Source organism: Chanodichthys erythropterus, chromosome 1 (assembly GCF_024489055.1).
Source record: "Chanodichthys erythropterus isolate Z2021 chromosome 1, ASM2448905v1, whole genome shotgun sequence".
NCBI classification, from domain to species: Eukaryota; Metazoa; Chordata; class Actinopteri; order Cypriniformes; family Xenocyprididae; genus Chanodichthys; species Chanodichthys erythropterus.
Window position 1 is genome coordinate 9,473,301 of NC_090221.1, and position 287,244 is coordinate 9,760,544.

Here is a 287,244-nt window from a genome sequence, read left to right on the forward strand (position 1 = left end):
GAAATGTTTATTGAGCACCAAATGAACAAATTTGAATTTCTGAAGGATCATGTGACACTGAAAACTGTAATGCCTGCTGAAAATTCAGCTTTAATAAATTACATTTTAAAATATATTCAAATTTGCCATTACATGAATACATTTCATTTTAAAATATATTCAAATAGAAAAAATTGTAAATAATAAATTGTAATTATATTTCACAATATTCCTTTTTTTTACTGTATTTTTCATCAACTAAATGCCTTGGTCAGCATAAGAGACTTCTTTCAAAAACATAAAAAAAATTGTACTGACCACAAACTTTTGAACAGTAGTGTACCAATCAACTACACTGCACACATTCACACTAAACCTAATCTAAAATGTCATGGTCACTCTTATGTAATTAGATTTCCTTGACTAGATTTAAATATTTAAATTTGAATCAAATACTACTTTTATCTTAATCAAAACAACAGCACAATATAAGCTTGTAAAAAAAAATTCAACCATGAAACAGTTTTTCAAAACCTAAAAGCTAACTGAGAAAATACGGAGCAGAATGCGCCAGGGTCCAACACAGATGATGTCGCAATTTTAAAAAACAAGACCCAAAAAACAAGTTAAACAGTAGTTTGATTGAATGGCTGTTCACAGAGGAGTGTGAAATGCCAGCTCTATGGTGAGGTGTGACTAGGGTGAAGGGGGCAGCTCTGGCCTTTGTGTAACTCCCAGGCTGAATGTGCGGCAGCTATTGTTCAGGCACGACCGCCTGGCCTCTCAGTCTCTCTCCTCCACAGCTTTGTCCAGAGCTGCATGACCACTTCCTTAACCCAGGTCAGGGCAAGGTCGTGACTTTGGTAACTTACCCCTAGACCGTCTGCACTTTCTGCTCATCCATAAATGCATAAATGTTCAGTCAGGATACACTTGGGGACCTACCAGGGAATAAAAGCATGGAAAAAGTCAAAAAGAAAAATTCATACCTTTATGAGGAGAAATTAGCTATTGAGTTCAATTTTTGATGGTAGAAAAATGATACCAGATTGAATGAAAACAATTACACTGTAAAAAAAAAAAAAAAAAAAAAGAGAATAGTTTGTTTAACTTAAAAAAAAGTATGTTACCTGTTTGCCTTAAAATTTTTAGTTTATTGAAATTAAAAATTTGAGTTAATACAATGAAGGCGATTGACTTAATCAACAGGAAATCAAAATATTATGTTATCTGAACCACATTAATTATTGAAGTTGATCTGACAACTGAAAAAAGGTTGTGATAATTTACAGTGTAGGAGGAAGATCACAAGTAAAGTCGTCAAACTTATAGCATAATAAATAACGAATTACATGAATCACTTCACAGAACGACCATGAGCGTACATAACATGCTCAGATTTACAATGTTGAATTAACCCCCCTGTTAACCCTAATGGGCTCCTCTATGTAACTGTGAAGACACAGGTCAGTCTGGTCTCTTTCTCTTGTTCCAAGGCCTTATTGGACTGTGAAGAATGAAACTCCCTTCTCTGTTGATAAGAAGAGGAAAGGCTAAAGTGCTTAAAGGCATGGTATACGTTTTGGAACTTTGATGGAGGCCGAGTGAAGAAGGAGGGGAGGTATATCGTCTGATAAAGATCACCATGGGTCTTTGATCTTTAAGGAACTGATAAGATGTTACCAAGTGGCATGCTGGGTGGACAAGCAGGCCCACATGACAGGTACAAACAAGCAAACACAGCCCTGGAGGTGATGTCTTCAAGGAGAACCAGATAGCTACAAGAGGAATGGCAGATGGGCAATTAGCCATTTCGCTTTGGAGTGAAGTGGAGTGAAAAGTTAACACAGCACACTTGCCTCACTGAACAAAGTACTTTAGACTCATATTAGATATGTTATGCATGAGTAGAAGACATTGTTTATGACTTACAAACAGAGGAGATCATGTTCCCATTTATCTAATGTGACTAATCTAAATTTATTTTTCGCAAAATCAACTTTGCCACAACTGCAGGGCAAAATAATCAATGAAAGAACAACACAGCAGACCGAATCAAAGACATCATGCATTTTAAATACATTTGCTCAGTTTGAGGCTGGAGATGGCTGTTAAAGTGACACTTGAATGTCAAACTAAAGCATAGCGGGGGTGGGCTGCGTCTGCATGCTCCCTAGGCACTGATTTAGGGCCTGCATGTGGATGCCAGACAGAGCCTGAAGTCTGGGGGTGCAAGCTGCGGCCTGAAACAGATGCCTGGCTGTCTGGCCAAGGGAGGAGGGGAGTCTGTAAAATGGGGGGAACTGCCTGTGGAGTTAATGTGCTTTCATTGGTCCTCCTAGCAACAGAGCTGTAATATTCACTGCACCTGCACCAGGTCTGTAAGTGAGCATGTTAACAGAAGGATGCAGGATGTTACAGTGGATAACCGTGAGTGCACATGTGTACATGTAATTATGTATATTGGCTTGCATACATTGTACAGTGACAGACAAGAGAGGACATACACACAAATTACATCAGTGTTAATTAACTATATTAATAATACAGTTAAATTAAATTTGATAATACAGATATTCTGTATTATCAAAAAAAAAGTTCAAAAATAAAATATGTTCTGACGAGAAAAAAAGTCAAGATAAAATGTTGAGACTAAACTCACTAAATTATTACTTTATTCTCAACATTTTATCTTGACTTTTTTCTCGAAATTTAACGACATTTTTCTCGTAATTTAATGAGTTTATTCTCAACATTTTATCTCGACTTTTTTCTCGAAATTTAACAACATTTTTCGCGTAATTTAATGAGTTTATTCTCAACTTTTTATTTAGACTTTTTTTCTCGAAATTTAACAACATTTTTCTCGTAATTTAATGAGTTTATTCTCAACATTTTATCTCGACTTTTTTCTCGAAATTTAATGAGTTTATCCTCAACTTTTTATTTAGACTTTTTTCTCGAAATTTAACGACATTTTTCTCATAATTTGATGAGTTTATTCTTAACTTTTTATTTCGACTTTTTTCTCGAAATGTAACGACATTTTTCTCATAATTTGAGGAGTTTATTCTCAACATTTTATTTAGACTTTTTTCTGGAAATTTAACGAAATTTTTTCTCGTAATTTAATGAGTTTATTCTCAACATTTTATTTAGACTTTTTTCTCGAAATTCAACAATTTTTCTCGTAATTGAATGAGTTTATTCTCAACATTTTATTTCGACTTTTTTCTCGAAATTTAACAACTTTAATCTCGAGATGGTTTTAATTTTTTATTATTGCTTGGCCCTAATCCTCTTCTGTACGATCCCAGCCGAGGAATAAGGGTTTTATCTAGCGAAACGAATAGTCATTTTCTAAAAAAAAATATATATATATACTTTTTAACCACAAATGCTCGTCTTACACTAGCTCTAATAATCGTAATCACAATGGAGAGGCCATGCGTGACATAGGCGGAAGTGCTGCCCTAGTGTTTACACGTGTGGAGAAGGACGACCGTTCAAAAGTTGTTGTGATGTTGAATGACAAATCTTTTCAAATTATTGTTTAAAATTGTCCTTTCGTATGTGTATCCTTATGTTTAAATATTTTGAAACACTTGCTCGGTACTTCCGCCTACGTTACGTGTCACCTTTCCAACATGATTACGTAATGCGTGGCGCATAGCAGAGCTAGTGCAAGATGAGCATTTGTGATTAAAAAGCATATAAATTTGTTTAGTTTTTTTTTAGAAAGTGACCAATTGTTCCACTAGATAAGACCCTTATTCCTTGTCTGGGATCGTGTAGAGCCCTTTGAAGCTGCACTGAAACTGCAATTTTGACCTTCAACCCATTAAAGTCCACTATATGGAGAAAAAACCTGGAATGTTTTCCTCAGAAACCTTAATTTCGACTGAAGAAAGAAAGACATGATCATCTTTGATGCCATGGGGGTGAGTAAATTATAAGGAAATTTTAATTCTGAAGTGAACTAATCCTGTTCATGGTCCAACAACAAAGACAATTAAAAGAATTAAGACGTAAGAGCCTTCATTATCAGTTCCCTCCTACAGACATCAAAAGACACATACAGTGAGAGTGCAGCTGCCCTGGTGGTGTGACTTTCTTCTCTCACACTGCTGTTTGTGTTGAGGATGTTTACCGATCCCAGGAAAGACAAACAGGTTCATTCTTAGTTGTGGGAGTTGTGCTCAAACAGAGGAGCAAATAGGATTGATTCAGCAAAAGGGTCAGTCTGTTACTCATTGTTGCTATTGTTGTTTTTCGTGTCCTTTCACGTTAGCTGTGTCTTCATACACACAGACTTTCCCGTCAACTGCCAGGGTCAAAACTGGATTTTTTTAGATTCCATGACGTTTTATAATACAGAGGCTATGCTAAATGCATTTGATATATTCACATTTGATGTATACTAATATCAGATAAAACTATGGCTGTAAATGCCAATTATTATAGATAAAATAAAGATTGCACATAGAATTCACTTGAAAATGTTTATTATCACTTACCAGCACAGATGATCGGCTTTCACTCGCAGTCACCTATCCACTGTGAGTGTAAACATCTGGGAACAGCTGCACAAATGTGGCACTGGCACAGCTGATCTCTGCAATGACACAGGAAAACAATTTTATTTGGCTCGCTGTTGATAAATCAATTTTATTTGGTTATGTGATGTTTGCGCATGTGGATTTTGGATTGTTAGGTTTCATTTAACATTTAGTTACGATGACAAATATAAACACATTTATATAATTAAGTGCAAAACTGGCTTTTGTTTGTCATAATGCTATGATATACCTGACTATTTTCCATTTATAATGGACAGGCTACTAGTATACAGTACTGTAGTAAAGTATTTTGAGGAGTATATGAAACAAAGAAACGCCTAGTTGAACACTGATTGGTTTGATCAGCAATAGTGATTGTCTGTGCAGGGTATAAATCACAGAGGGAACAAGCCTCAGCAGAGAGGTTTTATGAGGGGAGACTTCCCTTGCATCCTGCAGGGGGTAGAAGCCGACACTGTCCAAGTGTCAAAGACCTTTTAACTGGCAGGATCACAAACAAAGAATTATTACTTTATTGGACATCATTTAGAGAGACTTTTTTCCACTCTCTCTGATTTCTAGTCAAAGAGAAGAATTAACACGCAGAAGCTATTCACTTAAAATGATCGTTATTATGAAGGTTACATTTGAGATATACTCCTGCATGGTTGCTGTGGTTGATGAAAACCTCTCAGAGAATATAGCAAAGGTCATTGCAATTAATTTGTTAATTATGCACCCATAAAACAGTTATGCACATGAATTGTTTGAGCGAGGCCACTTAACATTTGAACAAGTGCATTATACTAAAATTAATGATGCCCATACAAGTTCAAATTTCAGCTATTGTCACAGCCGCTAATGAATTGCTGACACAAAACAGTAACACTATTGTCAAAGCATTTGGAGAATGCACAAATTCATAGCTGCAGTAATGCAGAAGACAAAAAAAGATGGTCAAATCTCTGAGAAAGCTGCATAACTTAATCCATTGAGAATTTGAGTACATGATGGGGCTAGTTTTCACACACTCTTTTGATTTAGAATAAAATTAGGAAATTGAATTTAAAATAAGGCTATTGTATTTTGCTAGCTGTTTAGTAAACAAGTGAGTGCAATACAACTAGATGGAAAACATTCAGAAAAGCAACTATATAAAGAAAAGTTTTAAGTTTTTAAATGAAATTTTGAAATGTTCTCAGGACTGTGTGTTCGTCATAAGTGTCAAATCACACTTCTATAGAGACAGTCTATAAGTTGTCATGTGTTTTAGATTTTGTCATTTATAAAATGTTTTGTAAAAAACAAACTGTGTATCCAGTACTGTATTGTACATTTGCACAGCACACACTGCCCCACCTATCGTTGGCCAAAACAATGGTTTGATTTTTTTCATGTTACCTCCTCCATACTTTTCATGATTCACTTGTCATGATTTTCTTGGTGTTTCGTAATTATTTTAAGTTTAAATATTAAGTTTTTATATTTATGCTATAGTTACAGATTCCCGTGTTGTGACAACTTACTCCATTTGACAACATGCCCCATTGAGGCAAACTGGAAAGTGCCTTTTTGCGCATTATATAACATTTATAACTAACGTTTTGGAATCATCCTGCCTTCACATTTTTTTTGACAAATTAAATATTCCCGCGTAACACACCTCTGCACCTGAACGCCACGCGCTGACTGAGTCCAAAGGTGAATTTGTCCCCTACCTGCGCAAACTTCCTGTGAAAGCGTCAGATCCGACTGTTTGTCTGAAACTCATGATGGTTGCCTCGCCTGCGGTTTAATAACACCTGGCGTGGTGTCTAGTTATCAGAACATGGGAATGGAAATTAAGATATATTAATATTTTGGTGTATAGACGAAGTCACGACGGTTTATGTTCTATATTTCTACCGAGTCTTTGTTTTATTACTTCCGGAAAATCCCCACAGGTAAGACGAGTTTCGGTCTTGAGCGCGAAATACCTTACGCGTCTCTTTTCTTACATAATACAATATTCTCACAATATTTGCTTTAAACTCAAATCTAAGCTACTTTTGTTGCTTTATTATCACTGAATGTGAATCATTGAAGGTTAAAGGAGAGCAAAGCGATCATTACACCGCTTCTGACATACCTCGGACACATTGTGTTTTTAGGAGGTTGGGTACGTTGTTAAGATAAAGGTAACTAGGCTGAGTTACGTAGAGCGACAAATGCTTTATTTGTATTGCTTCTTTACCCGACGTGTAGGCTGATTCAAGGGCACTCGGTTGTCCAGGTTACCATCAGAATCTCATGTCAGCTGATTGATGAATGATTTATGGCTTCTTTCTCGTGTGTCACGTATACCTGCAACGTGTAGGTCAGACCATGAAGACCATGTGATATGTGGTATTAAAATAAAACATAATACTAATATCAGCTAACTCCATAAAACGGGTGAAGTTTCCCCCCTCCAGAAGGAGGAGTCTCCTTTCATAATAAACAACTCAGACCTCTAAAGGTAAACAAATATGATGCTGTACTGTATGTTTTCTGTTCTGCTGGTTGATATGTACTGGTGTGTGTTTTTTAGTTTGCTTGTTTCTTTCTTAGAGAAGAGAATGTTGATGGTTGTTGAACTCATCTGGTTTAACATTACATTAAATGGATCATTTGTCCAGAAATTAAAATTCTGCCATCATTTATTTACTTTTAGTGTTACTTTAGTCGTGTACGGTATGACTTTCTTTTTACTTTGAACAAAAAAATGAGATGCTGACAGCATGCAGATGCAATGAAAGTGAATGGTGACTGAAGCTGTCAGTCCCTAGTATTATGCCTCCTTTGTGTTTCACAGAAAAAGGGAAAGTTTTGGAATGGGATTAGAGGAGTAAATGATGAAAAAGTTTTCATTTTTGGGTGAAATGCCTTTTTAAGTCTTGAAATGGTGATTTAGGGCATGCATTAATGGCTATAGTAGACAATGTTTAATCAGCCTTTGTTCCTATTGACTTGAAGGACAATAAAGAAAAACTCCAGGTGACTATACAGCAGAATATTTTCATACTTTCCAAACTAAGTCATTCTGTCAGAGCTGTGCCATTGCCCTTGTATTCATTATGTGAGGGTGTGTCTGGGGGAATGATTCATGGTCCCTATTTGAGTTTCAGAGTGGGTGTTCACATTTTCTTTGATTTACCATTTGTTCTGTCGGTGGTGGACAGGAATAGTGTTAATTTATGATATCAGCACCCAGATAATCTTAAAGGGATAGTTTACCCAAAATCAAATGAAAATTCTGTCATTTACTCGCCCTCAAGTTGTTCTAAACTTGTATGAATTTCTTTCTCCTGCTGAACACAAAAGAAGGATACCCATATTTTAAAGAATATGGCTAACCAATAGTGGTTCAACGGATCACAAAACTCACGGTTCAGATCATATCACGGTTATCAAGTCACGGGTCGGATAATTTTTCGGATCAGCACAAAAAAAAAAAAAAAAATTGGGGGCTAACTTTGGAATTTATTACTTAGCCCACTTTAACTACTCCGATACCACAGCAGAAACTACTAGCCTAACTAATACATTATTAAAATGCAAGTGAACAGACTGTACACCAATTACAAGCATAGATAAACAACATAAAGTTACAAATAAAGTATAAGGTCAAACTGTAGTATAATGTAACTGTAATATATATTTTCGTGTACAGAAATGTAATAATTAAATGTAAAATGACACTGTTCACTGTATAAATTTAATATAGGTTAAGTTAAAGCTGTTTTTTGTTGTTTGATTTACATGACAGACAACAGCAGGTATTTATAGGTTGCTGTCACTTTAAGAGTAAGACCCCATGCATGCTCACATCCGATAGATATCAATTTGGAGTTCGCGAACTATCTGAAACGCACCTCTGTGTGCGCGCGAGCCTTGTATGTGTGTCTGTGCGCACCGATAACAGCGTGGCGTGTGATACCAAATTAAAACCCCTTTTGCCTCTTCTAGTGCTGGTATGGTTTTATATCTATTTAATGTGTAAACTAGCAAGACAAAAACACGTGCAAATGATAACCTTTCACTCTAATGTGGTTAAACTTGAAAATTGATCCGCGAATCACATTCGAGCCGAACCGTGGGGCTTGGTCCTTACGGATCACGGATGAACAACGATCCGTTTAACCACTACTAACCAAACAGTTGATGGTCCTCACTTGACTTCAATATTATGGAAAAAATACAATCAATGTGGCCCATTAACTGTTTGGTTATTGACATTCTTCAAAATATCTTCTTTTGTGTTTAGCAGAAAAAAGAAATTCATACAGTTTTCGAACTGTATGGTAACAGCATTTTCATTTTTGGGTGAACTATCCCTTTAACATCTGGAAACACTTTATGGACTTTGAAACGGTCCATGTGACTGTTCAGTACACAAATAGGTAAGTGATAAATTGTGGACTTAGGTTTGTTTTGTAGTGGAGTTTAACCTTGAGAGGCTCACAAACTCTACATCATTAGAGGACAGGAGAGATTGACAAGCTGCTTGTCTCCAGTACTCCCATGAGGCTATGGGGTGAGTCCGTCTATCTTAGCCAGGGTCACAGCTTCATTGGACATGTGTGGAAATAAACATAAACTAAACATCACTATGCCACAAGGTTCAGGGTTTTATGATATAGAATGTTTATCAAGGCTGCTGTTAATTACTGGTGTTTAATAAGACACTTTTTACTATTTACTATGTTGAAAACCTTAACCCCAAGTTATACATTTTGGCATGATAAAATGGGCAACAAAATCCAACAGTTTTGCACTGATATGCCCCAAACCTTATCTTGTGATGTGAAAATGGTACTGTATATATTCACTCGCTACTGTTCAGAATACCATAGCGACAGCCTAGCCTAACCCTGGCATTGTGGATATGAATTTTACGGTATTTTTTTCAAAGTGCATTGTATTATCAAGTACAGATAAACCAATAAATACATTAATGTTATGGCCAATTAGGCATGCTAATGATTAATCAACCATCGATTAATTGTCAATAGTAATTTAATCAATAAGATTTATCGATAGTTGATCAAGCAAGGTAATAATAAGAAATAAAATAAACAAGTAATAATAAGATCCTAGTGGATGATTGATGATCTTCCTGCACTGGTTCAGCTGTGCGCTCCTATTCTATTGGGCCGTTTGTACAACGTTTTCAACTAAAACAGAAACCTTTTTGTGCATTTTGGCCTTTCATTTACATGACAACGGCGTTTTGGGGGCCTGACATTGCAAACTTTTGAAAACGTGTGTCACAAAGTGCTTGTTTTTGAAAACGGTACCTTTTATTTTCTCAGTGTAGGCTACAAAAACGCGAAATTGTGAAAACAGTGACCTCATGCGCATTACATGTTCAGTCTATAGTGTTTATTTACAAAGTGACATCGCCAACTGCTGGCCTGGTAGCATAATACAGTGTTGTTTTTTTTTATCATTTTCGTGGATCGTCGTGCAAACGTACCTTATGGCGCATGGTAAATCAAGACCTGTCAATCTGAGCAATCAAACCAGTCCAAGCACGCTCCAGCTGTAAACAATGTCTGATTGGTCTCTACTCTCTACACATCATCCCTACCCACCCACCACACCCATAATACAGTTTCCATTGGTTAAACTTTCAAATGATGTTGGAAAAGACTGTTTCATGATCGTGATGCGATTGAATCCTGGAAGTCCTATAGCTTTAGCCAAGCAGCATGTCATGTCACTCTGCTCATTGTCTTATATTGTGTTTGGGTGTGTTCGAGACCACCAGGGGCCTGTACCATGATAGTAGATGAACAAACTCAGGGTTATAGGATTAGTTTCGAGTTGACAAAACCAAACCACTCCAATCCGGCTTTGTTGGTACCATGATGCTGATCATCAACTTTCTCTGTCAACTCAAGCTTTGATCCTGAGCATGTGCACATGAATCCGTGACATCAGTGGCAAACAGCCAATCACATGCCTTGCAACAGAAATAAACTGTGATTCACTTCTTGTGAGAGAGCCAGCGTGATTCAAAACTCTTTCGCTGAAAATGAAGAATTTAAATGCATTTACAGTAATGGAAAATACTTGTCTGTGAAAGAGGACAAATAAAAGAAACTATATTTCTTTATCAGTGCAAGTGAAAGCTGTGAAGTTAGTTTATATAGTTAATATATAGCGATAGAGACTTAAACATACAAGGTCACATGTAGTAATTTTTAAAGAGTATATTTACTCCTTATTTAGGCCTATATTACATGTGATCTATATATATTAATATTCATTGAAACTAAATGCTTAATAACTACTGTTACACTAAACTTTCGTGTGTGTAATGGATTAATAAAAATATAGATTATATAATTATACAAATCATATAAATTATATTATCATTAAAAGCAGACGATTCCATCATTAAATATTTTTTTTTACTGTATAATGACCTTTAATTTGGAGGAAGAGAAACTGGGGGAGTGATTTTGTGTTGAGTGTGTCAGTGTCACTTAGCTTACATCTGATTGGTCCAATTTCAGTTTGAAATCTCTAACCCAGAACATAACCTGCCTCGGAGAAGGTTAGACGTGGAGCGTAAGTTACTATGGTGATGAACACCACTAAAAGCCAAGTTACTTTCATGGTACCTAAAACCCAGAATTGGCGCAAACTAATCTGAAACTTACCTGGCTAGCCAGCTAATCCAGCTTCACGGTACAGGCCCCTGCTCTAAATAAAGATATGTCATCTACTTAGGTTTACTAATGTTTCGCAAAGTTCCAAACAAAAATGTGGCCCAAAAGCATCATGTGTATACTGTTTACACCTGCATCAGCAGCGCTTTTTCATAGTTATTTTTTTTCAGGCTATGAAAATGGAGTACTTTCAATATGTCAGCAAATATATAAAGAAAAGCACTTGTTAAGTGATGGTCATATTCCCTATATTCACTAAAGCCAAGCTTCTAAGCTTTTAAACGACACCTATTTTTTGTTGGTTAAGCAAGTGGCCCATGCTTTAGATTTAAGCGGTAGATGTTAACGATTAATTGATCGTTAATTTAAACAATGATCGATTATGGAATTTGATGTAATTTGACATCCCTATTGCCAATATTAAAATTCTGTACTATCATAACATAATATAAAGTATGAAAATTGGATATTTATTTAGGTATTTGCTAAAGATTACATTTTAACAGTGTTATTAAATTATAAAGTATTTTTTTAAAGATAAGCTTTAGAAGAAGGGAAAGTTAATATAAATGAAAAAATTGAAGGATTAAATATACAATATTGACAAATATTTCTAATATCTGTTAGGTATTTTATCTAGATTTAAAGTAATTTTGCTTGATTTGCCACTTATTTAAATGTAATGGTAAGGATTATCACAGGTTTATCTCTGTTCAGTTATCAGAAAATAGAAGGGCAGTGAGAGATAGAAATATGTCCTGCTTGACCTCTGACAAACACACACACACACACACATGCTGTGTGATTGGCCAGAGGTTGAGCTTGGTTCTTAGAATGCTCTGCCTGCGCTAGGACCACATCAGCATTCTACACTCCCCCTCGTCCTCCGTCACACACACACAAATGCATGCTCTCAACCCCTCCTCCTGGGTCGACACAGCCGGACTCTGAACGTTTCTCTCCAGTCTGTTGAGCTCCCCTTTAACAGCATGTCCTTGCATACGCACACTCACACGCACAAACGCACTCTGTCCCTAGTTGAGATGACGGGCTCTGGTTTCAGTCGGGCTGCAGGCGGCCAGCGCAGCTGTTATGCTTGAGTTTCTTGTTTTCATGCAGTGGCTGCTGGGAGTCAAACTGCACTGCCATCTGAGGTGGGTTGGAATAATGATTGAGATTTACTACCTCACATTCATGGCGGACAGTCTGTTTGTTTTGCTCATCCTTTGAAGTGCCGGTTGTTAATTGTGTCATTGCATTGTGCTATTAAGTGTTTTTATAGAATGGGAATTTTTGGTGTCATAATTTTATGGTATTCTAAAGGAGATGTTTTTATAGTATTATTATTAGAGTCACTGACACATAAGAGTGTCCATGATAAAAGATTTAATTTAAAACAAATGCCACAACTTTGTATTTATGTTGGTTTTGAAAAACTTAAATGCCATTTAACAAAAATATCATGTGGTGTAACCAGGTAAAAGTAATTGTCCTTATACTTTAAATGAATACATGTACACATTTGAATCATTATCATAGTCTTCTAGGTAATTTTTTTTTATTAATATCATGAATTATTCATTCATAAATATCTTTTAAGTATTCAGGGAGCTGCACCACATGACATCTTGAACGTGTGATGTGTTTAAGGTTACAATACACAAACATTCATTGTAGATGGATTTAGCAGAGATTATGTAGCTCACAGAGGGAAATCGCCCACTGCAGGTCGGGCATGCAGGAGTCATTACCAACAAGCTTTTAATTTCTACACTATTAACTTTGAGTTTTTACTTCTTTTTCGAGCAGCTTCTTTGTTCGACCTAGTAGGTAAGTTTTGACTGTTGCCCTCTTGAAATTTCACAGAGCTCTGACTTGAACAGTGATATTTAGCCATACTCTGATTGCTGTTGAGGAGGAAACTCGTGGAAAGGATACAGCTGCAGCCCTCTCCCCATATTGTTGCTGTTAAGTGTATCCATGTCATTTCCTCTCCAGCCGGCATGAGCCAAAAAAAGAATGCAAGACGTGAGCTTCAGTTTTTCTTTGTTCTCTTTTCCAACAGAAACTTGGGTGTAGATGAAGCAGCTAGCAGCTTTTACTCTTTCTGGATTGGAAGTATTTGATTGCTTCTCATCTGATGAATCTGATGTTGAGTTTGCAAGCTGAGAAAGAGGCGTAAGCTCTCCAGCCCTGCGGACGTCCAGCTTAACTTCTTCAGGCCATGATGGAGTCAAAGACGTCTCCACTGGCGGGTGGCGTAACGTGGGCGCGGGTGTGTAAGGAATGTGGACAGTGTCATGAAGGTCAGGACAGTCACCTGTTTGAATATCAGGATGATGTGGACGACGAGTTGGTGTGCCACATCTGCCTGCAGCCTCTGTTGCAGCCCATGGACACGCCATGCGGCCACACATACTGCTTCCAGTGCCTCAGCAACTTCTTGCACGACCAAGACTTCTGTCCAGTCGACCGCCAGAGGCTTCAGCTACAGCAATGCCGGGCCTCCAGCCTGCTGGTGCGCAACCTGCTGGACAAACTGGCTGTGCTATGCCCGTTCCGCAGCGAGTGCCAACAGAGCATGCAACGCTGTGAGCTGCAGCCCCATCTGCACAACAGGTTAGTGCTTGCCAGAACAATTTTTAAAATGGAACGAAATGGAAATGGTGTTTACTGTTTACATATCACTAAAGCACCAAGGCATACTCAAAGAGACGTAGACAGAGATAATGCGGATATCATTCTGGAGAAATGAAATGAAATCAGTTATGAAGAGTCAGTGGATAAACATGCACGTTATTGTATTACTGTAGCCATTAAGAGAGCCGCTTAAACATTTGTGGAATTCCACTTATCCAGGTTTCATGTGAACAGAGAGATTTGAGAGAGCTGAACAGGATTAAAGAATAGACGCAAGTGGACCGTATGACCAACTAGAACTGGGTGACTCTCTTTTACATAATGGAGTTAATTAGGAATCACATGAGTGATTACTATAGAATGTCTGCAGATAGTTTATCTTAGTCACCATCTGCCAGAAAAACATTTGTGCCTGTTACAGGATTTAAGTAGTATTAAGAGCTCATCCCCTCTCACATCTTTCCCCTTTTACAAACTTATAGTTTCCACTGAGCTATAAGATTAAATGTAAAAATAAAAGTATATAAAATTCACTAAAAGTTTGATCCACTAAATGCAAAGCCATAGTTGATGATCTGGGTGATATGGTATGCAAAAAAGAAAACGGTCCTTGGGAATAAAATCCATGACTTTGGCATTAATGGAACACTAGTATGACCCTGTGCCTCAGCGTTCATCTCACTTACATGGGTTTCCTTTTGCCTTTTTATCATACTTATCTTCTGTGATGTAATAGCATGGACTAAAGGTTGTTTGGCTGATAGTTCACGTGGGCAGGAACGGCCCAATCTAAACAGAGAGCAGCTGTGGGATGGGAAGGGAGGTGTTGACATGGTGAAACCCAGACTAGACCTGATTCTGCTTATTTTTTGACCATCTCCTTCCCTGCAATGCAGCAGAAAAGCTGTTTCATCTCTTCATCTGCATAGCTCCTCTTGTTTCTGTACTGAGAATTCCCACTCCCTGAGCATGTTCATCTAAACAAATAGATAAACGCTATGTAGCTTTGCACTGGAACATTTAAGCATTGATTTGTTTTTCGCTGCTGTTTTCTGCTGACTCCTGAATATGGCATATCTAGAGCAGTAGTCAGCATTGGTGCATGTTTGGGATATTTTTAGTTACCGTAGCTGCCATCTATGGTAATGAATGTCTTGTAGGTTAATTAAAGGCAGGCCACTGAGTAATGATGCTGAAGTTCTCTCTGTTTCACTGTGCTCCAATTCTCTCCTTTTCAGATGTCCTGCATTCAAACGACTCAGGGAAGAGGCGGAGAAAAAAAAGAGACCGTCCTGGAATGAGTTTAAAGGAAGCAAATCAGATGGAGATTTAGCTGATGCCAAATCTACCCCAATCGCACGCACAGCTCAACTCAGTGGACCCTCAGAACCTGGACTGGTCAACCCGGCCTTTGAGGAGGGTGAAGATGGTATAGCATCAATTTCTGTTTTTCTTATACCCTGTCTATCAAATATTATTACAAAGTCCTGTGATGAGTGTTAGCTGTTCCATGTGCAGGTAGTTATGATATTCCAAGTGTAATTAAGATTAGGAGTATTTGCACAATTTTATGGAATACTAGTACCAAAATGGTTTTCTGACTTTTTACGGTTATCATTTATTATTATTATTATTAATTGTCATTGCTCAAAATTATGTCGTCACTTCCTCTAGATTAGTTTTACTGTTTGTTCACCCAAAAATGAAATTTCTGTAATTAATTACTCACCCTCATGTCGTTCCACACCCATAAGAATGTTCGGAACACAAATTAAGATATTTTTGATGAAATCCGAGGATTCACACATAGGCAGCTTTTTGCACCTTTTGACATCCTGAAAGGTAGTTGAAAACATGGTTAAAATAGTCAACGTGACTGCAGTAGTTCAACCTTAATGTTGTGAAGCGACAAGAATACTTTTTGTGCGCAACAACAAAACAAAAAAAACAACTTTATTCAACAATTTGAACCGTTGTCAGATGTAGTGAACTCAGCGCAGGCTTCCTTGTTTACGTCCGAACGGCAACTCGGTATTGGCCAAAGCTGAACACATGAGCAGCACGACGCATGCATGTGATGCTGACACAGGATCCGGCCAATAATGAGCCGGCTTTCGGACGTAAACATGAAAGCCTGCGCTACGTATGACAATGGTTCAAATTGTTGAATAAAGTTATTTTTGTTTTGTTTTTGCTCACAAAAAGTACTCTCGTCACTTCACATTGAACCACTGCAGTCACGTTGACTATTTTAACCATGTTTTTAACTACCTTTCTGGACATTAAAAGGTGCAATAACGTTGCTGCCTATGTGTGGATCAGATACTTTTGATGAAATCCGAGGATATCTTAATTTGTGTTCTGAAGATGAACGAAGGTCTTACAGGTGTGGAAAGTGCATAACAGAAATTTCATTTTTGGATTAACTAACTCCTTAAAGTTCAACTTTAAAAACACTAATAATTTAATAACACTGTTAAATGTAATCTTTTGGAAACCTCACAATAAATATCCACTTTTCAGTTTATAAGACATTTTAAAGCATTTGAAATTACTGATTTTTAGTTTGTTTTATTTTTAATGAATGTAGATGGTATAGAAATTTTGATGTTGTTATTCATTTATTGGTTATCATCACACAAGTATTTACATATATGATATTAAATGCAGCACACCACCTAGTAAGGATTAGATGTATAAAAGAATAAAGTACATTCTTGGTGTTTTTTTTTTTTTTTTTTTTGGAATTGCAGTTGTTTTTGATTTGTGGTAGCTCAAGAGGAAAGGTGAGAAGAGTGTAGCACAGACAGTGAAAAGCAGAGGAAATTGATTTGCAGCTGTGTTTACTTTTGGGTAAACCAAAACAGAGGGAATCTTTCATGTGGGCCTTTATCTTGTGAGTAGATGGCTGAGGAGTGTCAGGATGTTATTAATTTTCCAGTGGAATACGTTATGGCATTAAAACCAACAATCGTCACTGTCTGACAACATGTATACTCATGTAGATTCACTCCAGATTCTGTCTGTTTTAAAGCTCTAAAACACCTGGAGAGAGTCTGGACCTGTCATCTGGTTTAATGGAAATTCTGTTAGTCATAAAGTTACCTAGCAACTATCTAATTGTCTCATGGGAATATTACATCATATGTTTGTGTGCTTCCTTAGATAAATGACTCAGTACAAAGCAGCCGTAAACATACTGCATGAGTTACTGCTATATGTTGCAATAGTTGTAAGCATTTGTCAGGTTCCTGATGGTCTGTTGGTTTTGCAGACACCCCTCTGAGGTCCAGTCTCGTGGCAGAGGCAACCGTAGTGGAGCTGTTTCGAGAGGATACAGATGAGGATTTGGGATTGCGTATAGTGGGAGGGAAGGACACACCCTTGGGCAACATCGTCATTCAGGAGATCGTGCGTGATTCACTGGCTGCTCGAGATGGCAAGTTGGCTCCCGGAGATCATATTCTAGAGGTGAGGCATATCTCAGCTTGTCACGCCATCATGGCGGTTTTAGATCATCATTCTCTGGATTTAAACCCATTGGATGTTTTCCTCAGCTTTTATCTCTCAGAATCTGACATTCCGTCCAGTTCTCATGTTGTCAGTGTATATATTCCAGTGTCATTGTGTTTACATTGCAGTCACATCTCTGGATAAAGGTCACAAGACCCTGCTTTCCCAAATATCCGCAAAGCAGGATCTTTCTTTTTCACTGGCTGGCACATGACTGACTGTTAAAATGTAACAGTTTGCAGTTGAGTAAACAAATTCTGTCATAGGAAGTGTATCAAAATATGTATAGTTAATATGAGCACAAGGATTATCTCTGACGTTTAGCGAAACACTATTCCAAATAATTTTGACCTTGCAATACACTGAGGGGGATGACCTGCATTAAACAATAAAATAAATAAAACATTTTGTATAGAAAACTATTGAATACAGTCTGCATCCTATGTGACTTTTGACAAAAATGCAGTGCATTTGTTTTTGTAAGACTCTTTAATTTAGCTCCGAACTACTCAAGGAACCTTTAAATAGCGAAGTTGCACAGTATTGCTTCTCAATTACAATTCAGTTCAGTTAGGCAATTTACATTCTTGTTCCCACAATCCTACACTCTCCTAGGATTTCTTCCCCTGGTAGTCCTGGAATGCAATGCCTTAGTAAAACAAACCAGCATGACTGGCTTCACATTCAAATTCAACCTTGAGCTTTAATGAATGCCTCCAGCTCATCTTGTCTTCTCTGAGATCATATATATGGAAATCTAAATGAGGCCAACTGACAGCCCTAGGATGATCTGTATCCCAAGCGGAGCTCCTTTGGCTTTTTTAGGGAGCTATGGCCTGTAAAGAGATCTGTGGATGGCTTGCATATCTTATTTCTTGAAATGGAATCTCTCTTTTCCCCTTCTGGTTCAACACTGCATAGATTATCACAAAGGGCTATTCCAAGCCTTAGGCAGGAAGCCTTTCTCTGGTCCAGAAGCATGCATACAGCATTATTTTAGGATCTATTAATATGGTGTTCTTTAAAGAGAACAAAACGTACTGGTTGGATCTTAAAGGGGTCATGAATTGAGAAATCAGATCTTTTTGCATTTAAGAGGTCATTGTACCTTAAAAATATCCTGTAAGTTTCAAAACACAAAACTTCCTTGTTTGTCCAAAAACAGTTTTTATTGAAACCATGCTGCCAAAATGACTAGTTTTGGATTTTGGCATATTATGACGTAATAGTGCCTTTGCAGAAGAAAATCAACAGCTACTTCTGCATCACCTCTTTTGCCCTGCCCACCGATTTGTGCATGTCATGTTGTAGTAAATATGAGAGAAACACAAACACAGGTTTATTTGAGCAACAAAACGACATAAATTAGGGATGCACCAAAATTTAAGCCGCATGAAAATTATTGGCCGAAAATGCCATTGGTTACCAAGACATTTTGAAGTGTCAAGTTGTGGAAAAACACAGTCTTTGCATTGCCTTCCTTGTGGTCCTAACATTAAGAAAGTGTGGATGAACATTTTATTTTTATCGAAGTTACAAATCATGTTAGTAAGACACTGTTCGTTTGTTCAGGTCATTTTACTGAGGATTCGTTTTTAAACAAGACACCGTTCAGTGCAGAGAGACTGAAAATAAAAGAAGATTCTGTGATGAATGTTTTGGATTCAAAAGTGTTGTGCCGAATTCTGTGACTCACTGAATTATGTGTCTCTAGTAGGCACTGTTTTGAGCTAATCCTAATCCTAACCCTACCATAATTTCTATTATGTGCATGGTCACATAACTCAGTGGGTCGCATGAATTCGGTATAACCAGATATGTAAGAGAGAACACTACTTTTGTTATTGTTTTGATCAAAGCCATTCACTGTAATCCTGAATAAAGTCTTCAGTGAGCGACAGTGACACTTCTTCTACATCACAATGCGGAAGAAATGATCTGCTGCTACATCCGTTACACTGCGACCTCGAACTAACAGTGTGATCTTTGCAGGTAAATGATGTCAGTTTGGCATCCATTCCCCACAGTCGTGCCATAGCTGTGCTTCGGCAGTCATGTTCCCGCCTCAGGCTAACTGTCATGCAGGAGAAGGGCTTCAAGCCCCGGCCTGAACATCTCGCTCAACCCTCAGCTTCTCCCCCATCGCAGTCTCCCAGTCCCAACCAGAACCTCGGAACCGTCATCCAGGTCACCCTGGTAAAGCGTGAGCGCTCTGAGCCATTGGGCATCAAACTCATCCGTAAGTCTGAGGAGCCAGGAGTCTTCATCCTGGACCTGCTGCCTGGAGGACTGGCTGCCAAAGATGGCAAACTGAGGAACAATGACAAAGTGCTAGGCATCAATGGACAGGACCTGAGACATGGCACCCCAGAGAGTGCAGCTCAGATCATACAGGTACAGCGAGACAGGACAGACAAATTCACTTCAGAGAGAAAAAGTGGATGTGTCAGTCTAATACTACTAAAAATGATAATTATTTATATTTAGGATTCCAGGTTTTATAATAAATGTTATGTATGTGGCAGGCAAGTGAAATGCGCGTGAACTTCGTAGTGATGAGACTTCCTGATCTCTCTGAGGAGGGTGGTGAGGGACAGAGTCGTGGAGCCAGGAGAGTCCCTGAACCGCAGTATTTCAAACGACGCTCCGAATACATGAAGGTAAAAAGTTGTTGACAAGTAAAGGCAGGTCTAGTCTAAGCTGTGACCTAGAGTTAAGCTTACTTGGGTGATGCAAGTTTGCATTTTACTCACTCCCAATCCCATTTCCCATTTCACTTCCTATTATTTTCTGTCCTGCCTCTTTTTTTTTTTTTTTTACATATTATATTTTTATTAGATTTATGGTGTGTAAGATTTAGGGTGTTTTTTGAAAGAATTCTCTCATGCTCACCAAGACTGCATGTATTTGATCAGAAATACAGAATTACATAAGAACAGTACTATTGTGAAATATTACAATTGTACAACTCTGATGGCAAAGCTGAATTTTCAGCATCATTACTTCAGTCTTCAGTGTCACATGATCCTACAGAAATCATTTTAATATGATTTTGTGCTCAAGAAACATTTATTAGCAATGTTGAAAAGATTTGTTCTGCTTATTTTTGTGAAAACCTTGATACATTTTTTTTTCCAGGATTCTTAGAATAGAAAGTTTTGTAACAATGTCAAAGTCAATCAATTTTTGATTAATTTAATGCATCCTTGCTGAATAAAAGATCATTTAAATCTTTCAAAAAAATCTGAACCCAAACTTTTGAACAGTAATGTATATAAATATATATTAAAAAATGCTGGGTAGATTACAAATTGTAATCGATTACATCACAAAATCGGATTGTAATCAGTTACTGATTCTAAATTACATGACAGAAACTGTAGTTAGTAATTCATTACATTACACATATGTAATATAATCTGACTACTTTTTGGTTACTTTTAGATTATGTTTGACCCAACTCGTTTATCACATTGATTTGAATAGGATAATCTTGTAAAATATTGATATAAAATACAAAGAGAAAAAAAAATTCCCTCCTTTATTATCAACAACATAAAGTGCAATAAAAATCACATTACATCAGGGTTTCCCAGACTGGCGTTTGTGAGTTTAATGAAAAGCTAGTAATTAAATTATAACTAATTTTAAAATAAAAACAATCAACATAAACACTCACTAAAAAAGATGAAATAATTGTTTACCTGCATGTCATGTGACCGTTAACCAACATCAGAGAACTGTGAACTTAATTTTATTATTATTTATTTATTATTGACTTGTTCGTCAGAAGCTGATTAGATATGCATTTATGCAATGTTGAGAAAACCGAGTATTTTAAAACGTAATATAATCTGATTACGTAATCAGTTTCTACCCAGCACTGTTTATATAATATAAATAAGTTGAATTGAGTAAATGTAATTGAATTCTACACTTAAATTATTTTTGAGACACAGCACTGGCCAAAAGTGAAGAGATCTGAACAAAAGAGAAACAATCTGTCTCTCAGATATGCAGAATCTGTCTCATACATTTCACAGGGAATATCATGAATTATCTTCATGCACTGCATTGTATTAAATTCTGACATGTATTGCAATGTTTTGTGTATTATGAGGTTGTTTATTGTACTATGATGTTATTATACAATACCCAGACTTACAAAGAACATAAAAAAAAAATGCATTGTGGATACAGCTGTACATACTCATTTGAATGGTTGCATGTTTCATTGGTTGTGCTACTGTAGTCAAAATCTGCGGATGTGTGTGCGCGAAGGGACTTTTTACCCAGATACCAGTCACACCCTGCTTTTGTGACACTTCCTCACCAGCTGAAGGCCGAGGCAGCAAACACAGGCTGGGTAGTGGGAGATGAAAGCAGATGACCCCCTCTCTCTCTAGGACTCGTCCCTGATCAAAAGGCCCAGGGTGCTGCTCTCTGAGCTGCTGCAGCCACTGTGTTTGTTTGTAGCTGGGGATCAAAGCTGGTGACAGTTAGCTTTCACCTGTGGAGTTGAAGCTTGAGCTCATGCTGGGAGGAAGAGCCTCCCTGCTGGCTAGGAAGAGGCTGCCCCTCCCCCCATAGAGGTCTGGGGACTCCAGTGAGACTGGGAGAAGATGGCTGAAGGAGAGCGTTTTGCCACAATCTATGAGTTACGATGACAACGCGTCACATTAACGCATCTCTCTGCTTCGCAGCAGGATCTGGGATGTTTGTTTTTACAAATGTTTTCACCGCAGGAGTCAGGCACATGTCTTAAACTTTCACTTTTCACCCAACCCCCAAGTACAGAACTTCATTAAGTCATTAAGTTTGCTTATATACACAGTTATAATCGAGCTACAGCAGGTTTTTGCGTAGTTGAGGTACAGCCTCCATATGTTTGTCAAAGTATACACGACACAAAAATATTTGAAGGATTAAAACATCACTTCAGTCTTTCAAAGCATGGCAAGGCCGATTGTTATCCGATTATTGTGTATACACTAATTCCAAAAATTTTTTTTTTTTTTAATTTAAGAAATTAGTCATTTTATGCCATAAAATTCATTAAATTGATCAAAAGTGACTAAAACATTTACATTGTAACAAAAAAAAAATCTATTTCAAATAAAGTTTAAGAATGTGAATAAAAATGTATTGTTTCCTTAAAAATATTAAGCAGCACAACTGTTTTCAATATTAATAATAATAAGAAATGTTTCTTGAGCAGCAAATCAGCATATTAGAATGATTTCTGAAAGATCATGTGATGCTGAAGACTGGAGCATTGATGCTCCATAAATTCAGCTTTGCCACCACTGGAATAAATTACATTTTACAATATATTGAAATAGTTTTGATTGGCAAAGTTATATTTTAAATTGTAATAATATTTGACAACATTAATGTTTTTAATGTATTTCTGATCAAACTTTTAAATTACATGTACATTATATTTATTTATTAATTCAGTATTGTGCAAGTTTTTTTAATGTGCATTATGTGTGTTCAGGAGCCTCCAGGTGGGTTCTCCAGTCAAGAGAAGACGGTGAGTCTAAAGAAGGAACCTCGACACTCTCTAGGCATCACCATCGCAGGTGGGAGAGACTGCCGCAGCCGCTTGCCTGTCTACATCACCAGTGTGCAGCCGGTGGGCTGCCTGCACAGAGACGGCACCGTCAAAACAGGTCATTGTCTTCACGCCTCCTTGTAAAATGCTTATTTCTCTGTGAGCATCATGCACAATGCTTGTGTTAACTCTGTGTTGTCATGGCTACTGTTGCTCAGGTGATGTACTGCTGAGTATAAATGGCATTGACTTGACCCATCTCACCTACAATGAGGCGGTGACTGTCCTAAAGGCTCAGACGGCTCAGAACACGGTAACACTTCGAGTCATCCAAACCTTCACTGATGAGGAGGAACAGGATGGCGAATCCAGCACCAGAGACCAAGACATGGAAACGCTGGAGGGACCCAAAGAGGATGACATTAACTGGGTTCCTCTCTGGACCCGCTGGCTTGGCCTTCCCAGGTGGGTGGGCTAGGGATGTGGATCATTATACTGTGCTCATGTACTAATTAAAATGCACTGATACCACACAGCATGTGTACAGTACGGTGTTTGAGTCCAGACAAAGAAAGACAATCAGAGATATGAGGATATCAGAGATTAAAGATGTCTATGAAGTAAATGCATCTAATTGATAGAATATTAAGAATAAATTCAATATTCACGCCTGTATAGCTGCTTTGTGTGAGCTTGGACAGATATGGCAATACCAAAGAAAGTAAAATGATAACATAATACATAACACATAATAACACTAATGTTACTTGACCATAAGGAGAAAAAGCGCACATGCTCTTGATTGCTAATCACTCACTCAGCACACGCGTGTCATATATGTAGCCTAAGTAAATATATGAACTGTTTCATGATTTATGTATAACATGTTTCCTACATTACTACAGGAAAACGCCATGTGATTACTGTCTCTGCACTGGAACAGCTCTAAATGTGCGCTGTAGATAAAATACGATAGAGCGTCGGCGCCGATAGCCTAGTGGTTAGTGCGCCAACATAATGCTCAAATGCGTTCACAGCGATTCGAGAGCTATCTGACTCCTCCATAGACAGCAATTTAACCACCACATTTGAGGTCCAGAAAGGTACTAAATGGTCCACGTGACTATAGTGGTTCAACCTTAATGTAATGAAGCGATGAGAATACTTACAAAAAGTAAGTCTACTTTGCACAAAGTGCAAAAACAAAACAAAAATAACAACTTTATTCAGCAATATCTTCTCTTCTGTGTCATTCTCATACGTTGTTTACGTCCAGTGCTTCCAGGTTCTACATCAGAATGCCAGCTCAGTATTGGCCGACGCTGATCACGTGAGCAACATGATGCATGCATGTGATGCTGACGCAGGAGCCGGCCAATAATGAGTCGCCGTTCTAACGTAGAACCTGGAAGCACTGGATGTAAACAACGTATGAGAATGACACAGAAGATATTGTTGAATAAAGTCGTTGTTGAATAAAGTCATTTTGTTTTTGTGCACAAAAAGTATTCTCAACACTTCATAAAATTAAGGTTGAACCACTGCAGTCACGTGGACCATTTTAACAATGTCTTTAGTACCTTTTTGGACCTTGAATGTGGTGATTAAATTGCTGTCTATGAACGAGTCAGAGCACATTTGGATTTCATCAAAAATATCTTAATTGTTCAGAAGATGAACAAAAGTCTTACGGGTGTGGAATGACATGAGGGTGAATAATTAATGACAGAATTTTCATTTTGGGGTGAACTAACTATCTAATATTTAAGTGCAATATTCAATTTGATATCCTCTGCTGTAACTTTTAGCCTAGTTTATGGCCGTATGGGCTTAAACATGGGCAAAATTAATTATTTGACAATCTCTTTTTAATCTCAAGCTACATCCACTGGTGTCGTGACATTATGCTAATGAAGACCAACAGTGAGAGCTGGGGCTTCAGTATCGTGGGAGGATATGAGGAGAGTCGTGGCCAGCAGCCCTTCTTCATCAAGACCATAGTGCCTGGAACTCCGGCTCACTTTGATGGACGGCTCAAGTGAGTGTCTCTCGTCCTCTTTTAACAACATTTAATACACATTAGAGTTCAAAAGTTTACATTTTGAAAATGCACTCAAAAAAGTTATTTTAATTATAATAATATTTGACAATATTACTGTGTTGTTCTTGCATAAACTTTTAAATGGTAGTGTAGATTAAATGAACAATTTCTTGGCCTAGCATTGCTTTGAAGTAATACAATTGTGTTCGTCAACAAGTTATTATGAAAGACATTCTTGAGTGCAACGAGTCTATAAAATGAAACGCTTTGTTTACTGAGACACTCTCATGCTCTCCTGCAGGTGCGGCGATGAAATTGTGGCTGTGAATGGACTCACTACAGTCGGCATGAATAACTCCTCATTGATCCCAATGCTGAAACTGCAGAAGAACAAAGTCACATTGACCGTGGTCTCCTGGCCCGGCAGCCTGGTTTAAAGACTAGCCTGAACTCTTACTGTTACTGGGGTCTACCACAAGATACTTGCACAAGTCTAATATTGGAGAAGAGATGTACTGACCATTATTGCATCCTCTCTCCAGAACAGGGTGGCATATTGGGGAAGTCTGTTAACAGTCATTGACCAAGATGAAAGGTTGATATTATTTAATCCGCTGTAGGCATTTAGTGTTTCGCAAAGCTTTTTGTTGAGATGTGATTGTGAAAGAAGTGTGAACCGCACTTAAGGATACTAGACAAGTTTGAATTCCTTTTTAAAAATAAGTTTTAAATTAGGATATTTATCATGCCCCTTGCTTATTTTAGTGTGGAACTTCAAGACTTCTTGTTTCCATATATAACGAGTAATAATCTTTTAGATGGTTTATGATTGACATCAAATGGTCAGTAGTAAGGTAATGAATATTTTGACGATACCTGGAGTTGTACGGTCACAATCTTATGTTAATGCCGCTCTAATGGCACTTTGTACACTGTTATAAGTTCTGAGAATAGTTACACTAGTGTAAAACTATGTAGTTGCTGTTGGGGTGATAAGTATGGACTGTTTTTTACAACCACAGCTTGGCTCGTTTGACACTTTTTTTAAAGAATGTATCTCTTGGGTGCCTTGGATATAAATACGTACAAACACACTGATCTATACCTGCCTTAATTGCCTGTACACCAAAAATGCCATTCGTTATCTTTGGCCTTTCATCATCTAAAGAATGTTTATTTGAATGCTTTGTTGTTGTTTTTTCATCTGATATCTGTATGTTTAACCCTTTTACTTTTTAAAGCATTTTAGTGAATTTCAATTATGTTCTTTGGACTAGCAAAGCAATGTGAAAGGGTTATGATGACAGAATAAATGATTTTGTTTTATTTTATTACGTCATTGTTCTAGGCTGTGGCTGTTTTCAATATTTTAACTGATCATAACGTAATAGATTCCAGCTCAACTATTATTTTTATTAGCTCTTGTAGAATTCCAAATATTTCATATAAATGTGCATGCAATCTGCTGAGGCTTATTCTACAGTGCATCTGCCTGAACTACAGTACGTAGCTTCAACATTTTACCTTTTCTTGCATTATACTCTGTAGCTATTTCCTGTTGTTCAAGAGTTAACGCTAAACCCATATTTCACTCGTCTTCCAAATCATTTATTATAGTCCCTCTGGGATTTCTAGGCAATAACTTCGGCTTTGCCCTGTTGAGTATCGCACGATCTGAGCAGTTTGCAGGGCAAGCAGGCCGCGTGCTGTCACACATGGGACCTGTGAAGGATGTAAATCAGCCCTGCATAGTTTTAATTTAATCCTTGAACTATGAACCAAGAATTAAAGTTTTAAATCCTGCTGACATGCTAAACTAATGCAATAGGTTGCCAACTGTGAATGAAAAACATGACGTGCACAAGGCGTTCATTGTTGAATTTGATGTGCGACTATAATATCAGTATATTGTTTTCAAAATGATACACTCTGATGGTCTATTTGAAGATGTGCAAAAGTCACCAAACACCTGCTGAGAATGTGAACTCCCTCTGTGACACAAAAGGATGTTGATTTATCTTTGAATGCATTTCAGATTACATATTTCAGACAGATAACCAAATATTAATGGCTAAAAATGTACATTTTTCAAACGCAAAAGACATTGTCAGAGATTATGTTAGGCCAAATTTGAAAATACATTTTGACTGGTCCACATTCTTCATTGTGTCTTAGCCTGCCCCCTAGAGGCCGTATAAAGCTCAAGCGTTTTATATTCTTGCAAAATTGTTGCTTAGAACCTTAAAATACATAAAACACCAGTGAAAGTGGACAGATTCTTTCAAATGCAGCTGTTTGTATCTGAATCATTCATGCTGAGTTCTCTACACTTCTGTAACTGTGCAATATAAAGCGGAGGCATCTGTTTTATTAGAGTCAGTTAAAAGTTTTAATTATGACTACTAACCATATGTATCAACACATATATGGTTCTGTATTGTTTATATATATATATATATATATATATGTGTGTGGGTGTTCCCTTATTATATGTAAATATGGCCACAGTATACATATACAGAGAGAGAGAATGTTGTCCAAAAACATCAAAATCAGGAATTTATTGAAGCTTTCCATAAGAGTTGGTAGGGACAAACATTTACAGGTACTTTAACAGAACCAGCACTAAGAGCAGATTCCTTTCTCTCCATTAGATTGCTAGGCAAAAAAAAACATTCCTCTTAAGCACAGCTCCCTCTCAAGACCATCGACAGAGGCACTCGACTAACGCAGTTTTGTCTACAGTATATGGAGCAAAGATGTCGTGCAAGTATAGAAAACACATGAGGGGCAGTTTTAACCGTTACATTTACAATGCTGTGTCTGTATTCGACTAAGGAGCATAACAACAGAATACAGCATCCATGAACAGACACTCCAAGATGAAGCTGTACTGAAAGAACAGAAACAACACAAACACAGGATGCAAATAATGTTCCAACAAAAACTTGAATGGGTAAATTTCACTTTGTGTGAAACGAATGACACGTTGTTCTTGGTAACAAATTTTGCTTGATTGGCAAATGTTATTTTTAAACACACCACAACCACATTGTAAAACAATAGCAGAAACCTCCAGGACAATTTGGTTGTCCTCGTGAGCTCAAGTGCAATTTTCAGCCCTAACTCGTGTGGCATCTCGTACGTACATTTTATGGCTTACTGGGTAAACAGGTCCATATCAACTGTAAAGTTACAGAGACACAGCTTATAAACAAACTGCTACAATAATATCTTGGCGAAAAACTAATAACCAGCTAAATTACATAATGTAAACATGGCATACCACACTGTACATCCTGTCCATGATATTTACAAGTCAGTATGTTGACTTCCCCATGTAGTAGACAATCGCAAAATTGCCAGAAGGTCACGGTGCTGACTATTACTCTAAGCTAGTTCAAACATCTGCTGCACTAGCTTCAAAAAGCCCCAATGCTAGTCATAACACTCTGAAAACAATAAAACACGACACACTTTTGACTCCTGCGCTTACACGTCCGATTTAAAAAAGGTTGTCCTTTAACATAAGGCAAATTCACACCGTTTAGGTGCCTTGTTCTTAACAACAATACCATAATATAGTATGTGGGGACTGGGGAGGACTTGATGGCTCTTTGGGGTAAATGCACTTTTAAACAGTGTCAGAGTTTGCTTTCTTTCAATCACTCTCGTAATATAGAACAAAACGTCTGAGTGCAACACAGGAGCGCTTCTACTACATCAGGAAATGTGCAAAATCTGCTCTAAAGCAAAGTGACAGTGTTGCGAATTCTACTGTACAAGGTACTGGGAAATGGGTCTTGTAGAAACCCAGTGAAGACCCTCAATCCGACATATATACAAGGCACTAAGGAGAGGAATGAAGGGCCTTCCTCCAGGATCCAGCAGAAGTCCTTTAGTCAGGTCGGAATATAGGATATTTTGGTAAGAACTCTATGAGAATAACCTGTAGACATAAAAAGACAGTGTTAAGAAAGCACATTTGGGGGTTAAATATCACCAGCCTCATGATTTACAACCTTATGGTCTGCAGGTCTCCAGTAAAAAGAAATATATAAACACGTATGTAACTGAATGAAACGTTTAGGAGACTTTTAGTAACAAATTACAGAATCGGCTGATGAAGATGTTTGTTCAGAAGTGCTTCAGTCACTGCTGTGACTCCATTACATATGTACCGTTCACAATTTAGATTTGTTTTTTTCAAGAAATTAATTCTTAAAATTAATTAATTTATTCAACAAGGATGCATTAAATTGATCAGAAGTGACAGTAAAGACATTTGTGTTACACAATAGTATAATAGTAAATTTTACTTGAGCAGCAAATCAGCATATTAGAATGATTTCTGAAGGATCATGTGACACTGAAGACTGGAGTAATGATGCTGAAAATAAGAGCTTTGTTGCTGAAAATTCTTAAAAAAAAAAAAACATTTTTAAACAAATTGTATCGACCCCAAACTTTTACACGGTAGGGTGTGTTTTGTATTTAGTCACAATTTAATGCTGTCACTCCAATAAACATGGCTGTGTTTGTGCCATGTAAATATAACAGTTCTGAAAGTATATTTGTGCCTGTTTAACCCCCTCAAAAATATATAAATATACAGCAGATTCAATGGATCTCATATTTAAAAAAAATTATTGACTTTTTAGAATTGATTACAATAACAAACCTATAATTCTCAATCCTAACACAAACCATTTTGATAGCAGCATAGAGCCCTGAAATGAAAATAGAAATCAATCTTTATTTTCTACACTGCAAAAAATGCTGTTCTTAGAGTTTTTGTCTTGTTTCTAGTCAAAATATCTTAAAGTTCTTGAATCAAGAAGCATTTTCTTGACAAGTAAAAAATATTTTCTTGTTTTCAGGAAAAACAAGTCAAAATTGAGTGAGTTTTTCCTTAAAACAAGCAAAATAATCTGCCAAATAATCTTATTTCAAACTAAAAATAAAACTATATAATCTTGTTTTCAGTTTGGATTAAGATTATTTTGCTTACCCCATTGGCAGATTATTTTGATGTTTTAAGGAGAAAACTCAATTTCTAAGAATTTTTAGATATTTGGACTGGAAACAAGACAAAAATTCTAAGTAAGAACAGCATTTTTTGCAGTGTATCAAGTACTGTTATCAAATTTTCAAACAACAGCCATGAACTTACATATTCCATCATGTTGTTGCTCTCACATTTTCTCCTGCTAAGTTTCCAGTGCAGCCCCAGCTGAAAGCCAGACGCAGGAAGATACGAGTTAGACAAAGCCGTGCGGTAGATATTCAAGCACTTCAGATGCTCAGACACACTTTACACACAAGGGTTAGCACAGGTCAAGCAGCGGCCAGCGCTTAGAAGAGTTTCCTTAATGTGTCTGCGCCGCTACTGGCTGTCACTCAAAGCTTCGAGACACAACAAAACGAACATGACTTTTTACTGCTGACCTTTCCATAGTCTGGTCAGCCTCTGCACTATATCAATGCATCAGTCCAAAATGGCTGCGAGGGCAACAAGCATTTGACAGGGTCAAATGTTAGCAGCAATTTTAATGATCGTTATCCACCACACACCAAGAGCTCTTAACATGGCAGCTAAATTGGAGATGGTCTCTGTTCTTATCTTTATGTGTCTCAGATTGCTTCTGCAGTGATCTTACCTTGTGATATAATCTGTTGTTTTCCCATTCTAACAATTTCTGAATGGATCTTCGCGTCTGAAAACACACAAGCACAAATAATTAATCAGACACAAACAAAAATAGATGCGCGCGCACAGGGTTTTATGCTAATCACCCGTCAAACTCTTCAAACACATGTTTAACCAATGCCAATAAAACTCTCAGGGCATGAAGACTTCAGAGGCATTTATGGACCGAAGCTTGTAGTTAAGCACCTTGTAAGCTGCACGTCATGGCCAATAACTTAAAATTTGTAGCTGTAAAATCACCACCTTTCCACAGCATATAACTCAACAAGCCTTCTGACATATATCAAATTCACACTCAGTTATGAAGCTGATGTAGTTTTTTTTACTTGCCTCCTCACTGAGCAGGTTTATTTCTTAGGTGAGGCAATAAGAAATTGACATGGATTAATGGGGGATGTGGGACGGGACATGTCTGAGAAAGGACTCACTCTCTTGTTGAGACATATGACAGGCCACAGACTGCAGCCCACCGTACAGCAACAGCACAGGCAGCCGCAGAGCAGCCATTTCACATTGACCGGTAGGTTCTTCTTCAAGCATGCGTTTACTCGATTGACGCTCGTCTTGAACTCCTCTGGAGCAACCTAAAGTAGACGGGTGAGAAACAAAACGGGTTTGCGATATATGTCAGGAAGCGTGCATTTGTGCATTGTCAGTAATAAATAAAATATAAATGGTAAAATAAAAACTAAACGTTGATTTAAGAAATAAAGGAATTCCATAAAAAGTCTTTTGCAGATGCTCTCTTGCAATTGCACGCTTGTAACTTGCCAACTGAGCTCTGACACTCTCAGGGCAAAGGGAGGACAAAAAGATGAGATAAGCCCGTGGCCTGTGGCTGCGCCGTCTAAACAACCTGAATGGCTGCTCATTCCTCTCTGGGTATGTACGCCATAAAACCGGGGTCGTAATCTTTTATGACAGGATGCAAAGGTCTCTTTGCAAACAGCAAAAGAACTCGGAATAAAGCCCAGCAGGCCTGATCTGCACCCTTCAGTCATCATAATCCTGACCTCATCCATCACATGTCACCCTGGGTCACAATACTGGAGCTCCGTTTTATTGCCCCGCACTTCCCTCGGCCTGCTCTTCCCCCTGCAGCCTTTTTGTATTTCTGCGTCCGACCCAGGAAGCTTCCCATTCTTGTGAACGGCAAAGTCTTTCTTTCATTATTTTGGCACTGGGAGCCGTGTCCTCCCAGCGCTGCGATCCTTGCCTACTGGAGCCCTGGACGGTTTACTTATTGACAGATTCTGTGGCAAACACGCAGCATGCCTGGATTAAAACCATTTAAGAGAGTTCATCAGGGGGATTCTGTAGTAATCAAAAGCTTATACCATGGTGAATAATGTAAGGTCAACAGGGAAAGATATTTTATTTACACCACTCACTCAGTGATGCGAGTTAGAAATCATTACCTTTCCTGTGAGAACAGAAGGAAATTCTGTGTCAAATTTGTTGCTTAGTCCAAACCTGCAAACACAGATTTTTTAAAAAGGTTATAATTATGATGCAAAGGTATGGAAGCTCATTTCTGCCACATAAGGAAAAATAACACTCTTTGATAAATCATAATGAAATCAAAAAAAAAAAAAAGCCTATACTGTGCATAATTATGAGATGCACTGTTGAAATGACAAAAGAGTCATAATTATGAAATAAAAAGTTGAAAATATACTAAGATTGACATAAAAAGTTGAAATTGTCAAGTCAATTACGACATTAAAAAAGTCAGGCATTTTATTTAATAATTTCTATTTTGAATATCACAATTTAGATGTTTTATCTCATAAATATGAGATATTTCCTATTTGTTTCATAATTATGCTTTACCAAAGCATGATTTTTTTTCTTATGTTGCAGAAATGGGCTTCCATTCAAAGGCTCAGTGTGTAAAGACAGAAAAAGATAGCTGGGTTAACATTGGGTTCAGCTGAATTAGACCTTAATGTTATTAAAGACTTGATAAGCAGCACATAGACACAACAGAAAAAGAAAGTTCAGTTTCCACATTTGTCTACAGAAGAGAAATTACATAGGCTTTTTGAGCGGTTTAATTTTCTCCTAGTTTTCTGTCAGCTATTCAACTCTGTTTGTTGCCAAATGCTTTCAATTGAAAGTAGCTAAAACTGGTAAATAAATGTTACTAGATGGCATCATAATTCATTGATCTATATAAATATGAATATAGATCAGTGGGAAAAATAAGAATCTAGATAAGGTTTGTCCAAGAAGTTGCTAGATTTGTCCCTAAACTTTTGGGGAAAAGTCTCAAAAGGGGCAGTGAAGTCACTAATCTAGTGACAAAATCCCTAAATTAGCAATTGTGACCTGTCTAAAGACAGCTTGTAACCCCGATATGTGCGCGTTTGTAGTTTTCTAGCATTAAACATTCAGTTAAATAGACACAATTTTAAAAACACCAAAACGTTTAGAGTTGCAAATTTATTCTAATTCAATCTGTTCTCTTGCAGTAGTTTGTAGCCAAATGTGGGTTTGTAATAATGTATATTTCCACTAAATTAAAGGAAAATATATTAGTTTGATCTTTTTTTTTTTCTGGTGTAACTTGGTTGAATCATTGAGTTTGAGTTCAGTTTCTACATTTGTCTGTTTATAATCCAGTACAGTAGGCTGTGCTGCACTGCTGTTGCGTGTACAAATATCATGTTGTTTATGTCATTAAATAACTCAAATCTTGCTCTAATAGTCAGATTTTGATTATCCGAATTCTGAAATATGTGCATAACTGACAGTATTGCAGAGGTGCTTGTATTGTTCCACTAAAGTGATTTAATTAAAATATTATCTCTAATGTTTACCTCAGCATACGTACAGTGCAGTTACCCACAACTTCAAATTAAAACGAAGATCCTAATGAGTTTGAGTGTGGTTACGGGGCACCCTTTATTCACGCACAGCAATAAAACCATAAATCTCTAAGCTAACAACAAGACCTCGGGTAACTAGGGATGATTCTTCCGCTTAAAATCACTGTCAGGATACAGCTGGAGAAGCCCGGCCTACGTGTATTTTGATTCCACAACTTAGCGACAAAAACATGCAGTGAGCTTAGCATGGAGGCTACACAAACAGACATGACCCAACAGTGACTAACAGCAGTGCTGCCGCATTCATACGCTTACACGGTGATGTGACCAGCGCCACGCATGACCACAGGCTCGGGACAGTATCTGACGAGATGTTCTTCACTCACAATTCTCTCATCTTCTTCTTCTAACTCATAAATGGTATCAAAGTCCGCCATGTTGGGCAGTAGGACGCTCATGACGTCTCTGGCACAGCGCCGATGACATCATCACACCAGTTCTGTGCAGAGTGCGTCATCTCAGCGCACGCGGTGCCCAGCGTCCATTGATGCTGAACATCTTAAATAGCTAGATAAATGTTTTTCTTTTTCAACAAATTCTGATTGAAGTGAGGTCCTGACTGCTAGTCAATTTCAAGAAGAGAAATTAAGTAGGCTTTTTGAGCTGTTTAATTTTCTTCTAATTTTCTGTAAGCTATTCAACTCTGTTTGTTGCCAAATGTTTTCAACTGAAAGTAGCTAAAACTGGAAGATAAATGTCACTAGATGACATCATAATTGCAAATTCTTTGATCTATATAAATATGAATATAGATCAGTGGGAAAAATAAAAATCTAGATAAGGTTTGTCCAAGAAGTTGCTAGATTTGGGGTGAAAAAAAGGGGTGAAGTCACTAAATCTAGTGACAAAATCCCTAAATTGGCAATTGTGACCTGTCTAAAGACAGCTTATAACCCCGATATGTGCGAGTTTGTAGTTTTCTAGCATTAAACATTCAGTTAAATAGACACAATTTTAAAAACACCAGAATGTTTAGTTGCAAATTTAGTCTAATTCAATCTGTTCTCTTGCAGTAGTTTGTAGCCAAATGTGGGTTTGTAATAATGTATATTTCCACTAAATTAAAGGAAAATATATTTGATCCTTTTTTTTACTGGTGTAACTTGGTTGAATCATGGAGTTTAACAAACACTGAAATTTGAGTCCGTTTTTTTTTTTTTTTTTTTAGTAAGAGAATATTCACTTAACTTCCTGCCATACAGCATATTCTTACTCCATGAATATAATTTTAATAGAATATAACAAAATGATGGCATTGTTGTATTATTTTACTTTTCAGGTATGTCAAAGAGGGTCAAGACCTCTGAGGTGACATAGGCCAAAATTCCTATATTAATGTGTTTACCAGACTTTTTTTTTTTTTTTTTTGTGCTGTAGGTTAATTGGATGTTATACAGTAATAGTTATTTGTAGGAACAAATCTAACAAGTCTCATACTGAGGGGATTTGTACTCTAATGCTTTAAACAAAGCCACGTGACACCAGTAGGCTAATGTATTTGTGAAATGTGCCAATAAAGTCAGGGAAGACTGTTGATTTGTTATAATGTTTCATCTGAAATGAAAAAGGTAAATAAATAAAAAAATCTCATGTTACAACATTATGTATATGTAGGGAGAAATGTAGATCTCCCTCCCAAATGTTGGCTATTTAAAATAACAACAACTATAATAATAGTGGGTAAATAACCTGTTTCAGAGATTTTAATGCAAACTTGTGTTTTCTTTGTAGACATTTCCTACACTCTGGGTTAAAAACAACCCAAGTTGGGTTGAAAATGGACAAACCCAGTGATTGGGTTAAATGTTTGCCCAACCTGCTGTGTAGTTTTATTTAACCCAATTATTGTTTAAAATAACTATATCGCTGGCTTTAAATGAACTCAAAATAGGTTTAAAAATAAGACACAACAATAATAATCAAAAGGTGAACATTTATTAATAAGCAATTTAAAAAAATGTTTCTTGTTGAATTATTATTCATTAAATGTATTAATAAATGTTCATTTATAAAACATAAATGCTAATTTTAAGCAAGCAATACAGTATTTTTTTTTAACAATAGTTGAGTTAAATAAAACTAAACAGCACTTTGGGCAAACATTAACCCAATCGCTCGGTTTTCCATTTTCAACCCAACTTGGGTTGCTTTTAAGAGTGTATTTGTGAACATTTTATAAAGGTTTAATGACACAGAGCTGTTCCAATTTATTTTAAGACATTATTCATAACTTTTTTCTATTTTTTGTATTGTTTATGCAACCCAACCGTTGGATTGCATAAACAGTATGACCCCAAAATAAGCCTTTTGGGGGGGGGGGTCTAATGCAAATTTGAATAGCCTATACGGCATCACAGAAATACAGGCTATATGTTGCTCATCCCCACAAGTTGTAGGCCTATAAACGTATTAGCTACTTTACGGTCGTCTCACGTTTAAAAGGTAGATAAAATACCGGCCGTCTGTCCAGCAGAATGCCTTAACCAGATGAGCATATCATTATTTTAAATAGTTTAATGATATATTGATATATCAAGACACGATAAAAGTTATTGCAAAACATTTTATTTACACATTGCTGGAATCAAACGTTATACCCGTATCAGGTGTGACACCTGCACATCACCCCTGTGAAAAGAAAGTGAACGACGTGCGCTTTGGACACGAACTGCAGCATTAAACAGCCTGACATTGCAGGTCATTTGGTTTACACAGACAATAAAAGTTTAACAGTTCCAGTGTCAGGATCATTATACACCCCGAGAAACGCTGTACCTGTAGTTTTCATTTTATTTACAAACATTTAGATACACTCACCACATACAGAAAATGATATTTATATCTTAATTGAGCAAACACAAACAAACCATTAAAATATTTAGTCTCTGGTTCAGACGAACAAGGTTTTTGTACGTTTTTTGTTTCTTAAATTTTAAAAACTATTCTATTAAAACAATATTTGAAGAGCCTCCAGCATTTCGTTGCATTTAAGACGCGATTCTTCTGTTGTAATCCACAACACGCGCCCTGATGCTCGCCACGTAATAGTTAATCCTTTTTGACCACGTGAGTGGTCCGCTTCGGTTCTGTCCTTTCAGCGTGTTGGAGTGCTCAGTTAAAGTTGGACGTTCCAAGTTCGAGTTCACTGAGTGACAGTAACTTGCTGTATGTTCCTCATAGATGGTAAGGCGTTCATTCCTGGGGGTGGGTACAGAGAACCGTGTATATCTGACGGACTCAGCGACCCTGGTACCGGTAGGGGACTGACAGAACCTGGATCGCTGTGGACTGATCCTCCGCTTCCATCTGACTGACCCATTTTCTTTTTGATTAATTTCCTTTCCTTGGCTCTGCGGTTCTGAAACCAAATCTTTACCTGTAAAGACAAAAAGATAAACGGTTATATATAAAAAAAAAAATACGCCGAATGGTTGAGTTAGATAAATCTTATTCTGTAAGTGAAAATCTGAATGGAAGCCATTTTACCTGTCTCTCTGAAAGCCCGAGGTTTACCGCCAATTCGGATTTTCTTCTGATTGTGATGTAGCGATTAAAATGAAACTCTTTCTCCAGCTCCAGTCTCTGGTGGTCTGTGTACACCACTCGATATTTCTCCTTCGTTCTCGTTTTGCCTAAAAAAAAAAAAAAAAAAATGAACGAACAGGCCTACTCATTAAAATTGTGCATACATTGTCGTAAAATAGACTAACTCGGAAATAAAGTAAAATGTGCATTCTGCGTAAAATGCGCGCCATCCATGATAATGCTATTAATAATAAGCTATTTTAAGGCAAATTAAAAATTTGTGCATTGCAGTTATTTTTTCCCTTAAATTTATTTGGGAACTTTAATCTCTTTTATTGTTGAATTTACAATCACTATGATTTTTACTATAAATCATAACTGAAATATCCAGTGAATTGTATAGCTTAAACTAGATTACATCGCTAGATATTCAAATCGAGCTTCTGATCTTCTTTGAGATGTTTTTGAACAAACTGCAGAACAAAGACAATACCCAAGCGCCACTGATGTGTTAAGAGACAACACACGTCTTACAAAGAATTACAAGGAGATAACATCAAAAATCTTTTCCTCGAGCCGAGCATGCTGCACTTGTTTGATGTACAGATCAGCCATCTTTGAATAAACAATTTTTATGAACGAATAGACATTTAGAATGTAACTAATTAGTGCTTTTAAATGATAAATTTAGCTGCGAACACTTAGTCTAACTTCTAATGTAAAATAAATAGGACTTCACGTGCCTTTCCAAAACATTCAACATTAGTTCAACTGTAAAAATAAAAATGCAGTTTACAGTAAGGCGGTTGTTTTCTTTGAGATTTTTTTTGCTGTTGTTTTAACATGCGCCGGAGACAGGAGAACTTTATTTGCTGTGAAATTTGTCACTCTTTGAGGTAGGCTAATATAACCCTGGAGAACAGAGACAGGGGAAGACGCGGTGCTGCATATCAAAGTGAAAAAGGTGTTGAAAGAAGTCACCGCCTGAATATGACAGATAACCCTCAAAACCTGAGACAATGTAACAGGAAAAGTAGACCTCACATCTTGTTTACGGGAGTCGCAAATTAGCATTACAAGTGACCCTGGCGCCAATTCCCAACACTTTAATTTTGCAACAAGTATTTCCCATGAGTTCATTTTTTTTTCTCAAGGAAACAAATTTCCTACTAATATGAGTCAGATAATCCGTTTCTGGAGCGGAACGTTTTCCTCAAAGAATTGTGGAGGGAATTAAGGACTGTAAAAAAAAAAAAAAAAAAACCTTCAATTTCGTAATATTTTGTCAGATGTGCAGTTAGTTGAGGCAAACAGCAAACAATGTATAATTAATGCTTGTTTCACAAGATTATTTTGCACGATTTGTCCTCTTGTAAATTATTATTTTTTAATAATTATAGTAGCTAGCCTACTAAACAACAGCAAAATAATAGAAAGCAAATATTTTGATTCTTTGTTTCGTTCTTTTTTATATAAATATATATTTTTTAGTAGAACCTGTGCATCGAAATTTGGTTACCAGACTTAAATTATAATAATCATAATTATAAATACATTTTATTTTACTGCAGCGATCAAAAGGTTCAAAGGCCTAAGCGTTGACTGTCATTTTGTACTTTCACTTTTTTCAATCACTGATTTCAGCACCTTCTAAATATTCCACAGTTTACATGTTTTCAGATTACGTAATGACTTTTTAAAAAAATTCTTAGCATTCTTTTAATTTTTGAAATACATTTGTTAGCCCTTACCGGTTGATGAGGACTGGACGGTTTTGCTCATCCACTGATATGAATTACGCCTTTCTCTCTCAGGGGAAAGTTGGGCCACAGAAATGTTTTCAGGTGGTGGAGGCAGCACTGCTGATCCAGGGCCGTGCATGGCATTATAATCAGGCGAGCAGTAGGAAACTTGTCCCGGGGATGAATTGCTCATAGGTGCAGAAATGGTGTTTGGAGGTCCGAGGCTGTAGGCGCCCCAGTCCTCTCTCGGTGCGCCGTAAGGAGCGCCCCATGCCCCCGCTGACTGTGCGTGTGTGTCCATGTTGGGCACATGATGGTATCCTGTAAAATCTGAATACTGAGACGTGGAGACAAAATTCTGCGGTGGAAGACTGATGCCAGATCGTCGCACAGCTCCTTGGTGATACATGCTTCCCTCCTTATCCAAAAGGTATCCAACGTACATGATTCGAAAGAAACCCCTAAAATAACTTTTTTAAGGCAACATGCCAGCCATGCATCAAACCAAATATCACTCAAACAAGGCCTGACTCAAAACTTTTACTGTTTATCTCAAGGGCGGTAGTCCAAAATGATCTCCAGGTCACGCGACGTAGTCCTTGACGTGCTTCAATCAAACATGATGTGACTCTGTTGTCAAGGTGGTGCTGGCAAAGGTATAACCAAGCCCTCCTGACGTCAGCCACGACTTCAAAACCTCTCGATTTGCATTCAAATGACCAGCCAATAACACCAGCAAGCCCTCAGATTCCCCTAGCGCCAGATTTTCGCATCACCTCAGAATTATATCCCTTCTGTAATATTCAACAATATTCAGACTTACCCTATATGACTTTAGGAATCAATGCATTAACTCTGCGAAGTGATTTTCTATCCTCAAAGCAGCCATTTTGAAACGTGTTTTGTTAAGTTCGACTTAAATACCAAAAAAGTTGAAACAAGCAAATAACGAGCTTAACTTTTTTTTAATATAATAATATTTGATATTAACAATATTACAGATGTATTTATTTTGTTAATATACATTAATTATAGCCTATATTTATAATATATGCATTTATAAAACAAGTATAACAGTAGGTCTAATAACAATAATAAACTTTTGATTTTATTGTTAAAAAGTGTTAATCATAAAAGTGAAATAATCTGTGACGTGCTTCTAGGCAGGCAGCATCATTCAGCGATTAATGGCCGCTTGAAGTTTTACTGCTCTCGTCTCTCTAATGAAGCTAAACCTGTGGATATGGGAACGTCACATCTGCATAGTACCCATGCCACTTTCTCGCCTCCAGAGTCCATGCGTATTTGTTGAAGGATACTCTTGTAAAAGAGGTGCAAAGCGGGAGAAGGTGTCTTGAAGTAAGACGAACTTTTCACATTCCGCATCCCTCACACCATGACACTCTCGGGTCACACTTCACAGCTAATTCCGGTTTATGGAAATGTGAGATATCACCTACAGTACCCATGCGACGACTGTGTGTCGTGCGTGTCGCCATGTAGTCGAAAGATTTAACGAGTTGTTAATTCATTTTACTGCGAGGATTCTGGGGAATTTTAATCATTAACATATTCAGACAGTAGCTTGTTCAGGCTTGGCTGTCTTGTCTCAGATGTTAGGGCAGAAAGGACAGTACATTTCACGTGACAATGAGTGTGTTTTGACTTGAGATATTACAAAGATCTCTTCAAATGTTTTAACTAGAGTTTATTTTACATTCGTTCATTTTAAAAAGGCACATATAAAATGCATTAAATGCGCCAAACAACTTAAAATAACGTGTAACAGGCAGATCTTGCTTTTTCTGTGGTAGGCCATACTTTTTATATTTCAGTTGGCAAGTATGAATTTCATTAACTTCTTTTCAACAAACATAATTTTTTTAAAATGCATATATATTTAAATTAACACTATTATGTTCATTTTAAATTGCTGTAATTGATTTTCCAAATTTAATTAGTTTTTTTGCTCTCATTTATATATATATATATATTTCATGAAGTCTCTCAAATACTATGATGCCATAAATTACAATGCACTGACTTACAATTAACAATAATGTTTTAAATTATGTTAATTAATTTGATTTTTTTTTTTAAACTGCACACAATAATTTAACAATTTTCAAGGAGGAAATCCATAAATCCATGTTTTATCTTTATCAAAGTCTTTATAAAGTGACTATACTAATTTAATTTTAGCTTGCAGTTTATTCACTAAACTTTTGTTTAACAAACAGCCAATCATGATTGCATGATAAATCGTCCCATGTCTGAATGATCGAGTGAGCTATGCGAAAGTAGGACAATTTTTGGCCGAATTGTGATGGTGCACAGAAAAAAACCTTTATGCTCTCGGTCATTTTTGTGCTACAAGTAATTATCTCAAAACAATATTTAATGTGATTCCTCTGTGATAATGATTGACCTTTGAACACAGTAAGGAAATGCATTTCACCTTGAACTGTTGTTTCAGCAACAGTGAGACTGATAATCAAAACCACTTTGGTTTATAACAAATCTATCTGCTGGTTTAAATAGGCTAGCCTATTTTAACAACATATTTAGAGCATTAAAAAAAAAAAGAAGGTAAATCCAATTAAGATTATAAAATTAGGTCTATACCCCTACTGGGGAAAAACATGTCATATATGACATATCAGACAGCCTGTATCAGCTTGAGCTGCTTTTTTTTTTTTTTAACAAGTACAAGGTGGTCTACAAGCTCTAACTAGCCTGGTCAAGGTTTACCAAGTAGATCTCGACCCCACCATAGTCCAACTAATCCATTATCTAGCTTGGACCAGTTTATGACCTCATGTCTCTGCTGCAGCTAAAATCAGGAAATCTCCAGGCTGTTGAATTATGATTCATGTTATTATTAATGATCCAGAACAATTCTATATAGGTGACTGATATATTTATATAAGCCTATGAAATCAGTAAGCATGAACAGACCAGGCAAATAAAAACATTTTCAGAATAACAAAGGTATGAATGACTTATAGTTGGTTTCTCTGGCAATCAGTTATGAGACATTTCTGTTCCATTTGTTCTGCTATTGTGAACTCGCACTATAGTAAACGAGTCTGGGGTTAAAGCAGTACTTTTAGTTAGAAAACAGACCGTTTCAATACTGCTCCAAGCAATTTGCCAAAAAGTGAACCTATGTAAATATAGCCTATCACAACCTATATGATGGTAATATGGAGAAATGTTATATATTGTTTTTGTGCTGAATATGTGGTCATAATATATCCTACCATAACAAGCTGAATGCAAGATCTGGGTTTTGCGAGAGACCTCGTTGCTGATGCAGGTGTACGCAATAAAGAAAGCGACAGGTTGGTTTGGAGACTCAACACACACAGCGCAGCGACGCCCTCTGCTGGTCGATCGGATACAAGAGCGACTCAGTCTGAATTAAAAGGTAGTTGCTGGACGGACACATTTTTTATGACACACTTTCTGACATATAATGCACAAAATATTTTTCCTTTCATCCTGAAGAATGAATAATTCATTCATTATAAACAATCTGCGCCATTACAGAAAGGGGGCCTCTAGGGGGCAGTATTCACTAGGTAATGTACTTATACGCGTCATGTCTAACAGCTGAAGAACACATTTCTGTTAATTTATGTGAATAACTTGTAATCATTGAAGCAAACGAGCAATGTTTGTTTATAATAAAGCCTCTGCATAATAATTAGCCTACTATAATATTAAATACCATACTAATTAAAGCCTAATGTGGTCTGCCAGAACATACAAGTTTAAGATGGTTGGCTTTATTTAAGAAATCACACTCTCTCAGTTTGGCCAAGCTATTTTATTACATATTAATTTATTTGTTAGTATTTTATCATCATGTTATGTGAAATTCTGTGAGTCTCCAATAGATGGAGATGAACCTCAGAGAAAAGGAAGAGGTTTTGAACTGATTCAGATGAGTGAGATCTCATCTTAAGGAAGAATTATTTATCTGAGGGTAAAATGCTATCAGTGTGACAGATTTACAACTTTCCTGGAACGTTGAAAATAACATGGGTGTCCCAAATGGTTTGGGGATAAATTGTGCTCTAAATAGATAATGATACTGTTCATAAGAATATTGCTTCATTGCATGTTTTTTAGGACTTTTCCAACAAATTCCAAAATAGAACAGTTGCACAAAACAGACGGCATGACTAAAATAAGAGCTATTGCATAAATGTTTTCATGTGCATGGGAAGACTATGAAGGCAGTATGTATTGATTTTACTGGCTAGATCTTATTAGTCTGGTCCAAATGGACTTTTTTTCTTAATTTCTTGGGCTTTCTGTCAGTTACAACCAAAGACCCCCATCAGTTTAGCGGTTGTACTCATCATCAGTAATCCATCTTGCTCTTCTTTACAACAAAAACCAGGAATATGTGGTTATTACACCCAATAGCATAGAATAGCCTATCTTTAGGCTATTTTTTTGTTCAGTGCTTGAGCAGTTTTGAGTCCAGAGTTCTCATAGCGCTGTAGATCTGATGCTTCTGAATTGTTTACAATGTCAGAATTCTTGACATATAATAAATAGTTTATTTTTAATCATTCCAGCCCTGTGGGGACAAAAAGAATTTACTTTGAACCGAAGGCCAAAGTCTAAGACAACTATTTTTACGACAAATAGTCTGTGTGATTTAGTCAGAACTCTTTGACCCTGTCCTTTGGTCATCATGAGAGTTTATCAACATATTTGGGGCTATTTGTGTTTTCAGTGCTACCATTCTGGGAAAAAGGTGGGTAAAAGCCATAATCTGTGGTAAATTAAGCCCACTCCATTGTCTCAGCTATAGGTAAGAGGTACGGATGTGGTTCCCCCCAACCCCGATCCCGCTATTCCCTACACTCCCTCACCAGAACACAGCGTGGGAAGTGTGAGCGGAGGGGAAGACCATTAATGGGAATTGTACAGAGGAAGGAGAATGGGAATGATAGGATTTCAAGGCATTCTGTTTTGTCACTGATTACAGGAATGAGTTTTGGCAGACTCCCAAAGGTCCCAATATACCACCTCTGTTTTAGTGATTAATGAAGCATCTTGCCACCGGGGGGCTGTTTTCCTTGGGAAGGGACTCTGGAAGTGGCAACGCAGGGATTTACACATTGTTGAACAAGAAAAACAAAATGGTCCCAATAGGAGACAGCCTTTAATTAGATGCATACTTAATGTTTTTCCCAGAGATAATTTAGCAGATTCCATTATAAACTATGAAGTTATAAAAAGACTACCATTCACAATCCCATATTATACAAGGAAGGGGCCAAACAAATCCCAGTAACAGGATTTTATAGTCCTGGTGTAGTTTTTATGTTTCTTTGTGCTTATCATATTTAGTCTGCATTTATTTGATCAAAAATACAATAAAACAGTAATAATGTGGAATATTGTTGCAATAAAAAACTTTTCTATTTTAATACCAAATTTTCAGCATAATTACTCCAGTCTTCAGGGTCACATGATCGTTCAGAAATCATTTTAATATGCTGATTTGCTGCTCAAAAAAAAAGTTTTTGTGGAAACCATGATTCATTTTTTTTTTTTTTTTCAGGATTCTTTGATGAATGCAAAATTCAATAGAACAAGAGTATTTATTTAAAATAGAAATATTTTGTAACATTATGTCTTTACGGTTACTTTTGATCAATTGAATGCATCCTTGCTGAATAAAAGTATTAATTTCTCAAAAAATATTTTGAATGGTAATGTGCCATGTGTATGTATAAAGAATATTAGATAAGAATATTACCAACACAAAATAAATATATAAAACATTTTATTTAATGTTTCTATGTTAATAAAATGGAAATTATGCATATGGAAATGCTCACTGAGTGGTAATCATGTTCATTTAGAGCAAAGGAAATTGAGAACTCTGATTAGCTGCGGAGCTCGGAGACTGTATGTACTTCCTGTGAGTGTGGAAAAATACGAGGTGTGCGTGAATGCCACGTTTGTGCTTACAGCTAGAATATGATGACCCTTAACCCTCCCAACATCCTTCCCTTGTTTATTTATACTTCATATTCCTGAATCAGTTTACATGTCTCACAGTCTTCATTAACACACGGCAATTCACAATCAGTCAAGTGAGTTTCTATCTAAACACTGTATTTCTCCATTATGATGAGCAGAAAGAGCAACAACATTCACCTCTGGCGCTTAGTGCCAAAGCTGGGGGGCACTGTTGGCTCTTAGGAAGTTTAGTGTTGTACTGTAGTGATGGGAATGATGGAGAAGCCCTTCCTTTTCTTGCTCAGAGGTATTGTCCTGGTGACAGACAGACTGCCGTCGCCTCGCCCCGCTCAGGAAATGTGTCCCTGTGGCCAAGGAGCAGGAGGAAGAGCGCACAGATGACACACAGCCTAACCATCTCCACCAACAATCTTAGAATAGATAGCAGCAAAATGTTGCTGGAAATATGTATTGGAAATGATGCTATAGGAAGAAAACTACAGTACAGTCAGTGTCTTTGAATTATTTCTGTGCAGTTTTATTCATTAGATGTATTAGACATAAAATAAAGGCATATACTAGTACAAATGCAATCATGACTCTGAAAATGTGCTATATATAAATATATAGATCTTTATTTAAGCTTGGTTAATATTAAAATAGTTATAATACAAAAAAAATACATGTAGAAAATGTCAGTGCATACAGTTTTACTTCACAAATACCAGTCAACATTTATGAAAGCATCATTTGGCAGTATATACATTTCATTATTTGGAAGCTATGAATAGGACTTAAAAACAATAATTGTCGGCAATAACGGGCCTAACAGCTTTTACAACTGTCAATATAATCTGATTTAACCAATACAATGATTTCCCACCCATTCCATCCCACAGTGTTGGTTTAATTGCATACAGATGTTAATACTGATAGCACCTACATGTGTGCACATGCTTTTGCAATAATTATCATGTCCATTTATATAGTGACCAGCCTGTTGACAATATTATAGCCTGCCCTGCAAGCTTTAGTAGTATTTTAGCACAAAAGACTACTGAATCAGTAACAGAATACCTTCCTCTGGTTAATAGCTGCACAACGTATTACGTGCTGTTATGTATACAGTAGTGTAAACAACATAAATATGGAAAGTACACAATGCAGTCTAACTATTGTTGAACAGAGCGAGGCCTTTTTTATTGTGGTCCACATTTGATCAGGAATGTTTCCTATTAAATGTGCATGAATAATTTACTTGCTAAGGCTTTTGAAGCCACTTTCACAGTGTTAGACTGGATGTTAGGCACCCATAAGCCATATGTAAAGAACCAGAATGAACGCCATGATCTTCTGCCAGAAACGAATACTACATGCGGGAACAAAAGTGATTCATTTTAGCTTCATCGGGCAAGACTCAGGAAAACGGCCCTCAGACTGGCGCGACAGAACATGAAACACAATGTGCATCCTAAGTGTTGATGATCAATGTCCTGCAATTTCAGATTGAGTTCTGGGAAGGAATTTCAGACCGCACATTCAATTATTCATGATCTGTGGTCTTTGTTTGACAATTTGTCTGACAGTTGCGTGAAATGCGAGTGAAATCTGTTCTAAAGAAAAATATTTATTATCCTAAAAAGAGAAAAGAATAAGCTTTAGTGAGCTCTGAAATAATAATTTTAGGAAAATAAAAATAAAATATCACATAACCATAAATTCCAGTTTTCATTTCAATAAAATATTTATCTAGAAATAAAATAAGGATTGCCTTTGTCCTCTCCTTCTAACCACGGAACAAATGATTTCATAATTAGCCACCATTCTGTATGAAGAATGTTATTTCACTGGGGAAAACAGTGCCGTTATTGTAATGAAATGTGCCTGTTGTGTTCACAGTAGACAGCGGGAATACCTGAGGTGGTCCGTAGCTGTATCTCAGACTGCCACAGTGATACGAGTGGCAGTCCACTGTACTCACGTACTCATACACTACCTTGAAAAGGTCATATGTGAAACTCTGAGTGATAACTCATTCTGATATCAGAATAAAGTGGAATGGAAAAACCGTGGGGAAAAAATTAAATAGACTGAATGTGCACCCAACCAATCAGACTTCTGGTGGCTTACAAGTGCAGACCAACTCAGACAGGTGGTGTGGAGTAACGGACTACATAGTTATAGTCTGGAGGTGGGCTATGGCATTCCAGCTCTGGGTCAAGAGAGGAGTCCTCCAGACTCAGGTCCAGTGAGGGAACAAGCGCTGGGTATTTCTCCTTTTCACCCTCCAGCAGAACGGACTCCTTGCTTTTGCTCTTCATCCTGTGGGAGGAGCAAATGGGTTTTAATTAGGGCTGTCAAGCAATTGAAATTTTTAATCAAATTAATTACAAATTAATCGCACATCGAATTTGACTGATAAATTAATCCCAAAAGATCATTTAAAGTCATTATTGTGTAAAGTATCAAATAGACATTACAAAAAAAGTAGCTTTAGAAAGAAATATTTGATTTGATTCAACATAGAATTTATTACACAAACTTTTAGACCATGAGGTTGGGTAAATGATGACTGAATTTTTATTTTTGGGTGAACTATACCTTTAATGTTTTATTTTTATTTTTAATTAATATGGAAATATGAAATTATTTTATTTAATTAAATTATACTCTAATAAGAAACTAAAACTGCCAGTAGATGGCAGTAAATGTCTTAATGATTAAGTCATTCATTCATTCATTCATTAGATTCGTTAATTCATTCAGAAGTGAAGTAAAAGGTTGTCTTTATGAATTGTCCACTGAATCATTTGTTCACTCGATTCATTCAAAACAGGGATTCAGAAATGAAATGCCACTGTGTGTTGCTAGGAGATGAACACTTCTGCTTTGTCTTTAATATTTCCGTTGGCAAAAACAGTCAATACTGTGACTAAAATAACAACGTTAACATCTTATTTATTGAACTATTGTATAAAATCAGTGTCGCATTTGCACTCATGTTATAAAAAAATAGGGATACTGTGCTAGTTACTCATGTGATATACACTTTAAAAAATAACTGTAAAAAATTAGACAAATTTACATAGTAAAATACCATTTTCCATTAAAACAGTAATATACCAAAAAACAATGCATTTTGGGTAATTTTCTTTGTTGTTTTCAAGAAAGTAACCTATAGGCTACTTTCTTGAAAATACTACCCAGAATGCATTGTTTTTACGGTATATTACGTCTGTAGGCCTATAATACGATGCAGTCTGTATATTGCAATGCATTCTGGGTAATATTATTTGTCGTTTTCGAGAAAGTAAACTATAGGCTACTTTCTAGTGTAGCTTAACTATATCATATGATGTAAATATGAGACAAAAACTCAAACAGATTCATTTTTGGCCTCATATCTTGAATTTTAAGGAGATTGTAACTATATTCTATAAGCTTCACGTTACAACAGTGAATTGTTGTCCTGCATCATATCAAAGTCCCAGTCTTTGATCATATTTGTCATCAATAAACTGTATGAAATGTCAGATGACCTACGTAGGTCTGGGGCGTGGCAAGTGCGTTAATAGTTTTAACACTTTTTTTTTTTTTTACCGTAATTAATTAATCTAATTAACAGGTTAAATCAACAGCCCTAGTTTTATGTACCCAAATTGAAACGAGCATTTATACAAATACATTTCGAATACTATTATTTTGTTGTACTATGTTTGCAAACTTTGCTCTGTGTGTTGCTCTGGGTTTCAATAACATTTCATCCAGGGTCATTGGGTCAGACACCCTGGAGGGAGTCTGTTAGCACTGATTTTAGTCTAAAGGGCCGATCATTTGCAGTAAATATCTATACGAAACAGATTGGCATGTATTGTGGCCTGTACACAGTGTGAAGCAGAGCTGTCAGTACCAAGCACTTCACATATGTGCATACTAAATGTGGGAGTACCAGGTGGAATCCAGAGGCACAATGTGGAGGGAGACTCTTGGACAGCAGTAAAGCTGTAGAAGGTCAAAGGTGACAGTGATTGAGTGGGTCCTTGGCAGGGGCCGCCTCTTTACAATATATACATCATTCTCTACATACACCGAATGGCTCTTTTTTTTCCCATGGCTGTGACCATGGCAACCTGTGCATGGCTTCGCCAGCTGGTTGCAGGCTGTGCCCAGCTTTTTATCATATCGGGCTAGGACATGGAGGGCATTGGACATGGAAAGACGGGGGAGTGCTGACAGAGTGTTTGTAATGAAAACCATTTGATTATGCTCATTTGCGTTGAATCTTGGCTCATCAATCACTGAAAGAGACACCCATGCTCTGTAATCTTCCCTGCTGCTGTATTTATGTTGTAGAGAATGTGAGGGTGTGGTGTTATTAAAACTCAGTTCTAATTGGTTGATCGCAGCATTCAACGGTCTGATATTTCCTAATATTCGCTGATGTCTAGAGCAATGCTGTATATCAGTCCACTCATCTGACTGAAACTGGCACTACTTTCATGTATTCATCTTGTTACTACAGTAGACTGACAGTTTTGTGCATTGTAGTGCACATTTTTTCAGTCACGGCACCACCAAAAAAAAATTGTGGCACCTTACACTAGTGTTGTCACGATACTGGAATTTATAACTTTGATAGAATACCTTGAAAAGTATCGATATTCCATACCATGGGGAAGAACCACCATATATACTGTCATATAGATATTTTTTTTTATTTTTATATTAATATTATGAATATTAATATAGCCCTGGCATTGTGGTGTTAGCACAACCCAACTACCCTTATCTAATGCCAATGGCATGTTTAGACTGAACACTTCTAACCAGCATGACCAATTAGTTAACCACTATACCTCTCCAGGTCTGAGTCATAAACCTCCAATCAGTAGGAGATTATCACTATTTGTCTAGCTGCAATAGGTGGTGCAAACTGTTACCCTCAAATATTAGGATGCCGTATAGTCCGTGAGGCCCTAAATGCAATTTAGAGGATAACCTTTGTAGATTAACCCTGGCCTTTGCTTCATTGGAAGACCATAAACGGCGTCTCAGATCTCAAACGGTTTAACAAATCCAAGGCTAATCCAGCCCGATGGATTTCCATTAATAACTTAAAAGGCCCCTTTCGCTTTAGTTTTCAACACCATTTGCCCTGGGGATCTTTTATGAACAAGTCATGTTGTCTCAGACCCCAGCACACTTTAGTCTGTAGTTAATAAATTATTAGGCTGGTCTAAGACGAGAACTGACAACATCTATTTTTTTCATCAGTCAGTCAAGTTTTATACATTCTGTAGCAAAAATACTAGGTCCCTAAATGAAATATATTTCACTATTAAGCACTCATTCTTTCAAATACTTCCTCAAATAAAATAAAGGCACAATTCAATGCATATTATTGTTTGAAACTGCAAAATGCCATATCTGTAGCCACGGTGTTTCAGCGATGGAGTCAGATGCCATTACAGTCCAGGCGGTACAAACAAAGATGCTAGTCACCAGACCTTACAGCCAGCTTTAACAAGTCACACGCCCAGCCCTGCTTTTGTTGTCTGGCTGTTGAGATTGTCACCTTAGGCAATATCTCTCCACTGTGCCATTGTTTGAGAGTCTCTCGTGCAGGCATGTCTCGCAAAGAAAAGGGGTAGTGACTGGAGTCGTGTGGAGCTTGGGGGAGAAACTGTATGACAATTGTGTCATCTACATTCCAGCCCAGTGGGAGGGTCTCCAGGGCATACGCCGGCAGCCCTACCCATTCCTGTGGTTCTGGACGTGGCCAGGCAAAAGCTCTAAACAGGACTGACTGAATGTACTGTACTCACGCTCGGGCCATGAAACTCCGCGGTCGGGCCAGTGACTCCAGGTGCTTCAGTGTCTTCAGGTCATCTGAAGATAGACCTATCCCACTGTCTGACTGCCCACCCTGTGAACAACCAAAGATGACTTAACCACAGACACTATATTTTTGCATTGTTTTGTAATGTGCAAATGAAGTGCCATTTCTTAAGTGTGAAGAAAAACAAGCTCTTCACCTCATGGATCTTGTTGGTTCCATTCTTCATGATTACTTCATCAAAGGTCTTCACACTTGCTGGGCGGATCTTGATGTTCCTGAAAGCAACAAATACTCCACATCAGATCAGCATGGAAAGTTTCTCATGACATCATGTCTGGCAGATTCAAACAAATACATAAAACATACTAGAGTAAGAGGGATGTGTTTGGTATCACAGCTTCCAAGTAGAAGTTCAATACTGTGTTGAATAAAATACTTTTCATTTAATTTTATACAGCAGGGTAAAGTGATAGCTCTTTAATTCAGCTTTAGGGATAACAGCATTTCAATACTATTCTCTACAAATATACTTGAATGACCCATGGAAACAAGAGTTGGATAAATATTATCTTAAGTAGGCATAAATCCTGAAACTGCATTTGTGGTACAAGAGGAAATTCCTTGAGGCGCCCTTAATGCTACGAGGACCGTTCCTTATCAAGAAACAATTAGTGCTTTCCTTCAACCTTTGGCTTATTTTAAAACATTCAAATGAAGGCCATTGGAATAAAGTATGGTGCATGTTTGGTTAGAACAGGACAAAAGTACTGTATGGAAACCAGAAACTAGATAGTAGAACTTTATCTACAAAGAAAAAAAACACACATTTCTAAAAAAGCTTTAAATAGTCCTCATGAATAATGACACACAGACTGATTTTTAACAACAGAAATACAAATACAGATCAGTCTGAGCATATAACTTCTAAATGGATAAGCTATCTTACCAAGCCGTCCCGGAGTCTCTAAGAGAGACGGGTCTGGTGGAGGTCTCCTCTGTGGGGTTTGGGTTTGAGGGGTCTGCTTTGGTCAACAGGGCTGTGTTGATTGGGATGTAATGCTTTCCCTCCTAAGAGACACAAAGTGTTTAAAAATTCAACTCATTTTAAAACTGTGACATCACCCTGCATATGGTATTATAGAATTCTGGAGGAATCTGCACATAAATCTGCAGGAGAATGTGTGAGTATGTTTTATGGAGACGATGTTATTAGGGACAGTCCAGGCAGTACTCTAAGCTTGATTCCTTATGTGAGAGAGAAGGAGTTTGGATGGCTTCCAATTCAGATGGCTTAGAATATGTTTTGATCTCAGTGCTGTGTACTGAGACCGTATCTTCTCTTCAAGCCATATTATAAATCAAATCCATTCCTTACCTTTTCTTTTTAAACAAAGAAAAAAATGTATCAGAACATACTGTACCCTCAAAAATGGTAGATTTTGACATTTCTTTTGCTTGGATATCGTGTTGATTAGTACAGGCATTGGATTTCACAATGCAAGTTTCACAATTTGAGCATTTAAAGGTGCCCTAGATTCAAAAATTGAATTTACCTCAGCATAGTTACATAACAAGAGTTCAGTACATGGAAAAGACATACAGTGAGTCTCAAACTCCATTGTTTCATCCTTCTTATATAAATCTCATTTGTTTAAAAGACCTCCGAAGAACAGGCGAATCTCAACATAACATCGACTGTTACGTAACAGTGGGATCATTAATATGTACGTCCCCAATATTTGCATATGCCAGCTCATGTTCCCAACATTATGAAAGGCATTAGACAAGGGCAGAACGTCTGGATCTGTGCACAGCTGAATCATCAGACTAGGTAAACAAGCAATAACAACAGCGAAAAATGGCAGATGGAGCAATAATAACTGACATGATTCATGACAACATGATATTTTTAGTGATATTTGTAAATTGTCTTTCTAAATGTTTCATTAGCATGTTGCTAACTTACTGTTAAATGTGGTTAAAGTTACCATCGTTTCTTACTGTATTCACGGAGACAAGAGCTGTCGCTATTTTCATTTTTAAACACTTGCAGTCTGTATAATTCATAAACACAACTTCATTCTTTATAAATCTCTCCAACAGTGGAGCATTAGCCGTTAGCCACAGAGCACAGCCTAAAACTCATTCAGAATCAAATGTAAACATCAAAATAAACACTGTACTTACGTGATTAGACATGCTGCATGACGAACACTTTGTAAAGATCCATTTTGAGGGTTATATTAGCTGTTTGAACTTTGTTTATGTTGTTTAAGGCAAGCGTGAGCTCCGTGGGCGTGGAGCACCAGATTTAAAGGGCCACACACCCTGAATCGGCTCATTTCTAATTATGCCCCAAAATAGGCAGTTAAAAAAATTAATAAAAAAAAAAATCTATGGGGTATTTTGAACTGAAACTTCACAGACACATTCAGAGGACACCTTAACCTATATTACATCTTTTAAAAAAAGTTCTAGGGCACCTTTAAATTGGCTTGGTCTGTGAGATACAATTTGTATAATTTTGTAATTGAGAATATAGGATGTGTGCATGTAAATATGATATTTTTATATCTATTCTTGTATTTGCTTTAACATACACTACCTTTCAAAAGTTTGGGGTCAGCAAAATTTGTTTAGAAAGAAATTAATCATTTCAAACACATAAATTGATCTAAAGAGACATTTGAAATGTTACAAAATATTTCTATTTTAAATAAATGCTGTTCTTTAGAACTTTCTATTTATCAAAGAATCCTGAAAAATGTATAATGGCATATATATATATTAAGCAGCACATCTGTTTGCAACATTGATAATAACAAGAAATGCCTCATGAGCACTAAATCAGCACATTAGAATGATTTCTAAACGATCATGTGAGACTGAAGACTGGAGTAATGATGCTGAAAATTCAGCTTTGGCATCACAGGAATAAATTACATTTTGAAATATATTCGAATAGAAAACAGTTCTTCTAAATTGCAATAATATTTCAGAATATTACTGTTTTTACTGTATTTTTGATCAAATAAATGCAGCCTTGGTGAGCATAAGAGACTTTTTTTTTTTTTTTAAATATTAAAAATCTTAATCCCTAAACTTTTGAATGGTAGTGTTTACATGTATTTGTCTTCATGCTTGTCTTAAATTTTATTTACAGTCACTCTGAACTCAGATTAATAACTCAATTCACAGTGACTAACTGTTAAAAGCAGTTTGAAATGACAGTCTGGCATGGTTTTCCTGTGTAATGGTAAGTGCATCTCTCATCCCATAAAATCCTTGTGGTTTTGCTGTGGTCAGAGTCTTTAAACTTTCAAATACAGTTTGTGGGAAAGACATACAAGGATAATGAAGGGAATGAGATCGTACCTGCTGCACACTAGCCTGGAGCAGATCTCCTAGCCTCTCTACCAGTTCTGTGAAAGTGGGCCTTTGGGATGGTTCTCCATGCCAGCAGTCTAACATGGTTTGATATCTATGGAGAGAAACATGCGCATGTTAAAGAACTTCCTTTGAACATAGTGTTCAAAACGCCATAATCATAAATTGCAATTCTTCAGCAGCTACACAAACCCTCATGAATTACGTCCTTTGCCTTGACCTCTGGGTTAGTCTGCAAATCCGGCTTTATCCAATTATTTACAGTCATCAATAATATTCAGTGCGTGACACGAGGAGTGAGGCTGAGTGTTTTCATTGCACCGTGCTCAGGGTGAGAGTTTGTGTTGAGAGGAACTTCCTCCAGCTCTACACGAGCTGTCAGCATCTCTTCCCACAAGAGACGTCTGGGGTCCTTTATTGGACTTTGCAGTGGTCTGTAATGGTTAAGTTTGTCTGAAGGCTAAGGTTCAGTTGTGAAACACTGGGGCGTCAATGCACCGACCCGGCATTTGAGTAAATGATCACGGGCGATGATTGAGCTGTATCCTGTTTATAATGTGGTGTTGCACTCAAAGGTCCTTATATAAATAAAGCATGTTAACCATGAAACTCTCTGATCCCGTTTGATTAGCACGACATTGGGCAATTTGGAGTATGGAAAAATTACTGTACTAGTTGATGACTCATTACTTCCTTATGCTAATCATCTAATATATCCATCTGGGTTTGAATTCGGTAGTCATCAGAGAAGAGGTATTCTTCTCGTGGGCTGTGTAGGAGATTAGCAGGAGGAAGCAGGACTTCTAAAATGGTTATTTTAATGAATCCAGATGGAGCGACTCCTTAAACTAACAGGAAGTCCAGAAAATTGTTGAATAGTGGTTCCTCTGAAATCAACTATACACCAGGATGTTATATATCCCATCAAGCTGTGCTCACATCTATGGCACACTTTTCATGGAGATAAATGGAAAATACATTAATGAACAACAATAGCGTTTAATTCAATATATTGAATAGTTATGAGCCTGTGGGATGGTGGGAACCAGTTCATCATTAAATGTGTAAATCAGTCTGGATGGATGATCTGGACAAACTCCTGGTTTCTGAATTGAAGTCCTTTTCATCATCCACAATAGGGAAGTTTGGGTCAGGGTCAGGAATAAAGTAATGTTTACCCTGAGTCCAGTACATAACTTGATCAACATCTCTGCTACCTCCATCAAAAACGATATTCAGGTGATACAGTATATTAAAAGGACCCATATCTGCAATGTTAGTTGACATGTTCTTTGAAGCTAAATGGACTTGGCACCAGAGAGGCTGTATTTATGATTGCCACATTCAATTCAGGTCTGAGGTCTGGACTGCGTTTTGTAGGTCATCTCCAATCACCATCTGTCATGACCTCTTGTTATGTTCAATTAGCCAGACTTGGCGTGTGTGATTACAAATTTGAGACTCGCATTACGCACTATGTTTTTAAACATAAGCGCAATGTTCGTGTTTCCAAATGTTTAAGACAGAGGGTATAATACAGTTACAGAATATCAGATATGAAAAATTACCATCCTGATTTCAAACGAAGATACAGTAGAGCACAGCAGTAGGGGTTCTTATTGAGAACAGGCAGTGATTATTCTCTCTCAGACTGAGGTGATTCAGTTCTCTGCACCCATTTATAAGCAACACTATTCTGAAGTTGTCCACTTTACTTCCTTACCACATTTAAAACTGATACCATGACCCCTTCTCTCATATCTTGTTACATCTGAAAACTTTCAGATTTTGGTTTGGCTCGCTCTCTAACCCTGTAACCACAACGGGAGTATCTTGACGGTGGGTTTCCCTATCTGATGCCCAGGGGTCCTGCCACTGTGTTTGGCCACCCCATGCTGCCTAGGTAGACTGAAGCCTTTAATGTGAGCTTGAGTTTCAGCTGCATTGGTGTAAGTTAGTAATGGATACCTAGCACACATTAACTGCACTATAAACTAGCTGCCAATCAGAAGCTGCTCGACTTTCTTCTACTCAGCGAATAATTGATCTGTTTCCATTTAAGGCTTCAGTCTTGTGTCAAAGCAATGAAATTAGATATTTCTGCTCTTTTCAACTGTATCGATAGGAAAGGATTTTCTTTCCCCAGAGTACAGGTTTTAGCTAATAACCATGAAGGGTTTTGTAGGAATAAAGTCACTTAAAGTTTGTATGAAAGTCCTGGCATCACACAGAAGGAATGTATTTAGACATTTCATAAAATAAATACCTTTAAAGATGTATACTTTGAGTATAGTGACATGTCAAAATAGGTAACAGGCATGCAAATATGATTAATATAATATAATATAATATAATATAATATAATATAATATAATATAATATAATATAATATAATATAATATAATATAATATAATATAATATAATATAATATAATATAATATAATATAATATAATATAATATAATATAATATAACACATATTTTAGGTTTACTACAATAAATTGAATATTAATTCAAAATATTGTGTCAAAATTACAACATTTTAAGTAACCATTTTAAAAGGAACATTTGATGTGCTTATGCTAGATTAATTTTATGTTACAGTACATAACGGTTTTTCTAATTTGTGGCACTAATACTTTAAAAAGTAAATGGCTTCAAATCAGGACTGTCTGACAATAGTGGCACAAGCAGAGCGATTCTTACATTTCAGAGGAGGAGTATTCAGGTGCTTTCATCCTGGTGCCCTCCTTTAGTCGGCAGCAGAATTCCTCATCAATGTGTAAGCCAGGGTAAGGGGAGGCACCTGGGGAGAAGAAAGAGAATAATGGGGTTATCAAGACTTTTCCATGAAATAGAGCTCTGGCCACTTCAAAGGGCCTGACAAGAAACTCACTAAACTGTGAAGTGGGTTGGGAGCACAGAAAGATCAATGGAAAGACCTCGGCATAATCAGCATCAGTGGGGCTGATGAAGACAGTTGACTAATCTTGGAAACTCAAAGCTGTTTTCTCCAGAAACACTATATTATTAAGACAGCGTGAATTTGCAGACTGTTGAGACTTTGCTGCACACTTGCAAAAACCATGATTCATGAAACAATATTTTCATTTGCTTGACTGAAATCCTTTTAATAATATCTGATAACCACTAAAATATGCAGATCATAACAGTGAATCTCAGAACGGGTCAATCTTTCATTAAAATATGATTTAAAGCCCCTTCTGACATAGACTAGGTAGTCATTAAAAACAAATACATTAACAGCACTTGAAATATCCAGCAACTTTGTAAATATAGTGCAGCAGATGTGGAGTGCCTAGAAAAACAGGCCCAAGAAATTCAAATCCACAACACAAAACATGAGAGTGTACTTTGGGTGCGGTGCAAACTTTTCTCTCATGGACACTATCAAGTAGCAATAATAATTTTTCTAAACTTTCAGTGTTAGTCTATTTGACACCAACTTAAGTCAGTGCAGCTCAGTGGTAGTGACAGCTCAGAGTCATCAGTTAAGGTCCTATTCCTTCAATATCACTGATAATTTATTATTTATATTGTGTTTTCCTAAATGTTGCCTTTATGTTAACGTGTGAAATGACGCCCCACTATTTTCCCACAGATTTCATTGCATCCATTACAGTAAGAGTGTGAATGTAGAGTTAGGGAAATTTTAATGTGGTTTCTGGTTCAGTCAATATGCATTTCAAACTTAGAAAAAAAGCCAATTGAGTGCATATTATATATATATATATATATATATATATATATATAGAATGTTAGTCATTAAAATATATAATTTAGTGCTTAGAATTATGAACAATTTTGCATTGTGTTATAATGTTTCATTATTCCAAAAAAAGTTCTGATGCAAAGATTCTGCACAAGAATCTGTAATGAAATATTCGATATTAAATTAGAATTGTCAATAGTGGTTATATAGTAGATATATAGATATAATGTATACATACATATACGAATGGTGACATTAAAATTGTTTGCTCAGAGTCTTTAACGACAAAGGGGCCACAGCTACACTGTACAATATACCATTAAAGGTTATAGTATATTTGTGGAGGGGGAGCAGACATTTACATTAAATGCTGCCTGGTAACTGTGGGTTTACATTCCCAGTTGGGAATGAAACCTGATCAAATGGAAGATGATTCATCTGTTTTACGACCTCTATTTATAATTAAAAAACACAGCGTTGAAGTTCACAGATGTTGTTGCACTAGTGGAAAGAAAATTGTTTTTTTTTTCAAGCTGACAATGCAATCCATTTTGTTCCCAAAGGAAAATTTAACAGCAGCTGACAGTTATTGCCCTCTACATCTGGAGGAGGTTGATAGCGCAGGGCACCTCATGAGCAGCCTGGTTTGTGCCAGGTGTCTTTGATTGAGGACCCTCGAGTTCGTTTTATTTCCATTTGGATGGAGCACAGCATGTGCTCAGCGAGCCTTCCTACTCCATGTGTTTAACTTGGTGGGTGCTGAATCCTGTCTGGACTTTTTGCTTTGGTGTAAAATGCACCGAACCAGTAAAGCAAACAAACAAAGTCTCTATAGAAGAAAGGAAGGAAAACTACACTTTGTTTCATGGAAAACATCAGAGCAGAAAGCATTGTTCCAAGAAATGAAGGCCTGAGTTCATAAAAGCTGAAAGTTGACTGTTTCATAATCAAATCTCAACAAAATATTAAATCAAGATTGTTTGTGATAACAGTCAAAAAGTAATATAAAACATTAGGAAGTATTTTAAACACTTCTAATTGCTACAAGTTCCTAAACTGTTGCAACAGCGACATGAATAAAGAGGATGTGAGTTATACTCTTAGGACAGCAATGGTATTTACCAAGAGAGAAGATCTCCCACATAAGCACTCCAAAAGACCACACGTCACTCTGAGTAGTATAGATCTTGTCAAATATCGCCTCTGGCGCCATCCACTTTAAGGGAAGTCTGGCCTGTGAAAAGATAAGCAGAGCATGTTAGCGCCACTCTTACCTGTAACCACTCCCAATATTATTGTTCATTCAAAAACGTGCAGCTCATAAAACGCTGTCTATTTGATTATACAATCTGTGTGACGTCTTGGCTCAAACTCGACCACAAGAAAACATCCATTGACCAGAATAATATTATCAGGGCTTATAAAATGACTAACAGCACGCCAAAGACTCTTGGCATTAACAGAATTATTTTATCCTTTTCCAGATGAACATTCACAGTGTCAGTGTTTTTTGGCCCGTTATCATTTGTATCCATCACACTAAGTAGATCTGAAACACTGTATGCATTATACAGACTCACTGCAGCATGTATCCGTGACCAACATAAAGTAAATGGATATAATTCCACACTTACGTCTCCTTTGCGGACATAGTCTGCGTCCTTATATACATCTCTTGCAAGTCCAAAATCGCAAATCTTCACAACGTTGTTTTCAGACAACAGGATGTTTCGTGCGGCAAGATCGCGGTGAATACACTTGGAGAGATAAAAGAGAGATCCTGTTAGATTATGTTCTACATACTTCATCTATTAGTTTATTGTAATAGCAGGATATGATTGTATGTTATTTAAACTCTCAGTGTCTTGACTAGGGAAAAGGGCTGTAGTGAAGATGCGTTTTGTGTCTTATTTGAACCATGTGTGGCATTGCGCTGTCAGATGGAGCACATGATGGAAAGCTGTGATAATGTAAAACATGTGGAACTGCCATCGGGGAAACTCTGACCTGAGGTGAGATTCAACCACATACGCTAAACCGCATTTTTAGTATGTGGCAATTAATCTCATCTGCTGGATATGTGTAAACGAGTGTGTTGGATGAATAAAGTAATTTGGGTTTTCATTTTCTGGAGTTTTGGACAAAACTTTTCAAAGGGTTGCCAAAAAAAGGAGATTGATTGTTACTATAATACAAAAAGCCAAAGAATTATTTAAAAAGGAAATTGGTATTAAAATGATCTGCCACAACAAACTAAGAATACAATGATTCATTGCAAAGGTTAAAACTACGGAATGAAATCCTGAGTAGTGAAAGCGTGACTCTTACTTTTCTCGAAGCCAAGAACTCCATGCCTTTAGCCACTTGAAAGCTGTAGCAAATCAAGTCTTCCAATGTGAGCACTTTCTTATACAAATCCTCTTGCTCTGCAGAAAAGGGATGAAAGGGTATTAGTAGCTAAATCAAAACCACTGTTTTGTTGTGCAATTTTTGGTATGTAAAAAAAGAAATAACATTTCTAGGAATCGCTTCTACTACGAATCTGTGCTGTATATCAAGTTTGATGTTCTCTTAATCCATTAAAGGATTAGTTCAATTTACTGATAATTTACTCACCCCTATGTCATCCAAAATGTTTATGTCATTCTTTCTTTAGTCAAAAAGAAATGAAGGTTTCTGAGGAAAACATTTCAAGACTTTTCTCCATATAGTGGACTTCAGTGGGCTGAAGGTCCAAATTGCAGTTTCAGCGCGGCTTCAAAGAGCTCTACACGATCCCAGCCGAGGAATAAGTGTCTTATCTAGCGAAACAATCTTTCATTTTCCAAAAAAAAAATAAAATAATATACTTCTTAACCACAAATGCTCGTCTTGCACTAGCTTTCCACACATTATATAATTACGTTGGAAAGGTCACGCATGACGTAGGAGGAAGTACAGATCAATGCAATCGTGCAAAGACTAAGTCCTTCACGAAAAAAGGTAAAACAACAATGTCGGATGATTTTGAAGTTGGAGGAGAAAATGAGATGGAGTTTTACCCTACTGCGGTACTTCTGCCTATGTCACATGTGACATTTTCAACGTGATTACACATCGCAGAGCAGAGTATTTGTGGTCAACAAGTATACAATTTTCATTTTTTTTTTTTAGAAAATGACCAATCATTTCCTTAGATAAGAATGTGTAGAGCCCTTCGAAGCTGCACTGAAACTACAATTTGGACCTTCAACCCGTTGAAGTCCACTATATGGAGAAAAGATCTTGGAATGTTTTCCTCAAAAACCTTTTTGACTGAAGAAACAAACACATAAACATCTTGGCTGACATAGGGGTGAGTAAATTATCAGGAAATTTTAATTCTGAAGTGAACTAATCCTTTAATAACAGTTTTTTGAAGTCACAGTTTTCCTGTTTACTACAGACACATCCGATCAGGAGACACAATGAAATGCTTCTTTTTTTAGAGCAGACTGCGACGTGCAGTTTGTCGATGATACTCAAGTGAGGGGCTTGTGGGTGGGTCATCCACCTGAGTAAACAGTTTATCAAACCAGAAATAACCGGCATTGGACAGCACGACCCAATCTACCCACAGCGGACTAGCTCTGGTCTTGCGGCAGGAAATTAGAAAAAGCTCTGCGCGCAGTGGGTGACAGTGGCTCGTACAAAATATCAGTTGTATTTATGAATCCCTGAGGAAGCCACCTATCAGACTGAGGGGGAAAAAAACAATCAGCGGAGCCTTGAGAGTAGAGAGGGTGGGGTGGAGGTGAGACAGGGGTTGAGAGGGAGGAGGGGAGAGGGGAAGGAAGACACTCAGTCGCTACCTTCCTCCTCTTCCTCCGAGTCGCAGTAGCTCTTATCTTCAATGAAGCCGGAACTGGCTGAACTTCCGGTGCTTGCCACGCTCTCCAACCTGCGCTTGATGAGCTCGCTGAGATCACACCCGGAGCTGGAACGCAGAGCCTTACCGTCCTGAGACTGTGGATGTTATCAATCACATGCTCGGGTCAATTTCATGCGTCATCGTGTCAAATCACTGCTTGAATGAATTTACTTGCTTACCTTGTAAACCACAAAGTCACCCCTCTTACTTCTCAAGTAGTTGGAAAGGTTTCCATACTTGCAGAATTCCACAATTATCATTAATGGACCTGAGTGTACATCAAACAAATGTAAAAACAGAGAGAAAATGTTGAAATTTTGCACAAATTTCTCATGTCTCCAAGGTTGAATTCTCTGTCAACTTGCTCTTCTTACCTCCACGTTTTGTGCAGGCTCCTAGCAGATTGACCACATTGAGATGATGACCAATATGGATCAGAATCTTCAGTTCAGACATTAAAGCTCTCCACTCATTATTTGTAGCTCCCGCTGTTGAGTGAAGATGACGTTGAAGGAGAGGATAAGAGGAAAAAACTAATTAATGGAATGTCTTACATGGTCAGAAAGGATTTTTGTTTGAAATGTATGATTATGTATGATCTCAAGCATGTTGTTGTATTTCTGGTCTCTCATGCCGACTATATCAAATTACGGTTTCATTTTCAAATGGATATGAGATTTTTTATTAATGTCTAGACATAATTGTTTATGTCTAGACAATTTAAAATGCTAAAAACGTTTACATATTCGAAAAAATCTACATTTAAAAAACTATAAAAAGAATGTAAATCATTTAAAAAATAAAAGTATCAATTATATTACAAATATAAATACATCTATATAGTAAAATATATCAAAGTGTATAATAAATAATATAGAAAATAAAATAATTAAATCTAGCCAACGTAATGGTAGTGTGTTCTAACTTAAAAATTATTTGAGTAGCACTTTGACAATCAGGATAAACATCAAGTTCACACACGGAAATCACCAGAAAGCATAAAATTAAAAGTTCAAAGCCTGTCACTGTGTTTAAAGGAACCTTAACAGACAACATAATGCACACCATAAATTATAGCGCACAGATCAACATCTGGAGGCAACATTGTTATAAACTGTCTAAACTAAAGTATTTGAACAAGAGAAACAGCACTTTTCCAGGTTCTCAGTAGTTTGCACATCATTCTGGGGGAAATATGTGGTCAGGAACACTATACTGGTGACCTTTTGAGGTCATGGAGTCAGACTGGGAGGCTGTTGTTTTAACACGTCGGGTTTCCCGTGGTTTAGACCCATCAAAGTGACACGGGAGAGCTATGTTCAACGTTGAGCAGTAATTCGTACATGATTCATACCAAAGACACCTCACAGAGACTTTTATTGAGAGGAATATTGGCGCTCCTTGTTTCAAAGTAGGAGAAGGAATTAACCCAGCATGAAGAGAATTCAACATGTCAAACTGAAGACAAATTTCCTTTGCATTTCGTTTCGGATGATACAAATGTGTAAATAATTAAACAGTGACTGCTTATCTAGCAGGGCTGTCATACTCTGGAAATAAAATGTGTGTAGGCAGCAGATTTCATAATTTGAAGGAATTCAAATAAAGAGGAACTGCTTCTTATTAAGAAGTGACCTGCAGTGCATGAGGTGGCATCAGTCTTGCCTCTCATTCTATAATTAACGCACAGGGAAGATGAATGCATTGACATAAGTGGCAATGCATATCTAAAGAGTCGACAGATTTATCATCATCAAGAACAAACAAAACACCACCACCAGAGCGGCACTCATCACTCTGCAAGAATGCACCATCACCAAACAATCGCTACAGCCAGTTGACCAGACGGGGAGAGTTTAGACAAATACAACCACAGGGGAATACAGTCCTGCTAGACCAAAATATTTGTTTAACTTTAATGCATGGCAGTAATTCCATGTATTGATTCAATATTGTTGCATTATAGTGGACATTTTGGAAAGTGGCAATAAAATAATAGCAAACATTTACCAATTACAGAAGGTGAACCGTGTTGGTTCTGGTTCAGAGCGATCTAAGAAACATCTGTTTAGGGGTCATTGCTAAACACTACGTGAGCATTTGCACATTCAGTTCACTTGCGTATGCTTTTGTCCAAAGTTTCATATCTGTGGACAATCATAAGCATGCAATACCCTTAACAGCTGCTAATTATCTTCATATGAACTCAAGAAAAACAAAACCAAAAGGTCCACATGGACAGGCTTCTGTTTTCAATCTCTGATTTACATTTGCATTCAATAGACGGGAGTGATGTATTCAATACTGCCATAAAAAGGCTTAGCATATCTGTCTAAAAGAGCAAATCTGTGATGTGAGAAATGTTAATTACACTCAACTAAGTACTTTCTGTTTTTGTACTGCATTTCTGTTGATCTTATCATTATACTATGGGTCTAAAAATCAGAAACCTCAATCAAAATCTGGGAATTAAAACAAAGAAATGCTATGGTAGTCTGGTCTATTTGTAAGTCATTAATCGAATAAGTAAATTTGTGTAAACGGTTAGATGTTTTTGCTTCCACTGAAGCACAAGATGCTATTTGGATCACTCTCAAATCATTCTGTAGAACACGAACATCAGATTTTACACAAACTTTTGAAGTCCATGCAGCTCTGTAATTAAGGGCGACATACCAAAAAAGAAATTCAATATTTCTTTCCACTTAACTTGCCACTCATATCATTTGTAATGACTTTTAGAGCCCACTAAAACATAACATGTTACAGTTACCTTTCAGCATTTTCACAGCCACCGTTTTGCAAGTAGAAATCTTGTCAATGCCGAATGCAGAGGCCTCTACAACTTTTCCAAATGCTCCGTGGCCCAAAGTTTTACCTGTCAGAGAGAGAAAAAGAGAGAGAGCGTCTACATGAGCTTGCCGTGTCCTGGGGGCTCATAAATCAGGCAGGATGCCCTGTCAGGAGAGATGTGAGGCTGTAATTAAAACAGCCTGCTGAGGTTGGGACTGCCTGACTGACCCTCCACTGAGAATTCACGGAGCAGTTAAGATTGAACGACAGAAGCGGCCCGCTGATATATTAAGGCATATTTTCTTTTGAAAACTTACACAACCCTGATGCCCACCATTCTAACAAAACAGGCTTGAGGATTAAGGCAATTAAAGAGAAGAAAGAGCCAATTGTGTTAAGATAAATTTGTCTTTGTATGTTTGGCTCCTTACATGTTTAGTCCCACGGGAGACAGACAAACTCAATTTCATATTAAATATATGAGCTATGCCATCTATATTGATTTTATACTTGCACAGCAGCAACATCTAATTTGTGTCTATTTTTATTTGTTCCAAAGCATTTTAAGAGAAAGACCTGAGAAAAAGTTAATACTTCACTCTAATGAGTCTCATGAGCTACAAAAGAGTAACCTTTGAGTCAGGTATGACTCTAATTCATTCTGGTTTACATCACCTGCTTTGCTTTAAGAGGAAAATAAAAATTTTTTGGTTATTAAAAGAAGAAAAGGATCTTTGAACTCACCAAGTCTGAGGCGGTCTCTAGGGAACTCCCATTTGTTGCTGTCATAGGGCAGACGATCACACTGCTCATCGAGGGGCATTTGGTCGGGATCCATGATGATGGACAGGTACCCCATCTTTAAATCTGCTGAACTTTGCTGGTGAAATAATTCAATATTTCTTAAATCAGAATACTGACACAAAATGCAACTTTTTTTTGGCTTTTGTCATTCTTTCGATGTAGCTGCATGACAGTTTGGGCCCTGGTTGGATAGTTTCACACACATTAAAGCATTAAGAGTTTTTGAGAGAAGACCATGACCAAGTCTTTGTCGTAGAATATCAGAAATAAAACTGAATATTACTCAGTATTCTGTAACAATGACAGCTTAAATAAAAAGTATAACTTCAAGTCCTTACTTTTCTTAATTTACGGATGAAGAGAATGAGCATTATCCACAGGAATGTTGCTGCTGCTCCAGTAGACACCAAGATGATCACTTCAATATTTGGTTTACCATCTTCTCCTGTGTGCAGAAACGGCATGTTTTCAATGAGAGAACCATCTGTACCATATTCATCACTAATCTTTGTCTAATAAATACTACAAATGATATTTGTACATTTCATGTTTTAATAATATTTCTACATATAATCTCATACAAATCCACATTTCACAACAAATAAACTGGAAATGTCATGCAGTGCTGCTTTCTGCATTTCCCCTAAATTTGATTTTATTTCCATTTCTCATTTTCTGCAGTTTTGCAGTTTTTCACCGGATAGGGTCTGGCTCACTCCTTCTCATTTATCATGTGTTCACTGCGTAATGAGCGGTTCCAAAACTGTTCAAAAGGTTGATTTCCAAAAGGAGGAAGAATTTAAAGCACACTCTGCTCTCTTTGAATGACTGTTTGTTGAATCATGTCAAGCCATTTTTTCCCTCCCTTTTTTTTTTTTTTAAGAGGATATAGACATAATTTCACTAATGAGATGAGGGGACAATCATTTTATTAGAAAGGGGTCTTCTTAATTTACACTTTCCTTCAGCCAGCCAATGTTTCAAACCCTCTGCTTCTTTAAAGAGAATGTCTTTTCGATCAATAATGAATGTCCTCGAAGACTATGTAGAGGTCATCTCCCTTGTGTGCAGACTCTGACTTTAACTCCCAGACCCCCATCATAAAAAAAACTGGAATTTGCAATGGCATTCCTGGCAGCCTTAGTATGTCGTTCTCATTCGATAGTTATTCAAAGTTTGGCCAAAAAAGGCTATTTGTCCCGTTTACATTACTATGGAAACTTTGAGAACGTGCTTGTGAAATTTAGAAGCATCTTTACAATGTCTGAATGGAAGTGAAAGTCCTAAAATAGGAAAATCTGGGGTGCATTTCCCAAAAGCATCGTTAGCCAACTAACATTGCAAGTTTCATTGTTTCTAACATATTTCAATGATTTGGTGTTTTCCGAAACCATAGTTCAAACGAACATTCGGAAACTGCATCACAAACTTGTGTGGTTGGACTGACAGCTCCCGAGCTGTGGTTAGAAGCATAGTTTCTTGTTTTTATGACACATAAGCAAAATCAGCAAAATAAGTATGATCTATATTTTTTATTTTGAATATATACAAATGTCATTTACATATTTTAGTTTGTCATGAGATTTAAAGCGGCGTTTTTGAAAAGTGTGCATGTGCGTACGTGCTCTAGTAGCCTACGTAAGAACGAGCCTCTGACTGAATCTGGAAATAATTTGTAGCAAAAAATCGAGCATTAATTCTATCTCAAACGGATTCATTTAAAGATGTTATTACTCCACCACCTTTGTGAACGACAGGTTTGTGACAATATGGTTTCGGGAAACAAGTCGTGACTAGCTAGTTGATTTGCTGAACGATGCATCGTACTATGGTAGTGGAGCAGCAAGTTACGTCGTTGTATGGGAAACGCACCCCTTTATGATTACTGTGCACAATTTACAGTCAACTGCACAACTTATGCCCTTATAATATGAATGATGAATAAAGAAATAAGGATAGGTGAAGAGCTGGTCATCATCTAAGAACTCACCCACTACAGTAATGACTGCACTGGTTTTTGCTTCCCCTCCAGCATTGCTGGCACGACATTCATAAATGCCCTCATCGTCCTTCTTCACCCGCTCAATGATCAGCATGCCGTCACCTTTTAGAGTGATTCCTGGAAGCATTATAGAAATTTGAATTAAACACATAGGTCATATAATACAGAACAGTTCCATGTCTGATAGGAGGATCACTTATGACTGTACATAAATTTGTTTAGTGCTTTCTCACCTGGTCCTTCGGTGACAGGAGTCTTGTCTTTGTACCATGTGATAAAGGGTTCTGGCACACCAGAAGCCATACAGACCAGTGTCAGGGTGCTGCTGCTGTTCACATCCTGATTGGTCAGATTCTGCCTCAACCAGGGCCCTTGCCTCTCTGTGTCAGACAATGGAGAGTTACATATTTATACGGCACGCTTCTATATAATTTTTTGATTGTAGATATCACTGTAAGCAATTTTTATGCATCAGGGTGAACTTTTTCACCCCAACATTATTATGGAATTATTCTCATGACACTTCAGCACATTTAACTTTCACTCTCCCAGTTATCAATAGTCTAATTTAAAGGAAGAAGGGGGAAAAAATCCCATTCTCATTACTGTAATACGTACAAAAATCATATATTAATTTATGTGTAAAACATAATATGAGATAAAGAAGATAAGAGATAAATGTAATATTTTAATTGTAAAGTACATTAAAGTATTTGTTTGTAATTCATTTAATTTATTCACATTTATTGATGAGAATGATAGGTTTTCAAATTACAGTAATTGTGGTGTAAAATTGTGAAAACCATTTCAACAATAATTCCCAATAGTAACAACTTTTATTCCTTATATTTTTCATCAATTTATATTTGATTCATGTATTTATATATACATTTCTTATTGAATTGCATTGCATTTATGCTTATCATACCTTAAGTATTATGACAACAACAACAACAATAGTAGTAGTAGTAATAATAATTTCCTATTGTGTTCTTTTTATTTTGCAGTGAAATATGACCCGGATGCTTCTTCCTGAGATTTACACACTAGTGCCATTTGTTCCTTACTGATCAGTAACATAAGCTGGATCTTACATTACGTAATATGATGTATGCTGATTCTTACACAAAGACATAAAGATCTCTTTGGTGCTTGGTAGATGAAACTCACCATCAATAGTTAAAGCAGATGTTGTATTAACCACTTTGTTGGAGTTCATGTTTAAAGCCAGGCATTTATAACCTAGTGTGTGGTTTCTGGAGACATTGACCAGCTTGATGGACAAAGATATGGTGTAGGGCTCGATCTGAAGAGTGGTTTCGCCATTGGGCACCACCTGGCCCAGTGGATCATACCAATTCAACCTATCGTAGAGGTATCTTGTGCCTCTGCAGGTCAATGTAATGTCATCTCCTGCAACAGCTGTCAAGGGCTCAATCTCAAATGGCTGTGGGTGATCTAGTGGAGACAAAAGAAAACAGGACAAAAAGAAGCTTGGTGAAAAAGATTAACTCATTGAACATGTCAGTCAACATGATGCATGTTTTTATGTATAATCTACAAATTGACAATTAGACAAAGCATGACCAAATCATAAAACATATGGCTTACAAGGGACCTGAAACTACGCTATAGATGCACTGTTGAAAGAGATTGCCGTACTCTGGCCCACACTACAAACACAAAGCTGCACACTGCCATGTCAGGAATGTCAAATTTGCAGTTATTTCCTGTTTCATCACACCTAATTGGAAGCATGTTGTTGGCGATCGGCGGCAGCGATGGCTGACCTGAAGCATTACAATAAGAACCAGGCTAAGGCCAGGCCTCCAGGAAGCGAGCGAAACGCTTGTTTATTCACAGAAATATACGTCCCCACCAGAGGAGACAGCTGTTATTACCATTTCATCCCTCTGACCAGCATTCCTGCGCACAAAGTCACGTTCACCTCTTGCATAGCACAGAATATTCTCTTGGGTTTTTGTTCTTTTCTGGAGACATGCCACTTGACATCCACCATTTTATCTCCTGTCTCCATTTTTATTGCACAGTTCTCATTTTTCACGCTTCCCCAATCTCGGCTGCTGTTCATTCCAGCTCATTTCTCCTCATCATTCTAATCTAGGCAGCTTTGAATAGTCTGACAGCCGACACACTCTTCATTATGTAACTCAGTAAATGGGTTTATCATTTCAGAAACATTTGACCCTGGTCGGCAACATATAAAAGTGATTCATTATAAAACAGAGATTGGTATTCCAGTACCATAGTCCATTCCAGAATATGTCAGACGAGCGGAAGCAGAACAGGGAGCGGAGTTGCATGTTTTTGCCTAGAGTGAGAAGCTTTTTTTTCCACAACAAAATCACTCCAATACTGCTCTATCATAAGCATAAAAGATGTTAACAGCCCAGAATGAAGTTACAAGTCAGCCAGAATTCATTCAATTGAATAAAACACAGTATTAATAGATTATTAGCAGTTGGACTAAAATGGCATTTGTGAAATATTATTAGATAATTAAAAATACAAAATGCTCTGTGAAACTTATTATTGTGAGGAAAACCAAAAAGTTTGTTGTAGAATTTAAAAAAATGTGTCAAGAAAGACATACAATTTTTCTTTTCTATATGGAAATGAAATCTAAACCTGGGTACATAAAGGTACCAAAAATGTTGGCATTTTGGATATATACTATAGTAGAGCCAAATTAATTCAATCAATGTAAATTAAAATCAAATAAGATGTAAATGGCCCACTTACCATCAACATAGAAAGGGATTCTCATGGTCCGGTTGCCAAGTTCATTCTTTGCCATACAGGAGAAGATCCCTGACACATTAGCTGTTTCCACCAGCAGGGTGCTTATGGTCTGTGGGAGTGGACAAAGATCATTAGGAATGTAAATCATTTGAGAAACTAAAGACAAACACAGTATCATGTAACTCAGTACTGACAACCTATAACAAACTTTAAGAAATTTATTTCCTACAAGCAGGTGGGTCATAGGGCTTTTTACACTCCTCAGCCTCACACATTGAGCAGACTACATCTGGCGTTTTGAGGCCAAAAGCAGTACTGAGAGTACCGCACAGAAGGTGTACCTGTGTTCCACATCATTTCCTGATACACATTTAAAATGCCAGGCTTAATATTGTCATCAGTCAAGTGGAACTCATTAATAGGCAGCCTATGTAGACATACTAATGATGCAGATTTTTGGCAAAAGACCAGATTCCCGAGCTCTGTTTTCAGTTTCAAACGACATCTGTTTTCCTGGCAGTCACATCAAAGGTATGAAACACTCTGGGTGTATTTCTGCAGCAAATATACCCATTTTTCAGTTTACTTCCTGGGGTTCACAGACTGTTTATAAAACTTATTTGAAACTTAAGAAGCATATTGGCTCTGAACAACAGGTATTTAATGTTTTCTGTTTTAGTTTGTAAAGAAAGACAGAGAACAGCCATAATTAATGCAAAAGAATTTTAACAAGGTTAAGATTTCTCTTGTACACAACATTACACTGCAGGACAGACAGAAATGAGGTGTGGAGCTTGGTTAATGTAAATCTGTGGACATGTTGTAATGCAACGGCATGTCGTTGTTTAGTCTTACATGCAACTGATTTTTATTGGCACACTGTACTAAAATATACCTGAGAAACAGGGCATGTTACCAATCCAGTTTACCTATGCACTGAAATAGTGCTCTGCATACTTTCCAATGCAAACACACTATTCTATGTTAATTAATCTTATTATACATTGCACATTATTCAAGCAACGTTTTGGATAAACTTCCGACTCAATCTGATGACCAGACCTAGTCAGAATTTCAGAGTGACCTTCCTACTTTGTCTTTTAGCTGCCCTTTCTTATTCTGTGGTTACAAGACACCATCTGAGATGGACTCTTACCAGTCTGTTATTCACAGACCAGGGAAATTTATATGAGGTGACAGAAAGGAATTCACTCTAAACAAATCCCACCCTTTTAAACTGAGCCTTGTTATCACTGACCACTGTGCTTCACCCCTGCAAAGCATCATCCGTTTGTCACAAGAGCCTGTAAATGCAGCAAACGTAAAAATTTACACCTATTCCATAGTGAGAACGAAACTCCTTGCACAAGGGAGGGCAGGCATGATTGGTTTTAAATGACATTCCAACTGTGAGAATATACTGTGTCACATAAATCATGCTGTAAGGAAATACAGATTTCTACATAAAGCACCAGACTAGCTTTTATTTTTGGTAGTGACCAAAAAATCATTCATAGCTGATTGTTTGCATTGAGACTTATTGCTTGACCTCTATGTATAGTCGCACTGAAGTGTAGAGGAATGCTACAAATGAAAACCTGTGCTTCATTAAATTTTGCATGAGTGGTTTTGGTAATAAGGCCTCCTGGAATGTTTTTCATAATGTCTGCAGTGTTCACTGTAACATTTGGCAGCACAAGCAAAGCATGACAAAATGACAGACATACAAGCTCTGACTAAGCAAACAACTAGTGACACTGAGGCAGTCTGGATTAATCCCTGAGGTGATACAGTCAAATTAAAACAGGGCTTTGTGGGCCTCTGTGGGTTTTCCCACACATTTTTATGTGATGCCAACACATTTGAGGGACCACAATGACTGCCTTGTACATATATAGCATTTAAAATCATCTCATGTATTTCAAAACAGGCTTGAAACAATCAACATTCAGTGCATGAATAGTCCTGGGAGAAAGTCTTCTGTTTATGAGGACTTTACTGGCTTCAGTGCGCTCAGTAAGATGGACTGATATATCAGTATAAACTCAGTCCTGAGGCACCACTCAAAGCAGCAGCTGCCCTGTTTACTGGCCTCTGTTCTCCACTGAAGGTGACTGAACCGTGACATAATTTACAGCAGAGCTAAATGAGCCTCAGCTATTAGTTCTATTAGGAGAGAACACACACATGGTCACAAGCTCACTGAATGTCATTCCTCACAAATCTATTGGTACTTCAGTCAAATAGACTACCGAGGCAGATTGCGCCGTCTGGAAACATAAAAATACATTTTTTTTGTGGTTTTTATCTTATTGAGAGCTATTTTCTCAAAATGATTTCTAAAAGGGCAATTTGGTGATGTGAATGTTCAATAGACTGTATGAGGTTTAAATGAAAGACAGATGTATGCTGCTTCCCTTTCACTTCAAAATCAGCATTTTTGTAAGAGCATATGAGCTGTAGTATTTTGAGGTTTATTGTTTTAGTCCAAAATGAGGCTGACAGAGTCATTAATCTGGATTAGCAACTCAATTTCAGAATTGTGTAAAACCTTTGGTTTTAACAGTTTGACTTGCAGGCATTTAAATGAATATATTTCCAATGAATTATTCTATTTACATTTTTAACTAACAAAACTTATTTAATTTTAAAGGTAGACTCAGTATTTTTTATGTTGCAATATGTCAGTCATTCGGACAGTATGACAGTATACTGACACCTAGGGATGTGGCAGCAGTAGTTTCCGAGTTTACCAAGATAAAATAAGTAACATTTTGTCTGGTCATGTCACCTCAACATGACAGTTGCAATGACATGACCGCTCCATGTAAAATAAAACATCTTTTCTTAGTAAGCTACTGAATTTCATAAAATCTCATGTGAATGTACATGATTTTAACATATTATTCAAAAATATTATTCATTTCTTTATGTACAAAGCTTAATTAATTAGGGAAAAATACTGAATGCATCTTTAAGGGCAAAAACTCTCACTAATAAATGACAAAATTGCACATAATACCTACCTTGTTTTTACTTTTTAATAATCCAACCTTGGTGTTGATATCCTTAATCAGATTATGAGGATAATGGTTGTTTGATTCAGTGGCTTCGTCAACAGGAAGAGGATCAGTGTAAAGTTTGCACCTATCAGAAAAGAAAAAAAACATTTAGAGAAATCACAATTGTTGTGGAACAGTAATTATAATAAGGAAAAGATATTTATAATACGTTAATATCAGAAACTGTTCTGGAGTTTGCAGAGGACGTTTTTGACTTTTAACATCAAAGCAGGATGTACACAAGGAAATACCAAGGCATATGACCATGGGATTTCAGTGAATGCCCTCTCCTTTTAGTGAGAAACAGAAAAAAAACAGGTCTTCCATTAAAAATAATACAAATCTGTTGGCCAGATGAACTCTTTTAGCCAATTTCTTTAAGATATGTTTATCTTTTGCCACCACCGCAAGGTTTCATGGAGCCTGATGAATGTGTGTTTCTTTTATCTGTATTTGAAAACCATGTATCAAGTCATGTGGTTTATGCCTTGAAGCCACAGGAGACCAAAGACCTGTTTTGCATCAATCTGAGTGGAGGAACAATCGGATTAATGAGAGTCGAGGTCGGAGAGGAAACCGCAGCGTGACAGGAAGGGCTGAGTCATGCGTCACCATTCAAAGGAAACACCCCCACTCTCTGGACGGCTGAGATAAGGCTGATCCCAGACCGCCATGGTCAACAAGGGACAACTGATAACTTCTCACCTTCACGAGCGAAGTAATGAGATCTCAAACGATGGACCCTTCCAACAAAACACTGATTTATGGACAATTAATGACCATGCACACATCGCAACTAAATTATGATCATATAGGGATTCACTCCCCCAACTCCCAATTCTTGCAGTGAGAACATGGCCACTTTTTTCTTTTGGTCACTGCTCAAGAAATTAATTCATTTTACTATTAAATAAAGGGAATGGGTTTGTCTTTTCTTCCAACTAGGGCACTGCAATTAACCTCCAATGTACCTCACTCATTAGCTGTTGAAAATCAGTTCTTCTCACCATCTATATTATGAGCTGTTGTGTTAACTGCCACCAATGATTATATTTAAAACAGCCAAAGTGGTATTTTGGAACTGTGGTAACAAGCCTGAAGTATTTTTGTCGCAAATTTGGCAGTACTCTTTGACAAATAATTACTCTCAATTACGAGAAACTCTTGTTATGACACACCAACTAAGTTTAGGAGACATCCGTAGAGCTCATAAAGGTTCATTAAAAGGCTGGCATTTACACTGGGACTCTTGCTTTCAGCACAATGCAAGCTTGTGGAATGAGACCAATAAATTGTCCTCACATTTACAGAGCCATTGACTGCAAAATGTAGCTCTGGGGCTATTTTTCATCAATAAGCATACTTTATTTTGGACCAATGTCAAGGAAACGGATGCAGTTCATTTGAATAATGAAAGCTGTGGGTAAAGGCCAACATACATCATTGATATTAACACCTCAGCAAGAGAAGAGATCTGCTATGCAGGAGGGTGACAACTGTTTATGGAGCCACAAACCAAAATAAAATATAAAATATAAAAAAAAATATAGCCCATATTTCTTATTTGACACAATGAAATTCTACAATGTTTTCATTTAATGTGGGATTACTAATCAGAAGACCTGTTGATTCAAAGCAAATCTGAACATGAACAGTAACAAAATTATTGACTTACTCTGTAAGACCAGGGCTGTGGTCACATGGCTGCCAAAACCAGGTAATGTTTGGCAGGGGAATCCCAAATGCAGTGCAGGTGAGCTTGTGCCCTTGGCCATATCTGTAAGTCTGGGGGCCCACTGGAGCCACGTCCTCCTCAGAGATCTTTGGCTTCACTGTGTGCATTTGGACATAGAACATTAGTCATTTAAATGGTCAGTCCCAGAATACAGATCATTTGCAGATCACTGGCTAACGTTAAAAAAACGTTATGTTTATGTGAACTTCAGTAAGAGAGGTCTATATTGCCTTTTTAGACCTCACTGAAGTGTATCTGTGCTTGTGGAGGAGAAAAACAGCCTTTGATGAATGATTCCTAAAATAGTTTCTTAATTACAACCAGAAATCTCTGAATTCTGTTTCCGTTGTTTTTGACCTTGGTTTTGCTTTTGGGTCTGTGATGATGTCATATACTTCAGTTCAGGTTGAGGTCAGAGAAGCATAGAAATAAATATTTTATATTAGATCAGAAGAGGTAATCATACTTGTGTACATTGTGGGATGGAATTTTTCCAAAAATTCAGGGTAACTCTGTGCAGCACATTACTAAAATATCAGCTCTGACAGCACATTCCAGAGCTCTTGCCAGACAAGAGCATATCAATTCCTCTGCTTTCTTAGATTTGTTTTCTTTGTGAGTTTAAAAAATAAAAAACCATAATGCCCAATGCAATCAAACATTTGCGGTAAGCAAATGAAGACCTTCGTTCATCTTCGGAACACAAATTAAGGTATTTTTGATAAAATCCGATGGCTCAGTGAGGCCTCCATTGCCAGCAAGATAATTAACACTTTCAGATGTCCAGAAAGCTACTAAAGACATATTTAAAACAGTTCATGTGACTACAGTGGTTCAACCTTAATGTTATGAAGCGACGAGAATACTTTTTGTGTGGCAAAAAAACAAAACAACGACTTTATTCAACAATATCTAGTGATGGGCGATTTCAAAACACTGCTTCGTGAAGCTTCGAAGCTTTATGAATCTTTTCGAAACAGTGGTTCGGAGCGTATCAAACTGCCAAAGTCACGTGACTTCAGTAAACGAGGCTCAAAAGTGTTTAAAAATTTCAATGGCTCACCACTGGAGGGCGTGACTTTGGCCGTTTGAAACAGCTTCAAAGCTTCATGAAACAGAGTTTTGAAATCGTCCATCAGATATTGTTGAATAAAGTCGTTTTGTTTTTTTGGCACACAAAAAGTATTCTGGTCGCTTCATAACATTAAGGTTGAACCACTGTAGTCACATGAACTGTTTTAAATACGTCTTTAGTAGCTTTCTGGACACCTGAATGTGTTAATTATCTTGCTGGCAATGGAGGCCTCACTGAGCCACCGGATTTTATCAAAAATACCTTAATTTGTGTTCCGAAGATGAACAAAGGTCTTAGGGGTGTAACCACATAGTTGAGAGTAGCCATTGACTTCTATAGTATTTTTCTTTCCTCCTCTGTCTGATTACCAACATTCTTTACAATATCTTATTTTGTGTTCAACAGAAGAAAGAAACTCATACAGGTTTGGAACAACTTGAGAGTGAGTAAATGATGACAGAATTTTCAACTATCCCTTTAAGGTTACTGTTCATATGAACAGAACAGAAATGTGACTGTTGGCTATTTTTATTAGCGATTTGTATGTTTATTTGTGGCAGACCTATTTAGTCCACTATTGTTTGATGTAGAGAAAACAATCAGATGCTCATAATCATGTGCAGCTTATACAGTTTTTCTGTGCATTACCTCTGACTTCCAACTTGTAGCTGAGATTTCTGTAGAGACCCTTCTCCTGGTTTGATAGTGCGATAGTGAAGATCCCAGCATCCTTCTGCCTTACTTGTTTTATGGTCAGGTTGTAGCCCCGAGTCACATAACACGTGGAATTTTCTGAAATGACAACTCCGTCTTTGTACCTATGCAAATTGGCAGCAGAAAATAATTACTCAACTCACCAATGCAATAATTTTACAATTAATCCATTACTTGTAGTATAGATTTAGTTGGTTACTACACATTAAATTCTTCTTATGGCTTTTGAGTCGCATCTCTTATTTTTAAAATACAAAGTATGAATTTACCACAATACTTTGTTGGGTGCAGGCAGGGCATTGACCCGTGGCTCAAACTGGACCTTTCTACCCTCTATAACAGAGATGGATCTGCGTTTATTGTGGGTCACATTGAGGAATGGATGTTCTGTAGAGACAAACAGACAAAAAAAAATACATTAAATGAATTCAAACTGTTCTACAAAAGCATGAGTGTGCTGAGATAGTGGCACAAAATCACATCCTCACCGTATACAGTGACTTTAGTTGTCAACTGAAGTGTTTTTTTTTCTTCAGCTGATTCGACATCAATTGATGCTATGCACACATACGTGCCCTTGTCCTCCATTGTCACACTAGGCATGAATAGTGCTTTAGTCATTTTGATGATTTCGCCAGGTGGGTCCCTTGTCATTTTCATTTGGTGAGTGCGATTGATCTAAAAACAGACGGGGAGTTCAGAGGATGTCAGGAAAAGACTTGCATAATGCCAGATCAAATCACGTAGTTGATCTGAATGTGTACAGTATTAATCTAATACCGCATGTCTTTAGGTAAAACTCAAGCATTTTTAGCAGGGCTCCTAATAACTCACCTGACCCTTATGGAACTGCCACTCAAATTCAATTCTTCCATTCCAAGTAGTCTCTGCAGAGCAGTTGAGGACCAGGGTGTCACCGACCAGTACTTTTGGTCGTTCTGGTTCGATGCCAATATTTTTTAGGACCGACGCTAGGCACAGAGAATCCAGGTTATGTCATGGAAAAAAGCATTTGTAATTTTAAATGACAGATTTTCAAAAGGTAATTGCGTAACTGGGATTTTCTCCTTACTGTTTAGCAGCTACCTTTGATCTATGCATTTTAGCAATTAAAATAACTCACTTTTCCTTGAGAGGATGTAGAGAGATTTGACTTCCATGTTATCCACTCTGGTCAAACATGTAATCAATTGGTAGCTGTCATAAGGTTCCAAGGGAATCGTGAAACCTTTCTTTGGATCCCACTCCACCTTTCTTTTTTTATCATCTGAGATGGGATTCATCTGGAGAGCAAGAGGAGAGGATTTATTTAACAAGCTATCTTTAAAAATAAGTGATGTTTCTTTCCATGAAGAAGTAAACAAGTTGTGTCAAAATTTTATGGCTCGTGATTAGCAGCCCATTCAGTAATGAGCAAAACAGGGCTAAGTTTGTCTGTAAGAAACTGATCATAGTCGAGTTGTACACCCCATTTCACTTCTTTTGTTTGTTCGTGGTCCAAGTGCCCTGCTAGGAAAGAAGGGAAGGAAGGAAACAGGAAGGACGAATGCCACAGATCTTCCAATGGCAGGAAGGTCACATAACTATCTGTGCCATCTGGCTTAGAAGTATTTATCCATAGGACTGTGAGAAATGACCATAGACCCACTACATGACCACTGCAGGAAATAAAAACACTACCGTTGTTGTTGTTCGCTGTCAGTGGAATTTGAAGGACAGAATCTACTGTTTTTATGAATTATTTAAGAGGCTTACTAATATACTTAAAATAAGACGTGGTGGTTTTATAAAATAAAATAAAATAAAATAAAATAAAATAAAATAAAATAAAATAAAATAAAATAAAATAAAATAAAATAAAATAAAATAAAATAAAATAAAATAAAATAAAATAAAATAAAATAAAATAAAATAAAATAAAATAAAATTTAGTCTTTTTTTGGATAGCTTGAACAGTTTTTTTCCAACCTGGTCTACATGGACCTAAAGCATAAAAAAATATGTTTTATTTATAGCCTGAGTTTCTATTCTGAGTGAAAAACAACAGTCTAACACTACCATCCTGTTCTTACAGGAAGCAGACAGAGAGACTCCTTAGGCCTCCTTGAGCTTCCCTGAGTCCATGGCACACTGTCCCTATCTATGTACACATTCTCAGGACTTTAATGGGTGTGAGAAATTCTGAGACGCCCATGGTTCAATGCATTCTTCAATGTCAGATCATACAAAACATCCTCTATTTTTCATGTCAAGGCTTTTGAGGCATGGAAAGCAGGTAAAACATTCACCCCCACCATATGTGGCTGAAATTATTTGTGAATGTATTTACATACAGTGGGTTCAAAATCAGCGGTGCTAACATAAAATACTCACAGTCTCAAGGATAACATGTTGGTTTGGGGACGTTGTTCTGCAGGGGACCACAAAAAAGGGATCTTTCCGATACACAAAAATAAATGTTGTTGAACTGGAAGCCTCCACAAATGGATGATTGTGATCTGTGATTTAAAATTAAGCATAAAATAATACAGTAAGCACAAAATAATAACACTTTGCTTAACACAAAGCTAATTCACCATACCAATCACAAATACAATAATTCATTAATTCACTAATGAGCTTTATGATTTTGTTTGTTTGTTTTTTTAAAAAACATTTAATATTTTATCAATAAATTCTTGGACTTCAGGCAATGCCTAGACATCCAACCTTGGGGAGCAATTAAATATCCCAGATAAAGTCTGATCATTTTTCTCTTCAAGCACACACAGACTGCTGGATAAAGAAACAGAAACAGAAACAGCTTGGCAGGAGGGGATGTTACTGTACAGCTATGCTGTGAGATTGGCGTGATTAAACAAACAAGATCTTGTGTGTGCTGAGAGGGTTCGTGTAATAAAATATGTTTTTTTTAAATAAACTTTTCTCACATAAACAGTGTAATCACATAGTGAGATGAACCAGGGGACTATCAGGTATTAAATTGGCTATATATGCAGCAGGCTGAAGTGGAAGAGGTCTGCAAAAACAAAACAGCTGGTGAGCCAGAGACTTGGTGAGCTTTGCTGTCATTTTCACAGCTAAAGTTATCACTGTCTTTTGCTATAGATAAATTGCAGATCAGCTCATCTGGGAAATACACTACTGTTCTAAAGTTTAGGTTCAGTAAAATTTTTAAATATTAATTTAAAAATCGAGTTTTATGCTCACTAAGGCTGAATTTATTTGACCAAAATACACTAAATATATTATTATTATTATTTGAATGCAATATAAATAACTTATTTTTAATTGTAATATATTTTAAAATGTAATTTATTACTGTGATGGAAATGAAATCATTCTAATATGCTGATTTGGTGCTCAAGAAACATTTCTTCTTATTATTATTAATGTTAAAATCTGCTTAATGTTTTGTGGAAACCATGATAATTTTTTCCAGGATTCTTTGATGAACAGAAGAGCATTAATTTGAAAGAAAAGTCACTTTTGATCAATTTAATGCATTCTTGCTAAATAAAAGTATTAATTTCTTTAAAATAAATAAATAAATACTGATCCCAAACTTTGTGAGGCACATTCATAAAACTCTATGCTAATGCACTTGCTTGAAATGTTAACAGCTTAAACAGTTGTCATTAGGTACAGGAAGACTCTAAGCAGGAGCCCAAACAGGAAATTATCAAAGACCAGACTTCCAGAACAATCAAACTGTGTTGCCAACTCTAAAGACATCCAGCTTAATATAAAGCCTTCCTTTTTGTGTCACTGATTTCTATTTCCTTGTCTTATGACAGTTTAGTTCAGTCTTGCAGATACGGTCCAGTTCTCTGTGATTCAATCCTTCTGAGTGAGTGCAGTCATAGCTGCATAGTTACTAGCTCCATTGCCCGGCTAACAGGTTCACGGCTTTGTTGTAGTTTCGTTGAGGTCTACAATGAGGTGGGGCCTCTCATTACTTCATTTCTTTTTTAATCTAATGCTTTTCTAATGGCTTGGAGTCTTTCCAGGTCCTGTTTCACACAGATTTCACCTCAAATTTATCTTCTGACAAATAATTGGAAGTAAAGTGCCAAGTTTCTTGGTTCATCCAGTAGGGATTGGTCCATTTGTAACCAAAAATAGTGATGCACATGTGTATTATGCTGAATAAATAGCTCTTTGGTCTGTTTATCTAAAAATAAGCTTTGTTTTATGAAACAATTTTTCTACAACTTCTTAAGCTATGATAAAAATATTAGTAACTATTCTTTTTTTTGTGATCAAATTTTTATTAGCTTTTGCATATAGCATCCACTCGGGATAAAAGCAAAACAACAAAAACAACAGACACATAATGAAGTAACATGTTCCAAAAAGAGAGAGAAAATACAGAGGAAAAAAATAAATAAATAAAAAAAAAAATAATAAAAAAAAAAAAATATATATATATATATATATATATATATATATATATATATATATATATATATATATATATATATATATATATATATATAGATAATAATAAAATAAAAACAAACATTATTCTTTTATATAATCCAGTATTTTGGAACAAAAACATTGCCAAGCATCAACAGTACTAGGTTTGGCCTTATTAATTCTTGCTATTGTACATTCACAGGCCCCTATTCTAAGGAGACTATGTATCCAATACGTTTCCCTAGACATTTGTGGTGTAAACCAGTTCTGAATTATTGTCTTTTTAGCAGCTGTAAAACCAGCAAACAACATTTTTTTTGTATTAAGCTTATACAGAAATCAGAATCATCATTAAGAAGACATAAATTTGGCTTATTGGGGTAATCAATTTGTAATAAAAAGGACAAAACGACATGTACATGTGACCACAGATTATTGACAATAGGACACTCCCAAAACATATGAAGAAAGGTACCTGAAGACACAGTGTTACAGATAACAGTTGTAATTTGATTGCAGTTTCATTTTGAATCTTTTGTAGGGAGTTATATATGCTCTATGAATAACTTTAAAATGTATAAGACGATGAGCCAAGTTTTTGGAAGTTAAACTGAGGTTAGCCCACACCCTCTCCCAGTCGACAGATAAGTTAAGGTCAGATAGTTCCCGATTCCAAACAGACTTGATAGAAAGAGATTTTATAATACGGTCAATAATTTTACTATATAATAAAGAAACAGATGATCGACCAGAGGATGGTGCAATCCAATCTCGCATAGGATGAGAGGAAATAGGAGATGCCCAGGGAACTCCATATGCTTTAAGGGCAGAGCGCAATTGAAAAAAGACAAAATATGAGGATGCTGGTAAACAGAACTTAGTTCTTAGTGCCTGAAACGAACAAAGGCATTGATCATCATATAAATCTCCGCATGTGTTTATGCCTAGGGAAGACCAAGATGGTTGGACAAATGGACGATTTCCGCATAAAAAATTGAGATTATGCCATAATGGTGCACTGTTACAAAGTTTGAAGGGTCCTCCTATCAGACATTCAACTGTTTTCCAAATTCTAATAGAATTAGCTATAACTGGGCCGAATTTATAATTATCTTTTTTCCCTGTGCCAGCAAATAAAATATCTTGAAGTCGGTTTGGCTTAACCCTGTCCGCTTCAATCATTCTCCATGCAACTTTAGATTGCGGATCAACCCAATTATAAAGGGCCTTAAGTTGAAACGACCAATAATACAATTCAAAATTTGGTACGGCCAGTCCTCCCGCACACAAAGGTTGCTGTAAAGTGGTAAGTTTGATTCTGGGGCGCTTACCATTCCATATAAAATGGGAAAGTATGGAGTTTAACTCCTTAAAGTAGCCTGGAGGAGGAGAGAGTGGTAGCATAGAAAAAAAAAAAGTTAAGACGAGGTAACAAATTCATTTTCACTGTAGAGATTTTACCTTGAAGAGAAACTTTAAGATTATTCCATCTTTGAATGTCACTTTTGATCTTAACTATAATACTATTAAAGTTGTCTCTAGTAATCTTATGTATGTTTTTATATATGGTAATACCCAAATAAATGAAAGAGTTCTTAATAGGAATAAACGAGGGAATAGAAGAATTAAATTTAACATTGTTAATTGGCATTAAAGCAGATTTGGTCCAATTTATCTTGTATCCAGAAAAAACACTAAAGTGATCAAATTCCTTAATTATCTCAGGAACTGATACATCAAAGTTATCTAAATACAAAATAATATCGTCTGCATACAGTGAAATAATCTGATCTTGAATCTTAATCGATGCTACTTCAGACTTCCTGATGGCTTCTGCTAATGGTTCAAGAGACAGACAAAACAGTAATGGGGAAAGTGGACATCCCTGCCTCGTTCCCCTTTGTAGAAAGAACGGGTGAGAAATAACATTGCCAGTCAAGACTGATGCTGCAGGTGAGTGGTATAGAGTCTTAATCATAGAAATGAAATGTTCACCGAAGCCAAAACATTGCAGAACTGCCCACATATAATTCCACTCTAGCCTATCAAAGGCTTTTTCTGCATCAAGTGAAAAAACCGCACAGGGGCTCTGATGCGAGTCTGCAAAATCAAGTATATGGAAGAGTCGACGCATGTTATCAGATGCGTGGCGCCCTTTTATAAAACCAGTTTGGTCCTCCTTGATCAAACCATGAATGACCTTCTCCATTCGAAAGGCGAGAACTTTAGCGTAAACTTTTAAATCACCGGGGATAAGAGATATCGGTCTATAGCTGGAGCAGTCTAATGGATCTTTCCCTTTTTTAAGAAGTAACGATATCATCGATGTATTTTGATCTCTATGGAATGCACCATGCTAGATCGCAAAATTAAATGAGTTAAGCATAAGTGTCCCTATCAAATCCCAGATTTCTAAATATAATTCAGGGGGAAGACCATCTAGACCCGGTGATTTGCCTTTATGTAGGCTCTTTAGTGATTTATGGAGCTCCTCCAAACTTAATGGGGCCTCCAAAGATTCTTTGTTAATCTGAGAAATCCGAGGTAAATCTAATTTAGCAAAATACTGTTTACTAACTGATTCCTCAGAATCTGTTTCAGCTTTATATAAGTTTATATAGAAGTCTTTAAATATGTTGTTGATCATCGTAGGGTTTGTGGTGACCTGACCATCTAATGCTTTTATTGCGCTGATATATGCTTTGGACTCACATTCTCTCAGCCTAAGAGCCAGCAAGTGGCTGGGTCTCTCCGATTCAAAATAGTATTTTTGCCTAGTTCTATGCAAGATAAACTCTGCCTTTGATTGTGAAAGTAAATATTCTTCATTTAAGGAGGACAACTGTATGGCCCGCTGATCAGTAAAATGTTGTTTTTGTAGGTTTTGCAATGATTGGATTTTGTTTTCTAATTGAGTAATCTGACAAATTTTTGCTTTTGCAAGAGTGGAAGAGAAAGCTATGCAAAATCCACGTATAGCACACTTGGTCGTTTCCCACAATATTTGAGGATCTATATCACCTTCCATATTAATTTCCAGAAATTCCTTTGTATGTTCTTTTAGTGAATTGGTAAAAGTCTGATTACTTAATAATGATGTGTTAAAACGCCATCTAGGGGCTTTGGCTTTAATATTGGAAAGATGAATTTTACACAACACAGCAGAATGATCAGACAATAAGATTGGTAATATAGAGATGGAGGAATTAGACGAGATTAGAGATGGACTGAGAAATATGTAATCTATCCTAGAGAAAGTCTTATGTCTATTAGAAAAAAAAGTAAAATCCTTAGAGGTGGTATTCTGAATTCTCCAAAGATCCATTATATTGAGTTCGGTGATAAATTCATTCAACAACTTAGAAGATGGATTGGTTGTTGTCTCAGAATGAGATTTATCCAAAGCAGGATTTATGACAGCATTAAAATCCCCACCGACCACTAAAGGGCTATCAGTCTGTTCAAGCAATGTACTGGATATATTTGTAAAAAAATTACTGTCTGTCTCGTTCGGACCGTAAATAGAGACCAATGTTATCCTATCATTATGTACTTTGCAACGAATAAAAACAAATCTACCCTCATTATCCCTTCCGGTGTGTTCCACTGTTAGCTGCAATTTCCTGTTAACTAAGATAAGCACCCCCTTTGTTTTATTAAGAGCGCAGGAAAAGGCTGCAGCGTGACCTTGTCTTGCGTATATTTCACTGGGTACGACTGTCGTGCACCCCTCAGGATCGCTGACCTGTCTTGCCATCTTAATGTCCGAAAGATAAGAGTACGCGGCCGATCGGAGTTCTTTCTTCCGTCATAAATACGATGAGCGCGATCAATCTCGATGTCGCGGCCTTTCAGTGCTGGAATCCACTTGGAGAGATTGGCTCTGAGAAAGCTGACCGCGTCGGAGCCCTCCGCCCCCTCCGGTAACCCCACCAGTCGTACATTGTTTCTCCTGCTTCTATCTTCAATGTCCGTAATTTTGTCGGTAAGTTGTTCCAGCTGTTTTCTCAAGTTTGTGACTGTCCTCCTGTCCTCACGCACAGCTGCCTGAACGGAATCAACTCGGTCACGTGTCTGTTTCGTCGTGCTGGCTAACATTTCAAGTTCTGCTCTTAACTGCTTAACGGAATTGTTGGTAGCTTGTATGTCCATATGTATATTACGCAATGCTGGGGTCAGTACAGAGTCAATTGCATCTCTTACTGTTGAAGCCACAGCCGAATCCAAGGTACTCTGTTGCTCTTTGAGTGCTAGCTTAATACCGTTAGCAATGGCGCCGTCAAGGTCCTCTTTGGAGATGGTGGAATCTTTGAATTTTTTCTTTATTGGTGACTGCTCGATCTCTCTTTTCCGATTGTCCTTGGTCGTTGAAGTACTCATTATGGGTTAGATGAAGAGTGGTTCGAAATTTAAAATCAGGATTACAGAAAATTTGACAAAGTGAGCGGAGCAAAGGACTATGCGTGCATCGCCGTCGAAGGGTCACGTGATCCCCCCCAAAAATATTAGTAACTATTCTTAATCTTACCTTTGACAAAAACATATGTGGACACCTCATGAATGCTGGAATTTTTGTGACTGCATCTGTAGAAGCCAGTATCGCTGTGCGTCAGGTTGTGTATGACCAGCTTGCTGCAGTGCCTGTGCATACTCTCCTCACAAGACTCAATGTGTACCGATGACACATTTCTGCTAGCCAAGCTCCAGTGCAGCGAAGTTGATCCTCTAATGTAAGCCATACCATATAAACAAAACATCAACAATTAGGACAATTTCATAGGCAAGCAGGCTTATGCCAAATTAAATAACCACTTTTAAGAGTGTCTGCTGCTATAACTTTGATTTGTAGCTATTCATGAAATATATAACCAAACTTAAAAACAAAATAAGGAACATTATACCACAAATGACATACAAACATATCCTGCAGCTTCTTTCAGTTTACTCTGAAATTACAAGCATAATCCTAACAGTAATTCAACTACATCAACAGCAGATGTTTTTACTGGCATCCTGAGTATAACTTTAACATTACACATAAGGAGAGTTTATACCCAAGAAACCAAGAATTTTCCATCGACTGATGCATCTGCGGTTCCTGATCACATCTGTCTTAAAGGGTTAGTTCACCCAAAAATAAAAATTCTGTCATTAATTAATCAACCTCATGTCGTTCCAGCCCCGTAAGACCCTTTGTTCATCTTTGGAACACAAATGAAGATCTTTTTGATGAAATCTGACAGCTTTCTGTCCCTCCATAATTCAACCTGTTCATCATATAAAGCGATCGTGTCTCTTCAGATAATTTGTCCTAAACCGCTCAATTCATATTTTTAAGTGTCAAAGTGGTAGTTGCGTAGCTGTCTATAGAGGGACCGAAAGCTCTCAGATTCTTACAGGTTACGAGTCTTACACATTTGGAACAACATGAGGGTTAGTAATTAATTACAGAATTTTAATTTTTGGGTGAACTAAATCTTGACTGAATGACTGAAAATGACTTTTTACTCTCGAGAGCATGCCAGATTCATCATCCATATTTGCAGGATATTCAACTGGGTTCATATTAGTTTTAAACATATTCAGTTAGTGTTCAACTTTCACATGGGAACAGGTATTTTTCGGATTAAATAAAATGAATGACGTTTCAAACAGTGTTTGTTTTTAAAAGGGCACATTAAAAGGATCCCAGTGGAAAATCAGACATATCTCACATACCACCACTGTTGCCTCTAGACTGATGGGTCATGCAACTTCACTCTTAAATCTCTGTCCAGAGCCAAAGACAGTATCAGCTTTTTGCTCATATGACCTTGTAGGGAAGCGTTACATTAGTTAAGTTTCTGCAGGGTCAGCATTCCTGGCATGACTGCAATAGCAAGAAATGCTCTCTTAAAGTCTAAACGATGTGTATGTTTCAGAAGCCCCCGCCAACTTTTCTTTCCTGCAACAATTGGATTTGGATACGGTGGCTATTTTGGGCCTATGTTGCTTTTCTCAGAGCCTCTCATCCCATGTTAAAGCAAAAGACTTTAGTTTTGAGGAGTGATGGTATGAGATCATTGTGTTTGGATACAAGCTGCAGCTCAAGTTCTTAAACAGTATTAAAGGTATAGTTCACCTAAAAACAAAAATTCTGTCAACATTAATTTACCCCTCATGTTGTTCCAAACCCGTATGACTTTCTTTCTTCTGTGCAAAAAAAGACATTTTGAGAAATGTCAGTGTTTTTCTTCTTTTGTCAAAGGTTTCCAGTGTTGTTTGGTTACCACTGTTCTTCAGAATATCTTCTTTTATGTTCCAATTGAAAAGAAGACATACAAGTTTGGAAGGACATTAAGGTGAGCAAATGATGACAGAATGTTGATATTTGGGTAAACAGCATGATTTAGATACTGGGACCCATTATGAGATTTTGGTGCTGATCAGGTTTCTTAACTAAATTGAACAGCAAAAATTACCTGATCATTTTCACCAAAAAGACCATGATGGTTAATGGTTTTTTATACAAAACCTGAAATGCATTGCTCCAGGTACATTTCATTGCACTTTTCAAGAAGGACTATAATTAATTTTTTTTTTTTTTCTCCATTGCAAAAGTTTCGGGGGGTGGTGGTTTACTGCCTCTAGTGTTCATTTTATCTGGAAACTGCAGTGAAATGTATAGGTATGTCACCTATGGACAAAACATATGATCCACTAGTCAGACCAGCACCAGCAAACCAGTCACCATAAAAAGCCTGGTTCAGCATTGGAAATGAACATGAGTGTATGAACTGGTTGATGTTTTTTTTTTTTAATGGTAAGATGGTTTTCAAAGGGCTAATAAAAAATAAATAAATAAATAAAAAAGTAGTTTTATATTATTCTGAATTGAGTTTAAAGGTGCCGTAGAACGCGTTTTCAAAAGATGTAATATAAGTCTAAGGTGTCTCCTGAATGTGTCTGTGAAGTTTCAGCTCAAAAACTTTTTTAACTGCCTATTTTGAGGCATCATTAAATATGCACCGATTCAGCGTGCGGCCCCTTTAAATTCTCGTGCTCCCAGCCCCGAGCTTGCGACTACCTAAACCGGCATAAACAAAGTTCACACAGCTAATATAACCCTCAAAATGGATCTTTACAAAGTGTTCATCATGCAGCATGTCTATTCGCGTAAGTATGGTATTTATTTGGATGTTTACATTTGATTCTGAATGAGTTTGATGGTGCTCCGTGGCTAAAGCTAACATTACACACTTTTGGAGAGATTTATAAAGAATGAAGTTGTGTTTATGAATTATACAAACTGCAAGTAAAAAATGAAAATAACAGTCTTGTCTCTGTGAATACAGTAAGAAACAATGGTAACTTTAACTACATTTAACAGCAACATGCTAATGAAACATTTAGAAAGACAATTTACAAATATCACTAAAAATATCATGATATCATGGATCATGTCAGTTATTATTGCTCCATCTGCCATTTTTCGCTATTGTCTTTGTTTGCTTACCTGCATAAAGTCTGATGATTCAGCTGTGCACAGATCCAGACGTTCTGCCCTTGTCTAATGCCTTGAACATGAGCTGGCATATGCAAATATTGGGGTCGTACATATTAATGATCCCGATTATTACGTAACAGTCAGTGTTATGTTGAGATTCTCCTGTTCTTCGGAGGTCTTTTAAACAAATGAAATTTATATAAGAAGGAGGAAACAATGGAGTTTGAGACTCACTGTATGTCATTTCCTTGTACTGAACTCTTGTTATTCAACTATGCCGAGATAAATTCAATTTTCAGTTCTACGGCACCTTTAATTTATTCTGTCTGAATATTGGAACGCTTACTAGTATTATATGATTAAATCAACCCCAAATGAGTGTATTTTAGATGCACAGAACACTGTGTGTGTTTGTGTGAGATGGGACAGCAGAAGGGCACAGTACCTGCAGATGAGCGTGAGTGTGCCACCAACATGCTGAAGGTGTGTGTCTCCAGCAGGAAGCAGCTGTGGTTCAGGCAGACCAGCTCTACAGAACCCTACAGAAAACACAATATAGCACAACACACAGTCAATCACAAAGAGACATGCTAACATCACAAGTACATCACAAACAAAGCTACAATGTGGTCAAATCTATAGCCCTAAACACTGCATCCAAATTGACAAAATGCAACAAGTTTTCACTAACAAAGTAACTCTTGAGGGTGAGTTGTTCAACCATACAAGATGGGTATCTCTCTGGAGAATTGTAAAACAAGCATAAGGCTAAATTATGGTTAAACAGACCAAAACCAGAGCACTCCAAGCAATTATGGGATGCAACTTTTTGAAAGCATTCAGTGTGATTTGGAGACTCTGATTCAGAATGTTATGCAATAACCTTTCCGCTTCCATGTGGTTCTCCACAATCCAGCTCAGTGCAGTCAAGTCTGTGCTGGACAGGTTTAAGCTGGCAGAGATGTGGAAACAGTGTGTCTGAGCGTGTGTACACATTCTAGACAAGAGGAGGGAGGCCAGATGTACAGCTGGGCCCCCCACAGAGGGGTCACCTCTGTCAGCATGTGTGTGAGAGAACAAGGCAGACCCAGATGAATCAGATGTCCTTAAACACATCCTTCACATCAGTCAGTCCTCTCTTTCTGTCCTCTAAATAATGCCACCTTTTTATACTCTGATGAAGAACTTCATTTAACTCAGATCTCTTGAGATCTCTTCAGTGTGCTATTATTACAGTGAAGGTTCACTGCTGGTCTGAGGCCAGGTAAAGCTGATGATAGGAGCCATGAGTACGCTCGGGACAGGAAGTAGTATCATTCCCCCTGCTGCCCAGGATGGGTGACAGTCGTCTCATATGTGATTTCCTTCTTTTGAACCTACTCCCTGACCGCTTTGTGCTGTGGCACTGTAATGCAGGTTATTTGTGTTGCCAGGCAAAAAGGGTTTTGAATTGATTTTCCATTTTAAAAGCAGAGTCTTCTGGGAAACCTCATCTGACAAAAAGACCAGCTTAGGGTCTTTTAGTAAATCTTAAAAAACACTGTGTTCATGATGCTAAACAAAGCAGATGTGGTATAAAGCTCAAAGACTTCCATCTAGCGCATGTTTACATTGAAAAACAATGAAAAAGCAATTCAAAACCAGTTAAGTGGAAAGCAAAGACATGTTTTGTGTGGACAGCTCCACATTTTTTATTGTTTTTCCCGTCTTTTCGGATATCTTGAATTTTTCAGCACCTCCCGCTTCGCGTTTAGTCGCCAAATTAAAAGAGGTGTGTACATTGAGGAGAATGAAGTCTGGTTTCACGTTGGTGTCACGCAAAGCGCAGCAGCGCACACACAGTTTGCTCCAGTCCAGAGACGTGAGAGCACAGAGCGGATCGTATGCGCGAGTCGCCGCAGACCACAAAACATATCGGACCCATTTCAATTCTGCACAGAATGTTATATTTTAAAGTGATATAGAGGAGATTAGGAGGTTAGAGATTAGAAGTAAAATGAGGTTTTACAGAACTCAACAGCTCTGGCTGAGCTGTTGTATAAACGAAACACTATTGGCTATTTTAGCTTCCTGTTTCTGTTGAAATTACATCAACACATTGAATAATGCTGCCCATCCCAAGGCACTTCAGTGGGCCTTTAAGATTGGAAAGTTTTGTAATACAGAGTCAGCGTCCAAAACACAAGCTGATTTTTAAAAAGAGTTGTGTATAACAATTGGGACGATAATGGCATTACATAATGTTTATTCTCTTCTCATCTACACCCAAATTACTTCCTTATTCTCAGATAAAACACATTTACTAATAAAAACTGACAGTCATGTATGCGTACCCATGAAGACATTATCAGTACATTATCTGACCAACAGCTAATTGTTTTTTATATATATAAATGGCTTAAAAGCACAGATGCATTCACAGAATGAACTTACACACCAACATTGCCATTTAATATGAACTTCCTCTCAGTATTCTACAACATCATTGTTGTTTCACAGTCCAAGGTTAGTTAAGGGGAGCGGATATAGCCGGAGCTTTCCACGCAAAATACACACCTCTTTCAGCTTGATATTATCCCTCTGCCTAGAAGAGACAAACCAGACATAACCACAGCTGTCCTAAAAAAATAACCTCCCCTATGGTGACTCTCTATTGCGCTGGAACCTTTTTGTCACCCATCTGTTCTGTAGATATTTAGACATCTTCTTAGAGTTGTAGAAGATTTACATTTAGACAATAAGAATTAAAACACATTAAAAATGTCTTTGCTGTGATGTTGGTGCCTTTCATGAATCATGACATAGACAGAGATTAAATGTTGTCAAAGACAGCAACTTTATGCAGGTCCACCTCCTGTCTCAGACAAACACAATCCATCATGAAATCCATCACGTACAAAATGTACAAATGTTTCAGCATGTACAAAATGTACAACATATGTTTTATGAGTCATAACTCATTCTTGCCAGGATGTTTTCAGAAACACGGTACATCTTAATCTGTAACATTAGAGTTACAAGAAGATGCTGCTCCCATTGTACTGAAAGAGACATATTAGTCAGCGTGAGTCTAACTGGTTTGTCCACTCTGAAATATGCGTTTACTACACAGAAGCTTTGGTCTGATACCAAATACGTTTTTATGAGAATTATTAACTTCTGCTGAAATTCTTATTTTCCCTCAAAGCCTCATTCACAGATGTACGCCTGCACACAAACACGAACGGTGAATCACATCCTATAAAACCCAACAACTCTCGCTGTCTTCACAGCTGCCCTGTTCAGCAGGGGCCCCCAGCAGCCCACTTAAGAAGAGCACTTTCTCATAAAAACCTCTCGTCTCTGTCCCTGTACACCCACGTATTCTCACAGCCCCCCACCTGCCCCTGATGTCTGCCCAGTGCTGACCTCAGCGCGGCACTTCGCCCCCCTCTCTGACAGCTGTGTACTGCATTCCTCCAGCACAGAGACTGAAAAATGCCAAAAATGAGGCTTGTTGTGGTGCTTCAAGGGGCCTGGGACCTGGTTTCCATTAAAGCCTATTAAAAATAAAAGACAACCATGGAAGCATAGAAAAAAAACACAGCACTGATGCTACGTGGGTTGCCATACTCTGCGTGATTAGCCTACGTGCCTCTGGTGTGAAAAAATAAAAGACTTGTCACTGTCACAAGGCTGCGCTCCTCCTGACCTCCCACAATCATGCAATCAGTCAATCATGAACTAATAGATGCTTGTTTAGTAATAGATGTTAACAGTTTTGTGAGGGAGAAGGAGAGTCTTCACGTCCAAATGAGGAACCTTCACAAAGGCGATTGGTTTAAATGTTGAGTGTGAGATTGGAGGCACAAAACACTCTGAATTAAATCAAAATGACATGTGGGTTTTCCATGGAAAGCTGACTTCTGATGAAAAGCACTATCAGAATTGTCTTGGAAATATTTAAACCAACAACTGTTGAGCAACCAAAATGTGTCAATGGTCCCTGGTGGATGTTAAAAAACTGGAACCTATGAAGACAGATGATGCTTAATTTTTTTTTTTTTTTTACAGACATAATTCAGTTTACTTGTGTACTGTCTTTTGTAGAGAGGAAATCCTGTCACTGCCCAGTAAGCGTTGGTCATAATATGCGGAATTCCCTACTCAGTGGCTGGTACAAGACTGCCTGTGCTTCCCGTCCACCCATGTGATGCACAGTGCCAGTAAGGCGGTCTCTGAGGACAGGGCAGGGGGAATCTTTTTTGGGTTTACACAACAATAGAAATTCATTAATCCTTTAACCTTGCTGCAATATCCATTGTGATTTCAAAGCTTTACTAGCAACGAAGGCTTCTTGATAAATAAAAATAACGTCAAACAATAGTAAGCATGTCCATGGGCACAGAACCAAACATCAGGCAACCGTCGAACACGACCAATCGTACATTAATTTCTTTCCTGTCTTTTTAGGAAGAAGACAAAGTACGCTATTGGGACATGTAAAATGTCTGTATTATGTCTATATAAGCTGACTATGAGTTGTGACAAAAACATGTTTGTAAGATGTACTGTATTCAGAATATTCAGCACATAAATGGCACATAACAAAACACACTCTCCTGCAAAACTTTGACTGTTTATATCATAAATCATGTAATATGTCTGGTAATGTCAGCTAGTCAATACAAGACCCAGACAGATCAGGTCTTGTATTGTTTATTTTGCGGTAATGACCGTCCAGCTGTACATTATGGCTATTTACCGAGGGGAAAAAAATGACATACTGGGAAAAATAAAAAAAAATTGAAATATTAAATATAAGATAATATAATATAATAAAATATAAATATAAGAAAATATCTGAAGGTAAAATTACACAAATGACCAATCACAATCAAGTATTTCAGAGAGCTGTGCAATAAAATACGTCTGCTTATAAATTTACTATAATTCATGTGGTCAGACAAAGGTGATTACTCGGCCTCTAATTATAAAGCTTTTACATAATGTTATTTGATGATTGATTATCATTGGTCAGGACTGTCACGCAAACAACAGTAAAACAAATTCACATGTTCACAAACAGAATTAATGGTAAACTCTTCACAAAACTAAAGACCACCCACTAAAAAAAGTTGCTACTACACCTCCAACTGTGCTGCCTGCCTTCTCATTCATTGAAGTGTTCTCTTATTGCAAGTCTCTCTGCTACAACCACTGCTCCCTGCCAAGCCGCTAGGTTAAGACAACAGCAATGGAGAATGCATATTTTATTAGTTCCTGGACTGGTCTCTGGAAGGTTCAGTCAAAACCCCAAAACATGACACACTACCTGTATGAATAAAAGATGGTTAATTAAACAAACAACATCTGGCCAGGCTGAGTGGTAATTCTGGTCATATTTGGCCAAATAGTCTCCATAAGTGGATTTGAATCCTGTAAGCTCCCACAATATGTTCTGAAGCTCAGGGGATTTTGCTGTTCTTCATGCTGGAGATCCCCCTTGAAATTGCAATATGAGCAGCAATCACATTTAAGTGTCAAAGGGAAGAGACTACTTGAATGAAATACCCAATGAAAAAAATAATGGTACAAAAATATCTCCAAAGCACACTGCCTGAAGTTCTTTGGCTCTTTTACTAATTCTGACAAGAAAAAACAGCACTTTTAATGTTTCATGAGGGGGGAAATTGGAAAAAAAAGAGTGTAAATGTAGAAAGCAAGCAAGAAAGCATGTAAGGAAGAAAGCAAGAAGTCTGTGAACAGTCTATACTCATGCGTCACCCCACCACTGTGGGATGAGTGGATGAGCTGCACTTGGCTGACCCCTACCTACTATATTCCTCCCAACGTGCTCTGCTGCTGAACGGCTGTTCAGAAGGAACACTACAGATCTTTCTGAGCTTGAAAAATAAAACGTAATCCAGAAAAAAACCCTCACATAAAGCAAGTTTAACCCAGGCACTACACAGGCACTACTACATGTTCAAACAATTTTGGATACTTTTAGAAACTTTTGGATGCATTTGGCCGAAAAATTAAACCAAAAATGCTTTTTAAAATTTATTTATTTATTTATAGCTTTTTTTGTATAATTGTATTATTTTTTAAACTTTTTAATAAAATTCAGCCAGTAAAATAACCACACTTTTTTTTTAAAGTAACACACTAAAATTGGACAGAAAATATTAAATATCAATATATTATTCTTTATTCTGTTCTATGCAACAGAATCAGATTTAACAGATTTATTTTTTGACCGATTTTCCAAATAATATAGTCCTACAAAGCTATTATTATCAGCGCATGTGAGCAGAACGTAGCGAGAGCGGATCAGGGAACGCGAGGGTAGCGTCATTTTACCAGTGTTGCCCAACACGGCACACCATGTTACAGCACAGTAGGGCTACTGCAAACAGAAACAAGTATACAACTACATAGAATTTTCATTATTTGAGCAGACTTTGCTTTTCCAATGAGCATGAGCGGTACATGAGTGGAGCGTTCACATGGGCAGCTGAGCAGAGTGGAATATTGAGCTGAGCGTCACCCAGGGCAGTGATAACTGCTAAAGCGAGAGTGAAACCTGAGCGCTGAACACTGATATGGTGCGGCATATATTTTTCAGCCATTTTTCTCAAAAAGCAAAATACACCTTTTTAGGCCGATAATTTTCAGCCCAAATTTCAGTGCATCCCTAGTTTTACACTGCCTGCATAAGTTCTGCATAACAAGGTGCAAGAACAGTTTTGACTGCATGGCGCACTGAACTAGTGCAGAAAAATGATTGAAAATGCACTATTACATTTACATTTGCATGCACACATTGTAAGAAGTACAGCTATAGTTTAGGTTCTGTTTTGAGTCGATTAATTATTTCTATATTAAAATGTGGTTCACTTTCCTTGTGTAATTACAAAGTTCTGTCTAGATGGCACAATCTGCTTACAATCACTTCATTGTTTAAAGGGCACAGCTGATTGGTTCCTGCTGTATTAGTAGCCAATGAGTTCATTGCTCAACCTTCAAATACTCTCCTTCTTCCCCAGCTCCACCTGTGTAGATCTGCTGGGGGTAATTCATGCATTGCGTGTTATATCATACAGCAGCAGCGTGTCTACATGCTGACAGCAGCGTGTCGTGTATGTATTGGCAGTAGCAAGTACCTTACTTGCTCTGCAGCAGCAATAACCAACAGCAGCAGTGTAGCAGATCTATTCCTCCAAAACCAAACATATCAATATTGTCATATCCATTACCATGCCGAACACTTCGAGAGTTATCAGGGCAGAAATAAGATTTAAGAACTATTAAGTTTGTGATAGGTCTCAATGGCCTACTCCTGGTAACCATTTTACAATTTATGGCCATTATCCGGACTTTATTTTGTGTATAGAGCCATATATCTGTTACACAGCATACATAAATGCTTTCCATCTGCAGTTACTGTATGCTTCACTTACGTGCTGCTTATGTTTGCAATATGAAACGGCCCTAATCTGTCAAGCCAGTAATCAAATCTTTTTTTTTACTGTAAATTTGTGATGGTAAAGGAGCCAGTACGAGTGTGCTAACAGGTATTCAGTGTGTTCTGGAAAGTAATGCAATGAGGAGGGTTCTCAGATGTGTAAAATTCCTGGAGTATTTTCACCTTTAAATGGTCCAGCAAATTTTGAAAACAGAGCCCTGGGCAATATCTGGACCGTTTCAAGATGCGTTATATCTACACAGTGGCATTATTGAACATTTTTCTTACTTAAAACAGACTTCCTTCTCATTCCTGTAAGTAACTTCTAACAGCCAAGTTAAGATGTGTTTCACTTCTCTAAACATGTAAAATCCAATTTATAGATCTGGGGCTGAGTTTGACTGGTGGCTCTGACTCACTTTGTATTTCTTATGCACTAGAAGGATTAATCATTAATACATAGGTCAATTGTGTGAAATTATCCATTTGATTTCCTAACAAAATGTGATACAAACATCTGAAATGTAATAATCACAATGCACCACCACAAATCAGTTAACATGACAGAAGAAAAGTGGCAAACAGCTCGTCTTCATGCCCTATTTCTGACTAATGGATTAACCATACACCCCTGACATATAAAATATAATGGCATGCTCTTCCGCTCCTGCATTGTCTTGAAGTGGGACGACTGACACACATTTGTAGTAAAGGAGCAAGCAAGAAGTCTGGGGAAGGAATCTTTACTCAGGTAGCGTGTCACATTTCCGTGACCTCTACTGCCAGAACAATTCCAGGGTGCCTCCTGCCTCTCCATCCGCTTCCTTCATGTGTCTTTCCCACGCTCGGCGCGAGGACAGCGAAGGAAATCTACTTGGAGACCCTGTAGACAAAGCCTGAAGACCCAAAAAGTCATGGGGGGAGCAGTATTTCCTCTGTTTGGTTGAGAGTAAGAGCTGCTGTTTGTTTGGACAGCAGGAGGAAGACCTGTATCTGTAGTGCACAACTGTCACAATGAACAATGGCATCCCATTTTTACTATCCATCTTGTTATAAGGAGTTGCAGCCAGAAAACCAAGCAGCCAAGAGTCAACAATACACTTTCTCTTGTAAACAAATATTCTCTTCTTAAACTCAACAACACTGGAACTGGAGATGTGCCCAAACTACCCATTCACAATAAACTGTTTTGAATATAAAATAACACACCTGATATTTCTATCACAATGTGTTCATTCTTTGAGTAACTCAACTAGTCCCAAAGGATAGAAGAACGTAAAAAGTACTCACTGACCTACTGTTCTTCCATAACAAGCTGTGGACCATTTATTCAAATTGACCGTATGATTAGGGTCTCCGCAAATGAGTAAATGTCAGTAAAATGATTTAAGCCCCAGCATGGATAAAGCATCTCCTGTGTGCTAAATGAGTGATTTAGTTAGTGCCAGAGTGCAGAGCGCTGATGGCTGAGTCTCAAAACCCAGCTGCCAACCTAGACAAAATTTGGGAACCTCGAACGGATTCTTACAGTGTATTATTTGGCATATATATGATCTCCAAAATGCTACACCAAAGAGTAGGTAGGCAGCTCGCTAGGTTTTGAGAACTGACATCCAAGTAGGCTATTTGAGACGTGTTAAAAACTTATCACATGTATCATTGTATCAACATATTTGTCCCCCTTAATTCTATTTAAAGCAATTTTGGTAACACTTTACAATAAGGTTCAACATTAGTTAATGTATTAACTAACATGAACTAACCATGAGCAATGCATTTGATACTGTATTTACTAATCTTTGTTAACGAATGAAAATACAGTTGTTCATTTTGTAATGTTAACAAGATTTTAATAATGTATTAGTAAATGTTGAAATTAACATTAACAAAGATTAATAAATGTTGTATAAGTGCAGTTCATTATTAGTTCATGTTAACTAATGAACCTTATTGTAAAGTGTTACCGCAATTTACTAGTTTCTCAGTTGTCTTCAACAGTAATTAAAGTCAAAGTTTAAAAGTGCAATGAACTCATGAATGCAGGTCAATGACATTCAAGATTAAATTATAGACTACCAAACATTTTAATGAAGAAAGTTCTCATATTGTAATATATATTCTAAAATGAACTTTCAAATAACATCTAAACCTAAATATTAACTCAATCAATGCCATATGTGATCATTTTATTCTAGCACAACACTAAAATGTTTCATCATTTTATCCACATTTGTTTCTATCCATTTACTTTGCAGATGAGTCCATGAGAACTGAACTTCAAACCGCATCTGTACAACAGCAGCCCAAAGAAAGCAAAGCGCAGTAAAATGACAAAAAATCACACTCACCACTTGAGAAGAGATTAAAAAGCAGCTGAAGAGTGAAGAAGCCTTTGACTGAGGGTTGAACAGAAGTCATTTCGTCCGTAAAAAATAGCGTTCCGCAAAATATTCCGTATACTGTCACTTTATATTTGATGTGGCTGTAGTCAACCTGGACTGAAATGTCTCTCGATGTAGAGTTATATGCGTATAGTTCCCGTTGATATAACAGAGATTGTCCTTTCAGTGATGCCTCTACAGTGAAAATGTCTCGTAGTCTCTCAGTGACTGTAAAGGTATCGCCTGGTACTGCGCCTGCCCCGGTACAAACACGAATGGAGCAAGTCCAAACTACCCCCGAGGGCAGGTGCGACGTTTGCTCTTCCTTCCTAAAACTGACTGAATGAAATTTCAAAAACTACACTCTATAAAGAAAGCTTAACAATGAAAATAACTAATGCCAACCGACTGATAAACCATCCCACTGCCTTTGGCTTTTCTGCTGGGGTTTTCATCGCGAAGGCTTTATATGAGTGAAGCAAGGACGGAAGGACGCAACGTCACCATAGTAACTGCAGGGATACTCCTAGTAAACTCCGCGCGCACTTTCCTGCCTTTAAAAGATATTGGCTCAAAGATATCGATTAAGATATTTTTACTTGTAAGAATCTGAATGTAGTAAATGTTCGTGCTATTTAATGAAAGATGCATTGAAATGTCCCACCCAAATGGCTCTATGAATGTCAATGTAGGGATATTCAGCTACATTATTTTAAACCAATCATCGACCCCCGGGAGCAGGCTACCTAAAATATCTAGGTGCAAAGGTAAACAGGCATTGTCTGATAACATTGCAGCCAAAATACTTTGCAAAAACATTCACAGGGTTTATTTTTAACTTCAGAAACAGGACGTGCAGCTAATTTTATATCTAAGTAAATAATCTTTTCACCTTCCAACACCCCATGGTGAGTGGATGCACCACAGACTGTTTGTCTTTTTGATGATACAAATGAGGACAAAATCCCTGCAACATATTGTCCTTCCATCTATATCACTTCAAACGTACAGAATAGGATGGTCAAGCCGTCAAAACAGAAATTAAAGTCTTGTGTCAGAATGCAGTTGAATACAGTCTGTTAATGATGTGCTGTAATGTTGTTTTCTTCCTTTAATATTGATTATTGATTGGAGGATAACGTGATTATAAGGGCACTGATAACACTTTACCAGTTACTTTTGTGACTCAAAGTTGAGGTAACAGTTCATTTTAATGATTTAGTTATCTCAACCTACTTTTGATATTTCATAAAACATTTTATTCTGCATTATTTTATATATAAATTATTGGTAACACTTTAGGGTCCAATTCTCACTGTTAATTAGCATGCATATAACTTGGATATTGGATTTATTAGTATTGGACTTATAAAGCACATATTAATGCCTTATACTGCATGACTATATTCTATATCCCTTATACCCAATTCCTAAACTTAAAGGGTTAGTTCACCCAAAAATGTCGTTCCACACCCGTAAGACCTTTAGTTCATCTTCGGAACACAAATTAAGATATTTTTGATGAAATCCGATGGCTCAGTGAGGCCTCTATAAACAGCAATGCCACTGAACTTCTCAAGATCCAGAAAGATACTAAAAACATATTTAAATCAGTTCATGTGAGTACAGTGGTTCTACCTTAATATTATAAAGCGACGAGAATACTTTTTGTGTGCCAAAAACAACAACAAAATAATGACTTTTCAACGATATCTAGTGATGGGCAATTTCAAAACACTGCTTTGAATCTTTTGTTTCGAATCAGTGATTCGGATCGTGTGTCAAAATGCCAAGCTGCTGAAATCACGTAACTTTGGCGCTCCGAATCACTGATTCTGAAGCAGTGTTTTGAAATCGGCCATCACTAGATATCGTTAAAAAGTCGTTATTTTGTTTTTTTGGTGCACAAAAAAACTGATTTAAATATGTTTTGAGTACCTTTCTGGATCTTGAGAGTTACAATGGCATTACTGTCTATGCAGGCCTCACTGAGCCATCGGATTTCATCAAAAATATCTTAATTTGTGTTCCGAAGATGAACGAAGGTCTTACGGGTGTGGAACGACATAAGTAATAAATTACATTATTTTCATTTTTGGATGAACTAACCCTTTAATGACCTTACTAACTATTAATAAGCAGTAATTAGGAGTTTGTTGAGGCAAAAGTAGATTTGGACCCTGATCTAAATTGTAACCAAATAATATTAATAATTATAAGTACATTTGAGGAAAATCTAGTTATAGCCAAGAAACTTCTGGTGATTTTTTTCTGGTTTGGCAGCAGAGATATTTTTTGTTTTAGGTATTTTTTCATCTACTACAAAATAATATTTATACATACAAAATAGCTAGCAATAACGACCTTTCTAACCCAAGTAGAACTGTGAGGTGAAGTATTTTTAAATTTGGCGCAAACGTATAAATATGTCTGTGTATTATTATTTTAATATTATTTATGTAGCAGACTTTAGGAAATCTTGTGTGCATCTCTCTGACCACATGTCATAAGGATCATGTTTGTTTTTTCTTTCTCCTGTGCAATCAGGCCTTCTGAACTGATCACACATTTCCCTCAGGCCAGCATGGCGGCTAGATAAGACTCAGGCAGAAACAATTGCTGGAAGCCGTGCACTGAGAGGAGTGGGCTTTTAAGACATCTTATTTTTGAATCTAGTGCAGTGAACACAATAAGAGACTTCACAGCCGATTCTGTGTATGCAGCTTGAGCTCTTTCCTTCAGCTCAACAATGACCTCCCCTGTTAAAACAAAAACTACACAGCATTATCATCAACGCATGCTTTCTTTGGGGTGAATGAGGTTCAAACTACCACAAGGTGATGACTATCATGCTTAAACAATGCTATTATACCAATAGGTCCAAACCTTTCAACATGAGTGAGTTGAGAATTCTAGATATATATCAGCATGTACACTTGAAAAGAGCAGTTGTTCATCTGAAATGATTACTTAGACTGCTTATTTTTGAGACCTTTACATTGTAATTTATATTATTCACTATCTGTACAGAGCAAATTGTAATCTAAGATGTTACTAAATAACTTTATTGTTGTAGCAATGATACCACGCCAATAAAGCTGCTTAAATCTGATTATGAAAGATTTGAAGCAGAGCAGAATTATACATAGCCGTGTGTGAGACACCACCTTGCGGCCATACAGCAGTATTACATTCAGACTGCATGTCCTCGCGCGTGTTTTGGCGGTGGATGGTCGCGAGAGGCGCTTTTCTGTCACAAATATATTCGGTAGTTTAAAATTAAGTAACGTTACTCGACTTGTGTATTAAAATACACAAAACTCACCGTAATATGGAGCAGTTTGCAGTCGATGTAAAAAGTAAGAATGTATTCTTTGGTAATAGGAAGATTGGTGGTAACGTTAACGTTAGTTAGCTAACGTTACGTGAGGGACAAGCTATTATGCAGGTCTACAAAATAATTAATCTTTTATGGATCTTATTAGTAATTTTTAGTATTATCTATTTGAATTAGTTCAGCTTACCTTGTCAAGAAGTGATATGTGAAGTATATAAAGCTGTTTCGTGTTTGAAAACTGACTGGGTGTCTTTCACAGACCTGTCTGAAGAGCTCCTCCACAGACGGAGCGATTCACATTCAGATGAAGTGATTGAGTCGCTCTTCAAAGAAATTTTAACTCTAGATGGAGCAGCAAAACTTCAGGATTCACAGGTGTGCAAAAACAAGCTCAGTTGAGCCCTTGGAGATCATGTGTTATTGTTTTGTCACTATCACTAACATTTTTTTCTTTTTATGTCAACAAATAGCTTATATCGATATATAGGTAAATATGCTTATATAATTAATTTAAAAAATATATTATTTTTTGTAGTTGGAGGAAATCGCCATACAATTGTGGAACTGGGCTGTGACCAAACGTGTTGGCTCAACTATTACAGAAGAGCAAAAGGCCAAAGGTCTCTTTCTGTCTGTCTGTCTGTCTGTTATGTATTTTGGTGCCAATCACTCAGTCAGTCTGTTTTCTGTTACTGATATAGATATTATTTTGTTTCCTAACATACTTACAAAAGAAAGTTTAACCCCAGATGTTTACACAGATGTCAATTAGTTATTTGATACACTACAAACTCATATTTCAGTGCGTCATGTGGCATGCAGTCTTCTGTATTCATGCGAGCCTGAAAACCCATCAGAGAATATTGTTCGCAAGCAGATACTGGTTAGTGAAATGATTTTTGCTTACTATTTCCAGCAGTTTTATTTATTTAGCTCATACTAATTTAACATCCATGCATAAGACGGTGATGAAGGGGTTCAGGTTAAAGGATTAGTTCACTTTCAAATAAAATTTTCCTGGTAATTTACTCACCCCCATGTCATCCAAGATGTCCATGTCCTTTTTTCTTCAGTCGAAAAGAAATTAAAGGTGCCCTAGATTCAAAAATTGAATTTATCTCGGCATAGTTAAATAACAAGAGTTCAGTACATGGAAATGACATACAGTGAGTCTCAAACTCCATTGTTTCCTCCTTCTTATAGAAATCTCATTTGTTTAAAGACCTCCGAAGAACAGGTGAATCTCAACATAACACCGACTGTTACGTAACAGTCGGGGTGTACGCCCCAATATTTGCATATGCCAGCCCATATTCCCAACATTATGAAAGGCATTAGACAAGGGCAGAACGACTGGATCTGTGCACAGCTGAATCATCAGACTAGGTAAGCAAGCAAGGACAATAGCGAAAAATGGCAGATGGAGCAATAATAACTGACATGATCCATGATTACATGATATTTTTAGTGATATTTGTAAATTGTCTTTCTAAATGTTTCGTTAGCATGTTGCTAATGTACTGTTAAATGTGGTTAAAGTTACCATCGTTTATTACTGTATTCACGGAGACAGACAAGAGCCGTCGCTATTTTCAAATGAAAATAAACACAACTTCATTCTTTATAAATCTCTCCAACAGTGTAGCATTAGCCATTAGCCACAGAGCATATAGCCTCAAACTTATTCAGAATCAAATGTAAACATCCAAATAAACACTGTACTTACGCGATTAGACATGCTGCATGACGAACACTTTGTAAAGATCCATTTTGAGGGTTATATTAGCTGTTTGAACTTTTTTTTTATGTTGTTTAAGGCAAACGCGAGCTCCGTGGGCGTGGAGCACGAGATTTAAAGGGCCACACACCCTGAATCGGCTCATTTCGAATTATGCCCCAAAATAGGCAGTTAAAAAAATGAATTAAAAAAAATCTATGGGGTATTTTGAGCTGAAACTTCACAGACACATTCAGGGGACACCTTAGACTTATAATACATCTTTTAAAAAAAAGTTCTAGGGCACCTTTAAAGTTTTTGAGGAAAACATTCTAGGATTATTCTCCTTATAGTGGACTTCAATGTTGAAGGTCAAAATTACAGTTTCAGTGCAGCTTCAAAGGGCTTAAAATGATACCAGACGAGGAATAAGGATCTTATCTAGTGAAACAATCAGTCATTTTCGAAAAAAAATTAAATGTATATGCTTTATATAAACAAATGACCGCCTTCCAAGTGGTTCCGCCAAAACCGCACTTTGGTATTCTTCAAAAAGCTTACGCTGTATGTCCTACGCCTTCCCTATTCAACTTATGGAATGAACGCAGCGTCAGTTCCATTTTTTCTTTAAGTAGATACAAAAGTGCGGTTTTGGCGGAACCACTTGGAAGGCGATCATTTGTTTATATAAAGCATATACATTTAATTTTTTTTCGCAAATGACTGATTTTTTCACTAGATAAGATTCTTATTCCTCGTCTGGTATCATTTTAAGCTCTTTGAAGCTACACTGAAACTGTAATTTTGACCTTCAACCGTTTGGAGACCATTGAAGTCCACTATAAGGAGAATAATACTGGAATGTTTTCCTCAAAAACCTTAATTTCTTTTCGACTGAAGAAAGAAGGACATGAACATCTTGGATGACATGGGGTTGAGTAAATTATCAGGAAAATTTTATTTGAAAGTGGACTAATCCTTTAAGGCACATTAGATTTGTTCATTTCTATCCCTTGTGCATGTTCCTGCCATATTTTACTAAAACTGAAATCTCTGTTCATCAGATGGCCAGCAAAACAGGGAGAACATGGCTTGATTGTAAACAACCCAAACTTGCTGATGTTTTTTTGAGCATGGCTGTCAATGTATGTATGAATGCAAAGAAATAGATATTACATGTATGCCAAAAATGAAAAAGATATAGTCATTCAATATAGGAGCATTGGAAATACTGGAATATGAATCATTTCTAGTGACTTTTAAGAACAAGAAACAAAGAATATGTTACTTTCACAGAGCCTGGAGACTCTTTACAGCAGACTAACTTCCCATGGAGATTGTGCAGAAGATATAAACACACCAAAGGGAGACATAGAGAAAGACTTGCTGCGGGTTTTGTCTTACCAAGCTGAATCTGTGAGCAGTGATTGCTTAGCATGTGCAGTGACTATGAAGCCTAAACTTTATGCGTATAATTATTCTTTGAGAGAGTTTAGGGGTTCTTCTTCTTCTTTTTTTTAAAGTTACACAAATATATTTACCTTTTTTTCCCAAATTTAAGTTATATTGTGTGTGTATTATTCTGTATAGGCAGTTTCTCAAGAGCAACATCAGGAGGCAGTGTCGTGCATACAGCGATGTAAAGAAATGCTTCTCCGTGTCCCTAAAGAGGTGGTCAAACTGTTGTTTCACAGCATGTTTAGTGGTGTCATTGGTTTATTCTGATTTTAGAGAGATTTTGAAAATGCTGACTATAAAAAGGAAATAAAAAAACACTTTTTGTGAAATCTTTTTTAGACTGGCTATCTCTCTCTCATCTGTTACAACTTTGGGGTCGACACTTGCAGTCAGGGAAAGCATGAAGAGAGCACATTTTGGCTCAGGTAAGGATCTCTTTAATTCATTACTGTTCAAAAGTTTGGGATTGGTATGATTTTTTTATATTTTGGAAAGAAATGTAGCATAAACAGTATAAAAATACAGAAAAAAAAAAGTAATATTGTAAAATGATATTACAATTTAAAATAACTCCTGTGATGACAAGCCTGAATGCTCGAAAAGCATTTATTGTTATTATCAATGTTAAAAATGGTTGTATTGCATAATATATTTTTTGGAAACATACTTTTTTGATCAATAGAAAGTGCTAAAGAACAGCATTTATTTGAAATAGAAACATTTTGTTCAATATAAATATCTGTACTGTCACGTGATCAATTTAATGCATCCTTGCTGAATAAAAGTGTTAATTCCTTTCATAAATATCTTACTGACCCCAAACTTTTGTAATACTTCAATATAATTAGTATTAATGTAATTGAAGTGGTGTAAAAGTATTGACACTATTAAGACATTTTTCCATGTTTCCATGTCACTTAACATATACTTATTCTGCATTTCAGCCAAAGTTATGATATAGGAAAGATGAATGTGAAATACTCGCCAGGATCAGAGATGCAAGTAAGAAAGTACAAAAAATCTGAGACCAGTAATGAAAATGTTGCATTTAGAAAAATGTGATATTTTTTCTTATTACAAACGATATCAACAGCATAATAAATTGAGTAAAAAATGTCAATTAAATTTACTAACTTATTCACAAACTCTACTTAGTCCAAATTCTAGAACTGTCTGTTTATTTTAATATTTATATTGAAATTTGAATCCCAGATTTTCAGTGTGGTCTTTTTTGTTTTAATTGAATGCTTTGCAATCTTATTTCTCATTCCTTCAGGCCAAAGTCTTGAGACTTCTTGCAACAGTTTATTTGGAGTGGGACTGTCAAAAGCACCTGGAGAAAGCTATTCATGCTGTGAGCTTGGCTAATAAGGTAAAGCATTCCTAGTGCAACCAGATCTTGTCAAAGTAGACCAGATTTGGCTGTTTTTACATTTGGCCTTTTCATTTTCTTTTCAGGAGCATATGCAGTTGTCAGGCCTCTACCTAAAGATCCGTATCTTAGTGAAAAGCAGTAGCCCAGATGATGCAGTAAAATCTGGTGAGCCCAGTTATTCTACTGAAATCAGTTTGTGGATAGTATTTTTTCCACCCCGCAAAAGTTTCCCTTCCTTTCCCACGTCTTGTCAGGGCTGTCAGAGTTACTGGACTGTGAGGTTCCACTGGAAGTGTGCTTGAGCACAGTAAAACTACTCGTGGACGAGAACAGGTATGACCTCTCATCTTTCTAAACAGGCAACCAAAAAATCTACTTGAAATCTGCACTTCAGAGGCCAGGCATTACTGGAACATGTTGTTGTTTCAGGGAGGCTCTGGCCTTTGACTTCCTGAAGAGGGTTTGTCAGCACTTTGAGTCGTCTCCTGAACTGGGCTCTGCTCTGCTCATGCATATAGAGCTACTGCTGCAGCGGGACAAAGAGCTGCTGGCCAAGCAGAAGATTGAGGATGCTATCAATGGTTATTAAAACTCATTATTTTGTTTGTTTGTCACCAAGAATGTGTTTCATGTTGTTCTATTAAAGGGGTGGTTGATTATGATTTCACTTTTTTAACTTTAGTTAGTGTGTAATGTTGCTGTTTGAGTTTAAACAACATCTGCAAAGTTATGACGCTCAACGTTCAATGCAAAAGGAGTTATTTTCTTTTAAAGAATTAAGGACTACAACAAATGGCTGTTAGGGACTACAACAAGCTTCTTCTGGGGTTAGTGACATCACTAACCCTAAAATTTACATAAACCCTGCCCCCGAGAACACACACCAAAGGGGGTGAGGCCATGTTGGGCTGCTTGAGAGAAGAGGAAGAGTTGTTGTAGTAGAGTGTTGTTGCCATTCCATCATTTTACGCTGGACTGCTTCACAAATGGGGGTCAATTCAATGCTGGACTTGCACAAAAGATTAACATGATGGCACATGCTAGTCAATGATTTGAATCAACTCCATTACAACTACATAAATTTATCCACTAAGCATTCAGAAACGTCCAGTTGCATTCTAAAAGTTGTAACGTCTTCCTGAGTCTCTCCATCAGTGTCCGACTTGAACAATGTAAGGCTGAATACTGTTACTGACAATCCTCATTTTGGCTGTGTGAGATTCTCCAGATTTGTTGTTGTTGAGCAACTGAAGCGTGAGCTGTTAAAGCTCATTTGCATTTAAAGGGACACACAGAGAAACTGTATTTTTGCTCACACCCAAATAGGGGCAAATTTGTCAAGCTATAATAAATGATTTTTAGCTTAAAATTCACAGACACATTCTGGTGACAACAGAGACTTATATTACATCTTGTAAAAGAGGCATTATAGGTCCCCTTTAAACAATTCGTACTGAATTGTGTGTTTACTTACTGTTTTCTAGGACATTACACTGGAAAACAGCTAACACCACAGACTCAATCATCTCTCCACATTCTGCTGTGGGATAGAGCTTTTAAGAACTTTGAAGTAAGTTTCACATGTTTAATACGTACACCTCTCCTGTCCCTGTGCATAGTTGTTTATTTACTTTGCTTTATCACAATTGGATTTTGAAACTGTCTATTAAAAAAAAAAAAAAAGAATAAATATTTTGAATAACTACTAATCAGAGTGCTATTATATCCATTTAAAGCATTTTACCATACACTAACATTAAAAAGTTCAGGGTCAGTAAGATTTTTTAAAACGCTCACCAAGGCTGCATTTCTTATTATCATCAATATTGAAAACAGTTTTGCTGCTTAATATTTTTATGGAAACCATGTCTTTTTTAAAGAAATCTTACTGAATCCAAACTTTTTTGGTAGAGTGTATAAAAAGATTTCCCCTGCAATCAGTAAAGAAAATGTGTGTTTTTATGTGGGGTGTATTTTTTCTTTATATCCACCTCATTTTTAATGTAAGAGCATAAGAACTTGAATGTACGAGGCTTCCAGAGTTATTCATTTGCAATTATTTTACCTGTACAGAAACAGTCCGCTATGCTGCTTTATATCACAAACTAGTATTTATTATCACATTAATTTAATTTATTATCATTATTATAAACATGCTAGTTCAAAGCACAAATAGTTTTACCATTTACTGCGTTTTCTGTTTTTGTAGTTAGCGGCTAATAGATCGTAAGTTATGGATACATTATGGTTCCACCGTGAATCAAGTAGTTGTGAGTTCTGTTAAACAGCTGTCATGTTTGTTGTCTTCTATAGGCCAAGAACTATTCTGAAGCTCTGCAGTGGTATAACTACTCACTGAGTTTCTACAAAGCAGGTGAGTTGGATCCCAACCTCGCTAAGCTGCAAAGAAACCGATCCTCCTGTTTCCTGCAGCTGCAACAACTTGACAAGGTAGATGGCAAAATAATGAAGGACATCTCATTACATGCACAAAAGTTTGTGTTCAGTACATGCATGTTTGTTGTAAAATTGGCACATTATTCAAATCTTGTTGAAGGCCAAAGAGGCTGTAGAAGAGGCAACAAGGATTGATCCAAACAACATTTTCACACAGTTCAACATCTACAAGATCGCTGTCCTGATGAACAATGCTGAGAAAGGTAATGGAAATGATAAAAATTAAGTGTCTCAATGTAAAATAGCCAGGGTTCAAATAATTATGCACACCCTATAAATATTAGGGAGCCTGAAAAGGTCATGTAAATTAATGAAATCTTAAATTCTTCTGGAATTAATCTGGTGCAAATTGATCTTTGTACATATTTAGAATACCTGTTTTTTATTTATTTTAATTTATTTTTTCATTTGTACAATATGTATAATCATACTTATGATACCTAACATACACTACAATTCAAAAGTTTGGGGCCAAACTTTTTTAACTTTTTTAAAAGGTGGTAAATATATATATATAATGTTATACATTTCTATTTATAAACAAATGCTGTTCTTTTGAATTTTCTATTCATCAAAGAATCCTGAAAAAAATGTATCATGGTTTCAAAAAATATTAAGTAGTACAACTGCTTTCAACATTAATAATAATAATAATAATAAATGTTTCTTGAGCATCAAATCAGCATGTTAGAATGATTTCTGAAGGATCATGTGACACTGAAAACTGGAGTAATGGTGCTGAAAATTATATATTAAAATAGAAATCAATGAAATGAAATAAAAAAATATCCTAACCACCCTAAACATTTGAACAGTAGTATATAAATGGAAGTTAGACCCAGAAATCACTATAAAATGATTTTTGATGTAAATGTCTGTCTGTAATGTGTGTGAATAAGCTGCTGTGGCTCTGAGAGAGATTGGCGCTCTGGCTCAGACTCCAGTCACCAGTGAGGACAGACTGCTAGTGACCGAGAACGCTGCAGCAAACCTCCTCAGCCTGGCAGTGCAGATCGCCCTTGAGGTTGATTATATTATACCAGATGAGACTTTTCTCTCGCTATTGATCCTTTATATTCCTCCACAATAATGGTTCAAGACAGCAGTAACTGTGAATTTGGGGAGGTTAATATGCCACATAATTGCTGATACCTCCGATGTACTTCATCAATGATTTTTCACCACAGCATGAGCAGCAGGAAACAGCCATCAAAGCCCTAGAGAGTCTGTGTGAACACTCACAAGATGTTGCTCAAATCCTCACTGCCTTGAGGTCAGTCACACATTCACTGTGAGCTTTATATCAGTGAGCACAACTATCAAGTATCTCTGCTACAGAAACATCATCTTTCTTCCTTAGGTGTTTAGTACGACTTGTTCTTTCAACAATGGAAAACACCAGTGAGGAAAACAGGTTAGTGGATCAATGGTGCAGAAATCTGACATTCAGCAAAGCTGCGCCTCTGTACGTCACACTCTTATCTGTTATTAAAACAGGAATGCCAATTTGGATACCCTCTTGTCATACCTAAGGACAGGTATGTTTAACCATAATCTTTCATTGCAGTCTGTTATTTTTCTCTGCATTGATTTATGCATATTCCATTTACAGCTCTTCAGAAAGTATCCCAAATCAGCCGTAATCAAGGAGGCCAGGGAGCAGAAGAGGCCAACTGGTTCAGGAGAATCGGTGCTTATTAAACCTCCAACTGTTGAGACACATTTGACTATTTGGTGGCTCTGTTTGATTGGTTGTGTATGTGTTGTCTCTCAGCGTGGAACTCAGCCCTGCAGTGTGAGCACAGTCCTATGAGGATGAGGGATTTCTTTCTTCTCTCCTTCCAGGTAAGTTCAAGTACAGTTTCTCTTAGAAGCTGTAGGCTAGTTCCTAATCATCTTAAGATGAATCCACATGCTGACACTGCAGCTTTAGTTGGGTGTAGTTAAAGTGTGATGTCTGATGTGCTGTCTGTCTGAGCAGCTGTCACAGCTGTGTGTCCCAGACCGAGCTGTGTTGATGGGGCAGAAGACGTGTCTGCTGATGGCTGTTGCTGCCTCTCTGGAGATCTGCAGGAGCTCTGATCACACTGAGCAACAGGTGGATCACACATTCATTTTTAGCAGTTCATCATTTTCACCTGACTAAACATTAACCAGTAGGTGAGAGGCATTTTGCTTGCTTTGTAAGGACATGATGGAAAATGTTAGGATTACAAAAAACTCTTTTTAACCAGTGACTTTTCCAGTTGTTCATGACATACAGGTTAAGGACTGGGAAAATAAGGATTTAATATATATATATATATATATATATATATATATATATATATATATATATATATATATATATATATATATATATACTGTCAAACCAAACCAAAAATTATTCAGACTTTTTTGATATATTTTTACTAGTGGGTACAGGACATATGTGAGTGAAGATAGCAAAATAAAGTAAACTGTGACATATTATACCCAAAAATTCTTCATACAGTGGACTACCAGTAAAGTAGATAAATATTTGGAACCCAAAAAATTTCTGACACTTTGACCTGTCCATGTTTTGCTTAAATGTTATCTGACATAATTACATTTTTGCAGACACAGTTTATCTCTGAGATTTTGTCATATTTTATTAAAAAAAATGTAAACTATAGTGAATAAACTGTATTAATGAATGAAATGTTCAAGGTGTCTGAAGAAATTTTGGCTTGACTGTAATATATATATATATATATATATATAACTTTTTTTTTTTTCAGTTCTACCTAATATTTTTTTTTTTTACCCAATCTATTAATTTACATGATTTTTCCAGGTCTAGAAATCTGATTCTTCAAAGAAATTGATCTGATTCTTCAAAGAAAATAAAAACAGTTGTTGAGTTGTTGTATTAAAATAAGTAATATCTTGATTTTTAGTTGCTCTAGCTGATTTTAATATTTTAAGAAGTGTGTCGAGGCCTAGTGGGAGAACGACTGTTCTAGGGGGCTGCAAAATTACAATATTTAATATGTACATAAAAATATTATTACAAAACAAAAAAATGACAAAAGTAACACTATTATTAATATATTGACAGCCCTAGATTTGCAAGCACTTTTGCTATAATTTCAAGCAGAAGAGCAAATATGGGAGACTTAGAAGGGTTAAAAAACACACTTCTCCATATGTTCTGATTATTACCACGACTAACCAGCAGAGGGCGCAGTGTATAATATCTGCTGTGCTTTCAGACCGAGCTGCTGACCCAGACTCTGGAGCACATCCAGCTCTGTAAAGAGATCTGGACGACCATCAAAGCATCAGGTGTCACATTTACTATTTTTATTCTTTTAAAAATGCAGAATTAATTTATTCCAGTTTTTCCTGAATAACAAGGATCGTAAGAATTTTGGTACTTTCTTTCCTCATTTAGGCACTTCCCCTAAAGACAAAACAGACACATTATTGCTGCTCTATGAGTTTGAAGCCCGGGCCAAATTAAATGATGCCAAGCTTGAATCTGTCCTTGAATCAATTTTGGAGCTGGATCACATTGAGACCAAGCTGTTAGAAATGATCGCAGGTCAGCTTCTTGAACCATAATCTGAAATTCAAAACCTTTCAAAAGTTTGGGGTCACTAAGTTTTTTTTTTTTTTTTTTAAAGAAATTAATACTTGTATTCAGCAAGGATACGTTAAATTGATCAAACTTTTATTATGATATAAAAGATTTCTATTTCAAATAAATGCTGTTTTACATTGATAATACAAATACAATATCTTTCTCGAGCACCAAATCAGCATATTAGAATGATTTTTAAAGGATCATGTGACACTGAAGACTGGAGTAATGATGCTGAAAATTCAGCTTTGCCATCACAGGAATAAATTACATCTTAAAATATATTCTAATAGAAAACAGTTCTTTTAAATTGTAATATCATTTCACAATACTACTGTTTTACTGTATTTTTGATCAAATAAATGCAGCCTTGGTTATACCAACCCCAAACTTTGGAACGGTAGAGTACAAAAGGACAATATAAGCTCTGATGGTCCTGTACTTTGTGTCTACAGTCCTGGCGATGGAACCACCAGCCCATTTCCCCGTTCTGTGTAAGAAGGCACTGAGGATCGCCCTGTCTCTACACAGAAAACAACCACAGGCCGACCTCACACGCTGCAGGTCAGACTAGCGGAGCGTTTGATACTTACACAATGATGTTACCACACTGATAGAGAACAAAAGACATCAAATTGTTCCTCATTTGACAGACAGCTTACACATATGTGTGTGTGTCACAGTAACTGTTTACACAGCCTGATTCAGCTGACCCTGCCAAGCGGTGTGTCCGAGGTGCAGCCCTGCGTGTTGGAGGAAGTGTGGAGCTACTATGAGCAAGCTCTTTCCATCATAGCCTCCGCAGTGAGTTGGTTACGTTGACTCAGCAGCCGTCACATTCGCCCCGCAATTATCCCCATCTTTGAAAGAATCTCCTGTTTCTGTCAATGGGCTTTTAGTTATGCCTCAGTTAGCAGATGCTCCATTCAACAGCCTCTTCCTGCCAATTTGGATGCTAATTTGAAAATCTCGCCTGTATCCTTTATCTTGGACTAGCGTTCCAGAAAAATTGCCTAAGCATCAGGGTGGACTTCTAAATTTGTGACCTTCACGACACACTCGATATAAAATTGAAGCTATTATTATAATGTTTAAACTTAAGTATCTAATTCCTCCATCTGAACTGTCACAAACGGATGTCTTATCTTCTCGCACAGCCCGAGGACTTTCCAGAGCTGGAGATCCTGTGGTTGCTGACCCGAGCGTGGAATACGGGAATCCTGCTGTACAGTCTGGCCCAGTACCCTGAGGCCGAGAGGTGGTGCGGGCTGGGAATGAGCTTCCTGCGGCACCTGGGCTCCTTGCAGGACAGCTATCAGACTCAGGTAACACAGCAGGAGGCGAATGTTGCCTCCCTACAGCTGTTTGAGCACTCGACCCAAGGCAACGGATGTCATTTTCATTTTCTTCTTGCCTGAAGTCAGGTGTGCAAGCTGGGTTTTTTTGTCACCTCAGTTGGAGGTTTAATTAGAGCAGCAGGGGTAGTTACAGCTATGTAGGTAGGTAGTTAAAGCAGCATACAATAGGGAGGTTTAGTTCAGCTATTACAGTTTAAACGTGTCATTTGGCAATAATTAATTCAGCATCCGAGTTCCAGGAATTCACAAGATAATATTCATTAAAAACATTTCGCTCATGTTGTTTGGTAAAAGAAAACGCAGCAAGGTGTGAATAAAATACATGAAATGTGACTCCCCAGATGGCGGGTCTGTACAGTGAGGTGTTGGACAGGCTGGATAAAGCAAAGAAGAATCTCATTATTGAGGAATGAATGATGGCAGGTTCAGTCGCAGATGGAGATCTCAGGTCTAACGGCACGTGTTTAATATGTAGTGTGAATTTCTGTGCAAGCTAAGAGATCCAAGGGTTTGTTCGTACAGTTATGATTTTTTTTTAAAAAATAGAATTTCTTGTATTCATTTAATCTGAAATATATTTTTTGGCAGTATTATTTTATTACCTGTCATCCGGTTATCTGTTTGAGTTGTCCTTGGTTGACTAGTTCAAGTCAAAAACATCTGCATTGCGATACAAAACAAATAAAAAATGCATGCATTGAAATCGTAACAGAGTCACATAGTTTATTTCCAAACAAATAAACTCTTGTCCAGTCCAAAAAAGAAAAGAAAACAAAAGAAAACAAAAATGAATAATTGGTAGGACTGTGTTCCCTCCTGACCAGGATATAAAAGAGCGGTTTTCCTTGTGTCCTGATAGGTTGAACCACCTGTAATCATGGGGAGGACACTACTATACAATCAAAGGGTTCATATTTGCAAGCACTTACTGCACAGGTGTGCCGTCACATCAAAAACTCATAATCACTCAAAAAGACAAACCAGACCCCTTCCCTCCCCATTTCACGCTCACGCCTGCCGGAGCAGAGACCCTCATTAGTACTCCAGAGCTGCTCTGATTCAATCCACTTCATTAGAAATATAGTACAATGAAATCAAATTCTTTGGGCTTCACCAACACGGCTGACCAGCATCAATGGTGCGAACGGTCAGCTGCTTTCCCGCTAGTCACCTTGGAGGACCAGATCTATGCTAAATGAGTAATTTATGCTCCTGGTATACTTTAATATCACTCTACGGGTTGCTGTCTGCATGTCTTTTTATATATATTTTTACATTTGTTTTTCATCTATACACTCAGACAAGTTCCACAAGATATCACAAGTAGACAGGCCGTATTGTAGGGAAGCTGGTTCCCGACTCACTAAAAAAAAAAAAAAAAAATGTTCTGATAGGCAGCTGTAGATATTTTTTTCTATCGAGAAATACCAACGTTACGGCACATTTGTATGGAAATTAATCTCAGAATAAATTCAAAGTTTACTTACCTGACATTTGTGATTTATAAAACATGTTTGTCCCAGTTGTAATCACACATGCATGAAGCACAAGTGAGGGGGGATATTTACACTTTACAGCTATCATACCCATTAAAACAGTCTGTAAGCAGTTTATAAATGGCTCTGTTCCCTTCGATTATTCCCTGAACTCTGGTTTTGACACAGGTATGACAGCTGATTTCGCAGAGACGCTTGGCAGGTGAGCACACCTGTTTAGAAAATGCCTGCGGGGCAGGGGGTGAGAGTGGGCCCAGGAACATCCCTCGCTTTCCGCGGGATCCAGACTCCTCAATACAGAAAGAAAGAATGGCCTTCTTGAGGGAGCAAAGAGATCGAAGGAAGTACTGTACTTCTGTATCCTTGAGCACCATTCCGTTTCATCCCGATCCCGCTATCTCCGGCTGAACCCAAGGGCAACCACAGACATAGTGCTTACAAAGTATTTCAAATAAAAAAGGACTAAATATTTAGAATACACAAGTATAATATATCAGCATGTCTGGGTATTCAGTTAGAGGAGAGGAAATCATCCCTTTGAGTTCTACTCGATCACAACATGATGCGGCCCTTTTGTCGCCTTAAAAAAAAAATAGTTATCCATCAGATTCCTGAGCTCGCCAAGCTCGCCCCAGCACAAGGCTCAACACAGTGGAGTAAACATCAGCCCGGAAATAAAGAAGAAAAAAAATGGTTTAAAAGCTGTCATAGCAAAGAACAGATTTAATCAAACCATCGTCGAGTTCTGGGGAAAACGGTCAATTTCAGGCTCCACTAACGCTTTAATATCAAGAAGGACATCCAATACAATTATTGTCTTGATTCTACCCGTTTTAAGGCTGCGATCCAGGGCAGCTAACAGGACAGTACCTTGTTACCGTTCAGTCTGAAGAGAATATAGTCATGGTAGGCAGAGGAAGTGCAAATGGGCTGTCTGCTTTTTCAACAACTCCAATGGTGGCCAAAATTGGATTTTGCTTAAGACAAACAAAAGATTCGCAAAAAAGGATTTCACAGAGGTAAGACACTTAAGTCTATTGCACTCACAAGTTAGGCCTCCAATAAGATGATGGGAAACTCACAAATAGCACTAAAATCGAGTCTCCCGCTAAGCACTGATAGGTTGAATAGTGTCATTCCCCCCAACGATTGACAGGAATTTTACAGAAGCGTTTATTCATCGTAAGGCAGTTTGGTGCTCTGCAGAGAGCCCAGTTACACCTCTCTACCCCCATCTTTAATACAGAGCAGCTAAAACCACAAGAAAGAAAGAACACAAAAACCCAAAGACAAGTAAATGAAATCTAACAGCCCTCCAAGTAGACAATTCTAGTGAAGTGTAAAATGTGTACCGTATCATTTCGTAGTATGTAATAAAATCTCTCCGTATGATTTTGATTTTCCGCGTGATGTCTGTAATATAAACGTATAGACTCAAACCCCGTTTTCCATTTTGTTCTGTCTCCGACCGTGTCGCCATACGAACGGCCAGGCAGCCGATCGAATAATGCGAGCTGGTTTGTGAGTACTGAAGATCGCCATCAGTTTTGAAGTTTCTCCGCTTAGAAACAGGAGCAGTGACGGTACCATCAGCAGGCTTGATTTGTATCTAGTCCTCGTAGAAAACCTCGCACAGCATTCGCACAGTCTTTTTCAATGAAACCGAATGAACATATACAAGGTTTCCGCTCGTGTCTCCATCTCCGACTCCCCGGCTCCCCGTTCTCGCTTCGGTAAGACATTCTCATCATCATCATCGAGTCCGTCCGAAACTTGAAAGGATTCGCTCAGGTTTCCCTTTTTTGTTTTACATGACAAAAAATTTCTTTAGGAATGGCATTTCCAATCTTGAATGGAATTGCTGAGAAACTCATGCAGGGGTGTGCACAGTCACAGTAATGGTGATAAGACGTTTTTCATTTGAGGGTAACATAATGATGACACTAAAACTTGATATGAAACATATCAGTGAAAGGGAAGGAAAGGTGTCGGGTGGAAGTGGGCGTAGGGGTCAGGCGGGGGGGCTCCGTGGAGTCGGCGAGCTCAGAGCTTCTCTGCGGATGGGATCCAGATGTAAGGGCCTGACTGCTCCTCTATGATCAGCTTGATTTTATTATAGATCTCATCTAGTGAGTCACCCTGGACTATGGCTGTAGAGAGAGAGAGAGAGAGAGAGCAATAATCATACTACTGTACACATAACTGTTGTTAAACAGTAACAGAGCGGCTGGACTAAAAGATTTTCTTCTGAATACAGTTAAGAGAAATCACATGATGGTGGTGGTGGTGGGGAGAAAAAAATAAATACCTGTGAAATACTCTCCAAACTCTTGTTCAAGCTTCATTGCCTTATCAAAGACTTTATTGGCTTGCTCATATGTCTGCCTCTTATTCATTTCCCTGTTAAACACAAAGAAGTGCATTACTTATTTCCCAATGCACAAGCACATACTGCAGTTCAGAATGATGAAAAAAATGACAGTTATGATATACTGTATACAATAAGACAAAATAATGATAAACTACCATTCAAAATTTTTTTCTTTTTTAAAGTCTCATGTTCTCCAAGGGTGTATCTACTTAATCAAAAATACAGTAAAAACTGTAATATTGTGAAATATTATCACAATTTAAAATAACTTTCTATTTAAACATGTTTTAAAATGTAATCTATTCCTGTAATGGCAAAGCTGAATTTTCAGCATCATTACTCCAGTCTTCAGTCACATGATCCTTCAGAAATCATTCTAATATTCTGATTTGCTGCTCAAGAAACATTTCTTATATTATTATCAATGTTGAAAACAGTTGGCCTGTTTTTTTAGGATTCTTTGATGAATGGAAAGTAAAAAAAAAAAAAAAAAAAAAGGGGGGGAAATAGGGAATGCACTAAAATGAAAATTGTGGGCCAAAACTGAAAATTCAGGATACACTTGTCCAAAGACCGAAAATATATTTTTTGTACAAACACTAAAATTTAACACAAATTTAAATTTCACACAAGGCAGTTTTTATATCAACTTTTTATTAATATGTTTCTACTCCAATTTGGTGGTGAAATATAAACACTTAAACAGTGGCTGTAATAATTTGCTTTCAAGACCGATTTATTCAAACATGCATGAAATAAATAAGACATCACAACATGCTGCTCTCTGGAGTTATTTTTTTCTAGCAAACTAAAGAGATTGGATTTTGAGAACATTGAGGTATGTTTACTTGACAATGATGTACTAAAAGTGGAAATGTTTTTCCTTTGTGTTCGTCCATCGCATAACATCGTTTTCAACCAAGAATGGAAAACTTTTTGTGTAAACAGCCCCTGAATGGTTTCTTGAGGTAAATGTAATTGGAAACAAAAATAAAATTTAACTATAATGTCCTCAGTTCTTATGATTTATGGGAATTATAAAAAAGGAGCAAGTGGATTTTTACCATTATAGGCTGGTTGTTTACACACACTGCAGACACACATCAGTGTTCAAAATGAATTTTGCCTAATAGGCCCCCTTTAAAAAAAAAAAAACATTTCCTTACTTATCCTTAACTTTTGAATGGTAGCAAATACATATACTTTACAAAATCTTACACTTACATTAGGGCCTCCACAGATTTTGGCTTGATGAAAATGGCGATTGGATAGAGCTGTGCTTGCTGCAGTCGCTTTATGGCATTCCCAGACACATCCAGGATACAGTGTTTCCCCTACAAGAAGATTAAAGAAACCCTTTCATCCTGTGTCACACTTTCACTGCACACAATAATTGCCACAGGGAAAATATTTTAGGATTAAACAGGAGTTTAGATCCTCTGGCATGTTTACACTAGGGAGTCACTGACCCTTTCAGCCACTGCCCGAACAGACAGGATGCTGGTCCCATACAGATTCTCATTGAACTGGCCGGCCTCGATAAATTTGTTGTCCTGAATATCCTTCTCCATTTGCTCCCTTGAAGCCACAAAGTGGTAGTCCTGCCCGTCCATCTCATTCTCTCGCCGAGGACGAGTTGTATCTGAGGAATCATGCATTTTACAAGTATTGCCAAAACATTTCATGATAAAGTTGTTTTGCATGTAGCCAGCATGGCCCTTTTTTTAAATTATTATTACACTCACGTGGAACGCAGGATCCAAATTTGTGAGGAAACTCCGAGATCAAGTCATCGTTTACTCTGTCCTTCATTGGACCCAGGATAATCACAGGCCTTGTGTAATGGACTGAAAGGAAAGCCAAATCAATGTTGGTCAAAAATTTCCAGCCTGGAGAATTATTCCTTGGCTTTATGGACAATGTCATGGAAAGCAGGATTTTCCCTTCTATTTTTAAATACAAGTGTTCTATGTACATATAAGCTTTCTTCCACAGTCCATCTAGATAATTTGTGAAAACTAAACTGCAAACACGAGTCAGAAATCAATCACATTAACAGATGACATACACATTTGCATATCGCCTACCACCTACTGCTTGACCCACCCTAATGAAAGACGGCACACAGACTTCTCGTTACTGCCACAACAAAACCCCTTAGTATATTTACATATACATCAATTTCAATTTTTCTGAAATTATTTGTCTTTTTTTTTTAAACAAAGTAAAAAAAATTCAGTCCATCTTTTGTACAGAGAAATGGACACTATAGCGTGACCACACAAAAACAAGATTATAAGCAGTGACTAATCCAGAAAAACATAACTCTTGGAATTTGGTGTGTTGTCATGTGGGTAGTATAAACTAGGATTAAGGGTCAGAGTGAGACTGGGAAAAGGTCATGTAAAACTAAATTAGAACCATTTCAAATATTATAAATGGACTTAAAAAGTGCAGAATGTCGTTTATGTTTATGAATACTTACTCTCCTGTCGAATCACTGGCTCATATGATAGAATTGTGTCTTCCTGACCCTCTGCATAATGAGAAATGACAAAATTATCCATATGAAACATGGTTTCATTTATCATCATTTAATACAAAAACAATCCACTTGAATTACCACTGGAATGAACGTGTAGGTGACACGAGTATATCTATGAATCAGTTTTTTGTTCATGCAGTAAAAGGTGAATGGCTTGACACTGATCAAATGCACCTTGGCAGACTATATTGGGACAGATTTAATTTAATGCAGTAAGTAATGAAAAGCATAAGTTAAAGGATGTTTAGAGCCACTTACTGGAACTGCTTTCACTGTCACTGGTGTTAGATGTCAAGCACTCTGTGGATATAAGATGTGGTACGTTTAGAAACGTCACAACGCACACTTTCACCCATATGCAAGATTAATATTATACCCAGCATAGCTTTGGATGAAACTATATACCCTCCCCTACCATCATGCCAAGAATAGAAAAGGCTGAGTGAAGAGAGGAAAACAAATACAGAAAACTTTTGGGCACTTAAATGGCTGCCGTTTCCTTAGAAGGGAAATGGTAGGATGAGGCAGCAATTGGAAATTAAGTATTTCCTTTTCCTACGACCCCAGTGATTTTAGATTCTGTGCTGAGCGTTTCCTATGACCTTGCCAATGTTCAGTTCATCAGACAGTGATACTGTTCCTCATGCCAAAGTAAACAAGCCAGCATTGGGTTCCTTACAGGAATCAAATAACAAACATCCCTCAGATACAGTGACAACATGATAGTGCTGGGATACTTAAAACACTAAACACGCTCTCATCCTGCCCAATATGAGCTGGTTCTGAAAACACTATGGGTCCTGAAGAGGTCTGCCATAGATTCACTTTATCTTTAGAGTGTCATATGGCAAACAGATCTTTGGTTTAAGAATATTGGACCCACTTTATATTTAGTGGCCTTAACTATGTAGTTACATTTAAATTAATCATTTGATACAATGCACTTATTATGTACATACATGCTTTTACATTTGTAGTTATATTTGTTAAAAACACCTGCATGTAATTACATCTGTAATTAATTTCTGTAATTACATTAATAGTTACACAGTTGACCCATCCCTTAACCCTTACCCCTACCCTTAAACCTACCCATACCACCAAACCTGTCCCTAACCTTACCCGTATCCCACCTCAATAGCACCGAAAGTGTTTTGCAATTCAATATGAACCCAATAAGTACATTGTGCTTATTTTTTGATGTAAGTACATAGTAGTTAAGGCCACTTAATAGAAAGTGGGACCAGAATATTTATGCGTTTAAAGCCTTTATGAAATCAAAATTTATCTTACTTGAATTTACTTCATTAATGCACATTCCTTATTGTGTAAGATTTTTCAATGTATGTTATCTCTTTGTAATCTTTTAAAACGTAATTTCAAAAGTTTCTTTTTCCACTGATATCACTTAAGCCATACAGATCATTAGATAATGTTGACCGATAGAAAATGCCTACTAAAGCATGGAGTCATCAAACTCACATTAGGTCTGGCTCCATAATGATACGTTACACCCACTTTTCACCTTCTAATCAATACTCGACGGATATAATCAAGTCCTACATTTTTAGTGGCTAAACATCCTGTTTCGCTTGTAAATTCATCACTAAAATGAGTTCAAAGAGTGGCAGATGATTCTTAATCAGAGAGGAGACTGAGTGAGAAAGAGAGAGGGAGGAACAGAAAGAAAGAATAAAATGTGTGTGTGGTGTGTGGCACAGCCGGTTCAGTTAGCTCAGGGAACAGCTGCTTGACAAAAGGAACCACACACTTACTCAAACTCTTTGATCCATAAAAGTCATCGCTTAACCCTGGGAAGTCCTGAGCGTCCCGACAGGTGAAAGCAAGAACAAAGAGAGAGAGCAGAAAGGAAGAAGAAAGAGGTTAGTGAGAGGCTAGTAGAAGAGAGGTGTTGCACTCTCAAGGGATGAAGGAATACTAACATCACCTTGCTGTGCGCTGAAAGATCTGGGTTGTCCGTTTGCAATTTTAGTACAGGGGATTTCCATGTAACAAAATTTTAATTCCAAATGCTGACGGAAACAGTTCTAAACTACTCTGACACAGATAGATGTTTGAGCACAGCATTTGAGTGTTAGTGCAGCCTCACACCTGTGAGAAGTACTGAGGTCCCCCTCAGAGCAAGACATAGGCCAGAGAGGCCCCGATTGGCTCTTTTTTTCTCACAGAAAGGTCAAGAGCCAATCAGAAGCCGTCTCCAGGGTGAGTGACAGTGACAGGATGAAGCATGAAGGACAGCATCAGAGCCCTAGTCACCCGCTCATACTCACGTTCGGTCTCCACCAACTCCTGCACTATATTCTCCTTGCTCTTGTAAAACGGGAACTTGCGCGATAGGTTGAAGCTTTTTTTGCGCTTCACTTTGACTGGCTGCGTGGAGATGAGCCCATGGTGGGGAATGGGGATGAGGAATGAAACAAACACAAAAAACAGAATGGGTTTCAATGTAATTCACAACACACATGCAAAAATAAAACCAAAGACGACGTGTGGTTGCACAAACAACGTAACTGGGGATAATGAATGTAAACGTAGCTCAGATGCAAAGCTTCATTCAGAAAAAAAAGTTTATTTTAATAAAGTTTTAACTCTGAATGTAATAAAGGGAATATGCAATTGAACAATAAAAGAGATGTAAAAATCTTCTTGACTGCATAAATTGCTGATAGAGATGCACCGGTCGATAAAAACGGAACCAGACGTTTTTTATTTTTATTTTGGCTGTTCTCTATTGCTCACAAACCACATTGCTATCATTTCCCAAAATGTCATTCATGTGGAAATATTACGAAGTCTGTAAAGAGACTTTACAGTAAAGAGAACATCTTTTGCCTGTTAACACAGGCAAAAGAAGGGACGCGCTGAAGACCGACGCAAAGAAGAGAACGCAGATATGCCAGCACAGCAAATACTGTACCAGGCACAGCAAGCTCACTGTTCGTAATGCCCGAAATATTAGACGAAAAACATAAAAATTAAATTGGGGGTGGGGGTTTATATGAATATATCTCTGAAGGGAATTGACTGTCTTTTGAAGGTACTTTCTTTTCCACTACACCTATATAAAGTAGTGTTTATAAGCTCAGCACTGCTTTGTGTACAGCAGTACCCAAAGAAACTCCTGCTGTTACATAAGCGCCACCTACTGTCAGAGACTGAATTTGCCTATTCATTCAGTCTGTCTGCTGTTTTTGTTTCATGTCTTTTGTAGCATAATTTCACAAATCTTAAGTCAGACCATTCTGTTTTTGCTTTAAATCTTGAAATTTTACAAATCAAATTCAAATAAAAACATATTTATGGAACATGGGTGTAGCATCTTTGTTTGGATCGTGATTAAAATGCAGTGGTTTCCTCTAATTTCAAAAGGCTACAGATATTTTTAAGGCCAGTTTGCCTGTTATAGAGCAAATACATTTTCTTAAAGAAATCCAAATCTGTCAATTTGGTTGTAAAAAATTCAGAATGGGAATCGGCCATTAAATATCATGATCGGTGCATCATTAATTGCAGCAGAAAATCATGGGTGTCAATGGTAAAAAAAAAAAAAAAAAAAAAAGTAGGTGAAGTGTGTAATTTTAAAATACTTTTGTAAAAAAACACGTTTTTTGTCTCACTGTTTAATGTGCAGAGTCAACTACACTACCATTCAAATATTTGGGGTCGGAAAGATTTTTGTATGTTTTTGAGAAAAGCCACGTATGCTCACCAAGGCTGCATTTATTTCATTAAAAATACAGTAAAAACAGCAATATTATAAAATATTATCATAATTTAAAAAGAAACGTTTTCTATTGGAATATATTTTAAAATGTAGTTTATACCTGTGATAGCAAAGTCTTTTTAGCAGCCATTAATCTAATCTTTAGTGTCACATGATCCATCAAAAATCATTCTAATATGCCAATTTGGTAATTTAAGGAAACATTTTTGTAACATTTCAGGAAACATTTCATATTATTATTATTAATGCTGAAAACAGTTGTGCTGCTCAATATTTTTGTGGAAACGGTGATGCATTTTTTCAAGATCCTTTGATGAACTGAACGTTCAAAAGAACAGCATTTATTTGAAATAGAAATATTTTGTAACATTATAAATGTCTTTACTTTATCGACCCCAAACTTTTGAATGGTAGTGTACCAGTATGCCATTTTGTTGTTGCACACTGTGCATGTTCAAAACATTGCTGTTTGTTTGAGCATCCTGACCAGTCCATTACACACTTCACCCTTAAAAGGTCAGTTCACCCAAAAATTAAAATTTGGTCATTTACTCACCCGTATGTCGTTCATTCTGCCAAATATCTCCTTTTGTGTTCCATGAAAGAAAGAAAATCATACAGGTTTGGACAACATGAAGGTAAATAAATGACAATTGTCATTTTTGGGTGAACTATCCCTTTAGATTACAGTGAAAAGAGTGGGCGTCTAAACAAAAACGTTTTTCTCAATCCTGAGTCTGGAGGGTCCCCCACAGCCAATCCAGGGCATGGAGTATTCTACTAGTGAGCAGAACATGAGAATCAGGTGTGTGGTGAGGGAAACATCAGAAATGTAAAGTGTTGGGAGGTCTTCAGGACCAGGATTGAGGAGCATTGATCTAACCATCACAGCTGATTATGATGGCACAGAGCATGTTTGTAATTGTACGCTTTTGTTTGTGTCACTGTGAGAAATGAGATGCTCAGTAACAGGAGCCTCCAGGATACTGTGAGAAGCCACCAATTCCCACACTCAGGGGAAGTGGGGCAGCTCCCATGAGTCCTTTACAGGAGGCCGACGACGATTCACTCACCCTGTTAGACTCAATCATGCCCGTCCTTGCGTGGAACTTGACTGTTTTTAACCGTGCACGCTCTTTCTTTTCCACCCTGTGGATCAAAAGATAAAAATGTGTGACTGGCAGTGAACACACTCCATTACTACAGGGGAAATGTTGTAATTTTATTGTTGGCAGTACTGTACCTTTTCTTGCTTGGTATGACCCCAATTTGCTCACTCTCCCCATGGGGTGTAACCAGCCGTGCCTGCCACCACTCATCATCGGAGGCATTGATGACATGCAGGATGTCCCCATAGGAAAAACTCAGACCCTGGCTAGGGAGGCAACTGTCCCTGGTCCTGTCATAGTCAAAAAGTGCCCTGGGAAAATCAAATGAAACAATCATACATCAACAGTGTGCTAGATGAGTGGATGTTCAGGTTTCATTGTAAAACATCTGTTGAGTTTGAGTAACCCACCCTGGTGTGGGGATACACATACAGCACAGCAGTACATAATAGGACATCTGCACCTTTTTTTTGTTGTTTAAATTTGTTTAACAGATGCTTCCTTATCGAGAGCAACTTACAGTCCACTTCTAACCAAAGACATAGCAACTGTTAATATTTTAATGTTTAAATATTTGGAAGATTTAAAAAAAAGTCAGCACAAGTTTGCATTTATTTGTTATTAGATGCAGTAAAATATTAACGTGACATTTTAATACAATTTAAATTAATGTCTTCTGTTTTAATCTATTCCTGTGATGTCATTACTCCAGTCTTCAGTGTCACATGATCCTTAAGAAATCATTCTAATATGCAGATTGGCTGCTCATGAAACATTTCTTATTATCAATGTTGAAAACAGTTGTGCTGCTTCATATTTTTGTGGAAATTGTGATACATTTTTTCAGGATTCTTAGATGCATAGAAAGTACAAAAGGACAGCATTCATTTGAAATAGAAATATTCTGTAACATTATAAGTCTCTTTACGGTCTCTTTTGATAAATTTAGCCCTTGCTGCATAAAAGTACTAGTTAAAAAAAAAATAAAAATCTAAATTTTGAACCATAGAATGTTTATTAGTTATGGTACAAATTGAACGTTTAAAACAACTTTAAGATTCAACTTTTACATGCAAGTGGAAAGCAGCCACCTACAATGGCACTTTTTTTTTTTTTTAAACCAATGTCTGCCTTTATCCAAATCAGGTCTGTTGGGCAAATGGTATGTCACATAATTAATAATTATGAGCCAATATTTATAATATCCCCCTATTTTTCATACTGTTGCTTGCTATGCCCTTCACAGTCAGTCCCCCTGGATAAACCTGTGTTTAAGCACTCAAGGCCACAATAGTGATAGAGGACCCCATTATCATCATGAGAGGGAAACCAGATGGCTGATCATGTTGAGTACAGAAACAGTCAGGCATTGTGTTCAAAGCTGAATGTCTTTACCTTGTCAGACAGGTAAATCCAAATGAAAGGAGAAAAACCAGTGGAGCAAGCCTTCCTGTTTCTCTACATACCGCTCTCCAAGGAAACACTAATTATAAACCCACTGAGACACACACACACTTAGCTTGCTGCACAGCTAAATCGAGGACAACATCGGGACTGTGTTTTAAGATAAAGCAATGCGGGGTGGGATCAGTGCTGACTGACATGCCTATACCATTTGACACACATTTATCTCATCACTGCACTGCATTCACAGGAATGTTAAAATACTTTGAGATCTCACACTTACCATCAACACGTGTGGTCAGCTGACTCATAAACTCACAGTCGCTGAACATTGCGTTAAGCACACTTTAGTTGCAAGCTACCATCAGAAATAGGCCACACATTCATTAGGCATGTTATATATTTAATATGCACATAACTAGACTGTCACCCATTTCTTTTAAAACTATCAAAACATCACCTAATTTTAAATAAGATCTTACTACTAAATCTGACCATGACGCAATTACACATCAAAAAATATTAGTGCCCTTTCACTTAATTTTCATCAAAAACAATTCAATTTCTTTTATATTGAAATTGCCATGAATTATTTTATAATCCCAATTCTTTATTTCATATTATTTGAATTTGGTTTTGAACTTTTTTTTTTTTTTTTTTAAATAATTTCTCAATGGTTTGGCCCAAACCAAATTTCAAATTGCTCAGGTTCTCTCAGGTTTGACTTCTCCCAACAATTCGTTTCAGTACTTTCCTCAGATGTTCAAGTGCATTCAAACCCAGTATCATAAGCTGCCTTTCCACTGCATACAAAAAAAATCGGAAATTAACTTAACTTTCATCATAATCATACGTGGCAATATTGGGAGAGAAGCTTGTTCTCGCTGCTTTGTAAATCTGGTGATACTTGCAGAGATGCATCCTCTGAGCCAGGGTGTGTTTTATCTTGTGTTTGACCGCAATATTTCTTTTTGCGTCTCAAGCAATTGCACCATATGCGACACAATGACTGCAGTGTACATTACTAAAGTTAATCTTTTTTTTTTTTTTTTTAAACATTTAAAGCTCAAATCGGATCTTAAAGGGGTGGTTACATGTTTTTTTTCTAGGCTTGATTGTGTTTTGGGGGCACAGTTTAACATGTCTTAATGCTTCGGGTTTTTTTTTAAATGCTGTATTTTTCATATATTTTATCTTAATTCTACACCTCTGTTTCCACTCTCATATGAACGGCTCGTTTGACTTCCTGCTTCTATGAAGCCACTCCCTCCGACATACGCAATGTGCTCAGATTGGTCAGCAGGTTGGTTACTGGCCCAGTCTGTCGTGATTCTCTGAAGCGTCCGGAAACGCCACGCCCCTTACCATTCGTAGTTACGCGCTTAGGTGGAAAGTAAATAATAGCGCCTACATTGCTGTATCAAATTGAGCCAAATCAGACCCAGATGAAGAGGAAAAAGTAGAACCTCTGCAATCGCGGCTTTTGAAGGATGTTTATGAATGGTATTTCATTTAGTATTTGTGTCAAAGTGTTTAGATATTCTGTCACTGCTGTTTGTTAGCTTTCAATATACAGTTTTATCCTGATTAAAGCTTTACTGTAGTAAATACATGCCTGAGTAGTCGCATTTTTGTAAAGGTAGCGTTTAATTTATAGCATGAACAACTGTTTGTCTATGAACATAGAAGTTTGTTGGTGTTTGTTGCACTAGAATTTAGCTAACAGGCTAGCAAAAACGAGTTGCTCTTTGTATACGTCCTAGATGCATTAAAAATAGCAACAGAACTATAACATTACGTTTAAAAGACAAACAATAAAACGTACTTACAGTTTGGGGCTGATAAACAGCAGCTTCTGCTTTTAAAGTGGGAACTGCTTCATCTTTCAGTAAAAGTCTTTGTGTAAATCCAGCATTAAACTCTCGTAGATTCAGGAAGCTGTCTTCAGCACCGCATCCAGTGTAGAAAATATCACAGATAATAATGGGTTCTATATCTTTTGATGCGTCGCACAGCTCGCATTCGGTGTAAACAACTCTTCCGCTTTCATTATGCTGTGCCACATGGCCTCGCCCACTTTGTTGCGTGTTCCCGGGGGCAGTGTTTATGTTAATAGCAAGGGTTTATGATGTCACCAACCCGGGAAGAAGCTCGTTGTAGTCCAAACCACCCGTTTTTGTAGGCAATAAACTGCCATAACTTTAAAAGACAATATCTCCGTGTGCATTGAACTTTCAGTGCTGTAACTTTGCAGATACTGTTTATGCTCAAGCAGCAACATTACACACTAACTAAAGTTAAAAAAGTGAAATCGCATGCAACCACCCCTTTAAAATTCCACATCCACACATGGTTGGGACTCCACGCAGCCCCTGTGCAACTCTCCATTGGAAATGAACGAATCCCGGTCCATCGGTCATCACTTGTCAACTACATTGGAAAGGCGGCTATAGAAGGCCACCTCAGAATTTACTTTTCATCCATTCTTGAGTGTTAACTGTGGTCTGTTCTGGCTTAATGACCTGCGACTGAAGTACAGATCTCTAACACAGGGCTAAATGTTCTGCTACACAATGACTTGATTGATCTCTGATTTTATAGTGCCATTCAAAGATTCAAGGTACCCTTTGCCAGAGGCAGCATAACAGACACCAAAACGAGTCATCTTGCGTTTTCTACCATGGAGACCATTTTCATTCAGAGAGTGACAGGTGGTTGGCCTCAAAACTGTTGCACCTTGAGCTAGATGTTCAGTTTGGATCTGTTTTGTAGATTCTCTTTGTTCCCTCTCTACCATTTGCACAATCTTTCATTGCTCTTGAATTAATTTTCCCTCTTACTGCCATGTCCAGGGACACTGGTTACAGTCCCATGGACTCTAAACTTCTTTATAAAATAATACAGTGTGCCTCAAAGCAAGCACTTCTCTTCATTTTAACTGACTGAATGAGTGTGGAATACGAACAATAAGGTTGGAAACAGAATTATCAGTACAAATATATCTGATGGTTACCAATAATATTATGAGATATCTTTATACTAATGATTTCAGTTAGGGCTGGGCGATGTATCGAATGCTTTTGTCACGCGCATTTCTGAAGCGGCATTTGAAGACAGAACCGTAGATCACTGATAAGACACGCAATATCACGTTCAATATCGATATGTATCGCCGTCGATATTGAACGTGATATTGTGTGTCTTATCAGTGAACTACGGCTCTGTCTATTAATTGCCGCTTCATTTGAAAGCAGGTGATGGCGATTTAGCGGTAATCAGGGAACCGGCTTTACTGAAGAAATGCGCGTGACAAAAGCATTCGATACATCGCCCAGCCCTAATTTCAGTTCTTGTTACTTCTTTAAGTCTCACTGCAAACAAAATGCATGTGCTGATGACAAAGATGTATAACTGAACACTTTTTAGAAATAAATAGTGAATTATTGAAATTTAATGCAAGACAGCTAATACTCAAGTTCAAACATGCCTTGATTATTTTAACTAGAATTTTACACCAAACGTTTTGAATCTAATTGGCTTCTATGGCTGTTTGTTCTTCCGATTGAAAAAGCACTTTTATAAATATTATATATCAAATACCAGTACAACTGAATGAAGGAATCTGAGGATGAAGAAGTTACCTGACGTAGAGGGAGCGTTTCTCACTGGTACGGAGGGAGCCGGAGCCAGAGCTCATGCTGCTGTTCATCATTTGCTCCCTCAAGTCGTGGATCTTGGACTCAAAACGACTGTATTCTGGAAAGAGACAAGTCACACAATCCGTCAGCAACACCTATATTTACAGTGATATTCTGGGCTTTGCTCCAGGTTTTATGAGTGGAAGTGCTTGTAGAGCAGGGTAGAGAAGGAAAGCTCAGCAGCTTATTGAGAACTGATTAATGACCTGGAGAACAGATGGATATTAATCATGTATCTGCATGAGCTATACGCTAATATCTCCTGCCAGATAATTAATTATGCATATTAATTAAGTAGAACATGCACTATTCAGTATAACGGAATGAAAACCTCCAACAAACGTCGAACCGAAATAATTTTTCACAGTGAACAAGGCTTTCGTTTCTGAAGCAGCACTGAAGAATGATGGCTGATTGTACGGTGGCCTTTAATTAAACGTGCACACCTCTGCTGCAGTGTGGTCGGGCAACTCACAAGCTTAGCAACCGGATCACACGGACATGCAAACAGCAAAATGCATGAGCAAACACGGATAACACATAGCCGAGGAAAGACTATTGTTTTTGTAAGCACTGGGATTTACCTTGGAAGTCTAATATAGATCATCCATATCAAAGACTTTATGATTTTCAACCGGATTCGTAACCTTGTATCCGAGGATCAAAAGTCGACCTTCCAAACTGAGCTTCCAAAAAAACAGAACCTGAGGCAGGAATTTCAATTTCATGAGAAATTGAATACATGAGAACTTGAAAACTCATAACAGCAGTAACTCCAAGTCTAAAGCTCAATGCAAAGCTGAAACTTAGACTTCAATGTCAGCAGAAACCGCGCCTGCGGGGAGCTCTTCTGTAAACGCCCTATCTGTCACAAATGGGTTAACAACATGCAGGAATGACAGGGCAAGGTAAAGTAATCTGACACCACCTGCCTGTAACCAGGGGAACACCCCAATGGAGAGGTGGAAGGAAGCAGCTAGAAAAACTTGTTGAAAAATAATTATACTGAGAAAAAAAATGAAGCTAAATGTACCACATCAGAAAGAACAAAGTCAGACAAAGTCTACAACATAAAGGTTTGTATGCTAATTACAGACATCAGAAGCTTCAAAATCCACTGCACTCATCTTATACAGAATACAGCAGAGTAATTCACCCCACTGGTCAGACACTCCATGGGTAATACAATACACATATGACAGCCGACACAGACAGCTGGGTCCTCTCAGCCTGTTAGACACAGTTCCCAACACACAAAGGCTAATGCTAAAGCGCAAGGTCTTCGTTAAGTGTGACCCGTCAACATGAGACCTGGGGAGAATCTGGGGCAGCTCTGCCTCACACTCACATGGCCTCACTTGCCTTCATTATGTGCAGGGCTTTTATTTTTGAGGAGTGGGGATTGGCTGCAGCCTGCCTCTTTGTCAATGCAGTTATATAATATTGCAGCCATGTGCTTTCAACATGAAAGCATGTATAGGGGCTAGGTTATGATTAACACAGCGATCTCAACAGGCATGCAGGTTAGTGCCACAAACAGAAATTATTTACTCCATCTTTTGATTTAATCAGCCGTGTGTGGCATCTCATGATTCCTTGTAGAAAATTTCTTTATTATAATAATTTACAATATAAAAAAACATTCATTTTGTGATTTGTATTAGATTAGATTTAATAGTGTTATTAAATCAAATTATTAGTTTCTTAATATTACGTGAGTGTTAGATGACACCAAAGGTAAACTAAATGTAAAAATATGGAGAAAAACACATGCACAACTAAATATCCACTATTGTATCGGTCGATATACAACCAATACTCATAATACTCATTAATAAAAAGTAGTCAGTATAGAACAGATATATTCTACATCCCTAAAAAGAGAAAAATGGATTTATATTAAATATTGGATTTATATTATTAGTCAAATACGAAAGTAAACTGTCTCCAACTGCCTGAAACATCTAGGATATTATTAGGCCAAAAACATTAGGGCTGCAACTAACGATTATTTTGATAATTGATTAGTTGGCCAATTATTTTTTTCGATTAATACAGTCATTTATTACAATACCTGTCATAATAAAGAGAGAACACAAATATTTTAGGAATCCATCAAAAACTTGTTTGAAACTAAAAATGGTATTGCCATTTATTAGGAAAATAACAAACTGAAACAACTAAATAGTTTCTAAATAATACTCACACATAATATCAAAAAAAAAAAAAAAAAAACTTAGTCTCTGTTCGTATTGACTGTAATTGGGCATCAAAATTCATGGATAACAACAATAAATATATTGTAGCTTTAGAAATACTGCTGTAACTAAAGAGCTTACACATACTGGTGGATTAATCATTACAGAAACATGAAAAATGATTTTAGTAATCACCAATACTAATTTGTGTTTATGCTGCCCTGACCTATGGCACAAACCTTAAATTTGGTATCAGATGTCTAATCACTTTAGCACTGTATAGTGAATATAGTTTAACCCTGTAAAGCCCACTGTTGCAGAATTACAACATCACTTTCAACAATTTTTAAAAAAGGCTTGCAAATGTTTTTTTTCTCTCTAGACCACATTTACATAGTTAATGGGTTCTATTGTTTGTCCTCAAAATGCTATTGGATAGAATAAATGTTTATAGGTCTGGTCATCTGGCCATGAAGTTACTCTACCTGAGACTCGACTCGACTTTACTCGACTTCGCGTGAAGCTCATCTCCTTTTTTTACATGACTGGATTTGTCAAGATTCAAGTAAGTACATTTCCTTACATATTTTTTTGTGTTTATTACAATGTCTAGAACACAGATAGATTTAGTTATTTTGGAAAACATTAATCAAATTTGATTTAGAGCTTGTTAAGTCCATTTCGTAATTCTACAACGTTGGGCCAGAGTGGTAGTCAAAATAGCCTGTGCTCCTACATGTTACATAAGGACACTGCACTTCTCACATGGTCACAAACTGAAATTTAAACTGTGAGATTCATTGTAACTAAGTTCTAAATGTGCTTTTCTGTTAAATTTGTACTTAGTTTAGACCATAATTAAACACAGGAATAAACTGTATGTGGTTTGAAACTCCATCATCCAGAGCAGTGAAACTCCCTGTATCTATGTAGTTTATTTGTTTTTTAACTTCTAAATGATCCTGAGATTTTTTGTGTTGGCCAAGTAGCAGTTTATAGCATTAGGAGCTCTGAATGATTTTGGGGGGATGCCTTTTGCATTCTTCAGGGACAGGTGTGAATGGTCATGAACATGAACCTGTAAGTGCTCTGGGGGTATGCATGTGTTCCTTTAGTATGGTAAGTAGAGAGCATAATAGGCCAGCCAGACAGTATTGTTTGAATGAAGTAGTGGAATTTTGATTAGCATTTGCATTGAAATTATAATACTTTGATGGATAATATACTTAGATCTCTACCCTCAGCACATGGTCTACCACCCTGTATTCTTTCAGTTTATCTACTACAATATAAGACCCATTTGTATTATTCACTTATTAATTTTTTTACTTTTTCCATTTCAGAATGCCAAGATGTCATCGGAATACCCCCCACTGGATGTACGCAGAGACACGATTGCACATTTCCCAGTAAAGAGAAAGAGAGGACGCTGTAGACACTGCAATAATGGATACACAAATACCCTGTATCAAGTGCAATGTTCGCCTGTGCTTCTCAGATAAAAAGAACTTAGGGACAGTCTTAGGGACTATCACTGTAAAACACAGACTTCATTCAAACCACATTGAAAGTGATAGAAGAAAAAGTTTTATAAATACACATTTTTGCAATATTTTTATTAATAAATGCTTATTCATAAGAAATATGATTGTTGTGTGATTATCACTCATGATATATACTGTTATGGGGCTATGTAAGCAATCAACCCTGCAAATGAATGCTTAAATGCTCTGTATATCTGTTCAGACAAAGTGAGTACAAATACAGAAATTCTGCTCCTATCTTAGGCCCAATGTTGCAATATTACAACATTTCCCTTAAAACTTACTAAAAATTAAAAAATTTGAAAAATCTTTAATTTCTACACCAGAGGCCTCCTAAAACAATATCTGAGAGGTCAAAAAATGTTAGCTCTTTTTTTCTCTATTTGGGTTTTACAGGGTTAAATCTCTACTTTAAAAATTAAGATAGTAATAAAAACACAAACTGGAACACACACATTCACTCTGGACACAATCACCTCTTACTGTCATTTCTTTATCCTGTAAATAGGCTATAAGAAACGTCTTACATTTATATTCAATTACATGTTGTTATCCCCACAGTATACTCTCATAAAATACTTGAATGACGTGTTGATTTTTAAATCTAAATTTAACTTTAAACAACAGATATTTCAGCAAAATGAATATTTTTGCACTGAATATTAATTGTCTCCCTCTCTCCCGCATTCCGTCTGTCTGACGCGGGTGCGCGCCGGCGCTCATTCAGTAAAATATGAAGTTCAACGCAGACTGTCAGGATGAGCCTTTATGCAAAATGGAAATGTCTGCGTGAATTTGTAACATTTACAGATAAGGATATAGCCATAGAATTAACATTTTGCGCTGAGGACGCACATGCATCTGTCAAAGCGCCTGACAGGGCAAGCCATTACGCTAATGCATTAGATTGAAGTTTAGAATAAATAATTCTCATGTTTTGATCAGCTTTGATCTCGTACCTTTCCCGCAGCAGCTCACTCTGTTTCCACCACTATTTTTAGATGCATTTTGGTCCATAGAAATGCGTTATTCAGTGCTGTAATTTGACGCGACTGGCGGAAGTCTTCCGAGCACGGTGGGCAGAGCCAACTAATCGATAATGAGAATCATTTTCATTTATTTTAATTATCGATTATTATCGATTTTATTGAATAGTTGTTGCAGCCCTAAAAAAACATTAAAAAGATAATGCAAGTGCAAATGTTGTAAATGTTTCACAGAATTGGAGACTAAGTGCCTTTCTTTTCCCTTTCTTTATTTTGGTGTCCTGATTTTTTTAAACCCAGGTATTATTCCAAGGTATTATGTTTTTTTTGTTTTGTTTTTTCTACATGGAGCTAAAACACTGCGTCTATGCTGGACGCGAGCAGCATGATGCGACATGACAAAAGACAATAGAACCCATTATAAACAGTGATGCGGTCTACACTGGATGCGGCGCGACGCGGCACGACAAATCCCCGACAGTATGCTAATGCCTTGTTCTATTTATGACATACTCCAAGCGATACTTCTCATAGGAGGATCAAATGGATTTGCAACGGTCGCTTTGTCACGTCCAGTGTAGAGAGCTAAATCACAAACATTATGCGGTTGCTAAGATGCTCTGAGTGTTCTTTAAGTGCACTGATATGCGGTTGCTAGGGTGTTCTGGATGTTTGCTTAGCAAGTCAACCGAGCTCAACCCCATGCTTCTATGATATTCTACTTTTTGGGTCCCTCCTTCATTGTAAGTTTTATCATCTGACAGGCTAAAATCAAAAAGCTTAACTTGTTGTTTATTATAAGCTATGTATTAGGGTTGTCAAAAGTACAGACTTTTAAAAATGTGACAATACCAGCATTTCCCCCTAGCATTTTGAACGGATTCAACCAATATGTCTGTGATTGTCTTAATCGAGCGTTTACACAAATACACACAGGAGCATTTGAAAGCAGATATATTAGGGATCCGGTGATAGACGCCTCAGTGTATCTGAGTAAGCGCTTGGTGGAGAGTGTCAAAGATGTCTGTTTTACTACATGTTTTTGAAGTGCTGATCATTGTAGCCAATCATAGACATATCTGTTGAGCATGTGCACACAATGACCAATCAGAGGGGTTTAAGAATCCACCCAACAGTGCTCAAAATGCTAGGCTGAAATGCTGGCATCGTCACATTTTTTAAATTTCAGTACCGACTTGGTACCGAAGTCGAACTTTAATTAACTCAACAAAACATCTTATATGAGATTAATCAGATATTTAAGCAACATAATCATAAATATTACAACTTATATCTGCACAAAAAGACACAAATGCATTAAGATACATGCTTGTAAAATTGTGTAACTCCTGTTGTGAATTCTGAAACACGGCAAGTTGGCAACTAAACCCAAAGAATTCTCAACGTTTTATTACAATAGTGTTCTCATTACAATATGACAGTACCAATTATAGTTGTTGATGTTGTGCATTGAAGCCAACTACCACGTTAATTAGCTTAACCAAACGCATGCTATATGATAGATCAGTGCTTCCCACACATTGACTTTACTTGGGTGGGCCACCCAAGTATATTTGGAGACACATTTTTGCTTTTATTTTATCCTTTTATACTTTTTTATTCACCTAGGATAATGAAACCATCCGCGATTGAATAACTAGTGGAAAATCTCCCCTCGCCCTAAACGTTTCGTACCTGTTCGTTCTATACGCAAGAACTGGTTACTCCCGCTGACATTCCCACATGTGCTGCAGAGATGCGGTGGATGTCACAAAGGCGGCGCTGTTGCGTGTTCTACAGGCTCGCGCAACAGCGCGTCAGACTGCTTCAAAGTGATTCACAATTAATGAATAGTGCACATTTATGCCAAGTGATTGCTAATGAACTCAAGTTGATGAATTGTGACAATGTCTACTTTATGGCCTTTATAAAATATGTTTTAGACGGTTGTAAGAATGCATATTTTCTCTCTCTCATCTGAAGAATCAGCCCTCAATAGTATAGACATTTCAAAATAAGAGTCCCGGTGTATTTCCGGCTTGTTTATAATTAAAAGTCACATGCTAAGTTTTTTTTCTTCTTCTTCAGGGCATTACTGGTATTTCAGTTACACAATAAATTGTACTATTTAATTTGATTTCCATTTAATTCATAGTAAACTACTGTAGTCTCTCTTGCTGGGATGCTCCCCCACTGGAAGAAAAAACTAAAAACATTATTTGACACATATTATTCAATATATAGATTTTACTAGTATCAGTAAAATCTGTGTCCCATTCACTGAGAGAGATATGACAAAGCAAAGTGAACTCTACAATTTAAATGCTGTAATTTTGCATAATATTAGTGTGTAATTAAATGTAATAGTAGCCTGTGTAAATTAAATGAATTTCAATAAATAAAAATATTGTTAAAAATCACATTATTTGTTGTTTGTCACATCATAGACCATTTTTGTGCCATGGTTAATTGGAGGATTTTTCACCAGGCTACCACCGCAAGTATATTTCAAACCTGTGGGAAGCACTGAATATATACACATACAAAATAAACAATATTACAACTTATAATTGCAAAAAGGCTGTGAATGCACAAGCAAACTTGACGAGAAAGGTGTAATTGTGGATGCGCTTAGAATTCACAACATTTTTACAGTACTGATCTTATTATAATTTGATGTAGCCTGTGTGACAGATTTGAGCTGCACATCTTGCATTTAACTGTATTTTCCTTTTCAAAGTGATTCCAATCATATTTCAAGCAATTCAAAACCACCATAGCAAACAGTGTGGAAAAAATCCATTATTTATTGGTTATAATAAATTGGCTATAATATATCGCTGATAACATAAAAAATGTAAAAAAAACAACAAAAAAACACAACTACTACTAAGAAGCATATATCGGCCAATGCTGATATGGTGGCCGATATATTTGTACATCCCTAGTCTTCCGTTGTCCTGTGTTAATTAGGTAAATCAAAAGAGACAGAAATGGAAGCAGCGACAAATCTTTTCTTCTGTATTGTAACGTATATTCGAGTGAAACAACTATCGAAAAACAAATTAAAAAATGTAGAATGGTGATTTGGTTCTATTTAACGGTCGTTGATTAGATAGAGGCAGACCTGAATGCAAGCTTACAGTTGATTATAAGAACGGGGTGGCATTTACGTGGACGAAATAATTGTAGTAATCTGCCATTTGATTGTAAGATCAAGTTATGACATTAATTTGATTATTTTAAAATAAATAAAAAAGGTAAAAAAAAAATAAAAAGTCAAAAATTTTAATTATGAATCATTTAGAATAAGATCAATAACATGTATTTGGAAAAGAGATATTCCTTTTAACACAGACTTAATATATAACATCATTTAAGTGTAAATGTGGAATGCAAGGACAAATAAAAGAATGTGTTGTGAATGTTTCTCCATGCTGGACATAAACACTTCACAGTTCAAGTTCAATCACTGCCCCTTAAGTTAATGTATGACATGAGGAGTTCAAATTTTAACAGTCTACAAATAGACTGTCCTTTTCTTACACACACACAAGTAAGAAGCCATAATTTCTCTCATACTGCTGGTTCCCACCTAATTCAATGAGCTATTCTCGCACAAATTAATGTGTCACTTCTATTTTGATGTAGACGTAAGGGCCCTTGGGAGGGAGAGGCAGTCCATTTATACTTCAGGAGCGTCTGACTAAGGAGGAATATGGGGGAGAGCGTGCTGAAACAGATAACTTACACTGCAACATTCCTGTCATTGCTGACACAGACACCAGAGAATGAACTATGCATTGACATACTACATTTTACAAGTTAAAATGATGTTAGTGCACTTCAAATCTTGTCAAGGGCTATAATTGATTTTCTATCCTCTTTGCCAGTCAAATATATCCACGTCTTCCGTTTACAGCTAGTTAAAGGGTTAGTTCACCCAAAAATGAAAATAATGTCATTTATTACACCCCTCATGTCATTCTACAACCGTAAGACCTTCATTCATCTTCGGAACACAAATTAAGATATTTTTGATTAAGGCCCAATCCCAATTCTACCCCTTACCCCTTACCCCTTCCCATTTGTTTTGCGCGTTCACGTGAAGGGGTAGGGGTATGATAAATTTCCAACATGGCCGACCGAGCGAGCAGAGAGACCCATAAATAAAAGTATTTTCTTACGGTAAACAGTATTTTAGTAATAAATAATCACTTGTTTTATGTTGCCTTTAATCTTGTGTTCATGTATACGGTTATGTTCTCCGAAAAAAAGATTTGTAAAAATCTCTATGAAAACAGTTCGCTAATGTTTTTTACTTTATGATAGTTCCACAATATATTTTTTTTATATTTTATTGAAACCCGCGTTGATTTGACAACATAAATTCAAATCCGGTGGCAGCTAACTTGTCTTTTTGCCGCATGCCTCATTAATGTATTGTTTTGCTGTGGTTACGTCCATAAATATGTGTACGTTACATGATACAAACAAAAAGTGCATTCAGTTTGCGTGCTTATTCATCAGTATTGTATGTTCTGTATCAACCAGGGACTCCTGAGGAAACACGCAGGCTCGTCTCCTTTGTCTTATGCGAAGAACTGAAGACAAATGCAAAAAAAATAGCTGTCGCCCAAGCAACAGAGATCACTACAGCTATCGATGGCATCTTAAAAGGCCAATTCACACCGCACCACCAAACAATTTTTTTAGCGCGACCCTTTTTATTAACGAGACCCATAAGCATATACAACCATGCAGCTAAACAAGCCAAAACAAATAAAAACGAAACTGAAGGTAAACCTGCGTTGCTCTCATAGTGGTTAACGTTACCTCTCTCTTTCGGTGAAGTGGAGCAGCTGCTCTTGCTGAATGGCACGGATTGCACTATGGACTATTGTACCTTTTGTATATTTTATTTTTTTTAACAGTATTTTATTTTTTATAATGAACAAGCTGCGATGTCACGTTTCCACTGCTTTGTTGTGTTGTGTGTGAGGCGCGGGCGCGATCAAACGGCTGTCTTTGCAGGGGACTTGCCTCATCGTAATGGCAACAGTTTGTGGACAGGTCAGATTACTTCAGAGTTGGTTGCCGTCTGTTGGAAAACTGTTCACACCGCGCAGACATTCCACGACCCGATAAAACGCCGATTAAACATGTTCAGTCGGGTGAAAACCGACTCCAACAGACGCCAACAGGGGTATCACACCGATCCAACAAACTCCAACAGACTAGTGTTGTCGGTGCGGTGTGAATTGGCCTTTAGAAGTGTGTGATAAACATCGGCGCATCTATGACGTAGGAGCTAGCGGCGACTTATGATGACGTGTAACGGTCTAGTAGTGGTGTCCCATTTCTTAGGGGAATATTTTCAGCCCTACCCCTTGACACTCTGTTTCAAGGGGCAAGGGGAAGGGGTAGGCGTAGGGGTAAGGGGTATAAAATAGAATTGGGATTGGGCCTAAATCTGATGGCTAAGTGGCGCCTTTATAAGTTTTTACGATGCTTTACGAATCTCCTAGCAAACGGCTAAACTGCTGAAATCATGTGACTTTGGCGCTGCGAGTCACTGATTCGATTCGCAAAGCTCCGAAGCAGTGTTTTTAGATCGGCCCATCACTATATTGTTGAAAAGTCATCATTTTGTTTTTTTGGCACGAAAAAAGTATTCTTGTCACTTTATAATATTAAGGTAGAACTACTGAACTCGCATGAACTGTTTTAAATATTGTTTTTAGTACCTTTACGGATGTTGAGAGAGGGAGTGTCATTCTGTGAATGCAGGCCTCACTGAGCCATCGGATTTTATCAAAAAGATCTTAATTTGTGTTCCGAAGATGAATGAAGGCCTTACGGGTGTAGAACGACATGAGGGTGAGTTATAAATGACATTATTTTAATTTTTGAGTGAACTAACCCTTTAACACCATCTATGAAACATGACATTCCTGGTGTAGGGAAATTATTTGACATTTGTCAAATCATAAGCAGAAGCAGCAACAATTTAATATAAAGAAAGACTAAGTCAAAAACTAATGTTGTAGTTTCCAATGAACTACAAAACGACAGTAATGTTTAAGATTTTTAGGCAAACTGACTTCCTGAATAAGCCCTTCCCTGCACCTGTCCTGAGCTCTGCAGGAAGCTCTATATAATAAAGCATTGAACAAACATGACGGCGAAGCGTCAGGCCTCAAAGTGCAAAATATCCCGGATCTTTTTGACAGAACTTAAGTTCAGTTCAAAGGTGAACTACCCAACCCTTTATACAGAATAAAAACACCATTTTGCTTATGATATAATCACTAAATATCTTGTAGCTGTGTTTTGTCGTGCTTATGGCTTCCATATAAAACATTTCCCACGAAATCTTCGAGCACACAGTTTACCGGTGTCGCGCAGCAACACAAACACGTCACTGACAAAACATACTAGGCTAGAAAACAGTATTCATGACGTCAGGCCAACGGCTGAGCAGCTTAAGAAGTTGCTTAAATTATTTTAATTTATCTTTGAACGCACTAAACTTGGTAAAACAAGCAACTCGAGCTACTAGAAATCCATTGTGAACATCAAAGGTTTCCTTTTTAGAGCAGCATATTAAAAGGATACGATATAAAGCACTTATATTGACAATTTAACGTAGATTTACATCCCATTGATAGTTTTCACCTACTTTATACAGATCTTTCCTGTAAATGCTTTATGAATATGAGTTGAGGTGATCTTACCCGGCGGCGGCTAAAGCACTGTGTTCAGGTCAACCTCTCGTTGTCCAACTCACTCGAAAAAACATTTTAGGTGAGAGAATAAAACAAGTCAAACAAAAGAGAATGAACTAGTGAATGCTGCACAGCGGCGCAAGGAGGAAAAGGCCGTTTTCTTTCGTTTAAATCGACAGGAAAGGTAAATAAATAGTAGAGTTTAATGGAAATGCTTCGGTCTGTCCTGCTTTGCTCCTCCCATTCCAGCAGCGGCACCTTCTTCTTTAAAAATGAGTCTCATTCGCGCTCGAGACGCGGGATTTCAATCCGCCCAGCTCACGCGACCAGCGCGCGCTTATTCCATATCTCCGGTCAGAAAGACTTTCATAAAGATCCCGCAGATGAAAGCTAACCCTGCGCCATAAATAAGCTTTCAAAGAGTAAAGTCAAGCGCTTCCTCCACTCTGGTTTTTAGTCCATTCAGTTCCTTCTCCCCCTTTTTTTCCTCTCAGGTTGATCCCTCCCACTTCTGGCACAGTTTCATCCCAGTGCTTTCATTCAGCGAGTGAACTTTTGTTGGGAAGTCCGATTCATTTATGCGAATCGGTTCTTTCGAACACTCGCTCAAAGAACCGGATTCAGTGATTCTTTAACGCAATCGCATGGACCCTGACACACGTTGAGACACATTACATGATCTAAATGTTCAGATCAAGCCATACATCCGATTAGTTCCGCTAATAAATAAGTTTATTGTAATTTTAAATGTCCCAGTTCAGTTTGTTACAGCCATGATTCATCTCACAGAAGTCATTTAGTAGCCTACCTACCTATCATTTGATGCAATGAATTGTTGACAATGGTATTGCAAACCGGTTCAAATGATTCTTTAAAAAGATCCCAATCAAAAAACGAAACTACATTTGCAGTCTCAATGCATAATATCTGCCCACCCCCCCCCCCCCCCTTAATTCTACAAAAGCTAAACAACTATCAGTCACTGAATGTCCTCATTTGCAAATAAGGATTCTCTCATAAAGCTAGGTGAGGCTAAGTTCTTAAAGGGATATACGGTAGTATGCCACTTTGATGGAGTGATTACAGAAGCAGGCAAGACACAACAGGCACAACACATGGGTGTGTGAAGAAAGCGAGAGCAGTTTGGGGTCTTGATGCAATAATCCCACATAACAGTAGAAAGGTGAACTTTTCTTAGAAGCACAGTTTTTGTCTATTTTAATTCATTTACTTATTGCTCTTAAAGCAATAAATAAGAGCCTACAAAAAGCTAACTTGAATGCAACAGCTCAAATCTATTCTCATTGTTAATCTCATTCATTGTCTCAGGGAGCACAATTTCATTTGTAGTGACAAACATCATGGATACACACTGAAAGAGCCACGCTACCTTCTGGTCTGTACTGGGCAATGATGGTCACCGTCTGTCCAGCCCTCTTCAGCGCAGCAGCCGCCTGTTCATGGGTAGCATTGCGCAGGTTTACACCATTCACCTGGGACAATACCATGGTAACAGATTAAAGCAACAACCCCCACACACCACACACTCACGCAAATCACATGATGTAATGTCAGCTCTAAGACTTCATACCAATTTAAAGAGGAGACTGTATTATAAACCGTGAAAAAATCCATTCCATTTAATAAGAGAGAAAGATCTCTTTTTTAAGAAATGTATATTTTTAATTCAGCAAGGATGCATTATATTGATCGAAAGTGACAGTAAAGACATTTATAATGTTAAAAAAGATTTCTATTTCAAATAAATGCTTGTCTTTTAAACTTTCTATTCATCAAAGAATCCTAAAAAAAATCAAACTGTTTTCAACAGTGATATAATAAGAAATGTTTCTTGAGAACCCAATCAATTCAATTCTATTCATAATGAATGATTTCTGAAGGATCATGTGACTGAAGATTAGAGGAATGATGCTGAAAATTCAGCCGTCACAGGAATGAATTAAATTTGAAAATATATTCAAATAAACTGTTATTTAAATTTGTAATAACATTTCACAATATAATGTTTTTTACTGTATTTTTAATCAAATAAATGCAGCCTTGGTGAGCATAAGACTTCTTTCAAAAACATAAAAAAGTATTAAATATTACTGACCCCAAACTTTTGAATGGTACTACATATTTTAATGCTGTTAATCCTTACTATTTCTACTTGAGTGTCACGGACAGTTACTGACCGACAGGATGCGGTCTCCTCTCCTCAGCTCTCCGCTCAGGTCGGCTGGCCCTCCTGCCAAGATGAAAGACACGAAGATGCCCTCTCCATCCTCCCCGCCCACGATGTTGAATCCCAAACCTGTGGAACCCTTGTGTAGAAGGATCTTCCGCGGCTCCCTGCCAAGCAGAACGACAGTGTTAAGGATCAGGATGGACTCGGATCACCAAAGCAGCAGGGAGGGGACAAAAGACAGACATATGTGCAATATATATATTAATGTGGTTGTTCCACTATATATATAGTGGAACAACCACATTAAGACATTTGAGAGTGGGATGGGTTTCAGAAATCTTCACAAAGCTTCCTTCATCCCAGACTGCATCAAGAATTCATAGGATAAAGGAACAATAATAATGTTTCAGTCTAGCCAGAAGGTAAATTATTATTTTGCATTTCGTCTTCCTCCTGTCATTTACAGAGAGAGGAAATCGAGAAGAACAGATCCATGAGAAAACACAACGCTCTAGTCACGACTAGAGGAGACTGGCAAACTTTCATCCACAACAAAGCTAAACAACAAGTGTTCCAGATTTGTTCCAGAAATGAGCGCTAACACATACACATGATAACTAACACACTTTCCCACACAGGCACAAAACGCATTCACACATTGAGCTCATTCCTGCCTTGTGCAGGACTGCGGTACTGTTTTAGCAGCCGTGATTCATCTGCAGGCAGAGAGGCATTCCAGACTGCCCAAAGCTGGCACACCAGAGAGACTCAGCTACATTCAGAGGCCGTCAAAAACCCTTTCCGCATGTACTGCAGAATAATCCCAAAACCAGTTCCCAAAACTACAACACACATCAACATTTGTAGTGACAGCTCCCTGCTTTCAGCAGGACAGTACGCATGTTTCTCATTAGAATTCTGCACTCGGCTAGCTCTCGACATGAGCCATTCTATCTCGATTGCCCATGGTGCAGCTTTATGATGCTGAAAACAGCAATTTTATGTGACCGGACAAGCTGTGCTTTTAGGAAAGGTTTGGTCCATATATGAAACATACATAATTACACAAACTGACTATGATGTACTTTGTGTGATCTACTGGGGTACTGGAGTGTGAATCAATTTACCGAGAACCTTATGTCCATAAATTTAATGCAAGTGGTAAACAGTTTTTTTAATCACCTTTTTAACCTCTGTTTATTACATGACACACATTAAAACCATGACCTGTACAATAGTTCCCTGTTTACTGTCGCTCTAATGGGTCTCTTGTATACAACATTATTTATTAGTTCCTCTCTTTTGCAGTCTACTCTACTCTAAGTTGACAAATTGCAAAAGCTCACACACACTCATTTTGAACATGTATGCCAAACAACTGTGATTGATTAACCTGTTAAAACTCTATAGATACACCAGACAGGGTTGTGTATAATTCAGAATTGAAAAATTTGCTTCTTTTTAGTTTAAGAAGTTGAATTTCCACATAAAGTTTAATTCAAGTGACATGAAGAGGAATTTAATCGCAATTCAAAGATATTCAACAGACAGTGGGTTCTGGAAAATTAAAGCTGCAGTCCATAAGTTTTGCCATCTCTGTTTGAAACCTGCAAATTGCAGTTATTTGCGGAATAATCATCTTTACGTGGGTTGTGCATCGGCACGGCTCCTCAGCGCGGATGAATCTAATGCTTTGAGGAGAATGTATGGCTGTCAGTCACCGCACCAGTAGATACTGTACTTCTGAATCACAGATTCTACATCTTGGAAGTATGACCAAAATAAGAATTTTCACCGGAAAATGTCATCTGAACAAGTAACAAATCTGCCACTTTTGTTCTGACCAACTGAGAAAAAAAGTATTAAAATAAAACACGGGTCCAATGGTGATTAAATATAATGATTGCTTAGCGCATATCACATTAAAATGTGCAAATTGTTATTAATGTTTATACTTTGTTCTCAAATTGTTAATGTTAACAACATCAGCATTGCGTGACTGCGTGTATTTAGTGTGTATTAGCGTTACCTGTAGATTTCACTTTCTGTACAGTCTAATCTCCAAAGTTGATTTGTCATACCATACAATCCGCCATCAAAATTATGTTTATTCCAGCTGCTGGGAGAAAAGGCAATAAATGATCCACCACCTGCAGCATCCCCACATGCGATATAGCCTACTAATTGGGGATCCTTTTTTATGTAAACAGACGTGACTTAATGACACAAAGACAAAGTTCTTCCATCAGGCCTATAAACCTTTAAACCTTTTTTCAAACAAGCTTTCTAAAGGCCAACATTCAAAGTTTTCACAAACACTGCTTTTCGAGCTGAAATAGTCATACATTTATTTTGTTTTAATTCATTTTAATTCTACTTCCTCAAATTTAAGTTCAAATTGCAATTCCACACATCCTATTTGCTACCTCATATTAAATTAAATCAATTTCTGAATGGCACACAACCCTGATACCAAATGCTTTGTTGATTAAACATTAAGATTAGTTTCAAATGATACTCAAAAGTATTAAAATAAATAAAAACAGAGGCATATGAAAATAATTTTGTTCATTTCATTAAAGGCAATTACTTTTAATGTCTAGGTCAAACACTTATTAGGTCTAGGGAAAAATTAAGTGCATATATGCTGAAAAGAACTGCTGTGAGATTAGTACTAGGCATTTATTTAAAATTCACTTTTTATTAAAATAGTTCCAGAGCAAATGAAACAACTGAATAGCAAATATGTTGATATTGCAGATCTGTACAATTCATGGCACCCTTGTACACAACAAGATAAAACAGTTATCAAATACAAGCAGTCACTCACTCAAACCATTACCTGGACCTACTGTACCTGTTCATGAGCGAAATGCTTGTCCTACCTCGTCTCTCTACATTAGCCTTTAACATTGGCAAGGAAGACGAGATGTTAACAGTGAACATGTTGCCTGCCGCTAGCTACCCGGCAGGGATATGAAGAATATTTTCCCCAGGACTCTGTATCTTGCTCCAGACCGGCTGTGAAGTGGCGTATGTGTATATGTGTGCTTTCTCTAAGTGAAAGGGGAGTGATGGGAAACAGCACCACATCGCCTGTCACGCGTCACCCCTGCAGGAACAGTGCAAGACTTAACTCTTACCCAGCCACATGAACTGCTGTCCACCACAATAAAACATCCGCAATTTCAATTTTATCAATTAAAAATTGATGGATCATTAAAAGTGGCTGCGATAAAGTAATTGTATCTGAATGTAAAAAGTTGGCTAAGTAGCTATTTCACTGGCTAAAATTATGCAATAGCCCATGTGGCCTAAGTGATGTCAGCCGACAAGAAAAGCTGTTTCAGAAGAAGAGGAAGTTACTTTAGTTTAATTAAAAATTTCAAAAATGTGTATTAAGAAATTAAAATGTGTCCATTTTGTAGATTATAAGGCATGCAACTCCAATGTGCAGAGTTTATTGTTAGCAGTCTTTCTCTTTTAATCTCTATAGCATATAGAGATGAAACCCCTCAAATAACCCCCCCAATCACCACCAAAGTACTGTTGTGGTAAGCTGAAATTTCCCAACCTTATTGAAGGATGACCACAAGGCTCAGAGGTTTACAGGGTTGCAATGCCCCAATGCAGTCTGTCTGCTTCTCTTTACGATCTAAGTAATTTGCTCTGATTGAGTGATTAATGGTGGATACTGCTTTCCGGAAACACGTAGAGGCAATTCTCCATGGAAAAAATGTTCTCTTTGGCAGAATCATATGGCTTTCATGGTGCTGTGGGCTGCTCTGTCTTCCTCTTTCTCTGAATGCTTTCAAAGCTCTGGGTGAAAACCACCGATCTCTTCCTCAGAACACACTACTTCAGTCCCATTTGACTTCACGCCAAAAGACATTCAAGATATTTCCAGCCTCTCAGAGCAGCTAAGAATAAACCAAGTGTGTCAACAGTTTACAATCAGGTGCGTCACTGAGTGGAGCTGCCAAAAAGTACCTCAGCTTCAATTATATTCTATCCCGCCAATTTTATTTGCACAGTATAAACTAAACCTAATGACAAATGAGTGACTTGAATTATCGTGTTGCTTTACTGACAATGATGTTGTTAAGATTTAGGTTCTGAATTGTCAACTGTAGTGGGAAATAAAAGCACTCAATCAGGGAACGCTTGCTTCAGATGTAAGTTAAAACTTATGCTGTGTGCCTGTGTGCGAAATCACGTGCTGTCTGAGTAGGTACTACATTTGAATTTGCGACCGCTAAATAAAGTATGTTCTATATAGTATGAATATGGGTAGTATTGAAGATATCTGGAAGCAGGCCTACTACATCCGCCACGTTGCTACTGTCACGTGACCTACCAGCGTCTATTACATTGCTTCACTTCCATTCATAAATCCTCTCCTGTGGCCTCATGGGATAGTAAAGTGGCCACTGAATGTGCACTTCAGAATCAAGGCAGACATAGTAGGTCATCCAGGTACTTTTTGCTTACCGTTTTTTGAATACTATGTACTATGAGAGATCTACAGTAAATGTGTCTATGTACGCTGCTTAATATTTTTATAGAGACCATGATACATTTTCTTTCAGGATTCTTTCATGAATAGAAAGATTAAGAGAACAGCATTTATTTTAAATAGAATCTTTTTTGGTAACATTATACATGTTTTTACTGTCATTTTTGTACAATTCAATGCAAAGTAATTTATTTTTTAAAAAAATCGTACTGAACCCAAACATTTGAACTGTAGTGTATTTATTATATATTAAAGAGAGCATGAAACTGTTGAACTTTCTAATGTATGTTGCCCCGCTTCACTTGTGTGTGTCAAGTGTCCGTATGTCTTGCTGTAAAACCAATAAAGTTGAAGTTGAAATTAAAAAATATCAATCAACCATTCTAAAATATTTGTTATTTACATATTTAAATATACAAATAATATTATTTGTCATAATATTTCATGATTTTTTTCTATGCATTGAGTTTCAGTGGATATTCAATTTGTATATCCTTTTTTAGTTTGATACATAAACCATAACCAGATAAACCTGAAATACACAGCTTTTCAACATGTTACAAAATACTTAAAGTATATATATATATACACACAAATACAGCGCCCTCCTTAAGTATTGGAACAGTAATGACAAAATTGCTCTGTTAGCTGTGGTGTGAAGACATTAAAAGATTAATATGAGGCAGAAGTACAGAAAAATTAGTTTTTTGACTGTTTCAACACAAAATGTTTTACCAGCTAAGAAGTACAGCACTTTTAGAGTTTCATCCCTCTGCCTAATGTGAGCATTGGTATTGGGACAGTTTAACTTAAAGCAAATGTAAAAGTTAAAAGCTAATATTTTGTTGTAAATTGCATGCAAGCAATCACAGGAGCGAGTCTGTGACCCATAGACATCACCAGACTCTTGGCTTCACACTTTAAAATGCTTTTCCAGGCCTTTAATACATTTTCAACAGTTGCTTGTTTTGGGGAATTTCTGCCTTTAGTCTCCTTTTCAGCTGGGGGAAATGCTTGTTCAATAGGATTTAAATCTGGAGATTGACTTGGAATGACCAGTTTGGAATGTCCTGAAAAAGATACACACCACTGGCAAGCTTCAGCAAACGACAACAACCAGGGGAGCGTTTCCCAAAAACATAGTTGCTAACCTGTGAGCAACTTCGTTGGTTAGCAATGGGAAATTGTATTGCAACCAACAAAATTGCTAACTTAGCTAGCAACTATGGTTTTGGGAAACTCTCCCCAGGTCAGCTGAGAAAATCAACAGCAGTTGATGATAGACAAATGACAAGGTATATTAAAGGCTGTAAAAAAGGCTGGACAAGGCTGTAAAAAAACCTCTAAAAAAAAAGTGTCAGTAAAATCACCAGCAACTTCCAGAAAGCTGGGGTGATGGTCTCACAATCTGCTGTTCACAGGAGACTTCACCAACAGAATTACAGAGGCTACACAGCAAGATCAAACATCTGATCAGAACCAAAAATAGGAAAGCCAATTTGAATTTGCAAAAAAGCTTTATGGACAGATGAGACAAAGATTAACCTTTATCAGAGTGGGAAAGCAAAAGTGTAGAGAAAAAAAAAAGAAACTGCAAATGATCCAAGGCATACAACCTCATCTGGAAAGCATGGTGGAGGTAATGTCATGTCTGCCTCTGGAACAGGCTCACTCATCTTTATTGATGACTTATTCAATGATGGCAGTAGAAGAATGAACAAAAGAATCTTGCCTACCAGTGTACAAGAAAATGCCAACAGACTCACTGGGAACTTCTTCATATGGCAACAGGCCCATGACCCAAAACACTAGTACTGCCAACTCAATCAAGGAGATTATCAATGAAGGATCTTAGACTGACCAAGTCAGTCTCCAGATTTAAATCCTATTGAACAAGCATTTCTCCAGCTGAAGAAGAGATTCATCAAAACAAACAACTGTTGAAAATGGCTGTATTAAAGGCCTGGAAAAGCATTTTAAAGTGTGAAGCCAAGAATCTGGTGATGTCTATGGGTCACAGACTCACTCCTGTGATTGCTTGCAAGGGATTCACAATTAAATATTAGCTTTTACACGTTTACATTTGCTTTAAGTTAAACCGTCCCAATATTTATGCTCACATTAGGCAGAGGGATGAAACTCTAAAAGTGCTGTACTTCTTAGTTGGTAAATCATTTTGTGTTGAAACAGTCAATAATAGAATATGACAAGACTTCTGCCTTATATTAATATTTTAATCATATTTATAGATGTCTTGACACCACAGCTAAAAGAGCAATTTTGTCATTACTGTTCCAATACTTATGGATATATATATATACTGTATATATAAAGATATTTATTCCTATTTTTATTACCCTACAATTGTGTATGTGGCAGTCTGAATTAGAAGTGATGTAATGCATTGAATGGAAAAACAAACTCCATGAGTCATACAAGGAAGCCATTTTTGAAAACCATAATCAAACATGGTCAGGAATGGCCTGGACTATTTAAAATGTAAGATTTGTCTGTCTGGGTTTGTATCTAAATGTGTGTCCATCATTTGTGAACATGAGTGTGCGAGCAGATTGTCATTAGCCTGTTCGATTGGCGGCATGGCCGATTATGTTCTGCAATCCGAAGGGTGGGTGGTAGATCTTCCCCGAATCTCCATAATATATTCAGCTGGTAAAGAAGCCAGGGGGCCGTTAGTGTGTACTGGGTCAGATGGAGGGATCTAAATGTGTCTGTGACTGCCATGCTAGTGTGGGGTAAGCACAGATGGGCAGAGGGCCTATCTGAGTCTCTCCTGTGACTCAGTCATATATACACACACACAGTCCTCCAGGAGTGAACTGTCACTGTACACCAACACAAAGTATATGCGCCTGTAAACAACTTTTATTAGCCTCTGGGGAGACCTCCAGGGTGTTTGTGATAAGGTTCAGACTAACTTTGACAGCTTAGTTTGGGCACAGTGAAGTGCAAAGTGGCATAATATAACACTATTTATGTTTTTTGGTAGGTGTAGCCTTGTGTAGGTTTAAATATTGTGCCTTTATACTGTATGTGTGTGTATGTGTGTGTGTGTGTGTTTGGGCTACGTGTCAAAGGGAGTGTGTGTTCATGTCAGCACATTATGACAGACTGTCTAAGTCTATCTATGTGTGTGATGGGCATTGGCAGAGCACACTGTGTGTGTTTGTGGCCTGCTTTCCCCCGTTCAAATGAATCATGACAGCTTCAGGAATGTGCACCACTACTCATTTGTAGTCTGACTGCAGAATCAACCTCTCACTTCCCTATACATTTATGGTAAGAGCGGGCCCTACTGTTTATATTTACATAACTGCAACAGAAGCCAAAACATTCCTGTGTTGGAAGGTTCCATGAGTGTGTATTTATGTGTTTGGAGAATAATAAATCTTTGGGTGACCGCTCCAGTCTTTGTCACACCTCCAGCAATGCTGGTATACAAACCGATGAACATATAAACATACAGTACAGTCCAAAAGTTTGGAACCACTAAGATTTTTAATGTTTTTAAAAGAAGTTTCGTCTGCTCACCAAGGCTACATTTATTTAATTAAAAATACAGTAAAAACACTAATATTGTGAAATATTATTACAATTTAAAATAACTGTGTACTATTTAAATATATTTGACAAAGTAATTTATTCCTGTGATGCAAAGCTGAATTTTCAGCATCATTACTCCAGTCTTCAGTGTCACATGATCCTTCAGAAATCATTCTAATATGCTGATCTGCTGCTCAAGAAACATTTAATGTGTACAATTGTACAAAATATTTGTGTACAATATTTTTTTTCAGGATTATTTGATGAATAGAAAGTTCAAAAGAACAGTGTTTATCTGAAATCTCATCTTTTGTAACATTATAAATGTCTTTACTGCCACTTTTGATTGATTTAATGCATACTTGCTGAATAAAATTATTCATTTCTTTAATTTCTTTTCAAAAAAATAAAAATAAAAATTCTTACTGACCCCAAACTTTTGAACGGTAGTGTATAATGCTACAGAAGCTTTGTATTTCAGATAAATGCTGTTCTTTTGAACTTTCTATTCATCAAGGAATCCTGAAAAAAAAGTACACAACTGTTTTCAACATTGAAAATAATCATAAATGTTTATTGAGCAGCAAATCAGCATATTAGAATGATTTCTGAAGGATCACGTGACACTGAAGACCGGAGTAATGATGCTGAAAATTCAGCTTTGCATCACAGGAATAAATTACTTTGTCAAATATATTTAAATAGTACACAGTTATTTTAAATTGTAATAATATTTCACAATATTAGTGTTTTTACTGTATTTTTAATTAAGTAAATGTAGCCTTGGTGAGCAGACGAAACTTCTTTTAAAAACATTAAAAATCTTAGTGGTTCCAAACTTTTAGACTGTACTGTACATGTACAAGACAGGTGGGAGGTCAGTATTGTTAAACTACATACATAATCAAACACACAGACACACAAACGTCTGGTTTACTATCCTCTCCATACATGTAATGGATTTTATATCGTACAAACTGTATATTCTATCCCCTTACACTAACGCTACCCCTAAACCTACCCATCACAGAAAACTTCCTGCATTTTTACACTTTCAAAAAAAAATAAAAAAAAATAATAATAATTCTGTATGATTTGTAAGCTTGTTTCCCCATGAGGACCTCAATTTAGGTCCCCACGGTGACACCAGGATAAAAAAATATGTACATAAACACACACACACACATAAACACACACACTTGTGGAAGAATAGCTCTGAATATAAGGTAAACAAAAATCAATCATATTGTCTAATGCCATCCAACACTTGTAGAATGTTGTTTTATTACAATTTTTGAATAAAATGTGTGTGGTACTAGCACATGCAAAAGGGCAGGGTACTGCAACGCAATTGGTAGTGTTAAGGTTGTCAGGATTGCTATGTGTTTGCTAGGGTGTTGCTAGGGAGTTAGGGTGGTTGCTTACTGGCCCAAGGCAAACAAAAATACATATACAGCTTTAGTCCTTCAATGTAAGTCTATGGATTCTACCAGCTGAACATTGTAGGTCCAACTGCTAATAGCATACACTCTTCAGTAAACTGCATAAGGTGTCATTCATGTCATGATAAGCTGTTGACTAGTTATGTGCTTAAGATTAATATGTAGAGTGAGGGTTCTCAGTACAGTGAGTATGCAAGGATTAAGCAACAATCGTAGTGGTACATTAAGTAGATGATACCCATCCCAGACAGCCAGTCACAGTACATCACTCAGACTACGACTGCTTCAGAGAGCACACAAAACACCAGGACATTATATGGGCTAGTAAAGGATGATGGCTTAGGTTTAAACTCGCATACTACCTGAGATTAAACATAGGTACAAAATGGGCAGGGTGTGAATTAGGGGGAGTTTGGGGTGCTTTTGGTTTTTCAAATGAAGACAAAGCTAAAGCCTGCAGGCTTCTTAAGTATATTTTAACAGCATTTTCAAAGTTTTAATAACAAAACAAAAAAAAGGCAATAGTAGGCTACTTTAGCACTTTCTTTTAGGATCAGTGTGGGATGATACCTCAACAAAATATAATAGAGTGCCTCAGGGATGACACATTTTTGTAGGCAAAATCCGGAAGCGAGTTAGCATTTTAGGACTTCCGGTTCCAATGCCGTCAAGTCAATGGGTTTTTTGAATGGGTTTTTTGCTACAAGTTTTAATAACAGCACAGATCATAATCAGCGAGCATGTTTATAAATAAAGTTGTTTTTTAAATACAGTTTGAGGAAATTTGGTGGTGACGACATTGATCATGGTGTGCTGTAGTCCGTTTATAGCCTACTGTTAGCCTTTTGTATCTGACCACTTTATTTAGGCTTCAAAATCTATAAATGTTGTGTTAACTTGTAAAGATTATCTTGATAGACAAAACGTGTAAGTGTCATAACCCTTTGTTAAACACAGAGCTTATTTTCTGCGATTTTCCAAAAGTCTATGGGAAAAATGCATCGAGGGAACCAGTGCGCCGCTAACTTCCGGGTTGGCCTACAAAGACACGTCATCCCTGGGGCACTCTATTATTGGCATTATTTATCACCTTATTTTAGATTTACATATAAAAAAATAGATCCTAAAATGGTTAACTGTTTTGTAAACAACTTTACTGTTTTGATTAAAACGTATTAACGTACTAACTATTTACTGTAGGTTCTGCAAGATTTAAAGGATTAGTTCACTTTCAAATGAACATTACCCCAAGCTTTACTTATCCTCAAGCCATCCTAGGTGAATATGACTTTCTTCATTCTGATGAACACAATCTGAGAAATATTAATAAATATCCTGATGCATCCGAGCTTTATAATGGCAGTAAGAGTTACCAAACGAGTATGAGCTGAATAAAGTGTCTCCGTCCACATCCATTCATCATGAAAACATTTCACACGGCTCCGGGGGGTTAATAAAGGCCTTCTGAAGCGAATCGATGCGTTTGTGTAAAAAAATGTATCCATATTTAACAAGTTATGAAGTAAAATATCTTCCGTATTCAAGTTACGAATAAAATGTAATAAACTGGCGTTGCGTTCATTTGAAAGTGAACTAACCCTTTAAGTCCATTAAATGAAAATTTTGCCATCATTTACTCACATGTATGACTTTCTTCTGTAGAACAAGATAAAAAAATATATTTTTAAAAGTCATTGGGGTACAAACAACATTGGACCCCATTGACTTTCATTGTATGGAGAAATAAAAACACATTTTTCAGGTTTTATGTTCCATACAGGTTTGAAATGATACGTGATGAGTAAATGATGACAGGATTTTCATTTTTGGGTAAAGTATCTCTTAAAAAAATGAACAGTCTGTGATCTAAATTAACTGACAGAAAAAAGAGCTTCCTGAAAAATGTGCACACTGAAAACGTGATAGATTTGTTTGTGACTCTATTGACTCTAAAGGCACCTAAAGGCCCATTCACACCAAGACAAATATTTGGTTTGAAATTCGGTGTGATTTTAATTTGAATGGACGGCTGTTAACACACCTGTTCAGACCAACATGAATATTCGCATGCTGTCAATGCCATCTCTTTTCCATCACACTGTGAATAAAATCTGGCCAACCGACAGGATTCACGCTTTTGACCACATGCCCAGAGCCGCTGCTGTTACATAAAACTACAACTTGGTGGCGCTCACGAACAGAGTATTTTGCTAAGTAACAGTGATAAGTAAAACTTATTGTTTGACAAACATCATAACAAATACAAAAATCTGAACGGCTGTTTGAAAACTTTCGAATACCGCTTGACTTCCTATCTTCTCCATGACGAGGGTGTCAGAAATGTAAAGTAACTTAGTGCTTTGTGTCCCGGAGTAACCAGGGAATTTCTGCTTTTCTAAAAGCGCCACCTAAAGTCAGAGAGTTAATGTGAATTTTCATTCAGCCGGGGTCTGAACAGAAAAATCGTATGCGAAAATTGGACCAATTATTTGTGCCGAATGTTTGTGTTGGTATAAGCAGGCTTTAAATCGTCAGTTAACCCAAAAATAAAAAAATTATCCCATAATTTACTCACCTTCAAGCCATCCTAGGTGTATATGACTTTCTTCTTTCAGCCAAACACAATTAGAGTTACATTATAATATAAATATCCTGGCTCTTCCAAGCTTTATAATAGGAGTGAACAGTGCTATTTTTTTGAAGCCCAAAAAAGCACATCCATCCATCATGAAAGTAATCCATACGGCTCCAGAGGGTTAATAAAGGCCTTCTGAAGCAAAGCAATGCGTTTTTGTAAGAAAAATATCCATGATTATAACTTTATAAACTGTAATCACTAGCTTCCGGTAACGATTGTACGCGAGTCTAGTTCCGGCAGAAGAGTGACCTTTGACCTGACGCATGATGTACTGACGAACGCGGAAGTGCAGAGGATAGAGCAAATCAAAACACTTGTCATGAAAAGAGAATTTTTGAAGAGAAATGTTGGAGGAGCTTGAGTTTGTTGCCCAGCCCTATTAGTTTGAACCCCGAGAGGCGTCTACTCTCACCTAAGCTTACGTTACGCCTACGTCATACGTGGAAAAAAGCATGGACAGACGTTAAAGGAAGCTAGTGATTACAGTTTATAAAATTAGAATTATGGATATTTTTCTTACAAAAACGCATCACTTCGCTTCAGAAGGCCTTTATTAACCCCCTGGAGCCATGTGGATTACTTTTATGATGGACGGATGTGCTTTTCTGGACTTAAAAAAATGCACCATTCACTCCCTTTATAAATCTTGGAAGAGACAGGATATTTTTTAATATAACTCTGATTCGTCTAAAAGAAGAAAATCATATACACCTAGGATGGCTTGAGGGTGAGTAAATCATAGAATAATTTTAATTTTTGGGTGAACTATGCCTTTAAGGATTTTAATACCACACGTGTGGCATCTCCCCCACACTGCTTTCGCCTCAAGACCTTACCTGTGCCACACTGCAGGTTGACCTGAGGTAGGGGGAAGGATGGTGGTCGTGCAGGGGGTAACTATTAGGTTAACTATGCTATGCTATGCTAAGCCAGGCAGAGCGAGAAGCAGTGGTTAGTACCTGCCGGTGTACGGGACCAGGCTTTGACACAGAGCAGGCGGGGCGGGGCTGCAACCCACGTCCCCAGACCCCCTGCTGCACAGATGGGGGGAGGGAGGGCTGGTGTCCCCATGAGGTTTGTGGATGGCACTGTAAATGGGCTCGGCCCTATTGGGGGTACAGAAATCACACAGTAAATGGGGCGCTTTCAGACACACAGAGACAGCAGACAAAGACATACAGTATGAAGACACATACACATGCACACAGACGGAGACAAACACACACATGCAGAAGTGAGGATGCCTTCAGCTGGATGGCTAGAGAGGGACGAGTCAGCTCTGGGATCCAGGCTGACTCACAGGCTCCAGGGACTCCATGCTCGGAGAGGTAAATCCCATCTCATGTCCAGGCAACAGTGGCCGTAACTTCAAGACATTTGACCCCATGCCAGAAGCATCTCTTATACCCCGAGTGTTTGTTTGCCGTGTTGGGATTTGTGTTGGAGACTATATTCACCCAGTCATGTTGCGTTAAAGCAATGTTCACAAACACACCACCACAGAGAGGCATTACACACCTCGTAGACGTTCTTCAGCCCACACTCGACACCTACTTAAAATCTTTTTTATTTGTTCTATCTTTGCCCAGTTACATCATAAAATGTGAACAGTATTGCCAAAAAGAAATTAGACAACTAAAGCTGAAGAACTGTAGCACAGATTGTGAAAAATCAATGTACACCTCCAATCAAATATATATTTATATTGGCATGCAAGTGCTGCTTTTTGCCATTTGTGCATGAGTGCACTTGAAAAGTGACATCTGAGTGAGTGACAGGGTTCCCACACTTTTTGACCAATACATTTTCATGATTTTTCAGTTGCTTTCCAGGGATTTTTTATTATTTACAATGATTCAATATTTTAGAGCCAAAGTATTTAAAAAACAATATTAGCTGTAGAAACTTCTACTTGTATGACTTTTCCAGGCCTGGAAATGTTAAAATTCCCAGATATTTCCAGGTTTTCATGGCCGTGGGAACCCTAGAGTGAAGAAGTGAGTGACCGTAAGTGAATAGATGAGTAAATTCTTGACTCTGACCTGGTGAAGTCCTCCTCCCCCAGCATGTGCCGTGGGACTGGGGAGTACCTCGAGGGGGTGACCTGGGGTGGCTGGTACACTGGTTTAGGCTCCATGCCCCCCATGTAGGCCATGCTAGAGTTGTGTCCGACGTGGTTGTCTACCATGGTGGGAAAGGCTGGAGGGAGGCCGAGACCAGTAAAGGGAAAAAAGGCAGATGATTTCACCAGGTAACTACAGAGGACAAGTTCATCTCTAAGATGTGTGTTCAGGACCTCATTATACATAGTTTGGAGGATAAAAGGATAATTTGACTAGGTTTTTGGACCTTATAAGCATAAATCCTTATTTTGTGATTATTGATAAGGGACAACACAGACTATGAGGCCTGGCCCAGATTTAATCCAGTTATCAGGAATCACAGCTGCCAAAAAGCATGCCTGATTGTGATGTGCATATACACTATCATTTCAAATTTGGGGGTTGGTAAGTTTTTAATGGTTCTGAAAGAAGTCTTATGCTCACCAAAGCTATATTTATTTGATCAAATATACAGTAAAACAATAATATTGTGAAATATTATTACAATTTAACTGTTTTTGAATTTCAAAATATTTTAAAATGTAATTTATTCCTGTGATGGAAAAGCTCAATTTTCAGCATCATTATTCCAGTTTTCAGCATCACATGATCCTTCATAAATCATTCTAATATGCTGATTTGCCGCTTAAGAAACATTTTTTATTGTTGAAAACAGTTGTGCTGCTTAATATTTTTATGTAAAGTGTGATACATTTTTTTCTAAGGATTCTTTGATGTATGGAACTTTCAAAAGAACAGCATTTATTTGAAATAGAAATCTTTTGCCATGTTATATAGTAAATGTTTTTACTTTTACTTTAAATTTTATGGGTCCTAACTGAATAAAAGTATTATTTATTTATTTATTTATTTCAAAAAACAAACAACAAACCTAATTACTTCAAACTTTTGAACGATAGTGTATGTCCTTTATCATCTAATCAAAAAGAAAACCCTTATTGCTGGTTTTAATTGCAAATTATAAGGATAAAAATTCATGCTGATATTGTCCATAATCCCACTTTGCCTTTAGGAGGGCACTGTATGTGCAATATTCCTGGATTACACCATCAAAAATGATTGACTTGAGTAACAGTGTCATAGGTGCACTTTCATTGAGAGACTTTTATTGAGAGACTGATTCATCTCGTATATGTGACCCTGGACCACAAAACCAGACATGAGGGTCAATTTTTTGAAATTGAGATTTATACATCATATGAAAGCTGAATAAATATCTATGTATGTATGTATGTATGTATGTGATGTATGGTTTGTTAGGATAGGACAATATTTGGCCGAGATACAACTATTTTAATATATCTGGAATCTGAGGGTGCAAAAAAATCAAAATATTGAGAAAATCGCCTTTAAAGTTGTCTAAATGAAGTTCTTAGCCATGCATATCCACACACAAAAATACATTTGTGATATATTCACGGTAGGAAATTTATTAAATATCTTTATGGAACATGATCTTTACTTAATATCCTAATGATTTTTGGCATAAAAGTAAAATCAATAATTTTGACCCATGCAATGTATTGTTGGCTTTTGCTACAAATATACCCGTGTGACTAATGACTGGTTTTGTGGTCCAGGGTCACATATGACATGAATATGAAAGTAAAAAAAACAGCTAAATAATCTTATTGTGACTGCTATTCAATTAACAAAAATATATATTTAATAAAAAAGCAAAATACAGTTTCATGGCCAATAAGAGATATTCAGCCGCCAATGGCAGGTGCGGTAAAAAGTTAATTTTGGCCGCTGTGTGTGCATTTGTGCAGGTGGATTGTGCGAAAGCCTCGTCTCTCAGTGGGAGGGAGGGATTGGTGCTGTGATGGGAGCAGCAGTGCAGTGTGTGTGGGTGTCTGAAAACAGCGCCCACTGCTACACTACAGTGCTGTTACAAAACTCCACAGCACTCACTCACTGCACCACTCGGTTTCATTACAGGGTTCAAGATAAAAGCCGATAGGGATGTAGGTTATGTTTGAATTGACCTAACCACAAAGTAATTTTCACGTTTATCAATGCAGTATAAATAGTCATGTGCCTGGGCTATAAATTAAACAGTTTAGGAATGTTTTAAAGCTAGTAAGGGCATAGGGTTGATGAAGATCAGCAAAAGAAGGTACGTACTGCTGGAGTAGTCTGGTGGGGCGTACATGTCGTTGAGATGTACTGGTCCCGGCTTGGCCACTTTCAGATAGACCATGTCTGAAGTATTCTTCAGGGCGGCCACAGCCTCCTCATGACGCACATCCTGAAGTATAATGTTATTCACCTGCGAAGGCAGACACACACACACACACACGCATGTTACATCGGCTGGTCTCTGAAGCGTGACTCAGAATGTTCACGACTGCACATTTGAAGATGTGGGAAGGAAGCGACTGGAGCGGAGGCTGGATGGCCCCACAATCGGCGACGGCGCTCCATTCTCCGGCTCTCAGCCGTCCGGTCACAAAAGGAAGGACGAGAGGGAGGGGAAGCTGGAAAGGCGCAGTACTTCTTCCTTTGTAAGCTTTAGGGCACCTACACACTACAGAAAGCTGAGTGCTTGACAGATAGAAATGTGTCCAGTTTGTTCTGAGGGAGTGGAAGGAGTCAAGTCGGTTTGAAATGTGAGTATATAGCGAATTGGACTCACAACTGACTTCTGAAATACTCACTGGTCAATAGATGCCAACGGATTGGTCAAATTTCGGTGGTGTGACTAGTAAGGAGTTTTTTTTTTTTCTTTTTAAATAACATGCATTATCAATGTTAAACACACCCACAATAAATCCAAGCAGCATAAATTTAAGAGAAAATAATAAATAAATGTACATTATAAATACAAATAAAATGACTTGATCTCAGACTTGACATAATTACAATTTGACCAACTCTAGGGCACTCTGTTCAGAAAATCAAGCTCCCCAACAGAATCAATACATAATTTTAAAGAAAAGAAAGTGAAGTAAAGGCACACTTTACATGTCTACAGTTATGGCTGCCATGATTGATGCGTAGCCTTTTAATTATGACATTTATGACCATGTCAAAGCCTGCTCAGTCCCTGGCACTTGTGTGCCATGCAAGTGTTTCTCTTTATCACAGCTGTGTCCTTGTTTGAGTTTGCGCTCAGCTGCACATCAATCACACTGTGGCCCATAAACCTTCACACATGAGATATATTGTCTATAATACGACATAACAGCCTACAACAGTGTCTGTGGTCACTGAAGCATAAAATAATTAACTAAAAAAAGGTCCTGCAAAGATATGAAATGTTCCAATGCATGCAACCAGATTGCCTGAGTTTGCTCTATATATAGTGAAGTACACAGGTGCATGTGTGCAGGTGAAATCTTACAGCTAGTAGGCGATCGCCTGTCTGTAGACGTCCATCTTTCTGTGCTGCTCCACCCTCGATGATCTTTGTGATGTAGATACTGTTGTCACCCGGGATGTGCTGGTTTCCTATACCTCCAGCAATACTGAAGCCAAGACCTTGAATGAATGGAATCGAGTTACATTTTTAACTAGGAAATCAGATCTTCTGAGGTTGAAGTCAACATGAAGTCAACACTCACAACCCATTTTATATCCTTAATGTGGCATATTTCCAAGAGAAACAGGCAATTCAATGAGAAAAAAATGAAAAGAAATTAAATGTTATGAAAAATGTGCACTGACGTATTTTGAACAAGAAGTAAATAGGGGCAATTTTGACATTCAACATTCATTTAACTTTTAACTATAATTATTATTAAATGCCTCAATATTTCCGCATTCAACACAAGTTCAAAATAATTCAGAACTGCTATAATAGCGATATTGTACATAACAGCGATTTCTATTGTGTGTATCTCAAATGTATTTAGGTGCACATTTAGCTCCTCTAACCTTTCGGCCCTTTGAGTAGGTTGACCTCCAAAATGGTCTCCGGAGGAGCCTGTCTTCTGCGTACCAGCAACCTGACCACTGGGCCGGCCTCCTTCAAAGCCTCTACTGCCTTGCTGTGCACAACCTCTGACACGTCCACATCATTCACCCGCAGAACACAGTCATTTACCCTTAGACACAAGAAAAAGCTCAAAGTCATGATCAATGAATTAATGAATGTATAACTTTATAATGAGAGAGAGAGAGAGAAAAAAAACAAAAAAAAACTTTATTTCCAAAACCTAGTGAGCTGCCCAGCTTCCTTCTAAGAGATCATCCAAATTGCTGTCTGCCCAATTTGGAACACTCAACATAAGGTACGGTCACAAAAAATCCATTGTTCACTGTCATTACTATAGTGATGCATGAAGTGATACCCCTCAGAAGTCACTTTCAAACTTATACATGGCTAATGCACATTAAAAACTGCATGGGGAAATTATGCATCAAGGTTGATTCAACTCATTTACTATGGTTGGGCACAGCTTGACAAAACAACTGACTAAGGAAGAATCTATGTAAAATAGTTATGTCCAACTTACTCAATTCAATCATGGACAGTGGCTCCACATGATTGAGACAAGTAAAATCCAATAGAATCAACCATGTTAAAAACTAGAATCAATTGTGTTCATTTAAAATAAATTAAATAAAAAGCAATAAATAAATAAATAAAAATAAATTGTTTTCATATACATTGATTTTTACAATTAATTCTTCTTGTTTAATTTTGTGATTTACATAACTTTTGTGATGTTCTGTGTTAGAAATCTAGATGCGATACTGGATTCATCCTTAATGTCATTGTAAAGCCTAAATTGATTATAAGTCCATTGGTGGCAAAGGTTTTACAATCAACATAGGTTTACAGTGCTTTTGAGAAATGCAACCCAGAGCACTACCACAGTGATTACTTTCTTATTAAAGTAATTTGTAAGTTTGTTAGCAGGTCCTCAACCCAAGCACAAGTGCAACAATTCACCACAATGGTAACCCTAAAACTATTAATTAACAGAAACTTTTAAATACCAACATAATAGAACAGTAAACATTAAAAAGTCTTTCTCATCTTCCTAAAAACTGCTTAAAATAACACTTTATTTCAACATTTACACTCCTAGTTCAGCCCCTTTGCAAAGCATGATGGGAAGTGAAAATTCTGTTTGATTGAGTCCTGGTTGGGTTTACTTGATTGAAACATGTTATTTCAATATGAAAACATCAAGTTAAGTCAAAGAGTAGTCATTTCAAGTCAATTTAACATGAATCAATCACATTTAAACCAGAAACCTGATACAATGGTGCTGAATCAAAATAAATAGTTTAAATAAAGTGAACATCATCAAAAATCATTTTTTTTGAGTGTATAAACACAGCAACTCCATATGACACAAATAAAGCTGGGCACTCAACTCACTATTGATTTCAACAGAGTTTGGCAATAGCATGTTGCTAAGCTTACATTGTTAGTTGCTAAGCTAAAACTATAATAGGATAAAAATGGGTGACACTTTATTTTACAGTGACATCGTTACATAGGTTACATGTAGTTACTATAGTAATAACTATGCATAATTGCATGCAACTAACCCTAAACCAAACCAAACCCTAATCATAACCCTATAGTAAGTAAGTACATGTAGTTACTTAATATTACTCAGTACTTAAATGTATAATTACAGTGTAACAAAGACACCTTAAAATAAAGTGTAACCTAAAAATGCTTACAAAAACAATTTCACACATGCAATGCAGTCTTAGAATTTGGCCAAACTAGAACAGCATAATTAAGATGCCTAAGATGTCTAACCTTAAAATACTGCCTATGTAGGCCGCTCACTAGGTTTTGGAACAGAGCATGACTAGCGCAAAATGAATATTAGACCCTGAGAGACGGATCACTCACCCTAGTCTCCCATCCATGGCAGCGGCACCTCCTGGGATGATCTTTGTGATGAAGATTCCTGGATCATCAGGAATATGTGGATTATCCACACCTCCAGCAATGCTGAACCCAAGGCCAGAGTTGCCCTATCAGTGACATACATGAGAAGAATATTATAGATGAAGAAAAGCAGATGTTTCACAAAGATTTGCGAATCTGCTTTTCGAAAGACACCTGGCTCTCAATACTTTGTAAACACCAGCAAGGCATGGACAGTTTTATGAAATGTTTGGTGTGCTTTTCAAGAATCCAAAAATATTATCCGCTTCTGCCTATTTCCTCCCTCCATACTTCATCACCTCTTGTTTTCATTCCAATGCCAAAAAGCTGAAACAGGCTGGTCTGTCTGACAGTCACATCTCAAAAGACAGGCCCTAAAGCAGACAGCTGAGAAAAGACTTCACTTTATTATTTTCTATAATTAATGAGCGACGGTCGCAGCAAACTAGTACAGAGTGGAGCTAAGACATCCCAGTGAGCCTTCCATGCTCCAGAGCCGCTGTAAGAGCTCCCACTAAAGAAGCTACACACCCACGGACCTTTTAACGTGTGAGATCTCAACATAGTTTATTTAGGCCTCAGGGTGCAGAAATGGCACTTAGAGAACAGCCCAGCGATTATGCTGAAAGCTCAGAGATGCACCCAAATCCAACATCCACTGCTGTTTAATGAATGGCCTTCGCAGACAGAATTAGATTAATTTGCATTGAACAAACTTCAAGTATGAAAAGACTTTGCAATGTTAAAACCATGATCATTCTTCTCAAGGACATTTTTTTTCTTTGTAGATAAGAACAGCACCTGTGCTTTAACAAATTGCATGGTATTTTTACAAGTGGTACATTTTCATACCAATACTTTTAATTCAACTGTCATTTAAACCTACTGATTTAATAGTAATCTACAAAGAATTCAATATATCTATAAATTTATCAGAATTTATCATTTATATTATGTGTTTCTAAAGGTTTGACAACTGTTCTACACTCAGTACTGACAGACACTCATTTCAGCATCATATCTCCAGTGATCACACCTTTCAATTACATGTTGGATGTATGTATTAAGGATTTCATGTCAGTTTGGTTAGGTATTTCTTAATGTGTCGAGTCTTCATTACAATTCTGTAACATTTTCATTCAGCAGCACCTCACTAAACATGTAACGTGTAATGTTTGTTAACGAATTAGCTGGTTTTTAGATTAACAATATTGCAAGATGACGATTTTGCCTATTAAATCAAATTATTTTTATTGCCATTTACAACCCTAATGATTTGTGATCAGTTTTGAAAATATAGCTGTAAATTACATTGCCTAAAGCTCAACATGTACTGCCATCTAGTGTCCAGGTCCTCATAGGTAGCATTGGCAAGTTTTGGCAAGTTATACAAGACACCCTAAAATAACAGACATATAAAATAGATGAATCATATTTACCCTCTCCAGAATGATTTCTTCATATTTATACATGCCATCACTCCCATTCACCTGTAATAGACAGAAGAAAAATTGTGTAAAACAGACTCATAAACTGAATCATTAGGAATGATGTAATGTCAACAAATTATACACAAGAGGGTCACAACTATCATTAATTATGTAAAGCAGAATCGCAATAAACTCAGCACAATAAAAATAAGAGGTATGAATCACGTACAAGGCATAGGGCTGATAAACACAGTCAAAGACTACTCATTATAACGGTTAAATAATAATTGCACTCGGCATTAAAGCCACATCTGCTGTGGTTTAATCTCTGCATATTTTTATTGTTATTATCTCATGTACAACAGGAAAGGTTTGGCCGGGCTGAGGGGGATAATTCCACGTGGCAGGCAGTCAGGCAGGCAGGCGCTACTGGAGGTGCTGAGAGCATGAAGCAGATACTTACATAAGGGCCTGCATCCAGTGAGTCTGCGTTCACAATGATGGGGGGAGGGTTTGCCTGTGAGATGAAGAGATGCACATTACCTCAGTGTGTGAGGCTGGCGGCTCACACATATGCACGCACACACACACACACACGCAGACATGAGGAGACAATAAATGCATGCCATGGGAACAGTGGGTCTCAACAGAGCACGGTACATCATCGCCATGATGTGACGCTTCAGGGGGAAGAGTGAGGACAGGACTGGAGGTGTGAAGATTACAGACGGCCTGTGGTCTGCCGCTGAAAGAGAACTGCAGTCGAGCCGAGGAGAGACAGTACTATGTGTGTTATTCCCCTCCGGCTAGTTTCATTTTTCATGTTTAAGCAATATCACATGAATATCAGCATGGATACGATTACACTACCGCTCAAAAGTTTGGTGTCAGTCAGATTTTTTTTTTTTTTAAGAAATCGACACAATGTTACAAAAGATTTCTATTTCAAACAAGTGCTGTTCTTTTGAACATTTTATTCATCAAAGAATTCTGGTTTATCAGTTTTCACAGCATCTTTAAACTGTTTTCAACATTGATAATAATAAGAAATGTTTCTTGAACATTTTAAAACATATTGAAATATTATTTCACAATATTACTTTTTTTTATGTATTTGTTTTAATCAGCCTACACGAGCATATAAAACTCAAAAAAATCTTACCAACCCTAAACCTTTGAATGGTAGTGTACATTTAGTCTTACAATTTAGATAATAATTTGGCTATTCTTATGTTTATTTTTGGTTAAAAATAGTTTCAAAATGAATGCTAAGTGGGATCATGTCCTTCCAAACCTCTTTTTTTCTTTAGAGTAACACAAAAGGAGAAATACATAGGGCTGTCAAGCTCTAAAAAGGTCAAAAGCACCATAAGAGTACTCCATATGACTTAAAAAGTGCACTCTAAAAAGCATATCAGGGGACCTATTACCACAACTTAAATGCATGGTTGCAAGTTAAAAATTCAAATTTATTATTTAAATTAAACTTTTTAAGATGCAAACATTATTTTGTTGAGTTCTGTTGATATAATAATGTTGATCATTACATTACCTTTGAATGTAGTTTTTCATTGCATGAAACTAAAACTCAAATTTCTTTGTAGTAGTAACTTAATGAAACACTCTTGATAACTTTGAAAATTAGACAGTGGATTTCTAGTTCCCAGCATGTTTTGCATAGGACTGGATAAGGAGAATAAATGTTGAAATTAAGTGTTTTGTTTGTTTATTTGTTTAGTGAAAGTAAAGACTGGTTAGTATTTAAATGCTGTCATGTTTGACATTCAAATGAGTTTCTATAATGTTGAAGTTTTTGTGGTTACCATTGTCTGTTTTTTGAGAGAGAAAAAAATTAAGTGCTTCATGCTTTTGGGGGTTTGACAGTCACTGTTTATATTCATATACAAGAGCAGCTTAAACATTCTGTAGAATATTCTCATTTTGTGTTGCACAAAAGAAAGAAAATAATACAAGTGTCAAATGACATGGGGGAAGTGACTCTTTTTTGTAAACTATTCGTTTAATGTATAACAAAGAGGTGGGAATGTGCAAATCCATGTCATCCTGTAATTTAAGGTAGTATCCATAGAATAGTCCATGCTCTTAACAAAACATATGGATGAACTGAGGCAGTGAACCAACTGACATTCATGGCTTTTCACATGCAAACCTTGTTGTGTTTGTGAGTATTGATCTGATTGATCTGTGGTGAGGTGATGCTGACAGGGCCGCCGGCTGACCAGTAGAGGAGATGGTCACTAGCTCTCCTTCCCTGGAGTGAAGCACTAGATCACTACATTTGATACTAAATCCCATAGAACTCTTGTAATCAAGCCACACACATTGCCAACTAATCAGTTTATCTTGTTTTCCAGTAAAATGAGACAAACTTACAAACAAGAAACAAATCTGTGCAAGATAATGTAACTTGAAGTTTGTTTTTGTGGGTTTTTTTTTTACCCAATCGGCACATTATTATTATTATTATTTTCATGTTTCTATCATAAATAAACTTAATTTGAGATGTTCTTTTCAGTGTTGTTACTGTTAACTAAAACTCAAACAAAAACTATTAGAAATTGTGGTAACACTTTATGTATAATACATTATAAAGGTATTCATAATGCACGTTAAATCTTTTCATAAATAACTGTAACCAAAGTTAAAATGCATTATAACATTCACAGATTCCTTGTTACATCTGAATTGGTTGTTTGTCGTGTTTTAATGCATTAGACTTTTTAAAGGTGTATTATAATGTATTATAACTGTGGTTACAATTATTCATGAGACAATACAATGCATTATAAGGTGCATTAAAAGGCATAATTAATGCACTACAAATACTTTTATTATGCATTATATGCAAAGGCTTTAAGTAAAGTATTATAATAAAATAATAATAAAAATATAAATATTAGATGAAAAACTTAAATTTAAAAAAATTAGAAATGTTGTCTTGTCATCTAACTTAAATAACTAAGTTGAAGTACTACAATTACTAAAACTGAAATATTAAACATAAAAAATAATAATAAAATTGTGCACACAAAATTATTAAAACAAATTAAAATTGAAAATATAAAAATAAAAGCTAATTCAAAATATTGTTAAATACTATAATAGTATATAAACAATACTAAAATAAGATCGCATTGTTTTAATTTTTTTAATTTCAATTTAGTTTGCTTTAAGGATATTTTGATATTTTTACTGGAAAACTACAAGACAAAAAGATTTTGCAGTACATATGCATGCAATTTACCTCTCTTAGTAGCCTTGGCATAACTTGTAACATATTTTTAAGATCACTTTGACTGCTAAATTTACATTGTTTGCATGGGTAGGACTACTGCAGACATATAACATAACATTCAGCTACGTATATATCGCACAGATATTCACCCCCTCACATTCCCTTTGGTTGTCACAGCAGCTGTGGCTGATTGCGTTTCGGATGCAGACCCTGAATAATTTCTGAATCAGTAAAGACCTGAAAAGACCATTTGAGTTACAAGAACATATTCTAAAAGCGCTTCCTACGTCACCACCTCTATTTTAACCTGACACTTCCATCCTCGTGACAGGTCCTCACAGGTACAGGCGGCACTCAGGTACAGCTATCTCTCCAGTGTGAGAGGTTAGTGCAGCATAAGCTCCATCTAGATCTCTGCAGACTGAGTAAAGACCTGCTCTTAAAATTTACTCTATAGATGAGTCTGCATTGGTGAGCATATGCAATATTACAAGACTTTTGCATCGCTTGTTTGTGTGCACAAGCACCAGATGCCATTTTGTGTAAAAAGTATTGGAAATCTGAATGTGAGTAATCTCATTATAATTTACATATTGAGAGCAGTAAATGCTGACTGATCCTAGTTGCATCCCAAATGATTACTATACACTACACTATGTACTATACAGTGTGTACTTACTGTACACGAAACACTATGTACTCTGTCAGAGTGAATGGATTTTAGAAGGGTAGTGTCATCTTAAACAGAACAGTTAATGTTTTATCTATTTGAAGAAAACAACGTTTCAAACACACTGACTTGTTGCTTTACCATGTAGACAAAACAACTGAAAAATTCTTTAAAATGTATGCTCCGGTGTTCCACAGAAGACAAAGTCATACAGGTTTGGAATGTAAATGACATAATTTTCATGAGTGAAGTATTTTTCAACTGATCGATTTAGTCTTGTGAGGTAACACACTACCATTCAAAAGTCTGTTTTTTTTTTGTAAGATTTTTTAATGTTTATGAAAGCCTCTTACAGTATGTTCATCAAGACAGCATTGCAGTATACAGTACAGTATACACAGTGAATACAGTAATATTGTGAATTATTACTATTTAAAATATCTATTCAAAGTTGTATAAATATCTATTTTATTATATTTTAAAATGTAATTTATTCTTGTGATATCAAAGCTGAATTTTACTCCAGTCTTCAGTGTCAACCCAGCCTGATCTGATTTGACTTTTTTTTGACGATTTGACTTCGCCCGGCAACTCTATCTGGAAACCCGTACATTCATTTCTACTGCTTCTGTTAAACTTTTGCGGGAACCAATCACAGACTGCCTTATCCACCTTGCTCGCTATTGGTGGGTATAACACGATGACGATAGAGAAGCGACAGCAAGCACGACTGCCAATCCAATTCCTTTTAACCTCTCGACGATGCTGAATGACTTCTTTAGTTTAGCAAACAAATCGCTCGAGTGGGTGTAAATACCACTCACTTTCATGTTTTTTTTTTGTTTTTGTTTTTTTGTAGCATTGAACCGCTGATCAATGCTACAAAAGATTACAAACTAAACCTGTCTGGAGTTTTCGCGTCATTCTGCAAAGTACGTCACCCGAATCTGATTGGTTGAAGGACTATCCAATTGCATGAATAATGCTCGTTGATTACGCCTCTTTTGCAGTAGAAAATACATACAGACTCCCCAGACCAATGTTCAATTTTAAATTGAGCTTGGTCTGGTGATAGCCAGACAAATTGTGCTGCTTAATATGTTTGTGGAAACCATGATTCAGGATTCTTCAATCTATAAAAAAAAGTTCAAGAATATCATTTATTTGAAATATAATTACTTTATAACATTTTTAAATGTCACTTTTGACCAATATAATGCATCCTTGTTCATTAAAAGCATTTATTTTTTTAAAAATGGTAGTCATCAACAGTTATCATCAACTCAGTTAAAGTCTACCTCACACCACACTCTATAAAAGCCCATGTTTCACACTATTTGTTATTGCTAATTGAATTTACACAGTTTCAAAAACAGGATTAAAAACATGTTAGAGCCCTTTGACAAAAAAAGACACATCTGTGAAAACCTGTGTGCAATTCAGCCTGTATATGAATTGTAATCGGAAACATAACCCGAAAGCAATTACAATAATAAAAGGAACTAACTCACTTTATCTTCCGCATTGTGTTTTCAGTCAAACGTCATTTTGATTGTTTATGAAAAGGCCTCTGACAAGTACAACGTCCCTTTGTATACTTGCAAAAATGCATTACATAAGGCAAAATGTCTGAATAATGTATCTGTACACCATGTAAGAACATCTTGGACAATGAATTTATACTCATGCATAGCTGCAAATTGGCACGTTTGAGCACAGAGTTGCCAAAGACAAGGCCGAAGCGTATTATAAAATCAGTGCCGCCTTCTTCTCTCATCCACTGAGACATTCCAGCACAGAGAATGTGATGCAAGGAAACAGGTGAATGTACAGCCTGCCATACAGTGCCATTAACTCTCCAGATGCTAATTAAGCATGAAATGTGTTGCAGTAATAACACAACAGACCTCCTACGCTATCTGGCCCTTAAACCCATCAGCAAAAGCCATCGTCGTGGTCTAGGCTAGGGGATATGGGCAGTAATCTCTGTGTTTCTATCATAAAACATAAGCAAATGAGATAAAGGAGGATAATAATCTCAGATGCAGTAATCCAGAATGCCGCTGCTGTCTTTGGAGGAGCCGGTGGATGAATGTGCAGCGGTATCACTGAGCTACGAGACAGCGATATGTGACCTGAAGTGTCCATGTCCTGAAGAGAGGCTTATACCATCACTGCTCATAACTCTCTATCCCAGATTAAAAAGCAGAGGGATGACGGAGAGGTGAGGTGGTGGAGTCATATAGGGGCGTTACCAGCCCTGGGCTCTCTGGGATAAAGTTATACAGAATTTTGTTTTCTAGCCTCTAATCCTTTTTTCACCCTACACAACTGCTGCTGCCCATTGTTATGCAGTGAGATGTGTTTAATTGTTATGAAGTGAGATATTCAAAACAACATGCAGATTGCACTGTATATACAAAGGTTTTTCATGTTTAAAAAAAGCACAACTATGAGAAGCATGATGGAGCAGCGGTAGTGACAGTCTCTTAATGCTCTGAGCAGACCGGGTCTGAAGGTTCAGCTGAGCCAGCCAAATCGCTGTGACAGGGGCAGGTGAGCAAGTGGTGCCACAGCTGGCGGAGGCTAGCCACAGCTAATCATACAGCTTACATTCACCTCAAAGTTCAAAAAGAAACTTCTGTCATCATTTACTCACACTCTCAGAAGAAACGGTTCTATATAGAACCTTACAGGGTTCTGTCAGGCGCTTCATATATAGAACATTTTATGGGTTCCATTATGGGATCATTTTATGGATTTAGGCTCCGTTTACACTAGTGCATTTTCGTTTTAAAACGATCTCCGTCTACACTTCATGACACATCACATGACTTTTCATGCACACTGGCAGTTGCTTCTTGCGCATGTAGGCAGCTGCAGTATTAAAAAAAATTCAAAGTTTAACTGCACAATAGCTGCTTAAAATGACAATAAAGCCAGCAAAGATTACAGTTCAGTCTGTTATTGTTCACACGGTTGTCAAGAATACGTGCAGCCATGCCATCTTTTTCAAGAGTCTCCGTTTGGTCCATTTACACTAAAATGCAACGCTGGCGTTTTCAAACTAAAACGGACTCTGCAATGTTTTCGAAAGTCTCTTGTTTTCGGGGGTTGAAAACACTGGAGTAGTGTAACCGTAGCAAAACTTGTGCGTTTTAAAACGAAAATGCACTAGTGTAAATGAGGCCTTAGTTTTTAATGAATTAATTGTTTTAATTAATATTAATTTTATGAATTAAACATCTCAAAAACATACTTTATTACTTGAAAAAATGATTCCACTGGACAAGAAGCCTGACTGATTCCAGATGTTTGCAAGACCTCTAAACGCTTGTGCAGTCACATAAGACTGGCCCGAGAGAGGTGAGAATAGAGAGACAGTAGGAAGAAAGAGTGACAAACAGCACAAGGCTGGAGGGTGTCCAGATGTGGCAGAAGGGAAAGTATAAAGGGTACGAGAGGGATTAGACAAATCTGGATTAAATTACAATAAATCCCTTAATTTCCTTTTAATTCAATGTCTAATCATTAAAGGCTGTTTTTTTTATCAGCCAGCTGTCACTGCTCCGTTATCTCCAGCTGCAACACACACGCGTAATCGAGCAAGCACATTGCATCCGAACATCCTTTCCAAGTGCTGTAAACACATTTTGACTTTCATTGTCTACTTTTTCAAACTCTGTCTTTCTTTTTCTGGCTTCTTGTCTTTCTTAAACCTCTGGTGTTGTTCTGTCATTTTAGACAGTAAAAAAATGATATGTAAAAATTTTTTTAAATCTACTTCATCTGAGATTCAGAACGGTACAAAACTCATAGTCACACCTGTGTTGTTCATGGTCAGAAATGACCAACATTGATTGGGAAATACAAAAAATATGAAAAAAGAGAGCAATTTTTAGGGGGTGCAATCTACAAATGAGTCACAATGCAAAAAAAAGCACACAGCAGTTAAGGGATGACACTCTAAAATATCAAGATTGCAAAACAGACACACTCCACCGAGTAGACACACATATATGAACTGGTGTGACTGTAACACAAAGTTTTTGCAAATGCTTGAAATAAAATCAATAATTCAGCCACAAACAAACTAACAGCAAAGAAGGGCTTACACTCTAAACATCAGGAAAACAGACACACACACACACAACACTATTATTCCCACACAAATGAACTGGTATGGTTGTAACAATATGGCAAAATTGAGCCAGAAATCTCAAATAAGAGGTTGAAATCAGATCAGACCCAAACTGATAAAGCTCTGATAAAGAATTCCTTTTCAATTTGTTACATTTTATTGAATTTTGATATTATATGTATATATGTATATCTCTTTCTCTGAGTTCAGGTTTGACTGTAGTACAATTAATGGAAAAACTGACACTTCAAATCAACATTTTAAAGAAAAAATACATAATCCTTGACAAAACGTTGTCTTTGAGAATGTCTAAATATATATTCAAATCCACAACATAATAAAAGTATGTTTTTATGTCTAAAAACAACAACAATAGAGCCCCTTTTTATAGAGCTATATAGAAATCTAATGGTTACACTAGTGTTGTACGATATACCGGTACTAGAAAGGTATTGCGATACCCTGCTTTTAAAAATGGTCTGGTTCTTTATTTTATTAGTACCGGTACTTTGAGTGCCAGCTGTATTTCCTAATGTTCAACAGCAGGGGGCAGTGTGCGTGCAGCGCGCTGCTTCTAAGGCACATTGAGTGCGTGTTTATTCCTCTCAACTGGTGACGAAACGAGAGGTATGGTTGCAAATACAGGTGCTCTTGCAGACCGTCCACAAATTGTTGAGAAAGCAGATGCACGAAGCAAAATATGACATTATTTGGCTTACATTGCCGACAGCCAAGGCAAGCCCACGGACACCACAAAGCCCGTCTGCAAAAAATGTTACAAAGTAACGCAAACGAAGGAGTCAAAAGCATCTTGCCGTCAAACATCCCAATTTGTACAAAGAATTTAAAGAGCGGCAGGTTAGTGAATGTGATACCAGCATTATTTTTATGCTCTCAAACGCCTCGTTTAACGCCTCGTGACTAAACAACGGGCGCCAATGTGAGTGTGCACACCGACGCGAAAATGCGAGGCATAAAAGCGTCATTTTTTAAAAAACGCCTCGGGTTCGTTTTTTTGTTTGACACGCCGCGTTAAAAACTGGCCGACCAATGAGATTGGTGCTTTTGTTCACGTGCCTGGAGCTGCTGAAGTTACAGTAAAACACGACTTAGTTGCGCTCAAGCACAAAACAGTCTTGCCGAGCACACAAGACGACGAAGAGAAAGTAAGTAGACGAGGAAGACTACAAACTATCTCTGCGTCTCAAACAGCTCCCTAGCTTCCTAGGTTGTGTATCAGTATACCATTTAAATGAATGTGGCCGACTCCCTGATCAGTGCCCTGACTAGTGAACTAGGGAGCTGGGCCCAGTTGCATAAACTTAGTCACTATATTAAGACTGTGTCTTAAGAACTAGTTTGACCAACTTGCAGTTAACCAAGGGGTAATCAATGTTATTTTTCCAATTCAAATTACACCAATCTACCTTTTTATGTAACAGACTTTAAAAAATTAGGACCACTCTTCAAGAAAAACATAAGTGTCTTAAATTTTAAGACTAGTCTAAGTGGTTTATGCAACCGGCCCCTGATTGAGACGCACGCTATGGGTGCTCTGCCAGTTCTTGGCCATACCAATAGATGTGTATTATATCTGTATTTTTGCTGGGGTTTTTTTTCTTTTACATTCAAGAAATATAGCTGAGAATGTCTATTTCATAAATGCTTATTTGCACTACTGTTTCTGACTACCATCTCTCATGCCATTTAATATCTGCATTTTTATCTTCTTTAAATTTACTAATATCATATGTTTATTTACTACCGTTTCTGACTACCATCTCTCATATGTATGCCATTTAATATCTGCATTTTTATCTTCTTTATCTTTATTAATATCATAAATATGTTTATTTGCACTACCGTTCAGCACAAGCTCCACATACTGTCAGGGAGTGAATTTGCACGTTCACTCTGCGCATTGCCAGTGAAAATCGTTTGGGTGTGAACACAAAAAACGTCTCGAAAAACGCTGGTGATAAACGCGTGCGATATTCATCCCGGTGTGTACAGGTCTTTAGTTTAATAAGTGATATCTGGTTGCAAAAATAAAATTAATTTAAAAATATATAAATATGTGAAGGGTATATACAGTTATTTTAAACCAATTTATGCATTAATAACATTGCTCTAATTATTTACAGTAATATAATTTTTTACAATAATCTACTGTCAAAAACACCAAAATGTATAAAAAAAAAGCATAACAGCAAATAATTTAAAATTTTATTGAGCATGAAAATAATAAACATTAAAAATTATATTAAATCTGTAACTTCATGGCAATGAAGCTCAAATCCAGAATTATCAGCCTGCACACTGTCATACGTTATTTATTTACTTTTCCTGCTGTTTTAGGGTTTTGCCATAGTATCGTTTAAGTATCGGTATCGTGATATTTAAGTTGGGTATCGTATCGAAGTTAAAATTTTGGTATCGTGACAACACTAGGTTACACCATGGCAATACAGATGTTTTTCTTTTTTTACTCCAACCAGATTATACTAATCTGCCTTAAAAAAATGGATTTTAAAGGCATTGTCTCTATTTTAACATGAAATGCAGCTTTAATACATTTTTTTTTTTTTTTAAATAGAAAAAATAGTGTTTTTTTTCAATGGGAAAAACTGATCATAAGTATTGCATAAATATTAATTGGTAACAAAATTTTCTCAAAATACAAAATAAAAATATTAATTGAACAAAAATATATTAAATAGATTTTACTGAAAACAAAAATAATTTCAGCTGTTTTGACCGCAAACAACACAAGTGTGACTCATAAATGAACAATACCAGAGGTTTAACAAATCTCTGTAACATCTACAGAACTGCTGTCAAATTGTAATATCTCCATGTATGTCCACTGATGGCTCATCTGCCAGATCTGTCTCCATCTGTTGCAACCTAGGAAAATCAATGAATAAACATGTCTCTGTATCTCAAGTCAATACTCTGGATAGGCAGCTCATTTATTGTAACTGTTGCTGTAGCTTCAGTTTGCTCATTAGAGGAGTGAATTTGCATTAGCTCTCTGCGCAATTGCCCCTGTCAGGCTTTCCTAATTGGACTTGGCCAGAGACCCTTGGGACCGCAATCCGACAAAGGCTCTCACTGAATCAAGGCAAGCACCAGGGCAAGCGCTAAATCCAAATTGTTAAATAATCAATGTGTTACTATGGCAACAGTTACTCTGGCCTCTGCATTGACTGGAAGGAGCGGGCAGAGTCCGCCCTCCCTCGTTCGTCTCTCTCAGGACATATACTGGCGACGACGCCATGACAGTGGACCGCTCTGGCCACAAAGTGCGATTAACATGCCCACCCAGGCACATTTGTTTCTGTTCTAATCACACAGCATCATACACCGTTTTGCAAGCCTCAACAATCACGCCATTCAGTGCCACACCATTCAGTTTTGGGGTGTGACCATGTTGGTATCAGTACACTCTTGACATTTTAAACCATATCAGTTTCATTTCTAAACATAACGCTCTGAATAAAGGAGAGCTCTTGTTTCTATACAGGACAAAACAATTATAGAAAAAAAACATGCTTTACAGCACTAAATGGCTTCATTTGGAAAACTGTATGACCTCATTCACACACATTACACACAGTAAGCCTCCTTTAATGTTTGTGTTTTGTTTAAATAATAATACAACTATGAAAAAATGAAAATTCATCTTACTCACCCTCATGTCGTTCCAAACCCATAAGACTCTTGTTCAATTTCAGAACACAAATGAAGATCTTTTGATGAAATCTGAGAGCTTTTTGTCCCTCCATAGACAGCTATGTGACGACCACTTTGACGCTTCAAAAAAGTTCATAAAGAGACCGTAAAACTATGAATTGAGCGGTTTAGTTCAGTTAGTTAGTAGTTATTCACATATAAACACTGATCAGTGAATATAAACAAAAGCTCAACCGAACCTGCTTGATGCATGAGAACAAACATCTTGGAAGCTCAAACTTACTGTGTAACACAAGAATCTCATTGGTTCTCACACGCGTCAACTGATGTGTTGTTGAATGTTTATATGTGAATAAAAGCCTAAATTCAATCTGTTCATCATATAAAGCAATCGAATCTCTTCAGAATATTTGGACTAAACCACTCAATTCATATGGATTAGTTTCACAATCTCTTTATGACCTTTTTGAAGCATCAAAGTGGTAGTTGCGTAGATGTCAATGGAGGGACAAGAAAGCTCTCAGATTTCATCAAAAAGTTTGTGTTCCGAAGATGAACAAGAGTCTTACGGGTTTAGAACGAAATGAGGGTGAGTAGTTAATGACAGAATTTTCATTTTTGGGTGAACTAACCCTTTAAATGTTATACTATGTTATTACAAATATACTGCTCCAACTGCATCCTTTAAATGACATCCCATCATGAAGATACTGTATGCTCTGTTGTGTGCTCTGTGCTTCAAGTTATCGTGCTTGATATCGAGGCAAGATATACTGGGGGAGCAATCCATTTGGAGTGTGAATAACTCACATGCTTCATGAACTAGAAACTACAGCAGACCTAGTAGGGTCTACATCAGATGTTCTCAACTTCTGGGTTGGAACCCACAAATGGGCCGCAGGTCTGTTCTGAAAGGATTACGGCTAGGAAAAAAACAATGATAAATTCAAATAATGTAGTGCAACTTTTTCCATATCTAAATTAAATGCAGCTTACAGATTTGGGTCACTATGATGATGTCCATAAAGTGTTTTATGCTGAATTTGTATAGAGGAAACTAAAACTGAAGAGCAGCTTCTCTTAGATCCTCTCTTGTTGAGCCTCAATGGGTTTTATAAGCCAAGCTGCAATTCAATCAATAAGACTTAATTACCATGCACCCAACATAAGCATGCGCTAGGGTACAGGTGCTCAGGGACACCAGAAGGGGAAAGTCGGAGAAGCTGGAATCTATGTGGTAGAGAGGAAAGATCTCAGAAAGACGTTTTGTTTTTGTTTGTTCTAGAACAAGCAGAAACATGTTGCAAGTGCTTTAACGCATCTGGGAAAATGTGTCAATCAAGTCAGGACAGGTCTTAAAATGGCTATTATAATTTGGTTACCCTAGCACCGAACATAAATAAAAGAGAGAGTTTGGCCAAAAATAATGAAATATCAAATGTCTATTCAAAAATGTCTATTTTGTGTTTCACGGAAAAAAAATAACAGCATACAGGTTTGGAATGACAGTAAATAAAGACAGATTTTTAATTTTGGGTTGAACTAACCCATTAAGGATTGCACTTTACTATGATGGTATGGGTCGTTAAGCAGTCAGCAGTTTTTTTCTCCATCCTTTTGCAAAGTTACTGAAGCATGTCCTGGCTGTGTGTTGTGTTTGGTCATGGTGAGCTGCTCCAAATGAGCCACAGCGAGGTCACCAATCTGACCTTCAGATAGCACTAAATGATGATATTAAATATTACATGCACTATAAATAAACTGAGCTAGCCTGAGAGTACAAACAATTATGCCTATAGCGTCTGCTGTATGTGATATATGGCAAGTTATGCAGCGCCAGTCTGACTAGCAGGTGCCGGTTGACGAGGAACACATCAGCAGAATACGGGTTAATAATTCAATCTACCCTGCCCTGTCTGATCACACTGTTGCCAGGTTACGTGAACCACTGCCGCAGCAGTGCTGTAATCATCTCTATCATTACACTGTGAACACAGCCTCAGTCACCATTGAGATGAGAAGTCAGAGTGCTCTGCATTCTGTCAGAACAGGCTGAGAGAGAATCTGATGTAGGGATGTGATATGCCACTATGCTATGGAGATTTAAATGAACATGTAACTGTACTTAATTAGATTCAAATAGAATGAATGAAATGAAAATGAGAAAATAATGAAAACAATGAAAATAGGAGCTGTTTTGAGTCGCTTCTCCACTGCTACTGGCTGGTTGCTACCCCTTGTTGCTAAGTCTAAAGCTGTGCCCACTCCTCTGCGTGATGTCCTGTGCCAAGAACAAGAAATATACTAAAACTGATTTTTTTTCTTCTTTTTCATTCGAAATCAGTGTTGTCAAGGTGTCATCATGAGAAATGTGACTTTGCACTTTCACCCAAAACTGCAAATTCTGTCATCATTCACTCATATTGTTCCAAACCCAAGTGACTTTCTTTTATCCAAGAAAAAGGGACTAAGAACTACCAAACTTTAAACAGGAAAAAATTACTTTATGAAATAAAGTAATTAACTTGGATACTATAATCTTGCTATTATGAAACCATATATATATCATCTCGATGGCAAAAGTGTCCCAATCACCCTAAATTCACCCTATAGATACAGGGTCTAAAATTAACACCAAAATTGGCATTGGCGAGTGTATGAAATGGTATCAATCACCATTTGGCCGGTAAGATTTTAATGAATTTTAACAATGTAATGTTGTGAGAACATGAACATCATGAACGACGCTCGGGACAGTTGAAAGGCCAGCGCTGCATCATCATGAAAGTTTGAGCCTCGCCAATTTAAATATCCATGACGTGAAAGGGAACTCAATTCGTTACTCTCTGTATGGGAAGTTTTTTGCACACAAACATCCAAAGCACGCACCAAAAAATCCGCGTCTCAGCGTGCAAATACTGAATTGAGTTCTCTTTTTAAAACTTACAATTTGAACAGACAAATTTACCCAAAACTATGTAAAACAAAAAAATGCTTGTCTCTGTGAGTATTCTAGTAAACAGTCGGTTGTGGCTTAAGTGAACAGAAACAACAGAGAAAGAAAACACATGTGTAACAGTATATTGGATCCATGCATTAGTCTTAAAGTGACAGCAGCCTAATATTTCTGTTGCCGTCTGTGTTTTTAATGTTAATAAAACAACAAAGGAAAAGGAAAAAATCACTCACTGCTCCTGACTGAATAACGTTAGTAACTTTAATAAGGACTAATCTGTTTAATTTATACAGTGAAAACTATGCAGTGCTATTTTACATGTGATTAATTTATTCAATGTCTCAACCTGAAAACTACTGTTACTTGCCTTTAATAATGTTTTAAATTTTTAGCTGTGGTATCAAAATTGGAATAAAGAATTGTGAATTTTCACTGGTATCTAAAATTTTTTGCGTCACAACTACCTATTTTTGCAAAAACAGTTTCATGGCCAGTAAAAATATTTTTGGCTAGTAAATTTTCTTAAGTTTTAGGCCCTAAATATGTATGTGTGTGTGTGTGTGTATATATTATATATATATATATATATATATATATATATATATATATATATATATATATATATAAATATATATATAAGAATGTTTTTTAAAGAATGTTTTTCAAATTACTGTAAGTTAAGCTGTTGTTATCTTTGCTAGTTTTAAGCATTAGTTAATTTTACACTAGTTAGTAAATCACTTCCAAATTTTCACAGTGTACAGGTTTCAAAAGACACATGAGGGTGAGTAAATTATGATTATCCCTTTATGAAACGCAATAGTGACTGTAATTTTCCATGCGAATCAGCTTTGTTCTAGCAGGCCTTATCCTCTCAGATCATGACCTTGCTGCATGTTGCTTCTCCAGCAGTCACTCTGGCAATCCATAACGCTCTGTGCAGCAGGCAAAAGTGCAGCAGACATGATTCACAGGCTCAGACATTACTGTCTCTGTAAGCTTATCCTTCGAGCAGCTCATGCCACCTGAAGGCAGCACAGAGACGAGCACAGACACAGTTGGCACCGGAGCACATAGCAGTGGCATCGGGGTCACAGTGAACGCTGTAAAATCCTTTGAGATCTGTGGTTAAAACAACAAGCACAGATAACAGAGGGCACCTCTGACTGACTCCATGTTCCTCTCATTCATTCTCCATCTCTCTCTCCACTCGTCTGAAGTCATAACTATGGAATCAGGGCTACATCCCTGAACTTCATCACGCCCACATCGCTCCATTCACTTTGTGTGCCTGCCTTCAATTTGGCTGACCAATTTGTGTAGGTGTCGAAAGTGAAGAATTACAGTAAGTAGGACAACAGCAAGAACGACAGTAGAAAACAAGTACTGTGCCACTACTTTCTGTGTGCAATTATGAATACATTCATGAGGACGTTTATCCATATGCTGGTGTATTTACTGCCAAATAGCAGTGAAAAGAGGCTTTGTTTTAAATGTTCGTATCACATCAGGAATTGCCAAAACAATCTGCCTCCCACGGAGGGCCAGATTTGCAGTCTCTCTTGCACACCTTGGACAGGAGACAGAATATCAGAGCTTAAGCCCCATAGCGAAGATCTCCACTGTGACCGTCACTGACTTTCAGGTATTTTTTATCACGGCCACTGATCTGAGGACATACAGACCATTCGCAATCAGGAGGAACTGTTCATACGACACATTGAGAATATGATTCAGTCCATCAGAGAGGTGACGTGGGCCGAGTATTATGGTAAAAGGAAAGTATACAGTGACCTAGAATTAAATAGAATTCTAATATCAGCATTAATGTAAAATAACTCTGAATAATCTTCATTGAATACAGATTAATGCTTACAATTAAAGTTACAAAAGTTATCCAGTCAAGAGCAGTGAGTGATTTTGTCTGTCTTTTGTTCTTTGATTAACATGACAGACAGCAGCAGGAATATAAGGCTTCTGTCACTATAAGAACTTATGCACAGATCCAATATACTGTTACATAACATGCGCTTTCTCTCAACTATTTATGTTCCAAGACTGACTTTGTTGATCTGAATATTTGCCAAGACGGCCATTTTGACATACATTTGTGTGTATTTGACCATTTAAGCGGAATATTCAAAGTCATTTAAAGTATTCACCATCTATTTCTGTTATGCAATAACCTGGTCCATAAGGAGATAGCACAAAACTCAGCAGAAAACTTGACATTCACACATTTCCGCACACCCAGAACCCCCTCCCTACCCTTGTGTGTTTGTTTTTGGCTCATTCGATTATGCTTTATCAAGTTTAAACAGGCTGCATGTTGCAAAATATTTGTATTCATAATATTCATAATTTTTGGCCAAATATTTTCCTAAAATCATCATAAAAAAATAATTATTAGAATAATTTCTGAAGGATCATGTGACACTGAAGACTGGAGTAATGTTGCTGAAAATTCAGCTTTGCCATCACAGGAATAAATTACATTTTAAAACATTAAAATAGAAAACAGTTATTTAAATTGTAAAAATATTTCATTACTGTTACTGTATTTTTGATCAAATAAATCCTGCTTTGGTGAACATTAGTGACTCCTTTCACTTCTTTGTATATCAAAAAAAAATCACAAAAAATTGTATTGACCCTAAACTTTTTAAGGTTAGTGTATTTCAATAAAAACATCACAAATACAAGGCAGTGTTAAATGCTTTAAATGAATTGTAATGAGGTCCTGATCATATTTTAGGGCTTTATGACTTTCTACCTCAGAGAACCAAGCAAGTAAGGATCACTGTAAAAACACTAAAATGAAGCCAATAGAAACGTCACATGATTTACGGTTTAAAGGACAGGAACAGGGGTCTCATTTATAAAGCGTGCGTACACACAAAACGGGGCTGGAAGCGTGCGTACGCCAGTTCCCGCGCAAAGGTTGTGATCTATAAAAACAAACTTGACGGGAGAATGTGCGCACCTTTAAGCAAACTTTGAGCCGTGCGTACGCACATTCTGGAGACAAAAGTGATATGAATTGAGATAGTAGATGTGCTACTTTCGATCACTTTTCCAGTGACAGCGCTGGAGCACTGGAAGCACAAAGGTTTTATAAATCAGATATTTTTTGTGCGTACGCAGAATCTAGCTTTTGCGCGTACGTACGCTTTTAGTAGGGATCCTACGCACAGTTTTATAAATGAGACCCCAGAGCATTATAAAGATGACTAGAAAATGTATTACTAAAGAAAGGTAGGATTCTGCCTGTATCTCATCTTAACAGTATTTCTATCTCAAATATCTCAAAGGAAGGACCAATCAAAAACAAACAGACTAAATACTTCATGTGCACTCAAGTCACTTTTTCAACAGATCCGATATCAAACAGTCTTATTCAAACTAACAACGCTCCTATATTGTTCCAAGACTTTTTACTTGGGTTTGAGCTTTATTTAATAACTCATAACCAAAAGTAATTACATAAATGACTCTTGCTCATTACTCCATATTCTCAGTGGACGGTTTGACGAGAGAATGCTCAGAGGATGTAAATTGTATTTAGAGCTGTCAAGCAATCAGCCTTTTTAAACAGACACATGCTGGGAGGTTCATACATTCCCCATAATTCATGTCATTAATCACCTTTCCTTTCACTGAACAGTCAAAGAAAACGTAAAGTGCTGCTCTTTTTCAGGGCTGTGTTAGGAGGTTCAAAATGTCACGACGGCTTCACGTCCCCTGAGGTTTAAGCATTAAAAATGTGGCATGCTGTCACTGGGATGTCACGAGGGACGCTCTGTGAATAACCACACACAGTCAGAACACCGATGGCAAAAATGATTTTAGAGAGTTCACGGTAACTGGACCTCTGTTGCGTCACTCGCTCAGGTTCAAACGCTGGCCCTCGCCATCACAAGCTCTGCAGCGATTCTGATGAGCATTTGCAGTGCTTGGATTTGGCTGATTATATAATTGGAATTTTAATGTGGAATATTAATCCACTGAGGGCCCACATTCAGTTTTATAAGCTGGCTGATCAGGATCCACTACAGCAACTCCAGCAGCCTATTCAAAGCTCAGCGACTCTCTGTGTTACACAAGCAACACTCCTGTAAGCCAGCAGTACACTAAAATAGTGCAAACTCACAATAAAGAGACATTCCCAAATATTAGTATGGGGGTTGATATGCAGTGTTATTATCCTTCATTGTACTAAAGAGCTTACGTAAGCGGCCATGGATGTACATGTTGGTGTTTTTGTGTGTGTGGGTCAGGTTTTACCATCGTAGTGGGGAGATTTAAATAAACTTAAAATCACCTACATTTTTGGTAGTAGCCAAGAGTCTCCACAATCGAAACTGCTTAATAAAAAAAAAAGTAAAATAATGTCATAAATAATTGTAGCTGATATCAATAAGGCCAATACTGATTTTCATGTAAAGGCTAAAAATGAAGGTAATCTAAATGTCAAAAATCAATATGGAAAGTCCCCACCATGATATGTAAATGCCAAATGACCTTTAGTTCAAGTAATATATTTAACATGTGTAACAATTAATCATGTTATATTAATCAAACAAGATTAAAATAACCTCAGAGCTAATAGAGCGAATAAAGGACTCATGCCTTAACCAGCCTTAATGGATGCCTATGTTTTCTTTCTTTTTGTTTTGTTTTCAATCTTCTGTTTCCTGTACAACCACACAGTCACGAAGCCACGATGACTAATGTAAAATAATAAAGCATTTTAGGTCTGCAAAACAAAAATACAGCAGAGCATCTAGTGTTTGCTTTAGCATCTCTGCGTCTCACCAACATGTCACAAGTTTCTGTGAGTTTTGCAAATAACCAAGCAAATGTAACTGTGACTTCATATAGTGCCTGGCAAAACTTTGGATACATTAAAATTTTTTAATGCTTTTGAAAGAAGTCTCTTATGCTCACCAAGGCTGCATTTATTTAATCAAAAATACAGTAAAAACAGTAACAGTATTACAATTGAAAATAATTTAAAAATGTTATTTACTTCTGTGATGGCAAAGCAGAATTTTCAACATCATTACTCCAGTCTTCTGTTTCACATGATCCTTCAGAAATCATTCTAATATGCTGATTTGCTGCTAAAACATTTATTTTTATTATTATTATTATTATTATTATTATTATCAATGTTGAAAACAGTTTCTGCTGCTTTACATTTTTGTGGAAACGATGCATTCAAACTTTTCTGGTAAGATTAAAAAAGAGAGAAGTTAATACTTTTATTCATCATGGATGCATTAAATTGATCAAAAGTGACAGTGAAGATAATTAAAATGCTACAAAAGATTTATATTTAATAAATGCTTTAATAAATTTAATAAATAAATGTAATAAATGCTGTTCACTGAACTTTCTATTCTTTAAAAAATCCAGAAAAAAGTATCACCATTTTCAGCTGCAATATTAAGCAGCTGCTTGTTTGCATCTTAATATTTTATATATGTTAATAAACTAATACATTGAAGACTGGAGTAATGATGGAAAATTCAGCTTTGCCATCACAGGAGTAAATTGCATTTTAAAATATATTAAAAAAGAAAACAGTTCTTTTAATTTGTAATAATATTTTGCAATATTACTGTCTTTACTGTATTTTTATTTAAATAAATCCAGCCTTGGTGAGCATGAGACTTCTTTCAAAACTTAAATTGTAATGTTTCCAAACTTTTGCCAGGTACTGTATGTGTCAAGATGGTAAACAGTGAGATTGTTAGATGTTATTTTTTTGTAATTACTGTAGACTTTAAATAATTTAATGATTCGTTTAAATTCATTTTAAAGTAATGTTTCAATATGAAGTATAAAAATGTCTTTCTGTAAATGTTTACCAATAATTTCCCAGACAGACTGTAGTAATGGCCATGAAGTCTGATCATGTTTTCATCATTGATCAAGCATTTCCTTGAAAGTATATTGGCAATCAACCTACAGATATCAACACTCTACCGACAGCTCCTTCCTGAGCTGTAAATGAATTAAAACAAGCCCTCTGTACAAATTCAAGTGTTAAATCAAACACAGACGCAATGCCTGCAAACCATGTAACGGCGGGCCGATAATCCAGCACGCTATCTGTACAGGCTCGGCACAACCCTCTGGTAGCTGTGGCCTGAGGCAGCTGGGACTCTCAGATATCAGGGATGTTCTGCTTGATTTGTATCTCTCTGGAGAGGAAGAGTGAGTGAGCAAGTCTGCGTGGTGTGGTGTGGTGTGTGCAAAGGGATGTATACATGCAAACCATTATTATTCTATCAAGCTGATGTCCAAAGAACCCAAAGAAATGTATTAAAAAATAACAGCTTCAACGTCTAGACGGACAAAGATCTGATTGAAAGGCTGGATCACATTAGCATGTAGCCTGAACACTCCCATTTTGACAGCTAAATAAGACATAGCAGAATAAATGTTGCATATGAAAAATGATGCACTCGCAAAGGAATGCACCACATGACTCGTCCCACACGCTTGCACTGTGGACATGAATTGAAGGAAGCCTCAAATCACGCAGCTTGGTTGAAGCCGATAGCCTCGTGGGCAGCGCACCGTCATTGCGCTTCGGGAGACCCAAGTTCAAGTCCGGGATCGCAGACCTTTCCCGATCCCATCCCCCTCCTCGCTTCCTGTCCACTCTATACTATCCTATCACAATAAAGGCAAAAACTGCCAAAAAATAAATCTTTAAAAAAAAAATTATCATTCAGCTTGTTAATGACAGATGTTCTATTTTCATAGTGCTTTTACTTTTCATACTTTTCATAGCTGGTACAGTAGGTCACATAATAATGACAACATGGTGAATGTAGAATGTCTGGATTACATTCATACTATGTAGAACATACTTTTTTAGCTGTCACAAAGTACTCATTCAAAATAAGTACCTACTCAAGAAAGTATGTGATTTCGGACGCAGCCCAAGATTTGAGCAAGTATGCAACCACCTAACAACCAACCAGCCTACCCTAGCAACCACCCAGAATATCCTGGCAATTGTATAGCAGCATGTTTAAAACATTCAGAACACCACAGCAACCACTTACTCCACACTGTCTTCAGAAAATGCTAAAATGCATTTACTTTATATTACAATTAACATTAGATAATGCACTTTCAAATAGAAATGCTACTAAACTGTCACATTTTCATATCTATTCCTAATGATTATATAATGTTTTCTAATTATTTATTAGTGAAAGTTACTAAACATAAGCTGATAATGAACCTAAGGTCTGTTTTAATGGAGTATTTTACTGTAATTTATCTGCCAGATCAGATACTACAAACACAACACTTTTAATTTGTTAAATATAAAATGTATTTTGTGCATATGACAAACTTAGGATAAAACAGAAACTGCATTTGCATCTGGACAAATATGTGCATATTCATATTCAAACCTTACACGGATAACTTCACTCTGGCACACTAAATATATTAATGAATTCATAAAACATTTAATTAAAAGCAACATGTTCATGCTAAACTTTCAATCAAGCTCTGAATGAACTACAAATAAAACAATGCTTTTTGTGGTGATTTTTAAAAGTGCATGAGTGATGGTGTAATTACAGCTGCTTTTTATGCACATCCTTTCAGGGAGAAACAGAGACGAACAAAACTAATTGCATTTGCAAACAGTGTTAAAGCAATGTGAATAAACGTTCTCTAAAAAAAAAAAAGATGCTATTTTGGAGGCTGTGAAAAAAACATTTGAGGGGAAAAAAAGATGAGAAAAAGGAGAGCGAAGAAAAAAAGATGGGTAAAACACTATGAAAATTGGAAACGTCCAGAAAATGGCTGAAGGGCTACTTAGATAATGCAGCAATGAGAGATGACACACAGAGCATCTCTACATGAAAGAAATGCTCTTTACTGGCAGTCTCCTTCTCATATGATCCTTATCTGAAGGGGATGAAAGTGCATATACATTTGCATACATGTAGCATTTTTTTAATTTTTAAAAGCTTTATTTGATGCAACAAAAATATTTTAATATGACCAGCCCCCTTTAGTTACTGTTGCCACGTCCGACAAGCCATCCCGCTCTCACGCCACACATCATGTTCTCACGCAGTGAAAAATACATCACGGAGCAAAGAGGACACTGACAACTCATCGACAGACAAGACAGAGCAGGTAAGTTTTGATATGAAATTTCTAATTTTGAAACTTTTAAAAAAATCGAAATAATAATTACCATTTTGTGGTTCTTTATTGTGTCGTGACAGATCGCTGTAGCGCCTCGGTTCAAGCGGCTCATGAACCGATCATGTCTTTCTACTAGTTAATTTATACCATCAAATAAACATGAATGAACATCAGAAGGAATGTTGTTTCAACCGCAGAAAGACGTCAACACACACCATTTTTCAAGTTCAAGTCCACTGAGGTTAATCTACTGACTGCTTTGTCAGACAAAACGGCGAATTTCGTCGTTTTGATTGGTTAGATCGCCTGTTAATCAAGGGTCAAATGGGTATCAAATAACGTTTTTAAGTTGGCAAATTACATGTATACATTTTACATCAGATTTTTTTAATGAATACTGTTTTTCATAATTTTTTTAGTTTAGATACGTTGCTGTCAGCCGGAAACATATGTTCAAAACTGCTATTTTTCAGGAAATGCAAAAAAAATGTTTTTTTTTTTTTTTAAATAACTAAGCACTATGTTGTCAAAGTTGATACTGTGGCTTTATATATGGTCAAACACTTGCAAGTGGCATTATATTATTAACATTTTTCCAAAATCAAGCTCAGATGGAGTTACAAGGATTTTGACAAGTGAATTTTAATACTTTTCATGGGTTAAATATTTGCAAAAAACCAAATACAGACATAAACGGTGAATAATAGTAATGATTTATTGAAAAAAAAGGCAAAATATGGGATACAAGGTTTCTCCCTGACAGTGACGATGAACTAGTTGCATTGGGCAAAAATTGTTCCAATTTAATGCTGTCACTCTAGTGAACCTGATTGTATTTGTGCCACATAAATATGTCTCTGTTATCCCTTTCTTGTTTAAAAAAAAAAAATTGTCAAATGTTGCTTTATGAACTGCTAAAGTTGGTAACCTGTAATTGCAAGCTATTTCTATACTGTATGTGATCTAACCCTTAAATTGTGGGGGGGTTTTCAGCGTGGTTCTCAAACAAAACCCACACAAAGTTTTCTCTTACACTTCAATCTTATAATTGGCCTAACTATGCTAAACAATAACTAATAGTATTTTTGTAGCATATTTGAAAATTTTCATTAATTACTGTACCTTTAAATACAACAAAATTTGATTCTGAATGTGTGTTTAATTACACATTTCCATATGTACAGTACAGCCACACAGTCAGTGTAAGTATCAAAAACCTAACCAATACTCTAGAGTAATTGTTCTCGGCACATTTCAAATATGAATAATATAAAATGACTTACTGTTTATTGAGTGAGAATAATTTTAATCGATTACTAGTGATTCATGAATATATTTGACTTATTAAAAAGAATCATTTGTTCACAAACTGGACATCAAAGATCATGCTGTACAGAACACACTGGCCTGTACTCTAAAGATATAATTACCCAATGCCTCATCACGAAATGAAATCTGATAAAAGGGCATATCAACACAAATATAGATTTCCCATCTGACAGTTAATTAGGTTTTAATTTATTGCTGCGATTTTTAGACACAGGTCGGAGCCCTTGCACAGTGTATGTTACACTACAAATGAAAAAGAAATTAATGAAAGGCAATGAATGCAAGCAATCCTGTGTACGGAATATTCTAGGTCTGCAATCACTATACGCTCACGAGTGAGTCCACAGCAGAGGTAAAAGCCAAAAAAAGGTCTAAAATTACAACCACTGGAAAGCTCAAAAGCTCTGTTAAGAGCACCCACAGACTCCCACAACACAGAGAGAGAGTCAGAGGCTCGTGGACCAGCACTCTCCAGTTATTGATTGTGATGCATGCAGATTCTATGATCTTGTGTGGGAGTTTTAACGCCGGCCGGCGCAGAATACAGCCACTGAGGGAGAGGGGCAGAGTAATGGCACAAAAGAGGGAATGACTGTGCAAGCTCTCTAAAAATAAGCATTAAAATTCATTGGGATGTTAGCCCTTAAACTGAAGCAGCAGGGAGGGTTTTGTGACAATGCTGCAATAGCAAGTGGCACTTTTGCCGTGGCTCTCTGTGGCATGTGTACATGTCTGCCTTCCTTGTCAGCATGGTGGATGCATCCAGAACTGAATAAGATTTCTTATAAGAATAAGTAAGCTGACCGCTATTCTTCTGTTTTCCAGAACAGTCACTGCGATCAGCAAAAACAAGAAATGAAACAAAGCAGGTGAGCAAACAAATAAACAGACCTCTCTACTCCCCATCCCACGTGTGGCACTGAGCGGAGCAGGGGAGCTGTGCTCCAACAGGGCCGCCAGCTGAGAGCATATGGCTGACAGGTCAATGGCCATGAGCAATACAGTCACTCACATTAACACCCACACAAACGTATTTATATGGGGAAATATCACAATGTGTAAAGCTCACGCAGTGGACTAGCGCACAGAAAATTACCTAACATCCTGCTGCAAATCACTTGAATCTTAATAACATGTATCATTTTTCATTGCAAGATCCAAAGATCAACAAAAGAGCAATTTCTTCAATGCTGCAAATGTCATAAACAAACTTAGGGCTTGACAATAATGGCCCGATGGCTCCGGGACAGTTTTGGGACAGCTGACAGAAAAAGCACTTGCCCTTATCAGGTCAGTGCTGTGTTTGCCACTACTTCTTGTTGATCATATTCATATACTTAACTTGTTATGTTATTCTGCTGTAAATTCTGCCAAATTAGATAGGAATAAAATCTACACAAATGAGGATGTTTTGAAGTTGCAAGAATTATTCATCATGGATGAAAAAAAAAAAAAAAAAGGCCACATCTGAACAGCAGGATTTTTCAGATTTGTACTTTTTTCACTATTGGCCCCACCAAAAAATAAATAAAATAAAGTAAAACAAAATATTAAAATTACATAAGTATACGCAACATTATTAATAACAGTTTTTTACAATAAGTAATTTTTTTTGTTATTTAAATTCAATTCCCAACAGTTGTTGAGCTCATTAAACTGTTTTAATTGTAGCAAAAATAAAAAATAAAAAAATCATTAAAAAGAACTAACAAGCCAGTTGTAGACCACATGCACTGTTAAAATATATTTAGCCTTTATTTAAAAATTCTATAAAATTTTACAGAAATACGTTTCCTTCCCCGTCACTGAACTTACAGATAATATGCATTCAATCACAAGCAGCTTGAATATTAGTTCATCAACAGTAGCACTAAGTGGTTTCTCTCATTGGATGGATGGATAAAGGAGAAACCGGCAAGCAGCCAGAGATGGAGCAATAATGGCCATTAGAGGTGAGATTGTGTAAGAACATTCTATGCATATACAATGCTAGACTTCATTACAGATCAAATCCAACTTTTATTATACCACGAGTCGACTAGTTTCCATAAAAACACAGTCAGCCGTCTGTAAGTTTTCTCAGGGACACATCCTTTACCCTTTCTTGGTGTATAAAAGCCAACTCTAAAAGTATGCATAAATATTGCAGTGTACCTTCTCTCCCATTTTATAGTGCATTTGCAGTGATTTTCTATGCACTCCATCTTTTTTTATATGGGCTGAGTACATTTTGTTTTAAGAACAGGTTTATAAAGGCTTGCATGACGTGTATTTGTTTTTGTGTGTGTGTGTGTGTGTGTGTGTGTGTGTGTGTGCACTCCAGTGCCAAATATTTTTGAGTAGGATGATAGATTGATGGGATTGCATTCAGTATCCTTGAGCCTTCTGACAACTGATACTTCAGCAGGAAGAAGGCCATGAAACAACGCACTCTAACAATCACTTACTAAGCAAATGTGGTAGGTTTTTCAGCCTCGTAGATCTCTAGATCAATAACATTATGCTGTAAATGAAAAGAGCTATATGATGTGGTCATCTTCCTTTCCAGGCCAGCTGCCTGAAAAGCTGCATATGTGTGTGTAGAGTAGCCTACTGCGATATAGCGGGCCTCCACTGATAATTTCGGTCAATGCTTGATCAATGTATGCACAAAAATCACATTGTGAAGTTCTGTACGTCAAAGTAAATGCAGCGTCAGCTAATAAAAATGCTTGGATGAAGATGCACGATCATGTGTGTAAAATGCCACTGAATTCAGCTCTCTCTCTGGCAGCAGGATTTCTAGCCTTCTTGTCGCTATGGCAACACCTTAAGTTAATTGGGTACCTATGCAGTGTTGGGTAGAATCAAACACCGTTCTCCTACAAGACCATGATTCTGTTTGAAGTAACATACGCTTTGAGAGTGAAATGTGGCAAGTCTTAGTTATCTCATTTAACAAATGTGCTGTACCATATAAAGTAAAAGCATGTGACAATGTCAAGATTTTTTTATTTTATTTACATGACCAATGTTTTGCCTGTTAATAACCATCTGTAATAAGTTCAGTGACAGTTGGGATTTACTTAGTTCATCTTTGTACATATCATGAACAATATTTAATGTACTATATGCTTATCTAATAACTACAAAGTAAAATATTTTCAGATACATCCAATAGGATTTACCTTAGAATAAAATAGAACGTACACTATATTTATGGAATTTATGAAATTTAAGATTTATTGTGATAAATTATGTTTGATCACCTAAGCATACCGCGATTTTACAGTAAACATTTTCACTAGCATTTCTAAGAGATCCAAGAAACATATATATATATATATATATATATATATATATATATATATATATATATATATATATATATATATATATATATATATATATATATATATATATATATATATATATACATATATATGTATTTAGAATCTATTGTAAGGCCACATATGTGAAGGAAAAAACTTAAAGAATAAATACTTAAAAGAATAGTAAAAATCTATATATTACATTTTTATTTTGTCATTTAATCTTGTACAATTTCATCCTTTCTCATGTGTGGCTACAATAAATTCTCTAGAAGGACATATATTGGTTTTGGTGGAAAGAGTAGGGTCTCGTGAGACCAAACCTAAACTGGTCCCATCTGGAATGGATGAGGTAAACCTTATCTCGCACCACAACATAACCCCCAACCCCCACTCCATTTCCTTTCTGCAACCCAAAACCCCACTAACAAATGAAAATCCAATTTGTTAAAATCTCTCACAAACCCAGCCTCTTCTTATATGAATATATTACTAGTCTATGGTGATGTCTCAAGCTAGAGATCCATCTGTAAGCACTCACACATGCTAGCCCTGCTCCTGATTTATGACATACATAACCAACTGAGGAACTTGGCTTACTGCTGAGATCACAAGAGCACTAATATCACCTCTGATATAGCAGGATGCACCAGTAACGAGACGTTTTACCAAAAAAACCTAAAAAAAATAAATAAAAAAAACCCCACATCTAAACGCACCCAAATTCTCTTCCATTAAATGCACTATGATACCAGGGTTTATTCTAATGAGTTCAAATGCTTGATCAGAACATACTTATCATAAATTGACTGCACTGGGCATCTGCAAAAGGAAGCATTAATGCATTGTACAGTACTGCACATAACCTAAAACTATTAAATGACTCTCTATATGTGCTGTGATCCATCAACTGCTGGGAGCATGTGTGCACAACTTGTGTGTTCGATAGAAATGCAGTAACGTTAAATACGTAAACTGATTTTTTTATACTCAGGAAAAACTCTTTCTTATTTTTTTCCCTTAAAAGGTTTTTAATTTTCTATACTGCTGTTTGAAAAAAGGCCATAGGCATATGAAGACTTAAGAGGCAAAAGCCTGTAAGTCCATCTGACGGTTTCCTTTAAAATTAGCATTTTTATCAGGCTCCTATGTGTTGGTTTCTACCTAAGTACCTGTACTTCTTAATGGGCTGACGCTGGGATTTAGCGGGTTTAAAGTGAAAGAATTTGATGAACGTATACTATGTGCGGAGAGCATTCACTGACCGAGGTGGCTTTGAGAGGCTTTTGCAATGGAAATCTTCATATAGATGTAATGGTCATGGCATGCAGAAGTTTAGATAATATACAAGCAAATTAACTGACCGTTCTAATAATCGCCCAATTCCATATGTCCTGTATACTGGACAAATACTGGACAATTTTTTCTTGACATATGGCAACAGTTATGCGGTCAGGTCATCTTTTAAGTGTTTCTACACAACTCATAAACAACAAACTGGTAATTTTACTTGGTCATCTTAGAAATATAATTAGAATATTTATATGTATTTATAAAAATATAATCTATTATATGGCACAAAATGAAAATGATGCTCCACGACAAATCACTAAATGTTTTAAATGGTTTAAACCTGTTATAGAAAGTGAAAAAGAAGATTTTCTACAACGAAAGATACAATTATTTTTATAAGGTGTCCAAATTACATAGCGCCCATGTATGGACAACTACAACAGGAATAACAAAACCAGTATGTAAGGCGCCTCAGGAAATAATTAGGTTACACTTTATTTTAAGGTGCCTTTGTTACACTGTAATTATACATTTAAGTACTGAGGAATATTAAGTAACTACATGTACTTACTATAGGGTTAGGATTAGGGTTTTGGTTTGGTTTAGGTTTAGTTGCATGTAATTATGCATAATTTACCATTATTACTATAGTAACTACATGTAACATATGTAACAATGACACTGTAAAATAAAGTGATACCAATAATTACATATTAAATGCATGTTGCTCATTAATATTATTCCCTACTTACGTACTGAAGTGTAAGAGGTAATAAATAATCATCTTTATTTCTTCCAATTAATATTTTTGTATCTAATAAATCTAGTAGTCCAAAATTTCACATGAAGTAGATACAAAAAATATGCTATGCTTGCTTTACTATTGCTACACTCATAAAATAAACATTTTATTTTATCAGAATAATATTAGATTTCACATTTCAGCATACTGGGAACTGAATATTATAGTTCCCCTGCTATTTTATATGCAGCATTTAACTTGATTTATTTGTAAAGTTTCATATCTCAGGAGGACTGAGGAAGATAATGATCGATGAATCATCTCTTTGGTAATGGCTGGTCTTATGAATGAGACATTAAGCAGTTAAAAAACAGCATCCATTTGCCTTTTTGTGTCAACTGAAATATATACATTTCAATCTCACTTGCATCATTTCAGCCTGGTCCATATGTTTTACAGCTACAAGGATGAGTTAACAACAGTAAAAAAAATCCTTCTTGATATGATGCAGACGCTTCATCTCTAAGATGGAGGCTGTCTGTATCGCAGCTGGGGGTAAGAGCTGAGGACATCTGAGGAGTAAAGTCTCTCTCAAAATCTACTCCTTCATCCTCACAGATTTCACACTTTAACATATGTGATGCACACAGTTCCTGCTGAGCACATGTACACTGACGGACATACAACTGAAAGTGTGGACGTGGACTGTATTTTTGTGTATAGGCCAATCAAGAATGTTAATATTGATATAAAGCAGGTTAATCGATAACTTCTCAAGATAAAATGTTTGACAGAATCACAACAGAAAAGCACTAGCACTAGCAACAACACCTACAGATACCTTCAATCCCAAAAATATGCGATGAAATTCTGACACAAACAACATATTTTGATAAATGATGTAAGGACCATAGGTTATTTAACAATAATCACAACCATAGGACTTGCCATAAAGCTCAAGAGCACAAAATGATAAATTGGTGCCTGGACACAAGCAGTTCATTCTGAAGATGTCTAACACATCCCATACGTTGATGAAGAAATGTTCTCGTCCTCCTACAGCTGACCATGTCATTTAAGACAATACCATCTATCAAATATCTACTGAATTAATGCAGAGAACAATCTTAGTCTAACATGAAATCAAAATTGACCCTATTAACTTCCCTAATACATTTCCTAGTCAGACCGTGCTTGATTCACCACTGCACATTATTCCAAAGAAAAAAATGTCAGTCTTCTCTAACATTTTAAACCACATTTGCCCAATCTCCTGGTTCCGTTCTAATACGCAACGTCCACTTTTCCCAATTCAGCCAATTTCAGATTAATACAATTAAAGGTGCCATCGAATGGAAAATTTAATTTACCTTGGCATAGTTGAGTAACAAGAGTTCAGTACATGGAAATGACATACAGTGAGTCTCAAACACCATTGTTTCCTCCTTCTTGTGTAAATCTCATTTGTTTAAAAGACCTCCGAAGAACAGGCGAATCTCAACATAACACCGACTGTTACGTAACAGTCGGGATCATTAATATGTACGCCCCCAAAATTTGCATATGCCAGCCCATGTTCAAGGCATTAGACAAGGGCAGCCAGTATTAACGTCTGGATCTGTGCACAGCTGAATCATCAGACTAGGTAAGCAAGTAAGAACAATAGCGAAAAATGGCAGATGGAGCAATAATAACTGACATGATTCATGATATTTTTAGTGATATTTGTAAAATGTCTTTCTAAATGTTTCGTTAGCATGTTGCTAATGTACTGTTAAATGTGGTTAAAGTTACCATCGTTTCTTACTGTATTCACGGAGACAAGAGCCGTCGCTATTTTCATTTTCATTCTTTATAAATCTCTCCAACAGTGTGTAATGTTAGCTTTAGCCACGGAGCACTATCAAGCTCATACAGAATCAAATGTAAACATCCAAATAAATACTATACTCACATGATCTGATGTATGCATACAGCATGCATGACGAACACTTTGTAAAGATCCATTTTGAGGGTTATATTAGCTGTGTGAACTTTGTTTATGCTGTTTAAGGCAAGCGTGAGCTCCGGGGCGGGGAGCGTGAGGAATTAAAGGGGCCGCAGCCTGAATCGGTGCATTTCTAATTATGCCCCAAAATAGGCAGTTAAAAGAAAATTATAAAAAAAAATCTATGGGGTATTTTGAGCTGAAACTTCACAGACACATTCAGGGGACACCTTAGACTTATATTACATCTTGTAAAAAAACATTTGATGCCACTTTTAAGGATAGATGAACAAAATAAGTCTTGTTCTAAATTTTTTCTCATTCAATATCCAGTTTCACAGAGAAATATACATAAAATTAGGGTTTATAACGATTATGGCCTAAAATCAAAACATCGATTAATTGAACATTTTACCTCGATTACGATTAATGAACGATTATTTTATTTCTGTTTTTTTTTTTTGCCCTCATAGTTCACTGACAAGGTTTGTACTGTAAATAGCCTATGATTGACTATTAAGGTGGGATTTTTTTTTTCCTGTTGAGTGATCTGACATCATAGCTCACTATCAGCAGTTATTTTATCTATGGTTTGGAACATTTCTTACAGGTTTCTGATCATTGTAAATCAGATAAAGATAAATTAGCACAGTACCAGTAGTGATTGCGTGTGTGAATTAGTCATACCGTCTCTCTATTAATTGTGAAGCTGTGGGTTGTAAATAGTTCCTTCAAAAGTAGAAAAAACAGATGCTATAACTTTTGAGTTTCTAAGCTATTTTAGTGATAAATCACAGGACAGCTCTGACAACAAGTTTCTGCGTTCCTCTGTGTGCGCGCGATCTTCACGTTTTGCGCAGCTGTTTGTATGAGTGTTCGTGCCACATGCAGCTGCCCGAGCGCGGCATAGATATATATGCGAGCGCGGTAGCTCGATAAAATAATACACATCCGATCGTCTAATCGCTTTAATGTCCAAACCATAAAACAAATACAACTGACAAAGTTTAGTGAAGACGCAAGACGCAAGGCTCACCGCTCGCGCGCCATCACTATGTGTTGAACCGGCGTTCATCTCCGTGTTTTGCTTTTATGCCATTGACTGGACGGGGCGGAGTCACGTGGCTACACACGCTGTTATGTTTTTAAGGGGGAAGAAACCGAAATAACCGTCATGGGAAAATTACGTCGATTAGAGGTTCTGAACTTCGGTTTCAATTACTTTTCGATTAATCGTCCAGCCCTACATAAAATTCTGATTATATATTGATTTTGATAGCTTTAAAGGTGAATTGTGTCATTTTTTTATCATAAATATCTTTCCCTAATATGCATCTTTCAACATTATTTGTCAGAGCACAGCTACATTAGCTCAACCAATGGAGTTTAGGGGTGGGACTATCTGTTGGCTTCCCAAATGGGAGACAGAGAGTGCTCTGGAAACCTGTTAGAAAACAGTTATTTTTCTGTTTGCTGATGCTAGTGGTGCAAAAACTACACTCTTCACCATTAAAGCACAAAGCAGAGTTGGGGTGATGGTCACAATGGTGATGGTGCAAGGAAACAAATCTGTCGTTTCCACAAAACAAACAAGAAGCTTCTACATGATTTCACCTGCGATGAATTTGTGTTCTGCAGATATTCAAATTGTCTCCTCTTGCGGCTCCACCAACTGCCTTCTCTTATGTAACCCACTCTGCTTCCTCAGCCTGCCTGTCTTTATTGGCTGATTTCTCTTTTCCACATTAGCACTTTCACCTCTATTACCACCACTATCACGTGTCTCTGTGACGACTGCCAAAAATGACAAACATTTTCCCCCGTTTTTACTGCTAAACCTTCTTACTTAGACGAAATTCATTCATGTTTTCCTCAGAAGCAATAGACTTCACAAATGAAAAACAACCACCAGGCCTTCAAAGATAACTAAAACCTCTTTAATAATCTTGACAGGTAACAGCCTGGCCAGAGAAGGAGAAATCAACAAGATGATCCATGGCATCCTCCTCACATACGAGAAGCTTTAATAGTGCCATTGTCCTATATACCTCTGTTAAACAATTTCCTTCTCATTAATTAAACATACACTCCATCAATAAGCCCTAGGAGTGCTCGTGCCTATCAGGTATTGCATGCGGCGCACAAGAGAAGATATACGCTTGATTTATATCACATTGCTGCATGTCATACATCAAAATGAGAGGGAAATTATCGCAGAAATAGAGAATAAGCAAGAACTGTCACATCTTAAGGGTTCATTTATTAGGTTTACAGCAAATGCTTCCAAGAACGCATGCATAATTCATTATTAAAACAAAAGCGAATGAGTGAAAAACCGCACTGCTTTTGACTGATGTCTCTCCCATCCTCTGAACAGAGGCAGAATTAGTCAGCTCCTTGCTCACGCCTTCCTTCCCTGCGCTTGGTGAAATTTCACCCTCGCTGCCACCGAGATCTCACCCTCCATTTTCTCTGCGTCTCTGCCACTCTCTCTGCATTCTCTCTCCCTGAGAGAGAGCACAAATACCAATAAAAACCTGTGCAGTCGCACACACCCCCACATCGTAGATATGCACACACATCGAAGGTACAGAGCATGCATGCGGCTTGTTCTCACACGAGAGCCTGCTTCCTCCATTTTATACATTCAGAGCGACCCTTCCCCCACCCCTGCTGCCACTTACACACACACACCTCACTTAATTACAGCTTCTGTTCCCTGGATCGGTTTGATATGCTCTGCTCTATGAGGTTAAAATCTAGCTGAAATGGTCATGCACAAGAAGTGTACATTATACTTCATAAGCCCCCTTGCCTCTGGCTGTATCTCAATCAGCAACTAGAAGAACAGACTGGATATGAATAAGAAAATGCACACAGATCCATCTTCATCTCGCAAATCTAGAATAAGAATCCATTACTCATTGGATATTACATTTGATGATGTGTTTAGCCTGGTCAGCAGCGTTGGCTGGATTCAAGCATCCTTGGATTAAATTGGCAGAACTACATTCACTTGTTGCGTGGTCACAGCGGCCCTGTCAATCCTTGTCAGATGACGGTTTAGATAAGTATGTACGTAGGGGATTGATGAAACCATAAAGCACTGATGGAGCAGTAAATACATGAAGATTAAACTCCTTCTGTGTGAGGATCAATCTTGACTGGCATACTGTAAGATTACCGCACATGCAGTATGAAGGATCAACACTGGATGAATCCCTTAAAAAAAAAAAAAAAAAAGGATGCATCTTCTAGAAGCTACAGTGGAGCTTGCTGATTCTGCTTAGTTTCGACCTAGCAACCACATACACCAACTGCCTACCGCCTGCTGCCTACTCTCGAAGCCCCCAGCGGCCCAGAAACGGCATTTACCTGGTCGTACCAGTCCCGGTTGGAACAGGTGCACTCGGGCCACCATCCTCCTTGCCCTCCTGAGTTGTTACCATTCACCTTGGGGCCGCCCTTGGATTGGTTCTTGGGGTTGGGACCTCCAGGACCCCCAGCTGACATCATTTTCCCTTTACTTCTCCCCAAAGTGCCCCCTCCACCCATTCCCCCTCCCCCACCCGAGGTTTGGGGCGGTAAGGTCTGGCCGCCCCCATAGCCAGCCGGGTATCCGTAGGGTTCGGGCTGCCAGTCTCCATATGCCGGGGCATCCATCCTGCGCAGGGCGGCCATGCGGGTCACTTCATAGCATTCTGGGCACTTGCAGCAGTGATGATGTTTGTGCATGCTGGCTAGTTCACACGGTGCGGCGCTCTCTGTCTCTTTCTATCTCACTGCTGCTGCTGCTGCCTGCTTAGATCAAATACAGCGCGCAGTGCCACTCGGCTCACGGAACGGTAGCACAAATGGCAGGAATCTTCACGAACCCTGTTATCCTCCTCTTTGTTCCTCCTGATCCAGAAAAAGAGATGAGGAGGTAGCAACAGGGCGATGAAAAATAGAAAAAGCTTGGTAGTCTTCCTCCGGTCGATGCAAAAGGTTTGGAAAAATAATGCTAAAAATAGTGTGTATGATCTCGGAATCAGAGACCAGCCCCGATGGTCGAGTTCTCTTCCTGCTTCTGTTGGTTCACAGTGATATGTATATAAATTCATAGATATATATATTCATTTGTTTATATATGTATATATTTACACACACACGAATACATATAAAAATATCAATATAAACAGACAAGCACGAATACAGTTATATACAGGTATATATGTATACATATATATTTCTATAAATATTGATATGCGTGTGTACAAATATATATATATATATATATAAACAATTTCTCTCTATATAAATGATATCCGTGATCAGATCTTCCTTTGTATGTCTCTGCTTGCCAGATTTCTTCCTTCTGCGTTTCCTCCTGCCTTGGGAAGCGTTTTCTTGCCTTCTTTCTCTTACTCTTTTCCCAGCCTGCAGAGAGGAGCTGAGCACTGGATTGACTCTCAGCCTGCTTGCCCTAGATGTGGATTATACGAAGGGATGCAAGCAAGCGAAAGAGAGAGGGAGGGAGGAAGGGAGAGGGAGAGAGAGAGAGAGAGAGAGAGAGATGCGTAGCAGCATCCCTCCAGCACCTCGGCCCTGACAGCCACAGCCAATCAACTCACAGCACAGCCATCAGCAGCAGCACCAACACAGGACTGACTGCTTAAGTGACTGCTCTTAAAGGGCCAGCGCACTTGAAAATCAGCCAGCACACAAAACACGAATGGAGATGCAGAGAGCACGTTATTCAGCTCCATGGTTTCACTGTAAGAAAGACTAAAGACCTGACTTGTGGGTTTATACCGGAGACGGGCTACAGTGCATAAGGGTCTGACGGAAGACCATGTTTTAATTTATTTGTGTATTAAGTTCATTTGTCAATCAACTGTAAGATAAACTAAACCACACAATTTAAACTAGCTTTGAAAAAAATTAAAATGCTTGATGATGAACTCCAAGAAATAGTGTATACATCAAAGACAGAAGCAGATTAGAAATCAAAATAATGATAACATTTGATTATGACATACATTATGATTGCTAGCTGTCTAACAGCTATATTCTGCAAAAATACATTCATATTTTTAACTTGATATAGCCAAATCTGAAAAATTGTGCTCCATATTTTCAAGCACTCATAGTACTTATGAATGGGAAAAAGTGCAACATGCAACATGGCAGAATAAATACTACCCTACGAATAAAAGAGCCAGTCGCCAATTGGTAATGTCAATGCATCACTGCAGCTGCCATTAGAAGCTCTGGTTGCTAGAGAACAGTCAGTGTCCTGAGATGATTGCTTAGGACTGCACATTATAAGCTTTATGATGCTTTTTGAGAATAAGAAACACCATTTATTCAACAGTTCATGTCAGATTTTTTTTTGTTGATTTTAAACATGTTATTTAAAAGTGAGTGTGCAACCATTTTTTGATTTCAGGATTTCCCCATTCAAGTAGACAGGACTTGGTCTTGGATGCCCGAAATAGAGGCATTGCAAATATGGCCGCTGAGTGAACAAACTTTGCTTTGAAAGAGACATTGGTTTTCGCTTTTATCTCCTGTTAAGATGTGCTCTGTAGAGTTTTGCTATCTTTTTATGATTTGTTATTCATCTTTAAGGTGCAGTGATTTGGTTATCACTAAAAATATTCTCTTTGGCTGATTTAAAATGTTTAATTTCAATGAAATGTTAATTAAAAAAAACTTTTCTTCAATCGGAATGTGTATTTTTATAGTATAGTAATAAATCCAGAAATTCATTCATCAAATTAACTGCACCATTTTGGTTGCTTATTGAAAACATTGGTAGCTACAGAATGTTGACTAATAAACTGTTGAGTTACACAGTTTCCTATTATGTTTGTTTCTTTAAATACAGAGGAGATATTACTGAATGTATCAACAGTGGAAATGAAGATCTGCATACCTAAAGGTATTGCCTCAGCATTAAAGAATACATATTGATTTGATTACAAGGTACCCAGGTGACCCAACGTTTGAGAATTTTGAAAGGGTTACTGATATTACACAATAGCTGAATTAAAACCAATGTTGGCCTTTTAGACTGTTATGCCATTTCAAAATGTGCTTGAGTGCTTGATAGTGTTTTCTATTGTGACTATTTGCACGCATGGACATTTGTGTGTGTATTTCTCTGTTTATGCATGTGTGAATTTGCTTGTTTTTGTGGCTGAGTCAGTTCTAATAGGCACTGAACACTATTCTATTCCAACCCCACCAGGAGGCACAAACAGCAGGCTCAGCCACACTTTATTATATGCAACGGTAACTCACTTCATTACCACACTATACCATTCCGGCAAACTTTTCGATTTTCAGGAGGAAGGCCAATCAGAGATCAAAATGGTGTGAGTAGCACACACAAACATTGCCAAAGCAAATTGGGAAGCATACGGGTGGTGCTTGGTGGCTGAAAAAAGGCAATGCAAGCATATTCATCAGAGCACACATGACTGGGCACATGTTGCGACCACCCTGTTCCCTCTGCTTCCCTTGTCTACACAGCTTATTTTTCTATAGGATGCAGACTTACAAGGTCTCCATAGAGGAATTTTTAATGTAGCTGGCCAAGGATGAAGAGGAAAGTGGAAGGCAGGGAAGCAGAGCGTGCTTATATGCATGCATTACATGCTTGCATTATGCCATGTGTTTGTGTCGGTAGCTTCCAGAGTGTGAGTGCATGTGGGCGTTTCTAGTACCTCCAGGGGAAAATGCTGCTCCTTAAAGAATTACATAATATCAAATCTTAAAAAAAACATTCACAGCCAATCAATGGCCAAGTCTGTCAATATTAGCTAGAATATCAGAACACTCACCACAAAGGATGATCAGAACCTTGAAGCACAACTGCTTTCAAAAATGCTTATAGTTTAATGCATGTAAAGGGGCCATGCGTTGCGAGTAACATTTAAGCAACTCTTAAATGTCATCTAAGATGTTCTTGCAACAATAATTACATTTGCAAATGTAAATCCAGTGCAAAGCTGTGCTATAAATATTATTAGATTTAAAGCTGGTATAGCATGTTTTATTATGGCTGATTTATGCATTTAAAACTGTAGTCATTTCTATCTGCAGCCTTATTCTCTCTTGCAAACGACCACATAGTGAGAGAGTGTGTGATGGTAGAGACAGATGAATCCTCCCAGGGTGAATGAAGAACATTACTACAGATGGATGGTTAAAAAAAGAGACAATTTAAGAATGCACCCTCTATCTGCTTGATGATTTGGATTGCTCTTTGACTAAGAATTCAGAGTATTCTTAGTTTAAAATATATATTTGCACATATTATATATAATTCTATACTGCATGTCTCAGTAAATTGGCACATCTTTCCTGGAGAACGAAATCCATCCTGACCTACTCTTGAGAAATTGGAAGGAAGCCTATTGTTGATTTATGAAATAAATGAGAATGATTGGGAGATGGTTTTACAAAAGGATTCTACTTTATTACACACATCATATCTCATATCTAACAACCTTATTGTCAGTTTCTGCATTCCCACATTATATAAACCCCCCCAGCTGGCCTCACAACCCCCACATATTCTCTCACATCGAAGGTATCTATAGAAAATTTCTGGAATTTCTGTGCATTCTCATAGCAGCCCATGTGACTGCACTCTTGTCACCTGACAGGATGTATGTCCAAATAAGGCGAGATGAGACACAGGCAGTCTTAAAGGGGCAGCTACATTCTTGAAGGTTTCCTTTGAATGAACCACAGAGAATCGCTGTATGAAACAGGTGCAGACCAGCCTTTGAAAGACAGCGATTATAGTCAGGAGAATGTCCTATTGAATAGGCAACATAATTATTAATGCATGACAAAAATGCAACCACTACAGATTTCGACTGCATGTGCATAGCTATAGAGGCAAGTCATTCACAACCCCCGCTGCAGGAAAGGGTTTTGGGTTCTCACCTAAACGATTGTAACTCATCGAGTCATTGCTCCTTCACACTGACACAATATACTAAAGTGCCTGTGAAGGCTGTGACTCCTATTAATAGGCCTGGTGACAGAAAACAGCTGCTGCACCAAACACCGCACATCCGACTGACAGCGTAATGATAAGGGAAATGAGAGAAAGAGAGAGAGAAAAAGAAAGAAAGGGAGTATGAGATGCTTGCGAAATGACTGGAGAACTGAGAGGTCTTGAAGAGAAGAGTGGGTCTGACAAGGGCCACGTGCACACTGCAAGGTCCGAGAGTGAAAGCCGCATTGAACAAATCCCCTAAATAATCATTCTCTGAGGCTACGTTCACAGAGGCATTGTTTGGGATTGCACAATTAATCACAAAATCGAGATATGGCTTAGTCTGATTATCAAATTGCAAAGGCTGTGATTTAATTAAATAAATATACAGTATGCGCTGCATGTTTTAGAATGAAGCGCAGCACTGTGTTCTTTTACACAGCTCATGATCCAGTATTTTCAGCATCTCAGAGCGGCCCAGTTCACAGTAAATGCTGCTCCACATGAATGAACTCATCTTTACATGTGCTCTTAGTTTGGCTCGCAACGTTCAATGCTCAGATTAGGCAGGAACCGGCAAACATTGAATATAAAGTTTTAATCACAAAATAAACAACAAAACGAAAGTAAGCGTCGCATAAACGTAAACAAAACAACTTAAGGGTGTAGTCACACTAGGTACGGTTGCCTTGAACCGAGCCCGAGTGTGATTGTCCCCCCTCCCCACTCCCCTGCTGGCCTGCATATTGTACTTAAAGGTGCTCTAAGTGATCCTGGGCGGAGTAACATCCTGTTGACGTTCGAAGTGTTGTCAAACAAAACAGAGGCTAGCTAGACCATGTTTATTATGTTTTGTGGTCAAGGCTGCACCAGGTAGTTTTTGTTGCCGTTTTCGGAGCTTGTGGCGACTACAGAGACCGCGTTTTTTTACAGTGTGTTCAGGGGACAGGTAGCTAGCGGATAGTGAGGAGATGTTTGCTGTATGTGACAAAAAATGTTTTGGCCTAAAAACGCGTGACATCACTTAGAGCACCTTAACGCTCCAGGCCGGAGCACGCTTACGTCATATACGATGCAACTTTTTGAATGGAAGAAAACATGAAGAAATGCACTTTTGCTAAGATACTTCCTAATATATAGGCTATTTATAATTTATGCCGCGCAGCGATTTTCAATAGCACATATCAGAGGATTATTACAAAGGTAGCTGACGTTAAAGTGTTAGTTCACCCCAAAATGAAAATTCTGTCATTTATTACTTACCCTCATGCCGTTCCACACCCGCGACGAGAATATTTTTGGAGCGCCAAAAAAAAAAAAAAAAGACTTATTTAGTGATGGCCGATTTCAAAACACTGCTTCAGGAAGATTTGGAGCATAAATGAATCAGTGTGTTGAATCATGATTCAGATCGCGTGTCAAACTGCCAATGGCTGAAATCACGTGACTTTGGCACTCCGAACAGCAGATTCGACACACTGATTCATCTGTGCTCCGATGCTTCCTGAAGCAGTGTTTTGAAATCGGCCATCACTAAATAAGTCGTTATTTAGTTTTTTTTGGGCGCTTCAAGAATATTCACGTCGCTTTATAATATTAATATTGAACCACTGTACTCACATGAACCGATTTAAATATGTTTTTAGTACCTTTATGGATCTTGAGAGAGGAAGTGTCCATTGCTCCCTATGAAGGCCTCACGGAGCTATCGGATTTCAACTAAAATATCTTAATTTGTGTTCTGAAGATTAACGAAGGTCTTACGGGTGTGGAACGGCATGAGGGTAAGTAATAAATGACAGAATTTTCATTTTTGGGTGAACTAACCCTTTAATGGAGGAATTTGCAGCTTTACTTGCAAACTATAATTCCTGTTCATCAATAAGGTTCAGAGAATCAGAGCTGTTATAAAGCCGTTATAAATCAGAGCCGTTATAAACCCAAATACACTCCAATAAATTACATTAATTGATAGGTGTACTTTCAAAGCAGTAATAAAGCTGTTTGCTGTCGTAATGATGACAGTAGCGCACACAAAACTAGTAAGTGTTGCGTCCTCAGGCACGGTTGGCGCTCACACTGCATGCGAACCGCGCTCTGGCCCACCTCTTCCAAGCGGGCCAGGACCGGCTAAACGAACCGCGCCAGGGCACGGAACGGAGCGCTCACACTTGTCAAACGAACCGGGCTTTGGGGGTCACACACGCTCGGGCACCGTTCAGAGCACCTAGTGTGAGTACACCCTAAATGTCCCAGGCCCGGTCCTCTCTCTCCCTTCACTGGAATCACTCATCCTTATATCCTTCCGGAGCTCCTCCGTGGGACTCGAGACCGGTGTGGCATGCAGGTGACGCTCGTTAACACTTGCACCACCGGCCTCACTCCGTTCCCATGGCTCTCTGCCCCACCTGCTTGACACAGTGCATTTGGAAACACAACATGCACCAACAATCTTGAGCTTAGAAGTGCTTATAAACCTGTTGTCAACAAAATAGGAACTTTAAGGGCTCCCTGCAGTTATCCTCCAAAATAAAAGATTATAATTTGTAATTTTACAGTTTCATTATAAACAATTATTATTATATATTTTTTCTGAAATAGCATTTTTTTACAATGAAATATTACTCATTACTCATTTTATTAAATATTTGTATTTATTATTATTACTTTATAGTCATTGATATATAATCAAAAAAATGTGCACAAATTTTGTAGCCCTACAAAAAAGCATATAAAACCTGTAGAGTTATTTATTTTACAGTGAAATATTACTGATTTCTTATACTGTTTCATAGCTGTATTTAGCAATAATTATATTAATTGTTATTACTAAATATTACTAATAATTATTATTAATAATACTATTTTATAGTCATATTGATATATAATCACAAAACTTTGAGCCAAATTGTGCAGCCCTACAAACAAGTACAGCAAACCTGGATTTATTTTATTTTTTCAACATTTTAAATTGCAACATTTGTCAGAAAAATCGCAATTACATTTTTTATTCTGCCAAATCGTGCAGCCCTAGTGACAGACAGTGACTACAGAAAATAAAGATGGCGACTTGCATAACACACCTGAAAGTCTTATCACAATTAACACACATATGTCCAATTGAGCAATGGATTAATTTTACAAATCTTACTCGTTTAACCGAACAGTGTGTGGTGTGCGTAACTATATTAGTGCTCTGCTTTTAAATACGTCATAAACAACTTGTTCAGTTTGGATCCCACTACTTTGTTCCGAGTGAATTTGTTCGTAAAATGTGGTTGTCGCTCACCTAAACAAGCTGTATGTGTACAAAACAGGATTAAGCACTCAGAAGAGGAGTGACATCTGTATTTAGCTGCATTGTGTACGTGGTGAGGTGTAGTAGGTGTTAAGAAGAGGAATGAGTTAAAGAATCGTGCATGGGCCCAGAGAGCAGGATAAACAGAGAAGAGCAAAATAAAAAGTAAGTGGGAATGCAACATGAGAAAGATATGACTGGACTGAAAATGACTCTGGGGGAGGGTAACTCAAAAAATGTTTGCTGATGAACAACTGGGAATAAGAAAACATGATCACAGAGAGGGCTCTGAATGCAGAGAGAGGTTCCTTTGTGTTGTGAAATACACATTTTGCATTGTTAATTATGCATTCATCCATCTCAAGCGTTGCATAAACACCCTGTCGGATGCAAAACACACATTTTTGCCATGTTATGTGGCCGAACGCATATGAGAGACGCAGAAAGATGCAACAGAGACAGGAAAACAGCGACAGAGAGAGCAGAAGCGAGAGAGGCAGCCAGTCTGTAGGGATGCAAGTAGGGGGAGGAATTTGGTTTCCATGGCAACATGCGGAAGGCTGAGCTCTAGGTGTCCGTTCCAGCTCTAACTGCGTTGCACTGCACCGGCCCTCGCCTCGCCTCGCTCCCCCATCCTCCCCCACTCGCTTTCCCTCTGCAGCTTTCTCTTCATCCCTCCCTTCCACCTCATACCCCTCCTAATGTGTGGAAGACACGACACCACATTCAGCTCAGCATCAGCCAGCCCTGCTGTCAACAGAACGCTGCTGCCTTGCAGAGAGCCTGCGCTTTGATGTAGACAATGGAGGCTCTCTGTTCTCAACGCAGCAGTCCCACGCTCTTCAGCCACGACCCGAGACCACACCCACACTGCCATCTCCACCTCACGCCCCCGTCCCTCGCACTAGATCTCCGCTTATCTGAAAAGCCAGTGCCCGCAGGCACTGTGCCGCCACATGCCGCTGGGGGTGCTGTGATTGGGAGGACATGAACATGAGAGCTGCCATGATATAGTAGATCCTGATTGCTGTGAGTATTTCTGAAAAACTGTGTGATGACAGCGTCATCATGGCTTATTTCACTGCAGCCTAGACTACAATCTACATATGTTGACACAACTGCACCGCAACCATCCAGATGTATTCACTAATATGAATATGCATCATGAAAAACATCTCGAAATCAGCTTGTGGTCAAAATTTAACCGATGGAAATGTGTTTTATGATTGCATCACAATCATAGGTATTAAATTACACGACACTGAGCACAACAATAAAGATCTCTATTTTCCATCTTGATATTTTCAGAGACCCAGACTTTTTTTTTCTTTTTTTTTATATGTTAATTTTATTTTCTACTTTCATTAAAGTTTTCTTTATAAAAATAATGTGGTAACACTTTAGTATGGGGGAAAAAATCTTAATATCTTGCATATTGGCTGGTTATAAGTATTTATATAATGCAAAAATGAATGACTTATTCTGCATGACCATATTCTACATTCCTTAAAGGGATAGTTCACCCAAAAATGAAAATTTTGTCATCATTTACGCACCCTCAAGTTGTTCCAAACCTGTATAAATTTCTTTGTTCTGATGAACAAAAAAGAAGATAATCTGAAGAATGTTTGTAACCAAAGAGATCTCGCCCCCCACTGACTACCATAGTAGGGAGAAAAAAAATACTATGGTAGTTAATGAAGGGTGAGAACTGTTTGGTTACAAACATCTTCCAAATATCTTCCTTTGTGTACAGCTGAACAAAGAAATTTATACAGGTTCGGAACAACTTATGGGTGAGTAAATGATGACAACATTTTCACTATCCCTTTAATATACCCCGTTCCTAAACTTAACCACTACAACAACTACCTTACAAATTATTAATAATAATAAACAGCAACTAATGAGTTTAAAGGCAAAAGTTGTAGTTAATAGTGAATATGTGTTCCCCATTCTAAAGTGTTACCAATAATGCATTAAGTTTTTAATTTGCAATAACATCTGGAAATTATGATATTATAATTTAATGCAATGACTGTTATAAACACTGAAACACTGGAAAAGGATGGCATATGGTCATTTGTTTATAATTTTCCAGCCCATTCTAAATGATGCAAAACCACATATTTTTTTAGTCAGCAAGATAATGTAATCATATTTTCTAAATCAGCAAAATCAGTCACAACAATGTTCAGTAGATCACACAAAACTACATTTTTAAGTTTCCAAGGCATAACAACCCATACTGGTAGGTCGTTCACACAGAACATGTTTTTTTCATTCCACTGTTCTGCTTTTTCATTCATCTAACTTCAGACAACGTCTAAAAATGCAGCACTCATGCAAAAGACACTGAAAATAGAGATTTGGCAGAAAGGTTAAATATGTCCTTCTAGTCTATGTTTATATAGAAAACCGATTAAAAAGCAGCACAGTGCAATGTGTTCTAACAAGCTGAAACTTTCTCACACTGATCCTAGGCCATCAGACCGTCCTTAATTGTTAATTGCTGAGCACTGCCTGACACATGAGATGTACTAAACATCAAAGCATAAACAAATCCCTATGCCAGTTTAGACCTCATGCAACATGTTCTACGTTATAGATCTATTTTTGTAAAAAGTAGTATTCCTGATTCAGCAGCCACTAACCTTTGGTGCCTCCACATGGGATCGGCTTACTAGTCCAGCCACTCTCTCCACCTTCTGAGAGCTCCTCCTGCTGGTCACACGCACACGTGACACACCCTCTTCACCCGAAGTCTGCAAATACAAATTACACAGAATCAGTAGATTGCATAGATAGACAAAAAAAAAATACAAATTAAATAAATTGATGTAACCAAATATTCAAGATTAAACACACAATTGTCAATGTGGAGTGACGCATGAAAACAATCATCACTGTTAATAACTTAACAACAGCTCTTGGGCTGTGGAATATTCCAGTTTGGGCACAAATAGTTATTTGTCATGTGAACAGAGAATAGTGCAGACAGGCTAACATCACCATATGCAAGATGTTTTGGATGGACAGACATTAAAAGAGAAAACAAGTGCCACCAAACATACTGAAACAAACACACACTCTAAAACATAATTTTTGACCACTATCCACAACTATAAAATCTCTCAAAATCTGTCATTATATAGCATTGTAAACCAAAATATGCTAAAGCAGGGCCAGAACTTGATTAGATTAGTTCCTACCTGTTTATCATAATTTATGCCGCAGTCACAAGCCACAGGCAGCAGAGGGCAGTCTTTGGAAAAGGCCATGACAGCAGATGGAACAAAGACTCTCACTTTCCCTTCCAAAATGGTAACAAACTCAACTCTAGAATGTTCTTTTAGGATCTGTCCTATTCTGACTCTATGTGTGTTCATATAAACACAAACACACAGAGGCATGCAGGTTTGCAGCATCAGGCCAAGCCACACCCAAGTTGATGCAAAAAAAAAAAAAGCACAAATAAAGTCACATCTAAAATCATAAAAAAACTGCTTTCAGGCAACATATAACAAAACACAAAGCAATTTTACCGTTTTTATCATTGCCTTCATTGGACCACCATGAACTGAATTGAGAAATGGTTGCCAACCCCCGGGTTTGCCGTCATATTGTCATCAGCTCAGCTACGAGATGGGACGCTGCAGCTGAGAACATGCAGGATTGCTGCAGTCTCAAACCCAGAGAGGAACATGGAGGCGCTGCTGGTGTCCAGTGCCATTGAATCACTGCTGACACATGACATACTGCTCGCAATATATACTGGGGCTGGATTATTACAGCTTGATAGACCTGTATATTTAACTAAACATTTTAGCCAATATTCACAGACATAACACTGACACCACATTATGTAACACTGTTATATTACTGACTGTAACTGTAGCTAATATAAAAAAAAATGAAAGGCAAGACACACTGCCCTTTGCTGTTTAACACAAAGGTTTGTAATGATTGTGCTGTAAATTATTCCAGGGACTTTTTTTCCTTCCTTCTGCACCAAATCGGGGAATTTGCAGACTCATTTCATTTAACGTCTCTCAGGTGACCGCACGCTTTGAATGCTAATGAAGCCTGAGCTGGACATTCACTCAGAACCAGCCTAGCTTGCTCAGAGAGAACCAGAGAACAGGGCTGCGCCTGGACACACACTCACACTAAGGCCTGTGAAGCTCTCCACCACACATCACATAGTGACCCCTGCAGTATTTTTGTGGAACATGTGTCACAATAGGATGATGCTTCTGGAAACTGCCAGTTGGGGATTTGAAATGGGGTAGATTATACTCACAGAGACAGTCCGAATGTCTACTTTTTATCTGTGTTTTTTCCTCAACCAAAACTGAAAAAATATCAATCATTGCTTGTTTTTTACCTGAGCATCTACCACAACCAATTTAAAGGTGCCCCTAGAATCAAAAATTGAATTTACCTTGGCATAGTTGAATTAACAAGAGTTCAATACATGGAAATGACATACATTGAGTTTCAAAATCCATTGCTTATGTAAATCTCGTTTGTTTAAAGACCTCCGAAAAACAGGTGAATCTCAACATAACACCGACTGTTATGTAACAGTCAGAATCATTAATATGTACGCCCCTAATATTTGCATAGGGAGCACGCGATTTAAAGGGGCCGCACGCTGAATCGGTGCATAGTTAATGATGCCCCAAAATAGGCAGTTAAAAAAATTAATTAAAAAAAATCTATGGGGTATTTTGAGCTGAAACTTCACAGACACATTCAGGGGACACCTTAGACTTATACTACATCTTGTAAAAACTGGTTCTAGGGCACTTTTAAAACAATAAAATTAAAATGATAACATATGCATATACAGCTATGGAAAAAATTAAGAGACCACTTAACATTGATTTCTGAACTTGGAGTGGTCTCTTAATTTTTTCCATAGCTGTACATATATACACACACATCGGCCATCTTTATTAGGTACACCTGTTCAACTGCTCTTTATCGCAAATATATAATCTGCCAATCACATGGCAGCAACTAAACGCATTTAGGCATGTATACATGGGCATTCCAAGGTTGGAAGGCATTGAGGCAAGTCTAAATCCCATAGCTGCATCTCATTTTTAAGGCTCTGTCCTCCGGAGATCGCATTTGAAGGCTGCATATGTCATCAGGGTGGTCTGATTTAAGTAAAGTAACCGTTAGATTGCAAAGTAAGAAAGAAATTACAGTATTTTACACCTCATGAGGAATAAGTGAATTTTATTATGGTTACTTTTCTTAAATAAGACATCTTTGATGATGTATGCAGCCTTCAAATGCGATCTCCGAAGAATGAAGCCTCCGAAATGAGATGCAGCTAGCGTTAGCTTCACTTCCTGTCTCTTCAGATGCCTTCATCTAATCGATTTTTGAAGGCAGCATAGATGTATCCTTCGCTGCCTTTGATATCCCACAATCCTGTGCTTTCCATTTTGTGACATTTGAGCTAGAAAAATAAAGATGCCGTCTGAAAGTTTTGGTTTCTGGTCAGTTTGTGTGTAAATGTATGTTTTTGACCAACATTTTCCACTTCAGATGTCATTTCTAGTGAGAAATTACTATTGTAGTAATTAAATATTTGCTTTGTTCTCACCAAATCATTAAACCGTTACGTTGCCTCAGAAGTCAGTACCTTCTGAGGCACCTTCGTGCGCTGCCTGCAAAGTCATTGCCTATAAGTTTTCGGATGCAGCTATGGTCAAGACGATCTGCTGAAGTTCAAACTTAGTGTCACAATAGAAAAGAAAGGTGATTTAACGTGGTATCATTGTTGGTGCCAAACAGACTGTTCTGAGTATATTAGAAACTGCTGATTAACTGGGATTTTCACACACAACCATCTCTAGGGCTACAGAGAATGGTCAAAAAAGGGAAAAAATGTCCAGTGAGAGGCAGTTCTGTGGGTACAAATGCATTGTTAATGCCAGAGGAGAACAGCCAGACTCGTTCAAGCTGATAGAAAGACAACAGTAACTCAAATAACCACTCATTACAACTAAGGTCTGCAGAAGAGTATCTCTGAACACACAACACGTCGAACCTTGAAGCAAATTGGCTACAGCAGCAGAAGACCACACCGGTGCCACTCTTGTCAGCTAAGAACAGGAGACTGAGGCTATAACATCACAAGGACTCACCAAAATTGAACAACAGAAGGAAAAACTTTGCCTGGTCTGATGAGTCTCAATTTCTGTTATGACATTCAGATGGTAGGGTCAGAATTTGGCATAAACAACATGAAAGCATGGATCCATCTTGCTTTGCATCCATCAACAGTTCAGGCTGGTGATGGTGGTGACATTGTGCGGGGGATATTTTTCTTTGCACACTCTTGTACCAACTGTGCATCTTTTAAATGCCACAGCCTACCTAAGTATTATTGCTGACCATGTCCATTCCTTCAGGACCACAGTGTACCCATCAGCTGATGGCTACTTCCAGCAGGATAACCTGCCATGTCACAAATCTCACATCATCTCAAACTTGTTTCTTGAACATGACAATGAGTTCACTATACTCTAATGGCCTCCACAGTCACCAGATCTCAATCCAATAGAGTCGCATCATGGATGTGTAGCAGACAAATCTGCAGCAACTACGTGAAATCACAAAAAAAATTTTGCTTTGGGAAATCATAATTATGACATAAAAAATTATTAGATACAGTCATAATTATATCATCAAACTTATGATATCAAACTAGTTTTTGAGTAAAAATATTTGAACATTCCTAAACAACCTTTAACCAAGCAAGCAAAAGGGAGAGTAAAAAATAAAATGTATTCAAAATATATTCTATATCTTCTTTTATGGGATGTTTAGGAATTTTTACTGAAAATCAAGACAAAAATACTGATTAATTGTTTTTTTTTCTTTCTTTCTTTTTGCAGCGTGAAACACTCATAGATCTCTGTCATCTGTACTAATATATCCATCCAGCGCAATCTTGCGAAAACTGACATCTTTAGAGTACATTCTAATTTGACTTCAGACTTAGTTCATGGGTCTTAAAAACACATTACCATTACATAATTGTTGTGCAGGGTTTTCATCTATTTCAAGATATAAAACTATATTTTGGATGTAATTGTAAAAATTTTACCCTAATATTCTAGCCTAATTTTAAAATTTTTTGATCAATCTCTAAACACTGTACGCTTAAAAGAAGTTATAGAAAATTGCTTTCTTCCCTGTTGAAATATATTAAAAAAGAAAGAAAAATAAACAGTTTAGACATGCACAAGTTTCCTTGATGGTCCAGAGTAGTTATAGATGGATTGGTGCTGCTCACCAGCAAAGTAAGTTGTGAAGCTGTCTGTTATACCCCCAAAAAAAAAAAGTAATAATGCCACATAAATCAAGACAAAAATTCAGCCCAAATTTGGATCGTCTGAAACTATGAAGAGGATGGAAAAACTTCATTCTATCATCTTTTAAAACATCAGTCATAGGGCGCTGCTGTACTGGACAAATAGAGACTATTTTAGTCAAACCCAAGTGTATGTTTGTGTACCCTCAGAGAAACCACAGAGTGATCCTCCCTCACTGCAGTTGCTTTTAACAGAATCCAGACAGAAGTTGAGGTTATTTTTTGTACTCTCCCTATAAATACTTTGCATGGTCACATGATTGCAGACACTTGTAACGAAAGGTCCTGGTGACATCATCACACAGCCCACTGAGGAGCACTTGGTGTTATCACTGCAGTGCTTTCTAGATATGACTAATGTTCTGTAGTGTCTGTAACTTCCACATGCTCTCTTTCATTTTCCCCTCTTATTTTTTCTATTTTTTGTCCAGTATTTCTCTGTAAACTTCCCTTCAGATTTTTCTAAACCTGTGTCTGTGCTAATCACTGTTATTGGTTATAAATGCACCATAAAAGTATCATAAAAATGACCTTGTGCTACAAAATTAACAGGCTAAGTTTAAGATATTCACTGATAATCTTCACCTGCTGTGAGCTGTTAACTGCTTTAACTGGATCGAGTCAGTGACTTGAACTTGAGAACTAGAAATATCAGACTTGTATACAATAACAAAGATATCAGGGTTTGGAACGACATGAGGGTGAGTAAATAATGACATGTGATAAAATAAAGCTGCCCTTTCTCTGGGGCTCTTACCTCCCATGTGTCCACAGAGCTGCTGTCTTTAACTCCATTTTGTGCTGCATTCATTTGTAGGGTAACTTCGTAGCATTCCTGAATATCTGAGAATAATGGAATAGCGATGTCATTGAATGAATCCATTTAAATAATGCAGGTATTTACACTGAAATATGTAATACCTACATTACATTTTTAAATTGATAGCAGATGTATGCAAGATTGCTGTTGGCACTATGATATTATCTGAATAAGATTCTAAAGAAATCTTTAAAAAAATTAATACAATTAAATTAAAATTTGTAGTATAAATAATGTTGGCATTCCAACATTAATGCTAAAGGATTAAATTGCCCAAAAATGAAATTTCCCATTCACAATTGTTATTTACATGCCCTCAAGTTGTTATAACCCTGTATAACTTACTTTCCAGAGTGAAACATCTTTTTAGCAGAATATCCAAATTTCTCTCTACACTATGAAAGTGGATGGAGACCAAGGACTCCCAAAAGGACAAAGAGCAACTTGAAAACACTATAAATTTCTCATATTTTGTTTCAGAGTATAAAGAAAGTCATATGCTTTTAGAAGACGTATGGAACCCCTAAAAGAACATGATGATGATAAAAAAAACATAAAATGGGAGGAAAAATTATGGTCCAATGCTTTTGAGTTCTCTCTCAAAACTTTTGAGTTCCCCAGAGAAACTTTGCGTTCACTCACAAAACATTTGCATTTCCCAGAGAAACACTAATGTTTTGTGAGAGAATGCAAAAGTATTGAATATAATTTTTCCTCCTATCTTGTTTTTTTCATCATCATATCCTGAAAGAGCCTCCATAGACATAAGAGTGAGCAAACGATGCCAGAATTTTTATTTTTGAGTGAACGTCTTGGGTTACGTATGTAACGTGGTTCCCTGAGATGGGAACGAGATGCTGCATCATGGCTTAATGCTTTGGAATTGCCAGGGGAATGGCAGCCCGACGCAGCATCTCGTTCCCATCTCAGGGAACCAGAGACATTCCCTTTTAAGTAGAATTCAACACCATGTCGTGGCTTGATGCTATGGGAACTTTAATGCTAACGTCGTCATGCCACCGGACAGTACCTGCCCCACAAGGCTGTGTTCCTGCACAGACAATTGTAAGCATGGGCTGAGAGCAGACTAACCCTGAAGGACCTAAAACCCTGGGGCTGAATCCATATCCAGACTGTAGAACCTGATGAATGTGTGCAGAGAGGACCAGCCTGCTGCAGCAAAAACATCTTGCGAACATCTTGCACCCCTAGCAAGGGCCTAACTCCTAGAGATGAAGCTATTCTGCGCACCTCACAGGAGAGGGAGATTGCATCTGTGATCCAATGCAAGATGAGCTTCTTGGTGACCGCATTCCTTCAATTGCTGGCCCCCAAAGCAGACCAGAAGCTGAGAGGACTTATGCCACTGTCCTGAGTAGTGGACGTAGATCTTGAAAGCACAAACCAGACTAACAATGCAGACTTTCTTTCTCTTGCATCTCATGAGGTGGAGGGAAGAAAGTCTGCAAAACAACTGGCTGACCAGAAATATGCGGAATATAGTCCGGTCTAAGGTACAGTAAAGATTTAACATCATCTGGAGCAAAGTCTAGGCAGGAAGAAGCAATTGACAGGGGCTGCAAATGTCTTACTCTCTTTGGCGAAGTCAGTGTTAATAAGAGGGCCACCTTGAGGGTCAGCATTTTCTCTAAAACCGATTTCAAAGGCTCAAATGTAGCATCTGATAACACACCCAAGACCAATGCTAGGTTCAGGACAGAACTCACGACCAGGCCTCAGTTGTCTGGCACCACGCAAGAACTAAGACACCAGAGGATTTCTCCCAATGGAAACCCTTTTTAAAGCTTTTAAACCCCTTTTAAACCCAGTGCAGAACAACATATGATAGCCTCTCAGGAGTGGGAGGAAGATTTTCAGTGCTAGGAACACTGCCCTCATTTCTAGGCAATTTATGTGCCAGTGAAGAGGAAGGTCCCCCCAAAACCCACTGGCTGGATGTCCATAGAGAACAGCACCTCATCACGTGAGGGAAGCGTCCATCGTTAGAGTCTTGCCACGGTAAGGTGCCCTTATTCAGGAACCATGGCTCCTTCCAAAGTCAAATTAAAGTACGTTGTCCGTGACCCTTACAACCCAGGAGGGATGGATCAGAGTATGGAATCCCCTGCTCTTAAGCCAAAAGTGGAATGGTATCATGTGCAGCAGGCCTAGTGATAGCAGTTGGCCACTGCTGCCGAGAGACATAACAGCCTCTGAACTTTAAGAACTGAGAGCTCTTGACCTAGCTTGATACCTTTCATAGCATTTAGGATAGATTCTACACATGCAGGAGACAGCCGTGTCTGCATCACCAACTCTTTTGATGCATCCTTCAGATTTTCTATCACAAACCAGTCCTCAAATTGGATCAGCGAACTGGCAGGGACCAACCAAACTGGACAAATTTTCAAATCACTCTTGAGCAAAGATGGGGCGAATAGCCTGTTGGGCGCCTCTATCCCTCAAGCCACGGTTAGTGGCAGGGTGAGTGGAAACACCTTCCCTGGGGGAAGTCGGGAACACAATGTTGTGGTGTGCACAGACCTTCCCCAGGAGGGGACACCCTCAGGGGCCAGGGCCAAGGATTGTCAGGATACTAAAGGAGATAACAGATCTGAGACCCTGTGCCTGAGCACACTTCCCAGCCCTCTTATCTTTACGCATTGGGGCAGGGGGACACGGGCCCCCACTGGATTTTTGTTCTTCTCTCCTATCACTGTGCCCTGACCTAGAGCGGCTGGTGGATGGTGCAGACTCCAGGAAACAGCGAGGGATTAATTCCCTGAATGCTGACTGCTTCTTAGCCTCCTGGTATCTGTCAACAACGGTGTTAACCACGTCGCTGAACAGACCAGAAGGAACAGACCATCTCTTCCACCCTTGGCACCACACTATACCCCTGTTTGTGCATACCGACCACAGTAGAATATGTCAAGGTGGCCTGCGTCGATTCTTCCAAGACCTAGACAGTCTGGGAAGAACAGAAGATAACGGCAGGAAGGTTGCTCTCGGCCAGATGTCAAATAGCGGTCATCTAGTTTGGACTGTGTGACCTGTCTCTTTTCATCAAGCCACTCCAGGTTTAACTTGGCCACAGCACGAGTAACAACCTCGAGAAGCTCCTCAAAAGCAACTGACTGATAGGCTTCTGAACACAAAGAAGCTGGCAACATGCTAGAATGGCATCTATTGATGGTTTTGGTGATGTACTATGCTATGTCGCTACGTCATCACGCTCATCCAAACGGCGACTGGCGTGTGTAAACATGTGCATTAGACACCGGCTCACACAAAACATTCCATAGCGTCAAGCCATTACGCGCCGTTGAGTTCCACTCGAAAGAGAACTACCCTTTAATGGTTCTCAACAATAGATTAGTATGTCTTTAAGCCATGCCAAAAAGCACAGGTGCATAGTCTACACAAGCCAAATGAGCAAGGTCAAGAGCAATGTCAACATTTGGCTCAACTTAAGCATCATTCCCACTATTGTGGTTCTCTATAAATATCATCCAGGGGCCTCATCCAAAATTCCTGTCCATACTGGGTTTAGAGAGCCAGAGCAATCACACTCACTTAGAGAGGCTTTTAACATGACTCGCTCATGACAGCAGAGTGCCTGCAGACATTAGCTGAGGTAACAGTGGCTCTGGTATTGAAAAGCTGTGAGTGATTTACACTAGTGCAAATTGGGACAATCAAAATAACGTTAAAATCATCAGTACACACTACAGCAGAGCTGTGGGATATAACTATTCAGAATAAAAACAGAACATAAGAAACTTGCTTAGATCACTCAAATCAAACAAGTGAAAAGATTTTTGCAGTGGGACCTGCAGCAAATTGTTGGGCTCATCTAAATGTACAACTACTGGACAAAAAAATCCCACAAGTCAAGTCTTCGAAAGTGGTTGGCTCCTCTTCTCTATACACAATATTATATATATATACATTCAAGTTGCAAAAGCAAGTAAATAAAAGCTGCGGACATATAATTACAATTGCTTGCTGAATTCCAGTCATTTTAATAGAAATCCATGAAATCTGGAGTTCCCAATACACCGCTTGTGTTAAAATTTGTCATGCAAATTCACCATTTTGGCCTACAGAAAGCTTGGCCTACACCAGACAATTGACCTGTTTTGCCCGGAATTTTGCTAATGTGACCGCACCTCAAATGTAAATGGAATGCAATACTTTTAGTGTGTGAAATACATTTCAAATTTAATAGGGCGTGATGTTATTCACAGCTACGACTTCCCTCTTAAGCTCTTCTGAGGTAACGTAACATTCCTCGTTGCAAAATAAGGTGTATAAATGAGTCATTGAATCCTTCAAGCAAATGATTCAAACACAAACTGATTAATTCAGGAACAAAACACAACCACTGTGTGTTGTGTTTTAATGTTATAACATTAAAAAATTTTACCATTCAAAAACTTTTGACGGGTAGTGTATATATATCTTCTGTGGAAGTTTCAGGACCAAATCATTGCATTCGGTCCGAATGTGTTTTGGAGGAGGCGTGGCTTTGGAAAACACTATGAAGCAAGGGTGGGATCTTATGCTTTCAAAGCTAGCTGACTTTTGCTAGCTGAAATTGCCAACCCTAACTTCAAACCATCTCTTCCCCCCCTTCAAACTAGAATGACTTGTTTCTGTACCCCACCATTCTACCCTCTATATGTCTTACCTCATTACCTCTCAGGTCACTAACTGCCGTGGCCTGTGGTCACCAACAGAGGGGCGACCAGCTGATGAGAATGGAGGGAGACAATACTGCTGATGTCACCCACACTCCCACACTGGCCCACAGCCTGAACTAACAACATAATGAGATGCTTGTTACCTCGCTGTGCCTTTGAAGCATAACACTCTCGGCCCCCTTTGCGCTGGAAGAAACGGGCCAGTCTCTTTTTTTAAGAGATAAGAAAAAAGAGCTAAAGAAAAGCACTTATTTGGAGAGATAGGCAGTGAACTTGGACTAGCAGCACATGCGGACGGTGTACGTGTGTGTGGGGGCTGTTTGGGGCAGTAATGGAGTCCCACTGGGGTGCAGAGGGAAAGACAGTAGAAGAATGGGGCTATGTGACTCATCTGTGTCTGTGTGAGCCTGCGTGAGTGGGAGGAGAACAGTGTGTGGGAAGCGGTTTCATCGCCTGGCTGGCCAGAGCCAGATGAGAAAGTGAGAGAGCAGAGAAAAGTAAGAGAGCGACAGAGAAAGTAAACTAAAGCGTAGAGTCTTCTACTAAATGGTGCATGATTATAAAACATGCAGCTGTATGATGAATGGAAATGTATAAGTGTGTCAGACGGAAACACCTTCTCGTTTAGTACAGCTGTCTTGAATGGCTCTGAAGATGTGTAAGTATGAATTATGTCTTCATCAAGGAGACCTTTCCCCTCAAATGCATTACTGAGTGAAACATAGCAGGCAACATCATGATTATTCATATTTAGGGCTACTTTCTCTCAGCATTAAATCACATGGATCTAACAGATTGTTTGTGCACTAAAATCATTTTACAGCTGAATGTAGACAATTCGTTCTGTAGACAAGAACCGATTCTGTATACAATCGGTTCTGTACACATTTATTTCAGACAAAGTACTGGTTAAATGATACCTTTTCCCCCAAAAAAAGCATTCCAGCAGAATGTTCCCAGATCCAAGTAAATCCTAAAAGACCACATAAATTCCTGGCCACTGAACAAAAAACACAAAGTCCCTTTACTTAACTGCACAGTCCTCTCCACAGAATCATTTTTACACAACTGCTCTCCTTTTCACTAGGTTTAACTTATTTCAATGTCAGTATTAAATTCATACATAATTTGATTTGTTAAAAACTGGGTATTAAAACTCGGCTGGTGTTAAAAACAGACCTGAATCAGTTGCTTGCATATACAGAATCTAAACCAGTTTAAAACATACAGTTTCTTTTCATTCATATTATGATAAGTCATACTTCATCCTTTTTATATTATCATGTTAAATCTAATATAATTTTCACATATGGTAATTTATATACTGTAACTATAAAACTGCTGAGAATACCCCTTTTATCCTCTCATGGACCCACTATTACAAGTGACCCCGCTATAGCATTTTACCATATATGTAATTATTGTGAAATTTTGTTTAAAACTATCAAAACACACAGATCCTTGACAGACTTACAATACTGCTCAAAGGTAGGGGTCAGTGTGATTTTTTAAAAGAAAAATAATAATTTTATTCAGCAAGTTATTCTTCACTAAATTAATCAAAAGTGACAGTTAAGACATTTATAATGTTACAAAAAAAACTTTCTTAATTTTACAATGAATGTTCTTTTAAACTTTCTATCAACTGTTTTCAACATTGATAATACAAAATGTTTCTTGAGCAGTAAATTAGCATATTAGAATGATTTCTCAAGGATCATGTGACACTGAAGACTGGAGTAATGATGCTGAAAATTCAGCTTTGACATCACAAGAATAAGTTTAATTATTATAAAGAATATTAAAATAGTAATATTGTTATAGTAATATAGATAGTAATAGTAATATTATTTAATAATAGTTAAATTGTAGTAATATGTCACAATATTAAACTGTTTATATTAAACAATAAACTGTTTCCACTGTATTTTGAATCAATAACCATAAAGCCTTGGTGAGCATAACAAACATCTTTCAAATTTATTTAAAAAATGTTACTCACTCCAAACTTTTGAACTGAAGTGAACATTAGCAAAGTTTGCCTGATAAAAATGCAGACTGCAAAAGTTGCAAATGCAGGATTAACAATTTTAAGGTGCAGCTTAGTGAGGAACCAATTAACAGGCTTTTACTCTAGCAGTTTTACATTGTTTTTCTATTAAAATTATGGAAAGTACAGTGTAATATTAGAAATGAGGTTAGAAAGTATTTGTTGTGAAGTGAAAGTGAAGACTTGTTACAGTATCTGTAAACTTTAGGAGGAACTACAGTTTTAGTTCTAACAGGAACTAGTTCAACTTGAAAGTACTGGGGAATTATGGATTGTCATTTTTCCCCAGCAATGAAAATAGCTCTGCCTTGATATTGGGTCATATTTGGGCACAAAATCTGTGTGATCCCTAATCTGTGTGTTCGGAAACAAAGAGATGAGTGTGCAGTTAGGAAAACCTTTGTTCGAAATTGTGCAATCATGCAGACAACCAAACAAGCCCACAGTCGAATCTTCCTCCCTCCCACAGAGCCCCACAGAGCATCACAGGACTGAATTGTAACAGCCTGATTGCATCCCCAATATATTTGATGATCACTTTTTCTTTTTCTTTAAACAAAAAGCATCCAAGAACAATTCAATTATGTGAATGAACTATAAACCCAGTATTAAATACTATAAATTCTAAACTATAATAATACAAAATATAACATAAATAATAATATTCAAATATAAAATAAGTATTAAACTCTGTGCTAATTTATCCATCCTCAATCCTCCTCATTTTAGCTAGAATTCATATTGTAATCCCTTTTTTAACTCTGGCCAACACCCAAGAGGCTGGAGAGATGATTGAAACCACATGTTGCTCAACTCAGCCTTACATAACCCCTCTCCACAGTACCTGAGAAAGAGAATGGGCCTGGGCCGTCCTGCACAAAGTGCAACATTCTGCCTAATGTGAACTGAGGTCAGAAGGGAGTATGGCACTGCGGCCAAGAACTGTTTGTTTATCAATCTACCTACATGTTATCCCACATTCCCGCTAACGATCCAGCCTCTTTCTGGAATGTGTGGAATCCTTATCCGCTTACTGTGTCATGCCAGTTTCGAAATGGGACTCTTATGACTGATTCAAAGTGGTAGAAATAAGAGCATTTGCAACATCTATTTGGCCTGCTGTAGTCATACAGCTTTATTCAAGGCACAGAAAAGCACATATACCAAAATTATCTAAAAGCCTTTAGCCATAAATCACAAAGCTCACCACTATGAAACATAAATATGAATATTTAAGTGAATGACACTTTCTGTAATACCAAGGACATTATAATAAAAGGTAAATGCCCTCAACCAACTCCAAATGCCTTTTAACTAAACAAAAAAATAATTTACATACTATCGTTTAAAGGTTTGGGGACTTTTTTTAAAGGTGCCATCAAACATTTTTTTACAAGATGTAATATAAGTCTAAGATGTCCCCTGAATGTGTCTGTGAAGTTGCAGCTCAAAATACCCCATAGATTTTTTTTAATACATTTTTTTAACTGCCTATTTTTGAGGCATAATTAGAAATGCACCGATTCAGGCTGCATCCCCTTTAATTACTCGCGCTCTCCGCCCCCTCCCGAGCTCTCGACTCTATCATTGCATAAACAAAGTTCACGCAGCTAATATAACTTTCAAAATGGATCTTTACAAAGTGTCCGTCATGCAGCATGTCTAATCGCATAAGTATGGTATTTATTTGATGTTTACATTTGATTCTGATTGAGTTTGATGGTGCTCTGTGGCTAAAGCTAACATTACACACTGTTGGAGAGATTTATAAAGAATGAAGTTGTGTTTATGCATTATACAGACTGCAAGTGTTTAATAATGAAAATAGTGACGGCTCTTGTCTCCGTGAATACAGTAAGAAACAATGGTAACTTTAACCACATTTAACAGTAAATTAGCAACATGCTAATGAAACATTTAGAAAGACAATTTACAAATATTACTAAAAATATCATGATATCATGGATCATGTCAGTTATTATTGCTCCATCTGCCATTTTTCGCTATTGTTCTTGCTTGCTTACCTAGTCTGATGATTCAGCTGTGCACAGATCCAGATGTTAATACTGGCTGCCCTTGTCTAATGCCTTGAACATGGGCTGGCATATGCAACTATTGGGGGCGTACATATTAATGAGCCCGACTGTTACGTAACAGTCGGTGTTATGTTGAGATTCGCCTGTTCTTCGGAGGTCTTTTAAACAAATGAGATTTATATAAGAAGGAGGAAACAATGGAGTTTGAAATTCACTGTATGTCATTTCTATGTACTGAACTCTTGTTAATCAACTATGCCAAGGTAAATTAAATTTTCAATTCGATGGCACCTTTAAGTAAATTAATAATTGTACTCAGCAAGGATGCTTTGAACTGTTCAAAAATGACAGTAAAGACTTTATATACAAAACATTTCAATAAATGCTGTTCATCAAATTTTGTTTTATCACAGTTTCAAAAAAATTAAAAAATTAAGCAGCACAACTGTTTTCAACAGTGATAATAAGAATAAGTCAGCATATGAGAATGATTTCCGAAGGATCATGTGACACTGAAGACTGGAGTAATGGCTATAAAATTTACCCTATAACTATAAAATGTTGTAATTTTCTATGCCAACTCTTTATAGAATGACCAACACAAGCATAATAATATTACATTTACTACATAATAAGCCTATCATACCCAATGGCATATGAGAAAACCCATAAGTTAAGATCAGGGGGAAACCTGTCCCTCTCCTCACTACAGTCCCATGGCAACATGGTCACGGCCCCTGTGGTCCTACTCTTCTGCATCACAGCAACAGCAGCAGGCAGGCCTCATTAAAGCCTCAGCCTGGTAATTAAAATAAGCACTCAACCATTTCATAATGGGACTAATTTGTTTCCTTTGCAGCACAAAAACTAAAAATAAGTTAGGGAACCTCTTATTTTAGTTAGATGCATATCGCATCACAGTGATATCTATTATTACTTATATGTTTTTTCATTCTGGCTGTTGTGAGACATCATTAAAATATGATAAAAACAAATCCACAGCATTAATAAATTTGTTGGGGTTTTGAAAGTCTGCCTCCTTCTGAAACATAAGTACAGTGGTACAAACGTTGGTAAACTTTTTGAAATTTACTGTATAAGACGAGTTCTTAAATCCATGCAAAAGATCAAGCCATTGAAGGCTCATTTAATAAGATATAAACAGACAACATTTTGTTTTTATACTGAAAGAAGCTTTTTACGTGACTTAATCTAACAAATCAAAACTTGGTTAATGTCATGTGTAAATGAGTGTAAAAGATGAGAAAGTTCCAATGGGTCTGATTTACAAAACAAAATAACTTGTCACAGAAAGATGCAAGTTCATTTGTAAGGAAGTGTCAATAATGTGTTAGTTTAATGGGTAAAACTATTAATCCGAAAGCCATTGTTAATGTAAAGGAGGACATTAACGCAGTGGGTCCACGGACAAAAAGCACCATTTAGATAAACATCAGCAGTGTTTAGTAAAGCTGAACGCACAGTAACACGACTTCTTGGAACAATTTTGCTCAGCATGGAATGTGCTGGAATCAAGTGGTACGGCCCTAAATAATGACAGTTAATCATTATTGTTTTTAGATCCATTACAGTTTACACAGAAACAAACCTCACCCAGCAGAGCCTGAAAAAGATGACTGCCAAAGATGGTGGAGACCTTTTCCACGCTGGTCTTCAGGGCCTGCTCCTCTGGGCTAGTCAAACTTGCCTGGTACTGTTTCAGTAGCCCGACTGCTCTTTTAGTATCTGAAATAAAATTGAGTATTTAAGTACAACTCCTACTCATTTTAATGCCTAGTTTCCTCCATTACCTTACATTCTCCTTGTGACAGTCTGAAGACATTTTTAGACGTTCAAACTGTGTGTCTATTTCTTCGCACAATGCTAGACACTTGAAATCTGACATTACTTGCCTATAATTATAAGAAGCCCTCGAAGGGGTGTGTGGCCAGATGTTCGACTCAACTAGGGCTGTCTAACAACAATTTTTCAACTAACAGCTAAAAATAAATTAATGATTTAGCCTTGTGTAGTAGCTTATATGTTGTATAGTGGGTAACTCTTGTGGCCTAACAGAGGACACACACAAATATTTGGACACTTAAGATACACTTAAAATGCATTAGATAACAAATAACACTTGAATTTAGTTAGCCATTTTCACAGCTAAATATATTGATTTACCTGTGAGTTCACACTGGTAGTTTATCACATTAACAATGGACATGAAAGCAAATCTATAGTGAAATTTCTACTGTTGTGTACAATGAACAATGCAATAACAGTATGTGTGTTATTTAAAAGCTAACAAACTTTGTGGGTGCTTGTGCATTATTTTTCTTTAAAATAAAAGCTTATTAGTTTTTTGGCATGTAATGCATTAATATTGACAGATTTCTAAGTATAAAATACTTTTTGTGGGTGTCAGTTTTTGGAAAGCTTCAGGTGCTGGTTCAAGGGAAGAGGAGGTTAATAGAGGTAGGAGGTTCCACATTAGCATCACACTTTGTGATGGATGGGTTAAACCGGGTCATGGTGTACACTTGACATTCTTTGAGCTTCCGTAAAGAATAGCAGGGTTTTATTAAAAGTTACATAATCCCACTCCAGACTATTGCTTCCTGGGTTTTAAAAGAAATTCCTACTTGAAAATACACATATCGACACCAAGAAAAAGTTTAAATGTAAAAAGTTTAAAAAAGTTTAAGTTTAAATGTCACTGACATCTTCATAATAAGGTATCGGCGTCTAATAATGACTAAAGTTGACTGTTTTTACAGAACTTACCATATTTATGAACCATGATGTGAAGAAAACTTGTCCTGTAAATCCTCTTAAAACGTTTCGACTAGCTAGTTTTCCAAACAAATAGCGCTTTAGAGTCCTTCTCGGGACCAGCTGTCCCTTTCTCCGAACAGCCTTCTAAAAGTTTGCCGTAATTTTTCCACAGTGACGGTATTGTTTCTTTGGGAAGTTTTAGTATTGAAGACGGGAATAAGTTACTGCAGTTGGCAAGAGATGCCTGTTGTGGTAGTAGTGAGAGTTTGAAGCGCCGTTGCTTCCCGTTATCTGCTTTAGCTCCTGCATTGGGAAGTTTTGAGGGGAACTGAAGGGCGGTCTGCAGTAACAGGGTCTTACTCATCCTTCATCCGAATGTAAACTGTGAGTAAATAATAGTGGAGTTTATTAACGAGCGTGTCTTTATGGTGGAAAAACAGGCAGCTTTATTGTATAACGGCGAACGCCAATCGTATGTGTGAACTAGCAAAGAAGAAATGAAGAGGAAAAAATGGGTTATAAATGATCACATTAAATATACCTGATATCTATTTCGTCAGTCTTTCGGAAAACACCCTGTTTGCCATGAAGCGGTCATGTAAATTATTATTCTGAAGTGTCGTATGCCACCTACTGGAGAAAGAGTGAACCTGCTTCCTTTTTTTAGCAATAAGGACTTTTTTGGAGAGGGGGGGAAACATGATATCAATTAACAGCGTGATCAGGCACGAGTTTTTCCGCCCAAAAAAAAAAAAAAGCCGGTGTTTTCTCTCATCTCTATGAATGCTTTAGGCAAAGAAGTAGGTCGACTATAATTGAAACATTTCCTCATACAAATAGAACGATTCAATTACGAAACAGGAACGACTAATTCACGAAATTCACATTAAAAGCCGGTATTAAAGTATGGCATACACTGCAAACTATTGGTTGGCCAACTTTTTTATCATTTGATGAAGATATATTCAATGTTAGAATACTTCAAGACTGCAGTTATGATATGCACTTGTGCCTGCAGTCATGACTGCAGTGGTCAAAATATCACCAAAATCTAATTTGTTGTTATCTATTTATTAAAAAACGGGGACAATACATTTTTGAATGTTTTTGTTTTTAATTGTTGTGGGTTCCTTATATTATACATTAATAATTATTAGGATTTAGTTTGATTATTAGGATTTTTGCTCTGGTTTTAATACAATTCACCAAAAACTATTACATGATTAAGGCATTGTAAAAGCAGTTCAAAACAATATGCTTGTTATGACTTTATAAAATGACTTTACATTACAAAAATAAAACATAAGTATAAGATGATAAGACAAATAAAATGGTATTTAACAAATATTTTTTAACATTTTGGATTTAATATTTTACTTTTCACAAGCTGTTTTTACTGTATATAGAAATTGCAACTGTTTTAACTTTTAACTATTTTTAACTATTATTTTGCATTTTAGACTCATTTTAAGCACAAAGTATTATTTATTTTATTTTATTTTTATTCATATCTGAGAGTGTACCTTCACCACGTCATATAGCTAGTTAAGATGTGTTGGAAAATGCTGCGCTATGACTGCGGAACTTTTGTGGACGCAGTCATCTCGCACCCTGTTGAGGCCGTTATAAAACATACAAATAATATTACTTTAATTTAACATGAATAGCCTAGTTAGTATGTTACTACCTTTAAACCGATAACGATGTTTTGTTTGATATTTGACGATAATGGCGGAACTCAGTAATATTTGCGAAGCTCCCCCTACAGGTTCCTTCAGTGAATCACACCCCAGCAAACAAGGGATGTCCCCGGGACAGCCTGAGGACCCTACACATGGACGTTCGGGGGACGTTCGCAGAGGCCATTCAGGGGACGTTCTGGGGACCTTTTTTTGTTAGCTGGGACTGTCGTAAATACTCCAAGCGCAGCTCTGGACTACAATGACTACAACGCTCACCAGCGTGTACAGTACAAGAAATCTCGATGGAGGTGGGTAATTTTCTTATAAAGTCATAATATATACATTGTTTTTGAATTACCGTAAAGCATTTTGTCACTCTCACGTGAACATGAGGCGAGATTGTGTCGGGTCGGCGCAGCTCAACTTGCAAGTGCTGTTTTCTGGCGTAGACGTGCCAGAGGGGGTTATTGCACGCCTCAAACACACCACTACAAGTCAATTAACCATCGTAAGGACTTAAAAAACTATTTGTGAAGGTAAAAACTTAGTTCTGCTTTAACGGCTCTGGCGTGGTCCAGATCATAGACAGTAAAAGAAATGGACACAGCGACCCCATTGGAACTCAATAGAGACAAGTGAAGCCCATTTTTAGCGATTTTTAGCACTTCCGTTTCTGACGCGCAAACTCAAACTAAGCTTGATGACGTCAGCAACCTGTCTGACAGATGTAAATCTTCTAGTAGCTGTGCGTGAAAACTGCCATCGTTAATCTTGCAGAGACGGCGAGCTTGAGCGGGGAGTTCTTTGGCGTGAGTGAGCAGGAGTAAGTATTCTGATTAATTATTTTGTATAGTATTTTAAAATGTAATGCCAGTACGCCATATTAAGTTAATGCATACTATTGCCTGCGAGCTTCTCCTCCTGTCTGTACGGTAATTTCTCTACTGTGCGACAGAGAGTCGAGTGGTTATGACGCAATCGTTAGCCTATTTTTACAAAAACTGTTTCTACGGGGCCATAATGTAACATAGAAGGTAATGGAGCCCTTTATACATTGCCGTGTATCTTTAGAAATAAATAATGGACAAATGGAGTCTTTAAACGCCTCAGATGTAAAGTTATTCGCTGTCAAAGTGACGCCAAAATGAATGGGAGTCAATGGGATGCTAACGCAAGTGAAGTTCTGCTACAAGATGGCGGCACGCGGCCGACTTCAAATTCCGGTCGACTTCCTTGGGCACTGGTCCAGATCCAGATTTTGTTCTTCATGAAGTAGCGGCACGCACGCGACCAAGTGTAGCTGCAAAGCCCCCCCTGTTGGTGAACCTGATCACTACACAATTTCTCCAATAACAAACAGACTGCTTTATGATGGTCGGGGTGTTTTTGTAATGTATTCGCGGATTGTTTTGAAGGAGCTATTTACATTTCCGGGGACAGAACACCAAAAACCGGGATACAAAATACAAATACAACCATCTGTTGTTGTTATGTTGGTTAGCTTGTTTATTGCAGTGAACTATTTCAGTCGTCTATTGGGATCATTAGAAATACGATACAATGATTTCCCTTGCCCTGCCCGTTCTGGCATGGTGTACAGCAGCTGTCCGGCATGTTGAAATATAAGATCTAAACATGTCTTGTTTTAAGTTATTGTTTGACTACTATCGATACCAATGATGGCCTGCCAAAATGGCGGAGTTTAGTTTTTTTTTTTTTTTTTGCTTTGACAGGTATCTTGGTAGAATCAATGTGTGACAGGAGGACGAAGAGTTTATTTGCAAAAACAGATAACTCCATTTTTATGAATTCTCACAAATCATGTTTTTTTTATTGTGCATTTCAAATAATAACAATCAAACTGCAGTTGGGCTGTTTTGATTAAGAAACGATAACTCTAAAAAATACAGGTAAATTAAAAAAATAAAATTCATTGAAAGTATGTTTTATATATATATTAAAAGTTTGTTTTTTAGCAAAAGCAGATAACTCCAACAGTCGTTTTTTTGGCAAAAGCAGATAACTCCACATTTCATGTTTCATAGTTAAACAAAACCCAAGTAATTGCATTTAAAACACTCTCAAACACACATGTGCACACAAACGCACACACACACACCCACCCACCCACGCGCGCGCACACACACACACACACACACACACAAACAGATCGGCACACACACACACACACACACACAAACAAACAGATCGGCACACACACACACACACACACACACACGCTCTCTCTCTCTCTCTCAAACACACACACACACACACACAGATCGGCACACAAGTACACACCGGGTGTGTCTCATACGTTCTGAAAAGTGAAGCCACGGGCTCTTTGATCGCCCCCTGGAGGCTGGATGCAGTACAGGTCATAAACCCCGCCCTCTCAATGCAGTCGAATGAGACTTCAGTGAAAACTTAAAAATAAATTCTGCTTCAAATAAAACTTTATGAAAAATGTTTTTGGTCATTTAAGGTAGTTGTTATCACACTGATATATATTCAATTGTTCGTTTTTGTGATGATTTAGATTTTAGCTAGCAATTTGATGCTATAAAAACGGGGCGTGTCGTCATGATTCGAACTTGATTGACAGCTCAGCTTGTCTGAGGACTGTCGGAGCTTCGAGGGGAGATTGAAGATGTATTAACTAACTGTTAATTTTCGATTTCTTTGTTATTTAACACCAACAAAATGAGTTGTTCAGCAGTAAACTGTACTAACCGACCTACAGGATCTGACGGATCACTGAACCTTTTTCTGTAACATTAAATATGGGTGTTATAAGCTAATTAATAAATGTTATTAGTTAAGATAACACACCTAATGTTAACAATGTCGGGAAAAAGCAGGTGATCGTTATCTGGCAGTTACTTATTATTTTTATGGGTATAAAATAATAATTAGCAGGACAAAACTAATGATAGCTTACTCTAATTACAGCAATCGATCTCCTGTAACATTAGTTGAACTTGATTTAAAATGGCAGGACCGTTTCTGACGATTTAGAGTTGTTTCTAGTGGCATATTATATTGATTTTATCTACTGAATTTGCTGTTTTAAAAGTATTATTGCTCTAGAAATAGAATAGCCTATTATTTTATAGGTAGAATTTTAAATTGTATATAATTTTTATAGTCTATTTAAAATACATGAATGATGACGCAGTCGTCTGGGCGGAAGTTTGATATCGCGACTCCGCCTCCGGCTCCACTGACGGTTCCTTCTGCGCATGCCCAGGCTCCAAACTTACGTATTGCGTAACATGTCAGCGCCCATTCGGTCGGCCATTTTGGCTTCAGTTCATTACAATGGAAGGAAGCGACGTCGCGTCGTCCATCTTTTTTTACAGTCTATGGTACACACACACGCACTCATCCACACACGCACGTGCGCGCACACACACACACACAAGCAAAAGGACAACCAATTTTTCAGCATGTAAGTCGTGTATGGTGTACAAGGACTTACAGGAGTCGAAATCATAAATCCTCGATCACTTTTAGTGAGCTTTGATAAAACTTTCCTCAGCTAGCGCGTCTTTTTGAAGTGACTAGAAGCCTTGTCACCTGACCTGAATACTGCGCGCTGATTCGCTAAAACGGACTTATCGGTTTCTGTCTGTACACAAACAAGGGCGCTTGTCGGCTTCTGCTGTAAAACGTGAACTTGCGATGCCTGAAAGTGGGCAAAACCGGCTCTTCTGACAAAATGGATTTAGGGTACAGAACGTGCTATATATGGAGAATAATGCACAGCACTTAGTTCATTTTTTTTAAAAATGGCGTTTATCGGTTTTTGCAAATGAACTCTTCAGAAATATGTAGTCAATACACACACAATACAGATAAACTTACACAAATTCTTTCTGAACTTGGCTTAAATGCCCGTATTTACCAAAATATCAATAAAAAGTGCAAAAAAATACCTCTAGGTTAGAGGTATTGTTAGGTTTAAAAGTGGGTAGGATTAAGTAAACAATACGTGCATGCAGTGGTGTAGTCTACGTTATACGCAGGTATACGCCGTATACCCACTAGGAAAGATCAAGGATTTGCGTATACCCACTTAAGGATACGTAACCATCCAATAAATCACAATAAGATTTGTGGTTTGTTGCTTTTGACATGAAACAAAGTTTCATATTTCAACGAAAAAAAAAAAAAAAACATAAATACCGTTTTGGCGCTCTTTGATGTGTAACGCCTTATCAGTTCAAGAGAAGCGGTAGCGTAAAGCACACATGAACTGACCCTCTACTCCGTTTTCATACCAGTTTCAGAGTTGAATAAACATGAATGAACTTCTAAAGGTATGTTAAAAGATACAGAACAACTTAATGAAATCCATATCATGTCTTGTGTATTCGCATAATCGGTGTTTCAACTGCGGAAAGACGTTAATAACAGCTTGTAAACAATGTCACGTAACGTCAAATTTAGGCTAATGTTCAGGCATGAAAATCGGTGAACTGCGACCTGCGATTCAGTGAACTGTGAACAGATGCGCGTGCCAGAAGGGCGCGCGAGTGCATGGAAATATTAACGCGAAGGGCCTTGCATCACAGACCACCATCAGAAGCTGAAAGCACTCCTGGCCTCGGCGATTTACCTGACTGAATTTGGTGAGTGATGGCAGGGCTCGACAGGACTGCCCGATGGCCCGGGGCCAGTGTGAACGACGCTCGGGACAGACGCACCGGTCACTTGCCCGATCGGGCCAGTGCTGTAGAGTGTGCGTATATATCGTCTATAATATCGTAGGCTAATTGTTGATTTAACGATCTGAAATTATCGAGTATGTCCCTCACTTTACAAAAACAGTCTTATGTTACTAGACACAGCATAGTTATTGTTACCTACGGTTAAAGTGCTTTCACTGCGTGATTTAGTCTATTAAAATGCCCCCAAAATTCAAGATAAGGGGCAAAAATGGCCCTGTATATATTTCATATATAATTTAATAAAGTTAATCAATATTACACAAAGAGCTCCGTTTTTCTCCAAATATTAGCATGATTACAAATGTGATATTGATTTTATTCAGCATACAATTTAATGAACAAGAACTTAATATCAAGTGACTTACATTTTAGACACCAAATCTTCTGTTTCGCTGTATTTCACCAACGAAAATAGTTCCAAAGTCCACAGAATTGTTTTGCGTCTCTGAGCAACACTTCCTGAATGAATCAGCCGCTTGAATGAATCGGTTGAATCTCAATGATTCGCTCATTAACAGTGATTCGCTGCCACCTACTGGCGGGTTAAATTTCACATTTAAAGTGTCTTCATTTTTAAAAATTTAAAATAACAGTATTTAACGTTTTATATTTTGAACATTAAAAACATTTTTATGCATCTGCAACTGCTCTTGATTAACTTTAATAAAGTTATCTATTCTATAGTTATACATTAGATTACAATTTCTGTACCTGAAAATCTTCTGTTTAAACCTACATAAAAAACTTGAAAAGCACCATTTCATTTATATGTTTGTTCTGTTGTATTTATTTGTGCTATTACTCGTAATTTGATTATTTGTTACTATTTTACTACTTACTGTTTATTTGTCTAATAATATTTAAACTAAATCTAGTAGCTTTTGGTGTCATAACCTTTATGTATTGTGGTTAAATTTATCAAAAACAATGAAAACAATAACTATGCTTATTTTATTGGCCCATTTTCTTGTCTTTTACTTTTATTAATTTTTTTGTTGTGGGGCCCGGAAAATTTCGGCGGGTCAAGTAAAAATTTGAACTACTGGCTCAACTGGGCCAGCAGAAAAAATCCTTAGCGTTGAGCCCTGAATGGTTTCAATAATTTTAATATTTTCTGGTATATAAGTTACCCAAGAGCTCTGTTGACATAGACTTAGCTAACGTTAGCTACAACTTGATGAATTGAGTCATTGAACACAGTAGGAGAGAACACAACGTTAGCCAGCTAGCTAAAGCTCCGGTGGAAATCTATTAGCTAATGCTACCGTTTTTGAGGAGTTAGATTTTGAGGTGAGGGGACTGACAAGGCAGAAGGTAAAGTGGTCCACTGTTCTAATAAGCAGACCATGAAGCAGACCTGCCAACCTGTACACAATTTACGTAGCGGATACGCATTTTGACTTCAAAGTACGCTGGTACGATTTGTAACCCTAAACTACGCAAAAACCTGATGACGCCTCTGTGCACGCGCAGTCCTCAAATCAAGCAACAGCAAAAGAAGAAGAGTTCGACCAATCATAGCGTTAGGTTCTTCCCCCAAATATACTCTAAATGTTAGACCCAGTGACAGGCTGGCATGAAATGGCTTGCATAATACTTAGTAAGGAGGCCATAATCATTTTTGACTCATGGCTGAAGTTAAGTTTCTCCAGCTCTCCCCAGGTTGGCAAAAAAAAGCATCTCAAAATGCATCAGATTGATGCTTTAAAATGTGGAATATTAAAATTTTTCTTCCGGGGGAGCATGCGCCCGGACCCCCCTAGAGGGGTAATCTTCTTCTTACCTTTTTCACCCCCGACCCGTTTTCATGCCTGTAATGTTACCTCAGAACAAATTTCAATATTCAGTGACCATAAACTCGTGACCAAAAATAAACTCTTGAGAGGAGCATTTAGCTAAATGTATGCACCATATTACATATTAATTATAATTTTTAATGTTCTTCAATAGCCTATATAATGACTGTTTGAATAAATCCATCAAGTTGGCAGCCACCATTTAAATGTTTATATTTCAAAAAATACATTAAAAAAAGCCTAGTAGGCCTATTATAACTTAATTATTACAATATAATATGTTGGGGGTTGGGGGTTGGGGGGGGGGTCACAGTATACTCACTATAAAAAACTAGACTACACCACTGCGTGCATGGTATCAAATGATTATTTCAAATGAAGTACATAGTAGTTAAAGACATTTAAAAAAAAAATCTTTAAAAATGCCTCACAAAGTTTCACATAAACAAACAACATCTATAAAAAATATTGTAATTTAAATGAAAAGTAAAAGTTCTGGTGTTGCAAAACAAAGGCTGTATGACACTTTTGTCAATGGGTGGCAGCATTGCACAATTTGCTGCCTTAATGAGGAAATTTTATCAAATATATAAATTCTCATACCAATTAAGTACAAATATTATGTGAATTTACTGAATTACACATTTAATATGACATTATTTTATTTTTGAAGACCACACAATCCTTCAAAAAGTGAAAAAAGGAAATGCTCTTTCATGACAAGGATGGCATCTTTCAGTGATCAAGCAGGGGGAAACCCCTCTCTTCTTTTTGACGAGAAACATGGTTCTTTCTCCTGTTCACAAACAAAGAGAAAAATGTCCATTATAATCTGTTGTTGAGCAGACCGGTGGACTTACATGGCGCTGCACCATCAACATAATTTGACTCTTCAATAAGGGGCAAATTTGAAGATTTGGGGAAAATACATACATTTATTCAGAATAGATTTCATCAATCTTAAAGCATTTGTTAAATGCCTTGGAATAATAAAGAAAGAATAAATAAATAATCAATAGCCTTCAAGTACGTTTGTGTTTTTAAGTGGTATGAATTTTGTGTATGATGGACATTTTCAGCTACTGGAAAAAAGTTGGATAAGCCTTAGAGTTGGTAACAAGTTAACTTGCCTTGAGTCATTTTTATTTACCATTTATAACAATACATTTATATTTATATAATAACTGATGGCTTCTTTTTTCATAATTGTAATACATTTTATACATTTTTATAGAGCAAAAATTAAAAATAGAAATACTATTAATATTAGAAAGAAATTAATATTTAAAAAAAAAACACAATTACAAGGTTTAAAGCTATTATATCTATCCCTTAAAGTCACCATGAAATTAAATGACAATTCTTATTTTTTCATTTAATATTGCAGTATTTATTATAAATGATTTATAGGTGCTCATCATTGTTTTTGTTTTGCTTTTTATTCATAATCTTTAAATAAAATAACTTCCTCTCCCTTTTGCAGTGACATCTCTTCTCTGACGATGTGTTTATTGGCGTAAGGGAAGGACGACCTGTAATTATAATTAAAGTAATTCTAAAGCGCAACATCTTCAAAGGTTTAAAGCTCTTATAATCTATCTGTAATCTATCTAACTGTACAGTTATGTGCTGAGTTTCTTACCTTTGCCAAAGAAACATCCCAAACATCAACAGCAATGATATCACGTCAGCCGAGATCCATATTCCCATGTACTTTTTAGGCTCCTTTCATTATTACATGCATACACAAACACACAAAGGATTCCTGAGGTATTACACATTCAGACAAGTCAATGTGAATTATAAACGAGAAAAAAAAAAAAACGGTTTCTCTTTTATGGCACATTAGACAGCAATAGGTGAAAAGATAGGCTGAGATTTACCAGATGCCAGTCAGGCTTAGACATGTTTTTGAAGATGTGGCAGGCATTGGTGGTCACTGAACTGGCCCCAGAGCACCACAGTAATGAGAAGAGCCAACGTTCATTCACAACCCACAGATTCACAGACACGTTTTTTTCCCGCAGCTCACTGTTCAGTGAAATAAACAAAAAATGTCAAAATAAAAACAAACAAAAATCTTCTTTCTATTCATCTGCCTTTGGCTCCATATCAGCGACCTTTTCAACAGGTCGCAACAAGCCAGTTTCTGCAGGAGTGGCTGGGCCGTTTTAACGTGCAGTCTTATTCATCAGTCAAGCTTTTCTTGTTCATTCAATTTTATTATATCTTCATCAAATAATGAAATGACAGGTGCACCCAACCGGAAAAAACAGTATCTGGAAAATGCCTCATCAATCTTCTGTGCTCTGCAAAACTATAATCATTATTAGATACATTTGTGAGTTTAAGCTACAGATCAGCACATAATTTCTCAGCCTTTCTGTCATGTTTGTAAGAAAGTAAACCCCTGTGAGAATGATCCCCAAGGCTGTAAGATCATACCAACATTAATGGCAGCAGTATCATGTCTCTGCATGTCAGATAAGCTGCACCAATCCTCCTACACCTACCTTATGCTACGAGTGCTCAGTGAACTGTATTTCATATTTAGGAAGCTTCCACCATCCGCATTCATTTCGTCAACCACGTTATACACCTGCTTGAACCCTGGTGAAAAATTTCTCACGTTGTGTCTATATTCTCGAGGAAGCCACCATATCTGAAAGTGATACAAATGATTAGAATTGCATTTAAGGGTGCAAAAGAGAAAAAAAAACACAAAAGCCTGAGATTTTTATAACGATATGTAGCATTAATGACAGCCATGTTTTTAATAGGGCCTCTAATGTAAGATTAAACTGAAAAAAAAACAAAAAAAAAAACATGCCTATTTATCTGAAATAAAGTAAGTTTATGTACTAAAATTATAAAAAATAAAGTGAATAGAAATATATAAAAAAAACTGATAAAAATTAAACAGACAAAAAGGGATTAGAATTAGAGTTATCTAAATTAGAATTAAATTTTCACTAATGGTTTTAGACGTTTGGACCCCACTGTATGCAGTATGACAATATTACCTTGTCTGGTGAGATGCCTGACTTTATGATAGTTTCAGTGGTGTAGAAGGAGTTGCTGTTGTGGAATCCTGTTGAGTTATTCTCATTTTTTAGGTCAAATATGAGGGAGACATTATGCTTTTTGGCCATGACCAAGAGCTCAGAAAGAGATGGTACTGTCTGGTTGTTAGCCTCCCTCTTCTCTTCCTCTGAGAGCGATGACACTGAATGAAATGGATCTGTCTGTATTTGAAAATCAAAAGATCTCATTTTAAACAAATTTGTCATCTTATCATCACAATAAAACAGACCATCTGAATATCAAATGCGAAGTGGAAGAATTTTTTTGTTTCTGTTGAAAATGGATAAAGCTGCAACCTCAGTTCAGTTCAAGGTTGTTTGCTAGAAATCTTTAACCAAAACATACTCCTTTTTCTTTTCACAGGGTGCCCTTGAGAGATATAAAGAACTTGATGTTCTTTTGCTTGATGTAGTATTTGTTCAAATGCAACTGCACATGAGCTGCCTTTACAACAAACCTTTCAATATAATATATTATATTATATTATATTATATTATATTATATTATATTATATTATATTATATTATATTATATTATAATATAATATAATGGTAACACTTTACAATAAGGTTCATTTGTTAACATTAGTTGACGTATCAACTACCATGAACTAACAATGAACAATACATTTGTTACAGTATTCATTAAACTTTGTAAATGTTAGTTAATAAAAATATAGGTGTTGGTCATATAATAAGAATATCATGAAAAAGTTCATTATTTTATTGTAATTTATTTTAAAAAAAATGAAACTTTCATTTATACTAGATTCCCTACATGTAAAGTAAAACATTTCAAAAATTTTTGTTTTAAATTTGTTGATTAGAGCATACAGCTAATGAAAGTCCAAAATCCAGTAACTCAAAATATTAGAATATTTACATTTGAGTTTCATTAAATGACCATCCCTACAGTATAAATTCCGGGTATCTCTTGTTATTTGAAACCACACTAATGGGGAAGACTGCTGACTTGGCAGTGGTCCAGGAGACAATCAGTGACACCCTCTACAAAGAGAGTAAGTCACAGATGGTCATTACTGAATGTGGTGGCTGTTTACAGAGTGATGTATATTAAATGCAAAGTTGACTAGAAGGAAGAAATTGGGTAGGCAAAGATGCACAAGCAACAGGGATGACCACAAGCTTGAGAAAACTGTCAAGTAAAGCCGATTCAGACACTTGGGAGAGCTTCACAATGAGTCAAATAAAGCCGGAGTCAGCGCATCAAGAGCCACCACACTCAGACATCTTCAGGAAAAGGACTACTAAGCCACTTCTGAAACAGAAACGACGTCAGAAGCATCTAACCTGGGCTAAGGATTAAAACAACTGGACAGTGAACAGTGGTCGAAAGTAAATTTTGCATTTCATGTTGAACTCATGGTCCCAGAGTTTGAAGGAAGACTGCAGAGGCACAGAATCCAAGCTGCTTGAAGTCTAGTGGGAAGTTTCTGAAGTTAGTAATGATTTGGGGGGCCGTGACATCTGCTGGTGTTGGTCCATTGTGTTTTATCAAGTGCAAAGTCAAGGCAGCTATCTTCCAGGAGATTTTGGAGCATTTTGAAAATCCATTTTTTGATTGATCTTAGGAAATATTCTAATATTTTGAGATACTGGATTTTGGACTTTCATGAGCTGTACGCTCTAATCATCAAAATTAAAAAAAACAAAAAACTTTTGAAATGTTTTACTTTACATGTAGGGAATCTATAATATATGAAAGTTTCATTTTTAAAAATAATTTACAATAAAAAAATGAACTTTTTTTTACGATATTCTAATTATATGACCAGCACCTGTACAGTCATTCATTGTTTGTTCATGTTAGCTCACAGTGCATTAACTAATGTTAACAAATACAAGTTTTGGTTTTAATAATGTATTAGTAAATGTTGAAATTAAAATGAACTAAGATTAATAATAAACGCTGTAGAAGTATTGTTCACTGTTAGTTCATGATTATATATATATATAAAATATATTCACATATATAGATGTTATAAATATACTTATGCTTATACAGATGTTATAAATATATAAATAATTCTTTGCGCTCACCCTTAAAAACCATTCGCCTGCATTTAACATCTTTAACTCTTCCAATGTGAAGTTAGTGTGCATGCTGTTATCTCGACCTGGAAATTTTTTCTTCACGTCAGTTGTTCGTAGCAGATATTTTTCACCATTGTCATGCATAAGAAAAGGCTTCATATCTTTGCTGAAAAGATAAAATAGACAAGCGTATCAGAGCGCAAACACACACACACAAACAAGTAGTATCGAGTGTCTGTGCTTCCGAACAGAATCTGAATCGGTTACCTGATTTGCACATCTGTTTCAAATGCCACCACGCCACACTCCATACTCTTCCTGAATGACATCATGGTATTCTCTGGAGCCAGCTAAATACATAATTAAATACATATAACATTAAAGGGTTGGCTGAAGCTAGGTTAAGGAAGGTAGTGGAAATTTGCGAGCAGCAGTATGGCTTCATGCCCAGAAAGAGCACAACTGATGCAATTTTTGCTCTGAGAATTTTGGGATGAGAACTATAGGGATGGACAGAGTTGCACTGTTTGTTTGTAGACTTAGAGAAAGTGTATGACAGGGTGCCAAGAGAAGAGCTGTGGTACTGTATGAGGAAGTCAGGAGTAGCAGAGAATTATGTCAGAGTGGTGCAGGACATGTATGAGAGGAGCAGGACAGTGGTGAGGTGTGCTGTAGGTCAGACAGAGGAGTTCAAATTGGAGGTGGGACTGCATCAGGGATCGGCTCTGAGCCCCTTCCTGTTTGCTATGGTGATGGACCAGCTATCAGAGGAGGTCAGACAGGAGTCTCCTTGGACAATGATGTTTGCAGATGACATTGTGATCTGTATTGAGAGCAGGGAGCAGGTGGAGGAAAAGCTGGAGAAGGGGAGGTTTGCGCTGGAGAGGAATGAAAGTCAGTCGTAGTAAGACTGAGTACATGTGTGTGAATGAAAGGGAGGGAGGGAAGCGGAACAGTAAGATTACAGGGAGAAGAGGTGAAGAAGGTACAGGAGTTTAAGTACTTGGGCTCAAAAGTCCAGAGTAATGGAGAATGTTGGAAGGAGGTGAAGAAGCGAGTGCTGGCAGGTTGGAATGAGTGGAGAAAGGTGTCGGGAGTTTTGTGTGATAGGAAAATAGCAGCGAGAATCAAGGGGAAGGTGTACAAGACAGTGGTGAGACCGGCCATGGTCTTTATGGGTTAGAGACAGTGTCACTGAGGAAGAGATAGGAGTCAGAGTTGGAGGTAGCAGAGCTGAAGATGTTGAGGTTCTCTTTGGGAGTGACAAAGTTGGACAGAATTAGGAATGAGTATATCAGAGGGACAGCTCATGTTGCACGTTTGGGGGACAAAGTTAGAGAGGCCAGATTAAGATGGTTTTGGACATGTTCAGAGGAGGGAGAGTGAGTATATTGGTAGGAGAATGTTGGACATGGAGCTGCCAGGCAGGAGGCAAAGAGAATATATATGGATGTTATAAATGAGGATATGAAGCTAGTGGATGCAAGTGTTGAGGATGCAGAAGAGAGAGATGATTCGCTGTGGCGACCCCTGAAGGGAGAAGCCTAAAGAAGAAGAAGAACAACAACATTAAAGGGTTAGTTCACCCAAAAATGAAATTTCTGTGATTAAGTACTCAACCTCATGTTGTTCCAAACCCATAAGACTTTTGTTCATCTTCAGAACACAAATTAAGATATTTTTGATGAATTCTGAGGGTTTTTTTTATCTCCCATAGAAAGCAAAAAAATAAGGTCCAGAGAAGCAGGAAAGACATTGTTAAAATAGTCAGTGTGACTACAGTGGTTCAACCTTAAAGGGTTAGTTCACCCAAAAATGAAAATTCTGTCATTTATTACTCACCCTCATGCCGTTCCACACCCGTAATACCTTTGTTCATCTTCGGAACACAAATTAAGATATTTTACTTGAAATCCGATGGCTCCGTGAGGCCTCCATAGGAACAATGTCATTTCCTCTCTCAAGATCCATAAAGGTACTAAAAACATATTTCAATCGGTTCATGTGAGCACAGTGGTTCAATATTAATATTATAAAGCGATGAGAATATTTTTGGTGTGCCAAAAATAACAAAATAACGACTTATTTAGTGATGGCCGATTTCAAAACACTGCTTCAGAAAGCATCGGAGCACAGATGAATCAGTGTGTCGAATCTGCCGTTCGGAGCGCCAAAGTCACGTGATTTCAGCCGTTGGCAGTTTGAAACGTGATCCGAATTATGATTCGACACACTGATTCATTTGTGCTCCGATGTTTCCTGAAGCAGTGTTTTGAAATCGGCCATCACTAAATAAGTCATTATTTTGTTATTTTTGGCGCTCAAAAAATATTCTCGTCGCTTTATAATATTAATATTGAACCACTGTACTCATGAATGGATTTAAATATGGTTTTAGTACATTAATGGATCTTGAGAGAGGAAATGACATTGCTTCCTATGGAGGCCTCACTGAGCCATCGGATTTCAACTAAAATATCTTAATTTGTGTTCCGAAGATTAACGAAGGTCTTACAGGTGTGGAACGGCATGAGGGTGAGTAATAAATGACAGAATTTTCATTTTTGGGTGAACTAACCCTTTAATGATATGAAGCGACGAGAATACTTTTTGTGCACAAAAACAAAACGAAATAACGTTTTTTTTCAACAATTTCCTCTCTACCATTAGTCTCCTACACAGTTGACGTAGTGCAGTGCTCTTCTCTACATCAGAACAAGGTTCAGTATTCTCGTCGCTTCATAACATTAAGGTTAAACCACTGTCACATTGACTATTTTAACAATGACTTTACTGCTTCTCTGGACTTTGAATGTGGTAATTCCTTTGCTTTCGATGGGAGATTAAAAAAAAAAACTCTCGGATTTCATCAAAAATATCTTAATTTGTGTTCTGAAGATGAACGAAGGTCAGATGGGTTTGGAACGACATGAGGGTGAGTAATGACAGAAACTTCATTTTTGGGTGAACTAACCCTTTAATATAACATAAATATAATAATAATAAAATAAACATAAAACCTTTTAAAAAATGTTTTAAAGGGACAAAATAAATCAGTTCTTGCCAGAAAGAACTACTATTTTACTACTGTACATAAATATGTTCAGGTTTCCATGTCCTAAATAAACAAAAATGAACTCAAAGCTGGAGCATCTGTGTTCTTCACACGCCTCAGTCTCGTGTTGAGCACAGGAAGATCAAACCTACAGAGCTTTAGATGTCGAAACACCTCCTCCACCTTCCATGCCAGTGGAATTCGGCTGTGTTTGAATTGTAGACTGTCCGCCATTCCATTGATATTTCTGGATTAGGACTACATGTTTTGTAATAACTCTATAAGTTTTCACTGTAATTATTGCATCTATAAATTGCTAATGCTTGATAAGTGTTCCAACATTTATGAGCAGACTGACGTTCTAATGAAATACATTCCCCCACGTCGATAGCTTACAGTACAACCTGGGAACAATGCCATAATCATCATAATCCTAAAGGGATTCAGAAACTACAGCAGATGATTCATCCTCTGGCATGTCAAATTTATTCTAAAAAAATAATGTTAAAATCATCCTGCAGTTCAGCACCGACATGAACGAACAGCAAAAACAAGATTTTGATGGGCACACCAGTGTAAACATGAGTTAATACACATTTTAACAAAAGGAAAGAATGTCTCAAAATGAAAGTTACACTTACCATTGGAGCACCACGGTGTCCGACGAGTGAGGGTTTTGGGGGAAGGTTACTGGTAATGCACGGAGAACAGATTGCGAGAGGACAAAGGAACACAGCAGTGGACACTACCAGGAAGGTCATCATTATAAAAACCTTACAAGCTACACAGGCAAAAACACACACAAAAAATACTCAGTACAAAATTTTGAAAATAAAACAAATGCAACATTAGTGTTAACTTTCACATTTACACCAAATACATGATAATAACTTTTATTAATATGTCATCAACCAATATATAATGCTTTATTGCATGGCTGTTTGTTTAATTCTAATCCGTCTAAGCAGGGCCTTTGCTAGAGGGGCAAAAGTTGACAATTCCTGATTTCACCCGAGGGGGAACCACAACACCCCCTCAGAGCATGATTTCAGCCTAGAAGGATGCCTGCCCCACCCTGAAATACGATTTCAAGACAGCCCACAGCAACAACCGGATCCCCGGATACCCCAAACACAGCCCTGATTATAAGCTGTTTTGGAGCCTCTACTGACCAGATGTATGATAACTCTTGAACACGAGCCAGCTGATCAAGGTCAAAGCCACCAGAGCACCCAGATGCAGGAAAGGAGCCGTGGCCTATGGGAAACCAAAGAGGGGGTTTTCATACTTTATACAGTACAACAATAGAGATGCAGACACCTGAGTGTCAGTTCTATGATAAATACAGTATAATGTAACATTATGTTGAGAGATACGCTTGCGCTCATATTTCACACTGCCATTTTAGTATAAAAGCTAACATGAAATACAAGGAAAACCAGCTGCAAAGACGTTAACGACAGACAAAGCCTTAGTACTATGATGACTGGCTGAAGGATGGTTTAGACTTTATACCTGAAATGACATATAGACAGTTTGCCACTCCTCTATCCATTCTTTACTAAATCCAGCTATACCAATAGTATCAGTGAGGAGACCCAAAACCAGAAACACCTGAAGAGAGGACAGAAAAATATTAACATATTTTGAGATCATTCATTAACATGCTGTGAACTTCCTTTATGTACTTAAAGCTGACTAAGAGTGATGATAGTGTTACCAAAGCTTTAAAGGTAACCTATGTGACTATTTCCTCAACTATGGGCACTTTTGGCCCAGAGTACTTTTGTCTTAATACTCATATTTAGCCTATAATACATTCAAACTTTCCAAATAATTAACAAAATTCTGCATTCTTTTTTTTTTTTTTACTTTACAAATACATTTATTAGGGGCTAAATTGTTCGTGTTTGTGAAAATTAGCTCTGGAACAGCCATACTTAAAAAAAATACATATATTTAAAAAGTAACATTTTAAAATAATTTTAAAATTGCACCATAAATATTGATTTATTTATTTAATTTATAATATTTAAATATTCAATATATAATTATGATAGCAATCACTACATTAAACAGTCTAAATGTATTTTTATAAATATTTATTGTCTTTGGAAGGTGTAGGACCATAAAATATACATCCAATCTTTATATTCGGTCCGAACAAAATAATACAATGTCTTGTTACCCTCCTGTCAACGTTTGTTTTTACATTCCCTCATGCACCCTGTTCACGCAGATATCATATCATCGGCGCATTTCATCCTATGCAGTTTATACAGATTACAGACAGACCTGTCACGAACACCGCAAATAAACAGCAGACACCCTTTTACAGTTCCTACCGAATCAAAACAACAGCCTTATGCTGCATTCACGTCCTCAGACTCAGAACTATGCGTTTCCATGTCAACAAACACAAAGTCCCTTTCTATAGTCTTTGGGTATAAGCTCTCTAAGTTGTTTACTTTTATTTATTGTAATGTTATGTGCTTTGAGACATGAGGTAGTTTAACACCATCTCTTGTGACCCTTGTGTGCATTCATGAGTTTTGGAGGAGGCGTGGCTTTGGACGGCGATTTAAGGGTTCGATCCTTTTCCAATCTATGGTTTGAGCTCATGCTTTCGATGCTAGCAGGCTAACGTTAGCATTTCCCAGATCTTCCCAGAAGTTGTGCAGCCTAGCTATAATAATACATAATCTATACATAAAAGGGATTTTAGAAGTAGCAAAAATCAGGACATGGCTAAAAGTAAGAGTACCTTATGCAGCCAGTGCAAATTCAAGGGCTCTCTAATTGCGAAATGTAGCAATCCAAATACCTGAAATAAAAGAAGAACGATCTTATTGGAATAACAAATGCTACCAGCGGAGCAATCTGGTTCACATTATTCCCTTCTTCTTACCAGTAGAAGGAAACAGTAAGTGGCTAGCATAGCAGAAATCACCATCACTATCATGTACCAGTCCACCCATTTTTCCAATTTTTTGAAGGCATGCCTGCAAGAGGAAAATGAAGCAATATATGGCTCAATGACACAATCAGTTATTACTGTACGTTTAAAGGTGAAAGAGGATTTTTTCGTCGACTGAGAATCCAAAGACTGTTACTGAGTTTTTGAAATGAGCGCATGCGTAAGAAAAGGAACGCCTCCCAAAACTCGTGCACGAGTATTGGAAAACGAGTGTTTACCACCGGCATTCACTGTGTCGTGTTTTTTTGGATTCATTATGTCGGACTCACCGCAGGTAAGTCATAATCTGCAGTTGTTACTCCTGTCTCCTGACAAAAACATTGCATGCGGCGCCTGCGGAGTGTGGAAAATTACTGGAGAGCGCAGCCGCGCTCGTCTCGCACAAGGAACGTCACGGCAGTGATTGACAAGCCAGAGGGCCAATCGTTTACGTGATGATTGCGTAAACGATTGGCTGATGTTTTTAAGGCCCTACCTCGTGCACAGATGATGTATATTAATATTATTACTTTCAGTGCACCTAATAAATAGTCTTTTATCCGTTAGTAAAGACAGTTTCAAGTAATATTGCAAAAATGTATAAAACAAAACATCCTCTTTAGCACCTTTAAACTAGGAAGCAATATGCCAATGGATTTAATCAGCATATTGTGGAATTGTACTCACTCATTTACATCAGTGTGGTCGTTGAAGGCAATAAAGCAAACGTACATCCAACTCAGGGCAAGTATGGACACAAAAGACAGAAAAGAGAACCAGCAGCATGACCTCTACAAACAAAAACAAAGCAAAACTGCACATTTCAAACATTTTTTTTTCTCGTTATGCAAGTCATTAAGCTCTTCTTTGTCCTGTTTAATACAGAGAAGAGTATAATAATAGTTTTCCCTGATCATTTTCTCACGTTGGGTTTCGCTTATGCTACTGATTTGAATATTCAAAAGTAGGGCCAACCTCTAAACCGAGTGGTTATTATTGTAGCTGATTATTACTAGTACTTCCCACACAGGATTTTAGAAATCTTTGAATGCAGCAGTAATTGTTTCTGACACAAATCAAAAGAACGGAGAGCCTTGCTTTTCTATTCAGGTTTCCAATTAACATACTTTTCTGCCTGTTATGATCACCATCAGTCTCCACAGCTTTGTACTCATTTAAAAGGGAAGAGCATTTACATGATAATTGTTCATTTAAGAGGCATTTAATGACAACAATTTTCTTTGATTCTGTTCGTTTGTTTGACGTGGTAAACTATTCCGCCTCTCTCAACTGAGTAAAAAAATTTTGAAAAGATGTCTGCAAGTGATACTAAGAGAGAATGGGTGCATTCATGATGAAAAAAATGTGATTGGAAAATGCAAAATGTCAAGGAAAATGATCGTTTATGTGAATAAAATCTCACTTTTTGTTTTGTGTTATCACTGTTCCAATGACAACTGTAGATCCCTCTGAAGCAGGTTTTAATGATTGAGATCATTGTGTTTTTTTCCACATCAAATCATTCCAGTTGAAAGCACAAAGATGAATGGGGGCCTTGTCAGGTATGTAGTGAGATTAACCCTCATGTATACTGGTGCAGGTGTTTGATATGAATGACTCACTGCTTCGCACCTGATCCTGAGTAGGAGAGAAGAGAATACAAGATGGTAGTCATGCAAGAAAACCTGTTCTTTAGCTCAAAACAGAATAGTTAGTCAGGAACGATAAAATCCTCTAATTACGATATTTTTGAGATAGAGTGCGTGAGTGTATGGGTGATGTGACTCCTGTCACACATGACAGAGCAGGTTAAATTTAATTATAAAGGAGTGGCAATTCTTTCAAAAGCCCTGAAGCAGAAACCTACAAGACAACCTATGAGAAAGCCCTCATATCAATCACTCATTTCTAATAAAAGGATGGAATGTTCCACCCCAGCTTAAGTTCACCGCTGCATCTGTGCAAATGATACATATGTATTAAATCTAACATATTTTAACTAAGTCCTATAATCAATTAGGATGTGATGTCTAATGCTGGAACACAGTAATCTGAGTGTCCTACTGTAAATTATATGAACAACTGACATGAGATATTAAAGATTAAGCAAGTAAAAGGGACCTTCAGTTTTGACAGGGCGTGTTTAAAAGGAAATATAATCTGCAATGTTATTTAGACTTTCTTTTTTTTTTCCTACAGCGGTGTTATTGTTTTTAGGTTCAATGGAAGTGAAAGCCACGATCAGATAAACATGTCTAAGCAACAAGTGCCTTAAGTGCTAAAGGCAAATGTGAGGAGATGGTTGGCACAACAGGAAGGGGAAATCATATTGTAAAATAAATAAATAAAATACTTCTGTGTGCTACTGTACAAGTATTTTTGCACTTGTAATGTACAATGACAGTCAAAACTTAGGATACACCTTGCTGAATAAATGTTTCTCCTGACCTTACAGAACTTACTTTAATCTAAAAGCTTTAACTTCGAATGAACAAAACCACAATTATATATACACCATCATCAAGTTTGGGTATTTATTTTAAATAAATGAAAACTTTTATTAAGCAAGTACACATTAAATTGATCAAAAGTGACAGTCAAGACATTAATGAGGTTACAAAAGATTTGCTGTTCTTTCTTTGTAAACTTTCTATTCAAAGAATGCTGAAAATATGGTTTTCACAAAAATATTAACAGCGCAACTGTTCAACATTGATAATAATAATACATTTATTTATTTATTTATACATTTTATTTATAATGCGCTTTTCTGGAACCCAAAGCGCTACAAACAAATGAAATACAAAACTACATTAAATGTAATACAAAGTAGAAACTAAAAACCTAAAATAATCAATACAGTAAAACACAATAGAATATTACTTACAGTCCATAAAAGCAATTTTAAAGAGATGAGTTTTTAACAGCTTCTTAAAACTGGCTAGTGTGTGAGCATCTCTAACAGCAACGGGAAGCGCATTCCATAACCTGGGTGCAGCAACAGAAAAAGCTCTCTCCCCCATAGATTTAAATCTAGAGGGAGGCTGTTGAAGAGTAAGGGAGTCAGCAGACCGAAGGGAACGAGAAGGCGTGTAGCGGGTCACTAGGTCACAAATATAAGAAGGGGCTGTTCCATGTATAGCTTTGTATGTTAATGTGAGAGTTTTAAAAACAATACGTGACTGTACTGGAAGCCAATGCAAACTATGAAGCACACCTGTGATATGCTGACGTGATGGAGTATATGTGAAAACACGAGCTGCTGAATTTTGGATATACTGCAGACGTTTGATTGATTTAGCAGGTAAACCAATGAATAGTGCATTACAGTAGTCAATCCTAGAAGTAACAAATGCATGAATAAGCCTTTCAGCGTCAGGTGGAGTGAGGAAAGGCCTAATTCTTGCGAAGTTTCTGAGGTGATGGAAAGCAGTTTTTGTGATACTCTTAATGTGAGAGTCTAGTGTCAGATGAGTGTCAAAAATCACTCCAAGGTTACGAGCCTGAGCAGATGGAAGTACTACACTGTCATCCATAATCAAATTAAGATTGCTACCCTTGTGAATAACCGCTGGTGTACCAATGAGTAGGACCTCTGTTTTAGAACAATTCAATTTTAGAAAGTTATGGTGCATCCATGTTTTTATTTCCTGCACACACTCTGAAAGAATTGTTGAAGTGAGAGTAGGATCAGATTTGGAGCTGATGTAAATTTGGGTGTCATCAGCGTAAAAGTGATACCCCAAACCATATTTCCTAATAATTTGTCCCAGAGGAAGCATATACACACTAAACAATAAAGGACCCATTACAGATCCCTGAGGAACACCATGACAGACCTGTCCAAGTTCAGATTTGTTGTTTCCCAAGACAACAAACTGGGTACGATCAGTGAGGTAAGATTTAAACCAGTTAAGCACCGTACCAGTGATACCAAGCCATCTCTCTAGCCTATTTATCAGGATAGAATGGCACACTGTATCAAATGCAGCACTAAGGTCTAACAAGACCAGGATGGTAGAGGCTCCAGAGTCGGCTGAGACAAGCAGATCATTCATAACGCGAACCAGGGCTGTCTCTGTACTGTGTCCCTTTCTAAACCCAGACTGAAAAAGTTCAAAAAGTTTGTTGGAAGACAAGTGTGAGTGGAGTTGAGCCACAACGACACGTTTCAGAACTTTAGCAAGAAAGGGTAAGTTTGAGATAGGTCTGTAATTAGATAGATCTAACTTATCACATCCAGGCTTTTTAAAGACTGGTGTAATAGCTGCAACTTTGAGGGCTTTTGGAACTATGCCAGTAGTGAGAGAGGTGTTCACAATGTTCAAGATGAGGGGACTAATTGAAGAGAGACACCCCTTTAGAACAGATGTAGGGATTGGGTCAAGAGTACATGTAGTTGTATTCATTGCCATCACTAGTTTAAAAATACAATCATTGGTGACTATGGTAAAACTAGAAAATACACTTGCAGGAAAACTAGGTGGAAAAGTGACAGGAACTTTAGAGCAAGGTACCAAACTGATGGACTTATAGATATTTTCAATTTTTTTCCATGAAGAAACTAAGAAACTTGTTACACTCCTGCACAGAGGAACAAATTGGTGACTTGATTGGTGCAAGAAGGCTGTTGATCGTCTTAAAAATCTTATTAGGATTTGCAGCACCATCACTAATGATAGACGAATAGTACTTTGTTCTTGCTGCTTTGAGTGCTTCAGCGTATTGACTCAAGTGATCGTCATACATAAGCTTATGAACAGTTAATCCTGATTTCTTATATTGGCGTTATAAGTGTTTTCATGTGACACTGAAGACTGGAGTAATGGCTACTGAAAATTCAGTTTTGCCATTACATGAATTAATGACATTTTAAAATATATTAAAATAGGAAACAGTTATTTTAAATCGTATATAGTTTTTGTATTTTTGATCAAATAAGTGCAGCTTTGGTGAGCATAAAAAACACAATATGTCCATTAATGCTTTTCCAAATGTCCAAAAAGCTCTATTAATAGCAAGAGTTGTACTTTTTTGTACTAACAATAACCTGCAATAACACTGACACTGATTCACAACATATTCGTTCTTGGAGGTATATTGTCTCTCAGCCAGGTTCACAAATGCGTATATTACATTATCAAAAAGCATACTGGTGGAGGATGATGTTGTGGTCCAAAAAGCATGACCAAACATTCCCAGTACAATCACTCTGTCAGATCTGACTCACTGATTTACATGGAAATGTGTAAATGTATAAGGGTCAGCGCAGTTCCTGCTAATAGCTCTACATTAAAGAATAAACCATGTATTCCAGTATTAAAGGGTTAGTTCACCCAAAAATTTAAATTCTGTCATCATATACTCACCATAAAGTTGTTCCTAAAGTTGACTACTATGGAAGTCAATGGTGCCCCAGAACTGTTCAGTTTAACACATTCTTCAAAATACCTTCCTTTGTGTTCAACAGAACCAAGAAATGTACACAGGTTTGGAACAACCAGAGGGTGAGTAAATGATGACAGAATTTTCATTTTTGGGTGAACTAGCCCTTTAAGGATACAAATCTACCCCAGTAAAATCATTACGAAAGTCGGTGTGAAATTTGAAAGTACATCACACACTGCTGTGAACAGCAGTTTCTTGCAAGTAGCCGTTTTGCCAAAGGTGACAAGCTTCACAAAAACCTCAGGCAATAAGTGTTCTTCTGGCTTGACAAAGAAGTAAGGAGGCTTGTTAAGTGTTTAGTAGATGTTCTGGATCTGCAGACAGGTTATGTCACTTTTAATTAGTCACTTAACTCCATTTAATATGAAACATCAAGTACTTTGTCAACTGCAGCTGTTTATGATTAAATGTCCTGTTGCCAAATTCAGCAGTTTGTACAACACTAAAAACCATCCTGCATTGGGCTAATTCATGAATGCCATTTTCTCAAAATCACACCACATTTCTCTCTGAATGGTAAAAACTCCTGAGTTTGGATTTGTTTCAAATGATTGTTTGGTGAGATACGAAATGTTATTTATAGGGGTCTTGCAAAAACATTTCTTACCTCCTAAAATGTATTAAAAAAAACAATGTCTATATAACTTTATACATCCTTAGTTTTGATATTCTTTTCAATCTAAGTACCCAAGTGATTTTCTGATTTTTTTTATTTTTAAGGGTGCATATTAATTTAATAGGAACTAATGAAATACATCATGCCCAAATGAATTGGCAGTGACAAAGTGTGCTGCATCAAGTTTGTGTATATTATGTTTTCACATGTTTCAATGATAAAATGATAAGCATTTCATAATTATTAAATGCTTTTATTGGCAAAAAAAAAAAAAATTCAGTATGCAAAGAGTCAATATTTACAGTGTTGACTCTTCTTCATAGCCGCTGCAATTCATTCTGGCATGCTGGATATCAGCTTCTGGCCCAAATCCTGACTGAAGGCGATCCATTCTTGTCTTATTAGTGCTAAGATGATCACAGTTTGTGGGCTTCTTCTTGTCCACTTGCCTTTTGAGGATTGGCCGCAGGTTCTCTATGAGATTAAAATCTACACTCTAAAAAATGCTGGGTTTAAAGCAACCTAAGCTGGGTAAAATATGGACAAACCCAGCAGGTTGGGTTAAAAGGGACCTATTATGCCCTCTTTCACATGATGTAATATAAGTCTCTGGTCTGGTCAAGTTTCAGCTTAAAATACCCCACAAATTTGCCCCTATTTGGGGGTGAGCAAAAACATGCCTTTTACTATATTAATATATTGCCGACTAAAAAAATAAATCCAAAATTGGTTGAAAAAAATGGCTGGGTGAAAACAACCCAATCCCTGGTTTTGTCCATATTTAACCCAGCAGTTTTTAGAGTGTAGAGAATTGTCTGACCAAGCATCCAAAATTTCAATATAACGATCTCCAACCCACTTCATTACCACTCTTGCCTTGTGACATGGTGCTCCATGATGCTGAAAAATGCACGGATTATCACCAAATTGCTCCTGGGAGGACATTTTGAAACCATTATTTATTCATGGCAGTGTTTTGGGGCAGAATTGTGAAAAGCAACTCCACACGTTAGTCTTTACAGATGGTCTTGAGATGCTTCAATGTTGACACAACACAGGTCTCATGGTAACGTTTAACTTTTCTTCTCTGGTCAATCCATTTTCCAAATGTCCCAAACAATCGGAAGGGGGCTTCATCAGAAAACAACTTTGCATCAGTCTTCTACTGTTCAATCCCTGTACTTGCTACAGAATTTCAGTCTGTCCTTCACGGGTTTTTTTCTTGGACAGACTTGGCTTCTTTTTGCTGCCATTTCTGACACTATAGGCTATTGTCCAAATGACCTCCATCTGCATTCAGATGATCTCACACCCACCTGCTGTAAATACGAGCAAACTCTGCACTGGTGGTGACATCATACTGTAGAAGACTCCTCAGAAGGAGTCTTTCATCACTTGAATTTCTCTACTTGATGTTGTTGATGATTTGGTAAATGGTTCTTTTAGGTGGAATATTGTCCGCAGCAATTTCCTTCCATTGACGCCATTTTGATGCAGACTCAGAGAGATGATGATGGCTTCCCTCCTTTTTTGTTAAGCGTTTTGGCCGTTCATTTACACGACAACAGCATTTTGGTGGCCTGAAAACACAAAGTTTTGAAAACGTGTTTCAAAGTGCAAGTATTTAAAAACGATGCCGATATCATCTCCGTGTAAACTGCGAATCTGCGAAAGCAGTGACATCATGCACATCCGTATTATGTGCGAGACTTTCGATTATGATGTAGTATTAGCCGCTAACGAGAAGAATATAAAAGAGCAGTAAACTGTAAAAATAAGGTGGATAGGCATACGTGAGGCGAGTGCTCAGTAAAAGAATGCTATTACGCAGACGCTTAGTCTTTCTTTACAAAGTGACATGCGTAATACAGCATTTTTAGTCAATTTTGTGTGACTGGGATAGTTTTGATAACTTCATCTGTAACTTTTCTAGTTTTAGTACATCGTTGTCGTGTAAACATTTTCTTTTTTGGCCAATTAAGCTTTCTGCAATTATTTAAAATAGACCTGATCACTCTACACAATGATCTAGAATATATGTGAATCAACACCACAACAACTGAAGCAGCAAACTTTGTGAAACAATTTAAGTCACTGCCAATATTTTTGGCCACGGCTGTTCATTAAATTGCATTTGAAATGTATGAGTGCTGAACCAAACAAAGAGTGTTACAGAGGATTTGGCATCTCTTTTATCATCCATCATTTTGTGAAAAAAACATTTGTCATCTCAAAAACGTATAATTTATTATCAATAATAAATCACAGAAGATTAATTGGTGTTCAACTTTAACAGAGTCAATAGACATGAATACACATAATACTTAAGCCCCCAGTTTCAAGGCTTAACCCTGTAAAACCCAAATATAGAAAAAAAAAATGTGACCTCTCAGATATTGTTTTAGGAGGCCTCTGGTGTAGAAAGATTTTTCAAATTTTTTACTTTTTAGTAAGTTTTAAGGGAAATGTTGTAATATTGCAACATTGGGCCTAAGATAGGAGCAGAATTTCTGTATTTGTACTCACTTTGTCTCAACAGATATACAGAGCATTTAAGCATTCATTTGCAGGGTTGATTGCTTACATAGCCCCATAACAATATATATCATGAGTAATAATCACACAACAATCATATTTTTTTATGAATAAGCATTTATTAATAAAAATATCAGAAAAATTTGTATTTATAAAACTTTTTCTTCTATCACTTTCAATGTGGTTTGAATGAAGTCTGTGTTTTACAGTGATAGTCCCTAAGACTGTCCCTAAGTTCTTTTTATCTGAGAAGCACAGGCGAACATTGCACTTGATACAGGGTATTTGTGTATCCATTATTGCAGTGTCTACAGCATCCTCTTTCTCTTTACTGGGAAATGTGCAATCGTGTCTCTGCGTACATCCAGTGGGGGGTATTCCGATGACATCTTGGCATTCTGAAATGGAAAAAGTAAAAATTAATGAGTGAATAATACAAATGGGTCTTATATTGTTGTAGATAAACTGAAAGAATACAGGGTGGTAGACCATGTGCTGAGGGTAGAGATCTAAGTATATTATCCATCAAAGTATTATAATTTCAATGCAAATGCTAATCAAAATTCCACTACTTCATTCAAACAATACTGTCTGGCTTGCCTATTATGCTCTCTACTTATCATACTAAAGGAACACATGCATACCCCCAGAGCACTTACAGGTTCATGTTCATGACCATTCACACCTGTCCCTGAAGAATGCAAAAGGCATCCCCCCAAAATCATTCAGAGCTCCTAATGCTATAAACTGCTACTTGGCCAACACAAAAAATCTCAGGATCATTTAGAAGTTAAAAAACAAATAAACTACATAGATACAGGGAGTTTCACTGCTCTGGATGATGGAGTTTCAAACCACATACAGTTTATTCCTGTGTTTAATTATGGTCTAAACTAAGTACAAATTTAACAGAAAAGCACATTTAGAACTTAGTTACAATGAATCTCACAGTTTAAATTTCAGTTTGTGACCATGTGAGAAGTGCAGTGTCCTTATGTAACATGTAGGAGCACAGGCTATTTTGACTACCACTCTGGCCCAACGTTGTAGAATTACGAAATGGACTTAACAAGCTCTAAATCAAATTTGATTAATGTTTTCCAAAATAACTAAATATATATGTGTTCTAGACATTGTAATAAACAAAACAAAAAAATATGTAAGGAAATGTACTTACTTGAATCTTGACAAATCCAGTCATGTAAAAAAAGGAGATGAGCTTGACGCGAAGTCTGCAGGTAGAGTAACTTCATGGCCAGATGACCGGACTTATAAACATTTATTCTATCCAATAGCATTTTGAGGACAAACAATAGAACCCATTAACTATGTTAATGTGGTCTTGAGAGAAAAAAAACATTTGCAAGCCTTTTTTAAAAATTGTTGAAAGTGATGTTGTAATTCTGCAATAGTGCTTTACAGGGTTAAACTAGTCCCAGACTACCCAGGTGGGAAAAAGTACATTTCAATAATGTACTTAAAGTGCTCTATTTTCATGCACTAATTTTGTACTTAATATATTAAATATCTTCTTTAGTACTTCTTAAAATCATCTAAAGAACATAAGTGTACTCAAATGTGCTATTTTGAGACACCATAAAATATGAACAAAAATGTGCTTTTAATATACTATCTCTGTATTTAAAAAATGTATTTAGCTACCACTTGTAGTATACTATGGGTTCAAATGTACCGTAAGTGATATCTAAATACCATTTAAATAGTATATTAAAAGCACATTTTAGTTCATATTTTATGGTGTCTCAAAATAGCACATTTGAGTACACTTAGATGTTCTTAAGATGATCTTAAGAAGTACCAAAGAAGAATTTTTAGTATATTAAGTACAGTGCATGAAAATAGAGCACTTTAAGTACATTACTGAAATGTACTTTTTTTTCACCTAGGAAACAAAGTGTTACAGAGGATTTACCATCTCTTTTATCATTTTGTGAAAAAAAAAAAAAATATTAAACTAGGCTAATCCTGGCTTAATTTAACTTAATAAACAATGTGAAACTGGGCCAAGATCAGTTTGCTGAGAAAGTAATGTTCAAAAATACTATTTATATATTTCTATAACAGTATTTTACAATTTGAGTCTTTTTTAGAAGTTATGTTATAACTATATGTCCTATTTTCAACAGGGTCAAAAAAGAAATCTTTTCACATGTGAACAAACTATGCATTATTTTCACAGCCATTTTGATCTGAGTAAAACAGAGAGTAAAACGACTTCCTCAGCATTCAGCAAATCCACTCTGTCATCAGACTTTTACTGTATGGGCTTTTATCATCAGAAAGCAAAACTTTACCTGATGAAAAGTGCCACAAAAAGAAAAATCAGACTTTTGATGACTCTACATATTCTCATAACGTGTATTTTTTAAAAGTGTTTCAGTGTAAGTAAACTTTTTTTTTTTTTAAGAAATGTTTATATTAAGAGTGGATTTTTTTATTAAAAAGATTTTAAATTAAATATGGTTGCAAGAAAGAAAATGAAAGGAAAGCAGCCTATGCAAAGCTGTATGTAAAACCTTCACATGAATCAAACAACCAAGGCAAATGTTATTGAACACAGTGCATATGTTGTCTATGTTGCGAAATAAAAAATAACCAGTTAAAGATAATTGTCATGAAACCACCAAATTTTATTTTCTTCATTAAACTTGAACTACAGACTGCTGTGTTAGAAAGACATCTGCCCACTTTGCTGCAACAAATCATTACAAACTAGATAAACAAGCTCTAGTTTTTGTTGTCCAGCTTCATTTCTTAAAGTATTTTGTATTCACAACCAGATCTTGATCTGCAGTTCAGTGACACTCAAGGGGCATTTTTGTGTAATTTTTTACCCAAAGCTATTAAAATGTTGTTAAGGTTAAATGTAGTTAAACACAACCTCACAGGCAGAAATTTCTCAGTGCAACTTCCAAGTGTTTGCTAAAAAAATTATAATTACAAATCCAAGTAATCATTTAACAGAATCAAACGTTTCCTCTTAAACATGGTTTAACCTCTTGATATTCTGTGATTTGCAGAAAAATCAAAACTTTTGTTTTTGTAAATGTTTACTGTTATAGAAACCTAGCACTGTTCGCTCAAATAATTTATTAGGATGCTATAATGACAATACTGACGATATTCAGCTCACGCGTCTTTCAGCAACATTGGATCCGAACAGATAGTCCGAGAGAATAAACTGCATTTAAATATACACGTTAGTACCTTACCTTGCTGAAAACGTAACAAAAAGTTGATAGTAAAATCCAAATCAGTCTCTCAGGCTTCGGCACTTTTCTACAGTTCCTGCACTCGAAGTAATAATGAGACTTAAATCCCACGGATTGAATTTCAATGAGGAGATACCTATGAATGGGCTTCACGTTCCCAAGCTGTGAAAGAAAACAGTGCCTGTGACTGGCTGCTCCACTGACCTCCAACAGAGGGCACTCAAAGAGAGACATTCAAAGTGTTTGTGACCATTTAAATCTGTTAAAAGTTTAATTTGACACACAAATAAATATTCTATATCACTACATAATATAAGAATGTATGCCTTTACAACAACATGTAGGTATATAAGGAGCAAAATCAGTAATAATGAATACAAAAACGACAACAACAACAACAACAAAATAAATAAATAAATACAAGAGAATTTCTATAAAATTGAAATGAAACGAGTAAATTTCTTTTAGGCTATGTGTTATTTAAAGAGTTTCAATATAAGGTCTGTATAGCATTTTTTTATGCTGTTCAAATGTTGTGGATGTACACGTGTTTATTTATAGAATTTAAATAATTAATAGAGCATTTATAAAACGTTTTTCTTTTTCTAATAAGCGTTGACCTTCAAAGTATAACAAGACATTGTATATTTTCTAAATGTTTTACTGAAATGTGACATTGAGCTTCAAGTCTTGCCAAGAAGAGGTAGATGATGGGCAGCAGGCTGAAAAAGAAATATTTCAGCATTTACCACCTGCTCAGCTTTACAGCACTGTGGGTGATTGCCAATGTCACATAGTTAATTATTACTCGTTTCTTACATGCATAAGCTGATGAACTGAAGCCACAGCTTCTGTTTCTACAAAAGGACATTAGGAGAGACTGGAGTTTATTGACACACTCCATTGATTTTTTTTTTTTTTTTTTTTTTCAGGGTCATTTTTTAGAAGGCAATTTCTGATTAGGCACTGTGGTAGATTTTCCAAGACACACCTGACTTAAGTTACCTTCCTGGGGCGTCTCCTAATCGACACTCAATAATATTTTGGGTCAATGTCTTGGCCCCTTAAACCTTGTTCCCTAACCTGACTTGCTGCTCAGCAATAACCAGAGACTCCTGTTTTTGTCCTTAAAAGCTCTCCCACAGCCGGGAGAGTTCTCATCAATTCCAGAGAATCTCTCTCCGAACAAAGGAATACAACAGGTTTTATAGGATTTCAGGTACACTTCACAGTCAGTATAGCATGATCTATTACTCATTATCATCAGTCTTAATATGATTGGTTCAGATTTAAGAAAAACATCTCAGTTCCTCTGTCCCGCTTACTGGCGAAGTAAATTTAGATTAGAACGACTGAATCACAAGATCATCAAAAAATATCACCGGGTTAATAGTTCAGATTGCTCAATAGGTTCAAACAATTTCTAAAGACTATTTTTTATCCTTAGAAGGATGCTGTCTAGCCAGCACAGCAGAATTTTTCTACTTGTTACAACACTCAGTCCTAGTGACTATTTCTCTATTTCAAAGTTAGATTATTATTAGGCCTGTAGAAGAAAAGATGTTAATTCATTATTAATTAGTTCAAAAATTCCATTACAGCACATACCTGAAAGTCTTATCAAAAGCTGCTGAACATATCCTTAAAGTTCTTTAAAAAAAATAAAAAATAAAAAATAAAAAGAAGCATAGCTGACCCTCTGAAACAAAGTACCCCTTCATGATCTTATGGATGCTCTTGGAATTAAGCAATGGGACAGGAAGAGCAGTTGTCAGAGACAACCCAGAGGCCACACTAGGATGAAAAGCAAGAAAATGTAATATCAATATTTGTCTTTAGCTTAATATCAATATTTTTCTTTAGGAAAGGAAAAAAATGATGAATGGAGGAAGTGGGGGTTATAACAAGCATTTATATAACTATAAAAGCTACAATAATTATCTCAAAATTTATACAGACGGATCAAACAGGAATGTGTGGGAGTTGGAATACATATCCCAGGATTCAAAATTAATATATCAAAAAGATTATCTAAACAGTTATCTGTATATACAGCAGAAATCGTGGCAGCCGTCATTGTGTTACAGTGGGTTGAAGAGGTATTGTATACACAGACTTCTTCTCATAAAAAGCATACAGTCAATGGAATCTGTCAGAGAAGATCTACTGATAGAACTTCATCACTGTTAAGATTACATCGGTGTGGATGTTTTTTTACATAGATATTCATTTTTGTTGGGTGCCAGCACATGAGGGAGTGAAAGGAAACTAGATTGCAGACAAAAGAGGCATTACAAAAGGAAATAACAATTCCAATTCCACTCGGAAAAGGAGAAGGAAAAGCAGTTAAGAAGAAAGGTAATATAAATGGTGGGAGGAAGATAGGAAAGGAAGGGGATATGATAAAATACTAAAGTCTGTCAGTAGTAAAAATTATAGGGAGGAAATTATAATGACAAGACAGGACTGAATGGCACCTTGTTTTTAATAGGGAAAAGGAATAGTGAAAACTGTGGGATTAAAGAAAATGCTGAATGTCATATTGCACTGTACATTATATGAGGTGTATTATATTATATTTCAAGACAGGGTTCAGGAGGCAGGAATGGAGTGGAATCTGATGGGGATACTGGGAACAGAAGGAGAGGGAGAGGGCATAAGAATTACCAGGAAGGCACTATTTGAATTTCTTAAAGACACAGGGTTGATGAGCAGAATACACTTTAAAGGGTTAGTTTACCCAAAAATGAAATTTCTGTCATTAATTACTCATCCTCATGTCGTTCCAAACCATTAAGACCTTCGTTCATCTCCAGAACACAAATTAAGATATTTTTGATGAAATCCGAGAAGTAAACGACTCATCGTCATCCTTTCAAGGTCCAGAAAGGTACTAAAGACATCGTTAAAACAGTCGACGTGACTGCAGTGGTTCAACTCTAATTTTATGAAATGATGAGAATATTTTTTTGTGTGCAAAAACAATGATTTTATTCAACAATATGTTCTCTTCTGTGTCATTCTCACACGTTGTTTATGTCCAGTGCTTCCAGGTTCTACGGCAACGCCAGCGTTGGCCAATAATGAGTCGGCGTTCGGACCAAAACACCAAAGCCTTCACTGTGCTCACTGCGTCAACTGCGTAAGGATAATGACATTGTTGAATAAAGTCTTTATTTTTGTTTTGTTTTTGCGCACAAAAAGTATTCTTGTCGCTTCATAAAATGAAGGTTGAACCACTACAGTCACGTCGACTGTTTTAACTATGTCTTTAGTACCTTTCTGGACTTTGAAAGTGGTGATTATATTATTGTCTGAGTCATATACCATCAAAAATATCTTCATTTGTGTTCCGAAGATGAACTTACGGGTGTAGAACGACATGAGGGTGAGTAATAAATTACGGAATGTTCATTTTTGGGTGAACCAAATCTTTTAAATGACATGATGTTACACACTCCTGTACATTAGGTGGCGGTATGCACCTAAAATCCGCCATTAATCAAGAGAAGAAGAAAAAGGAAAGGAAAAAAAAGTGCTGGTCACGTGATCTCTAAGAGGGCAGGGCTAATGTTCTCTCGAGGAGTTCTTGGTGAGTTGACAGATAAAAACAAAACTATCGAGCAAAAGCAGCGGTATATATTACTTGTTTTCATTTTAGCACGAGCATTTCTGAAACGTCAGTTTATTCGCGTAGCGTATTGATAATTTTTCATGGCTATGGCTCATTGTGCAGCGCATCTTGTGTTTATTGTTGAGTGTTAGCAAGCTAGCCTGCTGTACAATGAGAACCGTAGAGAGTGTATTTACATCTCTTTAATTATACATCATTGGTCATTTCATGCTTTAGTCATCAGTATAGTCATAGTTTTGTAAAGAACTTCATTTTAGTCTTTAAAAATAGAGCCTTTACACTTGGTTAAAATAAATCGAGGATAATCTGACGATGGACATAATCTTCAATTTCTAGCTCGAAAAACATGGACCAAAAGATTCCATACGATGACTATCAACTGCCAGTAGTGTTTCTTCCATCCTATGAGAGCCCCCCTGCATGGATCCCTCCACAAGAGGTGCTTCAACACTACGAATGCATGTTTATTTTGTGATCATATTGACCTAATTTTTATTTTTCTTCCTTTTAATCAGAGGATACATCACCCTGACTATAACAATGAGCTCACTCATTTCCTACCTCGCACTATAGTCTTAAAAAAGCCCCCTGGAGCACAACTGGGCTTCAATATCCGTGGAGGAAAAGCCTCGCAGCTTGGTATATTTATTTCAAAGGTGAGTTGTCAATTAAAACCTTCTTTGTTTATCAGAAGAACTGCTTTCATCATCATGTTGGTCTTGTTCAAAATGTTTTGGCAGGTGGTCCCAGATTCAGATGCCCACAGGGCAGGACTACAAGAGGGTGATCAGGTGCTTTCTGTCAATGATGTGGACTTTCAAGATATTGAGCATTCAAGGGTAAGACTTGAGATGTCCGTCCAAGAGACAGAAACATGCTGGATATCTCCTTCTCTAAACAGAATGAGTGTGTTTTTGATTTCTCCTAGGCTGTGGAGATTTTAAAGACAGCAAGAGAGATTTTGATGAAGGTCCGATACTTCCCTTATAGTGAGTTATATTCGTCCTTCCCTTGAGATACAAACTTGATGTTTTCAATACCCCCCTGTTGTGAATTCCTTTCTTTCTATTCTAGGTATATATAGCTTAGCCTATTTTAATTTAGATACTGCTGTTAACTGATTCAATTTATGTCTTGCATCTGTTTTTCTAGACTACCAGCGACAGAAGGAGAGGACTGTACACTAGGTGGCAGAACTGACCATCACGACTGAATCAGCTGATGAGGCGTTGGTGTGTCAGCGAAACTTTCATCTTCTCTGCATCATCTTCCTCCTACTAACGATGGTCTCGGACTAAAATACTGCTCAAAGAAATCATCTTCAAACACTTCAGAACATGCCTGATGATTCAAAGCTTCTTCACCCATATTGGAGGTTTTTAGGCATCTGTTTTTTGAGCTGTGCAAGTTTTGAATGCAGCTGGTAACATTTTCAGATTCTTTCCTCCCTGTCTTTTCTCTCATCCCATTCCTCTGGGAAAATAAGCATATTTTCTGGGATATGTCATGCATATACAAAGAAAACATGGTAGAAGTGTTATTTATTGAATGAAATAACTATATACTGTTGTAGGGTACATGAATAAATTATGATCTGCTATTATATCTTCACTTAGAGGCATTAGTTGGATGACACTAATATTAATGTCTAATATATCAAATTCTTTATTTTATAAACTTTGTCTTTTTTTGTGATTACATTTCAATTGTGCTTTCTGATGCAAAGCACTTATTTGTTTAATAATCGAATCAACTGATGTCCTGCTGATAAACACATTGCTACTGACTAATTGTCATTAAATCAGTATGCTCATGCAAAAAGTGCTGTTCATGTGCAAATACTTGAGCTCATTTTTTAAATAAACATGTATGGAGAAAAAGCTTAGAAAGTGTGGGTGTGGGTAGGATGTAAAGTGAATATATTCTCTGATCTGGTAACTAAATGTTATTAGTTAAATGTTAATATTTGTGACCCTGGACCACAAAACCAGTCATGAGGGTCATTTTGTTTCTGAATAAATAAGCTTTCCATTGATGTATGGTTTATGATAGGACAGTATTTGGCTGAGATACAACTATTTGAATATCTGGAATCTGAGGGTACAAAAAAAATTGTCCAAATGTTGTCCTTAGCAATGCAGATCCACCACAAAAAAAAAAAAAAATATATATATATATATATATGGTTGGAAGTTTACAAAATATACTCATGGAACATGATCTTTACTTAATATCCTAATGATTTTTGGCATTAAAGAAAAATTTATCATTTTGACCCATATAATGTATTGTTGACTATTGCTACAAATATACCCGTGTGACTTATGACTAGTCCAGGGTCACATATTGTATCAACTTGTGGTACTATAAATATTAAGTAATATATAGTCCTATTAAAATTCAACTAAATTATTGAATTACATTATTTTATTACACAAATTCAAGTGTACCTTTTCTTGTGTCACGGGAACTCAATGGAACAGAAGGATGATTATAAGCAAATATAACTACTGCTAATATGAACTACTATTGTGCAGTGCTAATAATAAACCATCATATTGCAACATTCTTATTAGAAGAAAAAAAACAGCCTTCAAAAGACATTTCTGAACAAATTTATTTAAAAACTTAAAAGATATAAAACAATATTACCCTTTGGTGAGTTAGGACTTCATATATATGAAATTCAAGTTCTCAAACACAAATTTACATATTCATCCATCCATCCATCCATCCTCAGAAAGAAAAATATCATGTCATAAATCTGGGTATCTTTGCAACCTATAGTGCAAATGTCTGCATGGATCCATTGGTATCACATTGTTGTTAACATGCCATTTTCTTTCATGTTCAAGGGCCAAATACATACATATTTGAGAAGTACAGAACAGCTCTATCATTGCATCTCTCTGTTTACCTCTGCCTGTTACAGGCAAATGAATAATACCACTTCAAGTAATAAATCTTGAGGTAATTCCACATTGTGTCTTGGACTGATTTGGTCATATTACAAAGCCATTACACACAGGTTCTCTCCCATGGTTGCTTGGTGTCAATCATTTAAACACATGCCAATACAGACACAGCTCTTTGAAAAAGGCACAGACACAAATACACAAACATAAAAAGGATGACTTTGCAAGGAACCTTTCCCCTACTGTGGAGATTTAAAATAAGGATTAAACATGTTTGACTATATTAATAAAGAAACAAACAAACAATATTCACCTGCATGTCAATAACACAATTTAGGTGTAGCTTCATCTAAACCAATAATTAGTAATAAATTACAGAAACAAACAAATAAAAAAGTCATTTAAGACAATGAACCACCTTCAAAAGGCGAAATGAAGTTAAGAAGCAGAACTGCATAGTATTTTCCCTTGTTCAAGTAAGCACCATTATGTCACATGTGATGCCCTTAAGAAACCCAGACATCAATAAAGGAAAGTTTAGCACAGTGATTGTAAACTCTTACTCTGTGAGCGGGAGGGAGGGAGGAATGCTGAAATCAATAGTGGGGTGAGAGTTAAGAGACTGACCCTGTGACATGGACCTCGCCTTTTCTTTGGGCCGCTTTAGCTGCTGTCCTCGTTCTCTTGAACATCCCTGGATGAGCTCTCATCCACGTTCTCGAGCGAGTCTCCACGCTGAATGGACAGCTCTGCTGGATCCATCATGGGCAGTTCACTCTGTATGGGGTACAGCCACGGCTTATGATCGGGAGAATTTGCTGCTTTCCATGCAGGGTAGCTCTGACCGGCTTTATGAACGCTTCTTAAGACCTGTGGAATGACAGAAGCGGGTGAGGGAGCGGCACGAGTATCAACGGAAGTGACTCTGAACTTTGCTCGTTTTTCAGTCTTGTGTAACCCAAACAATGATGTGGAATCCAGTTGAGCCTCATTTTCAGGCTGAGCAATGACTCAGATTGCAGTAGGTCTTTTTGCTTAAGCATAGTTATAAATAAACAGTGTTTCTCGGTCTTCTGAATTTTTGGCGGGGTAACTAAAGGTAATGAGGTGTTATTTTGTTAACATTACTAAACAGGAAACAACCCACTTAAAGGGTTAGTTCATTAAAAAAATTAAAATTCTGTCATTAATTACTCACCCTCATGTCGTTCCACACCCATCGTTCATCTTCGGAACACAAATTAAGATATTTTTGTTAAAATCCAATGGCTCAGTGAGGCTTCCATTGACAGCAAGATAATTAACACTTTCAAGCCCAGAAAGCTACTAAAGATATATTTAAAACAGGTCATGTGACTACAGTGGTTCAACCTTAATGTTATGAAGTGGCATGAATACATTTTGTGCACCAAAAAAAACAAAATATCGACTTTATTCAACAAGATCTAGTGATGGGCGAAAACACTGCTTCATGAAGCTTCGAAGCTTTACTAATCTTTTGTTTCGAATCACTGATTCAGAGCGTGTATCAAACTGCCAAAGTCACGTGATTTCAGTAAACGAGGCTTCATTACGTCATAAATCTTTCGAAATTTTAATGATTCACGTGACTTTGGCAGTTTGATACATGCTCTGAATCAGTGATTCGAAACAAAAGATTCGTAAAGCTTCGAAGCTTCATGAAGCATGAAGCATCACTAGATATTGTTGAATAAAGTTGTTATTTTGCGTTTTTGGCGCACAAAATGTATTCTCATTGCTTCATAACATTAAGGCACTGTAGTCACATGAACTGTTTTAAATATGTCTTTAGTAGCTTTCTGGGCACTGAAAGTGTTAATTATCTTGCTGGCAATAGAGGCCTCAGTGAGCCATTGGATTTTATCAAAAATATCTTAATTTGTGTTCCGAAGATGAACGATGGGTGTGGAACGACATGAGGGTGAGTAATTAATGACAGAATTTTCATTTTTGGGTGAACTAACCCTTTAAGTGTCCATAAATAATCAAAAAAATCCTCATCCTCCTCCTTTTAGACACATAACATGGTTGTACCATGTTCCTTCTACATGGTTACAAATATAAATGCTTTTCTATTGAACTTCACATTCATTATTTCAATATTAATCAAAGAATCCTGTAAAAAAAAAAAAAAACAAAAAAAAAACAGTCACATCACAGTTTCCACAAAAATAAGCAGCACAACTGTATTATTAACATATTAGAATGATTTCTTTAGGATCATGTGACACTGAAGACTGCAGTAATGATGCTGAAAATTCAGCTTTGCCATCAGGAATGCATTAAATTTTAAAAATAATATTAAAATAGTTTCACAATATTACTGTATTATCAAATAAATGGAGCCTGGGTGAGCATTAGAGACTAATTTCCCAAACATTTTTGAGTATATGTGTGATGTTAATAAAATCAATGGTCAGTGGAAAGACAAACACCTCGGTTTTCAATAATTGTGTATAACACACCAAGTGTGATGTATAGACTATGTTATCAGTGTGCCCTTTGGACAGAGATACTGTCTGCTAACACTGCAAACAGCCCAACCATATGCTGTAATTCCACACAAGACTATGAAACAAACAGCAAAAAAGCCACAATTCACAGCAAGACTGACTTCTTGTTCTTAATCAGAAGAACATCTTCACCCTAGTTATCTTTAGATATCAATCTGAACACTTGATGAGGGCTATAGCATTATTAAAGGAGTTTCTAAAAAGTGTAGTCTAATTGTGGCATAATCACAAATGATTAATAAAGAAGAGATTTGCATTTAATAGGAGCCTAAGTAGCACACACGTCTGTAAATAAAAAAAACGACTGTAGTCATGCAGCCTACAGACAGAACAAGATAAACAAGTTTCAATTTGGCACAGCAAGTGCTGCGTGAAAGCTTCAGTACAAGATCTTCCAGTAGGTTACCATGGTAACAATTATGATTTCACAAACCTTAAACACAGACCCACATACAAAGATACTCGCATCCATAAAGAGTATAATTGACAGAAACAGTAGTAAGGGACTAAACATGTTTGCTTACTTTTGGAGCCAGGACCTGAGATGCTTTGTTGACAACCCACTTTGGAAGAGACCCTAAAAGATAAAAAAAAAAAAAAAAAAAGGTAATAAAATTAAAGCCTTACAATGTAAATGAATGACGGGTAACATTTCGAAAGGAACAGCGAATCAGTTCATACCTCTGGGATCAGCTTGTGAGAGGTATGTGAAAGTGCAGCTCTTGGGCCCCGTTGGTTTGATCAAGTAACCCGTCAGAAGGGAAACGGCCCTTACCAGATCCTTTCGTGGGGGATATTTCTAAAATGAAAGGCATTTGTATAATTTTTAAATGTACATATTAATATATTATATTATTTATAGTATAATATTTAATGTTACAATATTTTTTCCAACATTAATGTGAATTTGGATTGGTGAAAACAGTAATTATTTTTGCAATTCCATTTGGTACCACTAGTGGTGCATACTACACATTTAACCTTTAAAGGGACAGTTCACCCAAAAATGAATATTCTGTCATCAAGTTGTTCCAAACCTGTATGAATTTCGTTGTTCTGCTGTACACAAAGTAAGATATTTGGAAGAACGACTGTATCCAAGAAGATCTCGCCCCCCATTTACTTTCATAGTACACTCTAAAAAATGCTGGGTTAAAAACAACCCAAGTTGGTTAGTTTTAGTTGCTGGGTAGTTTTATTTAACCCAACTATTGTTTGAAAATGACTATATGGCTGACTTAAAATGAATCTAAAATGAAATTAAAAATGTTAATTTATTAAACATATTAATAAATGTTAATTTTCAAGATATTTTGGGTTCATTCTAAGTAAGCAATACTGTAATTTTTAAACAATATTTAAGTTAAGTAAAACTACCCAGCAGGTTGGGCAAACATTTAACCCAACTGCTGGGTTAAAACAACCCAATCGCTGGGTTTGTCCATTTTCAACCCAACTTGGGTTGTTTTTAACCCAGCATTTTTTTTTTAGAGTGTATGTTTTTTTTTCCTACCATTGTAGTCAATGGGGGCCGAGATCGGCTTGGTTACAATAATTCTTCCAAATATCTTCCTTTGTGTTCAGCAGAACAACGAAATTTATACATGTTTGGATCAACTAGAGGGCGAGTAAATGACAGAATTTTCATTTTTGAGTGAACTATCCCTTTAAGTAAATCTGATATTTCCAGCCCTCTAGCTTTATATAGACATTCATTTAATAGAAGGTGTAAGTAAATAAAAGACGTACCGGATGTTTCACTGAGAAGTTAATGATCACATACTCATTTTCAGACGCCTGCCATGAGCGCAGAGTCACAACATCTCTGTTCTTCAAGGGTTTCGGACAAATCCCTGTGAATAAAAGAAAAAATGTATATGACATGTAGGCCCATAAACAGACACAACTTCACTGCCCGTGAGAGAAAAAGAGGAACAAAATAATCTTGGTGTTGACTATAAATACACACAAAAACGTGGTCCCAGGAGGCTTATCCTTAGCCCTACCATGTGATAAGCCACTGCACTGACCCAGTCACATTGTTAGGTGAACTACCACTGACACTAACAAAAGTATACTAATATAATAACCCTCAAAAATGTCATGACTCACATGAATAGTAGCCCACATCAGCATTGGGAGCCAGACGAGCGATGTCAAAACTCTCAAGCATCGTAGGGTCCCAAGACTTCCGGTACTGACTGTCATGAAGCACGTCATACATGGTGGCGGCCGATACATCCTTTATGTTCATTCTACACTGTATTGGAAACAAACACATTTGCATCAGTGTTGTTATGGCAGCAGTACACACAGGACTAGACATGTAAATTAAACTAAAATAATAGAAAGAGAGAAAAATAAAAAGAGATTGTGATCTACTGGGGGTTCATACAGACTAGTATTAAATCACGTCTAACTTGGTGATGAAGTAAAATCAATGTTCCTAATAAAATGTTCTGTGTAAAGTTTGAAACCACTGGTTTAAATGGTTTTAAAATGTAACATGACACTCTAACTTTTAAATCAAAACAATATATTGTCATACACACATATCATAATACATACCTTGATTTTGTGCACTTTTGCTAAGTTTCCTTTGGTGTTTGTAGAAGTAGATAAAGGGGCCACTTCGACCCAGACCTCCATGTCATTCTTGTCATACTTGTTGAGCCAATTTTCGGAAGACAAGCATTGTCTTTTGAACTCATTAAACATGGATTCATCTGGAATGATTCCCGAGCTGCGAGACATACCTGAAACAATAATTTCACCAATACTTTTCAGCGCGAGAAATACAGATCTTCCACCAAGGCTCAATAACTTTGTTCTGTTCGCTAAAGATGATGCGCAGTTATTGTAAGTCACAGATTAACATTTCAAGCTCGACAAGATTTTTCTCACAAATTCCTTACCTGGCGTCAACGCTTGCGCGTGGAAAAATCTCGTCACCACTTCCGGGAGTAGAGCAGGTGTATTACAACACTGCAAAGTGCGCAGCTAGTCAGTCAGCTCTGAACGACAGTGATTTAACACACTGACATGAGCTTGTTTTATAACCAATGGCTATTATGTAGTCAAGTGAGAACTGTTGTTGACAAACTGGTGCAAACTGGGTTTATCGGACCGCCCATTTTGATTGGTCACTATTCGGGTGCGGGTCCTGTGGTCTCTGCTGCTGTTGCACTGATTTGCATAATTAATTCATAACGGAATCCCTAAAACGAGCTGTGAACTCCGCCTTGTGTTCACGATCGAAACCCTTCAAATCACCGGCACATCATTCAACAGGCTTGCGCAGTGTGTCATCCATAATAATGGGAATTGCATGGCTGTTTCTGTTCTTTGTGTTGTATGTAGACAAGTGGGCCAAAGAGGACTTAAGAGTTTAAAAATATGAAAGCGTTTCATAAGATTATTTAACATTTTGCTTACTACGCAGTATAAATAAATATTCTTACATGGGTTAAAACACAATACTGGTCTTCTAATGAAGAATTAGCCTATATTAATTCGTCACAAATAAAAAGGGTTAATGTTTGAACTAAACATTTACTAACAGGTTTCAGTATGCATGTTTTGATGAAAAAAAAACAACAATTAGAAATGTATATAAAACTATAGTAAACTTAAACTTTACTTTTTAAAGTTTACTATTTAGCTTGTAAATTAGATTTTTTGTTTTGGTCTATTATTAATGTTAATGAGTCATTCCACGAAACTGGTATGATTTGGACTTACACATTTTTAGATTTTTTACCAAAATGTATTACTTTTCTGAACACCCCACAGCATTAATGACATGTTTAACTTCCAGAAAAACATATTTTTCCTATCTCAGGCATCAAATTTCTATTATTATTGGTCATTATTTTATGTTATGGACACTATAGGAGCTCTCTGAATATTATTATAAAATGTATTTGTGATAAAATCAATATTTTCCTATTAATCAGATGTCCCTCACACCAATCCAGTAATTGCAAATATAAAAGTTACATAAAATCTCACACTTTTGCTATACTAAAGCCTGAAATGGGCACTTTTTGTGACATCATTTTTGATCAAAGGCTTAACTTCAGAATTTGAACTAAAATCTGTATTTTTATGATTGCTCTGAACACTTCAGATAGATTTCAACAAACTTTAAATTACTTTTTCATTAACGTAACAAAAAAAAAAAATAATAATAAAAATGTAGGTGTGACGGGGTTGTGATTTTTTGCCCAAATTGGCCACTGCTCTAAATCTAGTGAATAAATGGAGAGCGCATGGCATGCATGATATTAAGAAATCATGAATAATGTTGAAATAACAAAGATAGTTTTCACAAGTAATAGTTTTCTATTTTTAATTGATGTAACAGGGTTGAGTCTTTCGACAAACACAATTTCACAACATAATTTAGTTATAATTATTAAAGAAGATGGTAACTTGCCTGTGTCTGTTCACAATGTTGTTCAGAAGACTTCTATGATGTCATTTCCTATTAATGATGTCACATAAGTATCAGTTCATTATTTTTATAGGGGGAGAATGGTTTGTGTAACGGGGTTGAAGGGTTACTGAGGTATGAACTAAATTATGAGATTTTAATGAATAATCATGAATTTACTTTAAAAAAAAACATTACCAGCAAAAAAGCACAGATGGATATTAATGGGAATGGCAAAATATATGGACTTTTTTCTCGTTTTATTATTCATATCCCAAGTACACTTTCATAGAAGGCCCTGAGGGACATGACAAAATAGATGGTGTCAACTGAAAAAAAATAATTTCTAATATGAAGATAAAATGTATGTCATGTTTTTAAACATTAGAGATTTCAATTAATACAAAAAGCTTTTAAAAATATATTTTGGTGACCCAATAGATAAAATACACTGAAAAAGGTCAGAGGGACTCAAATCGTACAGGTTTCATGGACTCTAATATTCAGTGTCAGGGTAATACATTACAAGTAACTTGAGTAACGTAATCAGATTACTTTTTCATGTAACTAGTAAAGTAACATTACTTTTACATTTACAACAAAATATCTGAGTTACTTTTTCAAATAAGTAGCGCAAGTAAGTTTTCCATTGTATTGACTGACAGCTTTTCTGTCTCCATGTTTAAAGAAATTATATACGTGCCCCGCACATGACATGCAAGAAAAAAAATTAAATTTTGTGCACAATTTACTAATTCGTTCCCTCGATTTACTAAATCATGCGCACAATTTACTAAAATGCGTGCACGAATTACTATTTCATTCCCTCCTCAATTTATAAATCATGTGCATGATTTATAAATTGAGGGAACGAAATAGTAAATCGAGGGAACGAATTAATAAATCGTGCGTACGATTTAGCCTACTATTTTTTTTCCTGCATGTCATGTCTGGGGCTTCGTAACAATAAGCTTGTTCGAGATGCATCGGCGCTTCTCAGACCAATTGGCGTATGACATCAAAGTACCGCGAGAGCGTTTAGAGAGCATACGAATACTTATGCTTTTGAATCGCGCTCGCGGTACTTTGATGTCATACGCCGAATGGTCTGCGCAGCGCCTCGTGACTTAATGCTGCCTTCAAGTGCTCTCGGAATTATCGTAAATAGAATTTCCTCGGTAAAAATTCCACATGAACGCCCTCTCATGTCGAAACTTAAGTGTGATGAGCTCGTTATCACGACTTCAGAAGTGGGAATTATCAAATTTATATATAGCACGTGAAGGCAGCGTAAATGCAGAGGTTTTGTGTTGCATTGTGTATAAACATGACGGTTATCATAGTTCTAGACTAAATGTGAGCATTTACTCATCTCATTTGCACGCAAACTGATTAAGTATTCATCAAAATTAATAAAAACAAACAAACAAGCAAGCCCAGTAAATGTAAAAGTTTGCATGTCATAGCAGTGGAAAACAAAAAGTAACGCAAAAGTAATGTAACGCATTACTTTCCACAAAAAGTAACTAAGTAATGCAATTAGTTACTTTTTAGGGAGTAACACAATATCGTAATGCATAACTTTCCCCAACACTGTTAATATTAGTACATCAATATTTAGAAGGCAAGGCGTTTCCTTGATGTATTGTAAAATTTTAATGGGCTCAATGAGTAAATTAGCCTGCAAATTAATTTGTTGCCATTGCATATAGGTGCGATCAACAAGTAATCCATGAAAGTTACTGTATATAATGATTGTGTAATGTAAGTCAGCAAGTCAGTTTCTAATATCCCACACTATGTGTAAGCAGGACAAACAGCAAATCTGGTGAAATATCTTTTATTCATGTGATACATTTTGGTGTCTCTTTAACCTTCCATTTTTTACAGCATATAATAATAGTACTTTGTCACACAAACTTTGCTAAACACTAGTAGACAGCGTATTTCAAACAGACCAACACACTTCAGAATAGCACACAACTGAGTATTCAGTCAGTGACACGTGATAGAGCTGTTCAGGAGGGTTTTCACTCTTATTTATTTTGATTCCTACATATCAAACCATATTAAATGTTAATGTTTAAAACACACTTGATGCCCTTTTTAAGTCTGATGAAAGGATTTGTCGGTTTACAGTTGAATGAGAGGAAAAGCGACAGTGCTGGGGGATTCGGCGATACCTCTCCAGCAAATAAAAGCCCATTCAAGCTATACTGTTGAAACCCAGCATTACAGATGGGGCGTGAAAGTCTTTAATAGTGGCACGATAGTGACACGACTAGGTCTCTGTGATACAGTAGCCAGGCAGAAATGCAAATTATACATCAAACTTTGATTCCCACACATTGCGAACTGCCATTCCCGTCAAGCATACAACACATTGTATCACTAACTAGTGAGATAATAAATAAACACATGAAACCAACAGTCTTACGACGAGCAATACCAAGACGTGTCTGTACACTAAGCAATAGCTGTGTTGAAGGAAGAAATCTAAATGTCCTGTTTAACAAAACCTCATTAGCTCTATGCAGTTAATAGGCTCGAGCAAACCACAGCGTTGTGGCCTGATTTGGTGCACCATGACAACAAAACAAGCAAGGCATTTTGTGTTAAACGGTCTCTAAACTGCATGCTGTTCCTACACTTGCGCAGCAAAAACAAGGCAGAAAATGAGCAGAAATTAGTGTGAATTACTGATGCTTTCCATATCCGAGCTCAGAGCGACGTGTTACGATAGTTTCGTTAGTACATACACGTTTTTACAATTAACGTTAGGTTTTGTGACTACAGCCGTGGATAAGTCATTAAATATCTTAGGTTTTGAATTTTAACGAAATTAAATAGGAATTTTCCCTTTTCTAAGAATGTTACATTCTACTTCCATGCAACCCTCCAAAGATTCCAGTATAAAATTAGCCTGGCCAGAATGAGACTTGTCACAAACAAAACTGCTAAAAATTTTTTGGCCGTACATGTATATTTCCTTTAAACAAAGCAACCTTTAAATGATATCTGGTCCCTAATACCATATTTAAACATGAAAACATCCAATTATACAGAATATTGTGTTCATGGTGATATTTCACGACAATAATTTCGAAATCGAAGAGACCTTCTGTATCTTTCTTTTAAATAACTTCTGCCAAAAACACAAACAAAATAGTGTAATGTTCATGTAAAAAGAAAAATTAAAAATCATATGAATCAGTAACAGCCTCTCAGCTCAATAATGTCAAGTTCTTCCTCCAGTGAAATTAAAAAAGAAGGCAAAAAAGGCTTAAAATCATGACATCAGCCAGCTCTGAAACTTCACAACGACTACGATGGCACTGATGTGTGAAAACTTAAGAGCATATGAGCTTTTGTCAGTCTGCAATCCCATATAATGCCATGCAGCCAGAACAGATGAGAATCTGAATGGTTTTAGCATTTAATCTATGCTGTGATTTTACTTTTTTCATTATTAATATAATGTATTTTTGGAATCCATTTTAATACAGAGTAATAGCACATCCACAAGGTTACTCTGAAAAGTCACTGAGTCGAAGAGAAAGAAAAGGTTCTCCGCTCATGACACGGGGCCGTGAGAGGAGCGAGTGACCACTGAGAGGCAAGCTGTTTGTGTGTGAGGGGGTCGAGTGAGGGGGACGCAGGGCCTGGTGAGGGACGAGGGTGGTTACTAGCACGAGCAGCTGCTCTCGGTAACGGGCAGCTCTGGAGGCTTCTCCAGTTTGATGTCGATCACTGAAAGTTTAGGTTAAGGATTAGTTACTGAGAGACTGGATCATCTGAATAAGCATGTTTTTACCCTTGGATTATTTTTCATTCATTTCCAGAAGTCAAAAACCCTGGCAGACAAGCATCTCCTGCCATCACGCTGTTGTGGACAAACCGACTCCTTTTATTGGCATATTTACGGTGCATGTAAAGGATACTGTCCTCTTTGCTTTTCTCTGGTGTACTATCCATTCCAGGCAAAGCTGCAGCAACACGACGAAACAGCTAGAAAAAAAAGAAAGTTCATTACTTAAAAACCTGCCAAATGTATATAAATTAATGCAGGTTTAATGTAATACAAAAAAATAAATAAATAAATAATAAAAAAAATATATATATATATATATATTATAATTAGGGGAGACTGGGGCTAGTTGTAACACCACACAACCTTTTTGTGACAATATTTTGTGGCATATTGTCAATATATAGAGCAAGCTTTCACAATGCAATTCTATTTAAAACTGTTTTAGGCTTTTCAAGTACATTTAAACAGTAAAACACCTATGCAACAACAAAAAAACTCATGAAATAGCAAAAATAAACAAAAATATCAAACTCTTGTTTTGGCCAAAAGATTTTGTAATCAAAGGGTTTGTTCACCCAAAAATGAAAATTCTGTCATTAATTACTCACCCCCATGTCGTAAGACCGTTCATCTTCGGAACAAAAAATTACAATATATTTGATGAAATCCGAGAGCTCTCTGACTCCTCCAAAGACAGCAATTTAATTATCACTTTCAAGGCCCAGAAACTGACTACAGTGGTTCAACCTTAAATTTATGAAGCGAAGAGAATACTTTGTTTACATTGTAGTGCGTTTGTTTTTGCGCACAGTGTAGAATGAGAGGAAAGAGAATTGTTGGATAAAGTAGTTATTTTTTTTAAAGTATTCTTGTCACTTTATAACATTAAGGTTGAACCACTGTAGTCACATGGACTATTTTAATGATGTGTTTACTACCTTTCTGGGCCTTGACAGTGGTAATTAAATAGCTGTCTATAGGGAGGTCAGAAACCTCCCAGATTTCATCAAAAATACCTTAATTTGTGTTCCGAAATGAAGATATTATGGGTGTGAAACAACATAAGGCTGAGTAATTAATGACAGAATTTTCATTTTTGGGTGAACTAACCATTTAATTACAATATCTTTTGGCCAAAACAAGAGTTTGATATTTTTATTGTTTATTTTTGCTCTTTCATTAGTTGTTTTGTTGTTGCATAGGTGTTTTACTGTTTAAATGTACTTGAAAAGCCTTTAACAGTTTTTAATAGCATTGCATTGTGAAAGCTTGCACGGCCCTTTAAGTTGTAAAAATAATTACAATATATGAAATAAAAGAGAAAACTTAAAACTTCATAAAATACTCAAAATATAACTTACCCAACCAGTATTACAAAAATATTACACTGAAATGCAAGTTTTGAAAACAAAACTGTGAAAATCTAAAAAATGTACTGAAAATTACTGAAAAAAATGTAATGTTACTGAAAAGTAAAGTTCAAGCCATCACAGTCCATCAAAATATGCTTCAGCGATAAAGGACTCTGACAAGAGGTGCATAAAGGAGGATCTTCAGCTATTAACAAAAACGTATGGGTTAGTCTGGAGTGGCCAGTGTAGACAACGGTCCCAGCGATTTTTTTATATGGACACGTTTTCCACCGACCACAGGATTGATTTTGTAAAGTTTGTTTCTATTACACTGATCCCATTCAGCTAGCCATTTCTTGATGATATAAATGTCTCTAATAGTTTTGAGGTCTGAAGTTGGAATTGGGCATTTTTTGAGCTCTGAAGATGAAGCCTCCTTTGTTGCAGCATCTGCTTTATCATTCCCTGGAATTCCACAGTGACCTGGTACCCAATAAAAAAGGGATTTTAAAATTCTGTATGATCAATGTAGATAACAGTAGCGCTGCTTAATATTTTCATCAGATCAGGATTCTTTGATGAACAGCAGGTTCAAAACAACAGCAATTATTTGAAATATTTTGTAAAACAGCAAAGGTTTTTACTGTCACTTTTGATCAATTTAATGCATTCTTGCTTTTAATGCAAACTTTTGAACAATAGTGTTCAACTTCCTCATGTGCAACTATCCCCAGTCTCTCCTATTTAAAACCAATTTTAACTCCCAGTGGGTAGGGAGGTAAAAAAGAGGTCATTTCTGATGACACTTGCATTAAAAACGTTAAAACATGATCCACTAATTCCATCAATAAAAAACAATACAATATGCTATTAAAAAGCACAATGCACAAATGAAATGTCTACATCAAGTCTGTGAATTGCTAAAACACAGCACATAGAGAAAAATCATTCTAGTGATGCTTGGCCAACATGCAAAGGACATCTGTGACACAGTACACGAGGAGCACTTCAAGCAACAAAACAAGAACACAAAAGAGCAGCCCGATAGCACAGGACACCTGTGAATGTGAGGCGGGGGCAGAATGGCTAATGATGGGCGAGGCAGAGAAAGATAGAAACCAAAGGAAGCAGAAGATAGAGTGGTGGAGGGAAGGTGGGGCTGGGCGGTCCTCATTTCTCAGTGATTCTACCTGTTTGACATTGTAGCCAGTCTTTGCGCTGGTTTCAATGAACATGACATTCAGTTCCTTAGCCCTCTGCTCGCCCTCCTCTGTGGTAATCTGTCTGCTCGGCCGGAGCAGGGAGGGGAAAGGAAAGAAATACAGACAGACAAAAGAAATGCATCAAGAAGAAGAGAGAGACAGAGACTGGCTAAAGTTCACATTAGTAATAGGGGAAAAAAAGAGGAATTAGTGTTTTGATAGGACCCCAACACAGGTTGAAGAGTTGAGAAATGGCTGAAATCGTAATGTTGAAAAGAGATCAACTGCACTGCAGTTCAACAAAAGGCCATTCACAGAGAACACATTTGTTACTCGAGGACAATCTACAACAAAAATAAACACCCTGTTGTCAAGGGAAGTGATGAAATTGTCATTGGCACTTTGGTCACTGAAATATCCCTTGTTTATTTTCAGCTTAAAGAGATCATCCATAAATGAAGATTCTGTCATCATTTACTCACCCTCATGTCATTTAAAGGGTTAGTTCACCAAATATAAAATTTCTGTTATTAATTACTCATGTCGTTCTACATCCGTAAGGCCATAATTACCACATTCAAGGTCCGGAAAAGTACTAAAGACATTGTTAAAATAAGTATTCTGGTCGCTTCATAACATTAAGGTTGAACCACTGTAGTCACATGGACTATGAATGTGGCAATTATGTTGCTTTCTATGGGGGATAAAGTAAACCTCTCAGATTTCACCAAAAATATCTTTATTTGCGTTCCGAAGATGAATGAAGGTGCAGAACGACATGAGGGTGAGTAATAAAAGTAATAAATTTCATTTATGGGTTAACTAACCCTTTTAATCCTGTTTGACAATCTTTCTTCTGCAGAACACAAAAAGAGCTGCTCCTTTCCATCCACTTATATTAGTATAGTAAAAATACATTTTGCTAAACATCTCCTTTTGTGTTTCACGGAAGAAAAAAAATAGTTGTACATATTTGGAATGACACAAAGGTGATTAATGACAGAAATTTCAGTTTTTTGAGTGAACTATCCCTTTGTCTCTAGACCGCATCGGTGGCATTCTTTCAAATTGATCGACTTCCCACAGACAATAATTTCAGAAGAGCTCCATGTATACTTTGTGGACTTTTGACATATTTTGAACTGATTTGAGGGACATCGAATGGTACCTGAATGGATTTAGATAAGCTGATTTAAACTCATTTAGATATGAAAATGTTAAGCTGAGCTAAGAATATATTGTTAGCTGAAAGTATAATCAACAGGGCAAAATATTAAATAAAAGGCCAAACAAGAGGAAGAAGATGTAAAGAACTTTGTGAATGACACAATTCAAAGAAAATTTGCAGAGCTTTCTGCTGAATTCTGGTGACAGAATCGGTGTGGGTGTTATGTCACATTCCTGCCATGCTTCTTTGTGGTATCCTTGGGTAATTAACAACTGACAGGCTTGGTATGTGATTCTATTACGAAAAAAATGTGTGTTTAAAATTCAGTAATTTCTGCAAAAGTTTCGACAGAAAGCTGAAATTTCAGGTTCAAGATTGTCACGCAAATTCATGGCGTCGACCAAGAGAAAGCTGCTAAAAGTGGCCTCTGTGTGAGTGGTACTGCATGCATGCATTTTACGATTATATGCAATATTAGAGTATTTAAAATATAGATTTGAGATGTTGCACATTTGTTTGCTAGGATTCTACTGTAAATGTATTACTGTAATTGTGTATTTAGCTAATTTTTACAATGTAAGGACAGTCTCAATTATTTTCTGCGGAAAGCGACAATATGCCACAGATTCTGTTATATAAGTTAAAACCCTTAGGTCTACGCTACAGCCGTTTCATGTCACCCACCTGTTTGACGTTATAACCAGCTTTGGCGCTGGTCTCTATGTACATCACACCCAGTTCCCGGGCTTTTTTCTCTGCTGCCTCTACTGACACTTGCCTGCCATAGTCCATAGTTGAGGTGTGGACAAAGTTCAAATTAGAATGGATATGAAAAACAAAAGTAGTAATGGGAAATCAAAAATAAAACCAACACAAGAGAAAATATGACCGAACAGAAAAGCAACAATGGCACAAATTATTCAACATAACACTCAAATTAATAAGGAGAAAACTGAACACAAAAATAACACATAGTGAAGGGCTTAAAACATGATGTCTGAGGGATGAACAAAAGACGTGTTCATCAAACTCTTCGAAATTACTTTACCTTTTATCAGCCAAGTCTGTCTTGTTGCCAACCAACATGATGATGACATCACTTCCTCTCTCTGTTCTGACATCATCTATCCACTTTGAGGTTTGCTGGAAGGAGTTGAGATCTGAAGAACAGATGGAAAATTTTAGACGGACTTATTAAAGAGGAAAAATGTCTCTTGTGATCTGTTGGAACTGATTTCGTTGATTGATTAATCCAAAATTGGCAGTGGTCAATCCACACTTAATTCACTTCAAAGCCAAGCTTTCTTAGAAGAAAGTGTGAAAGCAGACTGTTAGTATGAAGTTCAACAAAACAGAGGACGGTTAAGTTAAAGCACAAGTAATTTCGATGCTCAGTTTGCTCAGTAACAGCAGATCAATGTTAAAAGAGAAGCATGTTTGAGTTACTTTTCATTTAATTTGAATGAAATAAAAATAATTGTTCCCAAGCAACCATACTAAGATGAACTGCCATGACTTAGAGCAGCTGCTGAATCGTGCTAACTGTGCCCTGAGGGCATAAATCCCTGCTGACCCAAAGAGTGAGGCTCAGACTCACTGGTGATGTCATATACCACCACAGCAATAGTGGAGTCTCGGATGTAGCTGGGAATGAGGCTGCGGAAGCGCTCCTGCCCTGCAGTGTCCCATAGCTGGAGCCGAACCTGAAGGACCAGCAAACCGTGGTGTGCAAAGAAAACAGGGGAAAGAGAAAGGCAGAACAGAGAAAAGAAAAGGTATAAGGAGAGGATAGGGCAAAGGAGCAGGGTTAGAAGAAAAGGACAACATCAAAGAAGCACAACATGAAGGAAAAGGAGAAATGCACCTACAGAAGTGACCAATTTTTGCTTCTGTGCTTACACATCATAAACTGTTAGGAAAGAGTAACATAAGAATGATTTGAGAGACCATCTGAAGGCATTTCTCCATTCCTGCTCTCAGAATGACGCTGCTTTCTGCAAGATGCTTTGCAAATGGCACTCCTTATGCACAAGTGTTGCTGGACATGTTTTCAGTCTAAACCACATGCTTTATGGTTTTGATATATTTCTAAAAGCTCAAATTGTACTCAAAGACCCCAAAAATGAAATTTTGTTACTATTTACTCACCCTTATGTTGTTCAAAACATGTATGACTTTCTTTCTTTTGCGGAACACAAAAAGAAAGCATTTTGAAGAATGTTTTAACTTTATTTGTCCATATAATAAAAGTCAATGGTGTTCAAAACACTGGATCCACACTGACTTGCATTGTATGGAGAAAAAAAAACACCATCTCCTTTAGTGTTTAATAAAATAAAATACTATACAAATTTTATCTAAAATTGCTTTCCACCAAATGAGTTAAATAATACAAACTAACTCTAAATTATCTCTGCTCAGCTGTCAAAAACCATACTAAAAAGATGTCTTCAAACATCCAATATCAGGGAAGATTTAATATGCAGTGGAGGAGAACTCCGTAATCAGGGAGCAACTACAGAAAAACCCCAATCAGTCTTTTATTTAATCATGTTTTAGGAACAAAAGGGCTTTTCACACTAGAAATAGTTAACCCTGGGTCATTCCAAACCCAACAAACGGAACCCTGGGTTATCTTGCTTCACGTTTCACGCTGCTCAGAATTTACCCGGGGTTAATAATTAATTCTGGGTATTCATTAGCGGGCGTTTCACATTATACATCCCTAAACCCTGGGTTAACGTTCGTATTTGCATATTTGCTGTGTCCGTGTCATTGACTGGATAAACGCAGCAGGCGACCTGTTTACATAGGCTAGCTCTAGCATTCAGCATCCTCGTATTGCCGACTATCAAGTTTTCTGAATGGATGTATCGGACTATAAAGGGAAAAATGAAACGGTCTCTTCTTCACTCAAATTTTCATGTTTTCTGTCAGCATTTGACATTTTTCCTCTCAAAAGCTGAATATACTGTTTATATACAATGCGCAGTGTTTCCGTGACTGAAATAAGAGTATGTGATTGGTTGTCTGTTGCTAAAGTTCTTTTTCATTCTTCGTTTAGGGGTAAAACGAAGTTCGAAATACGTGAGCAGCGATATATTGTAATCGAACATCTGACGCCGCCCACACTGCTGAGAGCGACGGATAGATGAATTTGTAAATATGCGCGCTTTCCTCTCAGTAACAAAATAAACAACAAAAACAGGATTTTTTTTTAATAGAAAGCATAAGAAAAGCATCTGATCATAATAACATGGGTGAGTTAGCACGAGCTCTGCAAATTAGCACTCCAGTAAAGTCACATTACATTTATTTATATGCCATTTTATACAATAGATGGCTTAAAAGCAAGCAGCTTTACAGTATCAAACATGAAAAACAGTGTCAGTGTCTCGTTTTATCAGAAGCACGACTTCATTTTGTACTATAAAGCGGCTCTTCAGTGTGTTCATGTTTTCACCTGCGGAGATCTTACTTCAACAAACTCGACAGATCAAATGAGTCAGAGAAGAGTACCATGTGAAAGAAGGCAGAGCTTCAGAGCACACCTCTTATTACGTTATCGTCACGGACCAATGGTAACTTTTCCTGGAGTTCACTTTGGCAAATCCATTTCAAAGTCCCAAAAAAGAACACAAAACGAACTTCTTTTTGGCTTGATTTTGTTCGAAATCATGTCACACCAGTTCATTCTTTGATTTCGTTTGAAGTATATGGGGGCCTTAAGCATCTAGCTGTAACATTCTAACACCGAATCGTTTCACACCGTACAAGTTTGGCACCGCAATGCGGAGATAATAACACAAAAGCAGTGCTAACCCCGCTCCTAAATACAATTGTGAAACTTTCCTTTACCTGGGGTTAAAAGCGGTGTTTATAAATACTATAACCCAGAGTTAAGCGCAGTGTGAAAAGCCCTTAGAATACCATCTGGTTAAATGATCTCAATTGCATTCTGATGACAATTCAAAAAGTCAGCAATATTTTAAAAGAAAGAAAGGTATACAGGCTTGGAACAACATGAGAGTGATAAAATTATGACAGAGTTTATATTTTTGGTTGAACTATTCCGTCGCATTGTTAAAGAATTTTTCCCCATCTTACTTGAACTTTACCTGGAATGCTCAAATAAACCAGCACACTTATAAAGATACATGAGTGCCATTTACTCAAGCGGTACCCAACTTTGACCCCACCATGTGGTGAAGCAGGAGCACTAGCTACCTACTTGCTATATCATAGACCACCACTGCGGCTGCTGAGTCTCTGATGTAACTGGGAATGAGGCTACGGAAGCGTTCCTGCCCAGCAGTGTCCCACAGCTGTAGCCGAATCTATGACCGTCCATGCAGAACAACAGGCATGGGGACCCATTCAGCACCCAGCCATGGAAGAGAGTGGGGTGAGGTGGACAAAGACACAACCAAACTTAAAAAGGTGAAATCAAAATGAATGACAAACTAATGAAATAAGTGTGATGAGCTACAAAGCATGCGCGAGGAATTACGCAAATGATAACTGTGATGAATCTGTGACACAGACAGTGAAATCACCTGGTGGACTTCAAATCAATAAAGATGTCATAAGCCCTATTTGGACGAGAAATTTGTGTTTCACAGGCGTACTTTGTGATTTTATTCCTGTACGAATCTGCCATGTCTCACACATCCTCAGTAAAAATTCCAGGGCAAATTACCTACTGTTTTCGGCAAACTCATCTAATCCCGTCCGAATGCAAATGTCTGTGATTGCTGATATTCTATTATAGCCTACCAATGCTTCACCTCATACGCTTTTTGACGCAACCGAATTACCGCTTGCACACCAATCTTTCGCATGCGTCCATTTCATTTTAATATGGATGCATAGACTGTCCATTTTAATATCAATGTCAGGTAAGACACTTGTCTAGATGTCTCTGCTCACTTATGTGGGTTTATTGTAAATTTCTATAAACTCATAAGAAGTTTATTTAAATAGTGTTTTAAAAATATATTGAAATTATATCAATATGTAATCCCCAAAATGCCCATGTCTAGAAAACACACACTCCCACCTCTGTAATAAACACAGAGATGTTAGTTCCATCCCAATCGGTGAATGAAATCACAGACATCAGGTGTTAAGAATTATCACTCAAACAAAACTAGTCCCGTCCGAATAGAGCTTTATAGACCTTACAGGTGATAGCAGAAAACATCAAGGTGAATGACTTGAGCCAGTGTGTGTCAAAACCATCGATAACACTAGTACTAACATTGATAGTCAATATTTAAACTAAATCATGCTTTACATGAACATGCTATCATTTAATTTAGACAAAAGGCTTGGACACACAGAGACTCCTTGGAAATTATTCAAGAAATGTGGATCTCCGTCCTACCGTGCGGTCTTCCAAGTACATGGTTTTTGACAGAAAGTCTATACCAATAGTTGCCTATGGAGAGAAACAATGAGTTAACTTGGTGCACATTGTAAAGTACAAGCCATTAAAATGAATATATATATATATTTTGCAGAATTTTCATACTGCTTTTTTCCTTACACTGAATGCATAGTGACTAAAAAAATAAAATCAGTCCTTATTCACTGAAAATCTAATTTGCTCTCATTCAAATGTTCTGCAATCAATGACACCAGAAGCCATTGGTTCTCATGTGTGTCACATGCACACATGTGAACGAGCTGAACACTTGCAAAGCACCAAATGCAATTAAAAATGGGCACTGCAAAGTAAAATAAATTTTACTGAAACATTATTTGCCAGCTGGACTTGTATTAATAAAATAATCTATGGTCTGAGTAGATCTGAAGAATGATAATCTGATCCTTGCTGACAAGCAGAATCAAATCAAACTGAATTTTATGATGTACAAAATATTTCTATTTCAAATAAATGCTGTTCTTTTGAACTTCAAATCCTGAAAAAAAGCATCACAGTTTCCACAAAAATATTATAGGGTTAGTTCACCCAAAAATGAAAATAATGTCATTAATTACTCACCCTCATGCCGTTCCCCACCTGTAAAACCTTCGTTGATCTTCGGAATGCAAATTGAGATATTTTTGCTGAAGTCTGATGGCTCTATGACACCTGCATAGCCAGCAATGACACTTCCTCTCTTAAGATCCATTAATGTACTAAAAACATATTTAAATCAGTTCATGTGAGTACAGTGGTTCAATATTAATATTATAAAGCGATGAGAATATTTTTGGTGCGCCAAAAAAACTAAATAACTTATATAGTGATGGCCGATTTCAAAACACTGCTTCATGAAGCTTCGGCGCATAATGAATCAGCGTGTCGAATCAGCGGTTCGAAGCACCAAAGTCACATGATTTCAGCAGTTTGACACGCAATCCGAATCATGAGTCAACAGAAAAGATTCATAATGCCCAGAATCTTCCTGAAGCAGTGTTTTGAAATCGTCCATCACTAAATAAGTCGTTATTTTGTTTTTTTGGGCGCACCAAAAATATTCTCGTCGCTTTATAATATTAATATTGAACCACTGTACTCACATGAACTGATTTAAATATGTTTTTAGTACATTAAAGGATCTTGAGAGAGGAAATGTCATTGCTGGCTACGCAGGCCTCACGGAGCCATCGGATTTCAACAAAAATATCTTAATTTGCGTTCCGAAGATGAACAAAGGGTCTTACGGGTGTGGAACATCATGAGGGTGAGTAATAAATGACATTATTTTCAGTTTTGGGTGAACTAACCCTTTAAGCAGCACAATATTAATATTAAGAAAAAAATGTTTCTTCAGCATCAAATCTGAATACCAGAATGATTTCTGAAGATTCATGTGACACTGAAGACTGCAGTAATGATGCTGAAAATTCAGCTTTGGCATCACAGGAATACATTACATTTTAAAATATATATTTAAATACAAAACAGTTATTTAAATTGTAATAATATTTCATGATGGTACTGTTTTTATTGCATTTTGATTTAAAAAATGCTGCCTTGGTGAGCATAAAAGACATTTATTTAAAAGCATATTTTTTTGTTTATAAAAATAAATGTAAAACTATTAATTAATTTTTG

The 287,244-nt window shown here is 37.1% G+C and overlaps 10 protein-coding genes across 24 annotated transcripts in view; 3 read left to right on the forward strand and 7 right to left on the reverse strand.

Annotated features, from left to right (window-relative positions):
* Positions 1-6,278: 6,278 nt before the first annotated feature.
* lnx2b (ligand of numb-protein X 2b) lies at positions 6,279-26,319 on the forward strand. Of its 2 annotated transcripts, none has more exons than XM_067387209.1 (10): positions 6,279-6,481; positions 13,302-13,855; positions 15,115-15,305; positions 17,151-17,347; positions 19,382-19,783; positions 19,915-20,049; positions 22,890-23,064; positions 23,165-23,411; positions 24,826-24,984; positions 25,289-26,319. In XM_067387209.1, the coding sequence occupies exons 2-10, from the start codon at positions 13,461-13,463 to the stop codon at positions 25,422-25,424; spliced, it is 2,037 nt and encodes a 678-aa protein (XP_067243310.1). In that variant the 5' UTR covers positions 6,279-6,481; positions 13,302-13,460; the 3' UTR covers positions 25,425-26,319. The 2 variants fall into 2 exon arrangements, with proteins under 2 accessions (XP_067243310.1, XP_067243317.1); XM_067387216.1 differs by lacking the exon at positions 6,279-6,481 and adding an exon at positions 11,991-12,390.
* Positions 26,320-27,530: 1,211 nt separating this feature from the next.
* chic1 (cysteine-rich hydrophobic domain 1) lies at positions 27,531-33,986 on the reverse strand. Of its 4 annotated transcripts, none has more exons than XM_067374370.1 (7): positions 33,915-33,986; positions 32,116-32,170; positions 31,126-31,281; positions 30,648-30,704; positions 30,161-30,220; positions 29,669-29,717; positions 27,531-28,936 (listed from the first exon to the last, which is right to left on the reverse strand). In XM_067374370.1, the coding sequence occupies exons 1-7, from the start codon at positions 33,923-33,925 to the stop codon at positions 28,890-28,892; spliced, it is 435 nt and encodes a 144-aa protein (XP_067230471.1). In that variant the 5' UTR covers positions 33,926-33,986; the 3' UTR covers positions 27,531-28,889. The 4 variants fall into 4 exon arrangements, with proteins under 4 accessions (XP_067230471.1, XP_067230391.1, XP_067230226.1 ...); XM_067374290.1 differs by having other exon boundaries at positions 29,695-29,717; positions 33,844-33,986; XM_067374125.1 differs by having other exon boundaries at positions 33,844-33,986.
* Positions 33,987-36,585: 2,599 nt separating this feature from the next.
* On the reverse strand, positions 36,586-39,483 carry cdx4 (caudal type homeobox 4). The gene is made up of 3 exons (XM_067374486.1): positions 38,865-39,483; positions 37,075-37,220; positions 36,586-36,964 (listed from the first exon to the last, which is right to left on the reverse strand). Exons 1-3 carry the CDS (start codon positions 39,298-39,300, stop codon positions 36,731-36,733), a joined length of 816 nt encoding a protein of 271 aa, XP_067230587.1. The 5' UTR covers positions 39,301-39,483; the 3' UTR covers positions 36,586-36,730.
* Positions 39,484-45,365: 5,882 nt separating this feature from the next.
* Positions 45,366-98,808, reverse strand: kdrl (kinase insert domain receptor like). 2 transcript variants are annotated; one of them, XM_067387224.1, is made up of 30 exons: positions 98,349-98,808; positions 88,996-89,089; positions 85,593-85,789; positions 79,016-79,140; positions 77,766-77,925; positions 77,477-77,613; positions 77,131-77,320; positions 76,912-77,029; positions 76,577-76,746; positions 74,794-74,950; positions 73,083-73,203; positions 70,057-70,165; positions 68,464-68,751; positions 67,527-67,673; positions 67,282-67,410; positions 65,630-65,736; positions 65,232-65,367; positions 64,468-64,572; positions 62,069-62,182; positions 61,874-61,962; positions 61,636-61,789; positions 60,134-60,231; positions 59,440-59,562; positions 58,928-59,039; positions 56,779-56,878; positions 54,061-54,166; positions 51,632-51,753; positions 50,882-50,960; positions 50,672-50,772; positions 45,366-47,168 (listed from the first exon to the last, which is right to left on the reverse strand). In XM_067387224.1, exons 1-30 carry the CDS (start codon positions 98,416-98,418, stop codon positions 46,991-46,993), a joined length of 3,936 nt encoding a protein of 1,311 aa, XP_067243325.1. In that variant the 5' UTR covers positions 98,419-98,808; the 3' UTR covers positions 45,366-46,990. The 2 variants fall into 2 exon arrangements, with proteins under 2 accessions (XP_067243325.1, XP_067243332.1); XM_067387231.1 differs by lacking the exon at positions 85,593-85,789.
* Positions 98,809-101,712: 2,904 nt separating this feature from the next.
* On the forward strand, positions 101,713-114,182 carry tex11 (testis expressed 11). The gene is made up of 29 exons (XM_067387313.1): positions 101,713-101,740; positions 101,978-102,093; positions 102,254-102,338; positions 102,522-102,601; positions 104,500-104,580; positions 104,732-104,851; positions 105,026-105,106; positions 105,233-105,318; positions 105,838-105,895; positions 106,170-106,265; positions 106,352-106,433; positions 106,523-106,601; positions 106,698-106,849; positions 107,753-107,838; positions 108,582-108,719; positions 108,826-108,928; positions 109,625-109,749; positions 109,913-109,998; positions 110,086-110,139; positions 110,223-110,263; positions 110,338-110,415; positions 110,500-110,570; positions 110,707-110,823; positions 111,962-112,034; positions 112,144-112,293; positions 112,788-112,896; positions 113,016-113,136; positions 113,490-113,657; positions 114,032-114,182. Exons 1-29 carry the CDS (start codon positions 101,713-101,715, stop codon positions 114,101-114,103), a joined length of 2,736 nt encoding a protein of 911 aa, XP_067243414.1. The 3' UTR covers positions 114,104-114,182.
* A 158-nt stretch (positions 114,183-114,340) lies between these two features.
* On the reverse strand, positions 114,341-228,326 carry dlg3 (discs, large homolog 3 (Drosophila)). Of its 8 annotated transcripts, XM_067387243.1 has the most exons (26): positions 227,945-228,326; positions 226,772-226,903; positions 216,303-216,388; positions 210,801-210,911; positions 165,742-165,795; positions 165,288-165,338; positions 163,810-163,934; positions 161,865-162,034; positions 161,332-161,468; positions 160,111-160,257; positions 157,905-158,077; positions 156,822-156,968; positions 143,713-143,869; positions 142,905-143,007; positions 130,002-130,116; positions 125,091-125,267; positions 124,921-124,996; positions 124,404-124,433; positions 122,394-122,493; positions 120,361-120,402; positions 120,043-120,093; positions 119,303-119,404; positions 119,027-119,199; positions 118,782-118,891; positions 117,495-117,586; positions 114,342-117,336 (listed from the first exon to the last, which is right to left on the reverse strand). In XM_067387243.1, the coding sequence occupies exons 1-26, from the start codon at positions 227,958-227,960 to the stop codon at positions 117,230-117,232; spliced, it is 2,784 nt and encodes a 927-aa protein (XP_067243344.1). In that variant the 5' UTR covers positions 227,961-228,326; the 3' UTR covers positions 114,342-117,229. The 8 variants fall into 8 exon arrangements, with proteins under 8 accessions (XP_067243352.1, XP_067243402.1, XP_067243344.1 ...); XM_067387251.1 differs by lacking the exons at positions 210,801-210,911; positions 216,303-216,388; positions 226,772-226,903; positions 227,945-228,326 and adding an exon at positions 200,225-200,822 and having other exon boundaries at positions 114,341-117,336; positions 157,905-158,061; positions 160,113-160,257; XM_067387267.1 differs by lacking the exons at positions 156,822-156,968; positions 210,801-210,911; positions 216,303-216,388; positions 226,772-226,903; positions 227,945-228,326 and adding an exon at positions 200,225-200,821 and having other exon boundaries at positions 157,905-158,061; positions 160,113-160,257.
* Positions 228,327-236,458: 8,132 nt separating this feature from the next.
* gdpd2 (glycerophosphodiester phosphodiesterase domain containing 2) lies at positions 236,459-259,253 on the reverse strand. Its single transcript, XM_067374618.1, has 15 exons — positions 259,128-259,253; positions 248,719-248,933; positions 247,983-248,086; positions 247,248-247,341; positions 247,104-247,163; positions 245,855-245,953; positions 245,512-245,596; positions 244,981-245,120; positions 241,552-241,634; positions 241,291-241,450; positions 239,170-239,391; positions 238,660-238,808; positions 238,030-238,177; positions 237,789-237,871; positions 236,459-236,942 (listed from the first exon to the last, which is right to left on the reverse strand). The coding sequence occupies exons 2-15, from the start codon at positions 248,791-248,793 to the stop codon at positions 236,882-236,884; spliced, it is 1,563 nt and encodes a 520-aa protein (XP_067230719.1). The 5' UTR covers positions 248,794-248,933; positions 259,128-259,253; the 3' UTR covers positions 236,459-236,881.
* Positions 259,254-262,663: 3,410 nt separating this feature from the next.
* pdzd11 (PDZ domain containing 11) lies at positions 262,664-264,664 on the forward strand. 2 transcript variants are annotated; one of them, XM_067387332.1, is made up of 6 exons: positions 262,664-262,719; positions 263,098-263,200; positions 263,277-263,417; positions 263,502-263,600; positions 263,690-263,750; positions 263,914-264,662. In XM_067387332.1, exons 2-6 carry the CDS (start codon positions 263,108-263,110, stop codon positions 263,946-263,948), a joined length of 429 nt encoding a protein of 142 aa, XP_067243433.1. In that variant the 5' UTR covers positions 262,664-262,719; positions 263,098-263,107; the 3' UTR covers positions 263,949-264,662. The 2 variants fall into 2 exon arrangements, with proteins under 2 accessions (XP_067243433.1, XP_067243442.1); XM_067387341.1 differs by lacking the exon at positions 262,664-262,719 and adding an exon at positions 262,720-262,762 and having other exon boundaries at positions 263,914-264,664.
* Positions 264,665-265,401: 737 nt separating this feature from the next.
* Positions 265,402-271,305, reverse strand: stard14 (START domain containing 14). Its single transcript, XM_067387323.1, has 7 exons — positions 271,126-271,305; positions 270,779-270,966; positions 270,323-270,470; positions 269,960-270,063; positions 268,892-269,009; positions 268,735-268,787; positions 265,402-266,546 (listed from the first exon to the last, which is right to left on the reverse strand). Exons 2-7 carry the CDS (start codon positions 270,962-270,964, stop codon positions 266,340-266,342), a joined length of 816 nt encoding a protein of 271 aa, XP_067243424.1. The 5' UTR covers positions 270,965-270,966; positions 271,126-271,305; the 3' UTR covers positions 265,402-266,339.
* A 3,458-nt stretch (positions 271,306-274,763) lies between these two features.
* The window catches only part of rab41 (RAB41, member RAS oncogene family), a 13,981-nt gene continuing 1,500 nt past the window's right edge, over positions 274,764-287,244 (reverse strand). Inside the window, exons 3-8 of one of the 2 annotated variants that reach the window (XM_067387397.1) lie at positions 285,565-285,618; positions 284,410-284,515; positions 281,227-281,338; positions 278,999-279,092; positions 276,587-276,653; positions 274,764-276,395 (exon numbers count right to left, since the gene is read on the reverse strand). In XM_067387397.1, coding sequence (XP_067243498.1) covers positions 276,331-276,395; positions 276,587-276,653; positions 278,999-279,092; positions 281,227-281,338; positions 284,410-284,515; positions 285,565-285,618 — 498 coding nt within the window. In that variant the 3' untranslated portion in view covers positions 274,764-276,330. Of the gene's footprint in view, positions 276,396-276,586; positions 276,654-278,998; positions 279,093-280,862; positions 280,957-281,226; positions 281,339-284,409; positions 284,516-285,564; positions 285,619-287,244 lie in introns of both variants that reach the window. The other variant, XM_067387389.1, reaches the window with a different exon arrangement.

Excerpts from the sequence above, each read along its gene's own strand:
- lnx2b (XM_067387209.1), top strand. The coding sequence starts at position 13,461 with ATGATGGAGTCAAAGACGTCTCCACTGGCGGGTGGCGTAACGTGGGCG. Across the intron at positions 15,306-17,150 it reads CTTTGAGGAGGGTGAAGATG|ACACCCCTCTGAGGTCCAGT; the intron begins GTATAGCATCAA and ends TTGGTTTTGCAG. Across the intron at positions 23,065-23,164 it reads AGACGGCACCGTCAAAACAG|GTGATGTACTGCTGAGTATA; the intron begins GTCATTGTCTTC and ends ACTGTTGCTCAG.
- chic1 (XM_067374125.1), bottom strand. The coding sequence starts at position 33,986 with ATGAGCGTCCTACTGCCCAACATGGCGGACTTTGATACCATTTATGAG. Across the intron at positions 32,171-33,843 it reads GGCGCTGGTCACATCACCGT|GTTTGGACTAAGCAACAAAT; the intron begins GTAAGCGTATGA and ends CTGTGTTTGCAG. Across the intron at positions 30,221-30,647 it reads ACAACAGATTATATCACAAG|CTGGGGCTGCACTGGAAACT; the intron begins GTAAGATCACTG and ends TCTGGCTTTCAG.
- cdx4 (XM_067374486.1), bottom strand. The coding sequence starts at position 39,300 with ATGTACGTTGGATACCTTTTGGATAAGGAGGGAAGCATGTATCACCAA. Across the intron at positions 37,221-38,864 it reads CGTCCAGTCCTCATCAACCG|GCAAAACGAGAACGAAGGAG; the intron begins GTAAGGGCTAAC and ends TTTTTTTTTTAG. Across the intron at positions 36,965-37,074 it reads TCGGGCTTTCAGAGAGACAG|GTAAAGATTTGGTTTCAGAA; the intron begins GTAAAATGGCTT and ends TTGTCTTTACAG.
- kdrl (XM_067387224.1), bottom strand. The coding sequence starts at position 98,418 with ATGACTTCTGTTCAACCCTCAGTCAAAGGCTTCTTCACTCTTCAGCTG. Across the intron at positions 79,141-85,592 it reads CACATATGTTTTTGTCAAAG|ATCACAATCATCCATTTGTG; the intron begins GTAAGATTAAGA and ends TTTAAATCACAG. Across the intron at positions 54,167-56,778 it reads GAATACTCCTCCTCTGAAAT|ATATCAAACCATGTTAGACT; the intron begins GTAAGAATCGCT and ends TTCTCTCCATAG.
- tex11 (XM_067387313.1), top strand. The coding sequence starts at position 101,713 with ATGGAGCAGTTTGCAGTCGATGTAAAAA. Across the intron at positions 106,602-106,697 it reads CTACTCGTGGACGAGAACAG|GGAGGCTCTGGCCTTTGACT; the intron begins GTATGACCTCTC and ends TTGTTGTTTCAG. Across the intron at positions 110,824-111,961 it reads CTGATCACACTGAGCAACAG|ACCGAGCTGCTGACCCAGAC; the intron begins GTGGATCACACA and ends CTGTGCTTTCAG.
- dlg3 (XM_067387243.1), bottom strand. Across the intron at positions 210,912-216,302 it reads GCTCTGTGGACACATGGGAG|ACTTCGGGTGAAGAGGGTGT; the intron begins GTAAGAGCCCCA and ends TTGTATTTGCAG. Across the intron at positions 130,117-142,904 it reads TGCCCAGTACAGACCAGAAG|AATACAGTCGTTTTGAGTCC; the intron begins GTAGCGTGGCTC and ends GTCTCTTTCCAG.
- gdpd2 (XM_067374618.1), bottom strand. The coding sequence starts at position 248,793 with ATGATCTCAATCATTAAAACCTGCTTCAGAGGGATCTACAGTTGTCAT. Across the intron at positions 241,451-241,551 it reads GAAACAGATGTGCAAATCAG|CAAAGATATGAAGCCTTTTC; the intron begins GTAACCGATTCA and ends TTATCTTTTCAG. Across the intron at positions 238,809-239,169 it reads CAGGCATCTCACCAGACAAG|ATATGGTGGCTTCCTCGAGA; the intron begins GTAATATTGTCA and ends TATCACTTTCAG.
- pdzd11 (XM_067387332.1), top strand. The coding sequence starts at position 263,108 with ATGGACCAAAAGATTCCATACGATGACTATCAACTGCCAGTAGTGTTT. Across the intron at positions 263,601-263,689 it reads AAGATATTGAGCATTCAAGG|GCTGTGGAGATTTTAAAGAC; the intron begins GTAAGACTTGAG and ends GATTTCTCCTAG. Across the intron at positions 263,751-263,913 it reads GGTCCGATACTTCCCTTATA|ACTACCAGCGACAGAAGGAG; the intron begins GTGAGTTATATT and ends CTGTTTTTCTAG.
- stard14 (XM_067387323.1), bottom strand. The coding sequence starts at position 270,964 with ATGTCTCGCAGCTCGGGAATCATTCCAGATGAATCCATGTTTAATGAG. Across the intron at positions 270,471-270,778 it reads CAAAAGTGCACAAAATCAAG|TGTAGAATGAACATAAAGGA; the intron begins GTATGTATTATG and ends TTTCCAATACAG. Across the intron at positions 268,788-268,891 it reads CTCACAAGCTGATCCCAGAG|GGTCTCTTCCAAAGTGGGTT; the intron begins GTATGAACTGAT and ends TTTATCTTTTAG.